The sequence below is a fragment of the Agelaius phoeniceus genome, chromosome 1 (assembly GCF_051311805.1).
Source record: "Agelaius phoeniceus isolate bAgePho1 chromosome 1, bAgePho1.hap1, whole genome shotgun sequence".
Taxonomy (NCBI): domain Eukaryota; kingdom Metazoa; phylum Chordata; class Aves; order Passeriformes; family Icteridae; genus Agelaius; species Agelaius phoeniceus.
This window is the reverse complement of record NC_135265.1, coordinates 48,034,592-48,278,435: the sequence shown is the minus strand read 5'-3', so window position 1 is coordinate 48,278,435 and position 243,844 is coordinate 48,034,592. Positions and strand designations below refer to the sequence as shown.

Here is a 243,844-nt window from a genome sequence, read left to right as displayed (position 1 = left end):
TTGGATCATTATCTGCTCCCTAGCTAGAGCACACTTTCAGTCTAGATTAATGGATCACCCTAGAAACCCTAATGTAACATTTTGAGAGGTGGGTAGATTTGCAAACCTCTTCAAAAAGCAGAGCAGTTTGTAAAGCTCTGTGTTCCACAATATCTACTTTTGGTACCAGAATTTTGGGAAACTGCAGCAAATGACACCAGGCTTTCACCATAGAAGACTCACTCCTTTTTTTCCTTTTATTAATGTTATTTTTGGAGTAGTTCTGAGACTATTGCTTATCAATATCTGCAGTCCTGGGCCAGCTTGCTCCCTCAAGGTGTGCTGACCCATGGCAGTGCTGCCTGCCTACCTGCTCTAAAGTCACATTTACTTTCTGGGCACTCCTTCACCCTGACAAGGGAATGCAAAACTCAGGCAGATAGGTTTTTCAGGTGAGTTGTGGGGAACTGAAACATCTTGCTTTAGGATATTCAGCTAGTCAGGGGCAGAAGTGGATGTCAAATCCCAGGCTTTTCAAGACCAGGTCAGTGTTTTCTGCTCCGAAATGGAACTTGCTTCAGGAGAGCCAGATGTACTCATTCCTCTGCTTGGGACCCTTCAGCAGCACAGCCCTTCCCATCTCACACCAATCCTGGGGCCACATAGCATGGAGAGGGACCTCAGACCTGCTTCTTTCTCCCAGTCTCTCCTCTGGTGAGTCCCTGGCCCAAAACCCTTCTCATCTACCAAAAAAAGAAAAATGCTATTTTATGTTCCTGGATAGCAGGAAATGAGCATGCTGCCAAAATCACTGGTATGGTACAGCACCATCCCAGGAGGCAGCCAGCTCCTGTCAGGGGAAGTGCTCTGCAGACACAGAGGGATGTGCTGCCCAGGATTGCATGGTGGCTTTTGGCAAGGCTGCCAATGATGGGCTTTCCAAAATGATTTCCCAAAACTCCTCCTCCGAGGAGTGAACTGAGAAATAAACTCTCATTCTGTTCAAAGACATCCATTAAATTCCCATTTAAAAATGTCTTTGGATGTAATTCAGCATTAACTGTAAACGTGGATTCTTGACTATGTGAATATTTTATTATTTCCATTAGTCATCTATATTTTTAGAAATAGAGGGCATAAAAGATTGAAGCAATTTTGCTTCAGTTCTTCCATGCCAGAGATATTTTTCTCCAAAATATATTTTGTTAGAGCCTTGTGTTTCTGATGAAAGAAATTGAAGTTAAAAGGGAGATCTGTGCTCTAACACCTGCCTGAAATATGGGCCTACCTGGGCAGATGGCAGTGTGTAAAGTTTCATTTAGGCAGGTAGGAAATTCTCCTCTCCAGGTCTCTTCCCAGCACTGACTGTTTTAAATTCCTCCCTTATCACACAGTCATATCCCTAGGGCTTACCCCTTCCTAGATAAAAGCATACCTTTTAATTTTAAGCCACACAACATTTGTGCTCCACTGTATTTAAAGACTTACAGTGGCTTTTCTAATGACCCATGGTGCTCTGATGGCTAAATCCTGCAGAAACCCATATCCTTATGTAGGCCCAAGGGCTCCTGATGCTGCTTTAGCCCCAAGGATCCTAGTCAAATACCATTTATCATGTTATAAAATATTCTAATTTACAGACAGTTATAAAATGTGGTGCCTTTTTGCCATCAGTGATCTGCTCAGTGGGATTTTTAAATGCCTTTACCCCCCCACCCCAGAGCTATTCCCCTGTAACTAGGGTTTGGTAATGTATGACCGTACATTTTCAGTACATCCTGCTAATTTCCAGCTGGTCCCTGGGTTATAGATGAAATTTTGGAGCTGCTGTAATTCATACCATAGCTGTTCAAAAGCATGGTACCACCACAGGCAGGCTGGAACCCATTAGGCCAGGAGGTTTTTTCCCATATAATATTATTTCTCACAGCTGCTGGGGGAGCACACGTATTCTGACTTCTAAATATAGAGAGCTGGGTATCTTCCACCTCACTCCCATTTTTCCACAGCTTGTTTTATATCTTCCAGACATGCATTCTTCTTTGAGCTTTACATGAGTTTCTGAACTCAACTGAAAGAGCCAGCAGGTCCTTGATGGAAAGTCACCACTTCTTAAGCTCAGCACGTGCAAGGTAAAGGAAGACTCAAACTATTGCCAGTTATTTCCCTGCAGTGCTCCTATTCTTTTTGTTTGCCACTGGTAGTCCAGTGAAAGTGGCTGAAAGGGAAAATGTTTAACATAGGGACAACAGGGAATGAAATCTTTGGAGGCAGATTCTCTCCTTTTTTAAAAACTCTTTACAGCTTACACTGTTTTAAAGAGAACCTGATCAACAAACTGTGGATTCACAGACCTTAACCTCAGGGTGCAGCATGAGGGGATGAAAGACAGCCCAGAGACATTGCATTGGTCGAGATTTCCAACCATGTATTTCTCCCTCCTGCAACTCCAAGAACCAGACTCAGAAATGTGCCAAAAGGTGGAAACCTCTACACTGCTCATGTCCTTACAGCCCTTGTTTCTATGAAGCCACATCAAGTGACCTCTCAAGGCAGATATTGGTCCCTTTGTACTACTAGGAGCCAGACAAGAAAGGGGAAAGTTATTTGGTCATTAATGTCAACACTGTGGAACAGATACCGTGGGACCAATCTCACAGCCCTGGGTGCCTATTTCAACTCTCTTCCTGCTCTCCCATGCACATTTTTGTAGTCACAAGGGATACAGGACATGAAAGCTACTCTAATTTTTTTAAAATTTTATTTTTAATGTCCTGAGTACTTCCCCATGTATCTGTGAACTAGATTTTAAAAATTCCCTTACATCTGACTGAAACTACACAAAAAATATTCCAGTGCTTAATGAGATGCCTGAATGCTGCCTTGACATCAGAACTGAAAAGTACCTGCTGGCTTTGCTGCACTGAAGTTTACTCCCCTAACTGGTGCACAAAGTCTACTTTCAAGCCATTTAGGTTAGCTGGTCAAAGTCACAGGGTCAGTTCTTACAGCCTTTGTCACTCCAAATCTCTGCCAAGAAAGGTCAGTTTGATAACAGGGTTTCTCCATGTTGTCCTTCTTTTCATCATTGTTTTGCTTTATCACGCTTCATGATGCTTGCATCATTTGTGACCCAAAACATGTCAGCTTTGAATTAAAAAGAAAACACCACCAAAAATATCACACACACCAAAACAAACAAAACTGAGGGGCAGCCTCAGGGAAGAATTACACTAAGGGCTCATCTGTCTGAGTAAGTTTTGGCACTTCTATTAAATATGCTTAAACTCAATGATAGACATTTTACTCCTATTCCCGTGAAAGAACACTTTATGTGTTTCAGAACAGCCCATTGTTTATGGGCTATCCCCTTTGGGCCAATGGAGTGATCCTTCTCCCCAGAAATTTTACTCCTTAAAACACTCTTCCTAAATTACTGGTGACCAAGTTAAAGGACCAAGCCTGTGACATGGCAAACTGCTGCTGTTGTGAGGCTGAAAACTCAAAGCTTTTTCCCTCCAAATCTGTTCATTGGAATATTTTTGTGTATGCTGGATGTGTCCCATGTCCAGAGCCCCCATGTACTGCATGGGATCCTGTGTCCTATCTGGCATGAGGCTCAGGAGGGAGCAGTAAGCTCTGCAACATTTGGCCCAGGGTTGTATTTTCCAGGAGGAAGAGGTCCTTTATGTGCCTGTGGGACTGTCCTTAATCTTACCCTTTCTTTCAACGTCTCAGAAAGCTGCACAATGGAAGCAAGAAGAACCCAACAGAGCTGTAGCTGCTTTGCTGGCCCCACTAAAATAATTCAGAGGATCCTGGTCAAAATTTATTGCCTTGTCCTGCTTAAAAGGAGAAAGTACCAGGGAAAACACCTGTTCCCAATTCCTACATCTGCTCCATGACCTTAGCAAAGGCATTTCAGCTTTTACTGCCTTTGTGTCCACATCTGTGAAGATAAATTGTGAAGAAACACATGGCATATGAGCAGGGAGAGCTGTAGGAAACTGAAATATCCCATATCCAAGCACTAGGGATATCAATCAGCAAATGAAGGCTGAACAAGAACTGACTGTCTCTGCAGACTGCTATATTTTGCAATCCTACTATGTTATTTTTCTTCTCTTTTCCCTGCATTTTCTCTCCCAGGCAGTTCCACTTCTACAAGGGAAGTTTCCAGCTCTCCCCTCTCCTCCCCTTCCCCAGAGAGAAATTACAGATCTCCTTCCCAGAGCTGCAATGGGCAGGATGCTCGTATTTCACTCTGTGCCTCTGTGACCTTTAAAAATATAACCTGCCAGTGATAAGAGAAAGGTAAAGCAGGAATGTGTCCAGCTTGAAGCACAGGTTTTCACAGCAGTACAGCCTTGTGGGGCACACCTGCATGGAGGGGCTACCAAGGCAAGTGATGAGAGCAGCTGTGCTGCGTGCCCAGAGCTGGAGAGACACCCTGGCACAGACTCTGCAGGTGCAGAGTGAAGAACCCTCACTGCATTCCCCACCCTGCAGCTCCCTGGCCACATCTGCTGTGACTGACACCCAGAACAAAAGAGGATCAGCAAAGGGTGGGGTGGCATTAGGCAGAAATTCCTGAGCGGGAACAGGGAACATTCAATCATGTACTGAAGTGGAGCCAGCCTGGGGACTGAGATTTACAGTTAATAACACCGTATACTATTAATCCCCCGGTTGCACGGGACAGAAATCCACCATGCTGCAGGATTTTCATCCAATGCCTTCTTCTCTGTTTTCAGCAGCAGAGGATAAAAATAGGAAGGAGGTGTAAGAGATAATTAACACTGTTAACTTCAGCTAAAATCAATTAGGATGAGCAACAACTGCTTTATTCACTTGAAACAGTTTTTAGGAAAAGAACTCAAAGTCTGCCCAAGAAGGGAAAACAGAAGGAAAAGCAGATCACAATGCTTCTGATGTCCTCCAAGCCACACTCAGGGAATTGGGATAAACAGCCATGTGGCCCAATGCACAATTCCAGTGGTATCATCTATTTCAGTAAAAGAAGTTGTAATACTTTTGAGAATCCCAGCAGCCACTGGGGTTTTTTGGTGATCCTCAAACCTCAGAGAAGTTGTCCTACAATCACAGGCTCCTGGTTTTCTATTGTCACCATTGGGTGCCATAGGAATTAATTTGGGGAAGTATGTGCCTGGACAATGCTCAAGCTGCAAAGAGCAAGGCAGCTGGATTGGCAATTTTATCCCAATGCATCACAGGAGAGGGATGTTAAAAAAAAATTAGTTCCATTTTGATCTGGCTCAGTATGTACCCATTTATACAGAAATGCTGGAGAAGTTTATTTCAAGAAGAGCAACGTTTTCCACATAACACAAAAATCCAATTTCACACTACAGGAAAAATTTTGGAAGAAAACTTAAAACAACTTGAGCATTTTCACAAATTATTTTGAGGGTTTTGATTTGAAAGGAGACATTTTTAAGAAGAAAGACATTGTGTGAAAAATTCAAATCGCCTGTAATTGAATCCAGCATGGACTGATATAAAACCCTGGAAAGAGCTTGCCAAATACATGTATCCCATTATTTCTTTACAGTTTATTGCTAGCACATTTAAGAAATGGAAAGCAAGCAATTACAATGGTTGTATTTGACAAACAACACTTGTAAAATGTAAATTAACAATGCCTGTTTCTGGGATTCTGCCTCCTTCTTATGCCATTTTATAATGGAGGGGAAGTGCTGCTTGTGCAGTGCTGGCAATAAAATATTAAGATGCACCCAGCAGATAATCGACTTGTTTCATCTTTCAGCTTTGGCTTAGACTCTACTAGGAGAAGCTAATTTTCCCATCAGGGCCAGCCTGGAGAGCAAAACTTGGTCACTGACAGCAGAAGAAAGCATTGCTTTGAAACCTGTTGAGCCACAGGACGCTTGCAGCCCCTTTGCTACCTTTTACTTTTTGGATATTAAGTGAAGGTGGCAGGTTTAAAATGAAGAAAAAGAAGCAACCCTTTATGCAAAGCCTCATCAAGCTGTGTCACCTCATGGTACCAACCCCATCAGTTCACAAGGACTGCAGGGATGGCAAGATAGCCTAGAAGACAGAGTACCTGAGGGCCAGGAAGTACCCAGAAAACACCAGTGAGTACCCCATCCTTATACCTGTTGGCAGGCACTCACATGAGGGTAGGGCGGCACAAAAATGGGGACCACGCTGGTAGCCAGCCACTGGTTTGGGCACAAGGAGAGCAAGGCCAGCCCATCCCCAAAATGAACACAGCAAGATGTAAAGAGTTAATCATATGCTGAAAACAATGTGCAGATCAGTTTTGAGCTTATCAGGGGACAAGGGCTGCCAGGCTGTTGTGGCTCCAGGGTCTGTCCGGGCCACAGTGACACTGGCCGAAAAAACACTTGATTGAATTTTGCCTTGCTGACCTGATTACCTGGCTGCAGCCCAGCTTTTGACATCAGTCTTTCAAGCCAGAAGGGAAATGCTGACCCATGGCCAAAAAAAAAACCAAAAAACAAACAGGGGGACAGATTGAGTTAGACAGGCATTAAAAACATTTTTTAGAAAATACATTAAAAGTCCTAAAGTACAGGATTAGAGAGACTAGGGTCTTTCATATTTATTTGAAACTCTTATATATTTTCTTGTGATAAACAGGCAGCTGCTGGGTCAGGAGTACCTTGTGATTTCCAGTCTAATTTCAATGTTTTACTGCTGCCTTCAGCTGGTAAAGAGATAAAGGCATCAGCCAACCACTGGGCTCCTTTTCTATAGAAGTGGGCATTGAATCAGAACTCAAGTTGGTAAGAAAACAGAACAAAATAAAAGGTCTTCAATCTGAGTGTTTCTTTGCAAAGAAAGAAAGCTGACAAAGCAAAAACAATGCATTTTTTGTGCAAACCCCACTGCAAATGATACCTCTGCCTCCATACTGATTTCCCTCTCTGTAGGGGATCTTGATGTGGGGCATGCCCTGAGCCCCAGTTCTTGCTTCAGGCACTGCTGTGAAACCATTTGTCCAGAACCAAGAATCCACCAAGTCTCCAAGACACATAATTTCTACTCTAGAAAGCAGTACTTGAAGAAAACTTCGGGAAAAATTTTCCATTTCCTGTAGCATTTACTCTGCACTCACTGGAATTAAACTTCTCAGGGCATTCATAGTTCTCTGCAGGTGACATTGCATATACCAATCAATTTTTATCCCCAGATAAGATCTTGATATAAGGTACAAGCCATCTTTCTTTTCTGCTTGCTGAGGGCCCTGGCACAGCTCCCACATCCTACTGTGACACATGCAATAAATAGTAAATCTTTGAATTTTTAAGGGGTAATTTAGTACTGGCTTGGGAGTTTCCTCAGATCCTATGAAAGGACTCAAATCCTACTGAATTGGCAGCTGTTTGATTATGAATGGATGTCAGCTGCAGTGTAGCATGCCCATCCCATGAGGGATGCCTTTGCCTCTACTGTAGGGCCCTCTGCAAAGTGTTGGGGTGTTGGGGCTCCTTGTTTCAACTTTTTCTAACATAACTCCTTGTCAGCAAACACCAGAGAATATCTGAAAAGTGTGTTCAGCCTGGCTAGCACTTCCTTTTTTGCTATTTACCCCTTGCCCAATTATTTTAATTTCTCTAGTTCAAGGGTACTAGGGATGCTCAGGTGAACAAGGTGTGCTGCCAGAGAACAGACTTCAGCAGGGAAGACTAAAATAATGCCCAGCTAATGTCCCAACAGGTCCTTTCCTCACAAAGTGGTCATTGCAATTAGAAACCTCATAATGTCCAGAGTTAAAAAGAGTTGCAAGTGCCAAGTTTCCTCCAGCACATGCCCTGGAGGACACCAACCTCTCTTTCTATACAATTCACTTCACTTAACATACATTACATTTTGCCTCCTGATTTTTGCAGACCTTAGGCAGACTCAAAATAAGAGTCTATTTAGAGAACAGTGGATCTGTTGTGCTGGGTTTATAGATCAGTACTGATATAAGCAGTGAAGAGTACCAAATTCAGAAGTCAATTGTTCTTAGATGATGCACACACACACAGAGCTATATTTTGCTCAAATAATTTATAAACTCCTAAGAGACATTTTTATCTGTGTGCATCTGCAGGTGTGTCTATATGTAGTTCTGTGCATATATTTGTATACTTGGCACCTCTATTAGCCTCACCTTAGAAGCATGGTATGCAGCTCCATCTTCCCCATTTATTTTCTTTGTTTATCCTCCTACTCACATCTCCTTCCCTTTTGCTTCACCTGCTTATCCTCATTCCCCAGTTTCTCTCATTCCTGTCCTCCCTGCCTAGACACCTCTGATACCCCTCTGAATACAACTCCCAGGGGTGCTGTGTGTCCCAAGGCAGCTCTCTACACCTGTGGCACAGGCAGCAGCCACAGAAGAAAGGGAAAATAAAGATTTATCCTCCTGCCAGCTCGCTGCAGCAGCTAACCCACTTCTCACTGCTAGGAGCAAAACACAGGCTCTTCCACCTGGTTCAGAACCCTTAGGGAAAACTACACTTTGTTATTATTTTTTCTCCCTATCTACAAAGCATGTATTCACAGGATGGCCAACAAAAGCAGACCAGGCAAGCAAGAAATTTCTAAGCCAAGCCAAAAATACGGTTGAGCCAAATAAACTCCCAAATATAACAACAACAACATAAGGAACAGTTTTTTTGATTTTGTTTTTCAATCATTATAAGTTCGAAGTGCCTTCCATAAAATTTTAATAAAAAACACAGATCAACCTGCGTGGGTGAAGTAAAGGGAAAGAACATGTCTATTATTGGCAGACAGTTTGACTTCAGCTATAGAAGAACTTGTATCTTTTAACATCTCCCAAAAAAGTCACTGAGAGTACAGAGAAGGGGGGAGGGCAGTGAAACAGCTCTGGATTAACTTCCTCATGACTCACTTGCCACTGAATTTCCCCCCTCCCTCTCCTGCACCAGTGCTGTGGGGATACACAGTCTCCCCTTCTGCCATGGGTTCCCTGTGATCCTCTTGAGACACTCAAAAAGCCACAAGCCAGGAAGAAGCAGGCTGTGTAGGAGGACACCACAGCTTCAGCCTTTGCTTCTAAAACTAAAACTTGGCAACTAAAACTTTAAATGTAACAGGCCCTTGCTGGCAGAGAGCAGCCAGAGCCAGCTGTGTGCTAGGATGAAGTCCTGGCACTTGATGGTAACAGATAGGGCTAAAACTTCCCAGCAGCTCGCTGGGAGGCCAGCATAGCTCAGCAGGCCAGGGGGAAAGGTCTGCCTCCTGGCTATAATTAGCAATCATTCAGCATGCTAGGAATGGATCAGTGGACCAAAGCAGCTGGCGCCCTTGCGCTATAAGCAGTTCAAAGGTTTTATTTCAGAGGAGGTCTGGTCCCCCCAACAGTGTCCCTGTCACAAGGACTTGGAATTGGTCTGGGCCACCCCAGATGGAGCCAGACCAGTTTTAATGTGCACATGAAGGCAGCTTCTGGTTTGGCTTCCTTCCCAGGCACCTGGGTCAAATAAGCCAAAGTACCCTGCAGGTGCATGCAGCCCTCACATCCCAGCACACAACTGTTCCAGGTGAGTGGGAGGCCAGCAGGCACAGACTCTCAGACTTGCATCTCTGTGCTGGAGGAAAAGGAGGGTTGAGTACAAAGACAGCCAGCCTGGCTCTGTACTGTTGCTAATATGCAGCCTGGGCAGATAATGGTTCCTGCAGACTTGGATCTGTCCTCTCCCAGGAGCTGGTCCCTCAGTCCCATAATCTCCCAGTTAGAGTAGGGCTTGTTGGGATGGTTCTGCAGCTCCTTGCATGCCTGAGACCAGCTGGTATCACTGGTACAGAGATGGGGGTTGCTACAGACCATCATGTCTTCAAACAGAAATGGGAGAAGGAAAAAGGAAAAGCAAGCAAATTTCACATTGTGCTACAAACTGAAGACTTGCTATTGACTTCTACCAGGGAAATGTCATAGCTTTGGATAGCCTCACACCCGAGGTGATAAATGGACACATTCATCACAGCTTGTGGCATTGCTTGACCTTTGGGGGAGGCTTCAAGGAATTTTCTTTCCTTTTTTTTTCCTTCTTGCTTGGGCAGCAAGCTATCTGCACAAGAGGGTTTTAATTAGCTCAAAAATGTCATTAAGAAATAAAGCAGGCCAAGTTTGTGAAGGGAGTAAGTCTCATGAAGTCAGCCATATTGTACTCTAGGGGGTCAATGTTCTTTCTGCATATTTTGTAACTGTGTTATGAAATATTCAAGGAAACAAATAGATCTTTTGACTGGAAATAGATTTCTCCAAAGAAGCATTTCCCCATTTTCACACGCCTTTCACCTAGGACTAAGCCAGCAGCAGTTGTGGCTCCTCATCAGCTGCAGAGCAAATTCTTGTAGCAGTTTGCATAGCTGAGGCCCCAGATGGCCACTGCCATCCGTGGGCTATTAATAAGGACTGTTTTGGAACAAATTATCATTTCACAAGCAACCAGTCTATTTATTAGCCTTATTATCATTACTGCCAGCTGCAAGGTGTTTCAACTCTGTCATGCATTGCAGATGTGGCCTGACCAAAAAGACACAATGGTGCCAGCACAGGTGACAAGCTGGCCTCTGTGTGCAGCTTTGGGACCTGTCTGCCTGCTTGGATCTTTACAGTAATGATGTGCAGCAGCCATTCCTTGTTGCTAGAAGCAAAAGAGATGGTGCTGTTCAAATTATCTGGGTTAGTCCCCTCAGGTATTGCTCCTTCCTGGCACACACTCTGCAAACAGAGCTTGATAACAGACTGGCAGAGCTGCTCCCAGCTGAGTCAAGGCTCCAACTTACTTGTTGCTTTTTATAGATTGAGCTCTCCAAAATAATGTATTCTGCATGTTGAAGAATAAAACCACATGAAGCTATTAAAAAAGAAGGGAAAGCAGGAATGTATGATGAAGCAGCATCAGCCCAACACAGTACCTCAAGGGGATCCCTGCTTGGAACCCATCTTGAAACTTTTATTCTTTCAAATTCCTATCACATGAAAAGGCAGCAATGGATTGGGTGGGGTTTTTTGCTATATGATTTTGGTTAAATGCTAATGCTGTTTTTAACTTTTATTCCCCATTAAGTGTCTTCTACAAAAGGCTCTTTTGTCCCACCTGCCTCTCAATCCTCTTCACCAGCATTAGGAGGACAAAGGTAGGACAAAAAGGTTTGCTAGGACAAAGCTCAGTTTTCAGACAAGTGTTCCTGCCATCATGGTTCTGCAGAGCGAGGGCTGTAATGTGGGACAGGTAAAGCCCACCCTTCATTGCAGTGACAATAAACCCTTTCCAAGCCAAGGGGGCCAACAGCAGCTGGCACAACAGCATCCCCATTCCAGGGGCCACCAGGAAAGCACACACCAGGGAGTGATGCTCCCAATACCTGGGCTGCTCCAGACACCCTACTTCAAAATTTTCTGGAGAAAGCAAAGCAACTCCCTTATATCTAGCCCTTCATCCTAAAGGCTTCCTACCTATGGATTTTGCCTCCTTATATGAAGCCTTTCATAGTCTGGGGGAGAAGCCAGAAAGCAGACCTATAATAGAAACTCAACCGCAGCCTTTGGCATAGTTTGGCAGCTCTAATCCTGTAATAAACTCAAAGCACACGTGAGCCTGAAAAACAGCGTGGTGAATTCTCTATTCCTGTCCTCAGTATTTTTAGCAACCAGGGTAATTTTTAGCCTGTGCTTTTCTGTTGGTTTTTTTCCCCCTCCCTTTTGGTGTAAAGATGTTGTCAAAATACAGGCATTGCTCGCAGTGCAAGCTGCAGTCAGTTGATTCAGACAGACACGCCTGACATTTCAAAACACAAAATGCTCAGCAACCAAATTCCTGGCATGCTATGAAATGCAAAAATGTGAAACTGTTACCTATGGCAAACATTTCTCCATTTAATGTATCACAGGACAGTGGTGAGGAAATCAATGGAAGAAAAGAGAAAAAGTCAGAGTTTATGTTTTGCAGATAGCTTAAGGGAAAGGAATCCTAAATCTTGAGCAAATGTTTGGTTTTGCACTGTGGCAAAAATGTTTGTTTCCTTAATGTGGGGTGAATACAATACAATCTGCATTTTTGTTTAAAAATACTTCTCCTGCTGTCTGGGCTGCAGTGTAAACAGGATGCACTGAAATGTCAGCCCATCTGTGGGCTTTGCTCTGGCAGACACACACAGAGATCCAGCACACTCTCACTCAAATCTGACCTGCTTCCCCAAAATAGATCTTCAACACCTTTACGGAGCCATCATTGTCTAATTACAGATCCCCAGGCATGGAAGAACATGGGGATGGGTAACTTGGTGGTTGTGGTTAGTGTGGCCTGAGGGAAAGGCTGAGGAACGAGGTAGGAGACACATCCATAGCCAAGCTGTGCAGGAGGGGCTCCTCAGCAAGGAGCCCAAACCTCACTGTCCATGCTACCTCCTCTCATCATGCCATTGGAATAAATCCATCCTGGCTGGCTACTAACAGTTGCCCACCCCTGCAGGGTTAGCTGATATGGGGCTGGATTTGCTCCTTGAACTCCCCACCACAAATGTCAGGAAGAGATCAAGATGTCTGACTGTTTTTCACATTGGTAGAAACTTAAGAAATATAAACTTGTTTGTAAATTTTTCTCCTAAAAAAAAAAAAAAAAAAAAAGTAAGACATGGATCCTGCAAACCCCTCACAGGTCATGTCTTTGCCAGCCTCTAGGCAAAGCCAAGTTAAAGCACTAATAATTTGCTAGAATCATGGACATTAAAATCTGTACAGAGAAATGCTGCTAATGCTGGTACCAGCCTTTCTATTCTGCTCTCTCCTCCACTGAAAGTTGCTCAAATCTAATCTTCTTTAAAAGACAGATATGTGAGATCAATAGGAAGCCTCAGCTAATAGACAAATCAATACTGAACAGACTGCCTGTGACAAGGTGGCACCAGTGCTTGGCCTGCAAGAAATAATTTGCCATAATCATGACTGTCATACAACACACATTTCTCAGTGAAAGCAGCTTCCCCACAACAGCTCCTGCAATGGTCTTCAGTAATAAAAATTTCCTTTGTGTTTTCCTGAGCCCTGATCCAAGACTACAGTTCAACACAAGGCTACCTTTAAGAATGCCTCTGATCGAGAGACTGTAACCAAGAGGACTGCAAGTGGCCTGCCTGTGAAAGGGACTCTGGGTTTCCAAAGCTCCATAATCTGGTTTCTTAGAAATAAATGTTTCTTGGAGCCTGGACTCTAAACACAACCTTACATATCTTGACTAATAAGACTTGGGTCTATGAGTATGCCCAAGTGCTTCAGTACTCCAAGACCTTATTCAGTGCAGGAATTACACTCAGGTTGAAAAACCTCAAATATTTTCCTACATCTCAAAGTTCTGACAAGAATAGCAGTAGGTAGTTCTGATGGGTGCAACCATGTTAAACTGACTCTATCCCACAAGCTCAAGTCTGCAGAGATTCTTAAAACCGCAATGACCAAACTTCTGGTCTCCAGCAGTGGTGTCCAACCAAACTAAAGCTGGAAAAAAGGATTTGGAAAAACCCATTTCACTCAACTGCCATTTCTTCCCGAAACAAAATTCCCAGAAGACCAGCTGAGTTTTTATGGAAAAGCCACTTGCAATTTCCTTGACTGTGGAAAAATATTTGTCAGCATATCACAACTACAAGGGGTAAGGATGAAACTAATTGCTTAGAAAATTACTTCACAAAATTAAATAAAGGCATTTGTTTCAACTCAGTGAGCACAAACTGCCTCTTGAATGAACCATCTTCTGTTTTCTTCTTTCTGGTTAATGACTGACCAAATTAGGCTTGTTTTTCAGTATGCAGTCAACAACTGTAATCATCATGGTCTCTTGAACCAAGTCTTTGCTCTCTGTATTTCAGCCCAGAAATCAATGACAAATGTAAGGCTATCACCTGATTTGCAGGTGGCTGCAAATCCTTTGACAAGAGATTTGTCACTGAGATATTCTTGGTCTCTCTCTAAAGCTGCCTTGGACTCTAATGGTACAAGGGTCTGCTCAACAGATTATTGTGTGCTGCTTGGTTCCATATGCAAAAGTGGTTTGTAACATGCAAATGCATCTGCTAAAATACAGCACACATTGAAGAAGGTGAAAAGATCCACACAGAAACAGTTATAACATCAAAAAAAGTTTTACAAGTGCAAGTGGGATACATTCCTTTTGGAAGCTGAGAGCCCTCCTGACTTGTCTTTGCTGGCAGGGAGTGGGAAGGGCTGATGACAGGCACTGTTAACAACCCTGTGCTGGGGTCACAAATTTGACCATCCACGTCTCTTCCAAATGGGGAGTGTTGCAATGCTAGACTGTTCCTGGAATTACCAAGAAACCCCTTTTCTCCCAGTGGCCAACATGGGTTTAGGGGTTTTTCCTAATAATTTTAAGGTGTGCACAGATGACCCATATAGACATAGACACCTTGTCATCAATAGAAAAAGACTTATCTGATCCAGTAAGCACTGTGTGAAGGTTGAGGAAAGCCAGCTGGGATGGCTAGGATGTTTTGGGTGGGCAGGCATGTCAGGAAGTGCACTTGGACCTCTGCTGACAGATTTTGGCTGAGCTGACAGGTGTTAGCAACATAAGATGAGGAGGTGGCAGCAGTCAGGAACAGTTGATCAAGCAGTGTTTACTGCTTAGAAACAAAACACAATAGGGTAGGGTAGGCCTAAACACTTGAAAACCCAATCCTCTTCTCTTTAACTTTTGTTGAGAACAAAGACAAATTTTAATGTAAAAACAAACCCACAACCCAGTCAGAACTTGTGTTGGTGTTACTAACACGGAAGTGAGGCCACATTTCTCCCTGTACTCAATCCCTGCTTGGAGTACATCTATATATGACAGGTGTTTTACCATGCCAGACTTTTGAGTTGGGGTCATCCAAACCCAAAACATCCACACAAAGTGTGAGGGATCTGGACACTGATGGAATACCTACTGCCTGAAATTTCTGCTGCCTCCACAGCTGACAGGCAGCATCCTAGCAGTGGCAGCTCAGTCCCCATGACCACTGTGGGAGGGCATCAGTTCTCACTCATCAGCCCTGCATTTCTGGCCCACCTGCTTGCAGAGCAGTTCTTGAAAACATGCTCTTACCCTCTCCCCAAAAAGAGCCAGGCCTTTAGTATCGCTTTCTTGCTGAGGAGGTGAGGATGTTTTTATGGAGTAACAACAACTCATAGTTTCAGGCAAAGGATGGGCTGCCTCACGACTTTGAACTCCGGGAGCTGGCAAGGTGGCGAGGGTGAGGAAGCTGGCAGCTAACTCTGAGAAATCAGGCTGCCTTTTTCCCTCCTCCCCTCCCACTCATTCCCTGCACCAGATGTCAACTGCTACATGCTGAAATGCTTGCCATCCTCCCAACTGCCTGCCTGCTGCCTTATGGCACAGCCTTCCCAGCTTCCCAGCACTACCTGCCAGCAGGTCTTCTCCAGAGACAGCACTCGGTGCATGCGGAAAAGGCATCTGTGCTCGTTCCTCTCCATCCTCCTCCTCCACCTGCCTGTTATATATTGCAGAGGTGACTTTCAGATGTGATAGCAGATATGCAAAGAGTGCATTAAAAACATGCTAAATGAAAATCCTGACAGGGAGGAAGAGCCCCAGAGGAACTATAGCAACAAGGGAATATTAATCATTTCCAATTAAATAAAGCCCAGTGAAAGCCTGCCTTCCTTGCAAAGCAGCAGGGCTTCCCCTTTTCTCCTTCCTGCTTTAAACATTGCACAGTTGGGTTGCTTCCCTACCAATTGAAGTGCCATGCTCAAGGACACCTTCAAATCATCCCCAGCCCACACGAAGATGGGCATGTTCAACAATTTTATAGAGCAACCCATGACAGCCTGATGTTAATTAAAAAGATTCCAGCCAAACAGCAAGTCTTCCATGCTCTTTTGGACAACAGAGAGCCTCAGCAGCAGTTTTGGGCTTTCAGAGCCCATTCAGCCCCACCAGCCTTGCAGCATCCCAGGCTGAGCTCATGCCATGCTTCATGGAGAGGAGCACATAACCCACCAGCCTCAAGCATTCCTGTACCATGGGGACCACAGGTTCCTCACTGCTCTTAGACTGGGAAGGCTTGAAGGATTTTCCATGATGAACAGAGATGCCCACAACTGAGACAGTTTTAAAGGAGTGGGATTTTTCCAAACTGCTGGGCACTGGCCTAGCACTGTCTCCGGAAATGTCGGCTGGAGTTAGACACCTGACTCTGGTGGAGCCTGCCGATGGTTTGTGCTTTCCAAACTCTTTCTCTGAGGTTAGAAACATGCTATCCTCCTGCCTTAACACTCCAAAAATGGGGAACTCTGCACAGCATGGCACTCAGAGGATGGGATTTATTCCCTCCCTCCAAGGCAGGGAGAAGTTTAACTGCTGAATTCCTCTGGGACCAAAGCCTAGATTGAAGCTTTGGCTTGTGAACCAGCCCAAATCCAGTACTAGAAATACCAGCAAGGGAAAAGCTGAGTTTGACAGACACTATCCATGGTCTGTGACTGAGGAACTTCAGTTCCTTTGTCCTTTTGTCTTAAGGGAACAAGCCAGACTTAGTGTACAGCTCTGAAGGGACAAGGGAAGAAAGGAACCTGACCATGCTTCATGGCAGTGTTCTTCACAGAGGGAGTGCAAAAAAAACCCCCAGCAAGCAGAGCAGGGAGAGAAAGTCCATCTCTGATCTTACCAGTGATGGGGGTTCTGCTAAGGCACTTCTCAGCATTTTGTCTAGGTTTCCTACTCACTCTGAATTAAGTTGGAAGTCCAAGCCTGGATAGCAACACAGAATGAAGAAATAGCTTCCCCACCAGATGTCAGAGGGTGACAGAATTGCAGAGAAAGTCCAGGACTTTCTCTCCAGCTGTCATTACTTAAAAACAAAACTTCCCTGCACTCTACAAACAGCTTTCAAAGCCATACTACTTTCTACATACTACATACTTTCAAACAGCCATACTACCTGTATCTCCACCTACAGCTTCTTCAGCCTTTCTTGCCAAGCAGTTTTATACCAAGGCAATGATTTAATCATTCTTGTTAGAGATTGGTTTTAATAATTATATTTATTAAAGATTATAATTTCTGAAGAGGAAATAGACCAGATTGTGATTTTGAGCAGGAATCATGTTCAGTTTGAACATTTCTCCATCAGCTACTGAAGTCACCTCAGTATACCCTGTACCTGAAGGCAACCTAAGACAAAAACATTTGTCTGGAAAATGCTTGCACAGAATGAGGAGCAGCTCAATTCACTCACACATCTAAGGGGTCAAGATCTGCCAGCCACAAAACACCACCACACAGAAAGAATATCATATGTACTGCTGGTTATCTAAATCCCTCACAAGGGGAAAATAACAGAGAGGGAGGGAGGGAGAAGGCCTCTCTGTGTTTTGCCATTCTGCCCAGAAAGAGGTAGCACAGCCTTGCTGGGGTTGCTTTTCCCCACAAACAGCAACCTAAGGGCTTTGCAGCACCTTGTGCCCAGCAAAAGCCCAGTTCTATCCATGCTGGGATATGGTGCAGGGGTGCGGGACAGGGACATGAAGCATGGACAGAGAGGCCTTGCATTGCACAGCTCTTCCTTTTGCCAGGAGCAAATTGTCACTTCAGAGAGTCACTCTGAGCAAGGACAAAATATGAAATGGATCCCACCCAATTCTGCCTGCCTCCAGCCCATCCTGCAGAAGCTGGTGGAGAAGAGCAAGGGGAAAGTGGGAGAAGTAGAGGGGCTCTGGAGGAAGGCTGGTACTGGTTACTGTGCCTGCTGTCTCTGCCAACCACCACAGATTGGCCTTCATCTTTCAAAGCTGTGATTTAAGATGATGCCATTTTGAGGGGTGCCCAGCATAAATACTGCAAAAAGATCAAAGTTTCAGGGGGTTCTTAATGTTTTGAGAAAGCCTCCAGATGGCTGCCCAAATGAGAAACTGCAGTGTTTTCTCTTTTCTTACTTCATCTTCACTCCTGGCTACCCAGAAGATCATGCAAGGAACAGATGCACAGAAAAATGAAAAACAGTTGGGAAAACACATATAAAAATAGCAGCAGTGTCCATTTTGCAATGCAGAGAGCACAGCTATGTGAGGAATACATTTTGATGCCAGCAAAGAAACTCAGACAATCCTCTTAATTAAGAAACATCAATACCCAACTCCACTCTCTTGCTCCCATGACAGGCAACAGCTGTTCTGGCTTTAGAGCAGCAGCCAGCAGAGGAGCCCACCCAGTGGAGCAGAGAGACACAGGAAAGATGAGTTTAGTGGCCCTTGAGCACCAGCACTGATGCCTGCTTCAGCTTTCCCACCTGTGAGATGCTCCTCTGTGCTGCAGCACCTCTGAGCTCAGCTGCTGCACAGCTACACACAGCTAGTAACTCTGGAGGATCACTGTAGTAGCAGCAGCAATACAGACAGGTCTGGTGAGTTCCTAGCTTATTTCTGGGACAGCATACATTTTTTGAAATAAGGACTCCTGAAACACAATCTTGTTAAACCTTGCCACAGGCACCTGTCTCCTCTCACAGCTTTAAGTCAGCTCAGAAGGGCCTTTGCTTCCCTGCATCATGTTTGTAAATCCAGTATCTCACTGCTTCTGATCCAGTCTGTTGGGAAGCACAAGCTGTCCCAGCTCTGCCAGCTGTGCTCAGAAAGAAACCTCCTACAGGAAAAGCCAGCAGCTCTGCCTTTTGGGTCTGGCTGTCTCTGCACTTTTGGTAATGCCAGTCATGCACCACCTTGTGCAGGGCTGAGCTTTCCCTGCATAAATGGTAAATAATGCTCTGGCCAGTCACCAAATGGCACATTTATCTCCCTAACAGCTCATTCATCAGCTGCAGCTGAACACTGGCAATGCTCCAGACCAAGGAAAACAACCTCCCTGCAAGAGGTACTGCAAGAGCACCAGTTCTCTGTAGGGTACCTCTCGTGTGGGTATGTAGGAGATGGGAAGCACATCCTTGGCAAGCCCTGGGATGCTCATGATGGCCTGAGCAACCATCTCCATGCTCCCTGCCTCAGCCATTGATGGGGAACAAGGCCCAACACCTGGAGAGAGGGGACAGCATAGGCTGGCTTTTGCTGCTGTCTCTGCAGGAGCCAGACCCCCCAGATGAATCATTGCACTTAACTTCTTTTATTACTCTCTTAAAATCATGCAAGTTTTTCCTCTCTGAAGCAGCACTTTGGGATGCTGTTCCCTTTCCTACTCTGCAGAAGTAGTAAACCACACCATGGTGCTGGCTGGACACAAGGAGCTCTGCTCATGAAGAGGGATTGGAATACTCCCTTGAGAAATGCCTCATTCCTCTTCCCAAATCACATCATAGCTTGGGTTTGCCATATCCTTACACACAGGAAAATGTGAAGGATGAAATAACAGTTCATTTCACCACCATAGCCAAGGAGGTGACAAGGGCAGCAGGTGGAAGCAGAAAAAGCAAGTTTTCCTCAGGACAGCAAGCCTGGTGATGGCTGCTACTAAACCCCACACAATCAAAGCAGCCTTGCTGACAGCCCTGCCAGTGCATTGCCCCACACTCCCTGCCAGGACTGCCTGGGGGGGTGTGCATGTCCCTGAGTGGGGCTGGAGGTAGACAGGTGCACTCCAGCTCCCTCTCTCCTTTCCTAGAAAGGATTTTAGAAGCCCTCAAATTCAGTTTTGTCTGGAATGATTGAGGGTATGATGTGAGTCAACGTGAGTGAAACAAGTAAATGAGACTTGTCAAGGAAAAGACAAGCTGGGACAACAGGAACAAAGGTCTTGGTGGGAATAAAGAGAAAGCCTCAGATCAAGCAATAAATTGGTAAATGAGGCACAAAGGACAAGGGAGAACAACAACTAGCCTATTGCTGCTAATCCAGCCATAGTTTTCAAAGCAGGATCATGAGTCACCAGCCCCATCTAGGCTGGAACAGAAACCCCAGCTTACCACATGCAAGAGCAGAACATCCTTTCTTTGGCAAAGCCAAGGGTACCTCAAGTGTGGTCCTGTTCTTGGCATGTGGGAGGCTGAAGGTCTGGAGTCAAGTGCTGCAGGTACATGCATATATGCTCTGGAGACAGCAGGAAGGCTGGCTGGACTAACTTGCATGGAGGGATGCTCTGGGGGATAGGGGCTTCCCTGCCAGTTCAGTGCTGGGCAATGTGCCAGGCTGGGGCTGTGCTATGCTTGTTAGGGTTTCAGTCTTACTGAAACCGGGGCTTTTTCTGGGGTTTCAATGAGGTGAGTGTTCACACCGCTTCCTTCTTGCCCCAGCAAGACCCAGCACAGCCTGAGCTCCCACCCAGCCAGTGGTTTGGACTCTTTCCACAGCCCCAAGTCATGCTGGAGGCTCCGATCCTGCCACCGGTGGCATGGGGAGATCTGTACCACCCCAGCTCTGTCAAGGCCAGCCCACAGGAGCCAGCAACACCTCCTAAATTCTTCTTTGCCCATCACAGGCATCTTACAGGCACTTCCAGGGACCAAAGGGAGTGCGGTTTCTACCCTGTTTTTACACATCCTTAAGGAAGTTTTGCCCCTGCTTTTGTGTTGCACCATGTGGAAAACCTAAAAACACATAGGCCATACCACTGCAGATGGTACAAAGAGGTGCCTGCAAAGATGTTGCCATTCCACTGCTTCATGAACCCAAAAGGAAGCTGTGAGCAGAGTGTTGGCCAGGCAGGAGGGCTGTACAGGCTTTGGGTTTGTTTCTCCCCTGCTGTGCACTGCACATTTTGGGTGGGAGCAGGACAGGGGAGCAGTGCTACCTGGCACAGTGCAAAGCAGAAATTCTGGCTTGCTCCAACAAAAGCCAGAGGTCTGGCTCCAGGCCTCAAGATCTCAGGCTGCTGGGGTGCTCGCTGTTGCAGCAGATGCGTTCATATGCATGTGGAAGTGTAGGCGTCTGAGAAAGCAGCCACCACAAGGAAATGAAACCTTAGAGATGCACTGAAGATAATTTTGGGAAGCCCAACATCCTCTTGTCACGCGAATCAGTTGGGCAGCCTGGCAGTGGTCAGGGCAGGCAGTCTCTCACTTTTCAGCCATGGAGCACAACTCCCAATTTGGGCTCTGCAGTGTGGCTGGAGTGCACAGGGGCTGCCAACCTGGCAAACACCTCTTGTCAGCTACAAGCTGTACTGCACCAGCAAAGCTGTGGGGATGGCTGCCCAGCAGAGCCTGCCAGTTTCAGGTGGATCCCTTTTATTTTAAGCCCAGAAGTCATCATCATCAAGGCTCTGCTGGTTAGAAACTGGAAGCAAAGAGAAGTCTTGACTATGTTCTCTGAGAGATGCCTTTGTGCTCTTTTTGGGGTGAAGCAGCAGGACACCTCACCAGTCCTAAAGCTGCCTGACCTCTAGGAAGTAGTAAGAGTTCTCAGCAACACTTTACATCTATAAAGAGTGAACACCCACGCGTTGGACATTTCCATTGCATGGATAAAGATGTTTCATTTGGTCTCTCACCCTGTGTCTCAGAAAAAGCCCTGACCTGAGTATCCCTACATACCTGGCAGACATTTTATTTCTGTCCTGGAAGATGGGATAAGAGATACTTCCTCCAGATTTTAAAGGCTGCTGAGTGAGACAAGGAGAGCCACAAGACCAAGAAGGAATCAGTCTCAGCTAGGGAACAAGGAGAGAGATCCTCCAGTCGTGGTTCTGGCACAAGCCTCTCCTGCCTGCAAGTTCCCAATGGTGCTGTTTGTCACAGCATCTCTAAAGCTTTATTTAGGATAAAAGCACCCAACTGTTACAGAGCCTCTGGAGACAGGGCACCAGCACAAAACCATGTCCTTCCCTGGCACCCCAGGGCCAAACTCTCTGCCCTATTGCAGCAGGGCGGGCATGGAGGCACAGCTCCTGATGCCTGGGGAATGGGCAGGACAGAGAGACCAGTTTTCTTTTTAGAAGTCACCCCGTATGTCAGGAGAGATACAGGGTTCATTGACTCATTAAACAGGGTGAAGCTAAGCCCATCTTGCATCACCCACAGCTGGCCAATACCCTGTGGAGGCAAGAGTGGGGAGACTGATGTTTATTCTCCAGCCCCGCAGCTATTCAGCTTGGAACAAATGACCCCTCTGAGCGACAAGGCAGTAAATTGCTTAAACAAATGCAAAGTTCAGATAGTTGCAAAGAACTCGTCCCAGTTGCCAAAAAAATTACAAAACACCAGTGTTTTCTGAAAAGCAAGGCTGTGCAGCTCGCTCGTGAGAGAGGCAACAAGATGCCAGGAGCCAGTGGGCAGGGCAGATGTGGAAGGACTCTGGTTCTTTCCCAGACAAGACCTTTTGGAGCGGGGGCTGATTTTGCTGTTATTGCTCCTAAGACCAGGTGCAAGGTCCCCTGGAGCTCTTCACGTGTTTGTAGGGAGCAGGGCAGCAGAAGTCCTGTGGGCACAGCAGGTGAGGCAATGTTTGATCAGAGTATTCCTGAGCAGATTTGAAGGCAGCTCATTTCATCACCCTCTCAAGTTAGGAAGTGACTCACCTCAGCACAGGGTCTTTCAAAGTCCCTTGTCCTCAAATCAGTAACAACTTTCCATACAGTGATCCCAAACCACTTGAAGGAAAGGGCCAGTAACCTGGCCAGCATCTCCAAACTATGAAACAACCTGTATGTGCCCTTGTTCCCCATGGGCAGGCACATGGGCATTGCCTACTGCAGCACCAAGCTTTGCCATGGCAATGTTTGAATAGAGAAACTGCTGCTCCCTTTTCTTTCCATGAAGTCTGGACTTTTTCCCCCCTCTGCACAACACCTCAAGCAGCTGGTAGCTGTTGGTGCTCCAAAAGCAGCTTAAAACCATCACCCCAAGCCAGAGTCTAGGAGCTGTGCTGTGCACAAGCCTAGTAAGCAAAAACTTCAGTAGTCAGAGAGTCACAGCCATCAACTTCAGCACAACTGCTTGTATTCAAAGGCTCAAACCAGTAAGAGATTTGCACCCCAAAATCTCACCCACCCTTCACCATTCAAACTGTTATGCTGGAAAGTGTTCTTTTGCTGGTTTAAAGTGAGGAAAGAAACAAAGAAGGGAATAAGTCTCCAGAGGCCAGAAGGCCACCAAGAGTTTGCACAGCTGCGAACTGAATCAGCTGGGCCAGATTCAGGTGAAGTGGTGGCTTCCTGATTTCAGGTGCACAGAATTAAGAATCCAGGTACACAGCTCTTACACACTCCTCACTCAGGGGTGCTGCACTCTTCAAGTGCTCCTCCTGTCAAACTGCATTCCTAGGGTTCCATAAGTCTCCCAAGGCTGTTTTCTGAAAAGTTATTTTCAGCCCTTTTGCATGCAGAAAATTGTCACCCTTTACATCTTTCTGAAATGGTTTCCAGGTGAGCCACAAAGCATCTCATCACACCATCCTGCACTCCCTCCCAGTATCTGCCCAGACAAACTGTTCTAAGCCATGTGCCAGCTAACCCACAGCAGAGGAGATTTAAAACCTTAACCCTCACTGCTTCATTTTTCCACCAGATTTCATAATCTTCTTCTTTTTGGGTTTCCACTGCAGCAATAACAACCCACAGGCATATTTAGAAGGTAAAGCATGCTGTGAGAGGAGTTCTAACACAACAGCTTACAGCCTAAATCTTTCACAAATAAGCACAAGAGCATAAGAGCATGAGCACCTAAAATTTTAGGGTTTAATCTATAGGAAATAAAAATGGGAAACAACATGCTTTGTTTAAAACCTTACTTTTCTTTCCTCTCTGGAGCCTGACTTACCTGCCATCCCTGCTCTCAGATGCTGAAATGGCTTCTGAGGTCCCTGGTACAACAGCACATGGAACAGACCAGAAACACATCCACAGCAACAAAAACAACCTCAAACTCCTTACCTGAGAAAGGGCCGTCAGGTCTCTATATAACTTGGCCCCATAACTGGCAGCTGAAGGAAATCAGCAGTAACTCACTATTACCACTCCAGGAAGGGGCTGGGATCTCTGTGCCAGGAGAGGATGGATGCACTGAGCCAGAAGGCAGCAGGAGAACACCCTGGTCCCACCAGGATGGAATAGGGCTGGGTCTCTCTGTGCCCTAAGTCTGTCTATTCCCTCTGTAGCCCCCAGAGCAAAGCCCACCAGGAGGCAAGGACAGCCTGTGTTACCTGATCAGTAAAACCAGGTAGATGGTAAAAGGGAAAATCATGACTGACATCATATTCTGGAAGATCTGTGGGCTAGGCTGGGAGCCTGGCTGCCCTACTGCTGCTCTCATGGGATGAGAAGGGATTTGAATGTCCTGTAGTGCCAGGGATGGGTGTGCTTGGGTTTTCTAAGCCCTGCCAGAAAGGGAGAGGGGACGCAGAAAGGGCTGGTAGGGGAGGAAGGCAAGGCTTGCTATTGCCTGGCAGTGTAGGGAAAGCAGGAACATCATCCTGCTGCCTGGTGTGCTCCCTGCCAGCTCTTGAGTGTAAAGGCTTTGTGGAGCCTAGAAAAGGTGATGTGCAAGGCTTGTGAATGCCATCCCTTTCCCACTGCTGAGCAGGTGGGCTAATTAAACAGGCTGTGCTGCTAAATGGTACTGAAGTTGCACAATCTGGATCAGCGTGACAGACACCCAGCAGGGCCCAACACATCATAAAATTGTGATTGCTTTTCCACTTCTGCCTGGAAACAGCATCTTCATGGAGCATCCCCTGCAGCCACCTGCCACCACTGACTGAGGGCCAGCGCATGAGCAGCTCCTGCCACCAGCACTGCTTTGACCCACTCCCTCTTACAGGCAGGTGGGGATGGAGATTTGGGAACATTTACAGTTCCAGAGGGATGATTTGAACTCTCAGCAACATCTGACTTGAGGAAAGCATCACCAAGGATTAAGCTATTCAGGCTAAGCATGGGCACATAAAAGATGGAAGCATCCCACACCAGTAACCATAGCAAACCCCCTCATCCCACACCTCCCCACGGCCAGGAAGGGCTTGTTGATTGCTTTGCATCTGTTGTAGGTCATGCTGACTGAAGCTGTAACACCACTGAGAAGGAAATCAACAGGAACACAGAGGATGAGGAGGAAATTCCCGTAAACACCACTGATACTGCTGCTAAAAATAGATGGGAAGGGTGCTGGTTCCTGATTTACTATTCCTTCCTGTGACTTCCCATCCACCAGGCTCATTCCTGCACTGTGAGAGCTGGGATGGACAACTTTCCATAGCAGCTGTTCCAGGCCAGCAGCCAGCTGACATTGCACAGCCTGTAGATGGATGTTTTGAAAGCCATTTGGCTTCCCCTGTACATGCATGCTAGTTAGGATAACCAGGGTGAGCACTGCTGAGAAACTTCATATCTAAGCACAGAGCAAGGCTGTGGTGCTCTCAGCCATGATGGTATCTCAGCTGTCTCCACTGGGCAAAGAGACCTTTTTCCCTGCATGAGGAGCAGGAAGCTGGGCTCCCAACAGGGTGATGGAGAGTAAAAGCAGCACTGCTGGGAGCTGGACACTCTGCAGCAGTGTCCCCAGCTCATTGGAAGGGGGGCTGTGCACCTGCTGGGTGAGGATGAGCAGTGGTGAGCAGTTCTGGTACTCAGCCCAAAGCTGCATCTTGCTTCTCCCGATGACTATCTAGCAACTGGTTTTCAAATACATTTTTCACAGGCTGTTTCCTCCCTGAGGTAGCAACTCAGCATTCAGAGTTGCCAAGAGAATGGCATTCACCACATTATTCCTTTGGCTGCAGCCCTGCTGGCTGGGGAGAGGGACACACTCCTCTTCCAGGAGTTGATGAGAAGCTGCCTACTAATAGCTCAACCTTCCAAGACTTCTCACTGCTCTGTGCTGCCTGTCAAGCCTGGGAAGTGACCACAGCAGGGCTTCAACAGCCATCACTGGTGTGGGGCAGCACTGTCAAGAGGCACCTCTTGCCCATGTCCCAGCCACTGGGGTCTCAGCACAACCCAGCTTCTTCAGGGCTTATTTGGCTGCACACCTACCAAATCTGCTTGCATTTATACTGTGGGGAAGCCCAGCTGCAGGGCTGTGAGCAGCCACAGGCAGGGTTTGCAGGGCTGTGGAGAAAAACCCCAGCTTTTCCCCCATTATGTTATGTCCTTGAGAATTCCCTTTGCTACATGCATGGGGCAAATCTGTTCAGCCCATGTTTAACCATTACAATGCCTTTTCTCCTATGATGTTCTAAACCAGTATGGGATGGTCCAGCCCTGCCTCTCTTCTGCTCCAGCTAGCCTTATGATTTCAGGGCATCAGTTTTTTGGCCATGGAAGTCTTCTGTCAGAGTGTATTAAGGCAAAAGAAAGTTGGGAAAAGGCTGCTCCACCCATGCATCCTCCAGCATGCAACCCCAGGGCAGCACTGCTTTCTCCAACCCTAATCCCCCACACCTCCATTTTGGTGCAAAGCCAGGAGGAAGACTAATTGCTGACTGCATTGCCAAGAAACCCAACATGTCCACAACCATTGTGCTGTTTTTAGCATCCTCCATCCAAGAATCTCGCAAGCGTGTGACTGAGGAGGTATTTTTACCTTCCTCCCTCAGCATTCCAGGCAGGACAGCTGGTCCCTCTGCAGTGTGAGCCAGTCACTGGTGGCTGCTGTGAGCCACGACCAGCAGCTGGGCCCACTGCCAGGATTGCCAGCTTCCAGCTCCCAGCAGCCTGGGACCCCACAGCTGAAACAACCACCCCATTTCCCCATGGGGTTTAGTCTTTGGGGTCAGAGGCATGGCAGAGTGCTTGAAATCCTCCCCCAGTGCTTCTGTAAGCAACACCAGAGAAGATTAGGAGGAATAGCAAATGTGAATTAAGGACAAAAACAGTGCAAAATCGTGTGGGGTTTTTTTTCAGATAAACAGCAGATGAAGGCTGGGCACAGCTCTCCTGATGTGCAGAGCCCTTTCCCATACATGCCTGAGCTCCTGTACCCAGAGCTGGGCTCTTATGGACCCCTCCAGATGCAGAGCTGGCCAATAAAACAGCAAATGAGAGGTAGGGGTCAGACCTCAACTGGCACTCAGCACCCCAAATCCTCCAAATCCAGCCTCCCTGTCCCCATGCTGCTGCTCTTGGTGTGACAGAGAAAGCCATGCATTACAAGGGTCCCTGCAAGGCTCATTCCTCACAGAAAAATAGAAATGGTAGGACCAGGGCAGTGACCACGGCCTGTACTCGGCACCAGTGAGGCCTCACCTTGAGCGCTGTGTCCATGTCTGGGCCTTGCACTTTACAAAGGACACTGAGGGGCTGGAGAGTGTCCAGTGAGGGCAACAAGGCTCTGAAAGGTTTAGAAAACATGTGAGAAATAGCTGAGCCAGCTGGGCTTCTTTAGTCTCAAGAGGAGGAGGCTCAGGGGGCTCCTCATTGCTCTCTACAAGCGCCTGAAAGGAGGCTGGGGCCAGGTGGGGGCCGGTCTCTTCTACCAGGCCTGCAGTGAGAGGGCGAGAGGAAAGGGGCTTAGGATGAGACAGTGGAGATTCAGATCAGAAAAAAAATATCACTGTTGGGGTGGTCAGGCTTTTAACTACACCACCTCCCCCTGCCCAGGAAGGTGGTGTAGTCACCATCCCTGGGGTGTTTACAGGGCACCTGGATATGGCTCTAGGTGATGTGGGTTAGGTGTTACAGTGGCAGTGCTGGGTGGACACCTGGACTGGATGATCTTAAAGGTCTCTTCCAACCTTGATGATGATTCTGTAATCATCATCATTCTGGGAGAATCTCTCTGCACACCTATTCCTTGGTAGGTACTGCCCAGCCCACGCTAGTTCATTCAGACTGATATGTGGGGAAAAAGAGGGGTGTAACTCATTGGCTTTCTTGAGAGTCATCAAAATAAAGCCAAGGTCTGTGAAAACCCCTGGGGTTTCAATCAGCCCAAACCCTTCTTTGACAAAGTGATGATCCAGAGGAAAAGGATGCAGTCTCCTGACTCTCATCTGGACAAAGCCAAAGGCCAGCAAGGAAGAATGGGCTTCTTTCTTTCCTTAAGGCAGGAAGGACAATGCTTGATGCAAGGGTGACTACATATTTTGCTGGAGAACAAGAACCTTTTCCCTCTTTGGGATATATTAATAAGGATATCTCTATTTTTAAGGCATCACCGAGAGCCACTTGAAGCACTCAGCTTGAAGCAGCAGGGAGTTAATATCCCTGACAGGAATCCCTCCTCTGGGAAATCAGCCTTCAATGAAAGCCCAGCACGCCATCCATCCTTTCACGGCGCGCAGCAAATCGGCTCAGGGCGCTGGAAACCACGGCGTGTGCCATCCTCCGGCGCTCCTCCGGGGCCGGGCACGGCTGCCCGCGCAGCCGGGATGCTGCCGGCGGCACATACCAGGGCTCAACATTCCGGTGCCCCGGGACAAAGTGCCCTGCAGGGACCTGAACCTGCGGTGATTGCTCCTGCTCTGGCAGCTGCTGCTCCGGGAAGCTGGGAGATGTGGCAGGAAGGGCAGGCGCCAGCGCCCAGATGCCGAATTAGGTCAATGGAGTTGAAACATCTGGCCCCGTAGCTGCCTCTCTGCGGGGATTAGGCACAGGCGCCACGCAGGCACTGCGACATAAATACCCCGAGATGTAGCCTGCGGGGGTCTGACATCTGTGCTCTCCCTGTGGCCGAGGGGCTCGGGGCTCCCTCCCAGCAGGGACACTGCGTTCCCCTGTCCCATGGTGCTGTCCCAGCCAGGCTGCTCGGAGGCACTGCCCTCCCCCGGGCCGGCAGCTGGGTCAGTCACCTGTGAGCCACTGCAGCACCATGGGAGGAGTCGCAAACGTGAGCAAACATTCCCGGGAAACCGGGGAGAAACGGCCAGAAAAGAGGCATTGTCCAAAAGAGCTCCCCAGGAATTCAGGAGACCCGGCTTAGTCATGGGACAAGGCCATGGGCAGGGGGGACACAGCTGCTGAGGGACATTCCCATTCACCATGCAAAACCAGGGCCAACTTTTTACATCCCGTATATAAACACAGTGTCTCTATATAAACTCACATAAATAAAGACATACAGGACATTGCCCTTGATTAGCATTTTAAGCAGCTCAAATTTCCTCCTTTCTCAGTCATGAGAAGGCAATTAGGTTTTCTGTGTGGTTTTGGGGTGGTTTTTTTTATTTTGTTTGTTTGCTTGTTTTTTGGTGGTTTTTTGTGGCTTTTTTTGTTTGTTTTTTTGGTTTTTTGGGGGGTTTTTTTGTTGTTTGGTTTTTTTGTTTGTTTGGTTTTTTTTTTTCTTGACTGCAGAGCAGCAGCAAGTAACACTGCCAGGTGGTCCCTTCTTGATATTCTGCAATGCTGTTGCCAGCTTGGGCTGCTCTGTGTGGCTGTGAATTTCAGGCCAGTTTGGTTCAGGCTTTTGCCTTTGCCACTTCCCTCAGAGCAACCTGAGGGACACAGAGTAAGACAGGCTGAAGGATCATGATTGTATTTCAACGCCCTGCTCAAAGCTCAGAGCAGGGTACTCGGGATGCTCTATCCAGCAGGGCTGTAAAACCTCCAGGGATGGAGCCCTCCCAGCCCTCCTAACCTCCTGGGCACCTGCACAGCCACCGTGGGGCCTCCCTGAACTCGCTGCAGTTCATTAACATCCATCAGGTATAGGTAGGAAGGTGAAATGTGAAATGTAGCATCCACATGTGGTCTAACAAAGGGCCAAGTGGAGGCAGAGAACACCTCCCCTCGACCTACGGCCGTGTTTCTGCCCCCAGGGGTGGGAGGTGCCGCTCTCCATCGCTGCCAGGGCACGCTGGGAGCTCACACTCAGCTCCTGTCCCACCCCCAGGACTTTCCACAGCGCTGCTCCCTGGCCAGTCCCGCCCCAGGTGTGCTCTCAGGAGCGAGTCCTTCCCCCTCGCTGCAAGTAGGAAAGGAGCAGGTTTAGCACTTGCTCCTGCCTTTTCTGAATGTGAAAATTAAATTTCTAAGTACACAAGACCACTTTTTTGGCATGCTTTCTCCATGCAACTGCATTTCTCTAGCTTCATGTGGCTAGGGATTGTCCCTGTAAATAGGACAGGAAGACATATAAACCTGGAATTTAGGAAGAACAATGGTTAAAGGAGGTTTCAAAAAGGAAAAGTTTAAGGCAATGGAAAAGAGCAGTATGAATCACACACCAGAAATACAACCACAACAAGAGCAGAAGGTGAAATAGAAAGTGGAAGCAGGTCTATTGCCAATGCCGATGGCAATCCTCACTGCTTACAGTCACTTTGAGACTTCATAAGCTGGCCTCCTCACCCAGATCAAATGAAATCCCCTGAGCTTCCAGGCATTTATTGTTGATCATCTGTCTTTACAGACAGAAATATTTTAGTATCTCTTAAATCAGTGTCATGTGTGTCTCTTCAGCAATTTCTAGGAATTTCTGGGCTGCCTTTACTGTCTACACAGTTACAGACATAATCTTTGTTGTACCACAATCTTCTGATCTGACATAATTTTCTGGCTGCTTCTTTTTCCATAATAGAGTCAATTTGTTAGCTCTTCTGTGTTTAAAACAATATATAACCTTACCTCTGGCCCTCAAGATTCTCGGTCAATAAGGAGAGTTTGAGAGCAGAGACCAAGTATGCTTCATAAGAACACAGCTGTAGGATGAAGACAGCACATAAAAGAAATTACTGAAGTTGTCTTTGATTCATTAGAAATCATACAATTAAATCGCTTGGTCTGGGCTCTGGGCCCTCCTATGCCAGGAATATAATAATTTTAGGCTTCTTCAAGCAGCTTTCATTTAAAAACTAGCCTTTTCCACTTAAAGATAAACCCCAAATGTCTTCCCCCATCCCACCAGACTGAGACTGAGCAAGGTGGTGGATAAAGCACACAGAAACAGTGAATTGGGTCAGTGGGTCTACAGCTTTTTTGAGAAGCTGAGGTTCAAAAATGCCTGAGTTAGGCTGTGGACTATTTATGAGTTGGTGGTTCCAAGGACTGCAATAAAGCCACCATATCTCAGGCCTAACCACTGTGATATCAGAGTGGTGCCAGGATATTTCAAGTTAAGGCTCGAATTCATATTTACAAGTGTTTTGTTTGTGGCCCACTATGGCCCACACAAGGCTTCAGGAGCATACTGAGATTTAGCAGCGGGAGCAGAAAGAATAGGAGCAGCAACACCCTTTAAACAAGAGACTTGATGCTTCATTAAAGGCAGTATGAACAAGGCACATGGAGTCATGCTTTAAAACATCATCCCGGATGGGTGCCCAGCTTGCAATCAGGTGCATCCCAAACACATGGGACTACAGCTCTGCTACCTCCCATCTCAGCTTCAGGACACTTCTCCCTACAGGCCAGAGCCAGCCTTGGGACAGCTGAGCAGTCCCTGTGCCCAACAGCGGGAAAAAGAAGGTGGAGAGCTGGAGTGCATGAGGAGCCATGAACAGGAGCACAGGAGGCCTGAGCGCTGCTTGCCCAGCACAGCAGTCCATTCCCAAGTGGCTTTCCCTCATTATCCCCTTGCTCACTGGAGCAACAAACCCCTCGCTACAAGGAGCTCTTGCAGGCACAGTGTGGAGAGGGAAGATGAGGTAATGGCAGGAGAGGGCAGTGGGGAAGGTGGAGGAGAGGAGCAGGATGTGTGGGGAGGAGGCAGCTCAGTGGGGTCTTTTTCCACAGACACATCAGTCACTGTAGGAGCAGCAGAAGAAGAGGCTGGGGCAGGAGAATCAGGGCATGACCACAGGGAAGGCAGCAGGAGGCTGGGGAAACAAGGGCAGAATGAGGAAAGTCCGGGGGCTCATAAAGCTGCTCTGCAGGGAAAGGCTGGGAAAAGGAAAACAGAGAAGTTTTTCTCAATTGCTGATTTGAGAAGCCGCTAAAACATACATCTGCTCACATCCTTGTATTTAGGGAAATATTTTTTTTTTTTTTTTTGCATCTTTCCCAAACCAACTAAAGCCAGCATGTAGGCAAAGCATTTGTCAGTACACATGGAGGCATTCCTCTGTGCTCTTGCACACATCACTGATTGACTGCAGGTTACGCTCAGTGAAGACCATTCAACCCACAGGGGAAGAAACATCCTCTCCAAACAGGAACTAGAGCACAAAAGTCAAGACACTTTCCTACTATGCTTCTGCAGACTTTTCTTTGGAGGTACTGGCAAGGTGCTCCCAAGAAAGGCAGAGGCTGCAAACAGCCTGAGGTTTCTCTTGTTCCAAAAGAAGGAAAAAGAAACCCTTCACAAAAACCTAAGATGAATTTCATCAGGCAGAGGATGTTGCCACCTGCTGCTTAAATAAGGACAGACTATTTAAGTTCCTTATGGTTTGGGTCATTCCTGGGATTTGAATTTTTGTGCAGGGACTAATGGGTTATTTCTTTTCTGCTCATAACACATGTGCTCACTGTACTGCTGGCAAACACAAGCAGATCACAAAACATACCTTTCTCTGCACTATTCACTGTAATCAGGTTTGCACATCAGGTGGGCTACCACAGCAAGCAAACATCACCTGAAAAGCCTTCAGATGAGCCCAGCTGTTTACTTAGCTGCCACTTTTTCCCTAGTGTCAACCTACGTGAGGTGCACACACCTTTGGAGAGAGCCAAATCTTGAGCACCCAAAAGCAAATTAAAGACAGAAGGGACTTTTAAAATTATTTTCAAAGAACTGTTAAAAAGTCTATGACCTACACACACTAGGAATAGGAGTGAAACCGCTGCTATTTGCAATTCAAAGAATTAGGTTGCAACGTTGAGAATTAGAGCATACATTCTTTGTGCAGGATTAAATAAAAATGCTGATGTTTCTGTGAGACAGTAGCTTGGCAGACAATGAGAATTGAAATAAAATGAGCCTGGGCTGCTCTGCAGTCAGAGCTGATGAAACAGCAGCACTGAATTTCTATTCCCCCGGGTAAAATGCCTCTGGGGAAAAATCTATTAATCACAACCATCTGGAAGGGAGCCTCAGCTGCAGATGCAGATGGAATACTGGGAACAGTGGCTTTGGCCAGGAAGGAACAGCAGGGACTATGCTACACCATCTGTGGGGACAGGGGAGAAACCCCACCAGGGTCCGGTGCATAGGAAAGGAAATGCAAAGCCTTGGGAATCCCACTGATTTAATCTGAATTTAATTTCTGTAAGGCTTCCAGGCATGATGAAATTACTCTGCAACTGGTTCATTTTCTGGGGGCTCAACCAGTTCCATGCAGGGTCTAAAATCACCAACACAGCAGCAGAAAGGGAAGGGAGCTCATGCCATGCCAGGTGGCAGGACACTCATTCACTGGAGCTAGCCAAATTAGCTTCATCTACTTTGCCAAGACCCACTGCCCTGCCTACATCTCCTGCAAGTAAAGAGAACTTTTCTTCTGCTGGGAGGCACAAATCTCTGTTTCCAGAGGGAAAACTGAGGAAAACAACAATTTTAAGTGACCTTCCAAAGTTCTCAGAGGCCATTACTAGTCACATGAAGGCCTGAATCCTGTCAACACAGTTCTCAGGCATGGCACATACAAAGCAAGCTTTCCTCTTCACCAGGAACCACAGAATGATTTGGATTGGAAGAAAATTTAAAGCCCATCTAGCTCCACTCCCCTTCCACAAGAAGGGCCACCTTCCACTAGGCCAGATTGCTCAGAGCCCCATCCAGCCTGGCCTTGAACACTTCCAGAGATGGAAGTAGAGATGGAGTACCAACTCAATTCTCTGAGCAACCTGTTCCAGAGCCTCACCACCCTCACAGCAAAGAATTTCTTCCTAAAACCTAATCTAAACTTACTCTCTTTCAGTTAAAAATCATTATTCTCCCTTCTCCTGTCACTCCATGCCCTTGTTAAAAGCCCCTCTCCATCTCTCTTGTAGGGCACATATGGGTGCTGGAAGGTGCTCTAAGATCTCCTTGGAACCTTCTCCAGGCTGAGCATCCCAAACTCCCTCAGCCTGTCTTGACAGGAGAGGTGCTCTATCTTTGTGGCATCCTCTAGACTTCCTCCAGCAGGTCCATTTCCTTCCTGTGCTGGCATCCCAGAGCTGGATGCAGCACTGCAGGTGGGATCTCACCAGAGCAAAGGGTCAGAATCCTCTCCCTGCTGGCCATGCTGCTTTGGATGCAGCCCAGGACACGTTTGTTTTCTGGGTTGCAAAGGCACATTGCTGGATCACACCCAGCTTCTCACCCATCAGCACCCCCAAATCCTTCTCCTTAGGGATGCTCCTCTGCCCAGCCCATATTTTGCTAGGGACTGCCACCACACATGCAGGACCTCAGATGAGTCAAGTCTGGGGAGAAGTAATTCAGCAGCTCCCCAAGGAAAGAAGGAAATTCTTAATGTTTCCAAATGAGAAAGTCTTGAGAGCAGAAAAAGGATTCCTCTTTGCCTCTCTGTAATCTTGCTACACTACAAAAATCTGGTCACTGTGACATGACTGCTTTTTCCATTTCCCTTCATTGTGAAAGGCACACTGGGGCAGGGGGTATCTGAGAAGCAGAGGAATTATATTCCTTTAGTAAAGCAAAAGCACAAGTTTTATCTCAACCTATGTGGTCGAGCTGTCCCAGGGCAAGCTGAAATATGATCGCCTTCATTAAAAAACTGCCCAGTCTGCACAAAGCAAACATCTTGGCTGCCTCATAAACCTCTCCAGATGACAGTGCAGAAGTGATATGTTACAGAACCAGAGCTGCTTTTTCAACCAGGAGGGGGAATGGATAAAAATTTTGACTCGCTTTCCTGTCAGTCAGCAGTTCCTTATGATACTGCTCAAAAATCTGTTCCACTGGTCATCCCCTTTTAATAGTGCAAGGGAAGAGAACAGGGTGCAGCATGCAGGAATTATTTGCAGCTGCAGCCACCACAGCAGCACTGCCAGGCACCCCAGGCCACTTGCAGGTCCCCACCTGTAGTTTCAGATGCCCTCCTGCATCCCCTCCTGCTCATGCAGAGACACCCCAGGCAGCTGTGGGTACCCAGTGAATGGGTCAAACTCTCCAGGCTCACAGCTATATATTCCTGGGACCTCCTGGGACCAAAGCAAGGGAAGGCCTTCTGTTCATTGGGCTTCCCCACTGCTGCCGAGAGCCAAAGACAGCCAATAACCTCCATCAAGCCAATAGGATGGGAACAGTGTTTTTTTCCAGCACCAGCAGGCATTTAGATCTGGGTGTGGGGGAGGAATCCCACTGGCACCCCGTGAAGGTGACCTGTGCCATTTTTACCAGGATGTAACACACACTTCTAAAGAAGGAACACTTGTGACTAGTTAGAACAAGGGAAGCTGCCAAGAGGAACAAGCTGAGTAGTTCCTGGGAGAAGTAACCATGTGGCAACAGGAAGGCAGACTGGGCAAACCCCCAGCATGGAGCAAAGCTCCAGAAGTGCTCCATTCCTGAAGGTGCTGGGAGGGCAGCCCATTTTCAGAAAGACTAGCACAGCAGAACCTGGTATGAAGAGCAGGCTATCCTGATGGCTGGCCACCAAATCCACCAGGCACCCAGCAGAACAGGATACTCACCAGAATGTGGGATGAGGCAGGTGTGGCTTGTGGGGAAGACAGCGACTGCCTTTGCTGAGCCTTGAACATCTTAACGTCAGGAAACAGAGATGTTGGCAGTGGAGAAACATCAACTGCATTGAGAGAGGCTTGGAAACCCAAGAACTGTGTGCAAAAACAACCTCATCAGGTAGTCTGCAGGGAAAAGTACATCCTTTCCTTGGGCACTAACACAGCCTGCCCTCACCACCCACAGACAAATCGGCCTGACAATGCTGCACAGACAGGAAAATGAACCCTCCATGTATTGGCTTGCTCCACAACTTCAGCTACACTTTCTGCTTATTGTCAAAGCATGAACCAGTGATCCAGCCCAACTCTTGACACCTATATTGATTTATCTGTATTGAAACCTTTGAAAGCATTATTTTAAGCCATTTATATTTAAATCACATTGAGGGGTTTCTTGAATTAATGAAGACAAAAGCAATCCTCTAACAATTAAGAATCTCTTATGCTTACTGTGGAAATTATGAAGGGGAAATGTAGATTTGCCTCATTCCCTGAGGTGCCCAATTGAGGAATGGTTTTGGCAGCCTGACCACAAGAGTACTCTGGTGTCACCTGAACCAAAGAGGTCCAATGTGGCCTTTCAAGGAGTCAGGGCATCAGCAGATCACTGCCTATCAAATGGGAAAACTGCAGTGAAAGCCAAAAGAACTACATCATTCCCTCAAAACTTTGTACTTCATGCTGGAAGCAGCAATTTCAGCATCATGAGTATCAGGATGCTGAACCTCCATTGCAGTCAACCAGATAAGGTACCCAATGTGGGAATGTATTTTATATCAGAAGAAAATCCCAAATTTGCAGTCTTTACTCCCTTCTTCATATATAAAAATATAAATGCATTTTCATACCTATATTTATCTAAAATGGAATATACCTACCCCCCATATTTAAGTGCAATTGCACATTCAATAGGGCTGTTTGCAGTGCCACATTTGGCAGGAGCAGGATTATTTTCTCTCCCTCACTACCTCTTTCACAGAACATACACTAAGCTGAAGGGAGATCTTCATTCTCACAAGAAAGCAGCAAAATTTCCAGCCCCACAACTACCTGGGACTGTGTTATTGGAGTAACTCCTGATACAGAAATGCCCAACAGATGCACAGAACTGCTCCTTAACAGCTCTTGTCCTGTGCCTCTGCAGAGCAGGGGGTGTTTCCTGCACACTTTAAAAGAAACAGGAGACAAGTCCAGTACTATCCAGTGGCACCTGGATACAACAGGTTTCTGGCTGATCCTCATACACACCACAAAACCTCTGCTGCATGTGCTCAGAGTTCTGACACTAATTCAGGGAAATTTTAGTACCCAAATATTAGCAAGTAAAATGAGTTTTGGCTTTGCAGAAATAACACATTTAAATTACATTTTATTCAGTGGAGGAAAAAAAACCCCACAAACCTGGGCTGTCTCATGGTGCTTCTTTAGCTTACAAATTTTGTACTGGCCACACAGCTACTGTATTGCAGAGGTTCAGACATCATTCTCAATTTTACTTTTTCAATACAAAAGCCCTAGTGCAGCCCAAACTCACCATGAAAAGCCAAAGCATTTAAAAAAAAAAAGCTGAGGTGACAGAAGTCTTCCCCAAAAGGGCAATAGTCTATTTCAGAAGAAAACTCCAAACACATGCTCTGCATTTCCATTCAAATACAAATGCCATGTAATAGATTACATTGCCTAGAGAAGCTCTGGATGCTCCATTCCCGGCAGTGTTCAAGGCTGGATGGGGCTTTGAGCAACATGGTATGGTGGAAAGTGTCCCTATCCATGATGTGGGAGCTGGAACTAAACTTACAGAACCTTTTGAACCCAAACCATTCCATGATTCTATGATTAATACAGAAGATCCAATGAGCTTATACAAGTTTCTGATCACCATGAGTGAGTGTGAGAGGCTAGAGTGTAACAGTGAGGAGAATGAAGACAAGCATAATGAAACCAAGTTTCCTGATTAAAGACATCTCTACTTCAGAGCAAATGGGGATGCTAAAGTTCCAGCATATACCCACACAGAGTGCATCCTCAGTTTTGGTGAGTCCAAAAAGCAGTTCAGAATTCTGTCCTAGATGGTAACTGTTGCCTGGTTATTAAATTATTCCATTTACTGAATTAAAATGAAACTTGAGGGGCAGATGCAGGCAGTGTACATCCTCTGAGACTCATCACAGACTAGATTTTGGAATTCTATTTACTTTCAAGGGAAAGAAATGTCCACTTACTGATACTCAGTTGTCTTCTCTGAAAGAGATAGGCGGAATATCTGAAATGAGTTACAAGGAGGCCTTTATGCAGGCTACTGAAAATGCAATTTCTTTGAGAAGCTAGCTGAATAAATCATATTCCTGTAATCATAATTCATGTAAAAGAAAAATGAGCAGAAACAGAGTGATAACAGAGATAATACAGGGAACATGTGTAAAAAAATGAGATATTCTTCATTATTCAAATAGACATAAGAAATCCCCATTGATTTTTAACAACTTACAAATGTGTTGTTCCCCACCCATCCACCAGATCCTCCTAAAAGCTTGCAGAAGGCAGTAAGAGCAGCAGGAAAAGCAGGACTGCCAGAAGGGGAGCTGGTGGGACACAACACAGGGTGTGCAGGCACTTGGTGCCCTCTCCTGGGCACGACAGAAAGAGTCTTGTTTAGCCAACAGAGCATGGCCATGGAAAACGGGGTCTTCTACATCCTAAACTGATTCCTCAGGTGAAATAAAAGGCACAGGTCAATCAGAGAGGAAGTTCACACATTTCCAGAGACGTACTCAGCTGTTCAACTCCATTACAATTCCTGACACAGCAACGTGTTACATCACAACATTGTTTATTATGTAACTTTTTACAATACAAACAAAAATACAGAAATGCAGTATATGAATACAGCTAAATGCAAAATGGTGATGTTTTTCTCGAGGCCATATTCCCATTTCTAGTAAAATAAAGAAAGACTGCACACAGGTAGAAACAGGTTGGTAGTTAACTCCACAATTTTGCCTAGAAATGACCTATAAATGCGTTTTCCTGCTACTTACCATAAAATGTAAAAAGGGAGTTAAAGGAAAGTTTTACTCACTGGTTCCTACCATATGAAAGAAGCTATATTCTATTTAGGAGGGACAATATATGGAAAAATATCTAAATTAAATGTTATTACAAAAAATGAAGCAGTAATGAGATCCTTCTGGCTAAAGAAGTTACTAAATGAGAATAGCATATATTTAAAGAATCCAAAACATAAAAGGGTTGTTATAAAAAGCTTAGGTGCACTGTAAGCTTACAACTTTTGTTTTTCCATGTGTCCTTTTAAACAATGGAAGTGTCAAAAATAGGGTCAACTGTGTTAGACTAAATTACATTATTGTATATGCTGCACTGAATGGATTTTTATTATAATAATAGAGAAGCATTGTTTGCATCATATTATGGCAATTTATCCTCACTAAAAACCGTCTAGAGTCCTGCATTTTTTGATATCCTGTAAACCGTTAAACCACCAGAACATGATTGTACAACAGTAAAATGTTTTCTTTTGCATTAAAATGACACCTGTTTTAAAAAAAGACTGAACAAAGGTACTTAGAGCTGTTATTTTTCCAAGTACACAACACCCTAGACAATTCAAGGCATCTCATTCTCCATCAAAATTAACAAAAATTTGTCATGCTGTTAAATCCATTACTATGGATACGACTGGTGCAAAATTGGTCAAACGGATCCAACAAACACTGATGTCCAGGCTGGCATATTGGCAACTAATACATAACTGGTGGTCAAAATGATGCATTTAAAATATCTTCCCTTTCTTCTTATTCTTTTCCAAGGTTCTAAAATGACATTAAAAAAAAAGGTTTGTTAAATAATGCATACATGTTCTGATTAAAAAAAAAGTATATACATCTTTTAAAACAGGCATTTTAATAAGGCTTTTACTGGTTACAACACAATGGATGAAACTGAGTACACAGTACGTGTACTGTGTGAATCAAGCAGTGCAATTATCACCAGATTTCTACTCCCAAGGACTGGGGGAATTAAACATTTTAATTCTCAGAACTTTATTTCTTCATCCCTCAGAAGTCTTGTTGCAATCTATCAATATAAACTTTTTTTTTTTTTTTTAACACAGATATATTTATGTGTAGGTACCAGGTTTTTGCAGGCTAAAACCTGCTTTAGAAGCTAATAATTTTCCCACTATTGCTGAAATATAGTCATTTATAACTAAAAGCAGTTCAAGATTTTTCTTGGCTTTTAAGTGACATCTCCATAGTGGTCAACAACCATGGATGGACCATTACTGTCTCAGAAAGCTACAGAAGTTTTACCACGAACTGCAGAACAAGACTCCAATTTACCTGGAAGAGTTCTGTTGTTCCAAAATACGTTGTTGAGCCTCCCAGTTCGCTTTCTCATCCTCAAACTGACGACGCTTTTCCTCCAATTCTTTGTGTTGTGCCTCCAAATTCTTTTTCATTTGCTCATGGCGTCGCTGCAGCTGTAGAAGATTATGAACAGAGTCAGTAGGTGCAGAAAACACAGCAACTTTTGGAACTGTACTAACAAACATCAGTAACTAAACTTACTAATGCAACAAAATTATGTGTTCTATTTTTCTTCAGAGAAAGTAGCTCAGACTAAAATCTCTAAGGTGATAAGTACTGCCAGTAACAGAAACCAAAAGGTTATTAATCCCACAGCTTCATTTTACAGTTAACAGAAAATGCCCCAAATGCTACCCAGTTTACAAACAGAATTTGTAAGCAGCTACGTTTGGCAAATAAAAGGAAATTAAAAAATACTTTGGTATTTGACGCAAACACTAAGCAGCAAATTGCAGAGCATTTGAGTATCACTAATGCATAAAAGAGCAACATCTTTGACTTTCTGTGGGGGGAAAAAGCCCCAAAATATTGATTTCATCCTATAGCACTATAGGATGAAACTATAGTGCACTATAGGATATAACTATATTGTGGATCTATTTGGAAAAAATATTAATTGGATTAATTTATTCACTAATTAAATGAATCAGTATTATTGAGAAAGTGAATTCTCTCCTGCAAGTTGATGGGACAGATTGATAATCAAATGTGTTGTATGTAAGGATGGAAATACTTGTCAGGAGACATGATTCCTTTCATGTGGTATAGTGCTTTTTTGAATTAAGTCATAGAATGGTTTGGGTTGGAAAGGACCTTAAAGATAATTTAATTCCATCCCTCCTGCCAAGGGGCAGGGACCTGGCTTGGTCCTATCCAGTCTGGCCTTGAACATGTCCAGGGTTGGGGTTCCCACAACTTCTCTGGACAACCTGTCCAGTACCTCATCACTCTTATAATAAAGAACTTTCTCCTAATATCTGATCTAAACCTACTTTCTTTCAATTTAGAGCCATTCCCCTTGTCCTGTGACTCCACACCCCTGCAAATAGTCCCTCTCCATCTTTCTTGTTGGGTCCCTTCAATACTGGAAGGCCACAATTAGGCCACCATGAAGCCTCCTCTTTTCCAGGCTGAACAATCCCAATTCTCTTGGCCTTCACTCATGCAAGAGCTGCCCCATCCCTCTAATTGTCTTGGTGGCCTCCTCTGCACTCACTTCAACAGTTCCATGTCCTTCCTGTGCTGGGACCCCAGAGCCGATGCAGCCCTGCAGGTGGGGTCTCCCCACAGCGAAGTAGAGTCCCCTCCCTCGACCTGATGTCCACACTTCAGAGAAAGTGATATAAAACTCGCTCTCTCCTTATTCTCTTGCATAACCCTGTTTTACACAGCTCTTGAAAATCTATTTCCTTTTACACATTTTTACACGGCACTGTCTGTTGCTTACTTTTCTACATTTACATAAATACAACAGAAGTTTACAAAGCCATGAATGGTGAAGAAAAAAGAAGAATGAATTGTAATGAACATAAAAAACTGGTATCACAGGATACACTCAGTCAAAAAGTCATGAGATAGTACATGAAAACCAGAAGTATTTCTGTATTTCACATAACAAGGAAAATGTGGACACCAGAAGTATTAAAGGGTTCAAAAAGATTCAAGACAGAAACTGAAAAAAGGATAAATCAAGTGGCTACAAAAACCATGATCCAGATAGAACATATAGCTTTAAAATCACCAAAATGCTGACTGGCATATCTTACTACTTACTATTCATATCCCTACCCAGTCAGTTCTCAAAAAAAAAAAAAAAAAAAATCTAGATTAATTTTTTTCCTTTGATCCAGTATGCCTTGGCACCTTACAGAGCCTAGGCTGCCCAGCATTTCAATTACCCTTCCAAGTTTCCTCATTTTTCCTCAAATTTGGAGACAAACTTTCTTAAGGAGCTTTGACAGTTCTGAATTTCTCTGTTAGGCTTCTTGTGAGAAACTGCTTTCCCAAAACTTAAAAAATTACTTAATTTTTTACTTTTACTTCAGAAGTTTTAAGTAAAACTTCTAGTTCTAACAGTCCCTTAAAAAGATCATTTTCAGAGCCCCTTGAAGCCTGTAAAAAACCGGTTTCACTGTGAGGACTTCACCTGGAGATGACAGAAATTAGAGTTAGGTATCCATAAAATTTGTTCAAATGGTACCAGAACACCGACGAAAACAAATCCCTGACTCTTCCTTAGCCTAGTAATTCTCATTTAGGTGAGATCCCTATAGGCATTGTCTCCAATTCCTGAAATGCTTTTTTAATAAACACATCAAATTATCATTATTGCATGAGCTTATGTAAGCCATAAAAGTCTCGAGAACTTTTTAAATCACATGGAAGAATAAGCACAAAATATTCCAAAGAAAAGGGAGAAGAAGAGGGTAAGGAAGTTAAGGAGTATTTTAACATGCTATGACTGAAAATAAAAATAGAACGCATGTGAACATTAAATTCCATTTTAAGTTTAGATTTATACCATTTCAGCAAAGGCAACAAGCTGAGGAAGAACAACGGTATTGTCTTTACACATATAAACCAACTATGGAATCAATTATGTTGCAAAATCTTGGCAAAAAGTCCCATCTCTACACTTGTTCAGCCTCAAGTTATATTGGTGTTTAAAACATTTTGGTTACCTCAGCTTCAGAGTCCTTCAGTTTCTGAACTTTTTCTTTGACTTTCATCTCAAACACCTGTTCCATTTCCATTTCCATTTTCTTCATTTTGGCTACATGCTCCCTCCTTTCCTCCTCCATCTGTGCCAACGGGCTCCTGCCATAAATCCAGAAGAAGCAGTTAGCTAGTAAGAACTTTTTCCCCTGTCTGTTACATTAGGACATCTGGAAAAAGCAAGATAAAAATGCTGAAGCAGTAACATAAACACACTGCTGTAGGCACTGCTAGCTTAAATTCAATTTACATCATTATATTAACTGTTTAGATAAGCTTTACTCAAAAAGATATTTCATACAATATCTTTTCCTCCTCCACAATTGATTTATACTACATTTAAGTTAACAGAAACTCTTGACTTTCTATATGTAGAACCACCTGGTCATGGGAAGAGAGGAAATGTTAAAACAAGAAAAAGAAAATTAGCATCTTCCAAGTGATCTTCAGCTATCTTTTTCTTCCCCATAATTCAAATATATAAAAAAATTAATGGACATAATAAGAAAATTAGGAGCACTACAGACTAAAGTTCTATTTTCTCTCTAAATCTTCATTGTCCCCAGGTGAGCCCAAGAGACACTTTACATTGCAACTGTGTTGAATGCTCTGGTCATAGTTTTAAACAGAGATCAGATTTGAAAAAAAGGTCTGGGCAACTGAACATCAATATTTCAAAGTGTTAGTTGGAAGGTTTTCCTTTAAAAAGCTATTAATAAACGTAAAGTACAAAATTAATGTACATTATTTTTATTTTTTCCATATACTTTATGGTATACTTTCCTGGATTGTTCTGAATTTTTAAAGCTGTATAAGCCTGCTATCCATGTTATGGTGATATGGGTTTTAAATAGTAAGTTTCACTGAAAACATATAATAAAACAGGATGATTGAGATCTAGTGATGATTGCTACAGAGTTTTGTTAAGACTGCTGTTCCACAAAGAGCAATCAAACCAAATCACTGGCCTCTTATTTCAGTTTTGAGTATCTATGGCTTAAAAGGCCAAAATTTAAACTATTGCATTGGAGAAAATGAACTGATTATATTTGGAATTGTTACAATCAGCAGATGACATCTAATCTATATATTAAACTGAATCTGAATTGATAGCTGCAATGCTTGGACTTGTGAGTAAAATACTGTATAATATGCAGAACTGAAATTGATCTTCAGTTTAATTTTTACTTTAGTCCTTCAAAAGGCCAACTGCTAGCAATCTTTTACAAGGAAAAAATTAATGGTTAAACACAGGTGAGGTAAAATAATGCAGAAAATACTAAAGAAATTAAAGAAAAGGTGAGTAGTAGTACTTGTGGAAGCTAAGCAGCTGTCAAAACTATACTATTTTCTTCTAGAGATGTAAAGTTCTCAAATGCATCTGCTCTTCAAAAGTTTATCTACAAAGTAGAATAAATACTGAGGAATCATTGCTTCAGTTTTAACTTGAAAGGGGTGCAGAACTGTTTTTTGATTGAAAACTTAGTAAATCCAATGGGGATGCCATGCAAGCTGTGTATTTGAGAAAGTGATAAAAATCAGTCTGCACAGAAAATTTGATTAACTGACAAATGAGCGTTTACAGCTGAGAGCTTTACAACATAGGTCACAACTGGTTTTATTAGGTCCTAAGCATGTGACATGGGTAAAAGCACATCACTCTGTATTTCAGGACAGAATGATACAAGGGATTTAAACAAAAACAAACAAACAAAAAATCAGACACAAACACACACACACAAAAAAAAAAAGAGCTGAAGGGAAAAAAACTCCACAAATCACTAAACAAAGATGTAAAACATTTAACTGATTTCAGAGGACATGTGGTCTAATAACAGTCCTCTAAGTTATTCTGCAAAAATTAAAAATTATTCTAGATATGTGCAAAGTAGAATCTCTGCAAGCAGGTAATGAGATAAAATCATGGTCAGAAATTATTAAAGTTACTAAATCCCCAATTCAATGAAGAATTGTAAATTTACAGGTAAGGATAAAAATTCGACTAATTCTGTATAAGCATCTATATAAAGATGATTCAGCCATGGATAGAAACTGGGGGAATTCCATAATTTTGCACTTCTACTAATTTTTGAAATTTGACCAAATTTGACTTGAATCTTAGCCAAAAGGTTTCTAAAGAGGATTGGTTTTTACAGTGGTATTTGTCACTGTAAGCATTTATAAATGCCTAAAATTTACAGTAGCACAGCTTTAGGAAAAAAAACCAAACAAACTGCTAGTGGAAAAAACAATGCCAAGAGCAGGATACCAGGAAACTGTTTTAAATTTGAAACATCAAACAGTGAAATCCTTTTTGTGTTTATAGAATTTTTGTCTTAAGTTTTTTGGAAAAATTTAAATCACCACTTACATGCCTTCAACTGTGTCAAATCTAAAAAACAAAAAATACAGAGGCTTAGCTTAGCATGCTTAAATAAAACCACAAAACCAAAAAGCAATAATTTAAAAAAGTAAATTCAATATTATTAGATTCCTAAAGCTAATTATGTGCTCCCCCAAAAGCAAATTTTTCATACTAAAAGGAAGAAATTGTTAGCTAAAGCTTGTTATATTTATTTCAAATTCAGTTAGTTGATCACTACATCATGTCAATATTAACGCAGGTTTGATGCGCAGATGCTTTCAGGAACAATTTTCCTACAACATCTATGCTTTTAAAAAGATTTAAAATATTTTAGTGACACCAACCACCACTTGCTCTATACAAGTTTTTGGAAACCAATGCCACCTGGAGGCTTATTCTCCTCGGTTAGAATTTGTCAGCTCGCAGAGAGCCGTGTATGGAACAGCCGGGAATGTTCTGACACTGCAGGAAGAGCACTTGGCTCCCATGGCCACCAGGGGTCTCAGCGGCTGCAGCGTCACCTCCCCCGGGAACCGGGATGCTGCAGCCAGCGCGCCCCGGCTCAGCGGAAAAGGGGCTGAAAACAGCTCTGATCTCACCATCCTCTCACATGGGATCCAGGGCACTGGGGCTGTTTCACAGAACCCGCCAAGAGTACAGGCAAGAGGAGCTGGAAGTGGCCAGGCTTAGCAGTCACAGGGACTCGAGCACTGTGCATTTTGTTACTCTGGATAAGACCCATCTTTACGACGTACAATATGACTTGCAATAAAAATAAGATTTTACTTTTAAATTCACTAAAGATAGCAGCTTCATACAGCAAACCAAAAAGATTTCCCTAATTACATCATCGCAATTTCAGAGCAAATTTTCTCACATGTCACATAGTACACATGTGAAACTACAATTACCACATGATTTAGAGACAAGTTATCTACATATGCGAAGACTACCTTGACATTTTTATTTTTTTAATGGTTAGGATGATATTGAAAATTTGACAAATCAGACTAAACCTAAAATACAAAAAACCCCCTCCATAACCATAGAAAATACATGCTTTGGATTGCTCCTAAGTTAACAGGTTACTTACAGAATAGGCAAGTTTCACCAAATCAGAGTTACGATTATTAACTGGACAGAAAAATGCTTCAATTAATCTGCACAGTATTATTAAAACTTGTAGCACATACTTCTATTTGTTTTCACATGAGCATTTTTGTCTAAAGAAATATGTCAACAGCTGCATGAAAAACTGAGATCTGCTAGGATCATAAAAATACAGCTGTTTTAAAGCTACAAAAGGTCAGTCCAACAGCTCCAACAGCTGCCAGCAGGAGATACTTTTGGAAAAGTACAAGCACCACTGCATGTCTCCTGGTATGTCTGCCCCCCCAGTCTCTCAAAAACCAGCAGCTTAGGAGTTTCCAGAACCAGGGGGTGTTTCTGTGTTTAACCATATGCTTTAATACCACCAGACAGCATCAGAGCACGTCTCCATTCTCACACAGATACAGGATCTGTCTCCCATGCAAGAATCAAAAGAGACACAGACACTTCTTTCAAAAGGCCAGCAGGCAAGCATAAAATTCCTAAGGGGAGGCACAGATAAACTGTTAATATCTGTTCCTCCCCCTCAGTTTCCAGGAGGCACATGGTTATTAGGAAGATTCCTTCTATGCTGCTTCAACTATACTAGATAAAAAAACCAAAAGCTACAAAAATACACTGAAGTCAAAAATGTATGTTAAAGCATAAAAAAACACCCAAAAAACTGCAACTCAACATATGGTTAAGGTAAAACCAGAAAAACAGCATCAGCTGCTTCATAACCAGCACAGGCATTCAAGAATTTCATGTATTTACTTATTACGTCACCCTGTGTTCTGGGGAACAAACTCTTACAAAATGTTCAAAATAGTCTTTATAAGTTTGCAATAGACTTTGCCATCTTTCAGATGGCTAAATCAAACTGCAATTATTTACTCATTCTCTTGAACAAAAAAAAACCTGATAGCAAAGAGCACCAATTGTATTTATTCATCTCTGAGCTGCAGTACTGCAGTGCTCCAAGCAACAGATTTCTAAAGGAGAAAATAGGCATTTTCACAGGCACATTCACCTGGAAATAGTCAGGTGGGACAGCACAGTGATGTGAAGTGACAGGAGAGGCAAAGTGAGCATTCTTCAGAAAGCAAAGTAACTCCAGACCCTGGTAGTGTATGTAGGTTCTGGCTCAAAAAGAAGTATCAGGAATGCTATCAGAAACTGAGTGGGGTGGAGGGGTGAATGAAGGACACAATGCGTTTTGAAACCTACTCATAGATGTATTTTTGTATAAAGTAACATCTTATTGTGTCTGCAATATGGGAGCAAAAAATAATTTTAAATAGTGACTCTGTTATTTTTAAGAATGCAGAATAACCAGTCTTCTTACATGGATGAGGTAACAGACTGAGTTTGTAGGTGGAGACTAACACAAATCTAAGCAGGCACAAAACAAAAATGGTGAAAGTATACTATCACTAAAGTTCAGATTTTCCAAAATTTAAGAAAAACATACTAAGATTTTGAAAGGTATATAAGAAACCCCAGTATTTACCAACACACCCAGGAAAATGTTAACAACTTCCTTTGATATCCCAAATAACAATGGGGGGGGAAAAAGTTTCACTTTTCAGTACAGTAATAGCAAATAATAATACAGTAAAAAGCACAGTAATAGCAAGTTAGAAGTCCTGGAGAAAATGCAGAATTTTCTCTTCTGCACTCCTATTACATGTTCATCTGACATACTTGCTATGTGCACTCAGAAGCCTTGAGCTACGAGTCGGGAATAACATGATGGCAGAAACATGACGGTGAGAAGAAACCACAGTGTGATGGACACATATAGTTGAAAACTAGTATTTTTAAGACTTGACCTCATTAGAAACACTACTTAAGTGCAAGTACACTTCTGAAGAGTTGCTATAACTGACATAAACTATTACATTTTTTGTCAGTGCCATGCAGGGAAGTCTCATGTAGACTCACACTAGATGAAACTAAATCATGTCCACTTAAATCATTCCCTCACAACTTTTAAAGCATTAAGAGAGTGTAGAATAAACATTTCTTTAGTGAAAAATGGCTTTGTAGCTGTCACATGGATGCAAATAGCAGGTATTTCCAACTATTTTCAAGGATCTTTTTCAGGAAGAACAGCTCTAACTTTGCATACCATTAGCTGAAAAGAACAGTACCCTATATTTTGATTGAGAAATATGTACTTAAATATAGTACAAAATAAGAGCAACATTCATTAATAATTATTTCATCACTAATTACTGTTGATGCAGTTACTACACGCAGAGCAGAATATTTGAGTGTAGTTATTCTCAAATAGCAATTCAGTATAGAGTAGAGCCTACTTTTAAATCTTTGACTAACTTCATCTGGTTGGCAAATAACTTCTTGTCAGAGGTAATAAAAATGAGTTTGAAAAAACAGCTACAAAAGCCCCCAAACACTGCATTGCAACTCCCTTCTCACAAAAGATAATGATGTTGCAATAATTCCCCTGCCATGAGGAGCATCCATATGAATTGTCAGAGCAGCATTTCAAAGATGACAGTAGCAGGTCTGCTTTTTCAGAGTTTCTAAATAAATATTAACCCATTCTTCTCAAAAACATCCCTGACACAATCGTATTGATCATTCACACAGAAGAACCAAAAATTCCACAAGTAACATATAAACCAAAATAGAAACTAATGCACAAGAACTTTGCAGTATCAGTGAAATAAAACTCTGAGTAAATGTAACAGTTCTCTTCAAAACTGAATCTACTATTTAGCATGTTCAGTGAAACTAGTGTCAATCTTAGTGAAAGAGGGGAAAAAAAACCCAAATTACAAGTAAACAAGAGGCTGTCTCTTTTCAGACACACTAAAGAGAACTGACTGAAGGCTATATATACATACAAACCCACCAGCAGCACCCCTCCCTAAGAAACCCAAAACACCACCACGCATTCACAAAATCAGCCAACCAAAAAAAAAGAAAGTAAAAAGATTAAAGTGCAATTCAGCCTTAACAGGAACTTACTTTGTTAGCTGCCCTTTATTTTTGTTGTTGTCAACACCGTTGTATGTAACAGCTGCCAGTTTTCTGCTTCTGTAGTTCTCATAGTGTACATTGTTAGTAACATCCTTCAGGTCCTGCATATGAGTTCTGTCAATAAGTGTAATTTATCAGCTTAGTGCACAAATACAAAATACTATCTGAAAAATCAGTCCCTGTTCATTTTGCAGATTGACTTGAATTAAATTATATCCCTCCATTAATGTCCCATTTCCCACAAAGGTTTTGCTCTACCATTTAAATTGAAGCTCTCAAGACAGCAGAGGCACAGAAATACCAGCTTATTTTGCACCAAACTATCTAAAGCTTGCAATATCCCAAACACTAACTTACAGGACCAGTCTCTGGAAAGTTTGAGTTCTGTGGATAAACTTGCAGGTATTTGATAGGCAGATAACAGAAGTGTATATTACTACTGCAGTAGGTGAGAAAAAGCATGTCAGGCAAGAAACAACAAGCCAAAACTTCCTAGTTTCTATCTTTTAATTCTACAAAAGCTAAATGTTAAGTTCAAGACTAAGCCGAAAGAATTCACTTCTTTTCATAATTTTCCATTGTCAGCCAGGAGAAAAGCAAAGCTTAGGAATCAGACTAACAGTTTTTACAGCAGATGTCACCTAGTGGACTGCTGGGAGCACAGGACTCAGCACCTAACCTAACAAAGCACAGGCAGTCTTGTTTTAGGTTTTCAGTGCTAAAGTTTTTAGAAAATGCCTACAACTACATACACATCAGCACTAAGAGAAGACTCAGGCTCCTCTGGACTAGTAACAAGTAACAGAAAAAGTAATCACAAAAAATTCACTACCAACACCACTGCTTGCTAAATATGTGATTAAACAAGTTATCCTAAAATGTAATGTAACTGTTTACAATTAAAAAAATATGAGAATTCATATGAACTCACAATCTCAAATTCCTTTTTCTCCAATATATGACTTTCCAATCTCTCAGATATACCAGAAAACTTAATGTTACCTATCAGTTACTCACCTTATCAACATGTTCCTCAGAATTGTGAAGTCACAGTGTTCACCATTTTCAACTGCAAGAAGAAGTAAGCTTTTGTTGAGATGTCAGCCAAAATCTGTGCTTTACACAGAGGTAAAATGTCACTTGTCTACGTTCATTCCAACAACAAATTACTCCCACAGCCTTTCCTTACTCAAACAACATGTGTGTTAGCAGAAGGAAAGCATTAACATAACTATAATAATGTGTCTTACTAGCAGAGTTCCTATGCTCCCCTAAGCCTTACTGGCAAACTGTTCTGAGTCAGTGCAGCAGAATAAGCTACCACAACAGAAGCACAGTTTTGCCAGTTTAACTGTTTCATCCTTTGGCTGCCTCACAGCACAGTTGTGTAAGGATCAGACACTAAGGGAAGACTTCAGTCTAGATCCAGCTATATCCAAAAACCTTTAAAAGACAGACTCAACCTGTTTGTCCCTGCCCAATAAGTTGCAGAAGTCTCCATTTTAATTTTAAGATGGATTTAGTTCTTCATTACTGAAGCAAAGGTTGTGTACTGAATTTGATGCACCAACCTACAGATCAAGAGTGAGCTGGCAGCTGTCATTATGATGTCATTACAGATGCCACTTATTCCACTGTGCCCATCACCCCAGTGAAGTACAAGAGGCTGGTGCTGTGAGTGGCATTTCCCTGAGAGATCATGAAATGACACTGGAGAAAAATGCACATTCCAGAACTCTCTGATGTGCAGACAGAGAAGGCAACAGACAAAGCTCTTAGCACACACAAAAGAAAGGCATAGGGCAGCTTCCAATGTGCCTCTGAAGTAAAGACAGACATTATCATGGCAAGGAGGGAAAAAACCAAGATGAAGGAATTAAAATAGCCCAAGTAAATTCAGTGAATCCTACAGAAAAATGCAGAACATTGCCACTTTGTGTGTTCATTCTTGTATCTGCACTCCTGCATTATTTTATTCCATGGTTTTACACAGACTGGTAAATTCCGCTCAGATGGTACATGAAGTCATACTCCCAAAAAAGCATCATCTCTGTCCTGACAGACTGAAAGCCACTCCAAGAGGCTCCTTTTAGTTAGGCTAGCTCTTCCTTTCCAAAAGTCATACCACTGCGAACATGAAACCTTTCAGAAATTAGTTTTAAAATAAAGAAAAGCAGCACAATTTTGCACATCTCCAAATGCCAACAGAAGAGCCTGAAATAAAGCTTGATCTTCTCTGATGCAGCTGGTTTTTACTTTCTGCCAAACCTCATTTCCTGCCAGACATGCACTTCAAAGTGCTGCAGCATTCCTTTTTAAATATTGGTCCATACACTGCTTGTTGGCTGGGGTTTTTTTGTCTGTTTTACACTGCATCCAATTTATAGTCCATTGCCCTTGGAAGGCAGAAATAGTGAGAGAAAAAAAAATTCTCTTTATTCAATACATGCACACCAAAGGAAAAAACTCAATGATCATGGAAAAACAGTCTAATAGTGATTGCTTTACTACAGAGTGTGGTGCAAGTCATGCCATGTGGCATTTGAAATATATGAACAGCATTAAAGCATAAGAAATGGCTGCCAGAAGAACATGCAATTATCTTCAAGTCTCTATAGCAGTAGAAAGTAAGTTTCAAACAAACTTTTAAAAAAATTACTCTATTCATTACCAGGTAACTTCCTGTTGCTACACCCCAGTACTTAAGACTCAGATGTTTTGGGAAAAATTTTATTTATAGCAATTGAACTGATCAAATTAATATTTATAATGTGAATGCTCTAGAAAGAAGAATTTAATACACAGGTTTTAGATGAAGATAATTAAGGTAAAAAAGCTAGAAAACAACCGTAATTTAAGTCATATCATCACCTGCAATAAATTACTACAGGTTTTACAATTTCTCACTAAGGCTTCAAAAGAAATCTGCTAGCAAAGTTACATGTTGTTGAAACCTTTACCATGTTCCAATATTGTCAAAATAACAAAATGGTATATTCAAAAGATCATTGAAATTAAGCATTTCAAACATTTCAAATACAGACTAATGTCTAGTAAGTTTTAAATGGATTAAAAAAATCACAAGAAAGCCTTACCTTCTGCAACACCCCATGGGTACTGCCTTCCTCTAACTCTCTTGCCATTGACTTCAATGATCGTATTACTACCTACCACAGCAAGAGGTAAACGGTCCTACAAGATAAAGTATGACTTTAAAAATCAAAATCTGCTGCCAGAAGATACTGAAAGCATGCCCATGTATCAACTTAACATAAGCTAGGTCAGTGCTGTAACACTGCAATGCAGCTAACCCAAAAGTGAGAGAATAGTGATGTTTATTGACCTCTGCCCAGTTTAATGACTTATATATACACACACTCCTTCTGAATTCCTTATGCTGCTGCATTCTGTAAATCTAGTTAAGGAACAGACACTACTGTTACTTAGTAAGCTATGCAAGAGGCAAACAATTTCCTATTTATTCAACTGCACAATTATTTACCAAGTCATATACCCACTGGCTACAAGGGCTGTTACTTTGACTGGATCTTGTACCCAGTTTTCAAAGGTTTGGCAAAGAACTACGTCAAGTTCTTGTTTTCAGCTGAACTGAGAATGCCTCCAGTGTAACAAGCAACAAAGGAGCCAAGAGCAGCTTCCAGGGGCAGAAAGGGACAGAGTACTAAGCTCAGTGTTTTGCACTTTTGTCTTTGCTTTTATTCTGCTCTTCTCTAGGCTTAGTCCCAGAATATCTTCCATTTTTTGTCCTGTTTGTGTTTATCTATCCTAGGAGATTTCTCCAGTAACAAAAAAATTTAAAAGCTCTTACAAGCTGTTATAGCTACTGAACAAACAGAAGCAAGGCTCAAGAAACATACACAAGATGGACTCCAACATGAAAGAACAAACTGAAAACATGAGTAAACTAAGAAAAGGCCTTTCAATAGCCTGACAGTCCTTTTGATTTCCTTTAGTCATTTATCTCCATTAAGGTCTCAGTGTATCAATCAGCCAGAGAGCTATTAGCTGTAATGCACACACTTTATGCCACTGCACACCTCTGTCTGAAAGAAAACTCATGCCTCCTTCAAAGCTCAGAACCAAAAAAAAAAAAGTGGAAAGCTGTGGAGGGTGGATAGAAGTCAAATAAGGATGAATTTTAAAAAGTGATCTTTAAGAGTTCATTATATCAATCACTATATCTATCTTTAAGAGTTCATTAATAAACATGTGATCTAGTGCTCTCATTCTGAATTTTAGCCATTGAAGGACTTAGATGACTTAATAATGTCATTCATTGCTTCTGATAAGGAACACTGACCCTTAGGACAGCTTTACATCTGATTTCTATATTCTAAACAACACTGGTGGGCTCTTCATTAATGACAGAAGGCTTTTCAAACTCAGCTCCCCCCTTGCCCCTCCATAAGCACTTTTTCAAAAGAAAATTAGTTTACCTTTATCTTTTTAACAATCTTATTTTCTTCTTCATCATCTGTTTCTGGAAATTCATATATTTTAATTTTGTGTTCTTGGATTTCTTTCATTATCTAGAAACAAAATTATTATATGTTTGAGGATTTCATGCTTTATAACAGCCTGATTCTCCTCCTTTTGTTAGATACATAAAATCCTTTAGATTACCCTGACTTAAATTACAACATAACTTGTACATTTAACACCCTCAGGTGACCTCAGGTTAATAGTGTGATCATCCCTCCTTAGCCAAGAGAAGACACAATCAGAGCTAGAGCTCCCAGCTACCAGAATATTATCCACCAATAAAAGACAGCAAAAATTAATACCAGTTTTCTATAACAGGACAAACAAGAGGTTTACTCTAAAGGAAATTCTACCTGCATAGAGTTAGGTGCAAAACCTAATACAACAAACTTTCAGACCAGTTTTGCAAATGGGTTCTTTAAAAACCAGATACTTGAATAGATAATTGCAGGCACACTTTATCCCTTTGAGTTCCCACAACAGCTACTGCTGTCACTCCTTTTCAGTTTTCATCATACCTGAGCAGCACTTGCTTGAAGCAGGATCACCTGCCTATTTTAATAGAGCTTGTGACTGATGGACTAACTCTAGCAGTTAGTACTGCTGAAAAACATTCACAAGCAATAATAAAGTGACTGTCCTGTTTTGATGCTATATTTGTCTGAAGGGTATTTTTAAAAGCAAGCTGATTAGTTTTGCAGAATTTTAGGATGGAAAAATATTAGACCATTTAGCCGACAGCTGCACTGCAGAGCCCTGGGGAATATTTCTAGCTCATGGGTTTGCAGCCTTAGGAGAAGTTAAGTTTCCAAATCATGCAAGGACTTATTTTCAAAGTTTGGTTTAGGAAAGTCCCCCCTGCTTAACACCCACTCATTCATAAAGCTACTTATATATTTAGAAATATTCTGTGCTCTACCTTTTTTTCCTTTCTGTCATCTAATTTTTAATCTTATCTATTTAAATCAAGAGTTTTACACACAACACCTCTTAATGCCACCTTCTTTTCAGAACTCTGTGTTCTTCTAAACTGGGACTGGACAGAGTTCAATAAAAAAAAAACTTTATGTCTTGTCTTGTTCTGGGTCCTCCTTGTCCTCTTCATACAATACTACAAAGCTTAACTGTTCTACTCTGATAATGTAGCTGAAAATAAAACATAAACCACTTGTAGACACTCACAGCAAATACATTCTACAAATACAAAGACATTGTATCAGTTGTATCAATGCTAGAATTATCTCACCATCTTTAAAGTGCATTACCACACCCAAGAGTAAACAAGTTTACTGATTCTTATATAATACCTGAGGTATCTTTAATAATTACAGTGCATCAACATAGAAGTGGATACCTCAATGCAATCAGTAAAAAATGATACTGTTGAATACCTTATTTTTTTGAACACACTTCTGTTAGGCACCTAAATCCTGAAAGCTTCTTTCCTCCCTTACTGATTTTTATCTCAGCAGTGAATTATTTTACTTGCCAAGAAACATACTAGACTTGAAACCTCTTCCCCTGAGGACAGAAACAAGATTATTTCACCAAGAATTATAATTAAATCTAGAGATATAAATTACTTAGCTTTGCTGTCTCAAGTTATTGCTTCAGGGTTTAAACTCTGCTTGTAAGTTAAATCTCACCATTTCCATAGGGACCAACTTACTAAATTATCCTGTGTTGTAAATATTAATTTTTCAACTCACCTGTTTTTTAAATTGTTGGCATTCCTCGGGTGTAAGTGTGTCTGCTTTGGCAATAAGTGGAATAATATTCACTTTTTCATGCAGGCGCTTCATAAACTCTATATCCAAAGGCTTAAGTCTGAAATAGAGCATTAGAGCTTTGCAATTTATATCAATTAAACAAGACTGTACAAATGATGAGATTTGTCCTGACAACTACTCTTAAGACACTGATTTATGAGTGACAGATGACTGAAAATGAAAAGGTTACCTGCAATTATTAGAGCAAATCCCCTAACTTGTATAATACAAGAGGAATAAGTGGTAAGTTAATATTACTAGCAGTCATGAGTCTTCTGCTAGCTGAAAGTACACTCATTTAAGCAAGATGTAAGAACTCTATGAAGGCAGTAAAGTTTGTGTTATTAGCTGGAAGATAATCCCACTTAAAGCCTGACTGATAAGAGCTCACAGTTGTGAATTATGCTCTGTTCACACATACAGTTGCAGGTTCTGAAAGTCTCAGTATGCTTCCTCTTGAGAGTGGGCTAGGAGACTTTTTATTTTAAGACCTTAAGATTGCTGAAGATGGTAACCCCTGTAGCCTATGTACAAATGAATTAGAAATATCTCACCTCTAAATTGGTATGTAAAACAAAAAGACATTTATGAAAGTGGATGACAGTGATAAAAACTAAACCATCATATGGGTATAGAGTGGCTGTGCGGTTGTATATTCACTGTCTATGTGGATCAAATTGGCCAGCATTTCCTGTTTCCTGAAGTAAAACTAGAGAGGTTTTGATGCATTAATGACAGCAAGTTTAGTCAGGCTTAAAGGATTCACTTAGAGGATTTAACAAGATTATTTTTCATCCTAAAAAAATTAGTATTAGGAACATTAAAACCAGATTAATTTGGTACTGAAATTTCTGAAAACCATACATAAAAGAATGAAGAAAATGTTCAAGAACTCATATTTAACTTCATTTTAACATTTTCTACCTGTCACTGATTTCACCAGTTCTCAACATGTGCCCATTAAATAGCTAATATTAAAGCACATCTACATTATAAGCACTCTTTTGGTTATCCATTCACCTTAATATGCTTTCCCTCTGCTTGCTTCAAAAAGCTACCTAGGACAGCAACACTGGGTTGAAGCACAGCTGCCAAAGCAGAGTTGTTCAAAAGGTCTGCTCAACTAAGACTTGAGTGTTTACAAAGGAGACTTAAGGAGGAAAGCTTTTATAGAAAGATTCCAAAGTTGCAGAAAGATTGCGAATTCCATCATCACCCCATTCACTTACCTGGAAAGCTCCTCCTGCCCCTCCACTCTCTCCCCCTGCTTCCACAGAAACCAATTCAATCATTTCAGGTGTTTATGGGAATACTAGCTAAAACCGGTGGGATGTATTAAATGGAAGGACTTTAACTGTTGCTTTTTTATAATATCTAAAGCAGGCTTTTACAGATGTATTAAAATGACAAGTAGAAGCAAGCTCACCCACAAATGCTTTAATTCAACGTAAATATAATCATGCATTAAGAGTAAAGAGGACACTACTTGGTGGGTTAGATGTGCTGCTGTCTGCAGAGGGAACAGGAGTAAAGACTGCATCACCACAAAAACCAGGTAGGAAGTGAGCTCTGTCCTTTCAGAGAGGGCAGCATCTTAAAAGAGGAAACGAATGCTAAAAGCAGCACCAATTTTCTTCATTAACTTCCTTACTGAGATGACAATTTTAAGCATTTATTCCAAGAATTGAAAAACAGTATGAAAACATAGCATAATTGTACACCTTTTTCTCCCCTAAAAGAAATATGAAATACCTGTACAAGGAATATACTTTTATGGCTTTTAGCCTCACAAATTTAGTGACCAAATTTTAATCCATTGGAAACATTACTTTTCTTTTTCCTTAAGAACAACTTGTACCTCCCACTGATTTAGGAAGTTCTAACAGACATGGGGGTGTGCAGGGAAGACATGCTTTTTGAAAATTAGCTCAGAAATAACTGACTAACACAAGGAATCATCTTCCCATTATTTAAATTACATTTTGGATTTTGCACACTAGTAAATCAGCATGTCAAGAATTCAAGTGTTTGCATTTAAAACTGACATGCATGTTGAGCAAAACTGGCATTACAAACATGCCTGTTGAACAACAACAAAATGCTTAATAAAGGCAAGTCTGCATAAAAAAACCTCCACCCTCTGGCATTTCTTTCCATATTTGGAAGTATCTGTACAGTTCAAAATTATTAGACCCATTCCAATGCTAGCTACAGAAGCTAAGTATAATAGCTGTCAGTTTTTACTGCCTGAGGAATACTCTTTAAATTCTTTCATCACTCCCTTCAACAAGTTTTACTACTTTTGACCGACACAATAGAATAGGCTTAAACTTATCTTTGTCTCCTTCTGGTTTTGGAGGTATAACTTAAGAGTCTGACAAATTCAATCATGATACCATGATAAAAAGATACACAACCAGTTTCAGATAGTTAATCTGTACCTAATACACCTTGGAAATGCAGTTCTCTCTGTCTACCACTAGATAGAAGTCTGATCTAGTAAAAACTATGCAGGGGTGGAAGATCACATAATAACTGAAAAATAATCTGCAATGCCTATGCTGGAATTGCCACTAGACAAAATACTACACACCAAGTGAATTATTGGTATGCTTACAAGGATGTATGAAACTTTCCATCTTCAATTTACACTAATGGGAGGGAGGAAGAATGGACAGGAAAAATCCTTTTGCTTTACATGAGAACCACTTTCTCCTAATGTGATCTAAGGACATACAGATCACAAACAGACCTGGCACCTGTGAACGTCTTTGTATTTTTCATTGCTAGGATTCTATCTCTCTTGTTATGCCATTAATATGCAATTGTATTTTCTGGTCTTTGGCTTGCTAATGTTTGACAAGCCAAAGTAAACTCATCTTTGAAATTAAGCATGATCTGCAGGCCATTGAGAAAATCCAATTTGGAACTCAGATTGACAAATTTGGATATTTATCTGAGATAAGAGAATGAAAACATAAAATACACTAATACAAACCCATGTCCTGAAGGAGCAATGAAGTATAAACAACACTGCACTCTATTATCTGGCATCTGGCGTCGGTTCACTCGAGATTCTGCATTCAGGTAGTCCTCAAATTTACTGTCAATGTAGTCAATAACTGGCTGCCAGCTGCAGAGATTACATGAATAAAAATCTGTAAGTTACATTATTTACATAAAGAAACCTCTTTTTGCTAAGAAATAGATGTTCACAATTTCCCCATAGCTTGGGATGGGTATTTTTGCTTTTCATTTGCTTTTTTTTTAATTAGGGTACTTCAACACTGCAACTGATCAACTCCTCAACCTAAAATTGAGTTACATAGTTCTGAAGATACAATGTGTGAGTCAGTGAAAAAAACCTTTCAAACACAATCACCTTCATTGTAGAAGCATTAAAGAGAATACTTAAGAACTGTTGCTAAAGTAATATGTTTCACTGATCGCATCTTGTGACAGCACAGAAGATAGTTCTGCACACTGCATGTGTGGATAAAGAGCCAAATGCATCATTCAGTTTAAGGGGAAAGGCTGACAGCACTTCAGTCAAGTTATAAAGGCACTTGGAGTTACAGTAGTTAGAAGTTTTCAGCTAAATGAAAAGTTTAGAAGTGTTAATATTTTAACTGAATATTGAAGCCTGCATTTTAAAATATGTCACAAGGTATTCTCACACACACACAAAACGCAATGCAGAATTATCATGGGAGAACTTACAAAGAATCTCTTACCAATTACTATTATCCACAGCATCTCCAAATCCTGGTGTGTCAACTATTGTAAGTAGTAACTGAACACCACCCTCTTTGATTAAAACTTTTGACTGCTCAACCTGTAAAATGAATACAGTAAGATTAAATTTTTAGCAGTTTAGTCAACTATCTTAAACATTGGGAAAAGCATTCAATGAATAAGAAGCCTGACAAAGAATTGCTAACTTTTCTGCTTCAGAGGTATGCTGTGTCTATGTTCTGCTTATAAAATCCCAATAATTTTACAATAATGATTTTTTTTAAAAGAAAAAGAACATTATTTAAATAAAGTCAGTGATAAAAGAACTCTCTAAGTATATGGGATATCTTAATATTAAAGTTCCTGATAAACGAGAAAAATCTTAACCAGGCATTAAACTTGATAAAACTTGCAAACTTGGTCACTTCAAGGAAAATGACACTTTTCAAAACTAATCCTCCCCACAAGCACCTTAGATACTCCTAGTCATGTTCATGTATTTTTAAGAATACATTTATTTTTCAGCTAGCATAATGGTTGGGAACCATCTCAAAGTGATGGTTTCTTATTACAAACAGAATTATACTGGAAAGTAATACAATCTGTCTGCAATCTGCTGAGCTAGACCTCATGCGACAAATGGATTGGGTTCCTATTAGCTCAAGTCACTGATGGAAACCCGCCTCAAAAGGCAACTGTATCAGCACAAGGAATGATGCAAGACTGGGGTGTGGGAGTTCATGCCTCCAGTTGTGACCACCCATCCACAGCACAGCTCAGGCAGCTTGCACTGAACACATCACCCAACAGATTAGGCATGTCATGACAGAGAAGAACTAGGCTAAGCAGCACATGGACTGCTACCCTCTTCTTCCTACTAATATTTCAGTAATCATTGATACTGCCAATGTCGGGCCCGTCTGCCTGAGAAAGTGCTGTACACCACTGTACTATCAGTGAGATGCACCACAGTATGAAATGACAAACCCATGCTGGCTTCTTTCCAATTGCTCAGACATTTAATCATCCTTTTTTTTCCCCCCAGTATTAAAACAATTCCTGTTAAATCACGAGTTACACCATTTTCTAGATATGGATTCAAGAAATCAGCCATGTAAGCCATTTATCCAGAAGCACATGAGAGCCAGAAGACTCAAGGTAATGCCATCTTGTTGCTCATTGCTTAACATTCCTTAAGCCTCACAAACCCTAACTGGGGAGAGAAAAGAAAGTTCTATTTATAATAAACCATATCTGGATGGTCTCTTGACCAGTTCACAAGTTGAGAAATATCATACTAATGCTTCTTAAGTGCTTGCACATCTCTGATTGTTATGCAAGCGAAGCAGACTCTCACAGCCACACCTGAACATTGTTGCAAATGCTCTGCAATCACTGCTTATGTGATGCAGTGTAAGCCCACAAGATAAACTAACACTGCAGGAAGTCGAACTAAATCCCTCTTGCACGAGCGTAACACTGATTCCAATTCAGAAGAGAATATCCAGAATCACAGAAAACTATAACTACCTACAAAGAAAGCTTCATATTTAAATCTCTGAGTATGCAGGATTTTACCTATTCATCAGTAGGGATCCTACCCAAGTTGGATCAGTCCCTTTCACTGCTAGTTCTCAGTTAATGGCTACCAGGATACTGGTTACAGAAGTATCCAGGTTGCGCTGGACTTCAAGACCACCCCATTCAAACTCCAACATGAACAGGCCTTACTATAAGGTTAGGAAGGCATAAAAAACAACAGGAATTAAAACCAACGAAACAAAACTGTACATGCACCAGCCTAAGCCACCACCAAGTTACTCTTTGACAAACTATACAGCTCTTGTCCTTCCAAAAGCATGTAGCTGAAAGCCATGAGAACCTAGGAATACATGAACTGCTTTAGAAACATACATTTTAATTATGGCGAGTCTATTTCCCCCATCCTCTAGAGTTCTATCAAGAAATTTTATTGTACACAATTGATACCAGAACTCAAGATAGTAATCCCCTGACACAGTCAACTCAGCCAAGAGTTTACTACTCACAAGCTTTAGCACACAAGAGATTATCTTCTGATTCCTTGCATTCTTTTGGCTATCTTACATATAGTAACCACACAGCCTTCCTATTACCAAGCTCTCTGCAAGTATACAAAACCCACAACACTTGCAAAATACTAGAGATGATAATGTTAAGAGATGTACTCTTGCCAAGAGCTACAAGGTATCAGCGTTATACTCCAGCACAAAAATTCCCAGCAAGAACCATTAAATTATTATGGGCTCACAGTGGAATGCCTTTACAAAGAAGCAATTAATAAAACATTATCTTGAACATATGTTTATAACAAAGGAAAAGAAAGGTCAGGAGATCTCAGAAATGTCACGCCAAGCATTTTCCCTGATTGTGCATGCTTGTAAAATCTAAGTGTGGCTGAATTTGTGGCTGAAGTCACCTTCTGACAAACAGTCTGCAGCAACTTAATCTCTGCAGACAGTGCTAATATATTACTGGGTTGTGAGGATTTAAATTTTTTTCTTACTTTTCATAAATTCATGTAGGTATCTTGCTATCAGAGCAGGATTTTCGTAAACCTACAGAACAAGAGATATTAGCTGATGAATTAAAAGTCCTATGCTTGTGCTATGGACAATCAGACCACATTTAGGATATATGGTAATCAGTGGATTCTACAGGTAGGAAACAGTAGACAAAGACCCTGCCACAAAGCCTCCACAAAGTTGTATTTTTCTAACCTAAATGGATGTCTCCATACATGGTCAAAGTCACAGAAAGTAGCAACATCTGGAAAAGATCCAGAAAATCACTGTAAACTAGTGTCATTCACAGTTAAGCATCCAACTGCATCCCATCATCTGATTTACAAGTATTCCCAAGGGATTCATGGAAAGCATTAGTTCAATTCTTGGAATTTAAGACTTTTTAAGAAAAGTCTCCTCCAAAGAGCCATTTTCCCATGCACTCCAGTCAGCTGGGTCACACGGGTCTCCTTGGCAGTAACTACACAGCGTTCATCACTTGGTGCTTGTTACAGCTTGACTGCTTTTTATTGGATGAAACATGCCTTTGCCATCCTGCATCTAAGGCAGTCAGATAATGATCAGAGAAAACACATTTAATACCCTCTCATTTCTCAGTGTGTTTCCTTTGAATTCATCTGACACCAAATCACTTACTCTTAAACGTTTTTCTGCATTTTCTATGAGATTAATGCCAAGGAGCTGCCAACAACTCCAAACTGCAATGGTTTTCAAGCCCAAACCACAGTTTGTGTTTATCTATGTGAGAGCCTCATACACAATTCCTGATCAGCAAGTTGTTCCCACCATATAAGAACAGGTGATTATTACAACCAAGATCTGAGGATACTCAAGTGAGGTGGTTTCTCTCTTCCCTACCCTGCAAAACCCTTTTATCAATCCTCAACTTACAAAGGTTTTCACTGGCAGAGTACAAATCCAGTGGATCCAAACAGCAACTCCCACTGCTTATTCTTTAATATTTGACAGGAAACACCTCCACATCATACACATTGCTACCACACACGATTTTCAAGCTTGTAGGGGGAAACAATTTTATCCTCACTTACACTGACAATGAAATAAGATAGTTTCAGTTTCTTTCTTATAATTCTACACTGACTTTTCATTCATCCCAAGAAACTGAAAGAAAAGCTGTATTGTAAGCATATAAAAAAAAAAGACTTTATCTAATAAAGTCAAAATTAGTTTCTGGAGGGGAAGACGGTCTTTACATCCATTTCATTCCCACCATATTATTTTCTAAGTCATGTCGGACTCCAATTCACTATTGAAAATAACTTGGGCAAGCTCTTGCCCTCAAGCTTTAGCCCACATAGTGGAAGTAAGAAGAAAATGCAATGACTTTTCAGCCTGAGCTCTGCTCAAACCCTTTTCTTCCCCTCTCCAGCTTTACATACATACAAAAAAAAATCATTAAGTTAGGCTTTATGGAAAGTATGTGTCTTTTACTTAAACCAGTAAATCAATACAAATCAAACCACCCTGATGGTCAGAATGAACAACAGATCACCTAATCTTGCCCCCTAACAGATGAAAGTACTTAACTCAAATTCCAGAAATTCCACACAGATTGTCATATTTTTTCTTACACTGATGCACATTTAACTAGGGGGGGAGTGAGTTCTCTGGAAGATGTCTTGGTTCCGGTTTTTTTGTTAGCTTAAGTACAAATTCTTCCAAAGATTTTTCCCAACTGAAAAAACCAAAAATCTTCCAATAACAGGGAACCCATCCCACAGTTACTGAAACTAAAATTCAATGAACATAACCTGAATTGGTTTAGCTTCTGCTAAACTAAGATGTAATCATCAATAATGAAATCATGCTACATCTCTCTTCCAATAAAAAAGTCATCCATCTATTTGGTTTTCCAACAGTCACTGATTGGCTCAGTAATAAGTATATTGTATAAGAGTTTAACACTCTGCACACCTCTGCCATCCCACTTAACATCTCTTTGAAACAAGTAAGCTGTTTCAAGACCTTATTCAAATAATGGTCTGATGCCCCTGATAACAAGCTTTCAAGTCCGTTTTGTCAGTCACTATGGTTTTACATTAAACTGATAAAGCAGCGTAACAGATATGAACAAATCTAAGAAACTAATATATTGGTAATCAAAATCTGGATGTTCAAAAGCTTTTCTCAAATAAGAAAAAAAATTATATTCTGCAATGAATTCATTTTGTAATAGTATTCAAGCTTTAATGTTGAGCTAACAGATAAGCAATGCAATTTAAACTTCTCGATATGGACATAATAACTAACTTTATCCTTCTACTGTGGTAATGATTCTGTGTTCTGATATTGATTAAAAAATGTCTTACCCAAAGGCCCAAACAAAAAAAACCCCGAGGTCCCACAAAGCAGTAAGGACAGTGGTTCATGACACTGGAGCCTAATTACTTGATTCCAATGAGTAAAAAAGCACTCTATTTTACAGCTTCTGTTTAGCACCTTGCATACCCTCCTAACACAACAAAGGGCTTAATCACTTTATGACAACTCTACAATTGCCCAGTCCCTTCAGCCACAGTTGAATTTTGCAGCTGGAGGAACTCTGTTGGACAACAGCAGCAATGGTGAGCATCCATGGTTCTCACCTGAAAAAAGTTAGATTATCACAAGCTATCTTTACCAAAGTCTTAAGCAAGTGCACATCAAGAGAGGTAAGCAGAGCTCATGCATCCTTATTCAGCTGCTCAGCTGTGGAGGCAGAAAGTACCTCACAAACACAATGATTCCTAAACTACCCATAGCATTATTATTTCTTAGCATTAGGTAACTGTTATTTTTAGTAATCTTTTTATAAGACAGAAAACATGCTCATTTTCTTAAGGGAAAGTAGCAAGTTATTACACAAAAAAAATGGGTCAGCTCCAGTTTTCCAGTCTTTGGCTTAATATTTTATGTCGATCATGCACTTGCAGCAACATCATCTTTGCCTAGGTCTAGTGCTTAAAGTCAGGCAGGTTCACCCTAGTCCCTGATGTTTTACTGTAACAACTTGTCACAGGTAAACAAACAAGGTACTACTAAATACCACTAAAGATAGAGTCTGCAGAAGACTCACAGATACTTTTATACCCAGGTCCCTGCCCTTCTGTCAAATAATTTACTATTTGGTCTCTAAAAGCCTGCCTTTAACAGACAAGTTTTACTGTTAATCTATGTATTTCTACAGATTTCCTCACTACTTTAATTGATAATAAAAAATATATTTTCAAAAAGTTCTGTACATACATGTGCTTTTTAATCTACAGGCAAAACACAAAACACTTCAGGGCTCCCACATTTCTACAGGCTACAGGTTTGAGAACCTGTTAAGTTTTGCTGTTCAGAGACACTGAAAGACACACTGAATATTTCTTAGTGGTTCATATCATGACTAAATGTATCTTGAAACTCAGGTGCTTGTGTGACAACTTACATCACCTTACATTACTAAATTGCAAGTTACAAAATTCAGGCTGTACCTTTTTTCCCCCAGACATACCTGTACGGTCTTTTTAATTCTGTGTGAAGGACCTGGATACTCTGGGGAATACAATTCTGTTAAGAATAATGAGTTGATTAATGTTGATTTTCCCAGTCCAGATTCACCTAGAAGAAAACAGAACAGTTTCAGTAAAACCAGGAGAATCATGTCAAATATAAACATTTAGATCCACATTTCAAACGCTCTTTAAACATAGTACCTGAAAACATGCACTGAACTCTAAGACTTTGAGAATCTATATTTTCCAATTTCAAGGAAAACCTTTCAAATCCAACTGCCACTGTTGGGCTCTACAGACATTAATTTTTCTGATCATATTAAGAATTGAGTGCGTTCAGCACTTTTGTCCATTTCTCCCATTACAAGACACGGAGATGATATTACATTGAATTTTATACCCAAGCTATCTTCCTGGTATAACTCATCATAATGCCAAAGCAGATTAAGTTGTCTCCTTTATTTCAAATATTATTTATTTGAGAGTCTTTATTATCAGGGTGAGGGTGGGAGTAGGGGTGGAGGGAGAAAGACTGAGATTAGCTGGCTATAACTATTAAAGCCACAAGAGATAAAATGAAGTTTTAAACTACATGGTTTGCCTGGGAATTTTGTTGTTGTTGGGGTACAGAAGGGGGCTGGATTTTATTAGGCTTTTTTTGATAATTTCTTCATGACCAACAGTAAATCAGCCTTGCTAAACAATGAACTGCCATGACAATCCAAGCAAATACAGCTAAAGACACCACAGCAAAGGTTATCCTCCATTTACAGCTCTACAGAGACAAGGGCAGGAATTTCAGATCAACTATTTATTATTCTAAAAGAAAAGTCTTTTGCTTAGGTTTTTTTTTTTTGTTAAGAAACTACTTCAACACAACAATTCACACTGACATTAGAGCTAAGGAGAAAGGTATAAAAAAATGGGTTTTTTCTGTTTAAATTTCATATGCAGTCTGTCAGTTCATTGACCTAAACAGAAACAGAGAAATTTGCTTTCAAGCTAACAAATTTGAGGGCAAACCATGTACTTTCACTACAGTAAAAGAGAGGGAGGAAAATTAGCTGACCTGGGCCCATAATTGAAAAGTAATACTTCACTAAAGCACTAATCACTCCAGCCCCAATAAACATTGTGTTGATTTAGAGCCTGAATTGAGAAAACTTCCAACCCTGTCTTGAGATAAATGTTCTGGGTTAATGCAAGAGAGTTATGTAACAGGAAGTAGTCAGGAGCCGTCTCCCCTGTAATAGGTATCAGGGTTTCCTACAGGAGCTGGCTCACACACAGCAGCCATCTCGATTACGGCGGGGTAGCACAGAGTGTCTGCAGCACCGAGCGGAGCAATCTCATTAGCTACACTGTAAACGGATTAGCAGCTGATGAAACACTGCAACCAGAGCTCCTGCCGGCTGTCTGTGCTCTCAGCAGCGCTTGCTCCTCAAACCCCACCCTCTTGGACAGATGAGCTAACCCGTGCTGCGAGCAGCAGCTGCCCACAGCCAGGCTGATGGAAAGGGAGATAGGTACTCAAGGTATGGGTGTCAAGAGAGCAATGAACACTAACCCCCCCCCCCACCAGGACAGGTTTAGGCAAGCCAGCAGGGATGTGCTTGCTGAGAAGATTTCATCACTGCCCTGCAGATTTTGCCTTTTTCCGTGGTCAGATGCATGAGACACCTACGAACTATGCCTCCGAGCCTGGTTTTGAAAAACACCGGTTTGCCACTCTGCATCTGCAAGACTTAAAGGGCAGGGACAGCTGCAGCCGAGGGGCCTCCCCACCAATTCTGAAACAGAAAGAAGCTTCTGAAATGCCCAACTTTCCATTGTCATAGACGCATCCTGATTAAAAAGCTTAACCTCCATCTCTCAACCCTGCTCAAGAGATAGATATCATTCCAGTTAAACTGAAGGTTTTTATCTACCCTACTGAAGCCCTCAAGAGGGTGGCTCTGGTTTTGAAATGTACAATTCATACCCTTTCAGTAACCTTTGCTTTTTAACTTGACAATAATCTTGTAAGAGGCATCCTACTATGGTATTGAAGAAAGATTTTAGCATCAGACTCTACTTGAGTATACAACAAGGGCTGCTCCTTCTTTCTCCCTTCTATTAGGGTTACTGCCAATCTTAATATGCTGAAGAATTTCAGGTGAAAAACACTGACAACTACCACTTCTCCTGAAAATGAGTGCCTGTCAAGTTGTCACTGAAATTCAACATATGGAAATAACATTTTCAGCTTCAAAAGAGTGTAATGGAAAAACCAGCAGCTTGCCCTAGATGGCTTGGGCAGCTGTGGCACTCCATACCAAGAAGTGTCTGAACTGCTGAAGCATTACACCCTGAGAGAGCTGAGGTTTGTTCCCCTCCTCCCCCTTCATTGCCCTCACAGCTGCAAGGATGTGAAGACAATTTTGAGCTGAAATTAGTGAAAAGAAAGTATGCTAAAGATATTTATGCTCAGTCTTGTTCCCAAAGGTGCCCAGCATCCTCGATATCCTTATCATCATGCTAACTTTAATCAACCAGTGCAGATTATAACAGTTTAAACTGCTTAACTGCTAGCAGTAATTGAGGTATCACATGTAAGAGTCTGCATCAATGCACCAATCCTGGATGCAGTTGTGCCTTAGACCACGCAAGGGTCAACATCTGCAATAGCAGTAAGAGGCTATAACATCAAATAAAACAATTGCACTGAAACTGTAGGTAAAAACTCTAACTGAAATATTTAATATTATAGTATAGGAAGTCATGCTGCTTCCACTGTAATAAAACTAGAGTTTCTCTGATGACTACAGTGAAAGCAGAATTAGAGAGATCATCTGTAAGTGAACATTCTATCAGCCTTTCTGGACACACTAAAATATTCTAATTTTCATGAGAAATACAGTAAGAAGTAAAAACAAAACAAACAAACAAAAACCCCACAAAAAACCAACCAAACAAAAAAAATCCAAAAAACCCCAAAAATTTCAAACCCCAATGAAAACAAACCCCCCGGATTCCCCAAACACACACACAAAACACCCCAGCCAAACAAAACCCTCTGTCCTTCCCAAAATTACCTAAAAGGATTGCTTACTGGAAAGGCTGAGAAATCAGCTTCCAGGGATGCAATAGGCTTTGAATACGACTAACAAAACCACAAGGGAGAAGGGAAAACAAGGAATTTAATCTGCCTTTACAGAAACAAAATGATACATCCCAAATAAAATGCATCTTCTCACTTTCAGTGGGCATGTCTGATGAGATTTTTCCCTTTGACCACTGCATGAACTGGCAAAATGATGCAATGTAATAGAAACTTTTCAACAGCAATAACTTCCAATCACTTAATGAATTATGATGTGGTTAGACCTAGGTGCCTAATTTAGAGTGAGCAATTTTTAGAAATTTGTTTTAAAAAGAAGCAAAAAAGGAAAACATTTATTTTGCAGGGTAATCCTGAATCCACAATGTTAATTATTTCTGGTATCCAGGTACTGCTTTAACCTTGCCCTCATTCTCCCACTAAATATTTCACATAAGAACAATATTCAGAAGAATTTGAAGCCTTTTCTTCATTATTTTGTGTCCCATATTTATGAACAGCTTAGTGTTTCCAAATGTTAACATTTTATCAAGCTGTTTTTATAGTCACATTCAAACACATGAAGCTGGCCACTCTTGTTGGCAGAAATAAGCACATACTTTTACTAACATACTTTTGTGAGGGAATACCTTTTGTGAGCCCTTACAGGACTAGCAGAAGTTCCAACTCTTCTCAAGTCCATGGATTTATAAATGGCTGTACAAATAGAGTGGAACTCTTCTTATACACTTGCGTTAACGATTACCTCTTGACCATTACCATATTTGTAAAGATGGCTCATAGCACATCACTTTAAACTAACCCTGGATAGCAAAATTTTTTCTTCTGTGAACAAAACACTGACCAAGTACCTTCCTTTTTCCTACACAGATAAGACTAGCTGTTAACATGAGAAAACAGACCAAGGAAAAAACCCAAAAACCAACACATTCAGTCTTCTCTTTTATATCTGAAGCATATAGATCTCAAACATACTGCTGGGGATCAGAGAAGACCACTAGGAAACCACTGGGATGGTTTGCAAACCATGTAAATAGTCTCCAGAATAGTACTAAAGCAAGTTAGCAAAGGAAATGAACAACTAAAATACTGGAACAATGGTGTAAAATCCATGTGAATAGAGGAAAGCATTGCTCAGGTAAAAAAATAAGTAACTAGCTCAACTGAACTACATCAATCTTTCACCTTCATTTCCAAATCCCTCCTCATAAATGAACCAGAAATCCTAATCTGTGACAATCAGCTAGAAAATCTACTCACAGCTAACTCGTTTCCATCAATTCTTGCTATGACTTCATTACTACAAAAAGCCTCAAATTGCCAGCACCTGGTCCCTGTGATAACAGAAGTGAATTGTTACGCTTAATGATGCTTTTTTCACTGTTCATTGCTGTGGCACATTGAGCAGGTAGCATATTTCCAACCTCCTCCAACTTTCTAGCCTGGGCCATTCACACTCAAATATCTATGAGAAAAATGGACAAGAAGTCCAACCTAGGTTTCTTTCTTCCAGCTTTATTTGTAACCTCTGGTGAAGACCAGTTTTCTCATTCATATATTGCCCCTCTCAATAATGCATCACACTACATCTTCTAGATACCACATCATTCTAAAAATCCAGGATCAGTTTTCTTCTATATTTTTAGGATCTTGTTTTCTAAAACTCAAACCCCAAAAATAGCACAACTTGCATTCTTAGATTTATGACCTCACACGAGAGCTCATTAAACATATCAAGTGATCAAGGTGAGTAGCCAATCTTGAACATTCTCAGCGTCCTCTCTGCATGACTTCCTACCTCTTCATTTTAAGTTACTCTTGCAGAAATAACCAGAAGTTTTCTACTCTTCACTAACAATTACTTGGCTATCTACCACTGAAACAGTATTTCAAGCTTATGACCTGTGACAGTCAACTGCACCACTGGGAACATGACCACAAGTGCTACGCGTATTTAGGAATTTCAAGTTGCTTTCCCAAGCTCCAGGTGGGACTACAAGACTGCCAAGGAACCACCCAGCAGCAAGAAAAATCTTTTGCAGCATTAGATGCTGAGAGTTCAGTTAAACTGCTCAAAGTGATTTGCTTCATATATCACCACCAAGAAGATGGCCCAGTCTCTCTGTCACTGTCTCTATTAACCAGACACAGCAAGAACTGCAAACCGAAAAGAAGCATTAACTGCTAGTTCTGATGGCTGAGAGAAGGTAACTCATCTCAGTGAGACTTGTAGCTCATTAGAGAAAAACTGCCAGTAAGTCCCATGGTAACCAGGTTTCTACAAATTGCACAGGGTTTTTGGAATCTTCCACGGCATTTTAAGTAGATATCTGTATTTCGAGTTCCTTGATACAGTCAAGCATAAGCTGCAGTTGCTTCACTGCTTTTTCAGAATGAAGATATCCAACAACACATTTCTTCTGTGATGAAGTGCATTTGATAGCACATTTGATAGCCACAAAGAGTTATCAAAAGGGGATCAAATTCAACAGAAAAATGCTGTACTTCTCCACAACCTACTTAAACAGAATGTTTACATCAAAACATATTTTAGTTTTAGCTAGTGAGCAAGTTTTTTCATGGAATTTTTCAATTTTATAAATTCTAATTATTGTGACGGGTTTTGCTAAAAATATAATCCCATTAGTTTGATGCTGGTGACTCAAAGAAGGGCAAAAAGCTTGTCAGAAGGCATAAAAAATAATGCATTTCATCTTCTTTCATCCTTGTACAATTCACAGTTTATGTGCACGACAGCACCTGCAGCTTTATGCAAATGTGCAATGGCTTTGATGGCACTGTAACATGCAGGCTTTTGCTTTCATACAGAAGGGAAGCTAAAGGAATAATCAGAGAGCCTGAACTACAGCAAGTGGTATGACAGAACTGTCCTCTTGCCAGGGGGAAATGATGCTCTGCCATGCCATTATAGACAACCACAAAAATGGAGACTACAAGATGCTTTTTATTTCAAATCTGATTTTAGAAGCTTTCGTAAAGGCTAGTTCCTGCCTTCAGTACAATACAAAATACAAACAACAGTCCAATAAACATGTAAGAAAATCCAAATGAAAATTGTCAGGAGGAGGATGGGAGCAAGACCATGCTGCTACCACATATCTGCTTTTCCATGTAGGATGGTGTCATGTGAAATCTTGCAAATTATCAACTCTGTCTTTTACAGACATTTATAAGGGGAAGAAAGTCAAAGCTCCATCATTTAACAACTTGAATGTGAAGCATAAATTATGGAAGCAACATATGTTAGAGCCACAAAGATGCTTCTAGCAAAACAGAAGAATAAGGAAGTCTAGCAGCAATAAATCCATTTCTGCCTGTCAGCAACTGCATCAACAGCAGCATAATTTCAGCATTTAGGATACAGCAAGACAATTTAATCAATTTTCTTAGAGCCAAATTTAAAGTGCAATAACTGAGGGCAGACTCTTAGTATATCATTCTTGTCAGAGATGACATTTAAATAACTCAGAAAAGCCATTAGTAGGGATGGGAAATACCTCAGAAGAATATTGCAACAGATCCTACACAGCATTTTCCAAGTACTATTGTTTCCTCTCAAAGCAGAAGCAGGTCTAGCATTCTACAACTGACAGACTAAAGCTGCCATGAAACAGTGGTTTAATTTCACAGGTGAAATTTTGGCTACTGCCAAGAAAAATGGTCCCCTACTCCCAGTCCAACTCTTGCACTAGAATTCACAATGGAGCATGGGAAGCAAAAAGCAATGCAGCAAACTAGGGCACACAGGGCTTCAGTATGGAAAAATGAAGGGGAGATGACACCAGCTAGATGAGCTAAGTCAAATACTCTCCTCTCTTTTTGGAAACAAGGATAAGTGTAAAAATCTGCATTTAAAACTAGACCTCTTCTCTGTCACAAAAGAATCATCAACAATTCACAAGTCAAAGAATTTGTGGCACTTCCTGAAGAAAGTCTTATTTCCTCTAATTGCATATACAGGCTTTGCTCCTGATAAACAGCGTGTCTGACAAGTAGCCATTTAAAATAGGACATGTTACCTAATTTAACATGAGGCATGGAAAGAAATCTTTCAGCATCTTGGACAAAAATTTGCAGCCCAGTAAAAACCAAGGAACCAAAACCACAAGTTTCTCTTCACTTCCAGTTCTTCAACATTACTGCAGATGACAAAAACACTGCATGGCATTGGTCCCCTCTTATCTAGTACCTAGAACAGCTGAAATTTAACAATCTGAGCTTCAGAGTTACAAGCCCACCATTAGCAGCTGCAGTCCAGGCTCGCCAAAGCTTACCTTTGTTTTCAGTTTTAGGTGAAATAAAACTCATATGTCTGATTAAGCTGTAGTCATACTGCAATGCAGCTTTAGAGACATTACAAGCAGCAAGAAGTTGTAAAAACTGACCTACATGGGCAATCTCAATGCACAAGCTCTCTGTGAAATAACTGGGTTAAAGAATTCAATTGGAAATGACAGAAGCTGAAGAGTTCCGGGGCAAATCTTCTGTGGTGAACAACAGACAGAACAAGAGGACACAGTCTCAAGCTGTGCCAAGGGAGATACAGGCTAGAATTAAGGAGGAAGTTTTTCACAGAAAGAGTAGTCAAATACTGGAATCATCTACCCAGGGAGGTGGTGGAGTCACCATCCCTTGATGTGTTTAAAAAAAGACTGGATGTGGCACTTGGTGCCATGATCTAGCTGAGGTGTTAGAACATGGGTTGGACTCGATGATCTTGAAGGTCTCTTCCAACCTAGAAATTCTGTGATTCTGTGAAATCTCACAACCAGGATATACCTTCAATTTTCACAGGCTTTGACAAAGCAAAAGTAAAGAGCCTTCACAAGAGAAGAAAAAAAACCTTATTGCTTCAAAAATCAAATCAAGAGGAACAGAAACTGTTGTGAAAAATGATAAAGCACGATGCTCTGTTTAAAGCAAGAGTGTAAATATCTGAGTGTAAATATCTGAGACCACCACTGCTGCAGAGCTGGACTTATTCTCTGGAGGCAAATGCAGGGATAAATAGAATTGAATTCCCTGATTATACAAATTATTAATAAAAAAAAAGAGAGGAAGATTATAGGAACATGAGATTTGTCATCTCCACATTACTGCTGACAACCAATTGTACAGCATTTCCAGCACATAACTGCTAACATTTGCTGACTAAGGAATAAAAAGTATATTAATGAACAGAGATTGCAGATTAGTCACATTAGGCTCTTTCTATACCTGGACAGAAACAAAACTGACATGGCCATCAAAATGCTAATGAAGAAATAAAAAAGACTGATGGGGTTTACTTAATCATTAAGATTAAAACACTTGGTACAGATACAGGGTCAACATCTGAATGTGACATGCATGCAGCTCAAGAACAAGACGCTCTAGACATCAACCTGAGCAAAAGGTGAAGCACTTTAGGCAGCATCTGTTGTGTTGTGTCTATAAGTTGGACTGTTCTGTTCCCCCCTATCCTGTAATGTTCTACTCTGGTTCTCCCTTCCCTCCCTTGTGCTGCCAGTTATCCCAACTCCTCCCCAGTTGCTTTGGAGATCAATGTACCCTTTCTCAAATCCCACCCCAGTGCCCTGTCCATCACTCGGTGCTCCCACCCTTCTCTCTAGAACCTTCCAGCTAGAGCGTCAAGTGATTGGCTCAGGGGCCAGGGCCCCACCCTCCAGTTATCCCCTTTGGGGTTTTCCCTAAGTCAATCTTTTGTATCCTACTCCCCTCTGAAACCCTATTCATCCAAGGACTGACTCCTCCCCTGTGTTCCTCCTTCGCTCTCTTTGGTTGTCAGTTTCCCCTGGGACCCAATAAACCTGGATTCACCACAGCTGCAGAGCGCTCTCTTATTTCTGCTGACTGTAGCCACAAGCCAAGCCACGTCCTACCACAAGGTCGTGCTGCTGTCATAGCACAGAGCATTTGCCTTAGGTGCTGTCCCGAACCACGGAGATTGGGATAGTGCCCCCGTACTGCTAGTGGTGCTGGATAGCTAGCTGGGATGTCTGAAAAGGACAATTTTTCTCCAGCTGAACTGCTTCAAGCATCCTCCTCAAAACACCATCAAACTGATACACCTAAGGCATAAGTATCACAGAAAATTTCAGAAGGACAAAAATCAAAATTCTTTTTACTTACATGGAACCTAATAAGTCTCTACAGAACAGGACAAAGAGCACTTATACTAACTTACTCAAATCTTCATCATAGCTTCCCTTGAAAATTTATAACAGAATAAAAGCTACTGGAAGTGTATTGAGTGCTCTCAAAATATCCCAGATGGGACACTCTGCTATTAAGCAAATGCACCAAACTTTGTCAGAGGACTTAGAATATTTCTTGTGGTAAGAACATTTTCTTTTCAATACCTTATACCCTCCCTCTTGCTGCCTTCTCTCTTTAATATCCTTGGAAGCACTTTTTATAACAGGAAACTATGTTATGACAAACCCCTTAACTGGCACAAGTGGCAAGAGGAAGATACAGACAGCTAGACAGAATTCTGAAAATACACCCCAGTGATATGATTCCTGTGGCAATAAGGAACAGGAAATTAGGGCAATGTTGCTTGCAAATTAGGATAATTCTGCTTCTTTGGTCTGGTGTTAGCCAACGAAGGAGCAAGAGGATCACAGAGATGTGCTCTACTGGACACACTGCTGCCACTTCTAAGCAACCTTGGAAAAACGTACTTTTGTTTCCCTAAGACAGCCTCTGCTGGAATTGTAAAAATGGGAATTTTAACTCTAAAAAAGGATGTGGAATAAGCTTGTGTTGTCAAGGCTATACCCTTTTTAATATGGTAACAACTGTTCTGCTTAAGTGCTAAGCCATTATTTCCAAACTGCTGCCACCACTGTTCAGTTTTCTAATAATGACTTAGAAGAAAACTGAGCTGCTTTTGTAGCCAACAGAAGCATCCACTTACAAAGTGCAAGGGAAAACAGACAGGTCTGAGGAGGTCATATCCTAAGACCTGTCTAGAACGCTTGCTATGTTTTGCAGTGGATAAGTCTGAAGGACAGACATGGGAGGTGGACCAGGAATCCTTCTGGAATTCCTGCCAGCTACAGAGGACACAGCCCAGAGCCAAGGACGCTGAATCTGCTAAGTGATAGGCTTGTCCTTTACAGAAGGTGAGAATGATACTCTCTTTTGAGTTTAGTCAAAAGAGATACAAATCATAATTCTTAAAATATTTTTCACATAAATTCTTTTATAAATCACATAAATTCTTAAATCATTCAGTCAAATAAAATGCCATAAAACCCCTAACATGTAAGTAAGTAAAAATCTGACATACTCTTTTCTGTCTCAATGTCTCAATGCCTGCTGAGTTGCAGCTATTGTTTTCTGCTCTGTCTGGCACTGATGTAGCAGAAAAATGGTGAACAAATACTTGTCAATAGCCATTTTCCTTTAAGTTAGCAACTTCATATATATTCCACATTTTTGCCAGCAGTGTATATCTCTAAGACTTCAAAAATAAAGAAATCTTGCAATTTCTTCTCCATGACAATGTAATGGTATCCCTCTAAATTAACCTTTTTAATACAAAACATCAGTTTCACCTCATCTTTTATTTCAATATTTATGCTACCCTAAGGCTGAGTTGGACTATGGATTTCCAAGTAATTTGCCTCTGTAGGGCCAGAAGGACATGAAACAGCCTCATAATTTCTATATTCCATAAATTAGAATACAGCAATACCACCTTTGCAGCACTATGTATTTTTGTTTTATCCAGACTTCAAAATCTGAATTGAAGAAGTCCAATGTTGCTCTCCCATAGCAAAAATTTTCCCATACCTCAGGTGTCATCCTTAAAAATTCACTTGCGCAATTATCATATTACTATTCAAGTTTGTTGTCCAGAATGATATATCAGATACACATTTCTCCTGAAATAGTCATTTTAGTGATAAGACTTTAAAAAATAAAGGAAATGAAACTAAACTTCAGTGAGGCATGGAAGTCCAAGTGAGATAGACCTGATTAACATGTAGTTACTTATTTATAGTTTATATGTGAAAGCTCCCCATTTGGGGAGCCATCTGAAAATGCGTATTACTAAGATTTCCATATTCCACAAATGTTTCATTTGGAAACAGACATCCTGATTTGGAAACATGCAACTAATTTAAAGCCAAGACTGCACTATGCTAAAGGATGTGTCATTTACAAACATTTAAGTTGTACTTTTAAAACCAAGAACAAATATTTGCCTTCATCCTACACCACACCGAGCAGCAGCTGCAACAACCAGTGCTTAAAGGAAGTGTGAACTCAAAAGGATGTTGCCAAAGTTATGTACATCCACTAATATCAGCTGATCTGATGTGTGATTTCAGCTGAACAGTGCTACAGTTTATGCTCTTCCCCTGAGCTCTCAAAAATTTCACGTGCATACAGAATTCAAAAAACACAGTTTCTAAACATTTATCTAGTAATATTTTCCAATTCCACCCTACAAGACTGACTTCTGCATAGCCTCATTTAGTACTTTTAATAGAAAGTTATCCATAGGATACAGTGCTCTTCCAATTAGAGAAGTCAAAAAAAACTGTTCAAGGAAAAAATCTCAGACATAAACACAGATCCTTCGTTACAACCACAACATTACATAATGCTCAAGATTTTTAGTCAAAACATTAGTTCAATGCAACCAAGGCTCAGTTTGACAACTTTCTGAAACAAATGCCTCAAATGACTGTCATATCAACCAGTACTGACGCTGAAAAAAAATTAAATCCCAGCCTCCAAGCCATTCCTCCTTTGTGCTGACACAAGATTTTCCTTTGCTGTGTTGTAAGCAGACTGAAGACTAACGTTCCTTGCAGCTCCCAGAAAACACTCCAGCTGGATTTGCACACTAATCCAATTCAGGCCAAGTGCTATTAGTTCTTTCAGCAGCAGCACAGACTTAGGCCAGGTTAAAATCTGAACCTCAGCCTAGAGGAACAGCTGCTATCGCTGGATCACAGCTTTTCTAATTAAACCAGGAGGACACTTTATAAATGCCACTGAGGATGTTATGATTTTTCCAGTACTTAAAAATTATGAAGAATCATTTCCATTCTCTTACTCATGCCACTGACACCCTCTACATCAACTAAATTTTCCCATCCAAGTATCTTTAAACACTTGTCCACTGCATTAATAAATAGCATAAAAAAATAATTCCAGCATCTGTAAAAAAAATCAGGGACTTGAAAAAAAAAAAAAAAAGCTCTACAGAAGAACTAGTCAAAAGGAGGCTGACCACATATGGAATGCATAGTATAATTTTTTCCCCCTTCACTTTGTTCTGTTTTTCATTAAACAAGCAAACCTTTTATGTTTTGGGGTCGTTTTATGTGGGTTTGTTTTTGTTTTGTGTGTTTGTATTTTTTTTTTGTCGTTTTGTTTTGGTTTTGTAGTTCTTTTGGCAAGGAAAGTACACAAGTCTCATTTTCCTCAAAGCCACCATAACGTGGTCTAGGAAAGCAGCTGACAAGCACACGATACTTAAATGAAAATATGCATCCAGGTTTTATAGTTTTTAAAGACGTGCAATTATTGAAAAGCTAGAAGAAAATGAGAAGAACACAGACCTTGAAATAAACAAGTCTAATAGTGAGCCCAGTGCCATAATCAAAAAGTAGTTTTCTGTCTTCACAGTGTTTTATCCATTAACATCTGTGATGCTCATCATCCTTGCCATGTTCTGATGGGAAACCTCTCAAAGGACCCAGCAGTCTTGAAGACAGCAGCTCTGGTTATTTTATTTTCCAGTGGTAACTTTATGCTGGTCACATTACAGATCTACCAACATTGAAGTGATTGAAGGAAGCCTAGAGAAAGACAGTTTGCCACCATCCCATTAGTTGGTGGAAAAAACAGCCATGTCAAAGAAATCCACAGGTACTGATACTAAAAAGAAAAAAGCAGCCAGATGGCACATAGAACTCCAAAACAGATTTGTACCTAAAGCACTGACTGACAAGGACTTTCTGCTGAATTTAAAACTTTTGAAAAGAAATATCCAGTTCTGGGGTTTTCCCAGCCATTTCTAAATGCTATCAACTAGTAGTATAACAGCCTTATAAAAAGAGTGGGGAATAGGGAGGCTTTTACAATTTCAGTAACATCAGCTATTGTTCAAATTTACTATGATGAAAAAAACAGCGTGGTTTTTTGTACTTGATTACCTATAGTGCTATTGGGAATTCCATTCTCCAAAGTACAGGCAAAACACCAGCCAAGTCAGCATCACAAAAATGAAAATGTAACTAAGCACTCTAAAGGATAGGGAATTAAAAAGATGAAGCCAGCAGATTCAGTCATTATGCTGCACTGTAAGGTGTCTCAAACATAAATACCCATCCAAAGGTAAACCAGCATGCAGGCAAATACCAGAATCAACAGAAAACCTGGGGCTGGAATGAGGAGAACAGTGAGAAGAGAATGTTGCTAAGTGTTCAAAAAGTACAAGACAGTTTGAATAAAACGGAAAAATAAACTGCTAACTATATCTGAAAACAGTAGTTACACATAGGCAGCCCAAATCTCTCTGCTACTGAACAAGACTTCTCAACAGTGAAGCATCTAAGTCATGCACAGTGGTCAGAGAAAAGACATGGACAGAGTCCCAAATCAAATATAATACTGGGAGATCAGCATCAGTCACCCCAGCATCCACTTATATGCTGCAGTGAGACAGTCCTGCAGAAAAATCAATTGGAAAGCTATGGAAAATGGTTTTAGGCGAGATTCAAACTTCAGCAAAAATATGTTGTGCTGAGCTGTGTACATCAGTGTGCATCAATAAGCCCTCTGCTCCCAATACCATTTTTTCCAAAAATAAACTCACCATAAACAACCTCAACAAACTTCCTCTTTCTATAATGTGTTTCAGGTTGACTACATTTTATAGTTTGAACGTAATTCTTCTAGTCTGTAAAATAAAGACCAAGGTTGGCACTGTCACCTCTGCAAAACATAATATTTTCTTCCAAATTTCCATTAAATGATTTTTTCCTCCCCACTCATCTGTAATAATGCTTCATTTGAATTATAGGCCTAAATTGCTCCAGAAGTAATTCAGGTACTGGAGTGACCGACAGAAGTTTCTTGTAATTGGACTCAACTTGCTACTTGTACACCAGAGTTACATTTCATAAAACGTTCTACCCCCTCAATTAGAGATGCAGGGCTGCAATCTCCATCAGGATGCTGCATTGTTTCTTTCAACCACACCAGTTAACTCAAAAAGACGTAAAAACTATCCTTCTTAGTTAGTTGACTGCCCAATTACTGGAAAAGGAGTATCCAGGGGGTCCCTAGCTCGCTACAAAAACAATATGAGATGTATATTCCTGTCCTCCCCATCATGACCACAAGCTGTGCCTTTGCTGCTTGAATCAATCCTGAAGGACTGGATGCAATGCTGGAATATTCCTGCATCAAAATTTTTCCTAAAACTTACCCAGCTCTGATTCTGAAAGGAGCCATTTAAAAGATAAACAATGAAGATTTTAACGGAAATGTTTCTTGAAAAATAAAGTACTTCAACTACCAATGCTGAAGTCCTTGTACCAAGTGTACTAAAGGTACTCCAACAAAATACATTTTCCCAGGTTGGGTATATTTTGGGTTTGTTTTTTCTTGGTGAGAGGGGCCCACTGTGTTTTTTAACTTGAAAAGCTTTATTTCAATGATTAAAAGAGATAATTACCATGACTGGGGGAAACCAGAAAGTGACCTTTCAGTCCCAAAGAATGTCTTTTTTAAACTTCTTATTTAAGTATAAATAGCCCACAATAAGCTACATTAAGATGTCTAATGTGATAAACAACAGTGATGTCTGCAGCACAGGAAGAAATGGAAAAGCCATTTTCTGCTATAGTGACTCTGATACAAGATACTCTTTTAGCATTAAATTTGTTATTTCAAATCAGATCAGATCTGCTCCAAGCTACATTCATTTCACAGCATCTGTACAGTAGCACAAAGTAAACTGGTCTTATTTTTAATACCAACTAGATTTTTAAGAGCTTTTTACTGGCTTTTTTTTCTGTCAGAATCAATTTCCTTATTTTAAAGATCATTATGACTATACAAATATTATTTAACAAATATTTGTAACCTCCTCAAGCCTACTACAGACACATCACACCTATGTTCTTGCATCCGTCTTCATGCTTATTCAACAGTCCTGAAACGTCACAAATGGGAACAACCTGGGATTGGGGCAATCATTAAAGACTGAGAGACTATCTGCTGATTTCCTCACTAGGAAAAGCAAATGCAGCAAACCCATAGCAAACGTTGAAGTGTTAACCTGTTTTATGCTAAGCACCTTGACATTTATTGAATTAAGATGAACAAGCTTGAAGCTTTTACCACTGAGAGGTTTGCAACACTTGACAAAGTAATCTATTAATAAAATGCAGTCAGAACTGCACTGGCTAATTCAATCTAACTTGAAATGTTCAAGTTATAGCTTACACCCTGCATGTTAAACATGTCACGTGCTTTTATGGTTTCTCAGAGTTTTTACACATAAAAATCCGCCATACTTCTAAAGCTTGTACTAGACATCTTATTTCCTTATATCCTTTCAAAGAAATCACCCTCACCTAACAGAAAATACAAACTACTTCCTACAAACAAGAAAAGCCAAACACTGCAAAATTTGCATAAAAAGTTGTATTACAGGAACTAAGACTTTACTACACCTAAGGCCACATTTACACTTTTACTGGAAACAGCTATGCCCAGAAAAATTGCCCTCATTTGTAAGCACTTATTATGGGCTTAACTGTAAATATAGACTTACAAAAAGGTTTATAAATTCTATTATTGCCGATGTTATTCCACAACTGACAAAACCAAGTTTGGTTTTCTAGACACCAGTGGCCATCCCTTCCTCCCAGGCAGTTAGCACAGGTTCCTCTTTTAGCCCTCTTGACTCTTTCTGGATGAAAGTCTCAAGGCAGATGGACTGAACTCTAATCAGCAAACTGACCCCATTGCCTGTAACCCTTGACAGGACCTTCTGATTTAATATTTTTTCTGAAAAGAAATTGAGTTCACATGCTGCCAGGCTTCCCCATGATATGAATGAAATCCCAGTAAATGGGAACAACTGGGAGAGTTACTTAAAAGATAAATTTACATCTTAGCTAAAAATTAATTGCATGCATTGCAACCAACTAGCACACAAGTGAGACTTGCTAGCCCATTACACTTGTGCTAATTGTCCAACTAACATCAAGTGTAGAATAGAAAAAGCTTATGTATATTCTCTCCCGGGAAGAGAAAGTCACACAATTCTACCAAAAAAATGTGCAGTAACAGCATCTATGTAATTATCTGACATTTCTAATCTTCAGCACCTTTTTAAATACTCTGAGAGTATTTAAATATTTTAAATATTTAAGTATTTCAAGTGTTTAAGTATTTTAAATACTCTGAGAGTCATCAAGAGGCAGTAGAATAGAAGGGATTTGAGAACAGACAGCTTGACCACTGTGACTTCCACCCACAAGGAATAAGGAGTAACATAATAATAACAAGTATTCTGGTACCAGACAAAAGGTACAGGGAGAAAACAGCTCCAATACTTCATACAAATATCTATAATCCTGAATTAGGTGATCAAAGCAGTAATTTTAAAACCTGAATGCAGAATGCTTTCCCAGTCTTAAGGAGCTGTTTTGCATGACCACTGTTGCTGGCTTTAGTTATCTCAAAGTTTTTTCACAGACAAAGTATCTAATTATAGGGGCATAATTTATATACAATCCAGAAAGGAAACAAACCTCCCTTCTCCCCTCTTCCTCGAAACTTTAGGGTCTGTCTTCCCACACCCAGAATTGGGAGTGAGGAAGTTAGCTTTATTCAACCAAACAGGAACACACCCAAAACAGTTTTTTCCTTATATTCTATTTCATATATATCTGTATTAATGCTTTTGACTCCAGCTTCCTTGCATGGAGCCTTGCTGTTGCTGTTTGCTTCTTTTCCCTACAAGTGCAGAAGCATTGTTTCATCTAAAGCAGAAGAGCACTTTTTAGTCCTCAACCCCTCAGACAGCCTAAAGCAGCCACCAGTGAGTCAAAAGATACTTTACTGACCCCATCAAAACCAGTGCTGGTTTGCCAACCAAAGCAGCAGCATTCCCACAAAATAGCAGAGATACTCTCCCTTCCAGAGCCAAAGCTGAGAACTCTTAATATTAGTGCCTTGGAATATAATTACTGGGAGCAACCCATTGACTCTGCAATTAGGGAGGGATGAGAAATTAGTTCTATTCCATTCTATTAATGAATCCCACTCAAGAAAATAAACCTGAAAGAGTCTAAGTAAAATTATGCAATTTTTGCAGCCACACTTCTACCCTCAGAGATTTCATAGCCCACTAAATACATTTTATTAACAATTCTAACATTGGTCCATTGACCCAGGCCGCAATATGCTGCAGAATATGGTTAGGCTATTTTCACTAGTATTTTGGCAAGTATACATGAATGTCTTAAAAGAAACTGAATTTAGTACCTCTGGATCTTAAAATTCTGAAAAAGAAGGGTAACAGAGTATATAGCAAACATACTCCTACATGAAATGCATCATTATATAACAGATCTCATGAAACTTCATAACAAACAACACGTTTGAGCACCCTTTTGCATACAAGTTTTATATAAAGTAAATATATCAGTACTACTGGAAAAATAAAAAAAATCCCACAACAGTGAAGCTTTTAAGTAATCTATCTTTTTCACTTGCTTCTTTCCATAATCACTGTTGGACTTAGAGCATAGGAGAAACACTGTTTTACAACTTCAGTGCATTTAACTGAGAAGGATCAACATTAAACAACTAATACATTTGGTATATCCTCAAACAAGAAGTGCCAAGAAAAACATGCCTGTAACAAGGCAGAAAGCTCTTTTACTTCATCCTGTTTAGAGCATACACAATAGTGCTTAGTTTAGATTTATGGTCAACACTGACTACTAATTAGCAGGATTAGAACAGAGATATTAAAAAGCCTGTTCTGAAAGGCAAACTAGAGTAGTTTCGACAAGCTTGAGTAGATAAATTATCAACATAGTACAAGTCATAGTCATTATGCATAATCTCAAATATGCCCAAGAGCAAATGGAGACATGCTGAAAAAAATCCTAAAAACCACCCAAAAACAGCATTACACAACAACTTATATAAGCAAGTAAAAAAGGAAAGATTTTGCTGCATTTTAGCAAAACTTTATTATATTAAAAAGGTTACCAACAAAGTATTTAAAATTTTCTTTGCTACTTTGTTACTCTTAAAAAACAGCCGAAACACAGAACCATAATTTCCATATCCAGGTTTTGTTTATTAAAAAAAATACAAAATCCAGATCCTGCTCTCAGAGACTTTATTTATAAATGAGATTGGGATTACACATGTCAAGAGAGCTAATGAGGGTAAAGAGCTTCAGAATAGCTTCTATACATTCTTTTGCATTCTTTTCAGCCATCTCTAGTTTTAGACAGACTTCAGATCCAGGCACCCTTTGAAAGCAGTAAACTGAACCAACTTCTGAGTGAGTTACAAGGCAAAAAGTGAGAAAACCCTTCAGAACAGCTGCAGCTAACACATCCATAGAATGGCCATGAGCGAATGGATCACTACATCTGTGCAAGAAACAATTCTGCACTTAACCTTTTACAGTGCCTGTCTTTGTGAGACGTGAATCCCATGAGTCAGATGAGGAGTTACCCTGAGGATTACTGACTGGATTTAGTGGTACTTGATGACAGAAAGGGCAGGACCAAAACTCATCTAAGGCTTCAACAGCAAATACCCACCAGCTCACATGTAACAAAAGCAGCAAAAAAAGCTTCTGATGAAAGGGGTAGAGAGAATTCATGCTTTCAAAAATTCCCCGTGATACAATATTCAGAGCACTTCCAAAAAGCTCATGTAGAATATAGGGAATTGCATTAATTCTGAACTGTGTCTATGCACAATGTCCCAGGCACACCTGACTGAAGACAGGTCACGAGCCTCCCCTTACAAATCTGCTTTGTAACAACCTGTTAAGTGGCAACTCATTTATCCTAATCTTTTAGGGAAACATGGAACATACCACCCTCTGTTTCACACAATTCTGTGATTCCAAAATCAAAGTTTGATGAAAAAATGCTGTGGTATTCAGCAGATTCAAGATAAGAGAAATCCTTGTGGGGCATGGGGTACCATCTGACAACCTCTTTTGGCAAATTGCCAGAGGCTGAACAGAAATTCCTGTTAGCAGGTTCAGCCAAGGAAGAAGGTTCTCCATGAGCCACAGCTCTCTGCTGCTCCTGCCCACCTTATCACCAGCCAGTCACATGGTTTCCAGTTCTTCAGCAGCACCCAGTGCTAAATTTGAATCACAGGATTCAAAACAAGAGAAGCAGCACACAGCAGGTATATCTGTCCCAGTCACATTTTTCTACCTTTTTATCCATGGAAATTCAATTACTAATTATTTTTGCAAATCAAAATTTACATCTCAAGAACAATACAAAAAGTTTCCTATGTCTCCTGTTTTCGCTTTCCTACCTTCACACCCAGCATATAACATCCTCACTTTCTCCAATAATAGCTCAAAGAACCACAGCTTTTGCTTGCTGCTAGAAGCAGACAGCTCTGAAGCTATACATGTGTTTTGACATATGCAGTCACTTTGTCAGAATATGTGGAAAAAGCTAAAAATGGTTTTTGAACAGTAAGTAATAAAAAGCCTTCTGGAAAAAGTTCAAAGTGCATCAACAAAAAAGCTGCAGCCAGAAACATCAGAAACAAGAGCACTACAATTTATTGGGCATGAAAAAATGCTAAATACACTCAACAGTACTGCTATGACACAGCAGCTTGAACTAAACAGGTAGAAAGGCATACAAGAGAAAGCCCTGATCTTCCATTCTCAGAAGCATAAACATATTAAAGATACAATTTAACCAAGCAGTCACATGTGAATATCTGAAAAAACAAAAACTGTCTCTATAGTTATCTTAGTCTTAGCTGAAAAATAAAAATTACTGCATTTTTTAGGTTTATTTTTAATAATTATTTCAATGACACTTCATTTAAAAGCTTCTCACTGGATCAAGAAAACCCATCTGAGTTTACATCTTTTTGCACCTCCACACAGCAGAATTTACCATAGAACTTAATCTAAAAGAGGCTTTATACAAAAGCCAAAAAAGGCCAATCAGCAAATTGAGGCTACAGATAATTACAAGCAAGAGAAACTGCACGTATATGCCTCTTCGTAATAAATAGGTAACATTAACTGAGATGTCCATGTCACTCAGATAATACTATTCATCTAGTAATGAATAGCATTATGACAGTAATATCTGACATGAAAAAAACCCAGGTGTTTTAACAGGATAGATACTTTATGGGGAAATATGCAGCAATTACTGCCAATCTAAATTGGGCATATACACCTACTTCTCTAAAAGACATCTCAATCTGCAGTAATTCTGTGTCAAAGTTTATCTTTTTTCTTTCAGTTGAGTTAAAAGTGCTGAGAGGCTCTCTCTTCTTACCCAAGAAGAGCCAGCCTCAAGCTTCATCTGAAGTGCATGGATAGTAGGTTTGTTAGAACAGTACATTTGGGCTTTTTCGCATGAACAAAACCAAGCAGCTTAAGATGTGAGTTCTCTAGGATGTGACTCTTCTACTTTACTTGCAGAGGTATAGTTCCCAGCAGCTGAAGAATTAGGAAGCCGTATCGAGCTCCATATTAAAAACCTACAAATAACATGAAAAAAGCAAAGAAAAAGAAGAACCCCATCACTTTATTAATGTTTGGATATGGGCACTTTCTCAAGAAGGAGCATAATCCATAAAAGTGTTCTGTAAGGCACAAATATGAAGAGCACATAGAAGTTAAGAAAAGTCTCCCCAAAACCACTGAATGCAGTAAGAAAATAATCATCTTTACTGAGGCTAGAGATTGAACCTGAGCGCTCATTTTTGCATTTGGCAAATTGAGGATATCCTGACCTAAATGTGATATATCTACATCAAACCACTAAGAAATATGCAAACAAGTAAAATCTTACTAGTAACAGGGAAGCCTTTGTCTCCCTGCTTTTCAGCAACACAAAACAGAAAAAAAATCCAAGAAAAGATGCAACAACATGTCAGTTTTAAGATGCTAGAAGAATAAGATAGTCAATTATGGATTTACTCACTAACTGCATTATCTTTTCTGTAGCAGTTTATTAAAAAGACAAACACCAAGAAAGATCTTCACAATCTGCATATTCAAATTAGTGTAATTAAAATAAGAATTGTCATTTTATACCATTTAATCAAATGCTAATTTCTATTAATTTTCATCTATTTTGAGGCAATTCAATTTCATCTTTGAGTTAAAAAAATCTACATTTGGGTAAAATATTTTCACTTTCTCATTAACCCGATACTTCGAGTGGCCTAACTTCACCTGATTAGCAACTGCAAAGCATGTCAGGACACAAATTTAACCACAGACCAATTCTAAAAGATATTAGATCCACAAAGTCTTCAGAGTCCTATCAACATCTTCCATCTTCCTGAGCTCTGCTTCCGTTTGAAATGGTACAAAAGCATTTTTGCAGTTCAGCCTTTTTTGAGCCAAAACAAACCACCTCAATGGTTAAATGACAAAGCTGAATGGCAAAGATACCTTTGCAGCATCTCATCCACATGATGAATTTCTACATGACAATGCTGTCTCTAGAAAGGCTTGGACTACTGAGTCCTTAAACTGATTTGACAGAAACATTTGTCAAGTAGTTTTAATAATCAGACTAGAGAGCCTACATTTCACCACAAGTTCAAGAAGACAACAGACACCAGACCACTATCATCAAGTGTGACTCCAAAATGGGACTGTGCTTATTTTATCCAATCCAGCATCCTCCTCCTGAGAAAGGACAAAAGCAGATGCTCAAGAGAAACCACATGAAAGTGCCTTGAACAGTGGTTAGACCAGATGACTTTTGAGAGACTCCATCCAAACAAATTATTCCATGATTCTGTAAAAAGGCATGCAAGCAAACAGTGGAGCTTCCTTGAAATATCTCTTACCTCCCAAAGTTTATGATGCTAGCTGACAGTAATCTTTATTTTGACCTCTTCACAACATGTGTTTTTGAGAAGTTATAAATAGTAAACAAGAAACTATCAACCAGGCCCACACACCATTAAACTCAAAATTTGTTTCTCAAAAACCAAAGGCACGGACTTCAGCAAGGCGCAAACTTCAAGCACAAAATGGCTGCTTACCATTTATTTGCAGGAGGGCTATTTTGAAACCTTTTAGAAGAGCTGTATAGATAAGAGTCAAGAAACTGCAGGAGGCATGAAACTGGAGACCTCTTCATCCATCTCTACAGAGAGCTGTTTTCTCCAAATTAGTACCATGACATGATTTCAGCTACTGTCATTATGATGATCCTCCTTCTGATTTCCTACTTATCCTGCTGTCTGACTCTTTGCCTGGTCTTAGTCAGCCACTCAACACCATTTAATAGGCACTAGAAATACAATTATAGCACTCTACACTGTGCCCTAAAAGCAAATTACTTCTTATAAATGAAATTTATTTATAGAAAAACGACCAAATAGAAAACTTCATATGAGTGCCAAAATAGGGAATAAGAATGAATACATATATATACACACACACAATGCCTAGAAGTTTGTCTGTTGATTACATAGCACAGCTGCTGCCTTGAATGGTAGATCTCAACTCCTTTCTAATTAGACAGGTATATAAAAATGTTATGCAACTAGCTGTAGAATAAATGCATTTACTGTTACTTAAAGCAGAAGCTGTTTTTGAGTGGAACCTCAAACCGTCCAAGTATCTGCAAAGCTCATAAAATACTTCCTCTGAGTCACTTTTATTTTATTCAGCTATCTGAATGCTTGCCATTTGACATAAATCAACCACAGCAGATAAATTCACAGTCAAAAATCTGGACACTGTCCTCAGCTCAAACCACAGCCAAACAGTATGTAAAAATCACATTCTTTTACTTACTGTAAACTGAAATAACTGTGATAATTCAAGCCAAACTTTTTCAATTTGACAAATATTAAAAGGTAAAATGTGACCCAACCATCCAAGTATTAACTAATTTCTCTGCATTCAGCCACTAAAAAGTATCTGATTATAGAATGACTTCACTATTAAACAACAGTAGCTAAAAGGATCAAATTGTACAGACCAAGAACAGTATTTCAGAAACACAGCATGTTTTTCTTCTTAAGAATGTGGATTCAGTTTTTTAACCACTAGACAGTGTTAGTCTATTAAGTGGATTAGTAAGCACCATGCATTATTGGATTAAGGTCTACCTGCATTGAAGCAGAAGTGGGTATTGCAAAATCATTGACAGAAGACATTGCCCTGCAATGGTAATTGGTTTAGTTTTTTAGTTTCAGTTACTCAGAAATAGGAGACAATATACATCCTTGAAATAATAATTCAAATAAAAATTTACTTACTTTAAGATAGTAATAGAATAAAAATTGAACAATTCCAGCACAACTTTACAAAATAAGCAAATGTAAAATGCTATTTTTATTGATACAGTAAACTACATATAGGAGCAGTTTTGACAGAGCAACTAAGATCATGCTCTTCAAGGTCTGACTTGGCTGGAGTTTCACTCAAGTTAACCAATGCATCACAAATGCTGCCATGGAACATAGGTGGGGTGTGGGACAAATGGCTTCTTTTGTCCTGTTCAAGCCGCCTCTGCACCAGTTCCCTCACAGGCTTCAGAGCACATGGAAACAAGGTGGCTATGATTTTGTTTAAAGCTAGTTTTTTCTGCACCGGAAGATTCATACTAACAAGGTTACCTCTGGCTTTTTCAGAGCTGGGAGTGTCATACACTGGATCTATATAAAGAGATTATATGATTTCTTTTCACAACTACCATTGCTGAGAGCAGTGAATAATGGTTAGTCATAAACCAGTGCAAACATCAAAAACGTTTTTACATTCCTCAGAGTTTTGGCCAGAAGTCTGGAGATACAAGGTTAGAATCTGGTGACCAAAATGTTCAGAAGGGACATCCCCTTAAAAAAAATTACAATAAACTTGAACACTACTTGATGTTGCTAACCTATCAAGCAAAGCACCATCACACTTCATCCAAGAGCCAAGAAAACTCATCTTCAGGTCCTTAAAAATCCCCTTGTGTTATTTTTGTTATTCAGTCCTACATGAAGAGAGGGTATTTTTACTGCAGGGTATTACATTAATTGCTCAAAGGCTTTTATGACAGACTGTGCTAACGTCATGTAAGGCATTTTCTTGGACGACAAAAAGAAAACAAACCAAATAATCTTCATCAATGTCAGATGAAAATAGCTAATAAGGAAAACAGCAGAGCAAAAAATAACCGGAAACTGACAATAAACTGTCTCCATCCATCAAACCAAGGAAGAACAGATGGTAAAAAGAGAATTGCTGACTTTTGAGACAAAGAAGTTGCCTCTCAGAAAACCTTCAGCTCCCTTTAAACTCTGCAGCGTGGGACAGAAACTTCAACAATATCTTGTCATCAGAAAAGTCATGTAGATGTGAAGGCAAATTAATGGATCACAGTTTAACACAGAGAGAAAGTAAATGTTTTACACATTTACATCACAGGGTCCAAGGAGATAGTTATAGATGAAATAACAACTGGCTCTTTACCAGATTATTACATCCCAGGTGAACCACTCATATCTTTCATGAGCCAAACTTGGAATATTCCTGAGATTCCTCCCTATCATACTTGTGGATACAACACATAATATTTCTATCTTGAAAGACAGACGACACAGGCAATGTGCATGAAGGCAAGAACAACCGATGGAAGTGTGCAGTGTTACTCCATGTCATTTGATCTGATTTGTTACTCCATGTCATTTGATCTGATCAAGCATCAGCAACTGCTTATCTGATAATTATATACTTCAGCAATGGTGTGCTTCACAGTTGTTCAGTTTAACACAATGCTCATGATCCTGTACTGAAAAGTGTTCCACAATCATCCAACAACTTCTTTCCACTTCAGACCACTGAATTACTAATTTTTCACTATCTGAGCAACAGAAAATGGACCCGTAATTCTGGATTTGCCCATAAATTCAAAATTCAACATATAATGACCTCAGACTGTTATTTTAAAAGGCACTGCTGCTTGCAGTTTGAGATGCCACCTGGGAATGCTCCAGATTCTTTTCAAAAACACAAGCTGTCACCTTATACAGAAAGCAACACCACTTCACAAATCCCAAGCAGTAAAACAGCGTAGCCAGATGCTGTTAGAACTGACACTTGATGTTTTCATCCAGCCCACATTTATCTCTGTCCTTCCATTGCATTGCTTCTCAGTCCACAGAAGGCTGAGTTCAATCCCCTCCAATCACAGACCAATTCTGCCCTTCTGAGGAAGCCTTTGCCCCATGAAACACATTTGTTTAGCCTTCAAAGGAGAAGCTTCATGAGAAGAACCAGAATTATGCACTTTGCATTAACTTTGACAGACACATGGATCCAGTCTGAAGATCAGCACAATTCTGGCTTAAGGTTCCATCTATGACCAAAACCAAACTTTCACTGATAAAAAGCTAGAAATAACTGAGAAATTAGGAAACCAAGACCCTCAGAAAAAACTTTCACTTCAAGTTTAACAGAGGGAAGGAACTATATCAAATGCCATTACAAACTTAACATAGCTTTTATCAACATGGACATAAAATTAGCACTATTCCAAGATAGAGTGTAAGAGTTCTCAAATTTGTGCTCTCGGTAAGCTACCTACAGAGAAAAATTAGGATGAAAGTAAAGGATGACAAGAACTCAAACAGAAAAAAGTAATTTGATTAAACAGTCAGCTTCAGCAGCCTTTCTCCCCTCCAGCCACTGATAAATCTAAACAGTCTGCTTAAAGTACTGCATTATGGTAAAAATTACTGGAAAATACCATCAGATACACCATAAGATGTGAGAAAAAATATTAGAAGATGCTCATTCTCTTTAATAAGAGAAATTCAAGACAAGAATATGGTATAAACTCTTAATTTATCAGTAAATGTGCTCAGAACTTCAACAGAAAAATATCCAAACCCCAAAATGAAACAGTTGCATATAACAGCCATACTACATAAAGAAAAAAACTGGAAAGGAAGAAAAACTAACTCTTTCAAATGGATTGACAAGGAAGATCTGAACTGACTGTTGCAAAATCAGCCAGAGGGAAAACAATCACACTGAATCACATTTAATGGGTCACATAGGCTTTACTAAAACTGGATATTTAGACCACAAATACTCCATCCAAGAATATCACTTTGGTTACAAAATGAACCTATTCCTTGAAAAAGTTGTCAGCATTTCCTGATACAGCAGGAAAGACTTACATTTTCAGCCAACAAGAAACAAGAATGAGAAGCAGTTTTAAATTCATACTGCATATTTATCTGTACGAAAAACTGGCTCCTACTTTGAATCTCACTCTGGGCTGGTAGCAATGATGGCATCAAAAACCAGTGCTGCAGTATAGTGTCACCTGATTATCCCAGGCTAAGGAACTGGAAACAGTATTAATGTGACTTCTAACAGGTCACTGCTTACAAGATGTGCAACATTTAGTTCACACCCTGCTCATGCATGTGACAGCTCAGGACAATCTGTTGAGTAGCATCAAAACAAGTGTTGGCCACCTGATAATCAGTTTAAGAAATAAAACATTCCATTTGTTTGGTACATTCTCTAAGATGTGTTCAAGTTCACACATTACTAATTATCCTTATTCTAATATCAAAATGCCAGACACATTCATTGCAGCTAAATTGTGATCTACAAACCTGTCACCAACAGCAACAAGGACCAGGTTCAAATGCTGATCTCACCAAAATGAACAAACTTACTACAAAAAACTAAATATCAACAGAGTAACTGTGGGTTTGTGCGCACACAGCTGGATGTGTAAAATCAGCAAGCACATTTTTATTTAGAAATAAAACAAAAAAGGTAATGTAGAAGAAGAAAAAAAAACTGAAAAAAATATTTATGCAGTGAGGAATACAGCAAAGATGGCCTGAAGACAGGTAGTACTGAGTACTGCGACAGGATTGATTATGAAGAGAACCACCAAAAAAATCCACAAAGCTTCAAAAGTGAAAATGACACCTACACAATGCAGAACATAATCTCTCATTAGATGTTTTCTGTGAAATTTCCTGAATTCATCTATTAGAGATCCAGTAAAATAATTCACAGCATTTGTTATGAGACTGACAGAAAAACAATTTATGGAATAGAAAAAAAATGGTTTGCAACAGAATCCTCACTTTTTTTTAAATAAAAGCCATTAAGATTACAGGCAGATTTTTGCCAAATTATGGGTTCACATCCACACACTTTGAAATACAGGTCTCTTCCAATAAAAAACTTTGCCAGTAAACAAAGCATTTTAATGGATAAATTAAGATTTGACCAAAATACTGCCACATGAGAATCTTACAATCACCAATGCTTTATAAACACATTTTCCTTGCTCTTCCAAGTAATGCTTTAATATACTAATACTTAAGGTACTTGGTACTTAAGGTTAGTTGTCAAAACTTGAGTCATGTAACAGCAAGCATCCAATAAAAAGTACCTTACTGTAGTTGGCTTTCATATAATCTACTCAAGAAGCTTTGCATCCAAACACTTAATAAGAAAACAAAAATCCAAAGGCTCTTTAGAAGTTATCCAGTAAGCACTACTATTCCAATTAATGTTGTAATTGCAAACAATTAAAAAATGAGAATTGAAGACCAATCCTATTAAATGCCAACTTTAGTTCTGTTCATTAGAACCTTTAAGCTACTGCACAGAGAGGAAAATGTTTAAAATGAGCTTAACAAAAATTAAGATTTTTTTTTCCTATTGAGCGATTAAAAGCCACTATGCTACAAGCAATCTGTGAAAGTATTTGAAGCTATTTGATAAGCTCAAATAGGTCAGTTGGCTGAATTTCCCTGGCAATAGGTTTCAACAACAACCCACTGTAAAAAGTTTGTCTTTTCCATCAGGTTATATACACTTTGTGCAGGTTTCTTTTCCCAGCCATAGAAAACAGAAACAGCAATACACCAAAAAATAGGCGAAAGCCATAAGTATGGTGCCAGCTGTAGTTCACAAAAGAAAGAGGAGGGGTAAAAAAAGAAAAAAAACATCCAAAAACCAACAAAAAAGTATGAGAGAAGATTTTCTAACTGAAGCTGAGTACTCACATGAATATGTACTTCAAGATCCCACCTGAAAGTAACTCACTGGAAAATCATGCAGGCCAGTAAACTCACTGTTAAGTTGCTGATCTTTCACATCCTGGAGAGACACTTATTTCTTCATTAAAGATTTTCAGAATTCATCTATTCTGCCCTCTCAAAAATATGTTTATCAACCTCTTTCCACAAAAAGGAGTAACAGGTGACTGATGAGGCATTATTCCAAAACAGCTATTACTCCAGAGGAGCATGTCATCTGTGGGCATACACTGGCTCCATTCTGAGTTCCACCAATTTCCTTGCGTTTTACCTCTGCCAATTCTCCTACATTCAACCTATTTTGCTTTGGCATCCCCATCAGGTACATGTTAACATATTCAGCCATCAACTTTTATACTTTGTAGGCATCATCAGTGGAATACAATAAATTACTTCTTTAAAGAATTCAGTAACCTTAAAAACAACCTTTTCTATATGAATACTTCAGGGAAACCTTATAATCCTGTGAATAGAATCCCTGCAACTTTATTTTATTTATTAGCTAGTTTTCTAAAGGATCTATTTCTGTTATAGCACAACACTCAAACCCAGCTTTCAACATCTCATTATAGAAAAAGTCCCCTGAGAACTGGAAGAGTGCTGTCTAACCCAGCCCTAGCCCACTGGCACAGCTGTACCATCCAGGCAGTTGCCATGCAAGGATGTCCAATGGCACACAGGGCAGTTTTCAGAGGATGAGAGAACTAGGAGAATTCAGGTATTCTGAAGAAAGGAACTTACAGGGGAATGGAGGATACCTGCAAGAAATCTTGCTAGTTCTTTTTCATCACATGCTTCTATTTTGTAAAAACAAGAGGAATCTACTCCAGTCCTGCACTCCCCTGGCCGTATGCACAAGGCACTGCACACTCAGCAATGGCAGTGCAGGATCCTCACCAGCCAGGTAATGAAGGTCACACCAAAGGCCAAACACCTACTCAGATACTGTGGTAGAGACACAACTGAAACCTTAACCAGGAGCATTTCAAATCACAGTAGATGAACAAGAACTGGCAACATCCCAAAACTCTTCCTACTTAGTTGTACTGCCCACACACAGGTTACTTTTCATTTAATTATTCTTCCTATCCTGTGATAAATGGTTTTTTTCTTGGCATTAAAATTGACAGCAAGTAAAGAATAAATATCTGTGAGTAGCTGAGTGTCTTAGTACTACTGGTTGGTTTGATAAATAAATTGCTTTAGAATTACCCCCTTCACTTGCTCCCTTTCTGATCAGAACATGATCCATCACCAGAAGATACAAGTATTAAATCCATCTAAGCTTTCTTCAGTGAACAATAAAAGCATTTGAAAATCAGGGTGTGCTGCTTCTTTAATGCAACTTCAAGTCTTGCAAAATACAGTCCTTTTCTTTGCATCCATGCCAAAAAACCATGTTTAAACCAAACCCCTTGAGTGTACATATAATTACAAATGAAGCACTCCAACAATATTGCATGGCATTTTCGTTCCAGCTGTAATCTACAGGTGATCTACAAGGCTAAAGGAACAATTTGGAAACAAAACAGGCAATTCACTATGGGAGAGGTTTCAAAACAGCTTTCAAAGTCACAGCTACCAAACAGTTGCTCAAGAACTAGGAACTGCGTAGAAAGGTCCTGTGAAAACCACTCAACTCTAAGTGTTCTGACTTCGGAAATCAGATGACTTTAAAAAAACCCCAAATTTGAAAGTTCAACTTCTAATGCAACTCATGAAGCCTGAACACTTTGAAATACACAGCTCTAGGAAAAGTCACCATAAATACATGTTCTTAAGTACATAAGGTCTATAGGAGAAATGAATTTTTAAGAATTATGACTTTTTATCTATTTGGGTGTTGGTTCAAATCCCATTTCCAGTGTCATTTCAATACAACAACAAAAGAGGGATTTCCTGACTCAGTGTTTAGAAGGAAGATACACTGAAAAATAACTATTTGTTCCACACCTCATATACACTAAAGCAAAAACACACACCCACTACTTAAGCAACTGTAATTATATTAACAAACAGACAGAACCACAATTCCACAATTAAGACTTTCTTTAATTGTGAGTTACTAACCACAGTGATATTACTTCTGGAAATTTTGTTTTCTTAAGCATCTGACTCAAACATGTACTTTCCTCCAAAAAACCCGTACAGCAGAGAAATACAGAGAATACTCTTTGGATTTCAGACAGACTAAATATTTATGTCAGGTTCTCAAGTGTTTCAACAAATGTCTTATACTTGAAGAGATTACACAAGATTATGAAGGAAGCAGGCTACCAAGGCAAACTTGACATTTTTTCCACTGCTGAGCTTTAGTGCTTCAGATGTAGAATCAGTTGCTTTAAACCACTACTTAAGTATCTTACTTTGAAAGCATCAAGAATGGAGCTCAGTTGAATGTATATTTCTGCTCACTCTATGTCATATCCTGAGAGGAGGCACTTGTGAGTTTTTATTCTGCAAAACCAACTTGTTCCAGAAGCAGCATGACAAAAACTACTGCTTAGCCTTTGAGAATATAACTAATATGAAATTGTCTCATGAAGATGACAGACAAATCAATGAAAACTGATTAATAAGGAAAACAAAGGGCTATCTCAGTCTTCAGTTTCTCAAGAAAAGTTTAAACACTAACAAAAGAATCAATACAACTTAGAGAAAAGAAACAGATATAGAAATGTCAAAATGTTTATAATGGCTAAATATTAAAGAGTAACACCAGTTTCTATTAAGGTTTACTTTTCAATAATTCCTAAAACATTTGATATAAAGAAGGTATTTTAACATCCTCTTTTTATACTTGTATGTGTGTAGTTCATAATCACTTCACCCATTAGTTATATTTAATGTAAACACCATAACACCTGGAAATCAGCAACTATGCTTTACAGAAGAAGAGCTCACTAACATTACAAGCCTCAGATAGATCAATCCTACCAAGTCATGATTAAAAGAGCAAGTTACAGACAGAAAACTGTCCACATGAGCCCAAAGTAATGCCACCAACCAACTTAGCTCAGGAGGAGAAAACTTGCTCCAGAAACCATTCTCTAGGCTTTTCAACAACTACTAGGCCTTATGCATGCCCACATTTAAAAGCCCACTGTCCAACTTCCCTGGCACAGAGACGAGCAGGAAGCCACCACACACTGCTATGGGCAGCTCCATCATTCCAGGGCAATGACAATAACTGGGGAAACATGCATTTTATGTACTCACATTCATGCTTTAGGCACAGGAAATGTTCTGCAAAATTAATCTACTTCCCTGCAAAAATTCTTACTGGAAACAACAGATCTGTTTGATGCTGTACTTACTACTTGCTCAGTCACAAAAATCTTACACTGTTAAACTGAAAACAGAATTGTTTCTACAGCAGTAGAAACACACACAATAGTACAACCGTACTGGCAAATTCCCCCCAAACACTGCTCTGGTCAATTTTCATACTACACATTCCAAAGACCAAAAAGTCAGATATAACACTATGCACACCTATTAATTTTAACTGATAATTCCAGACTAGATGTACAACAGGAAAACAGTTTCTATACAAATGCATTAGCTGCAATATCAAACCTCATGGACACCTGAAAATAGCTGGACACAGATCCCAGATCCCAAATATGATTTGTTTTCTCTGTTGTACCTGTTTACCAATGACAAGCATTGTTTTTCTCTTTTTGCCTCTCAGAACAAATGGGTAACACACTGACTACCTCCACATAGAGCAGAGCCAGCAGACCAGTAGCTGTGCAATCTGTAGAAAAAGGTAGCCACGCACACACAACTCTTAGTAGTAGAAAGACAAAGAGGAAATTTTAGATAATCTCCAAGAGGAAATACATCCAGTATTCTTATTTTCCCAGCACTGACCATACACAGATAAACACCTTTTAAACTTAATCAAGCAGATTATAGATAATTCCATTTGCTATTACAGATTTGTATCATTATGTCAGCTAAAGACTTCAAATTAAGAGTACACTACCTCACAGGATGAATACAGCAACAAATAATTACAATCCTAACAATCTACTTGCAGATTACATTACAGTGTTTACCAACGTAAGTGATCAGTAATACACAAACTAGTTCATCTTCATATTTAAAAACAAACATTTTTTCAGGGCATACTATTATCAGGCACTTAACTTTGAAACAAAATAATTTCCCTACCCCACCTCTCCCCAAATGTCCCCAGAGGACTAAAATATCAGCTACCATTTTGTTTAAACGTTCACTTTCAAGTATCTGATTTCTATACTTGGGGGTCAAAAGAAGAGAATTAGTGGCATTTTTAATTCAGGAAAATACTGCCACCTCTCCTAGTAAGCTTCCAGACAGTGGCACAAATCTCCATGCAAACAAATGAAGTCTTAGTAATAAGCACAATAATAGTAAAACTAGTCAACATCTCATTTTCAATCTAATTTTGGAACAATTTTTCTTCTTCCATCTTCTACAACTTTCCTAAATGTAATTGCTTTAAACTATACTACAGGGAAACAAGAGAACATTGAGGTAATTTTGCAGATTATCACAGGTGTATCATATCCCTACATCAACCACTTATGAGGACAGTTTCATCCCTTCCTGCTTTTTATTACCTGTAGACAGCAGAAAACCAAAATTTACTTTAGACTTAACAGTTTTATACTAAATAATTATGTACCTGGATGCTAGACTATGAAGGAACTCATCATTAAGTTCCAAAATAAAAAAGCAACCCTCAAATATTAAAATTCTAGCTCACATTTGTAATCAGAAGAAAAATATACATGACCTATACAATGAGTTTGCACCAATTTGCCCTCGATATCTAACTGTCAATAGCACTGTTATGTTACAGGCTACATGCACATAAAGCCTGCACAAGAAATCCATTGTGTTGATGACAAAACAAAGTGCTATCAAGCTAGCCAAATTACAAAAGATAAAACTAGATAACAAAGTGACAGATGGCTATTATAAAACACTTTCTAAACTATTATTATTATTTTGCTGATTAGCATGCCAAAACAAGGTCACATATCCAGTAGCATCAGTTACATGTGAATGTACCCAACTTTACTAAGTCTATTATCATAAAAGTACTCAAAAGAGCAAGAAAAGAGAAAGAAATGAGATTCCTTAGCAGGAAAGATGACAAATTTGGGTCATCACTGAAGCCTAAATGAACTGTTCTGAATGGCATTATTTCATTCAAACTAACAATAATTTCCCATTTACGGTAGTCCATAGGGAACAAACTGTTTACATTTGGTTTTCTTTGCAACCATACAAACTAGAAAGGTTTGTTTAAATTAAAGCTTTGATTTTGCAGCATAGTTTTGTGGCCACAGAAGTGCAGGATCCTACTGCCTGGTTATATACAAGGTTTGCCGTGTTGCACTCAACCATAAAAATTTCTTTTTTATTTAAATGACAATCAAGTTCAAATTACATCAGTCATACTTACAAGTAGCATTTTAAACCAGATCCACACTGAACTGTTTTCCTAACACAATGTGAATTACATAGTTCTTATCATTTATTTGTCTCCTCATTAACTTGTGGACCAGACATGTTCTTTTTAACCAACCTAAATTTATCAGTCCAGCAGGGAAAGATCCATGTTTTCTCCTGAGATCATACAAAACATACATCATCATCACAGATTTTAAGAACTATGTCAAAATACTTCTAACTATCAACACTCAAAACAAAGAAAGAAACTTACCTACTACCATGAGCGTGAACTCAAATCCTCTCTTCACAGACTTTCGGTAAACTTGATTTGGAAGATTTGCAAACCCCACATATCCTTCAAGGTTCTTCTGTTGCTAAAGCAAAAGATATTTAGGAAAAAAAAAGTTAAAAAGAAAGCAAGTAATTTCTTAATTGGCTAGTACTCTTAGTTATTGAAATGTTCACTTCATTTTCACATTTGTAGAAAAGTGATATCTACCCAACCTTTCAACAGCCCAAGCTGTCTACATTCAAGACAATATAATGAATTGCAGCAAAAAATACAAAAAAAAAATTTTTTGACTGGATGGTCAAAAAACTGGCACAGAAACTCAGGTATACTAGGAGTATTTTGGGAAAATGCAATTGCCATATTATGCCTGCACAGTGAGCATGTACAAACAAATTAAAACATAATCAACTTGGTACCAATGCCCATTTGACACACAGACCAGCAGTATGAATGCACCTTTCCTATACTTCCAAGTCATGGTGGTACTGCCTCAACATGATGGGAATCAACTTGACACCTCTGCTTTTGTGTCATTCAACTGGAGGCCTTCATGTTAAACCCAGACTTACACTAATGCAGCATGCCTTGCATAAACTCTCCATACAGGCAAAACTTCAGTTGCCTTGTACTCTGAAAAATTTACCCAAAATAGTGCCTACTGTGAAACAAGAGAAGAATTCTGGATGTTAGCCATTACTTCTTCTCACCACATTAATGAAAATGCTGGAGGTACTTAAAATGCCTCCTCCTCACTGTACTAGACCCAGCAGTCTTTCAAAGCTCAACTGTGCTACCTTTACACCATTCTTCCAGCACAATCCTACAACTGTTTGTTTATTAACACAGCAGCTCTGAGGATTATCTTATGAGACTGGGAAATTTAGATATTTTACAGAGATTCTGAAAACACTTTCTTGAGACAACTGTCTACTAAAAGCAACACAAGGCACTGCTTGTCATGGAGCAATGATTTCAGCCTTTAGGCGTTATGTCCATGCAAAGTTGAGAGGATGTCATGTGATGGTGGTACTGACTCAGTTTCAGAGTTTGAGAGCTGTACATACCCACACAGCTGAAGTCCTATCTACAAGTTCAAATTCCACTGCCTAAAATTATCTTTATGAGAACAGAGGAATTCTAAAAAATAATTTGTAAAAGAATTTTCTCCTGCAGGCATTCTTGGCTCAGAACTTCTCTGTATGGGATACAGTTTGGTTAATTCAAGTTTGGTATGTGGTTGAGTCATTTATTTTGAAATTCTTTCTTTCTAAAACTGACAGAATAAGTTCAATGCAGTAATAAACTCAGAATTTTTAAATTAAAAATATTTCTTTAATTAAATCGAGGATATAAAACCACTATCACCTTTAAAGTATTGAATTCAAGAACTAACCTCTTGGCAATCCAACAGCACTAGTCAATAAATGGACTCTGTGTTTTAAGTCACCTAACTGATTTCTCCATTTGGCAAATAAACTATTAATAATCTCAAACAAAACTACACCATTGCAAAGACTAAGTTAGAGGCTCCAGTTTAAATACTCACAATGCAACAAATGTTATTACTTCCCTAAATGTAGGAATCTTTGTGTTGTGTCATCAAGGAACTTCTTTAAAGAAGCTTTTTGTTTCAATATAGCCTTTGGTGCAACTGTAATCTCATCTGAAAGGTTTTAAAGTATTTTAAAAATCAGCCAGGAATTTAAAATCCAAATATTTGTTTTAATTGTCCAATCTATTACTGCATGTAAGGAATGGAATTTATCACAATCTGAAACCCTGAGCTGGAGCCAATGCTTTAGAGATATTACATGACATGCAGGTCAGTGCTGTTAAAGATATTAAAGGGTTCCTTAACAGTGCAGGTCCTTAATAACCATTAAGGATGTGGAACTCCTATTCATCCTACCAGATATGAAATATCTAATCACAGTCAGACACTCCTAATAGTTCTACTTGTCAGCCACCTGCATTTTTTAATATCTACATACCTTTTAATGTGTGTCATGTTTACCAGAAACAACTCACCCCCTCATTAGCTAATTCTTTTGCTTAAAAGAATGGGTTTCCATATAATTTTTGTTTTGAACTAATGCTTTTTCTCTTCCCCTTTATAAAGAGCTCCACATTTCAGATAGCTTTACCCCTATGAACTTCTAAATCACTAAGTATGAAATTCTAAAAAAGAATAGATGGCAAATTTTGGGTTGTTTGCTTTATTAAGTGGGTCTACATTAATTACACCCACAATTTTAGATAATGAAATAAAAATGGTAGTAACCAGAAAGATGACGATGTACGAAATGTTACACTGGGCATTAATGCTGTGTTTAATGTGAGCATTTGTCCTCAGTAGGAAAAAGCCTTTTAAAAAATTGCAGCTGGATGCCAGATTCAGATTTCTGGTACACCAATTAAAATTGAAGATTTCAACATACTGGTTTTTAAATGGTTGCCTTTGTTCATAATTTGCCACTTTTAAAGAGACCAAAACAAATTAGGAATTGAGTTTCTTTAATTCCTGCAATAGCTTTTAAAAGAACTTAGTACTTTTTTTGGTAAAAGAGTTGACTTCCATTGTCTTGAACATGGTGCCCAATAAGATCTCATGTTTCTAATACTTACAATACTTACCCTTAATACTTACTTACCCTTAATTTTTACCCCTTCCTGATTTTCAGCCAGCTGCTACCTAAGCTCAATTTTTGTTCATCTACTTAAAATCTAATGCTGCTTCTATTCCTACATTAGCTGTAAAACATCTGCATCAAGGTAATACTTACAGCTACTTTGTAAACAACACGTTTCCATCATTTTCATGATTGAAGATATCAAGAGAATGCATCCAGAAATAGTCCAGTAAAATGATGAATTTGAACCATTGCAGCAACAAGTCCATGCAGGTGTAGTCACAATCCAGAGAGAGTAACAGGGGCAGTGTGAGAAAGAAAAGAAAAGAAGAAAACGTTACTTACATTTGATCAAAGTAACTCCCATCATCCCACAACAGTATTTTCCATCTACTATGCTTAGCATGCAGCATTTTAAGCAGAATCACAGAATGGTTTGGGATGGAAGGGGTATGGAGGAACATCTACTTCTAAACCTCCTCTCATGGGCATGCACACCTTCCAGTAGGTCAGTCTGCTCTAATCCCCATCGAACCTGACCTTGAACACTTCCAGGGATAGGGCATCCACAACCTCTCTGGACAATTGGTTCCTCACCACCCTCACAATAAAGAATTTCTTCCTAATAGCTAATCTGAACATATCATCTGTCAGTTGAAGGCTATTTCCCCTTGTCCTCTCACTTCATACCCTTGTTAAAAATCCCTCTTCACCTTTCTTGCAGGCCGCCTTAATTGACTTTGTTAGTAACCTTAATTTAGTTTGGATTACACATAAAACAACCTAATTTCATGGTAATATTCTACCTGAACTCCAGCCCTTTAATGATCAATACAGGTAGCTATACAATAGCTCTTTTTACTTCAGTTATTCAACATGATTTTGTTTGCCATATGCTACCTGAACCTGTAATGGGTTCAGGGTGTTTCTTCTTCTGAGGTGTTCACTAGAATATGCAATCTCATTTCACCACACTACTGCATAGCAGTATTGTGGTGAAATGAGATCTTTCTTTTAGTGTGGAAAAGGTAGAAAGACCAAAGCCATCATCTCTGCAAATGTCTCCCAGGATTCTGTACTTCTAAGTACTTTACACATTCAGTGAACAGTGTCAATTCAGTTCATTTGCAACACTGAGCATTAGAGCACTGCTGCAACCTTGGGAACAAGTGTCATGGTTCAACAGCCAGAAAATAAAGAACAAAGCAGGGAACACAAGCTAAGTATCTGTTCAACAACATCTAACTCTGTGTGTGACAAGAGGTCTACAACAGTTCTCCAACACACCACTTACAATACCTTAACTAAAAGCTGTATCACGAAGATCCTGTTTGTCACTAAACATCTTCCCAGGCTTGAGTATTTCAATACATAGATACTAAAAAATTAAGTAAAAAAACCCATCTTAATAGCAAATTCTAGGCCAGCAGTTAAGATGTTTCTCCATCTTAATACCTAATTTTTAATCAATCCCAAAGTTCCAGAGTCTGAATTTATTTTTAGAAACTCTACACTGTGATGGAAACTGCACTTCAAAGTGGAACTGAAGTCTCCTTCTGCTTCTCTACCTAATGCAATATAAGCTTTCTGTTTCTACAGCCCCCCTTCATGGTGTATCAGCATCCAGAGCCATACCAGCTCAGCACATTGGGTACACTGCTGCTGTACTCTTCTGAAAGGACAAAAAAGCAAAGCACTGCTGATCAATGCCAGTCCTTCTCTGTGCCTCACAGAAAGGTGGCATAAGATGCTCTGGGAGGAAGCTCCCTCTGTTTTGGGAGGAAGACAGATGTATATGCAGCAGAACTGGAGCGAGTGGTACAGGCTGGAACATAACTAATACTGCAGATCCCACAGCAGTCCCAGTACTCCAAGATTTTAATATCAACCACCTTAAGTACTACATCACTATCAGGTATCATGTAGCACATCACTACTTTCAACTGTGAAAGAAGGTAACATCATCAAGCACTAGTTCACTGAGTGCACACAGGGGCCTCCTTCCCTGGACAAAAACAGTACTATTTGAAATCCTATCATCCAGCAAGAACAGCCAAATGGGTCACACCAAAGTTCCTGCCTTCACTAGTGGCCAAAAACATACATCTAAGGTAGCACACACAGCAGAATAAACAGAGCAGTGTTTCTCTTAATACCTCCACAGTCACCAAAGATCCACCTTGCAAGCATTTAGGATGGACTATTTCTTCACCTAAACAGCATTTGACCAATTTCTCTTCCATGCACACTCTTATCACAAAAACAGCATCCACCAAAGTCCCTGTAGCAAGAACTCCCTCTGTACATTGTTAAAAGGATGACTTTTATCATTTTAAAATTACCTCCTGCTAGCACAGTAGTATCTTCATTGGAAAACAGCCCTAATCATCTAACATACTGCACTCAAAAGAAGCCATTTCATATCTCTGATTGCTCCTGCTGCTCTTACATAACTCTACTCTAGCTCTGTACTCTTCTGAGGAAGCCAGGGCAAGAGCTACACAGAGTATCCAAGAGGCAAACACAGATCCAATGTCTGATCATGTGCTATCTCTTACTCTGTCAGCCTTTTATCAATTCCCAACATGTAACTTATTTGAATCCTTCCAAGCACTGAGCTGATGACACTGTGAACTGTACACAAGACCTCACTCCTGAGCTCTAAAAAATGTTCACAGCTTGTCACTGAGCATACAACACAGCAGAACGCGTGTATCACTTTACATTCATCCATGATGCATTCCAGCTAACATTGTATATCAAGTCTTCTAATATTTTAATCTTCTAGTAGTTGTCAGCTATCTCCAATCTAACTCAGCACAAATGAAGGCAAGCCATACAATTATAAACTTGGCCTTAGATGACTTTCAGTGCATTCACTCCATGTACTCAATGTTGCTTTAATGTACGTCTCCCTCAAGCAAAATGTCACAGCCCACATAAACCAGCTGCAAAGCTGGTGTTTTTGGATCCATCATCTGAATCAATGAATTAATAGCCAGTAGCAAACTGCTCTAACTATGCAAATGAGTGAAAAGAGAAACAAGGCATCAGTGGCTTACCAAGCAGTTCTAAAGAAGATCCCTGATATTAAAAAAAAAAGTAGTTTCTTTTAAATAAGTCTGTCATCTTCGTTATTGCCCAGACACTGTAATTTACCTTTCTCCTTTATTCTGGAATGACTGTATTCAGGAATGATAAATTTAAAGTCATTCTTCAGATATTACCATCTGGGCCAAAAGATGAGAGCCTCTGGCCTAAGGTCCAGTGCCTGACAAAAGAGCACACCTTATCTCTCCAACTAAAAGGAGACAGAAGTCCAAGGTGAGCTAAAGCCATTTTTTACCTCTATGATGTGCCACCTGAGAGTTCAGCTCACACTCAACACGGCTAAGTGCAGCTTCTGTGCACTGGTAGCAACCGACAGCCTGTAATATGATGTTATGAAAAATCTTTGAGGATTTATGACATAGCCAAACTAGCAGCAAATATTAATGAAGACAGCTGGAGAGAAAATAGAAGACCAAACAGAAAAGCAGTGTGACATCAGGGAGTCACTGTCCTTTCTAATCAAAGTTGGCTTTAAGTGCTTCTCAATCAAAATTAGTCTAAGAGAAAGAAATAGTTATTTTTCTTCTAGTCACCTCCTAGGAAATACTGCTTTTAAAAGTACCCAGGAATATCACAGAACAGCCAAAAATTGTTGGAATCTGACCATAACACAAAGCGATATTAGAAAGGGCAGATATGCTCTGCATTTGGCATATGATAGCAATGTTTGTTGTTATCAACAATGAAAAGAAAAGCTGATCATTCTTCATGTATTTCACACAGCTGGAACCAGGAGCATCCTCTGCTATTTATTCTTTTTATCTATTTTATCTTACATTACATTTGCTATGGTGTCTATTTTGGTAAGGTAACTAGATGTAGGGCAAGTTTTCTTTATATACCATTTACTTTACTCAGTGCTGCTAAAACACAGGAATTTGCACCTGCTCTAACAATGATTTGAAGAATTAAAATAGTATTTCTAGAACTTCTAGCTGAATTTCTGCAAATCCTTTAGCCACAGTATTTCTATGCAATATCCTACCACTGTGCTGTGAGTATGACCAGTTTGACAGTTTCTGGTTCTATGCATAACAACTGGTCTATAAGCATTGCTTACTTCTATTTCCTCCATTATCCCTGACATGGTAACTTTTTATTTTCTTCTTTCTAACGTTGCTAGTTATTTGAAGTCTCCACATCAATACAGAGAAGTCTCCAAAACTTGCAAGAAGGCCTTACCAACTTCTTCAAAACCCCTTTAAATTTTCTACAGTTTATCTAATGTTGCATTTTTTCAACTTGTCAATATAGAGGCAATACATAGAACAAGTAAGACATCTCCCCATCTTGTCCTCCCACATCTCAGAGACACAACTGCACATCTTGCAACTTAGAGTTTTTGTTACTGCATTTTTAAAATAGAGGCTTCAGGTAGCAGTATTTAGTGTAATAATGCTTCTATAATCCATGAGCACTTGTTAAGATAATATGTAGTACCTCAGCATTGACTTTTTTCTCTGCAAAAACCTTTAAGATAAACACAACCCATATTAAAAAAAAACAACTAACAGAAAAAAATCCAAAAAACAAAGTATGGAAATAACAATATAAAAGGGAAACTTATCAGATCTATTTGCAAAGTTAAACTTAAGCTGAGCATCTATGAACATGTTTGTCCTTTCACTATTCTAAGTAAAGTAAAAATATTTGCTGGATCAGTAACATCTGCTGTAATCTGCATGGCAGAAGTCTAGCACTGATGGAAAGGAAATAAGCACTTCTATTCCCTCAAACAGACATCAGCTGCAGCTTTTCTTTGCAAGACAACAACTTGATTTCCAAGTGTGAACTGAGGGTATGGCCTACATTAGATAAAACAAAAAATATTTCCATAAAGGATTGAAAAATAGAAAATCCTTTCAATGCATAACCACAATTAAGAAATGAGGATGTTTTTTGGTCTCTAGTAGCAAGCTGAAGAAGTCAATAAATACTAATTTCAAGCACTAATCCACTGAATGCACTAATTCAACTGTTCCTCAAAATCACACTGGGCATAGTGAGTGAGCAGGTGAAGAATGAGCTTTAGGCTTCTCTCTTTTTCCCATACCAGACACCATCATCTGGCTAATTAAAAATAGTGCTGAAATACATGTGATGTCTACAAGCAAAAGGACTCTGCACTAGAAAGAGCAGACAGCATAATCTGTCTGCTGAGCTACAGGCAGCATGTCCAGGAGGAAAGCAGAAAACTCTAAAGAAAAACAAACAGGATGTTGTAGGCACACTACTGAAGCTTAAGTTCTCTAGTAAAAAGAAATATGAGAGACTTCAGAGCCAGTGTGCAATAAATATGCACAGCAGCTATAGCCAACACAGCCAGTGCTGCACTTATTTGAGCAGCCAAAGTGCAAGAAAGCTGACAACTACAGGAGAATGAAGCCAGTCAAGCAGTAACTAATCATAGTTATAGAAAGGGCAGAGAGGGAGGAAAGTTGTCAAACTATAAAAGCAGGCCTGTATAACTAAAACATACAATATTAAAAAGTTCTACTCGTGATGACTCTACAGAGTAATTCAGGCCAGCCACACACGTTGACAATTTTTTGTAGTAGTTCAACCTCCACTACAACTAGCTAGGCAACTAATTCCTTGAAAATAAAGAAAACCTTTTTTGCATTTTAGATGAAATTTTAAAGTACAAAAATACTATTTTAAAGCTGCTTGAGTGTGCATTTTCCCTTTTATTCTGGCTTTAAAAAACTCCTTAGTCTGCCTGCAGAGAGGAGCACACAAACCACTATCACACTTGCATCCAACTGAAATGACTGACTAGAAATCACATTTGACAGTGAAGTGACCAATTATCTTCCACTCTATAAAGTCAGGGTCGAAATGAAATGGCAGCTGGGGACCTCATGTCAGGAACAGCATCAAGCACACATCACTTGGTGCATCAATCACCACCATTAACCTCCCTAACTCTTCTTCCTCAGTTTTGCTGCCCTTGAATGTTTATTGCAATACAAACACTGAACCAAGGGCTGAAGATGAAAGATACAAAAGAAAAAAAAATATTAAAAAAAAACCACCAAAAAAACCCAACCCAAGTATGGAAGATCCCTGGATACAAAGCCTCCAAGGGAAAAAAACCACTGAACACAAACAAACAACTCCAACAGAAATGAAAACAAACTATCTGCTATTCAACTTCATATTTAACATGTCTCATGTCTACTTAGCTTGTGGATATTTCCCAAAAGACATGTAAATAAAAGATTTTAAAATAATTTTAAAGCCTCCCAAAAAACCCTACCAACCAATACCAAAATGGCGGCATCTTTCAGACAGTTTTATCTCGCACTACTTTCATCTCCTATGACATCAACTAAACTATGGCTTTGAAAAGAGCCATTTTTAAGGAAAAGGATCTTCTCCCCCAAGTAGGTCAGTGCCTCTACATGGAGTCCATTTCGAGAGTCTCACTTAGCACTGAAAACACAGAAGGAAAAAAGCACAGTAAGTATTGAGAAACAAACTAACAGGTCTTGCCACAATGTATCATTTAGTTCCTTTGTCATATCCTTTTTCAGTTCCTTCATGTTCACCCTAACATTGCATTTTCCTTCAAAATTTGCATACAGATGGATCAGTTAACTGAAAGATTCAGCAGGGGATGATAAAAAAAATCCCCAAAATTAAAAAAAAAAAACAAGAACCCCAAAAAAACCCCAAGAACAAACCCAAACCAACTGATTCCCACGCCAAATCTCTGGGTGAAACAGCAGCAACAGCACAGGTCTCTCATATAAGCCCAAGCACAGAAGTCAGCTTCTCAGGAAACATAGATTGCTGCAACCCAGCTGGCAGTATTTCAACCAAGGGACTCTGAAAAAGGCATTTGCAGGTGTACACTGTGCACTTCCTTCTGTTCCATGCCTGGAATCCCCACAGAAGTGAACTCCTCAGCAGCACATCCCATCCTGCCTCCTCATGAAGCAGCTGCAAGGATGGCAGGACAAGAAATAGCATTATTACAGTTCTAGCCCAAAGGGTTACTATCAGATCTAGTAAAATTTCTTGAACATGTAGGTGCAGAAATGCTAATGAGAGGTGAATCATTCATGCAAAAATACTCAAGCACATTCAATATAGTCTAAATGAAGTGTGTTCCCCTTAAAGAGAGAAATTACACTATTTCATCCCAATTCTTCTGTTAACATGCACAATTCTCCTTTGAGAAGTAACAAGGGTGAAGGGCTTTTATCATACATTTCTGTACAGTGGATGCAAATCATTCCAATATGGAAGTCATCTGGTTTTCTGGATATTCATATTTTCCTACAGTAGTTTCTATACTGAACTCCTTATCCTCTGCCATAGAGAAGCTTTCAAAAATCCTGCTGGTTTCACCATGGCAGATATTTTGAGCTAAAATTCTAAGGCAGATGTCCCTGTTCCCCCTATAACAGCGTATTTTAATGATACCAAAACACAGATTTTCGGCTTTTTAATTACAATTTTCATGATATGCTGAAATCATATTTTTTTTCAATTCTTCTACTACAAGGTTCATCAAACCTTGAGAGGAGTCCATAGGGATATTATTACATTACTAATACTTGGAGAATTTTACCTTTTAACTATTTCCACACTGAGTTCTCTATTTAGAATATAAAGAATTCTAATGAGACCAAAATGATTTTAAAAAGACCCAGGTGTTATTTCAAAGGATTATGCCAAGTCAAGTATTAAAAACCACTTCATGTGTTAAATTTAGACGTTATGAAACACAGCTGGCTGGATGCATTGTTTTTAATTATCTTTATTTTTAAGCTAGAGAGATACCACAGAAAGATAGCTCCCATTATAATTACTGTGTAAGGAAGATAGTAAGTTAAGATTGTTTCCCTGTGAGTTGCAATGGCAACTGATACAAAGAATGGTCCATATCTACAGTAAAATTTACCACCCACATTTAATAAGACTATTACAATATATAGTTGATAAAACTACCGTTCATCTGTAAAATAGTTTGGCATTTTGAAATCCTAAAGATTTATTTCATTTATTCTACATCAAAGATTTAATTTTTAACTTGGTGTTTACTGCACATGTTTTTCAAAGAGGAAGGCAACACATCTGAGAGCAACCAAATCACCAGTAGTCAAACTGCTTTGGACAACAAAACTAAAGAGGAGTAAGGAGTGAAGCCGCAGCTGGATTGTAAACCATCCCAGTGATTAACAGCACCAAAGCTGTTGGTTTCTCAACTTCCCAAATCCTTTTGTTTTTGGCTTTAGGGAGGAAGCTGGCTGTGAAGACATGGTCCAACATGTACACCAGCTGAGCAGCTATCCTACATGATTAGCCCTGCCAAATTTTCAAGTGGGAGTTAAATCCTCTCCACACCTTGCTGCCACACCAGAGTACTCAGCAGGCAAGATGCACAGCCAGAAACACAACTCAAAGCAGAGGAAACCCAGGATCTTTCCTGATGCCCACAGCCACAAAGAACTGAACATACAGAAAAACAGTCACATTTACCTAGGGGGACACTGGATGCCTGGCAGGCAGATCACAAAGCCAGGGCAAGTGAAAATCATTCAGCAACCAGGTTAGAGGCCATCCATTAATACTCTTTTGCAGAAGCTGTGTCTTAATCACTATCAAAGTCTTCTTCAAATTAACTCTTGCATGTGTTTGGACAAACAACACATCAGTGACCCTTCATTACTAAGGTATATCGTATATAACAGTGTATATTACATTTGACTGTCAGTATATTACTAATATAATGACATTCAAATAACTTAACTTGGTCTGCACAAAATACTGAGCATTAATATGATTTTGACTTCCCCTGCTGAAAATTTCAACTGTTCAAGAATTCTGAACAGAATAAACCTCAAAACACCTTTTATAGAATCCCTCTTATTAAAGACATGAAAAGGAACACCACCACCCAGCTCAAAAATTAACTTGCTAATTTTGAAACTGCTGGTAAGGAATTGCTGAAATTCCCAGCTTTCCTTGCCAAATTTTTATGGGGGGGGGGAGCTCATTACCCCTACCTTCTCCTCTCTTCATGCATCTAGTCTTCAGCATTGTTTTGAACTTGCAACATTTAGCCATTTTTTCTTTAACTGACTGAAAAGGAGATTTTTTTTTAAATTCACAATCCTCAACTGTACAACAACCACATATTATGGTTTTTGCCCCAGTCTCTTTAAGGTCTTGTTCCTCATTGTTTCACTCTCTCAGATAGAAACTGCAGGTTCTTTCCACTGCTCTGAGAACTTACTGGTTTGCAGAGGCCCACAGAATTGCAAATAAGAGCACTGAAGGTCAATATTTGGCACAGCTGAACAGTAGGAGGTGACTGCAAACTTCAGTACCATCCTGCAGCAGTTTGCAGTCTATTCTCCTCTAAGTTCTCCCTCAACTTAGGGCTACAAAAATAAAGAACACAGAAGGCAATAGGATGGCTTCCTTCCCTTTACCCATCATCAAGGGATTACTCAGACCTTGATTTCACACCATCTGGCAAAGCCTCCCAAGAAGAAACTAAGATAATCTTGAATCTCTTGGTTTGTTAATACACCTTTACTAACTACAATAAGGACATGTTTGCTCCCAGAAGCAAGGGATGGGGAGAAACAAGAGGATGAGTTTCTTGGCATAAGTCTACTTTGGAAATTTTCACTGTCCCAAATGTGAAAGCATTAAATTACATTTAATCCAGCATCTGGAATTTTACTACAGTGCATATTGGTAAGATCACACATTCAGAAAAGCCTCTGCTGTCAAAAAGCTTACAGAGAATTACATTTCTCCAGCAACAGCTTTTAATGCCTCAAAACTGGTGGTTTTTTTTCCTTTTCTTTTTTTTTTTCTCCTTTTATAACAGGAAGTCAGCTAAAACTCTGATACCACCACAATCAGGATCTGGTCATGACTACAAGACCCTCTGCACTGTGAGATTTCTGCAGCCATCACTAATGAGGGCCTTAGTTTTGCAAATCACTCTAGAAAAGTCCTAATGCTAATATAATATTACCATAAATGTCATAGGCAATGATTCAACAGCCTGTAATAAAAAGCCTCACCTCACCCATTCAGTGATCAAGGACTGAGCGACAGGAGCTGAAACCAAAGCCATTAAACTTTGCCCACTTGCGTTTATCCTTGGGTAAGTCACCAGCTCTCACCAAGGGGAGAGTACTACATTCTCAACCACTTGCACTAATTCCTCCAACAGGATACAGTCTTCCTCCTTCCCTATCTCAACCACTGGCAGAGTGGAAATAAACAAGTTGTACAACAAGATCAACTACCACATATCTCTGCTGCGTTGGGCAGAGCAACACAGCAACTGCCGGCCTACGTTAGGATTCCGTGTTTGGGTGGGAACAGCAAATGAAGCTCTCTTCTCTTTGCAGCAGTGCCGTGTCACACCAGCCTAAAGCACACACTAACCAAGGCTGCACACAGCTCTCTACTGCCCAAGTGGTCAGCTCAAGTTCCAGCTCTTGCCTCAACCCCACTTGCATTTCTTTTTCCATGCCAACACTTCTGTGATCACATAGTATAAAAAGTTCAAGGAGCTCAACTAATAGAAAGAAAAATCATTTTGAGGAAGAAAAACAGGCAGACCTTGTGAGCTGAGCTCCATGAACTCACTCCACTGACTCACTATTGGGCTGAAGAGGCAGCAGGGTGGGCCGACCAGCAGAACCGCCTCCTTTCAAGCAGCTGGCCTAGATTCACCCAGGAACTGCTCCACCAGGGTGAGCTCAGGCTGCCCTCCTATCAGTTCTGATAAGTGCACATCCAACAAGTGAGATTAGCTCACACACCCAGCTGAAAACTACTCTACTGTAAGGTTAACTTTCCATTACATCAGCAAGCTCATCTAATCACACCACCATATGAACACACACGTTTTCATACACTGTGCATAGAAAACACATACAATCAAGACAGGGTTTTTCAACTGCAGTGCAGTTACATATCAGTCTAAGCTATAAAATCATATGGTAAGGCTCTTACAAAAGAACAAAAAAGAAAGCAGAGGACACTGCTGGGCACACTAGAATTTCCTGCACACTGTAACAGAATTACACATAAATGAAATTCAAACACTGCAACTGGCCAACACTGGAAAGGGTTTGATTTAAGCTTTATGTTAATGTTAACTTAAGTATTCTTGGCAATTTGAACACCTCACTAGGTCAAGTTTCATTTTATTTAAAGTTCAGTATGAATTATTACATGAATAGTCTTTTAAATGTACAAGATATAAAGCCAGGCAATATTTAATGCATTATTCTTCTAAGAATCTACCTGCCCATAATTCAGTGACAATCACTGGTAGCAGTACCAACCTTCATGCCATCTTACATTTTTCTCAGCATCAACTCCAATGACCTACAAGGCTTTCTCAGACAAATGTCACTCCAGAAATTCTGCCATCAAGTACTTCAATTGCCTTTCTGAAAGGTTTATTTGTAATAACATCACTGTATGATAGGCTGATTTCTGCATTTATTGAGACTGCTTTGATTAGAATTTGATAAAATACTACTTTGTAGTTCAACATTCACCAACAATGCTGAAGAGCACACCTCATATACCTAGTTTGCATTTCTATTTTTCTGGTCATTCTCCTGTCATGCTTTACCTCACGGCATAAAAAAAGCCTCATAAGGGGTATTTTCTACTTTAAGAGCACACTTCTACAGACCACTCTCATCCTCTGATCTTTTTCATCACACAAAAGAGCAGTTTAAGTAATTTTTCTTTTCTTCAGGTCTCACATCTTTTGTGAGTATGATGCAATCTTCCCATTTAAAAAGCTGTTCTAAAAGTGTCAGACCAAAACTTTGTGCTGTATCTTAATATTGATCTTCCTTGAGCTACAATGGGTCACGGGAGGAAGCAACTACCTAACGCTTTAATCAATCCTCCCCCGGTTGTAAGTCAATATCTTAAGTATTCAGATTAAAAAATAAGAAGCACACAACTATTAATAGTTTTATGTAATAAGAGCAGTAATAGTAATAAGCAAAAAAAAAAAAAAATAAAGGCAATTAAGAAAAGCTGTATCTGGAGATGCTATTTTCAATGTTGACCAAAAAAATTTCTTAATCTTCTGCGCCACTAAGAAATAATTCAGTTCTATTTTAGTTTAAGTGCTTCTGAATGTAACACCCAGAGTGATATTGTTCAGCAATACTGCTTCCAAAATTATTTTTAAATGCATACTGAGCTATCACTGCGTTAAATGACAGAAATGTGGCGTGAAAACAGCCACACAAAGAGCCATTTGAAAATAAGATACAGAAGTATTCTGTTCCCCATGAGTGGCTTTAAGAAGGGCTGCTGGGCAGTGACTGTGAGCAGCAGCCCTGCCAGCCTCTAAGACCAGCAGGCTCCGGTAAGGCACATCTGAAGCATGGAATTGCACTGATGCACAAAAAGCAGAAGATTAAGTGGCTTTTGGGGGAAGGAAGTCCAGGACATACATCAGAGCAAGGTTTAGTCAGGCGTGTGTTTTACATTGCTCTAACTCAAACTCTGTCAAAAGGGAAGTGGATACATATTGGCTTCTGAAGTGCTTGTGAACCTACTGGCTACTTTTTGATTTTTAATGTAAAGTAAGGAGGCCATGGCTTACAGGAGTTTCACAGCCACATCCACACAATGAAGCCACTACCTGGTTTCACAGGGCTGCTGCATTAAACTAAAGTTTTGAAAGTAAATACTGACCTGATTGTTTCCTATTTAAAACCCCCACATAATAGAAAGGAGCCACTTTTACTGATAACATTACAGAGTTATCAGTATGCAGCCACTAAACCAGGGCTGAAAAAAAAAATTGACTCATCCCTAACATACAGGAAACTCACTCTGGCAAGGTGAACAGGAAATCACTGGTTTCTGTGAACTGAGTTCCTGGCCCCTGCAGTTGAGAAATGACTTCACCTCCTTGTGCCACCATCCCCACCTCTGCAAGACATCTACTCCACAAACATCAGCTCAAGACGTTCAAACCCTCCCAGGGAATAGTTTGTGACTGCCTACAGTTTAACACTACCCCAAATTTGAATTACTAATTTAAACGAGGCTTAACTAAACTACTTAAATGGTGCCTAAATGCCATTCTAATTACAGAGCACACATTTGCAATTAACTAGCTCATTTCAAGAGCTGGAGCACCAACTTAGAGAAAACAGAACGTCACTCATACATACATACACATCTCTGGTCTAGACAGGTTAAGTGAACAGTCTGGCAGTAAACTGAAGCTAAAAATGTGTGTCATACTACAGTCCTCTCTCCTACACCTTCTCAGAAGCAAATTTCCCTTCACTGACTTTATGCTTAAAATGAGGTTTCGAAACTGCAGCCATTGTATTTGTAAATCTTTGTTGTCTTAATGGGTATTTTAAGGTAGTAATAAAAAAACCCACCACAGCAGCACTGAGTTACTAGAACCGAAGAAAATAAAGCACACGAAGTACGAGCCTGCCCCATGAAAGAGACCAAATACCACTAAGCTGACAGCCAGTTAAAGAAAAAAAATTCTGCTGCGCACGTTTACACATTTCTATGCAAGAAAAAGCAAAACCTCTTGTATTTTAGCTTACAAAGCAGACAAAACTGATCTATTATTTCTGCACAAGATAAACAATCAAGTTTTTATCCATACACACAGAAACACACATGCACTGAGTACCTATATGAAGCACTGTTTCAACTAAGACCAGTTACTTGTCCTTATGGGTAAGCAGAAGGAAATGCTGTGAGTTATTATCAGTGCATGGATGAGATGCACAGTTCTTGTTACAATTGCTTCATTTTCAAAATGACTTAAGTAACAACCCTTTCTTCCATAGTAGCAAACGCAGAACAGGTGACGTTCCTGGATTCCAATTCAGGTTTCAACAGACAAGGTAGTAATTAACTTTAAAGCAATGGCTTCTTGAAACCCACTCTCCTAAGATAAAAAATTTCTATTTATTGATTTTTGTTATTCTCGAGTCAGCTTAAAAAAAATGCAGCCATCCAAAGTCAGACTGAATTACTGCTCTTATGATCACAAATCAACAGCTAAAAATGCTAGTAATCTCACAAACTAAGCAGGTATCAACTGAAAGATGCTAAACACTACACAAAAATAGATCTTCCCTTATTTCCTACCACTTCAGCAGGTAAAAACTTTATTGTACGTATAGAATAATAAAGAAGAAATAATACTAGTTTGATACCTCAGTGAAAGTTTTAGACATAAATTAAATTATCATTTAGCACTGAGCAGCTATTACTACAAAAAAAATCTCACTTCCATAAGAAGGTATGGTCTACCTTTTAGCCCAGATACACAGCAGTGACCCATCTAACTTTCATGGGAACTAAACCTACATATTTTACATAAACTGACATTTTTTCGGTCAAGATATTAATACACACCATAGGTATTTCTGCATATAAAAGCATTTCTTTCACTGAGCCCAACCTGAAGCCACTGTCAGTCAGAGGGAGATTACAATGGCCAGGAAAAAACATTCAGTGAATGGTTAGTTCTGACAGTCTTCTGTTCAGCGGTATTTCATCTGCAGGAGGCGGCACACAAACTGCACGCAGAAGATTCCTGAACGCTGTCTTTTCTTGGAATTACATTTGCACATAACTGGTTCAGCGTGAAGCCAACAACTTCACGCTAAAATAAGTTTAGCTGCTTTTCCTTAAGTCGCCCATTAAAACAATCTTCGTGCATAATCGCCCCTCTTCCCAGCAACCTTCCTGAAACACTAAGCACCCCTCCAATTTATTCTGCAAGACTGGTTCGCTAAGCGAGCGGATCAAACAGAAACTGCTCAAAAAGGCGTTTCATACAGACTCCCGGGGCAGCTGCTCGAAAATTGCAATTTCTACTTTCGCCTTTTTACGAACGACCGGCCGAGGAACCCTCCGGCTGCAGGGGCACGGGCTGGGCCGGCGGGGCAGCGCGGGCGGGCGCCAATAAAAGCCAGACCCAAGGGAGATACACCCCTCAAAAAACGCTCTAGAGAAGAAGAAAAAAAAAAAAGAAGGGAAAAAAAAAAAGGGAGAAAAAAAAAAAGGGCAGGAGAAGGCAGCAAGCAGGCGGGCAGGCGGCTGGCGGGCTCCCGCTGCCACACACGCTCCCACCCGCGCACGGGCGCCCCCTTCCTTCCTTCCCCCTCCTCCCGCGATTCCAGTCCCACCCGCTCCTCTCCCGCATATTTGAAAGGCTGCTTTAATTCCTGCAGCAGCAAATTCCTCCCTCCCAAATTTGGGCGCAAAAGGAAAAAAAGGGGAGGAGGGACCGGGATGGAGGGGGAAGGGGAGAAAAGCTAGGGAGAAGAAATATCTCCGGCATTCTCGCCGCCCGGCTCCCCAAGCCCCGCGCAGGCATTATACAATTTCGGCGAGGCAGGAAGTGACTGGGGGGGTAGGGGGGAGAGGCGGCGGCGAGGGGGGCCGGAGCCGCATCTGAGGAGGAGGACGAGGAAGGTGGGGGGCGGCCAAAGGGACGGGAGGCCCCGCGGCGGGGCCGCCGGGATGCGAGCCTCGGCCGTGCCCGCTGTATCCCCCCCTCCCCGCGGCGCCTCTCAGCCCACCCATCGCGGAGACCCCGCGGCCGCAGGCTCGCACTGTCACGGCCCCACCGCCACGCCTCGGCCCCGGGCTGGAAACTCACCCATGGCGCTGGCCGGCGGCGGTGCGGCTGCCGCTGCTGACGCTGGGCTCCGGCTGGCTGCTCGTCCTCCCGCCCTGCCTCCCTCAGCCGCGGCGGCACCGAGCGGGCCGCCCCCTCCTCCCCGAGCGCCTCCCGCCAGCCAACCCGGCGGCGATTCTCCAACGCCCCCTACGCCGATTCCGCCGAGGGGCCGCGGCCCTTCCGCACACGGCGCCTACGCGCTCCGGCGGCCGGACGGACTTAGCGGCTCCGCTCCCGCCGCCGCCTCTGCCCTGCTCCTCCTCCTTCTCCCCCGCCGCCTCCGCCCAGCTCCTCACACGCTCCCCGCCCGCCTCTCCGAGCACACAGCAGCTTCCGGCTCAGCCCCTCCGCCCGGCGCTATCCCCACGTCTCTCCCCTGCCCCTCCCAGCCCGGGGTCGGTCACGCTGTTATTTCCTCCCGCGCCGCGCCGGAGAACAGAGGGAGCGCTCGGAGGCCATTTTGGAACCGGGCTCACGCTGCGGGAGCGCGCAGGCCGCACGGCGGGCTCTGCCCGGACCAAAGATGTCCGCCGGGCTTGACGCGCGGGGCGAGGCGGTCGCGCCGCCCCCGCCTTGCGCCGGGGCCATGCTCGGAGCGGCGCCGCTCCGTGCGCGCCTGGCGGGGCCCGGCGGGGCCCAGGCCGGGGTCCCTGCGCCGCCCGCGGCCGCCCACACAGGCGGCGTAGGGAAAGGCCGGCGGGAGAGTGGCACCGGGATGGGCAGAGCGAGCGAGGCCCTCAGCCGCGCTTAGCCCCAGGGAGCTTCGGGCTGCGGCACTGCGGCGATCGACTCGCTGCTCCCCCCACATAGTCACGATTGGGTGCCCAAGTCCCCCGTAATGAATGAGGACACAGTGAGAAAACACCAACCAAAACACAAGCAAACCATTTGAATGCAGCTGTTGGCAGGCGCTAGGTTACATTTTTCTGGGGGGCCGAAGAGATGCTTGGGTGCCCTGGGAATCCCAGTGCCAAGCCCTGCGCCTGGGCTGGGCTGTCCCGTACGTCCCTGAGAGCCTGCATTGGCTCCTCGGAAATGCTGCTGCCAGCCGAGAGAAACGTCCACTGCAGTACAGAAGTGAAAACATGGATTCCAAGAATCCAGAAACATGTCTTTTGCCTTTCCTATTCCAATAGACCTCTCAACGTTGTATTTCTATTTTATGTTTTGGACAGGTATCTATCCAAAGGCTCCAAGAGCCTTTTAAAATCTGGGATATTTTATGCCCAAACTGGAATACTGGAGAGCTGTATTTATGATGTGCGATTTGAAAGTTAGCATACTTTCTTTTGTGTCAGGGATTTTCGAGTATGGTTCGTTCCTGGCCTTTTCTTTCACATGAGGCACGGTGCACTTCTCTAATCAGGAAAGGTGGTTAGCAGAAAGGTAAAAATACATTAATTTACTGCTTATTATATAATTTGTGGCTGCCGTTATTAAAAGTACATCTTAACATCATGCCCTGGTACTGGGAAGATGAAAATAGCAATTTTCATTTCAGCAGCAAAAGGAAATTTTTCAATAATGCAATATTTCTGTATGCACTCATAGCCAGGCAGGCAGGAGCAACAATGAAGACACAAAGTTTGCCTTTGTTTCTCACAGAGTTCCATCCAATTCTTTCCTGTCTAGTGTATTTTATTTTATTTTTTTGTGCATTTGATAAACAAATACTTTTTATGACAACAAGGAAAATGCATAGTCTTTTCAAAAAGGTATGCAGCCCTTCACAATGTGGTTCAGCACTCTTTAAGAACTGGAAATGTTAAAATATGCTGTGGTTCTTGGGTGCCCAAGGGAAAGAGATTTTTATTATCGTTGGTCACAGGACTGCCAAATGTTATCTCGTAAATCCATGTCTTTCACAATGGATGAGGTAAGAAATAACCTTTTTTTCATTCTGGTTGGTTTAGGTGGTAATGTCCATGGGAATGAGATAGAGCTACATTGCTTTTGTGGTTATTCGAATACCAAAGAGGGACATTTTACACCACAGAAGTTGTTCACTGAATGCAAAATATGGTCCCCACAGCTCTCCCATAAAAATACATTGTGGGAAAACAAACAGTACGAATAAGATTTGTTTTCTCTCTTGTAGTAAGGGCTTCACATTCCTTAAAAATATTTATCTTGGTTTTCAGATGTGTAATGTTGAGAAAATAGCATGTAAGTGATGGGGATATCTTCAAGTAGGAAATAATGATTTTGGGGAATTCCCTTTTAAGTAAAACATTACTTTGTGTATTGATTGCTGGAAAAACAAAAGTGAGCTTGCACCTTTGAAACCTTCTGCAAAACTGGCACAGGGTTAATGAGGAAGCAAGATGCAAGCCAGTGGGTTTTATGTGAGGTTAATGTCCCATTTTTCTGGGTTGTGAATAGCAGTGAGGGGGGTGTCTCTTTTCATACAGCAATTCACAGGCTTTGGGAGATTCTGCAAAATTGTGTTCATTTTAAGAAATAAAGCAAATGCAAATGGGTCCCTGAGGTTTGAAAAATATTGTGTTCTGTGTACAATATAATAAAGCCAAACTTTTTCCATTCCTGTGGTGATCTGCTGCTCCTCTTCAAAAGCAAAGGCTTCATTAAATATGTCATTGAACTATAAAAAACTGATCTCTGCAAGTAAATTTCAGGATTCTGTAGATTGTATTTATTTGATTCAAATATGGAAGGTACAATTTTGTGACTGCCTTTTGTGAAATTAATAAAAAGGCTTTGCTAAATTAAATGCAGGACACTACCTGCCATAACTCAACCCCCATCTCTGTCCCTCTTGTCCTCAGATACAGAAACAAAAACCACTCACCTTATTTAGAAAATCTACTAACTAGGGTTGCCTCCAGGTTGGTTCCCAACCAGCCTAGCCAGTTTCAGTCTCTCCTTGCCAGTGAGACATAGGAAGACTATTTTGTTTTTGTATTTCTTTTAATGCGAGCAGACGTGACTCACTAGGTGAATTTGCACACAGCATTAGCTCCAGCATGAGATGTGGTGGAATAACTGCACTTGTAGTTGGCTGACTTGCTCCTGCATGGCAACTCCAGTCCCTCCTGGGTTTGTAGGGCACATGGTGCATCTCCAGACTGAATCATGTTGCTCAGTCAGTCCAAAGTATGCAGCATCCTTTGGAGCTGCTGTGCAAGTGTGACAGATCTTTGTGTACCAAGCAATGTCTTGCCTAAACAACAGTTTTTTTACAGCAACAGGGTGAAGTCCCAAATTCCTGCTCCTGTCTACAGTCCAACTCTTGCAAGGTAGGAGGCGGAGGATACTCAGTGGGGATTAATAAGCACAGCATCCTCTTTCAAACCCATCCTTAAATTTCAGATTTGGAATAATGCCTACCAGCATCTTGACCACTCTTTGACCCCTGCTTGTCATGTTGACCAGAAGTGTCTCTTGTCCTTGTACTGTGTTGCCTCTTGGACACCTGTTGCCCCTTACATTGGATGATCTCTTTGTAAATGCTGCCATTTTGCTTTGTTCTCTAACACAAGAAACAGCAGTAATACAAATGCTAACAGTAATGTGAGGCATCAGTTGTCACATCTGTCTTGTCCCTCGACCCTGTCTTTTGGTGACATACCAAGTCAGTATGGTCATTTGTCTGAATAAATGTTTCCAGAGTCAGTCCTGTATTTATGGCACTTTTCTGTTCTCAGAGGAGGAGGGCTGTCATGAAACAACCCTTGCAAACTCACAAGCAGCACAGTAACCAGCTAGAGGGATGGAGCACCTCTCCTGCAAGGAAAGGCAGAGAGAACTGAGTTTTTCAGCCTAGAGAAGAGAAGGCTTCAGGGTGACCTGATTGTAGCCTTCTGTACCTGAAAGGAGCCTACAAGGAAGAAGATGCACTTTTCACTGGAGCATGGGGGAATGGCTTCAAACTGAAACTAGGTTTAGATTAGATATATGGAAAAAATTATTTTCTGTGAGAGTGGTGAGGTACTGGAACAGGCTGCCCAGGGGAATTGTGGCCGCCCCATCCCTGGAAGTGTTCAAAGCCAGATCGGATGGGGTTCTGAGCAACCCAGGCTAGTGGAAGATGTCCCTGCTCATGGCAGGCAGTTTAGAACTAGATGATCTTTAAAAGACTCTTCTAACCCAGGCCATTCTATTATTCTATCCTATCATTACTGCTGCATCATGACTGGCATCTTTGGCTGCCACCTACAAGATTATTCTGCAGATACGCAAATAAAGCAAGATAAAATGTTCACCTCTTGCCCCCCTTTTAAGTTTTCCCATTTGCTTTTTTTAAAAAGTGCTCTGCAGCAATAGGAAAGAGCCACATTCACCAGCAAGTGAATGCTGTAAAAGTTATGAACACAGGCTTCTATTGAACAATTGCTACAGGAAAAATACAGCATCTCTTGTTTTGTAGTGTGTTTACTGTATCGTCCTGGTATACATCCATTACTTCAATTATCTAAAGAAAGAGGCTTTGATAGATTACGACCCAATGATGTGATCCTTGTGAGAGGCACACACATGCACTTATTGTTTAAGGTAGAAAATGGTTGCTTTGTGCAGTTCTAGTGTGTAGCAGGGAATATAGCTCAGTAGAAGCAGGAAGGCAGCCTAACCCTTAGCCCCACACTCACACTAACAACTATTACTTCCTTAAGTGAGGTGAGATACAGCCTTCACGGCAGTTTCCTTCATCCATGCGAAAGACTCCTGTCTTGGGAGACATAGGAGGTTTCCAGTAGTGTTAAGCTATTTGAAAAATGCACCATCTAATGCATTGTTTGTACGAGAGTCACAGATGCAAGCTGGTGAGCTGACAGATTGAAAAATACATTTCCTACTCCAGGGAATCAGAGCCTTGAGCAAAGGCCCCTCTCGCCCTTCCACCCCTCCGCTTGCAGGCAGCAGCAGCTGCTGCTGGTATGACCAACAGCAAGGCAATGGTGTGCGCCACGTGGCCTGTAATTCCTCTTCTCCCTTTGATTACTTGTTAATAAGTAAACCCCACTGGGGCTGGGCAGGTCTGGATAGATCCTTGTGAGGCTTTCCCTGTAGCCAGCTGTGTAATTGTTCATGAGCAGTGCTGCAGCTGAGCAGGCTGAGGGGCCGCTGTGTCTGAGCAGGGCACTGAGGAGGGGCTGCTCAGGCTGCCACTGCTGCGAGAGCCAGGCCTTCGGGCAGCTGGGCTCGCTGCCTCTTTACATTAGCAAGTGCTTCCTAGCCTGGAATAAGGTACTGCTGTCACACTTTGCATATTAGATTAGGGGGAAAAAATACTTAGACATGCATGCAATGTGACATTTTATTGCCTTTTTTTTTAATTTCAGGAAAGGAGTTATGCTTTCCCAAAGAAAAGTGTTTTTTCTTAAAATGAATTAATGAGCTAAAAATTAATTTCCTGCATAAACACTAGAGGGTGGTTTTTTTTCAAATTACAGAAGAAAAATATTAGATAATAAATCAAATATTACAGAATTAAAACATCAATTCTGTATGTACAGTAGTCAGCTATTTATTCTCTTTACTCATATCAGGACATTGTTTCTATAAAAAGTAAAGTGAATGACAGGTTCTGATGGGAAGGAAGTACTGTGTTCCCTGTGCCACTGTGGCCCCAGCAGTCTGGCTTTGTGTTTTGCAGTTGTCACCTTTTGATTACATCTATATCAGCATAGGAGCATTGAATCAGGCTTTATCTTTGCATATACTAAAGCAGCAGTACATCTAGTACTTGACACTAGACTTGAGGTAGCAGTATGCACATCAAGGCCTTGGGTAGAAATGCTGGACAGCTGAAACCAAATGTTGCAGATTGTGCCACTTACTGGCATTTTAATCACTTTGTCATTTCATTCTGTTTCCTTTACCTGTAAAAATGTGAATGTAGATTCTGTTATAGTTACTGGCATGCCTGCAAACTGGAATCCTCTCCAAGTTCATTCTGAAGTGACGAGTCTCTCCCTTTGTGCCTCAAGCTGGACCAGCCTGGACTCTGCTCCCTCTGGGTAGGCAGGTCCTGAGTCCACCAGTGCACTTACCCTTGTGCCACTGTGCTTACTTAGCACGTGATCTGGCTCCCAGATCTGGCCTTGGAGGCTGCACCTGGCACTTAAATGAACTGATTAAACAAAATTAATTGCTTGGCACGACTTTTAGGAGCAAAGGATTTCACACAGAGTAGGACTTGTACCACCACTCCTGTCTAATCTACCACACAAACATGTGTAATTTATCCAAGGTAGTCAGACCATCCTTCCTGGGTTTTCTGAGTAGCTGCTGTGTATGAAAAAATTTATTGGTGTCTCGGCACCAGAGCATCAACCCTACAAAACCTCCTGAAAGTCACTTTTCAGATACTCAGTTGCAAATTTCAGGTACTCCTTATGCATGTGATCTCTAGGTTCCAGCCTAAACCTAGCTGTTGAACCCCTGGGCTAGAATCAATGAACAGAAGCTTTTATAGTTCACTGCTTGGTTTTGTCTCCTGCTTTTGTCAGAGGATGACTTATTTGTACCTGTCTTTTGGGCTTTGCTGATAGTTTATTTAGTGACAGTCATTGAGCTGAACACACCTATGCATATAGCTCCAGTTAATCCAGTAGAGCTAGTCACTTGTCTTTTGCAACAAAAGGTGGCATGAAATACTTAGCAGTAAGTAAAAAGCGAACTCTTTGTTATTTTTTACTTAAAACATGTGTGACAGTTGGCATCTGATTACACGTAGGTCTGACTGAATGCTACTGCCATTAGTGATAGTAGGAATTTTGCAATTTAAGGGTTATTCAATCTTGAACAGTCAAAGCTCACGATTAACAGAAAAAAATCTCAAAACTATATTTTGTAAGAAAACCACAAACTGATAAAATATGAATATAACATTATAGAAATACTCAAAATACATTATGGTTCAATCCACTTAGTTAAATTATTGGTGCATAATGTGGAAAAAAACAGAAAACAAGGAAACATAGAACAAGGAAAACGCTGCAACTTAATTCAGATTACTTCTTTGTGTTTATATTCTGAATTGCAACATTCTCAACTTCTGTTTTACATAAGGAGAAAAATAGTTAGTGATTTTTCTATGATGACTGAGCAATACTAGAAGTAGAGCACAGTTCTGAAAGAATCAGTTACATAGACATTTGGGATTCATAATGGGAGATAATGGTCTTTTTGATGATGAATACACTATATAAGCCAAGAATATTTCAAGAGCTTGTTTCAAAGTAGATCCATTAGCATAACCCAAAACTTGTCCTTATTCTTCCAGATAAGGAAAGTTCTTGTGTTGTTGCAATAACAGAAAGTTAGTGTGTTAGAGAGTTTTTGAAGAAATTATGTGCTTGTTACAGAGCCAGACTTCAGACATACTCCTTACAGTGTGTAAATTTTAATGCAAAACACATAATCTGCATGGAAGTGTGGAAAAATAAGAGTTGGGGTTATTTACATAATATTATAAATATATATTTTTGAAACAACTTCTGGGTCATGCGCTCATTAAGTGTCTTTCTTGGACAAACTGGCAGCATGGACTCTTCCTACACAGGATGTTTCTAAAATCCTTGCCAACACTTTTTTTTTTTTTCTTTCCCATTAACAGCCGAATGTAATGCCCAAAGTTCTGTAAAAACTATGGTAAAAAAACTGGTGAAATATATGGGAAGCATATACTGTTTGGTTTTAAATTGATAGCACTTTTTGGTAGTTAATCTTGTGCTCCTGGAGTGCATGGGAATGCCTCTGTTATATAATATACTAAATGAAAGATAGATAGATGGATAGATAGATAGACCAGAAATGCTTAGATGTATGACTTCATGTTTTATTGATTTAGTAGTATTTATAATGGCCATGCCTGTCTTCAGATATTACTCACTTTGACCAAAGATACTGTGATAGAAATAGTCTATTGGACTGACACTTACATGCCAGCTCCTGTGTGTTCTTTATGTCCTTAAAATACCTAACTGGAAAATTGAATGTTATTGAAAGAGGGTTCAGTTGTGTAGGAAGCAGATACTTGTCCACATTACCTTTCTTTAAAAAGTGTTTTGCCTGCTTTATTGCAGAAAGAATGCATTATTGTTCTACCTGTAGTGTATTATTGAGCAACTTGTGCAGTTACTGTTGAGATGGCTAGCTGGTTCAAAAATGTAGTGTATTTCATTCCAGTTTGTGAGCCAGTGATCTCCTATTTTATATCGATTTATTTCTTGGTGGTTTTTCTAGTTTATTGTACTTATCTCAAGTATTTAAAATGTCTGCAAATGTCCCCATGGTAATGGAATTCACTTGGCAGCATTATATAGTTATATGAATCATTACAAGACAGTAAATAAATTATTTAAGGCATAACTAAATACCAAATGGAAGTCGATAGGTTTGGAAACAGCAGAAAGAGTTCATTGTGAAGATACTTCAACACCATTAATATTTTTTTCCTGAAAACCCCTACTTCTTGAAAGAGTTGGTTTGGACAGACTTGAATGTTTGATCCTGATGTTTTGGGGGATGTCCCCCAAAAGAAAAGCTTTCCCTGCAGATGGGTAGATTACCCCATAACTCTGTTGTGCCTGAGACCAGACAGCACAGCTGGCTGTTGGAACCTGTATGAAAGAATGTGGATCACTTAATTTTGGTGTCATGCATCTATTAGTGCTATAGTCTGTCCATCATGGAAAATGGAGAAGTAATCCTTCAGAAAGGTTCTCAGCTTGAGCCTGTGCCTCTGATAGAAAGCAGGCTAAAGCAGTGTTTATGGACTGTCAAAAGATGTAGTGTATGTGCATGAACTTCCAATGAGTAAACAAATCGCTATTTTTTTGTAATGGCATGTAATGGAATAAGATGGCTGCATTTTATGCAAGAGCATTTTTTGCAAGAGAACAGTATTCAATTTTCTCGGGCTATAACTGGCAAAGCAGCTTTTTTCAGAGTATTCATGATTACCACAGCTATGAAAAAATTGTCCCTTCAACTCAATGTCTTAGATGGACCCATTAGCTACTGTTGTCTTCTTGCATAAATGCAGTTGCAAAAGTGACAGGGTTTTAATGTAGGATGTCTTAATCCATTGTGATAGCTACATGGCTTCTTCTTTGAATATAAAGGAAGACCATGCAGTCAAGTGTATTTTAATTCCATGTCTAAAGTTCAGCAAATGGAAGAGAGAACATTGAAAGCCTTAAATAAACCACAATGTGATAAATCATAACAAAGTATAAAATGAAAACATTCAGTTTATTTAGAGAATGTTCTCAAAGAATGGAATACATGGTCTTGAACCAAAGCATACATTTATGTAGTCCGTTGTTATTTCACAGTTTATTTATAAGATGATTCCATTTTTGATAACATCTGTATATGGCAAGGTGCCTAACTTCTGGGGCACAATGGAGAGAAGTTATAAAGTTAGCATCCTCTTTCCTCTTGATGTACAAGCAGAGAAGCTGGAAGGAATCACAGTCTTACTCTGCTGAGTGAACTCAGGCAGCAGCATCTGCTGGATCTTACTGACTTCCACTCATTGGAGAAAAGACAGAACTGCTCTAAAATGGAGGCAACAGGAAATCTTGGTAGGAGGCTCTCAGAACAGCCAGCCAAGGCAAGGTAGATCCAAGGCTGTAGATCTGTTGTGGTACAGAGTCAACACTGACTTCAGTCATGGTGCAAACTAGACAAAATCACACAAAGTGACAAAAATAAATTTGAAATTACCTATCTCCAGCTGTTTACACAAAGCACAAAACTCCTGGCATTTATAATTCTGCTTTTCTCTCTGGTTACTTGACTGAGAAGCTACTAAAACATAATTTCTATTTGAGCAAATTTTTGAAAGAGCAGTGAGTACTTTTGAATAATGCACCTATTAGGCAACGTACTGATCTGGATGGAAACAAAGCTCCTAAAACACATCTTTGTGTACAGAAATTCCATTTGCTGTACATCAATGAAAAATTAAGTATAGCAGAAAAAATAAATATGATTTGCCATAAAAATGTTTCTTTCTGTAATAGTTGTGACCTAAAATGTATTTTTAATGTTGGAAAAAATAACATCTTGTTCATTTTGTCTGATGAATTTTACCACTTCCTGCCTGATTATTGAGGAATTCAGAATGTTTTGGCCAACAAGAAGTGTGTCCACACTAGGGAATTTCTTGCTCTCATTTCAGGAAACACAGCTACATTACTGCTATTAATGCAGGCTTTCTCACCACCATTTATCTCATGCTGTCTGGCCTCTGTCATTTTTCTAGATCCCTCTTATCTGTTCTGCCATGGGCCTCTATCCTGCCATTAATTCCACGTGGTGCAGAGGCTGGCAGTGCACTCCCAGCCATTACAAATACCTGTGGTAAACACAGAGGAGATTGCAGTACCTGTGCTGGCAGATACCAAGGCAGCAACTTTCTCACGTGTCTGGAGATCAGAGTGAGCTCCTTCAGACACAGTTACACAAAGTGACCATTCACCTCTAAGCTTGTCAGCCTTTGGAGCAGGCACCAAACCCTTCCAGGCCAACAGGGACCCTGTCCTTGGTAGGGCAAGTAATTAGAAACAAGAAGATGAGACCTGGCTGGCCTGCTTTCCATTGCCTGCTCCCATCTTCTCTCAGCTTGAGCTCTCCACCCTCACTTGCTTGTTTCTTTTTTTTTTTAATGATGCTTAAATATTCTAAAACAAACAAAACAATCTATTTAATAAGAAAAATACATTAGCAAATGGAAGGGTGTTTTAAAGACTTTTCTCCTCAGCAAACTGGCTTTCACTGAGCATTGAGATTTCATGTATCTCTGGTAAATAAATTAGAAGATAAATAGCATTAAACTCTTAAAACAATTGCTGTATTTTGCTGATGGTTGGCATCTCTGCAGTACAGCTGCTTCTCCCAGCCTCCTGGGAGTAGAAAAAGGGACAATAGTGAGCTATGCAGTGTGACTGACATCTCTTCCAATCTAAAGGCACACACACACATATTTACCAATACTATTTACCAATACTCACCATCAAATCAGAGTAATTTCTATAGGTTTGGTAGCATCTTGAAAGGCTTTCTGTCACCCAACCAGGAGCCAGCAGCTGGTCAATGCAGGAGGTCACACAGGATGGTCTTAACAAACTCTTTTGCCCACACAATCTGTCACGGGTCAGACAATGCCTTTGTATCTCTCAGAACACATCTCTTTTCTTAGCATCTATTCTAGCAGGTGCAGCTCTGCGTGTCAGCCACCCCAAACAGCCAGCTGTGCTTGCAGTGAAACATTACAGTCTGCAGCCATCAGAGGAGAGGATCGTCACCAAAGGTTGTAAATAAAAGGGGAAGAACGTAGTGGCTTTGGGACTTCTGCCCAAGCAGATAAACTTTGACTGCTGTTGTGCCTTTGCTTTCTTAACAAGCCCCAAGTGCTATTTCTGATCAGAGAAGAAAGAAATCTGCTGCCATGACCCTCATCAGGATCAGCTGTTCCAAGCTGGAGTCCACACTCCAGCATTGCCAGGACTGTGTTGCTCAACTCCAAGTGCAATCCCCCATGCTGTATTCCACATGGGTCCCCTGTTTCCTCTTGTGGGTCCTATATGCTTCCACATCCTCTGCTGATTTATAAAAGTTTTTCATTAGTTCCCTGTTCCCCAGTGCCTGTGTCCAATGAGGAGTCCTCTACATTAAAGTAGGTGTTGAAAACACAGGAAGGGACAGGAGGGTTATAAGTAACTGGGTAATGGGTAATTCAGTTAGTCTTCCAGAGGCTAAGAGACAAGAAGACTTACTCTAAGGAGAAGTCACTCCTCAGGAAATCCTTATGGATCATTGTTCCTATGGAGCAGGAAAACAAGCCTCTCACAATAGAAAATATCTTCCCATCAGCAGCATTAGAAAATGATAGAGCAACCAAGCTCTGGTAGAGTGAGTCATCACTCAGCAATTTTTCTTCAGTGCTTTCCCACTGATTGCTAGCAAAGGTCATGGCTTGCTAAGCCGGAGTCTGGAGGCTGTGAGATGGGAAGGGCTATCAGGAAGCCCTGATGCTGACAAAGATATTTAGCTCTCAATTTCAGTCAAGCTCAGAATTAGAGTATCGGGGGAAGATCCATCTTCTTTCATCTAAATTCAAGATTTGCATTTTAGCAAATCTGAGGGAAGTGTTGTGGTTGCTATGGATAAGATATATGCAGGGTTCAAAACTCAGATTTCATTCTTTTAGTAGACAGAGAGCAAAGAAGACAGGAGAAGTTAAAAGGGTGCAGTGCTGTCACATCCCCTGCTGAGACATCCAGTTCAGGGTTAGCTCCAGATTATGACACAGAAAGTAGCTTTGACTGCAGTGTTCCCCTGCCTTTTGTGATAGAAGTCACTTGCCTCTGAAAGGTTTTCAATCCATCATTCAGCTCCTTCTCTGTTCCTTATTTGTACTGCCCAAGTAATTAATTTACCACCTGTAAATCTGTGATAGGAGGAGGAATTGTGTTCGAAAAAGGAAAATCATAGCTTTCTGCTTCATTTATCTTAAAACTAAATCTGTAACGAGGTGTCACATTCCCTTCCTTCCTGCACATGTAGGCTTGTCTAAAATAGCCACCCTCCCCTAACATTCAGTTATCTCTGGTGTAGCACCATTGCCTGTAGCAACGCTGAGAATAGTTAAGATAAGACATCAATGTTTTATCAGTGTTTGGTCTAACCTTACTTAATGCAAGTCTGGATGATGGAATAATAATAAAAATACCAACACCTTAAAGGATCTCTCCTGCCCTAAAGCTATTATTTCTATCAACAATGCAGCCACAGGAGAAATCCCAACAATGAAAGATGTGGAGGAAGGACCCAAGTTTTAGGGTTACATTGGGGCAGCAGGTATAAGGAGAGGTAAAAAACTGGAGCCAGGTTTTCATGTCCATTGTATTCTCATATTTCTGCAATATCTCTGTGAAAAATTAGAGAAAAGTGGTTCAGTAGTGTTAATTAACTATTAGTGACCTCCCAAGCTCTACAAAATTTATGGCCTTCGTGGAGGTCTCTGGCTCTTTTTTTCAAGATTGCAGGGAGACTGTTTAATTTTTGCATTTCATGGTGGTTTAGTTCCCTGTGATTTCCCCCTGCAAGGGTAAAGTGACAGGCTGTGCTTGGGTAGAGCTTCTATCCTGAGAATGTCCAGATGTGCCCCATTCCCCTAATGAGATTATTTTTACTCTGTCTTAATGGTATTTTAGGTCTTCACAGAAATTAAGTTTTAGCTGCATACCTTACAGGCATACATATATAAAGACTGGTGTTGGTTGTATACTGTACTGCTCAAAGTATGTCAGAAATATGTAATGTATGATAAACAGAAAGATGGGCTTGGGGTTTCAATCATCTTTCTTCTAAGTGAGGTATTTCAGGACTTCAGCGAAATGCACATGTCTTACATTAGAGAAGCTTAGCAGGCTCAGAGTATGTATATCCCCATTTCCCTTCAGCCTGTGAAGCTGCCTTACTACCAAAGCTGAGTAAAGTATCTTTATTGAGTTAGTGTAAACAGCTCCTATTCAGCTCTCAGCCCTGCAATCACATACTGGCTGATTTTTTATTTTTTTTCCTCCCCTGCCACATTTTTCTTTTTCGGAAATAAGAACTTTCTCATGCCTGTTGATTTCATCGTACAGGAATTTAATTCAGCAGTCACCTTAAAAGGCCATTCATTTAGATTTAGGGAGGAGCACATTTGCTTCCTTTGCAACATGTGATGTCAATGCTTGTATTTTTCCCCCTCAATTCATCTTTGAATAGGAAATGCAGAAAGAGGAGGGTCCACAGTAGAGCACAGCACACATTTATATGGTCATCTAAATGAACAGAGCTGAAAGACTCATAAGCAATCCCTCTTTCACTGAATGTAAGTACACTGGTTGTTCTTTCTGAGGGTCACAGGTATGGAAAAAAGACACAACCTATTTTGGCAGGGTGCTGATTCAAGCTTCTTAATTAGCCAGCTAAGAGATCAAAGAGCAGAAAGAAGTCAGATGAAAGCTAGGTGCTGGTGTGGCTGCAATTCCTTTCCTAACTATCTCTTTCCCAGATTACAATGATGTCAGGCTGTATCTGTCACAATTAACATGGGGAGGAGGAAGATAAAACAAAAGCTTGTTTACTGTAGGCTGTACCAAAACAGTTTTTGTATAGATTTCTTCAAATGAAATCAGTTATTGTAGGTGAGTCTGGTGGCTCCAGGTATTATTAAAATTGTCTGCACACCTCACAAAGCCCTGTTTGCAGCCAGTTATAATTCCTTCAGAAATCAGCTCCTAGAATTGAGCTGTTCAGAGCTGTCTGGCTCTATGGGATACACCTACGTACGCGTGGCTGTAATTTTCAGATCCAGTCTGAAAGGCTTGGTCAGGTCAAAGGTGTTTGGAGTGGAGATTTGGCCTTTGCCATCAGGAGGGCTGGGGGGAGGAGGGAGAAGTGGTCAGAAGTGGTCTTGCTGAAAGAGCTCTCTCTTTTACACTCCTTCAGCAAACGCAGGTACAGTTCGTTCAGTCAGAGGGAGGCCCTTGAAGGTTTGTCACTCACAAATATTCAACAGAAACAGTTTTAGCAGCTAACCTCCCTGATGGCTTGCCTTCCCTGAGCACATTCCAATCCAAATTTAAGATAACTTTTCCCCCAGTATGGTCATTACAAGGCTGGCTCTGTGTCAGGTCATACATACTGGTGAGATCTGAACTGAGAGAGGGGCACTGCCTGGTTTTCAGCCAGCTTCCCCTGGCTAGCACTATGGAGGAAAGGGGAAGCTGCTGCACAGCAGAAGCCTCAGAATAGTGGAAATTGATCCTGGAGGTGGCAGGAGGAAGGATGAAAGTTTTAGACCAGAATCAGAGATGGGGGAGAACACTGGTGATGAAGTAAAGTGCAGGGCAGAAGCTGGAAGGGACCATCAGAGCTTGGGAATACCCACAAAGAGAAACTGTGGTTGAACCTGGCTGGGTTGACACAGGAGGAAGGGAGAAAGGCAGTGGGAACACTGATGCTGAGACAAGGAGAGGGGAAACAGTGCTGGTCCAAGAAACAAGCTGTACATAGGGCTGATGTCTGTAGTCCATAAATCTTGGATTTTCTAAGGCCTAGGTTTTGCTGCACAAGAAGATAAGGACTGGGTGGGAAGTTTACAGAGTGGAGGTAAGGACTGGATCGGTCAGAAGTACAGGACTCAAAGCTGAGGACAAAGAGAAGATATGGTATGGATAAATGGCCCCTGGGGTTTAAATGCTGCCTTGGACTCTGTCCCACTGCTCCAGAACTCCTTGCATTCCAGGCAAACTTTGTATATGTTTACCCGGAAGCTCCTAATTTCCCTGGTGGTCTGTGTGAGTCCTGATGTGAGAAAGTGCTGTGTTCAGAGCTGTAACCAAAGTCAATGGGGGCTATGTTTTTTGTATATGAAAAAAAAAATCCCAAACATTAGGTGCTTAAAAGGATCAGGTTTTAATATCTCACATTGGTTACCAAGATTATTTTACTTTCCCCCCCATTTTTTTATCCACTTATAGGTTTTCTTAAAAAAAATATTTGTGAAATACTCAGATTTTATACTGTTAAATGCCAATAAACAAGCATCTTGGGAAACAAAAAATCCTTCCTTCATTACAAAAGAATACAGCAAAGTAAAGTCTGAAGCCCCATTAAACAATCATCAGAACACAAATCATTGAACAGCTGCTAATTACATAATCAGGTCTTATTCTGTGTACTGGCTGAAGCAAAGATACTCTGAAAATATAGTTGTGTATCATGCTAGTAGGAGCTGAGTCATCCATGGAAGTACTAATTGGAAAAATATCATCCGTTTCTTCTGATGTAATAGTAATAGTGTAAATGCAAAGATTTTAAGCTTTCTTCACCTGTAGACCCCTGTAAACCTTACTGGAGACATGCAGATCCTTGAACAGTGGCTAGACAACAGCTTGTTCTTCAGTTATTTCTGCTGCAGCCCTTGGAAGTCATCTGTGGAACCCTGGGAGTCTGCAGACCACATGTTTTAGACTTCTGTCTATGACTGTATAGCTCACAAAGGCAAAAAAAAATTGTTAAACCAAGAGTCGTTTTTTCAGTCTGTCCAGTAACGTGCTCTGTGGCATAAGAAAGCGTGTGAAATATTCAACACCCTTGCTGCTAGCAGTCATCTTGAAAGAAGGGAACAAGTTTGTTCTGATTATGCCATATCAGATGTTCTGCCTAAGACTTGTCTGCTGGCTTTCTTTTTTTTCTCCCTCTCCAGTGCCACTGACAAATCTTGCATTTCTCTAGTTGACCATTGTTATCATACCCAAGCCCAAGTTAAGATCCCAGCACACTAACTCACCCCTGCCAAAACAGACCAGCTCCTAACATGCACCATGTAGGGCTGAAATCCAGTCTAAAGGTTCCCTTACTTGAATGTTTCCATCCCACTGCAAACTTGGAATGATATTTGATTCTGTAAAAACAAACATCATTAAGGTGTTTCCCCTTGGAGTTTGGGAACTTCTGTCACTGATGTGCAAGGATCTATAATTACAGCAGTGTTCCCTTCCATCCACCACAGCTGTCTCCAGCAGTGTTCCCCCTCATTAGGAAACTATCCTATAATTTAAGATTAGACCTTGAGCATAAGGCAGTAATTGCCTCTTTCTGTTTGAGTCCTTACAGAATTTACATTGTCAAGCTAAAGCATCTGTTGTGCCTAGACCTTTCCACCTTTCAGAGACAGGTCTTTACTTGAACTTCATTTTGCTTTGCCTGCTTTGCACCAGCAGTTCCCCCAGTGCAAATGCTGTGAGAGCTGGTTGCAGATAGCCCTGGCTTCAGGGAAGCCAGGCCTCTGATACTCTTGATACTGTTAAAAACACTGAGGATTTTTTCTCACCATCTGACGTTCAGCTTTTTATTACATCGGTGACCTGTGTCACTTTCCCATTAAGTTATTCTGGCTGTGAAAATTATGGTAGAAGAATTGAAAGTGATGTGAAACGATAGGTTTATTCAGTTCCCCATTCTGAATAGCTGCTCATTTCTGGAGTATGGAACAAGACACATTTATCTTTACTCATTACCCTTTAAAATGACACATATTTTAAAATTTTGTTAGTTCCATCAATGTGATATATGAGATCTTCCTGAGCTCATAATTTTTCACTGCTGCCTTTGTATAACTTAATAATAAAAATCTTAGTAATGGATGCTGGGCTAGTAGCAAGGGATGTAGCTCCTTGCTCCCTTTTTTCTGCTTTTCGATCTTTTAAGCCATGAGCCCTGGATGTTTTCCTCTGAAGAACTTGGTGTTTGCTGGCTGAATTATAACAACACAGACATAAAATAAATTTGCCAGAAAGGTCCTTTTAGCTATTTATTTATTTTTAATTCAATTTGCAAAACATAAAAAAGGATGAATTCTGAGCTGCAATCACATTTAACAAAGGATTAAAAAAGCAGACAAACCCATAAGAGCTTTAGCAAACCACTGGCTTTTTCCCACATGCCAGGGTTCTTCATCATATTTTTCAAGACTAGCAGAGTGAACAAAAAGGGCTCAGTGTGGGTGGGCTTGGGACAGAGGTCTAACACGTGTGGACATGGGCTCAGAGTGCTTAAGCTGTTTTCTGCTTCAGTCTTTCTGTCTCTTGCCTCAGTGTCTGCATGGCAAAGGTGTACATGTGCACATCTTGCCCCAGGTATGTGTGTAACATCCACATATTGTAAATTATGCTTTGGGTAGCTACTCACTGCCTTCACTTTTCCTGATATTTCCTGTTCCAGCTTTTTTCCTGAACCACCAGCATTGACTTACTTTCGCTTTACTGCCAGAACATGACACAATGCAAGAGATAAATTTCAAAGTTCCACTGATAATTTATAATGATTCCTTTCCAATTACCCCCACTTAGTGAGGATAAACATTTCCCCAGAAGACAAAACCTTAAACCACATTCTGGTATTCACATTGACTTTTTGGAGGGATTGACTTTGTAAAAGCGATATGCTGCTTCATGGGAAGAAGAAAATTCCATTTCTGAAAATCAAGCCTTTGTTTTCAGAGAAACCCATACAGCTTGCATTTGCTGACTCTCTTCATGTGTTGCCAGTGAGTGGGGATGGCCTGAGCCTGACTTTTCCTTCCTCATTATATGTGGTGCATGTTTGCTTCTTTCGTGGGCTGTGTTTTCAGTGTTTGCTTAGTTTTTCACTGTCTACCACACAGACTTCTTTATTCTTTCACTTCTGAATCTGCTGCATATTTTATTTCTGTCTTGCATCTGCACTCTGCTTGCTTTGCTCAGCTGGATTTAGCATCCTGATTTTATAAGGACGTGCCTTTTTTTGTCATTTTAACCTCTTCTGCCTTAATGCTCTGTTGGAGAGAATGTAGAGGGCAAGTAAAAATAATTAAAACCCTAAATAAAGTCCTACTAACAGCAAGAAGAAAATTTAAAAGCCAAAAACCAGTCTTTGCAAGGTTAAAATTATCAGAATAGACTCAGAGTTTTAAAAGATGCATAAATTCTTCCCTCATACATCATCCAGATATTACTCAATGAAAGAATCACATTTAAATATAAAGGAATCTATTTATTTTGTTGCATAATCACTGTATTTTTTAAGTTCAAGAAAAATATTAAAAAACAGGTTCAGTAATTCACAGCTTTCACAGGAATGCAAACCTTCCTTAGCATGGTTTATGACCATTGCAGAATATGTTCCTCTTATCTCTGGTGAAAGTCTGCAAGGTTTATCATCATCTCCCAACACAAATGAACTTCAGATCTGGCTGCTTTTCTACAGAAGCTATCTGGGATCAATGGGGTCATGCTATATCTGCACTCCCTGCAGAAATATCTGAAAGAATCATGTTGGTTATCTTCTTGCTTCACATCCCCTCGTGGAAAACTGGTTGTCAACATTTGTGTCAATGAGATGTCACTTGATGAGATACCTCAGATTTCTCAAGTGAACAGTTGTATGTACCTCATAATCTGTAACTGAACATAACAATCATCCAGCTATAGCCAAGCCTGGGAATAGAGAATGTCAGAAGGAGAAAAGAAGCTATCTCAAAATAAGTTTGAAGAAAAGATGAGTAGAGCTGACAGATGGTACAGCACTTCAAGGAAATCACGACTTTCCCCTTCTTCCATCAGTTGCTAAGGAGAGATTATATATAAGAGAGTATCAAGAATACCAGCACCCAGGTAATACTTAGTTCTGATAAGGATTTGAACACCCATGAAGCCATTTTACACATCTTCCATCTTAATCCAACCTGCTTCTTGGGGCTGGGGCATTTATCCCTGTATCTATTTCTAAAATGGAAGATGGGAATGTTCTGTCTTTTGAAATGTCCAGAAAGCTGTTCAGAAGCATTAACCAGTCCACTGTACAGTTATGCATCTCTTGAGCTGCAAAGGCAAATACATACAGCTCAGAACATATCTCCCTGCAGCTTAGTGATTCCCCATTCAACTGCTTTAAGCCAGAACAATGATCTTTTTCTTTTTGGCTTTCTGCAGGATAGGGTTTAACACCATTAATGACTGTATTTCCCTCCTTACCACTCCAGGGATACTTGGCTCAAAGGGGATGATGTAATTGTCTTGAAAATTGAAATGAAGCTCAGATCAGTTGAGGGGACAGAGTGTGAAGAACACACATTTACTGCAGAAATTCATCTGGCAAAGAAAAAAAATTGCAGATCATTGCTTGCTTTTTTTAAAGGTGATATTTTTTATTCAAAATGCAGATCATTGCTTGCTTTTTTCAAAAAGATGGCAAGGTGCATATTTTTTACTCAAGCTTTAACTGACTGGAGGGTAGAAATGAGAGTGTTGTAGGGAATGAGGCTATATCTGGATAGACATCAGTCACTAGCAGTGCTCCTCAGGGCTTAATCCTGGGAACAGTTCTGTTCAATATATTTATCAATGATTTGGGTGCAGGAGTTGAATGCACCATTAGTAAGTTTGCTGATGATTCTGAACTGGGAAGTATTGTTGATTGTTTTGTAAGGATAAGAGGCCTTGAAGAGAAATATGAATAGACAGGAACATTGGGTTATGATTAATGGGATAAAATTTAGCCACCTGAAATACCAGATTCTGCACCTGGGAGAGAATACTGCTGGGTACAAGTATAAACTAGGAGAGGAGTGGCTGGAGAGCAGCCCCACAGAAAGGGGCCTGGGGGTGCCAATTGACTGGAGGCTCAAAAGGAGCCAGCAGTGTGTTCCCTGGCATCCAGGAGGGCAGACCTCATCCTGGAGTGCCTCAAACACAGCACAACTGACCAGCCAAGAGGAATCATTATCCCACTGTATTGAGCTGCTGCAACCTGATTTTGAGTATATTGTGTAGTTCTGGCCCCAAAACTTAAAAAGGATATGAAGATCCTTGAATGTGTCCAGAGTACATGAAAGATGGTGAGAGGACAGGAAGGCATATCCATGGAGTTGCTTATCTCTTCTCCTTGGGATCCAGTGATAGGACACATAGGAATGGTTCAAAGTTGCACCAGGTTTAGTTTGGACATTGGGAAACATCTCTTTACCAAGAAAGTGGTCAAACACTGAAATGGGCTTTCTAGAGAGAAGGTTGATGCAGCACAGTTGTCAGTGTTCAAGAGGCATTTATTTGGACTAAGCCCTTAATACCACACTTCAATTTGGTCAGCCCTGAAGTGGTCAGGCAGTTGGACAAGATGATCATTTTAGCTCTCATCCAGCTGAACTATTCTATTCTATCTTCTGTATATTCTAAATTCTATGTCCAATATTCTATATTCTATTCTAAACCTTCCTTCAACAGAAGCAGGGATATATTTCCTGCTAAATTATCTCCCTTGTCTCTTCTTTTGACTACCTTATATCTACTCATTTCTCAAAACACAAAAGGTATTGGAGAGACGTTCCAGCTGAGGATGAACAAATATAATTCTTGGATGTAAGAGAAGCCATGTCTACAACATCTTCCTCTTAAACAACATGCAGAACCCTAAAAAATGGCCCACTTCTTTTAGTAAAGCAGACTATATTATGTGGTGGCCATCCACAATCATGACAATTATGAGGGAATTCATACGAGTTAACACTCTTGAGAACTGAGACCCACTAATGGAACAGGATCTGCAGGTGTACAGGATGGAGTCACTCACTATCTCAGAGAAGGAAACTTGGATTTCACGAAGGGCCTTCAGGGAAAGGAAAAGAACCAGGCTTCTACTTTTTTGAAATGAAAAGCACCAAAGAGTGCCCAAAGCTTAAGTAACGCTTAAGTGTTAGTGGGAGAATCCCTTGGGCTGTAGCATGGGTCAGATTTGAGTGACTGGCAGCAAAATGAGCTACAGATTAAGTGCACATGATGGTGATATTCAGAATGGGAGGCACAGAAAAAACAAGGGACTGGTAAAGCTAGTAAGGGGACAGAGTCAGTGGTGGTATCTGGGGGATATTCATAAATTTTATGGCTGGAAAGGAAGATGATGAGAAGCAAGGCTGTAAAAGTGACTAGTATGACTTAAGGCCAGTAGGAGAGAGACGAAACAGACACTGGAGGCAAGTTGTTTTGGTCAGAGCACAGCATTGGGGGTGAGGACAGATAAATATCACTCAGGCTCGTTTCCCAGACCTTCCTCAGCTGCATCTCTCATTCCCACATAACAAAGACTTAAGAACCTCCTTAAGACCCCTCTTTTTCAGCTTCACTTTGCCTTGACTTTAATGAACTAGCTTCCATACTGGTGCTGTTCAGCACTGGTCTTTCCCTTCCTGTGTGGTCTGTAAGTATCTCAGTCGGACTGCAGGCTCCATAGTAAATCATTTTAGTGCTAAAGTATAAATCACAGAGAAATACAGCACCTGTACAGTGGCTAAATTATACCCATGGTGCTCTATAAATACTAAACCACTCAGGAGTAAAAATCACAAAAGGGTAAGGTGCAGAACTTGAACCAGTTGTGTTGTAGCTCTGGTCAAATTAAGATGTGGTCAAGAATTTTAAACATTTCACTACATATTTTATCCAAAGCATTTGGTAGCACACAGAAAACCTCTTCAGTTGGGGAGAAGCTGTGATGTATTTCTAACCCAAGAAATATCACAGACAGAATGGTCACCAGTGAAAATCCATTTGAACTCAAGTGAAAGAAAGGGTAAAAAAATGACAATAGGAAGCCATTATAGGACACTGGGGGAGGATGAGAAAGCAGAACAGGAAATGTTTATGTAGATAAAGGAAGCCTGCAAAATAGCTACAACAGGAATCATAGGAATTTCAATCGTCCTGTCACTGAGTGGAATTGTAATTAGGAAATATCAAATAAGTGGGAAAAGCTGAAGACTAACATAGCTCTGAATTGTCTTTAGAAAGATTGTGAACACACTCTACATATAGAAGCAACAGACTCAGAAAGCTCACATCCTGGCTTTTATCTCCAAATCCAAAATAGTGCAGATCTGAAAGAATCAGTTTATTGACCTACTGGGTTATACTACTAGCTCTATTTTCTCAGGCCTTCTGCAGATGGTTGGGGGCTGGTATTCACAGAGGATGTGGTTCATTTAACTTCTGGGGACTGACTCTTGTCATGTTTGTGGAGAGCGTGAGCTATAAATTGTTAATAAGGCAACTCTGGAAGCTATGGTAAAATGGCTATAGGTTTTTACTACTTGAGTTATTCTAAATTAAAGTTGGTATAAAAGATAGGCCATTTCTGTAAATCACAGTATACACTAAAAAAAGTTTAGTTCCATTTATATTTTTTAAAAAATCATGTGCAAAATCCATTCTTCTGCCAGCAGTACCATATTGACTTCTGTGAGGTTTAAATTCTCTGCTGCAAAAGTGCAGTTAAGAATGGGAGGCATTGGCAAAGCTTCTTTGTGTTGCAGTTGTAAGAAAGAGCAGTTAAGTGAAAATTACTTGCTATTACTCAGCTGATGTTAAAGCATCTGGTAGCATTTGTCTTCTGTCCATCCCAAGCTTTTTTGCTTGCCTTCTACTTAGGTTCTCTGTGTCTGCTGCACCACAGCAAGCTTCCCTTTGCCCAGGGTTTCCACCTGATACTTCCAAGAACATTCAAATGCCCTTGATGCTCGCCTCATCCAAAACCAGTTTGTTCTGTCACTGGGCCAGCATAAAACAGGTGGCAGTCCCCTCTGAGACTGAGCTTCAAGAGACTCGAGGAACATTGTCCCATACTAACGGGACTGCACTCAGGAAATAAGAGGAGTTGCAAGAGTAACCACCAAATATTTATGACAAGTAATTCAAAGTGTGTTCTTCTGAGAAGCTGAAGCTCTGAAATTTATTTCACTAGACTCAATTTTTGCAAAAATTCATCTGAACAAGCATCTGCTATGTTCCAATTCATAGCACATGTGTCTGCCATTGTATCATTCTGCACAGCAATAATCACTTTAGTATTTAGCTCTGACTTAATTCAGTATTGCTACTATAACACAGAATTTTCCTTGACATCTGCAAAAAAGGACAACATAATTTCACAGTATTTTATCTTTTCTGGCCTTTATTTGCTTTCGTGAAAGATGATCTAGCCTGATATTTCTCAAGACATAACTGTTGTGTCTGGAGTCAACTTTGTTTGTGTAACAGGGATAGCACTTGTGAGACTTCCAAGGCATTAAAATGAGCATTTATTTTATAATGTGATTATAATGTAATTCACTAAGGTTTTGATGAAACTGTGGGAGAAAGTGCATAGTTAATTCTACTTTTCTCTGGCTCCATGTGCATTCTGGCCTCCAAAAGTTGTGCAGAGACTTTCTGAAGAGGAAACTCTAATCAAACCTTTTCATAGGAATTTTTTGTTTGCAGTCTGCAGAAATGCCTGCTTTATTTTAATTAGCACTTTCAGTAGTATCACACAACTGTTTTCATAATCTCAAAATTCTTATTTAAAGAGCTGTGACAATCAAGCCAATTATGCTCCCATGGACCAATTTTTAGTTATCTTTGGTCAGCTTCCACTAAAAACATATTTGTGTCCCCTTGCTGTCAGATGAAATATTTTTCTGGAAATCAGTATTATTTATCTCACTAATTACCCTTTAACTTGCTTTTGATTATTTTTACAAATTTTCTTTTTTTTTCCCTCTACTAGATTATTTGTTTTTCTAAGGCATACTACTTATTGTTTCTCCTGACCTTTGGATCTCTGAACCTATGAGGCTCTGGGATATTTTTTCCTATTTAAAATACGAAAAGGGACATTTTAGTTTCCTTTTCTTTTTTTTTTTTTCCCCTCCAAATATTTTCTGCCAGAAATTCCCTTTCATATGACTGCTTGATTTAGTTTTCCCAACTCACAGAAATTCACGTTAAAATAGGAGAAGAAGAGATTCTTTTGGCAGCCTGCCTGCTGAACTCTAGAAATGCCACTTCACATAGTCCATGCTATGGATGGTTGAGTGAGCTCCAGAGAATATAGCAGGGAAGAAAAACCTGTGGACTGAAGCCTGTTAATCTGAGGAGAGGGGAAGGTATTCTTTAAAGTGCTTCATCTCGACCATCACGTCTGTTTTATTCTGAGCGCTTCACGTTGGCAAAGCAACTCATTCTCTTCACTGCTCCATTAGTCGGTCACTGTGAGAACTCAGCCAGCAGGCACTAATGGTGCCTGGGAATTTTGTGCCACTGACACCCATTTATTAATAAACCATTAAGATATGGCACACAGAAAACCATACAGTTATTAGATAGCTTTAGACCTGTGCTTACCTGAGTATCCTTTAGGACAGGAACCTGGCAGGGAAAGGATGGCTCTCTTGTCACTTCACAGTCATCTTCCAAACATGACATTCCTAATTATATAACTGGGAAGCCCTAAAAGCATTTTGGTCCTTCATAAATGAAATGAAACTGCCAGTTTACACTCCATCTTTGCATGGAAAACGTTAAAATTCACAGCAGATTTCCAGACGTCTGCTTCCCAACTGTTTTTAAAATCTAGGTCATTATATATAGGTGGCATCAGATATGTCTCCATGGAAGTCTCAGAATATTTTAAACAGCAAAATGGGTCAGCCTTCTTTCAAGCTTGTAACCATCTAACTCAAGTTTTCGTATGTGTACAGTCCAAGAAAGGTTAAATATCTCCCTTGACCCCCTCACTGAATATGGATTTTTAACGTTCCATATTCTCACAGCTCTGTGAGAAAGCATTTTCTAGATAAATTCCTCTGCTATTTCAATCTGTGTGATGTTTTTTGCCATCCAGTATGAAATCTATGGCAATATAAATCCTATTTTGTTCCAGACCCTGGGTATTCATTTCCACATGCTGGGCAGTCATTCATTGACTGCAGGCATTTTCCACAAGTTGAAAACTTGTTTCTTTGATTTTGTGATTATTATTGTCCTCACTATGTTGCCCCAGACTGGGACTGAAACAGTGATTCCAAAAGGTGCCATGCTCCCTGTGTGCAATTTTACACATGCTTGCAAACAATTTTCAGACTAGCAGGCAATACATGTTACTTTAAGCAGTATAGAGCAGAGGTGTGGGGTAGTGCAGTGCTGGAGAGGGCTACTAGATGGATGCTGCTGGGAAGTGGAAAGGGGATTAATGGGAAGAGATGGTCACCAAGCAGGAGGGAAGCACAGAGAACATCAGCCCCATGTGGTTCCAGTGCAGAAGGATAATGAACAAGTCAGACATTGCTGGGTGAGAAAAGGAGTTGATGCTCTGATTTGGGCTTTCCAGAGGTAGAAGCTACTTTACCTGTGGAGCAAAATGTTGGGGATCCTGCCATCACTGACAATAGCTTGGGAACCTTTATCCTGGCTCCCCTTGTCCTGGATCAGGTCCACTGCTTAGGGCCATACTCCGGTTACAGACAGGTCATGATTACGCAGGAGTAGAGCCATGGGGGCCCCTAACAGTCCAAAGACAGAACTACAAGCCAAAAGCCTGACACATTTTCCCACTGCCAGCTTGAGTGCCTGAGAAACCAGCTGAAAGCCAGGCCAGCGTGAGAAGGTCCTCACTGGCCTGAGTGAAATGCACAACATTTGGCAGCTCTACAGGCTATTGAAACCCATAAAAACATTCCCAGTGCTTCCAGAGGACTGCAGATCCTGCCTACAGGACCTGTTTTCCTTGCTACAGGAGCTCAGATAATATTACCACCTTCTGAACATGAATCCACTTGCATCTGAAATTGTTTACTATTTTTTCCTGAACTTTTTACCTCTGCGATTAGTTTTGCTGTGTCTTCCCACAACTGCCAAAGAATAAACTTGTCTCTTTTTTCATTTCTTTCCATTGCAGCCAATATAATCTCCTTGTGCCCATTGCAAATTCTGCCACCACTGAGTTCTTCTGGCATCATGCTGGCTTGTGTTTTTAGGACAGAGGGAAAGAGGGTTTTGTGTGGTCATTTAATGCATGAGAAAACTCATTAATAGATTTTCTGGGTAACTGAAATGTTGTTTTTATCTGCAGAATAGAAGGAGCCTAACACTCCAAGCTTCTTCCTGATGCCCTGGCAGTCTCCTCCAATTCCAATTTGGTGTGACTGTTTCTTTGGAAGGGAAGAGTAGCTTGAACTCTGTATTTATTCATTCTCTCTGCTGGAGCTAATCAATGAAGCAATTGTAATTTTTTGGTGATGTGAGTGTTGCCATGTTTTAAGCTGACAGGAAGCCCATCACTTGCACAATTGCTAGGCCACAAGGTGAGAATGAGAAGGAGCCAGGACGGTGATTATGAATACACAACTGAACAAACTCTCAGTCCACTTCTAAACAGTTGAAATAACCCATTCCTTCCCAGTGGGGCCTTTGTAACTGGTTGCTGTGAAATTATGGTGATGTCAAGAGCAGATAATTACTAAAGCTAAGCTGTATGAAACAGCAATGCATGATGGCTCAACCAGAGAGTTAACAAAGATTTCGTGCAACTACCAAACACCTTAAAAAAAAAAAAAATAGATGAACAATACTGTGTGCAAACGGAACCATCTGGAAACAACGAAGTGGAAAGGTCTGTGAGCACTGTCAGTGGCTCCTTGTATCCCTGGGGAAGAGCACTCTCCTTGGCCATGGCAATGCAGTGTTGTTCCCTGAAGGTGGCTAGAAGCAACAGAGCCATCTACTGACTGACAAGGTTAACCACAGCATCTCTGTGCGCTGCTCATTTAACTTGCCATTTCCATCGTAAAATTGTGGCCTGTGGAGAACTGGTTTTCAGCAGAAGCCAATTACTGAAGCACACAGTTAATAGCTGATTAGCAACTTGCTGAGTCTCCCTATTACTCACCACTTTGACATCTGGTTAGGTACCTGTGTGAATAAGCACTCCTAGGCATGTGCCATTTATTTTCCCAAGCATGAGATGACAACACATCTCGTGGTTGAAAAGCAAGCTTGGTGTTTGCCGAACACTGATTACTCTGTAAAAGGCAGAAAAACACTCTGGACATCAACACAATGTTATTGGAGCAACCTGGCAAAATAAGGGGATGGGAATGTTTGACATGGGAATCTTTGACTTGGGAATTATTGAGGATCTTTAATTGTGTTTAGGAGCTGTTTGTAGGGAGGTGTTTGAAAAGGGAGCCTGACATGCAACACCCTGTGTGCTACGTGACCTGAGGGCTCGCATGTCCTAGGACCACGGAGTCTTGCAGGAAATCCATGTCTTGCCAAAGACTCTCATTAAAGCAAACAAGCAAAGAACCTTTCAAGTTCATTCAACTTAAAATGACAGATGTGAAAATGGAGTGAAAGTGCATGAAATACTGATTTTAAGGACCATTTTTATTTTGGTAACATCTACATCCTGGATAGATATCAAGAAGCTCACTCTTACCAACCTTCTGTTGGTTAATAATCATATAAGGTTCAGTGGGAGCAATGTCTGCGCCAGCAAACTGAGAAAATACCTGGCATACTTGCTGTACTGCTGAACAGTCCAAAAGGCACTCAGGCAAATGCAGTCAAACAGCAGACTGTCAATATAAGAAGTCTGGCATTGTTATGAAATGACTGTAGGGATCAAGAGTGGCCAGAGCAACTGCCTCTGCCCAAGAACCCTCATGACAGCTTGTAGAACCTGGTCTTCACAAATGGTTTGTGAAGTCCCACGATTCCCCTTGGGTTTAGGAGGAGCCCTGTGACCTGCAGTGCTCCTGAGGAAGCTCTAAGTGCTCTGCTAGGAAGAAGGCTGATTACATACACACATAGGATTCCTTGCTAGAACTGGAGCATCCAGATTTACACGGCTGAGACTTCTCTTTGAAGTGTCACTATGAGGAAATTGTGCCTTTCTTCCTCTTGCAACCACTTCAGCATGGCATGAATTAAATTGTAACTAGGTTTAACCCCTATTGCTTACACAACCTATAGGCTGAATTCAGCCTTTGCAATTTTTAGATAAAACAAAAGCCAAAGCATCAAAAACTGCAGGCAAAATACCTCCCCCTCCAGTTATTTCATTGCATCTTGCTCTTGTAAATGAGACGTGACTACAGATTCTCAGAACACAGTGTTAAGCTCCACATTTATGAACAAGGGCTTTTGAAACTTTAAACTGAGACTCAAGACTCTTCTTATGATATTCAAAAACTTGTAAAATCTTTCTTTAAATAAGAGTGTGATGTTTAGTGGACAGAGATAAATGTTATTATAAAACCTTCTAGCTGCAAGAACAGCATTTCAGACTGAGAAGGTTATATTTTTCAGAGTACAGATGTCAGGATGACCCCTAAAAAGACAAACAATAATAGAAAAGCATTTGGAAACAAAATATTTGGAAGCAGAATCTAAACCAGCTTGTTTCCACTCAAAAATATATGAGTGTCATCACAACAGACATGAGACAATGGCTCAGACATAACAAAATATAAATATACAAAATATATGGATTTCCAGGACAACTGGATCTTGTTTCTGTAAATACCTATGCACTGAAATGGATGCATGAAGTTTTCTGGGACTGCTCATGAATAAAGATATTAGTTAGAGTCTGTAAGTCTCCAGTCATGTGCTGTGACATCTGCAAACCTGTAAGACTGGAATTTCAAAAAAGATAATTGATAAATCATTCTGAAGAACAATGGTTTCTTTTCTACAGGCTGGATAAAACTTAGCAAGCATTTGATAATTTATGTTAGAAATAATAATAAGGCATATAAAGACAAGAATGAGGGAAGATAGATATTTGATAATCATTAGACTGGCAGTTTTTAAAGGTTTTCCTCTACCCCTTCACAAAGACACATTGTCAGCATTTCACATTCTTCTGCCAATTAATGAATTACTTGTGTGGTTATTTTCACCTGTGTAGCACTGATACACAGAGTGTATGGGACAGGGGGAGAGAGAGAAATCCCCAGGGCCTGCTGCAAGGGATACTGCCAGGAGGTAATGGCTACACCAGAGTTGCAAGCAGGGAGGAGCTGCCTCACTAATTCCAAGCATTTTCATCACTGAGCCTGCCACACCTTGTTCTCATCCAGACAATTCTGCCATAACCACACTCCTAATTCTATTCCTTGTCCCACAGGTGCCACTGGAAGAAGATGCTGGGCCATGCCATGCAGGGAGCATGGTGAGGAAGGCTTGGAACTGGCAGTGCTGCACTGCTCTGCCCTTGTAATGCCCTTGTGCCATGTCCTGGGAGCTGGGGAGGCGCTCAGTGACAAACACCACTGTAGTGGTTGCTGGAAGAGCAATCCCTTCTTTCATGAAAAGCTGGGTATTCACCTACATATCCTCATTCTTTCCATGCATGTCCTTTCTTCCCCTCACCCCCGAAATTTTGTTGAGACAGAAAACCAGGAATTTGGTCTTATGTCTGGGATTTCTGGATAGCTAGCAGCCTGAGTGGATGTGCAGTACTGCAGACCAAGTGATGTCTGTCCTGATAACTGGCCAGCACACATACAAAGATCAACTGTATAAAAATTCAAGATATCTGGAGCATGTCACACTTATTGTGCAGGTGCCAGTTATCTGAGCACATGCCAGGAGATGCCCCCATCCCTTTTTCTGCATGTGTAGTCTTGAGCTGAAATTAAAGATGCTGACATAAACTTTACACAAGAAAAGGTAAAAAAAATTTTAAATATCTGACAGAGCCCCTGTAATGTAAATCAGGAACCTATCAGGTTTCAGAGGAACTTCTCCTTTAAGCATGAAAAATTCTGGCTACCATCAAGTCTCTTTGTTTTTTTCCTTATGTTTTTAGCCCTAAACACACTCAAAGGAAAAATAAGACTATAGGAAGGAGTGATCTTCAGTGACAGTAAATTTTACATTGCTGTTGATTCAGATGAGTCCATTACTGCTTCCTGGAGGTGCAAGGGATGATACTCTAATTGGTAATGCTTCAACAATGCTTGTATGCTATGGAGAATGAAACAGGCACCTTTTCAGTCTGCACTTGCTCTGTTCTTAGCTGGGGGAGAAGTTACTCCTTTCCTACCATGAACCATGCCCTTCCCTAATCAAATGCTTCCTGACAACTGCCCTCAAAACTGGGGTTATCTTTAGATAGCAAGTTCCACAGACTAATTATACTATATATGTTGTAAAAAGAAACATGAAAAGAAGGGTCACAATTTGTTTCTTCTTATTTTAATTAAGTATCACTTTGTTCTCAAATTATGAGAGATCCTTTTGGTTTTGTTGCTTCTATGGTTATGGACCCAGAATTGTGGGGCTGCCTGGGCTGTGCCATGATGCACAAAGAAGCCCCAGTTCCTGCAGACATTTATGCACCTCCCACATTTCATACATGTCCCTAAAACACAGCCAGCTCATTGCTTGGTCTACAGCCAGGCACTGTGGAGAATAATCTCTGCTCCAAAGGGCTTATAAACCTCAAAAGGTAGTCGAGCAAGTAGCAGAAAACAAGGAAACATTTAGAGTGAGAAACACTTTTTCAGCTCTCACTGTCATTTTATCATATACTACGCTATCAGTGTCTTTGTGGGAGCTGACTGCAGTTTCTTTCATGTGGGCAGACTGACAGGTCTCTTAATGTTAATGGAGCGTCACATGAGGAAAGAATGCTACTGATGGAAGCAGAAGCTGGATCACAGCACTCATCAGTAGCCTCTTGTGGGCAGTAAGGTCAGAGGCTTTTTCAAAGTTAAAAATCAATTGTATCAGTAGACTTTCCTGTATTTACTGCTTTGCAAGAGATCATTCTTCATAGAAATGCTGATTTGTCTCAAATTTTTCTTCATAGTGTCTTAGAATTATTTGAAATTTAAAAAGACAAGGAATTTGCTAAATGGAAATAGTATTTTTTACAAAAACAAATGCTCTTCTTAAAAAAACCCATTATAATAGCCAGTTTTGATAGATTTCCAATGGCCAATTTAGCAATGTTTTAAATTGAGTATTTGAAATAATTTTTCTTTTTCTTTCAGAAGCCCATTTCCATGTTGCCAAATGTTCGACTGCCACCCCTTGCAGACTTGTAGGGCCTTAAACTGTCTTGTTCTTTACATGATTTGCAAGTGAAAACAAGTATTTCTGTATTTCCTTCTTAGTCTGCTCCATTTGAATTCTCTAAAGGAGAGAGATTATTAGCTTTCTTATCAGTGAATACATTTCTAAAGTTTCTCTCTCTCTCTCTTAATAGCCCCATAGTTCTTGCAGCCTTTAAATAATATCTGACTGCTACCCCTTGTGATGTTTGATGGAAATTGGCCACTGAGTTAAAAGTTTAGAGGAAGGATCAACTGGTACATATAGAAAACGTAAGTGCATAAGTCCTGACAAAAAAAAAACAAACAAACAACCGAGAAGCCCATTATTATATTTAAACACATCTGCATTTCAGCTTGCTTGCTTACAGAAATATCAGAAATATTACTGACAAATTGCATACTTCTTGTCAAAAGACATGTAGTCAAACCTGTTTGTCAGTGCTGTTAATATGGCAACAAAAAGGCTTACAGAGACATTTTTCCTGACGGAAATCCATTATGGAAATTCCTATAGTACTGTTGGGAATTGTAATATTTCTAGTACTGAGGAGATGATACACACTTCCAGAGTGAGAAAACCCATGTGAACATGACCTTTCCCTTAGTTTTCTCAAGGAATAAACCACTCTGGCTGCATGTATACAACTGAACAGAGCAAAAACAGCACAAACCCACTCTTTCTTCCCCGTCAATCAAGTTTTCCAAATCATTAACTGAAATGTAAATTCTGTGGTTTATAAGAAAAAAATCTTGGCAAGGACTGAAATACTGATTTTCTCAAACTCATTTGTTCTGGAGAAGGAATGTGGGAATCCTTGCGATTGTTCCATGGTAAGGCAGAGTTTTTAAAAAGTCTTGGAGAAAACTGATGTGTCTGAGCATAGAGATTCTCAAGTTCTTTCTGGTTGTCATCCCACATACAGGTCAGACATTTCACATGACCCCTACTATTAGTATAAATAACAGAAGAGGCTGAATTTGTTAGTTGCAACTCAGCTTGTAACTCAGCTTGCAACTGCTGTGATTTTACTTCATGTTACAGTGCCTAAGCTGTGCCCTGCTGGCTTCTGCAGAGGAATGAAAGAAAGAAAGGATCCAAGTTTTTGGACTGCATACTACCTTATCAGGAGATAAATAAATTAATAAAAATAATGTAGAAACAGAGATGGTATTTTACTGCCAATAACTTGAGATTTTTGAGCTATTCCAGCATGATAAATGGATATTAGCATGGACTAGAATCATAGAATATCCTGAATTGGAAGGGACCCATTGGAAGGATCATTGAGTCCAACTCCTGCCCCTGCACAGGACACCCCAAGAGTCACACTATGTGCCCGAGAGCATTGTCCAAACATTTCTTGAACTCTGTCAGGGTGGTGCTGTGACCACTTCCCTGGGCAGCCTGTTCCAGCACACAACCACCCTCTGGTGGCTGCCCAACCTAAACCTCCCCTGGCACAGCTTCCTGCTGTTCCTTCAGGCCCTACCATTGGTCACCACAGAGAAGAGATCAGTGCCTGCCCCACTGCTTCCCCTTGTGAGGAAGTTGCAATCAGGGCTCCCCTCAGTCTCCTTCAGGCTGAACAAGTCAAGTGACCTCAGCCACCCTCTGTATGAGTTCCCCCTCTAGGCCACCATCTTCATTCCCCCTCGGTCACCATCTTCATGGCCCCTTTTGGATGTTCTCTAATAATTTAATTCTACATGTATCTTCTGTGCCTTAGTTAAGAGCCTGGAGATGCAGGATCTCATAGACTATGAATTTCCTTGTGGATAGGCTAGTGGCTGTATAAGAAGGCCCAACTCTCAAATTAAGTACCTGCTTTAGACATTTCAAGAGTCAGAAGATGATCTCCTCAGTCTTTTATAACATTTTATTGCATGAATTCCTTTACAAAAAAGAATAGTTTTGGCATTCTTTAAGATGTGCCGTAATTTTTCCTCTGGACTACAGAGATGTCACAGATGATAGAAATATGCAAATTATTACTGTGGATGTGTCAAGGTATGTCAAGCCAGAGAAGTATTAAGAATAATGACATAATTTATTGCATGTTAAAATATCAAATGGACTCTTGGTGTGATATGATACCTCACAATCTATATTCAAAGACATTTATGCCCCCATGGCAGGGGTTTGGAATGATCTTTAAGGTTCCTTCCAACACAAATCATTCTATAATTCTATGAGTCTGATTTTCTGGAGCATAAATAAATGCTGAGCCATTTTTACAAGGTTTTAAGTTTTAATCCTAAAATGAGATTGTTGCAAGTGTCATGCTGCCCTCCATGGCCCTGTGCACAGTACAAGGATCTGCTCACAGAGCTGGCACACCATGCAGCTTCTAAAATGCCACCACCAAAGGGATCTTACTGTTCTCAGGTTCTAACTCAGGAGATTTCTCAGTCATCCCAAGTCTGAAATTTTGTATAGTAGTTAAAATGTGCACTGTAGAAATACTGTGTGTATTTACAGATCATCAAATTGTCAAGCAATAAAATTTCAACCACTCTGAATGAAAAATTCTATGGAATTGCCTTGATTTTTGCATATCAATTCTTCCAAGTGCCCATGATCAGCTAGCTGATCCATTGCCTTATGTACAAATATCTGCCAGGTGTTTGGAAATTCTAGTTTATTCTTGGAAATTCCAGTTTATTCTTGGAAATTCCAGTTTATTCTTGGAAATTCCCAGGAATTCCAAGTACATACTCTGGTAGTGACAGCATGATCAGAATTTCAAGAGCAAACAATTGCTCTTATAGAACAAGGCAGGGAAATGGGAAGCTGGTATGAGCATGACAAGTGTTGTAGCTGAAGGTGCTGTCAAATACCAGTTGTCCACATTTACAATTTGATAAGCCATCTCAAAGACAACAGGTGCTGTAGGAACATGCTTGAGGTCTCATGCCCCGTCTCAAACATGAGGTTTGCAAAGGTGTGGTTGTACAGAAAGGTAATTAAAAGTCAATAAACATAAAAATAAGGACTGTTTCCTCTTCTTTTGCAAATTCTAACATTAGTTGTCTGCATCCGTGTTTTATTTAAACAGGAGAATTGGGTCCTGGGGGCTAATGATATTCCTTCAGGCTTTTCTTTTTATCTTTCCCTTCAGAAGCTGGAGTTCCTTATGGTCCTCTCTTCATTAGCAAACTTCTTCCTGCCTCTCTCCAGCTTAATTAAAGGTCTGATTCTTTGGCATTAAAGGGACATTATCTACTGGAAAAATCAAACCTGAAACTCTTGAGCCATCTGTAGCTACATTCAGTGTTTGATGACAGAAGGGAATAGAAGGAAATATTGTTTATTTGTTCAAGAGACAATTTGGGTTTTTATAACCTTTTAAAAATTTTTGTCAAGTTAATGAGGCCAACTTTTACTGTAAAAATTCAGTAGAAGTATAATGAACTGAACTTTTCCCTTATTCATTGTAATTTATCCATCCACCTTGATGGTTATCCTTTGAAGTATTTTCTTCCCAGCAACTGAAAAATCACATTGATGATTAAAAGTTTGCAGTGTTAACCTGGAAATTTAGAAGCTTATTTTATGGTTTTGGACAGAATTCTTGAGCAACATAAGGGGTCCATATTGAGACAAGTGTTATTTAATAACTCCATTAATGATATAAACAAAGGGACTGAGTGCACTCTCAGCAAATGTGCCAATGACACCAGGCTGAGTGATGCCGCGATGCCATCCAGAGGGAGCTGGACAAGCTCGAGAAGTGGGCCCATAGGAATCTAGTGAGATTTAAGAAGACCAAGTGCAAGGTGCTGCACCTGGGTTAGGGCAACCCCTGGTATCAGCACAGGCTGGGGGATGAACTGATGGAGAACAGCCCTGGGGAGGAGGATCTGGGGGAGCTCATGGATGAAGAGGCTGGACACGACCCAGCAATGTGCATCTGCAGCCCAGAAAGCCAAACGTGTCCTGAGCTGCATCCAGAGCAGCGTGGCCAGCAGGGCAAGGGAAGGGATTCTGTCCCTCTGCTCTGCTCTGCTGAGACCCCACCTGCAGGGCTGCATTGGCTCTGGGGTCCCAGCACAGGAAGGACACGGACCTGTTGGAGTGAGTCCAGGGCAGGCAACCAAGACAATTAGAGGGATGGAGCAGCTCTCCTAGAAAAAATGGCTGATAGTGGGGTTGGTTCAGCATGAAGAAGAGAAAACTTGATCTAGGGTCACCTAATTGCAGCATTCCAGTAACTGAAGGGAACCTGCAAGAAAGCAGGAGAGGGACTATTTACAAGGGCATGTAGTGACAGGACAAGGAGGAATGGATTCAAATAAAAAGAGGGTAGGTTTAGATTAAATACACAAGGAGGAAAATTTTTACTGTGAAGGTGATGAGGCACTGGCACAAGTTGCCCAGGAAAGTTGTGGATGCCACATCCTGGGTACTGCTCAAGGCCGGGCTGGATGGGGCTCCGAGCAACCTGGGCCTACAGCAAGATGTCCCTGCCCTTGGCAAGGGGCTTGGAACCAGATGATCTTTAAGATCCCTTCCAACCCAAACTATTCTGTGATTTGGTGATTCTTTGCGATTCAGTGGCCTCCAGTCTGGTTATAAAACAGCATTTCCTGACGTCACAAGGGCATTTGGGCTAACTACACTGCGGCATTCCCACGCAACGGTGACGGATGCAAGACACACAAGCAGCAAAGCTTTAATTCCCATGCTCAGAAGCATTTAAGCCTTCTAGTCGCTGAGACCTTCTTGTGAATGAGCCCAGCGACCCGAGCAGCCGGCGAACGCCCACACCCCGCACGGCGGCCCACGGCCTCGGCCCCCGCCCGCCATTGCGGCCCGCGGGCGCCCCCGGGTGCCGCTGGGCGGGAGCGGCGGGGGGCGGGGGCAGCGGCGCCGCCGCTTCCGGCCTCCATTTTACGCGGCGGCAGCGGCCGGAGGCCGAGGTGGTGTTGCGGGTGGAGGGTTCGGCCTGTACGGGTGCGTTCCGGGTGCCGTGTTGCTTCTTCTTCCTTGGGCGTGGTGGACGAGGTTGTGATATCCTGTGGCTGCGGTCGGAGTGCCAGCGCGGGGATGGGCTCCCCCAGCTCTCCCGAGAAGTTCGGCTCCGGCCACTGAACCCGCCCGGAGCCCCCCGAAAGGTTCGCGGGTCGTGTCCCCGGGGAGGAGGAGGAGGAGAGCGGGGCAGGGCCGGCCGGCCCCGCGGGCAGCATGGACCAGAGCGTGGTGGAGCACCCGGTGACCCTCATCATCAAGGCCCCCAACCAGAAATACACCGACCAGACCATCAGCTGCTTTCTGGAGTGGACTGTGGGCAAGCTGAAGTCCCACCTCTCCAAGGTGTACCCCAGTAAGCCGGTAAGTTGTTGGCCAGCCCTTTTCCCTCGCCTTGTCGGTAAGGCTGGCACTGCGGCGACTTGGGGACAGGCGGTCAAGACTTCCCTTTTAAGCCTTGTTAAATAAACAAACAAGAGCCCTGCTGCCGAAGAGTGAGCTGCGTGAAGGCGATGGCCGGCCCTCTGCTTTCAGGGAAGTTGGCAGTGTAATAAATACGAAGCTGCTCTTTTACATCGTGTGACAAGATCGCAGTGTAGCATCCTGAAAGGCGATATCGCTAAAGATGCTTACTAATGCTTCACTTATCTTTTATTTGGGAACTGAGATTTAGGTATCTCAGTTAACTGAATTTGAGACTGATTTTTGTAAATCTAAGAGCACTGGCTAAGAGTTCTGTCTGTTCTCAAGTACAAGTGATATACTTAGGGTTAACAGGATCTAGGGAATTCATTGAGGTGTGGAGCAGATAGATGTTTATTCATAAAATCATTTGAAATTATGTAGCTGAACAACCTCCAAAATTATTTCCTCTTTGAAAAGCCATTTTTCTTGAGATTGTGCTGAAAATTCTGCTATCAGGTCTTATACGAACTTGTGTGACAGCTGTGACTGTATTTTGAAACAATACCTATAGCTTTTTTTGTTTCTGAGGGGAATACGGTTTGTTTCTGAATTCCTCCTAAATTGTAAATGTGGCAGTTAAAAGGGGCTATGAAAAAAGCATAGGCAATAGATAATAATACTGTATATGTGTAGAATGGCAGTCGTGCAGATCTGTATATTTAAAAATTTGTTCCAGAGAAGTGTATGAGAACTGCAGCAGCATGCGGGGCCTACAACCAGGCTTTAGAAAACACCAGAAGAAGGTGGCATTTATATTTTAAATTATTTTTCACCTAGTTCAGTAGAAGAATTACTGTCATTGTTGATTTTTTTGACATGGAAAAGTAAAATGGTTGCTTTGTCTCAAAAAGGGTTTCTGCCTTTTGGGGAAAGAAGAAGAAAAGCAGCCAACAACTTGGTCTGTGTCACTGGTACATTGACATCTGTTAAACAGTTGTGAGAGTTTGTGAATATAGTTATTGCTGTGGGTAATTCGCTGCTGAAAGAGCCGATCTGCTGTGGAAAACAAAAATACCACTCAGCTGATTGCTACTTTGTCCTCCTCACTAGAATTTCCTCCAGTGACGTGTTTGTGAAACACTAGTTTTCTTACTCATCCTATGAATGATCTTGCTAAATTCAGCTCCTGAAAGGGAAGAACCATAATGAACAAGAGCTCTGCATGTTGCACTGTCGGCTTTAAACAGCAGTATAGTGTTAAATTTCAGTTTCCTGAAACATCTTTCTTCTGTTGAAAATAGATTCCTCAACATGCCTCTCAGTATTACATGAGTAGTTCAGCACACCCAAGTTTGTTCTGGGTTAAAGAATGGGGAGTTTCTTTAATGAGAACTGTCTCAGTAATTCCAATTTTATTTGCATTTACTGCACTTGCAGTTAAACTAATAACTGAACACAGTATTTTTATTTCATAGGACCTTTCAAATTAAAGTAATAACATGGGAGAGGAGAAAGGTGTTTAATAGCATAGCTCCTATGTATAGTGAAATCAAAAAGTATATTTTTGGCTCAATATATTTTGAGTGCTACTGCTTTTTTCAAATGTAAGTCCTTTTGCTTTTAGGAGCTCCCCTCCCCCTCCCCTTGTTTTTTTTGGTTTTTTTTTTCCTTTTAAATCAGATCAGTGTTAAAAGCTTGATTTCTCTGTTCCCTCACTATGATAGGTCCTGGAAGTAATTTCTATTAGAATGCTATTTTAAGGTGGTGGGAGTACACCAGAACACAGAGACTCTGCAGGCCTTGGAGTGTTCTTGAAAGGTGTAAAATAGAAGTCAGTTGCTGTCACTGCTGTACATAGTATTTCAAGTTTTCTGTGTGAATTGAACCTCATTCTTGTTTGTGCATCTGTAAATTATTCAGTAAATTATGATAACTGTAAGTGTCCTAATTAAATTTACAATTTATTCAGAGTATTTAGAAAGTGAGGTGATTAGAATAGGCAAATGAGAAGTTAGGTCTTGAGGCAGTATTTTCCAGATTAATTTGTGTAAATTACTTGCCTAAATACATACAAATTTCAAATACAGGCAGATTTAGATCGGTTTAGTTGTTATTAAAGTTGATACACTTCACGAAGTAAGTACTTGCATAAGCTAAATAGGTTCAGAAGGGTGTTAAATTATGTTTGTAAGCCTTAACCAAGATTCACATTTTTCAGTACTTTTGCTCCCTGTCTGGACCAGTTTTCGCAGCTAGAGTACTGCAGTTACGATGTCCCTAAATGAAATACTTATGTAGAATAACACAAGGCTCTTGTAAAATCAGCCTGGGTGTCTCAGTCTGGCAGATCCTACCTTCAGTGCATTAAGTGCTGCATTGATTACACCATAAACAGTAATTGAAAACTGCTATTTCTCATTTCCCACAGTACCTGTCATTAGCATTTGCCTACAGTTCTCACCAGATGTGGTTGTCTGGATTTTTATTAGCTATGGAAGAATGGGAGAGAGGCTTAGTGAACTAAAATAATACCTGTCTGGTAGCTGCAACTGTATAGCTCAGAGATCACCTGTGTTCCTACAGAACATTGCTACACTGTCTTAGGTTTGGTGTTTGGTAATCTGCTGGACATAGCTAGTTTGGACTAAGCATTGCAAAAGAAGTCTTGCATGAAAAATGGAGGAAAAAATTCCAAACCAGTAGCTCTGGAGTTCTTAGTTTTGAATACATACATTTCGGATTTTGATCTGCAAACTGTCTCCCATCTCACTCTAGGTTCTAGAATAATTTTTTCTCATGTCATGTGCTTTCTTCTGAAAATGGGGCTACTCTAATTATGTGGTTTGAGGTGTTTTTCCATCACAGTTCAGTGTTTCAGCTAGCAGTGAGCGTCCTGTTCTTGAAGCAGGAGGTGTGGTACTGACATTTCCTCTGGCAGAGGATGAGTTGAATGCCTTTTCCATTTACTTTGGCATATATGTGAACTACTGTGTTTTCACATTTATTACCTCTTCTTCCATCTGTATTAAAAAAAAAGTCCATTTCAGAATTACAGGCTTTCAACCTGAGAATTGCAAGTGATAATCCTTTAGTTCTCAGGCAGTTGTTTAATTTATGAAGGGAGGAGCATGGGGTTTAAGGCCTCATCTTCCCCATTAAAGTACTGAACATATGCTTAACCTTTTCTTTTGTGGTCTTACCGTAGGGAGTTAAAATGCATTACTGAAGGCTGTGTAGTCAGCTTTGAGGGGCTGTTTTAATCTTGCCAGTTTCACCTCTGTAAAATACTCATATTTAAAAGTGACTTGTATCTTGTTTGAGAAAATACTTTAATGAGAGGGGGTGGAAGAGGGGCTAGTTCATGAGGTACTAAAGAGAACAATTGAAAGTGACCATGTAGAAAGCCCCATTAGAGTGAGATAGGCAAAACAACACTCTAGTGCTATGCTGGATGGTGATTTAAAGATTTGGAGTTTGAAGAGTTTTTGCTGTTGGGCTTTCCTTGTTTTAAATGCTTATCTGTTCTTACTAATCTCCAGATAATCTGTCTCAGGACCCAGAAACAAGGATTCTTAAAATTTTTCTTCTGATTGCACTGGTCAGTCTAAAGCAACAAGTCTCCAATTTACAGGAAATTAAAGTTTTCTTTAATCTTGATGCTTAAATTCTGATTTTTCAGTCCTTTCCCAAACACAGAATGCAAGCTTGCATTCTGCTGGTAGCCTGTTCGTGATTGAAGGGCGCAACAAAATGGTATACCTCAAAAGAAGTTACTGATATGAGTCAGGCTTTTTTTTTTGTTTTAAATGTAAATAGAAACAGTACATCATTGTTGTTGAATGTATTGCAGTATTTTATCAATTTGAGCTGCAAATAACTAGTTCCCCATGTTGGGAGACATAAAAATACTGTCCAAGGCCACTAATTAAAAATACAGAAAAATGCAGAACAGTAGAGAAAATGAGTCTTAAATAGAAGTGATAAACAGTTCTGCACAGTATGTGGCAGGTTATTTAAAAAAAAAAAAAAAAAACCAACATGTATTTAATCATGAATGGCTAGTTTGGCTTTGGGAAAAAAGTTAAAGCTTCAGATTTACTGAGTACTTATTACCCTTATTTGCTTTGAATATCTGTTTTGTTCTTATGATATGACCTTTTTTTTCCCAGGTAGAAAAAACCCAAACAGTTTTGTAACATTTCTGTATTCTGCTGAATTATTTTGGATCTGTAGAAGCCTATTGCAAGAAGAAAAAAGTCAAAACTTATGTGAAAGCTTTTCCTAATCAGAGAGATCTGGGGCTCAGCTATTTGTCGTAGTATTAGCATGAACAAGACTGCAGGGCTGGGATAGGAAGGAGAGGTGTAAGGCTTGGTGTTTGCATGATGGGGAAATTCTTCAAATAGTTCATGCTGATAATGCATGTTTGTTCCAATGGTGTTAGGCTAGATTTGTTTGTTTAGCATTTGTGTTTCTGTGTTTTGTTGGACGAAGTAAGCTCCTTGTTTTAGCATACTGGACATCTTACTGTAGTTAGGCACCTAAAATAGTTTCCCTTAAAATAATTCTGTTGTTATTTCTATCGTGTGGATTAGTCCAAAGTTATTAAAATATGAACAGTATATAATTTGTTAAAAAAAATAAAATCTTTGTTTACAATACTAGATTGTTTTAAACTGTGAAACTGTAAGAATAGGAAAAAAAGCTTACCCAGGTTGGAAGGCTACCTTACAAAAAAAAACTTCTGCTGATTCTTGCTTTTGAATGCTTTCCTTCTTGTTTTTTTTTAATGATGTTATTTTTGGTTTTGTGTCTTTTTGATTTTTTTTTTTCCTGCAGGGGGTTTGAGGGTGGGGGCAAGGACTAATAACAGAAAGTCCTTGTTGAAAAAGACTGAAATGTGTGCTCTTCTCTGTATTTTAATTGGCATTCCATTGTTCTGCTAACTTTCTTTGCTCCAGCCACTTCTCCATCTTTATTTTCAGAAGGTGACTGGGACCAGGAGCAGGGTAAAGAACAAATGACTAAAAGACAGGAATTTTTGAATGTACTTGAAAGTTTTCTTGACAAGCATTTACCCTTAAGTGTTGTTAATTGTTATGGCACTCTTGCTGAGTGCTTAATAGCATAATTCTTTTTCAGAAGTAATTTGTGAGTTGGACTTGTGAAGCCTCTGAAATGTTTTTAAGTCTCTCTGTTGGTGATTGGACTTAACATTTGCAGATGAGAAAATTCCTTTTATCTCCAGCTATATACCTGTGCAGCAGGAAAAAAAAGCTAAATTCCTTTCTTTGTCCCCATCTCCTAGTCTACAAAGGATCAGAGACTGGTGTATTCTGGCAGACTGCTTCCTGATCATCTGCAGCTGAAAGATGTTCTCAGAAAAGTAAGCTCTATATCAACACCATACAATATTTGATCAAACCCTGTCTTTGGGAAATAGGAATTTAGATTTGTGTTATTTAAGTTAAAATTATCATTGTTGTATTGAGAGATGTAACTATATAATGTTGCTATGTTCTGGAAAATGTATTTTCAGGCGTGCCTTGTGTGTAGGATTATGATATTGTGGATTGAGGAGGTGTTTCCAATTGGTGGGAGAGCAAGTAGGCTATGCTAAGTCCCAAGCAAGTGATATGTTGTGTCATGGAATGATTTGTGTTGGAGGGGACCTTATAGATGTTGTAATTACAGCTCTCCTGCTTTGGGCAGGGCCACCTTCCACTAGACCACGTTGCTTAGAGCTCTAACCTGGCCTTGACTTTTTTGGACAGTTACCACTGTCACATAAATGGAATTATACAGCATATTTGTGTTGATTTGGGACATCATTTAAATTCTCAAAGAGGTTTAAATCCAGAAGTTATGTCAAAAATGGCATTTGTATAAACAGATAAAGAGTAATATATTAATTATGGAGAAGCAAGAATTCTCAATTCTTGAGTAATTTCCCGGGAAGGGAAAACTTTCTTGGTTTTGATTTGGCAGCTGTTAACCATTCCTGATGATGTTTCAAACTTTGTTGGTTCTTGGCTCTTTTCATTTCATACTTTAAAAAAAATTCTCTTGGTTCCTATTGGAACAAATAATTCTATTAGTCTAATTTTGGATTCTTCAGTCAACATTTAGATCCCAGTTCTGAATATGTGTGACATCTCAGGCACACATGCACTTGGTTTTTCAAACTGACTCAAATAGCTTGGATTGATGATACCAGGTAATCAAACTTCATTAATTCAGGAATGTTCTTAAAAATGCATAGAACAAGATATTTAGAGTAGATTATAAAGAACTTTTCTTTCAATTTTGATGGTGACCGGAAACATGATGCATTATGTTGAGTTGTCTAAATTCTTTGTAAACAGCTCAGGATGAATCAATAGCTGTTATTGGGGAAATGCCTTAGGTCCTTGTACAGTTTTTAATCCTATGAAATAGATGAACTCCATAATATAGTACCTGGCTGTGGGTAAGGATGGTTTTCTGTCATGTGTTGGGGTAAAAATTAATCTACGGGCCGTAAGAGTGTGTTGGTCACATTGTAAAACTTCCTGTGCAGGAAAGTCTCCAAACATGGATGGTGCTTTAGTAAAAGTGGGCACTTGAACTTCAGTATTAAGATGGAGAAACAGATGCAGAGGCATCTTGAGTATTGCTTCAGCAGACTAACACTTTATAATCTTTATTCTGAAATAGATTTTATTTAATGGAATTAAACTTCTTACCAAAGAAGGTGTTTGCAGTTTACTATGTATAGGTTTACTAGAAAACTGAAGCTGGACTGTTGCAAACCAGTGTATGCCCTGTGCCACTTAAATGTTCAAGGAAATGGTTACAAAACTTATCTCAAAGCTTAGTTTTGCTTGCTAAGTACAAAATGAAATCCAAATTCCTTAAATTCACTTGGCCTGCTTGCCATGCACTTGCTTTAGAAAATAAGATTTCAAACTTTATGTGCTAGAGGAGAAACTTTGTAATTAATGTCTTCCTTCACCATACAGGGGCTGTGCTTGACTTCAGAGTATTGGCATAGTGCTTTAATGGCATAATGGCAGTTATAGGCCTTTGGTGTAGTTAAAGAAATTCAGTGGATTTGAAAGCACACCAGCACAAAGTTAGAAATTTGTGTTGGAAGAAGAGGAGTTTTTGCGCTAAAGCTTTTGAGAGCTTTTGGAAAAATATGATTAAACTTAAATTCAGTCTCATTCTCTGCCAAAATCTTCCTACTGGATTATCTATAAATTCCTAATATTATCTGAGGACTTACTAAATCACTGAGTTTAGCTTTGTGATACTTGCTCCTTGGTACTAACCAGTGTCATTTCACCCATACAAAATACATAAAAGCTGGATGAAAGTTGTGACACTCTTCTAGCACAGTGGTGTCCAACACATTACATATGAATAGAAGTATGTTACAATAAACTGCTGCATTTGATAAAGCTGTATCCTGCAGGCTAACCAGTGGTATGTCTAGCTTTCTTTGCCTTTCCCAGGGGCATAAATTCTTATCTAGGAAGGTGATTAGTTAGGTTCGTGGCCAAAGTGCTGATCACCTGTGTTCAGGGCTTTCTGATCCTTGCTCTCACTGACTGGTAAGAAGTTACACTTATTGTAGCAGTGAGGCTGTGCTTGGGGTTAGGGGCCAGTTCATGGGAAGGCGTTTAAAGGACTGAGTGTGCATTGGCTATGCTAGCAGTAATGCACAGTGGTATGTAAAAGGATTTATCTAGTTTTCTCTATTCCTAAAGATTAAAACCATAAAAATGGGTAAATGGCTGTTACAGCACATTTATATGTAGTTTAAAAAAAACACCTCCAAATGCAGATTTTCTGAATGTCATCTCATTAAAAATGGCAGCTTGCCTGCACCATGCTGATTTCAGAAGACGATAGAGGGATGTTTTTGTTGCTCCTCTTGCTAAAAATTTAGTTACTGAGGAAGCTGCAATGTGCAATTTAAATATGAAGCCATAGCTGTTGTGTTGCTATGGCCGTGTAAGGGAGTGTTTTAATTTGGTACAGCGAAATAGCTTCAGATTGAAGTTATGGCCTTCAGATTTGGGGTGAGCATGTTCTGGTGGAATTGGCATGGCCTTGCTACAGGGCTTCAAGTTGTGGCATGCATTTGCTTCCTCATTTTCGAATATTTGGGAATACTCAAGCCCCACCTAGCACTTTGAATAGCATTCCACGAGCATGGAATATCTGCAGGGGCCTTTAGTTGCATGCAATGGCTGGCACATTGTTCCTATCTTGGTCTGCTTGTGGAATTCCAGTGCCTTCATTTTTCATGTACCCTGATGTCTCTATTCAATAACATTCTTCATAGATTTCAGTGCAACTGTAAGCATTCCTAATATTAGGTAAACTTAGCCCTGTTAAAGGTGTGAGATTTTTCCAAAATAAAAGTTTAAGCTTGTGATACACTTCCTCATGCTTTTCCTGGGTTTCTTCCATTAGTTCTGCTATACTACAGTTTTAGGGAAAACTGGGATAAAGTCAATGTTCCATATTTTATTGTGGACAGCTTCTAAGAATACATTTGCTGTGAGACAGTAAGACTCTTGTGCTGGACTCAAGTGTTGCTCTATGGTCTCTTTTGTATAAGGTTTCTTTAGTGCTTACAACTTTGAATTTTTAAAGACTTTTTTATACTTGTAAGTTTCTCCAATATTGTTGCTTTAGCTCTTTGATTTCTTTAATTTTTAGCAAGATGAATATCATATGGTTCACCTGGTATGTGCATCTCGGACACCCCCAAGTTCTCCAAAACCCAGCACCAGTAGAGAAGGTCACGGAGCATCAACCTCCAGCAGTAGCTCAGTGAGTTTTTTCATACACAGGACATGAATTCCTTCTACACTAAGGAAACTTGCCATTAATTTCTCTTTTAACTTTTCATATTTCTCTGTAAAATGGTATGTTGAAAGTAGAGCATGCTATATGAATTTGTACGATTAGACTTGATTATTTAAGGATGTAATTTTATTTAAACAAAGATGACCTTTTTTCATATTGTAATAGTTATGTTTATTAGATGATAAAGCACTATTTTTCTAAGCTACTCTTTCTTTTTAACACTGTATTGAAAAGTACACTTTCCTTTCTCTCTATATCTCTGTATCTTTGGCAGAAATTGCAGAGTGTATTCAGAATTTTAGAAAATCTAAGTTGAGACTTGTTTTGTGAAAATTTAAGAGAGACCAGTCAAAATATTGCTGTTGTCGTAAGATACAGGTGGAACTTGGCCAGGTTTTTTTGTTTGACAGGAATTGGCCAGTGTTTATGTATGAACTTGGAGCTAGTCATAGCATCTGTAAGGCAGTCAAAAGTAGCAAGTGTTCTTAACACTTTTATTAGTTAAATTGTTTACAGAACATGTTTGTTTATGGTGTTTTGAGCCTTCCTCTCCTCACACCCTCCGAAAATGATGGTGGTCTTTGTTGTATTGTATTTTAAAAGCAGTTATGGTTTCTGTTGAGAACTTGGTAGTTCTTTTTTTTCCAGAATTGGCAGTATCACTAAGCAACCCTTGAAGGTTAGTCAGAAAGGGATATGTACAATACCAGCGTAGGTACATTTCATCTGAGATGTGTGGATTGTCAGCATATGGGAAATGCCCTTTGAAGCTGTCTGCCTTCATTCTCCTGTTGACAGGGCCTGTGTCAGGCTCCTACGTGGTTGTCAGAAACATAAGCAGTTTAAGCAATAGTAGAGAGGGGACTGTGGCTGCAACATCTTTTCAAAGGTTTTATTTATATTTCTGTATACAGGCAGGACACAGGCGGCCTGCTTGGCAGGTGTTTATTGCTGTGTACATCAGTTGTCAGTGTTGTATTTGAATGACTGTATTAATGACTGCTTAAAGCAGGCAGTTTGCAAAGTGCTGAGTTCATAACACTTTGGAGGAAACAGCCTAAACCCAAAGCTTGAATGGCCTTTGTCCTTCTAGTTGTTTTTTATTTCTATTCCTCCCCACCCCCACTGGTCTAGCGGTAAATTTTTCTTGTGTTTTTTGTGGCATAGATGTCTTAAGTAATTGCACCTCCTCACTTTCTGAGTTGTCAAAGTTAAAGAGGATTTTTTTACTAAGTAACTACTACAGTAATTCTTAGCAACAGGATTTGGGGATTTATTACAACTAAACAATGCATCTCAATGGCCCCATTCTAATCTTGTTATGGTGACAGTTTAGAAGCCGGGTACCAGAGGTCTGACACTAGTTTAGATGTGTTCCTTGGAGCCTGAGTAGTTCCTAGCTGTTTCCCTATTTTCATTCATAGCCCCCTTCTAGTGATGAGTGCAGCAATTTGGATTGGGCAGCTGGCACAGGGAAGAGGGAGAAGAGTAGAAGGGGTAACTAAAGATAAGGATAGGGGAATGGTGTTTTAAGCCACTGTCTCTGAAGACAGTCATATCCTGAAGTTGCATTTATTTCTGTTAACAATAGCCCCTAGAATTTTTGTTCCTGCTAAATATTCTTTCAATTAAGTTTTAGTTTGCTTCGGCTTTTTGAAACTATGATTCCCAGTGACTTGTGGTTTTCTCTGGAAGCCATCAAGTGTTGAGTCTTTCTGAATAATTCTCTTTTTTTTTCCCCCCTCTTGCACCTGAGTACAATTTTGAATTTCTGTTTTTACTAAGGCTTGCCAGAACCAGTAAAACCACAGAAGACTTTTACCCAGTGTTTACACTCCTATTAAAACTTGTGACAAAACATTAAAGCAAGTAGTTTTTTTAAGACACTCTGGTAAATCTTATAACTGTGCCAAAGATCCACAACCTTGATTTTATTTATTTTTAAGAATTTAGACCGTTCTGGATCAACTGCTGCCTCACCCACAAACCAAGAAGCTGCTTCTACGTCTTTGAACACTAGTGCAGATGGAGTGAGGCATCGTAATCTTCCACAAGCACACAGCAATCCCATGCCAAGCCACCAGTTCCCTTATTTAATGCAAGGGTAAGTGAGACTGAAGCAATCCTCACTCTTTGATACTCTGTGCAGTGCTTTAAATGTTCAGTTGCAATTAAGTTTCTTTCAGAGTCTGGAAAACCATTTGGCTAGTTCACCTTGAAGCATAAGTTGCATTAGAAAAGTTGAAAATTAGTGGTTTTAGCCAGGAGTCAGTCAAAGAGGAAGTGCTCTTGGTGCTCCCCTTCAGACTGATTTTTGATATTATTCTTTATGCTTCCTGCCCTCAATTTTCTTGGAGTAGTGCAGCTTTAATATGTGTTGTGGATGTAGTTAGTAATGTAACTGATAGAATTATTACTTCCGGTTGTCTTTTCTGTCCTTTATTTTAGCAATCAGCACTAAATTCTTAGTGGAATCTGATGGTTTCTAGTTTTTTACACAAAAGAGATGTAATTCTTCATTTTTCCATATTTAAACTGTAGAAATAGAAATGCTAGAAATGATATGCAGGTGTTTTGAGTATGTGTAGTAAATGATATGCAGGTGTTTTGAGTATGTGTAGTGCTTGTGTATCTACAACAGAATGTTTAAGGATTTTCATACATACCAGTGAAATGTAACCAAATCTATATCAGGTCTGTTACTGCATAACTACTCAAATTCTGTTCTTTTTTTTTTTTTGTGTGTGTGCTTAAAAAGCAGCTTTAGGAATTTTAAGCCATGTGACCTTAGCAGCTGCTTAAACATGTTTTTGTTGTTAGTAGCAGTAGTAGTAGCTTCTTCCAAGGGGAAAACAGGAACATTTCTGAGTGTGTGTTCTGAGATGATAGCTGTCAGTTCTTCAGGGAGCACTTTCAAATTTCCTTTCTGACAAGGTGTTTTTCCAGTACTGTATAGATTCTAGAAACCTGCTTTGGAGAATGTTGAAACAAAAGCCCCTAAAATATGAATGTGCTAACAATAACATTGCTTCTGTTGCTGGAAAGAAAACAGATGCCAAGAGATGTTATAACTTACTAAAGCTTCAGTTTAATTCACATGCTCTCATTACAGTTAACTTAGACTTTACTCTTCTTGCTAGTTTTCATCTTGAATTTGTTAATTTTTTTTTTGTTATTATCTGAAATGTACTATCTGCTGGCAAGAATGGGTGGAGACTTGTGTTATTATGACCAAATGCATCTTCACAGACGTGGTCATACTTGCCCTTCTGACAAAGCTAGGTGACACCAGGTTGACTGTCAAGACTGCTGTTGGTGTAATGTAAATTAATTCCAGAAGCAATTTATGATGTGTTGTATGAATGACTAATCTGTAAGAAGTTTAAATATTTTTCCAGTTAGCTTTTCACATAGACATATTCTGAGTGAGTTTTTTTCAAGGGTGGTGAACTGAATAGGCTATGGACTCCAAAAGGCAGCAGAAGCATTATTTAGTCTTTGGGCTGAATTAATTTGTGTCAGTTTGGGAGACTTTGCTGTCTTGGAAAGAAGGAATAACTTGCATTAAAAATACTAAGTCTGTGACTTGCTATGTCTAGCAGGTAATGTGGATTTGTGGACCGAATGAAGTGCTGAGAACCTGACATGACTGTACATATTTTAGGGGTTTCAGTCCTACTTGGACTATTTCTAGCTTGGCTACCTGGAACAGGGTCCTGCTTGTGTTTCTGGTGCATTGGCAGTGCACCCAAACCACGTATTTCAATTTTGTGTAATCCAGAAGGAATCCAGATGGTGTTCCAAGAGCATTCTGTGGTGCAAACAGAACTGTAGTAAGAGCAAGTGACTGGAGGTTTCCAGGCGTGCATTCCTAATCTGAACAGAAATGCCAAAATAAATGAACTCTAAATAATCCTAGGCCTTTTTTTTTTGGAAAGTATTTTAATGGAATGCTGTCAGAACTTGAAGTAGATCTTTGTGGACTGTTGGATATTGGCTCTGCTCAACTTGAAATAATCTGTGCCCAGTGCCTGCTAGAGTCTGCTTGCTTCTTTAAGAGTGCTTTTTAATGCTTCAGTAGTCTTTTCAGATGCATCTGCTTTTGCTTTTAGGCACTGCTGCTTGTATTCCAGCAGTAAAAAATGCCCTCTGTTTTTTTAGCTGTCACTTAAACATCATTTGGGGCAGTGGGATCTGGCTTTAATGTAATTTATGTGCAGATCAAGACTTACTAGGAAAATGAAGATTCATAGCTGAAACTGGTGTTACTCTGTTGATTTTTCTTTTATTTTCATGACCAAGTAATTTTTATTCTTGCTATTCTTGCATGATGAAATATAGGCACTGCTGATAGGGAAAGATCACCAGGTGTTTGAAAATTTATGTAAGAGTCAGTTTCTTTGGGTGTTTTGCAATACTTGACTGACTTGTATAAATAAGTAGTGTGGATGTTAGATGATTAAATTACAGTTTTGATTTTTTTTTCAGCTCCTGGCTTAATGCTGCAGTGTGAGAGTTGAACATACTTTGGGAAAATAGCATTTAGTTCAGATTGTTGAAGTATTACAGGGAAAAAAAATTAAAACCTTCTGTTGCTTTTAAGCTTTTGCAAATGCTGTTTTTAAGAACTCCAAACTTGAGTGGAACTGGGGAAGTAGTTTATGTATGTACCAAGTGATTCTTTAGCTGTGGGGAGCCAGCACAGCGTTGCCTGCTCCAGTGGACTTTGTTGGGGATCAGGGTCTGTGCTGCAGAGGTACAAACAGAACACACGGGCTCAGCCCTGACAGGGCTCACATTTCAGACTGGAGAGCACTTGGAAGCAGTAAACAGACAAGAGACATCAAGGCAGTGGAATTATTTGTCAAGTGTGGGTGGCTCATCTAGTGAAATGCTTTTGTGTTGTGCACACAGTAATGTTTGAAAGCAAAATGACATACTGACAGCATGCAGTATATCCTAGCACATAAATACATTGCTGCATCAGTCACCTTTGCTCTGTATTTTCTTCTAAGTAGCAGGTATCATAGCGGAGGATATTGAAATGCTGCCTGAAGTTGATATTCCAGGCTTTTAAGTCTGAATAAAAATTCTTGTTTTTTCACTCGTGGTGAGCAGTATCTTTGTGATAACCTTACCTTCAAATTCAGTGCTGGTTAATTTATTTGGGTATCTTCCATAGACCAAAAGAAGTAGTTTTGTGCTTTTCAGCCATCCTGAGGAGCACTGTGTCTCTTTTCAGAATATTCTGAAGCTACCTCTACCATTTGAACTGTTTTCTGGCTTATGCAACTGTTCTTCTGTTGTCTGCTCTGCTTTGTTCTCCAGTCTTAGAATGCCTTTACAAATCCTGTTTGCTTCTTTGTTCTTACACTGTTGCTGCCATTCTTTTGATATACTCTGCTTCCTACCTCTTTCTCCTCCTTTTGGAAAAAGATGAGGAGAAAGTATTGTGCTACTTTCCTTTTTCCTTGAACAGCAAGCTGCCTTGCTTAGCTGAGAAGATCCTCTTTGTGGAGGTTCTTCTCACTGAAATACATTGTTACAGTGTAAAGAGTTGCTTCTGAATTTCATAAGCTGTCTTAATATCATGGCAGCTGTAATAGCTGTATAATTGACAACATCTGCCTCCATTTGATTTTTGATGAGCAAAGAAAATACTGCTGTACTAGCTTGCATTCTAAGTCAGAAGCCAGTTGTAAGCCAGTCTACTTTTGCTCAATTAATGGAGCCAAGTCTTGAAAAATTAAGTCTTTCTTCTCAAGAAGTCATGTCTTCTAGAAAAGCTATTGGGGAAAATAAAATTAGAAACCACCACAATATTTGAATGGGAAAGAAATCATGTGAAAGAAAAGAGCATGACAACTGAACTTCTGTGGTTTGTCTTGTTTGACTGGCTACTTAATCTACCATTAAGCTTTAAGACATCAAGAAAGCAGCTTTCAAAAGAGTTTGAAAGAAAGGCGAGGCTCAAATCCGGTGATATTTCTAAAAGATGTGTCTGTGAGAGCAAGCTTAGCCTAAGCCCTCTCAACTTTTTTTGAGGTCAACATAGCAGTTACAAGGAAGAATCCTAAAATCTGTATGTGAGAAAAGGAAGTGGCAAATTTCTTCAGAACTCACCCAGGCAAGTTGAGTAGTACTGGTTTTTGCTGACTGAGGTGGAAGTGAGTGATCCTGCCTGTTCAAAACCCCATCTGATACTCTAACTGCTTGAAATTGAGACACTGCTCAGTGATTTGTCTCAGCACAGTACTTAATGACACTCATGTCTTTAAATCATCTTTACATTTTGAGTTCAAATGTTTTGTGAATTTTGGAGGAGTCTTATCTCTCCAAGTGTATGCCAGTTCCAGGGATAGACAAACACATTCTTATAGCTTGCAATCGTAAATCATGATTAATGTTTTTCAACAGTAGCTCCATGGCATTGCTGTTTCAACACATTATTTATGCATAAATAAACAGCATCAGCAGGGCTCCTAGTTAACCCTTTCAATATTTGAAATAAACCTTGAATAATGCCTGTGACTGTTTCAGTTTGTGTTTGGTATCAGGAAAGTACTTTTGGTTATTTTTGTTTGTTTTGACAACAGTTTAGAGAAAAAAAAAGGTTATAGCTAAATGCAAACACAACAGTTTTAGCAGAGGTCATGGAGTTGCATGGCAGGTTCTTGTCCAGAATTACAGTGCAATACTTATTCATGTGTAACATGGAAAAAAGATTTTAATGTCTTCCTCCCATCTTTCTTTCTGGGCATGTCGTGTATATCTGAATGCCTGGTAGACTAATGAAATCTCTTGGTGATATCTTTGCAGGGAGTGCCTTACTTAGGGAACAGGTGTAGTCTGCAGTACAATTACAGCAGTCTCAGCTTTTGCTACCTGCAGTCTGAATAAACTTTTCTTCATGCTTTATACTCTCATGCTGTCCTGAAAGATGTCCTGGTTTACTACAGTTCACTACATCAAAATCTTTTGGGAAAGAGTTGGAAATCTTGCCAAAACATGCTATATGCTCTAGGAGGTAAGAGAGGATAAGAAGTCTAATAGCAGACAAAACCAAACAAAACTTATGTACAGGAGTTTTATCTCTCTTGCATGTGAATCAGAATCACATATGCTCAAAATATTGAAGGGGGGGAAGTAAATAAATTCTTAGTTGCAATCTTCAGAAGCTGTATCTGAAAGATTAGTTTGTTGTCTTTGCTTATGTTATTTCTTCAGGTCTCTGATCACAGTGATATTTCAGATATTGCTTCTAAAAGAAAGCTGTAGAAGATAGTGAATTTTCCCTTTAGACCTCTTGTAGACCTTTAAGGATGACCTCTGAACTTGAAAAGAATTGTATGAAAGAATTTCTGCAGTTAGCACAGTCTTGAAAAATTTCCAGCATTGTTTTGTCCCAGAGACGTAGCTAGTGCACATACTAAGTACAAAACAAAATATTCTTTCTATGGAAATAACTTTGCTTATTCATTCCTTTTATGAAAATGTGCTTTTTTGGAATGGGTTGGATGATCTCACTATATGTTATTTCAGTGTGTTATTTTAGGGGAACAAATGAGAGGAGAAATGCTACTTTAATTGTTTTTTAATACTAGCACGCTTTTTAAATATCACAATTCAGAGCTGAATATTTTTCTTTAAATCGTTTTCTAGCAACATAGGCAACCAGTTTCCAGGCCAAGGTGCTCCTGCTGGATTTTCCATGTATCCTGCATTCAGTCCCTTACAGATGATATGGTGGCAACAGATGTATGTACGTCAGTACTACATGCAATAGTAAGTCTGCATTATCTTAGTACTGAGCTACACTAGTGAAAAGAATATATTAAATGTTTTTTTCAGGATCAAAATGGCAGTGTTTATTTTGTCTAGCTCTGTTTTATACTCTGTTTTGTCCAGCAACTTATGAAATCTAGTCTTGGATTATAATTAAATTAATGTCTTAGTAAATAAAACTCTAAGGGAGAATGCAGTTTGTTCTGACATGTATTACATCTGGAACTATAGCAAAGAAGACAGGCTTAGTAATTATGGTGCATGTTTTTTGACAAACCAGGTTTATGTTTAAATTTTTAGCCAAGCTGCTGTTTCAGCCCAAGTGACTTCCAGCGCCGAGCCAGCAAGATCTGGAGTTGCCCAGGCTGTAAATTCAGAACACGCTCCTGCAAATGAGCCTGCAGCAGTGCCAAATGTAGCTGTCCAGGACAACAGGCCTGTAAACCAAAATGTTCAAATGAATGCACAGGGTGGCCCAGTAGTGAATGAAGAGGACTTCAACCGGGACTGGCTGGACTGGATGTACACATTCTCTAGAGCAGCAATTCTTCTGAGCATTGTATACTTCTATTCTTCTTTCAGTCGGTTTGTCATGGTAATGGGAGCCATGCTGCTGGTTTATTTGTGAGTACAACAGTTGAGTATAGCTGCAGATCTGAGATGTGGAGTATGGTGCTAATGTTTATTCCACTTAGAAAAAAAAATCATCCACGTGCAAAAATTTACACACTGCTCCTTTACAATAGAATGTGTCTGTTAAAAAAACAAATTTAAACAAGTAGAGAGACTGATGTGAAGAAAAGCAATTCTCAAAATGTTTTTATACTGAGCTGGATACCTCTTATACCTGAAACACAATGTTCTTACGTATTGGTGATAATAATTGATCAGTATTGTTGAAATGTAGCATTTTGGAATGAAAATTGAGAAAGCAGGGTTGTGAGGGGAAGGAAGCTCATATAAGTCAAGCATATACTTGCATAAACTTAAACTTACTGCTTGGATATGAAATTGCAGAGCAAAGCTCAAATATCTTTCCAAAATAATATATAGGGGTGTGTGCAGTAAGTTTTCTTAGGTAATGGTACTGTAATAGTGAGGTACTAGATCTGGTAGAATACGGAGACGTACAATTTTTTTAACTACATGTCATAAAGACATAAGCACATTCTGTGCTTAGTTGAGAAATACCAGTACTCTTGTCATCACTTCCTTTTGCATATGAAGATACTTTAATGATGTAAATAGAAGTGAAAAACAGAAGTAATGCTTGGTATTTTGGACTGATGTTATTCACTGAGAGTTTCCTTACACTGTAGTCTCAGTCCTAACTAGGACTGTTCTTTCATACAGGTAAGGTAATTGAAATCAGAATATAGATGCTTGGAAACGTAGGAGAGGCTTATTTTATTTACAGTGGTGATGTGGTTCAAGCATTAGATGGAATTTAAATTGCTTTTTTCCACAGCAAATTAAATTTAAACTAAGAAAATTAAGACTGGCTTTGAAAACTTTTATAACTTCAGTGCTTAAAAATGGGGAGGAAACCCATATTCTACATATTTAATCACCTAATTGTGGTACATTATTTGTCTGCTGGAACTGAGTGCTGTGAACAGCAAGACCTTAATGCCTACATTGAAGAATAGCCATTCAATTTAGTAGGATGAATTACAGAAAAATAGATGTAACCTCATTCATTTGAAAATACTTACAGAATTTGCTGCAGTAGTTAGCTGTAGAAGAAAAATCTTTTTGTTCCTTTCAAAAGAGAGGTTTTCAACTGTTCCGCTTTCTTACATAGACACCAAGCTGGATGGTTTCCCTTTAGGCAAGAGGGAGGCCAACAACAGGCAGCCAATAATGCAGAAGTGAACCGTGATGGGCAACATGCAAATAATCCTGATCTTGAAGAGATGGTGAGTAAGGGCAGATATGTCTTTTGAGACTCCTTTGTATTATATTGTGAAGTATGTTGTAGTGCCTGGACAGAAAGCCAGCTTTTGTGGAATGGAGTTGGTTTAACCAGAAGGCTTTCAGCATTGTCCTCAGGTTGTGCCTGCTGCTTAAATTCTGTATTTCTCGTCTGACAATTACTGATTGTCTCTACTTCAGTCACAGACTTTCTTCATGCTAGTTACTTCAGGAGGTTATTCTGAGAGAAGTCACTTAATGTAGGAAGATACTGCTGGTTACCTTATGTCAGAATTCTGAAAAGAAGCAGTTGAATTGCTTCAATTTCTGTTTTTAAAGGAGCGACTTATGGATGATGGGATTGATGAAGACAACGGAGAAGATGCAGGTGAAGATGGCAATACAGAGCAGCAGCCTGGATTCATGGCTTCTGCTTGGTCCTTTATCACAACCTTCTTCACATCACTGATCCCTGAAGGGCCTCCACAGGTTGGCAATTAAAGTGGAAAAAGAACTGTCAGGCAGCCTCACTAGCCATATGTAGAAGTGGAGCAGATGCTAGAGAGTGTTCTAAATACAGTGCAATTTCTGAAAATTTATAATGTTATCTTTTTGATCATGGTGTACAAAAATGTGTATTTTTTTCTTTTGGCTTTCTCATGCATTGAATATTTTAAGCACAAGTGGACTACTAAATGCTTTCTTTAAGATTCTTCTTTTTCTGAAGAATAAAATGTAAAGATATTGGTCTTCCATGTTTTGTTTTAATTTCAAATGTGTGTTACTCTGAGGCAAAGAGCTTGTATGTAATCTGCACCATTACCTCTTTAAAGAGCTGTTAAAAGTATGAACGTTGACAGACCTTTCCAAATGCTCTCTATTTACCTGAATAATGAATCTTGTGTTTGATGCAGGGTATGAATTCTCACATGGGATTTGGAACTTATATAATTCCTGAGAGAATGAAGTTAACACAAGGGTTACTTGTTAATGGCATGTTGTCTTCATGTCAGAACGTAGTAAGCTTCTTCATTTAAAAAGCTGAGAGCTTTTTCTTGAGACTGTACTGACATTCATTAAAGTTGGAGGTATTTGACAGCTCTTCAAAGACAATTGGCAGTCATGGGATAAACTTTAAATGTTTGATACATACAGTACTTTTTAAGGAGAATATAGCTGTGCTGGGGCAAAACATGTACATTAGGTTTTTTAATAAAAACTGTTATGGTAACTCTTTTGGATGTTTATATGCATATTTGAATGCAAATGGCTAAATTGTGCCTCCTTAAGGATGAGGATATGATTAATTTCAGAGTGTAATAAAGTTATCATGGTGGCATTACTGACATTGACCAAAGTGATGTGTTTGTAGCAGCGTCTATACAGTTACAAGTATGCTCTCAAGAGCAGACTATCTGTATTCTTTAACTTCATTAACCTTATTAAAACTGAGAAAAAGAAAATGGTACATGAGAGAGTAGCAGAGTGCCATGTCAGGTTTTAGGTTGCTTTCCTTAATCGTAGTCAAGAAGGTACATTTGGTTTTGTTCTTAATTCTGAAGTTATGGCATGCTCTCTAACTTAAGAATGTCTGCAAAGATTCTGTTACACTACCACCAAAGTAAAGCATGTTTGACCTCAAGTATGGGGCAAAGTTCTTGAATATTCTGAATGAGTGATAAATAGGGATTTATTTTTTGCTTGTTTTTGTTAAACTGCTATGCAGCAAAGTTTTAAACCCAAAGAAAACCTTTTAATTTTCACAAGTTTGTCAGAGGAGAAATACAGATGTAAGTCTTAAAAGCATCAGTTATGTTATTTGCTGTATAGGTAGCAATGATGAATAAGTCATTTTTAATTATGATATTTTCTTCCCATTTTTACTACAGAAAGCTGATCTTAGTTTAGGTTCTTTACTAGATATACATAAAATGGATAGACCTTGTCCATGAAAAGTTACCTTTTTTAGTTTGGCAGATGGATCTAACTTGACTAATATTTAAGGCATGGTACAAAAACGTATGTTTTTAAAGGAGTGTCACAAGTGCCTTGTATGTAATAGGCCTTACTTCTGGAATACGCTGAAGAAGTTTCATCTGTTTGACACGTGTATTCTCCTTCTCACTTTTACCAAAGTTTTTCTTTTACTATTTTTCTTTTTGTCCTTGTGTTGGCATACCTGTTAGCTGTGCAGTTATGACTGACAGTATCCAGCTATCAGAAGCCATTTGTTGCTTCTTACTGATGTTATTCAGGTTGGTTTGTTTTCCATGCTGTAGGAAGTTGATGGCAGCTCTCTGCTATTATCAGACTGGATTAAAACAGCTCATATGCTGTTACCCATGCTGTTTGGTTAAAAGCTGTAGAATTGCCACTGCTCATTTGTATTTAGACAAGGATAAATTTGGCAGGTTTCACAAGGTTGAAATAGTGAAATGAGAGATTCTGGTAGTTGGTTGGATGTTGAGGGAGATGTTCTGTGAGCTTTAACCAGAACACAGAGCTGAACTGATTCATCACAGAGGCCACACTTCCATGAGATCATTAAATCTCCTAGCCTCCACAACTTACCAAGATACAAGCAAGGAAAAGCAAAAATATGGTTACTGAGGAAAGTGAGTGAGAAATAACAATGAGGAGCATTACCAAAGAGTTGGACACAGAGGAAAGCTAGTGGCAGAAGCAAAAATAGGATAAGGTAGTGATCATGAGTAAATACAAAGCAAGCATTGAAAAGCAGATTGAGGTAAGAAGTGTACAGTTTTTAGAAAAGGAAAGAACGTGGTGGAAATTAGACAAGGTTGTTGTTGTGTGTTTTTCTGAGCAATTTGCATATATAATTGAGCATATGAAGTATAACAGTTGATGATGGGAGAGAAATTAGAACCCTAGGAAAATGGTTGGTTTTTCTTAGTATATCCTTGTAGAAACTGTTCAATAGCATAAACCAAGCCAAAACACAGTTATGTAGTACATGGTTCTAGGCAAAGCTAGATGCAGAACTCTATTAAATCTGTGGCACAAAATGTATCAGAAGGTGTGAGGATTAAAGCACCATAGGATGTGCCCCAATTGACCTGTAAATCACACACTTTTTACAACTTTGCATATAGAAAAAGTGATTAAAATTGATTATTTCCTTTGCCTTGCAGGAAGACCTGAAATGACAGATGCATTTAGATTCCTCTAAATGTAGATTAACAACAAATCTGTGGCATTATGGTGCAATACCTTCATGGTGCGTTAATGTAAGAGACTCCTATCAGAAACAGACACAAGTGAAGCACATTCCCTCCATAACACTTCTGCTGTGAAGACACAGATCAGATCAGCAGTAGTGATGGGGCAACACACAGCTACTCCTTAGCATGATTTCTTAATACTATACTTTGAAAAATACTTTGCAACTCCTGTTTATCCATACATACATGTGCATTGACTTCTAAAGCCCAGCTTACATTGAGTTTAGCAGTGCCACTGTTAGCTTAACAAGTTGTCATGGTTTAACCCCAGTGGGCAACTGTACTATGCAGCTGCTTGTTTTCTTCCCCCTTTCTTCCCTCCCTCAGGGAATGGGGAGGAGAATCAGGAAAAAAAGTAAAACTCATGGGGTGAGATAAGAGCAGTCTAATAATTGAGATAAATTGAAATATAATGGTAATACTAATAATTGTAGTAAAAAGGGTGCAAAGAAAACCCAAGAAAAATGAGGCACAATACAGTTGCTCACCACCTGCTGACAAATGCGCAGCCTCTCCCTGAGCTCCACATGGCACCATTTAGGAAGGCTTCCCCCTGTTTATATCCTGGGGATGATGTTCTATGCTTGAAATACTCATTTGACCAGTTCAGGTCAGCTGTCTTGGCCATGTTTCCTTACAGACTCTTTTGTGTCTGCTCCTGGCAGAGCATGGGAAACCGAGGAGACCTTGATTTAGAGTAAGCACTGCTTGGCAACAAGAGAAAAATCAGTGTGTTATCAGCATTGTTCACACACTCAATCCAAAACACAGCACTTCTTAGTACTGGCTACTAAAAAGGGAAATGAATTCCATCCCAGCTGAAACTGGGACACAAGTGTAACATAAAGTCAAACTGGAGAATTCTTGGATACAAAATAGTGGACAAAAGGATTTTTTTTCTTCTATTGTAAGCTTGCCATCTCTTGCTACTGCTTGGTTGGGAGACCCTGAGAGGCAGAATTGGCTTTCCAGGTCACTCATAGAGAAGTCACCACCTGATATTCCAGGAAAAGTTTGCTCAGTCTAAGACACTACCTTGTTACTTGATGCAAAATGAAGCTGACACTTCCATCAGATGGTATGATTAGTCAGGTTTCTGCTGCTTGTTTCCTGTACATACTGAACATTTTTAGTGTAATTCATATTTAGCAGTCTTTGCTGTTGACAGGAAGCAGTTCAGAATTTATCCCAGTGAGTGTGAACTCTGACCTATTTTTGGTTATATTGGGGTGGGCAGTTGTGGACCCAACTGCAGCCCAGCTGGTGCACCTTTGTTAGTAAGGTTGGGGCCTGCCTTTACTCTGGTGCCAGCCAGATGCCAAAGCCTCCAGGGTGCCATGGGGAAGCTTTAATACTGCTGGCATTCAAGTTAAGGGGGTTAATGCCAGTGTGGCTGTTCCTGTGAGTGAGGTACTCTTCTTTCAGATTCCAGTGTTAGTATAGGTGGGATGATGCAAACTGGGAATGAGTTACTTCATCACTCACAGCCTTTGTTTGTTTCAAATCTGCTGCTTGTCCAACTAACAAGGTACTACAAGGTTTCATCGTAATTCCCACCCTCCAAAAAAAAAAGTATTTGGCCATTCTGTGTGGTGGTGGCTCTGCAAGAATGCTGGATCTGGAGTACCTGTTCAGCTGCAGCTTCTTGGCTGGATTTACTCACTTGCAGCTGTCTGTGCAAGCTCTTGCTTTTGAAGGAAGCTGGATGACTAATGTGAATGCTTGTCAGTTTAGACTTATTTAAAGGATAATCAACCCAATAGCAGTGATTGGACAGGAGGGAAGCACATACTGCACCTGAAGTAGCTGTCCATAAAGAGGCTAGGGCTGCATAACTTCTTTTGCCTTTGCAAAGGCAAGCACAGTGTCCAGTGGGAGAATTCCCATGAAGCAGCATTTCCACTTTTTTACCAAGACAGTTTTTCTCTTCTTTATTAGGATTAGTTTGTGCTTGTTTTAGACTTTGTTTAAACAACATGAGGAAATGTTGCTATATAACAATAATTTTTTTTTCCTTTAATGCATGCCAGTGATATTGGTGGATGATTCTTGCGTAGTTTTTGCCGTCCTAGAAATAAACTGCAAAATTACTGGTAATTTTTGGAGTATGGCGCTTATACCACGGCATACTGGAGTTTGCTCACACAGTGGTGCGTGTGTTTAAAGCAGGGGAAAATTTACAGAAAGACTGTTGACATTTTTTTCCCTAGCTTTGCAGAAATCTAGAGGGAGAAGCTTGGTGTGAGGTGCTCATGAGACAAGTGTAAATTGGATTGTGGATACATTTGGTTTTAAAAGATGAGGGGCTTTTTTGTGCATGTGCAGATATATTTTCTTTATGGCTTTAGGAAGTCTGCTGACCTTAACTGCTGCTTGAAAAGGAAAGCCAAAACCTGGTCTTTGTGTCAAAGTTATCATATTTGGGTGGCTTTCTTGGACTGTTTTGCTTAGTAACTTGGTGCAAGGTCAAACCGTAGCCATGAAATAACCGCAGCAATGTGAAAATACGCTGCTGTAAAAATAAATGAGCCGCTTGTCTGGCCGATGAGCCACTTGACGCTCTAATTTGTCAGCCAGAGATAATTAAGGAAATGAGTATTCGACAAAACAAGAGCACGTCATTGGTGACGGGGTAACCGGGGGTGCTGAGGGCAGGGCCGGAGCCCGCGCGGAGCGGCGGCGGCGCTGCTGCAACAAGCCGCTAGATGGCGCCGCCGCCCGGCCTGAGGGGGCTCGGGGGCAGCGGGGCCCGGGCTACCGCAGCTCGGGTTACCGCGGCCCGGGCTATCGCGGCTGGGTTACCGCAGCTCGGCCTATCGCAGCTCGGGCTATCGCGGCTCGGGCTGTCGCGGCTCGGCTGCGGGCCAGCCGTTCGCTGCGCTGCTGCAGACGGAGACACGGGGCTGCCAGTGCCGCTTGGGCCGCCGACGGCGCTCCTGGATTCGCTTCGCGTGAAGGGAAAGCTCCTTGTGTGGCTGGCCCCGCGGCAGCAGGTCACTGTGGTTACTGAACGTGCAGAGCAGAGGTTCTGTGTTTATAAAGGTGTTTCTTTTACCAAGACTCCTTGCTAGCAGGAGTGTAGCATTCACCTTCAGGAGATAGCTGATGCTACCAGGGAAAGTTCGGTGGCTTTCCCTTCAAAAAATGTGAATCCGCAGGCGCAAACCCTCCTGCGGGGCCCTCAGCAGAGGTGAGTTCCTGCAGCTGGCATGAGGGCTCGCTCACTCCACGACTCCTGCTTGAGATAAGTGGATGAAATATTGCGAGGGAGCTGCCAAATTGCTCCCATTGTTGTAGCTTTTCTCTGGCTCGAGGGCTTCGTATTCCAAACATGCCTCCAAACAGCCGTGTCGGTAGCTTGCCTGTTCCAGAGCCACCAGATTCTCCCATTCGGGTGCTTGTGGTAATGCTGCTGCGTGGTGAAGCAGTGCTGTAACACTAGGCACCCCGCTGTCTTCATCTGCTTGAAAATACCCAGCCTCCAGATTATGTAACACAGAATAGGCTCTGGGAAATGTGGAATCATCAGTTTATTGAGTTGTAGGCTAGTTTTCCAATGCTGATGATTTAAAAGAATTTTTTTGCCCTGTGGCCAGAAGGATGCAGTGCAATACATAAGTTACAGCATGAATACTGTTAATTGAAATGATTATACATGACTTGGCTTTGATATGTCTTGAATTATTTTCCTACCAGTTAGATGTAATGCAAAAGACATTGTGGGTCTTCCTAGCAAATAAGCTATGATGTATGGATCCATTTCCACTTAAGAACAAGTATTTTTTTTTAATTGCTCAAGCAAACATTTGTCTTAACTCATCTGAATCATTCCCAGGCGCTGCTGTAGAGGACAACTGATACCTTCCTACTTCTGCTTTGCCAATTGCATTTCTCTAGTGAGGGCTGGAATTTCTATGGCCTCAGCCCAAGGGCTTTTGAGGCCCTTTACTAAGCCAGATGACAGGATCTGCAGAGATCCAGTACTGTAAAACCAGTGACATTACCCAGTGTCACAGCACAGTACTAGGCAGGGGCTGGAGCTTTGTAGAGGTAGTCAGCTGATAAGGGGATTCAGAGTCTGGATCAGCTCTCTGGTCTCATTCCCAACATAGGCACCTGCTGCAATGGAGGGGGCAGCATGATGTGTCATGAGAACACTACTCAGCAGCAATATCTTAAGGGGATGTTGCTGTCAAAGATCCTGTCTCATGGGACTACAGTTAGTGTTCCAAAGTCCTGTTCAGGAACTGGGAATGCACATTTTTAACGCACTTAACTGGCCTGGACAGCATGTTGGGTTCAAATTTCTAGGGAAACATATAAGAGTAAAATGTAGGCAGAACCCTAAAACAGTTGTCCCTCTTCTTCATCTGGTGTTTGCACAGCATATGAAGCCAGTTAATAAATGGCTTCATGGGTCTAATGGGTAGATTTGGACCTGTTTGCACTGTGCAAAGATCTGGCCCTAAAGTTATCTGAGCTATTACAGACAGGCATAACTTTACTTGTATATGAAATATATCACATCATATATCCTTCAGTTTCTCTCTTCCTTGGCTTATTTGTGTGTATACGGTGATCCCAATTTGCTTTCATTTTTCTCTGTACTGACTTCATTCCCCTTTTTGTGAAAGCACTTTAAGGAACATCCATGTGTAAAATGTGAGGCAAAGATTAATGTGATAACCATACAGTTAAAGTTTGCTTTTCTTGTTTTGGCATTTCATTGCTTCTGGGAAACTGGTGTAGCATGAAGATGGGCAGAGGCAAAAAATAGATGGTGAAGCTCAGGGAATACATTGTGAGGAAAAACTGTTTGGAAGGTCTCGTCCTCTTTTCTGTGTGTTTGTAAACTTTCTGAAATGCCTTATGTTTGTTAAAGAAGGAGGTAGAATTTTAATATTTATTGAAGAGAAATAATATCATCTTTTTTTGCTAGCCAAGCTAAGTTTCACTTCAAGTGGTATAATTGTCCATCACTGAGGTTCTGCAGTGTTCCAACAGTACAAACAATAGTAAGATCACAAAGACAAGTGAGTTTTCAGATCAGATGCTTGAGAGCACAATTAGCATCAGGGAAACGTTTCAGAGAGCTTTGTTGATTGCCATGAGATTTTACTTTGTCCTTAAGCTGAGAGAGAGCCTGTTGCCTTGGTATCCACAATGCAGATGATACTTCATATTCTCTAGCCCTTGTGATGCTGGAAGATAAATTAGGTCAAAGAACACCAAGGGTGAGTTATCCTGATTTTAAGTTTTCTATAGAGTTTATTGCACTGCTCTTCTGACTGTATAGAATTTTCCATTTTTAAGACAAAAAATTGGAATTGCATACATGGATAATGGTCATCTCAAAAATCAATTTGATTTTGATTTTAATGGCTACACTAATGTTTTTGCCCATTGTAATTTAATAGCCATAGTGATCTTCCTTGTAGGGATAACAGACTGACTCACTCTGTATATTCACACAGACATGCAAGCACTCAGCTTCAGTCACATGTATAACCAAGGAGCTACTGCTCAGTTTGGTACAGCCTGTTCACATACAGAATCTGCTACAAGATGGTTTTTGTGTAGAAGAGGAATTATGGGTCTTAGACTGTCAGATTTTCCACCAGGGCATATGTATATGCAGTATAATGTAGAAATATACAAACCTTTCAGTGTTTTTAAAAAGACAACTGTCATGTCAAGGACAGCAGGGTAATAACAGAAATGTGTAATTAACACAATAAAGTCATATGAACTACTGGTGAGGACCTCAGTGGGATTGCAAGGAAGCCAGGTTGACACTTTGAGAACAGAGATCATGAAAGAAAATCAGGTGTTCAAAGAGGTGCACTATTCAGGACAGATTAATAAAGCTAAAGGGGATGATAATTCTCTTTTCCCAGTATGACAAAGAAGGAAAAAGGCATAACACTAGTCAAAAGAACACACTTTGGATTAAAAATTTATGAGAAGAATGGTGAAAGAAAAAATCTGCTGGTATAATGCTTTGAGTCCTGCTTGCAGATACTCAGCCTTAGATTTACAAACGAGTGGGTTTCTATCATTAAATTTCATCTGTAAAATCGAGGTGGGATAGTCTTGTACCCAGTAATTTACAGATTTCTTCACTAGTCGTAGTGGGAATCTGATATCAGTACTACAGATTCCAGCAGCAAAGAAGTGATGGTCAGAATCAAACCAAACTGCTTGGATTGACTGAATGCCCATGGAGTTCTTTTAAATCAAAAGGTTGCTAAATAACACTAAGGTGCTTTATTTCAGGAGAGCAAACTTTGTGAGTGGGAATGAACAGATCAAGGGGAACTAATGAGCTCAAGGATTTGTTGTTAGAGGTGTCTCAGAGCTGCTGACATCAGAAGTACAGAACTTGCCTTGACTTTGAATAGACAAAATCTTTGTAAGAAGTGCTAGAGAGACAATTGAAACATGAAATGTGTCTGGCAGACCAGATGTTATGGTCCTTTGAGACAATTTATTAGTTTAGATGGTTAAGATAGGGATGAATACAAAAGCTAGATAAAGAAGAGATAATGGGGAGCTTTGCTGACAGGGGGATTGCAGGGCTGGAGACATGTTTTAAACATAGCCCTGAGGAGAAGAATTCATACTGAATAGTTCAGTTAATGATCTTGCATAAAAACTAGCAGTGTTTCTAAGGACAGATTACCCTGGGCAGTGAGATGGTAATCGGGTAGCATCCCTTCCCTGTGGGCTTTTCCAGTGGTAGATTATGTGTCCTGGTCACAGTCCTCCTAGCCAGGGCACATCTGTGGTCTGTGACCAGGCTCAGGAGTGCCAGTGAAACTTGGTACTGACATGAAGTTATGAGGCACCAGCAGTATGAAGATAATGGTGATAACAAGAACTAGTCTTACAAACCAAAAGCATAGCACTTGGAAATGGCAAAGGAAGAGTATGTAAGACATGGTGCATGATCAGATGTTTACAGGGAGTTATAGATACAAAGTAACCAGGAAAAAATATCTACAATCCTGATGTCTTAAGGTACCTCAAATGAGGAATTGGTAGAAGGGTAGGAATTACTAACTCCACTGTTCAAGGGGTTAATGTACACTGCGTAGTTCCACTCTCTCATTTTCACCACAGATAATCTCCACAGTGGAGTGGTGTGGAGGAAAGAGACACCTGGATGACCAGGAGAATTTAAATCATCTAAGAAGGTGAAAACTGAGAAATTATGAATGTTGCCTATGAACACATCAAAGAGATAAACTCTGTCAGGAAGAGCAGCTCTTTGGTGTGAAGGACAAAACTGGCCTAAAGAGAAATGGTTGAAATTTCCAAGAGTAAATTTGGGCCAGGATAAAATTACCAACCATGGAAGTGGTATCTTCCCAAGAAGAGTGATGGGGCAAAGACCACTGGTAGGTGTAAGGTGGTGCTCAAGGAATCCTGCTACAGGGGAGCTCCCTTTCAGTTCCCTGATCCAGCACCCTGTTACCTGCATGTTCTTTCAGGGTTTGCATTTTGTGAGGAAGCATCCAAAGTAGCAGGACAATAAGGTATTGATGCAGCAATACCATACCAGCAGGCCCAGAGATGTGATACTTCTTCTCTACTCTGCTCTTGTGAGAGCCCACCAGAGTACAGACTCTGGCTCTGGGGTACTCAGCACAGGAATGTCATGGATCTTTTGGAACAGGTCCAGAGGAAGGCTACAGAGATGACTGGAAGGCTGGAGCACCTCTCCTATGATGACAGGCACAGAGAGCTGTGGTTGCTCAGCCTGGAGAAGAGAAGGATCTGGGGAGCCTTGGAGCAGCTTTCCAGTACCTAAAAGGGACCAGACCAACAAGAGAGCTGGAAAGGGACTTTTTACAGAGACAGGTAGCAATGGGACAAGGGGGAACGGCTTTAATCTGAGAATGGTTTTGCTTAGATATGAGAAGGAAATTCTTTGCTGTGTCTGGAGAAGTGGTAGATGGATGCCCCATCCCTGGCTGTGTTCAAAGTCAGGTTGGATGGGGCTTTGAGCAACATGGTCTAGTGGAAAGTGTCCCTGCCAATGGCAGGGGGCTGGAACTAGATCATCTTTGAAGTCTCTTCAAACCCAAACCATTTTATGATTCAAATCCCACTGAACTCTCAGGGCACATCTAGGAGATAAAGTGTAGTTATCAGACTTGGAATCTGTCCTCAGCACTGAAAATAATGCTTGCCTCTGTGAAAAATAAAATCAGATTCCTGAAGACTCTTGGTAAGCTGGACTTTATTTGTATGCCTCTTCCAAAAAATTAGTAATAGTTGCTTTGAAGACTTCAGGGAGCTCTCATTCCTTATACTATTGTCACTTTCAAAAGAAGAAAATTCCACTGGACTTTCAGAGGCTTAAGAAAAAAACATATTGGATGCCAGCAGTTTAAATTGGGTGATGTCTGATCAGAAGATTTATTCCTTGTGGCAAAGGCTATTACTAAGGATACTGTGAATGACTCCTATTATACTTTAAAATAGTTTCCTTGGTCTTTGAATAAATGCAGCTCTCAGTGTCTTGGAAGTTTTTGCCTACCAAAATGTTCATAGACAAATCACTTCTTACGTGCAATGCTTGTGATCCTCTATCCTTAATTCACCTGTTAGCCTTAATAATCTAAATAGAAAGCTGGGTAGAAAAAGGTGGATGACTGGTTATTTATATCAGAATCATAATGCTCTTTAATGTCCTCTATCTTAAAAACACTGAGAATAGCTTTAACAAAGATTTCACACTAAACTTGAACCATACTGTTTAAATTGTTCAAGTTTAGAGCCTTTAGCAGAGAGGGGTAAACCTTTCAAATAGTCTTTGGATTCTGGAAACAGGAGTGTCCCCACCCCACTGGGCTGCACCTAAGTTGCAGACAGGGCTCTCAAACTCCTGCCACCATGTGCCTGGTATTGGAATGCTGCTTTGGAGGCTACTGAGGTGATGGAGTCCTGTGTCTCAGACACAAATAAGAAAAGACACAGATAAGGAAAGCCAAAGAAACGTAAGAGACAAGAAGGATGTAAAAATGCCATAATGAACTCGTGTGTCTTGAGAAAACCTCTAATCTAATGAGAATGGATTTTGTTTGAGAGATTGTACTGGTACAATTAATTATTCATGGCAGCGACATCGTTAGGATTTCATTCTATTTAAAGACCTCTAAGTGACTTGGAAAATTGGGTTAAGCTGAAAAGGAGTTTGAGGAGAGAGACAGGGGAAAGCTTTTCCTTTTATTGTCTTTGTCTAATATTTTTTACATAGCTATTAGAAGTACAAACACAAATTACACTCAATCTCTAACATTCCTGCATTAAACGTGGGCATAAATTTGAACCACATAAATACAATATCTGGGCCAAATGGGAACCTAGATGGCTTTTTGTGAGACAAGTTAGATACCATTAAAGTGACCTACTGTCACTTGTTGGGGACTTGCTATGTTTCAGCACTGTACATTAACACCAGCCTGTGATTGGTGGCTGCAGACTTGAGCTCCTGGTGCAGAGAGGGTCTACATGGACTTTCTGTTTGTCCTGAAGCATCATAAGTGTGGACACAAACAGAGGTTCATGGGGCCATTGTCCTAAAACTGGAATGGCTTTAACTGAGGTACATACATACAAAAGACACAAGTCTTTCCCTTGGCTGCAGCAGAAAGCAAAGGCAGAAATGGTCCTAAAAACCAGTAACAGCCAGACCTCTCCTTCATATACAGTATCTAAAGCTCTTCACAACTGACCACACCACCGGTGTATTGCCCCTGCTGACAGACAAAAGCACTTTGCAGGGTGGTTTCTCACCTCTCTGGAGAAGACAACCTGCAGGCCAGCCCACATGTGGTGTGTGGTGTGCCTACGACAGCCCTGTTTTATGGCCTGAGACCACGTGCCCTGCAAGGCACAGGTCACAGGAACAAGTCAGGGTTCTCCTCTCTCCCCTCACCCCTGTAAATCCATACCTGATTCCCAGATAGGCTACACAGCCTCAGAGCTGCTAGATCTTGTGCACTGTTGAGGAGATTGGGGATTTTTCTTAACACATGAATTATACACATTCCCTGCTTAGCCTGGGAACTATGCAGGCGCCTGAGTGTTTAAAAAGTCTGGTTTTCTTTTTCTTTTAGTAATGTTTATTTGTTCCTTCCCTTGTAATTCTCCCTGTTAACTCATGGACATCATTCAGGGACAGATTTAAATCGAAGCAGACAGACTCCAGTTCTGCTCTGTCCCTGAAACAATGGAGATTTGTTTAAAAGTGCTATCAGGAGCGCACTTGGTATGACTGGAATGCTCAGGGCTTTATTTTTCATTTCACATCATGTGCAAAGTAATACAGCTATAGCTTGAGATGTTCATGTGGTCCTGGTGGTACCATCTCAGCCTTGGTTTGCTGAGGGTTGTGTAAATTATTTACAGCAGCTTTACTGTGGATGCTCAGAAACAATGGACTGGCCACTGGGAGGAATGTGAGAGCCATTGGGCAATCGGTCTTAAAAATTAAAAAGTATGTCTGCAAGTACTGGTCTGGATCCAGTTTCAGGCTTGCTCTGGAGCCCAGAAGCAATCACTCTTGCTTAGATGTCTGGAAGGGTTTGTTTCACAACATTTATATCTAGCTGACACTAGAAGGGAAAACTCCTTTTGAAATTTTTTAATTAAGAAGGAATTTCAATAAGAAAAATGCCATTTGTTCTACAATCCCCAAGTGTCATCTTACACAAAAATCCACAACAGCTCTTAGCTCCCAAGCTCTCATTCACCTGAAACCTAAGCTAGGTCGCAGCAAGGTTTTGGCTGGCATGAGTGGTACCAGCTGGGTCAGTCTTGAATCACAAGAAAATGTGGCAGTTGTGGTTGTTTTGCCAAAGATGTGGCTTGCCAGCAGCATCTCCCAGGTGATGTCCTGGGCACCTCGGGGCTGCAGCCCAGCCAGGCTGGGCAGTAACAGCCCTGCAGTCCTCCCTGTTCTCCTGTACTTCTCTGTTGGTGCTCGCTGCTCCTCTGAAGCTGGGTGCGCAAACACTTCCCAGAAGCGTTGAAGGCCAATCCTTCTTTAATTTTGGAGTGCCTCTATAATTGTTGCTGCAATGGAAAGAGATGGAGAGTGAGATCTACATCTTACAGATGGAGACTTCAGAACCAGGTGGCTGCCTAAAGCATGTGTAGGCAAACATTTTGTACTGGTGGTTAATTGATTTCCAGTGAAGAGCTTGAGATGCCTCAGCTAAAGGAATTTCAGGTGGTGTTCCCTTGGACACTGTTATCTTGAGTTCTGTGGTGTATATCATGCAAGGGTGGAGGTCTCTGCTCCTTTGGGCAGTGTACTTACCACTACTTGCTTTGCTATTGCTCTGGCTGCATCTGGAGAGCCTTGGAAACGGCCTTCCCCAGTGTCTCATCTTAATCAGTCTGAATGGGTGATTATGTTGGGCTGTGAAGCCTCTCCCTCAATTCCTTAGGGCCCTACTCTTGCTGCTTACCAAGAGAAAAACTTAGTTTCTCTTTTAACACAGGGGCCTGCCACCTCCCCAAACTTCCAACAGATGAAATATGGTTGCAGCCCAAGTGTTTATTTAGACTGAAAGAAGAAAGAACCACAGAAGGAAAAAATCTATTCAAATAATAAGACCTTTTCTCCTGATGGCTTTTTGATGACATTATTTTGGTGGCTAGACACTTGACTTTACAATATATAAATATTCATTTGCCTTCCCATATGAGATGAAAATTCAAGTCAAATAAATTCAAGTCAAATTGGTACTCTCATTTCTCTCCTTTTAAAAAGTTCTTTATTATTTTTGCAACTAAGTAATATGTATTTGACTACCAATTAATTTTTCCCACAAGTAACCTTGGATAAATAAAATAATTGTTAAAACAGAAGTGAAAAGTAACTTCTCAGTACTCAGAGAATTTCTTCTCTCAGTCATTATCCACCATGGCAAATGTAAATCTTCATACTGTATATGAAAGCTGACTGGTCAATCCTCAGCTCATGAAAATAGTTTTCCTTTGATACTGGTTCACATAAACTTGAATTGCTCTCCCTGGGACTTTAGTGGCACTATTCAAACTGTTGAAATGCAGCAATGCTTTTCTAATCATCCATTATTAAATCCCAGTCATCCAGATCCTTGCTAAGCAAAACTTCTGATGATGTCCTTTAGCTGTGGCTCAATTTTTATCTAAGCAAATTTCAAAACTCCTCTTCAGTTTATTAGAGCACTGTGTTAGCAGCTGCATAACAGCCTTGTGGCTGGGCAGTGCTCAGGGCAGTGCAAGTATGTGCTGCTTTACAAAGACAGATCCAAGCTCTACCACCAGGCTTTAAAGAGTTTGTGTTTCTGGGCTCAGTCATCCTGTTAGTCAACTTCAGAGAAACTTGCACACTTAGATCATGCCAACTTCAGTGAGAAACAAATACCTGCCTTGGTGTAGATTTAACTTTTTTCTTCATTTGGAATGGATTTTGGATATCCTTACCTCTGAGTGGTTGTTTAACAAGACAATCATTTCTTTGGGGAAAAAGAGAGGCTTTGGGATCTTTTGTCTTAGTACTTTGTAAGGAAAGGCAGTAGTTCCTTCTACATGGTGCCCCCATTAAAGGGGAACACCAAGTTGTCCTAGGGCAGGAACTGGTGCTTGCTTTGGCTCCTTTCAAGGGTCCTGATACTGCAGGATTTGTAGTCTTTTTTTCCCTAGCAAATCAGGGAAAAACCCTTTTAAGGTTGACACCATGTGTTTTTCCTCAGAAGAAGGAACACACTGATCAGAAAAACTAATGCCATCTACTAAGCTCTGTTGTCTCAGTACAAGCTGACTTGAAGCAGCATCAGCTGGGAGAGAGGTGGTTCCAAGTTACAGCTGCTGTGAATTAGCACAGGCCCAGCAGGTGCTCAAGGAAGGGCTGTGAGTGTTGGGGGGCTGGTGGGAGAGGGTTTAGTGTTCTTCAGTTTGCAGCGGGCTGTTGGGTTAGTTTGGTCTGAGTTAGCGTAAGTATGAACAGTGAGCAACTAGGAAGATCCTTGTCCATAAGGACTGTGTTGGTAAATACAAATTTTGAGCTTGTTGAAGCTCCCTGAGCCAGCAGTAAAATACAGGTGTGCTGTGTAAGAAAGGATAGATGGAAATAGCTAGATGCATCTTGTAACGGATGCCGTTCCTGTGTTTTGGGTGGACTGGTATGACTACAAGGCAAGTGATCTGTGGCTGAAAGGTAAGTGAAAAACTGATTTGCCTTCATGGATGCTGATAGGAGAGAGGGGAGTGAAAGTTTCAGTGAAGAGAAGGAGGGAAAGGTTGTGTGCAGCAAAACATCTTTGAAGCTGAGAAAGGAGAAAAGAGATGCCAGCATCCCTAAGCCAGAATCACTTACTGAGACCTCTTGAAGGCATCTGCATATCTACCTCTCATCCCATCTTGATGCCTTGAGTAGCTAATGAAAACTGCATACTTGGGAAAGAACAGCTTACAAAGCTGTGCTGGGGACCATTCACTTTGGTTCAGTAGTGCTAGCTGCTAAAATATGTCTTTAGTGAGCTCTCTTTGGGCTGCCTCCTCTCCTGGGAGTTGTGTTGCCTATGTTGCACTGGTTGAGTGGTTCCCTCCTTTCTTTCCATTGACTTTTGCTGGCTGGTGTTTGTTTGACATCACATCCCTGCCACTGATAAGCATGTATCTGGTTATTTTGTTTTGTTTTGTTTTTTAACTGGAGGTTGTTTAAATACATCAATGAAACACTCTGTACTGTGGAACAGGAATAATAAACTTCTGAAAGCTCCAGGCTCCTGCCTGGTGCCAGGAGAATGAGCGATGAAGATTTCTGCCTGCAAATCACAGCACTAACAGGGCCTCTTGATTTGGTCCAGTGAGTCTCTGTATGTGGGTGTTGGGTACAGTAGCATAATTTTAGAGGTGTGAATTGATTTGTCCCATTTTTCCCACCACATGTCCCAGGACACCGGGAGAGGAAATCTTAGCTATTTGAAGGAGAGTGGAAAGAAAAAAATTAAGTGGCTAGATTTAATGAAAGCACAAGGCCCATTACTTTTTCTCCATGCTTAATTATTTTTTCTGCTTCTTTGACTCAATTAACAGATAGGAAGGGCTATGCAATTTGATGCCTGACCCTCAAAAAGTTTGAATGTAGGCTTGCTCAGTAGATGTTCTAAAGCTTTACTGTACAGATGGGTAGCCTGTGTTGCTTCCTGATGTTGGATGTTATTCTCCTAGTTCAGCACATAGATCTGTGTAGATTGCTGCACATTTTGTAGTCTTAGCAGCTAAAAGTTCTGTACTCAGAAATAATCCTTCTTCTCAGAGCCAATTCTTTTCCCAGTTGGATCTCAAAGCTGGACTTCAAAGCTTCATAGAAATTGGGTTGAGACCCATCTAAGTTATTCTTAGATTGTAACAGCTGCTGTGTTTGAAGTAGATGGCAGCTGTTCTTGAACTGAAAGCTGCCTATCCAGGAACCAGCAGAGTTTAGGTCAGAGCTCAGCAAAGTCCAAATGCTGAAATTCTGTAACTCAGCTGAATTTTATGTTGAAGTACACCTGCACCAAGCTGTGGTTACAGTGGTGACTGTAGTGTAGGAGTAACACAGTCAGACATTCTTGAGTATCCTATTAGGCATTTAATACCATCCAAATTTTAGGTTTATATCATCTGGGCACTTTTTGTGTCAGAACCATGGTGCTTTGAAGTTCCCAGAAAGCCTCACAAGGTTAATGTAAATCTTCAAACTCATTGTATGTTTTGCTTCTAAAGTGAAAAGGCTGGGGAAAGAGGAGTTGGATGTTTTGGCATGGGTTTTCTTTATTGTTTTTTTTTTCTCCTCAGTAACAGGGTCATATGCAAGAATTGATGCTCTAGCTTTGTGTGAGGGAGAGGATCTGGCTGTCTATAGCTGTGAACAGCTGATCCCTAAGGATCAGTGTACCTTTGCATAGCAATGCTGCGGAAGTACCACATGCTCTTTTTAGGTGATCTTATCTGGATATGAAGAATGGGGTCCTTTCTTTGGTTTTGAAGCAATAGCATTAAATTGGATCTCTTTGAATATAGCTCATATCTGGCCAAAATTTGGTGACTATTTCATAAAATTAGTGTGAATCTGTGTGTGTGTGCACCACAGTTTGTTGTTTCAGAGCAGAACCGCTGCCCAGATGGATTTGAGCTATGTACCAAGACAAAGGTAAATAAATGCATATACACTTCATCAGATATGAATTACTCTGTTAAAATATGAGCTGCCTCTTTTTAGAATACCACCAGATTGCTTCTCCTCTTCTTACTTACTTAAGAAAACCATTATATTATACAGAGAGAAATTGTGTGTTATTCCCCTAGTTGACTTCTGGCTAAACTCCTTGGCTTGGTTTGTACCCAAACAGCTAAATGCTTAGTCCTTAAAAATAATCCTCCCTCTTGGAGGCAAATGCTTTCCTTTCAACACTGTTTCCTTCTTAGCAGGGCAAGGGTGGGATTCTCAGCCTCAGGCTGATCTGTAGCTCTAGACTGAAACTAAATACAATGCCCTGGGACCAAGTCCCATCATCTGCAGAAGCTGGGCAAGAGGAAATGTTTCTTGTGTTAGCTCAGCTTGTGGCCACACTGGGAGAATTTGTTTTCACACCAAACAGTTGGCTGACTTTTCTGTTGGGGGGAAAGGAGAATCAAGGACTGATCTCTGAGAAAAAAGGTTTTGCCATAGCACGAGTCCTTTCCAGAGGCATGCTGTTATTTTTCAGTTGGTGTGCATATACAGGACTTGCCTCCCTGAAACACAAGCGTAAATGTTTTGCTGGTGCTGTACTTCTGTGTGCAACATCAGGGTTCAGGAGAGCTGCTTGAATGTGCTGCTTGTTGTCTTTAAATCTTTGCTGCTTGTTGTCTTTAAATCATTGCACAAGTAGAGCGGTGCTTGCCTAGCTCTTATTCCCAGAACATCAAATTTGATGGCCCTGGTGACAGGGTTTGAGTAACTTATGAATCCCAGCCTGTTTGCAGAGTGTCGCTCAGCATGTACTTTTGTTTCAGGTTGACTTCCAGGTTCAAAGAACAACATTTAAAATGCTGGTTTGAAATCACCATACACCCACTTGATGATTATTCTTTATAACCTATTTCCCCTGTGTAGTTCAGTGCTTTCTTGCCAGGAACAGCCACTATTTCGTTCAGGTTTCGACCTCCCATTGTGCAGGGAGCTGAAAGTCCTCTTGGAGTCTTGGAGCTCAGCCTGGTACAAGCCTAAACACAGAGCCTTTCTCTACATGGGATAACGAGACCATCACTCTAGGCTTGTAAATCACCATCCATCAGGAGCAGAAGGTGAATGTTCTTCTTGTTGTTGTGGCAAATATTTTGAGTGAAGTTTTCACATGTCCCTCTTGAGTGATGAGAGAGGACATGAGAGATGCTTGGTTGAATTCTGTGAGCATGGGAATTTTGGATGCCTGCTGGTTTGCTCTGGTTCTTTAGCCTTTATTTTTTAAATGATGTTGCATCTATGCCAGATAGAAAGTACTAATTTGGACATCATCATTTGGAGTACCAACTATTCCTGGTTATTTGTGTTACGGACAAGGCCTTTGGGGATGGATAAGTATCTTCTTCAGATGAACAAGATGCTTTGTAATAACTGGCTTCCTATGAAAAAAAGCAATAGGATGACTGGAAATTTTGACAAAATATTTTCATTACAATGCTGAAACTCCAGCACTGGTTTGCACTGGTTTTGTTAAAAACATTGCTGTTACATCTTATCCATTGGGTTAGAAAACAAAACTGTGTAGTCCGTAGAGATTTTTAATTTTTCAGACTATATCAGAATTATTGCTGTCTTGTTAGAATGTAGATCACTGAGGATTTGCTGGGTCTAATGATGGCAAATAATTTCCAGTAGCTACTTTCTACTTTTTGATAACAATTTTAGACTATCTTGCGTACCAACAGACAGCATAGCCATTTCCTAACTCTAGATGGTACCCTTAAGGAAGAGAATAATCTTGCACAGCCTTGTAAAAGTGACTCTATTTTGGATGTGGTTCTTGAGGTCTGGAATACTGAGCCACAGCTCAATGTCAAAATCCTGGCATTTGACATGACTTACAAGAAAAAGGTACTTAGTTAAGAGTAAACAGGAGACACATATGGAAGCTGGCAAATGTCTACTGCCATTCTACTCCTTGCTGGCAGTGAGTGAAAGTGCCTGTGAATGGTAAAGCGTTGAATATAGGTTCTGCAGTCACAGCCAGTTTCTGGTTTTTTACGCTTTTTTTTTTTGCTAGTTGGTATGTATTCAATTTCTTCTATTTCTCTTCTAAAGTCTGCTCAATAAGACCACAAACTACTGCTGAAAGAAAAGGAAGACTGAGTCAGTTGTTAATGTTAATTGTCTGTTGTTTGATATCCCTAAGCTTATTGCCTAATGGCATGTATGTGGGTTTTAGAGGACAAGAGGGATTGTGAGGGGAATAAAATAGAAACCTCTATGGAAATAAGATTTAACTTTAGCATTCTGGCTGAGGAGAGAAGTGATCATATTAAAACTTTTGCTCTTTAATCTCTGTCTTGATCTATCATATCCACCACTTACTTTCTTTGCAATGATACCACCTGAAACAAGTATTTTCTGAGTAAATCCATTTAATGTCAGTGGTAGGATAGAGCAGAGCCCAGAGTGATGCTGGTTCTTTGGCCACACCACCTGTCGGTTGTCTGTCCTCCACTGAGTTCAGTGGTCAGGACTGTGAGGTGTTCCCTATCAGCACCTGCAGGTTTGGCCTCATTAGGGCTTCTAGAAAGTTTGTCAGTCTAACCATATAGCTCGTTTAGGATTTTGGAGAACTTGACCCTTCTTGAGGCCAATCCTTCTGGGGTGACAAGATACACAAGCACAGCTACAATCAAGACATCTGTAACAGAAACAGCACTCCCTTGCAAATTTATTTGGGAAAAGCACTGAAGTAAAAAGCAAAGTATCACTTTAGTAAATCTCTGCCAGGTGATTTCACTAGGCTTTTACTAACAGTGGATTTTGTTAGGGCTTTCCTGTAGCAAGTAATAGTGCTCTCAGCAAAACAAATTAGGTAACCATTAAAAGTATGCAGGCATGTTTACTGCCTCCTCTGGGGAGTAACTTCTGATTGTCTTGGGGCAGGTAAATGTGTTGATTGCCCCAGGCAGTGAGTATTTGCAGAGCAGTTATCAGCCCCCTGCAGTTAAAGCAGAACAGGTTGCTGAGATGCTTGAGTATTGTTACATGATCTGTACCACCTACACCTGGTGCTTTGAGATGGGAAGTGTGGTCCTGCAGAACAGCATAAGAATAGTCTAATTCTGGCATGAGCTTTGTCCTTTACCTTCTTCTGTATAAGAGAAAGTGAGATTTGGAAGAATTAGAGCAGAATCTTCCTCCCCAGTACATTCTGCCAGGCTCATGCAGGCATGATAACTTGTGGTTTGGCTTTCCTGGGAGCTGGGCTGAAGGCAGATACCATGGTAGATCATAAGTTGTCTTAGGCAGAGACTGGCTGATGCCCTTTCTCATGATTTGGGCACAGACTTGCCAAGATGGACCTCCTGCCGTATGCAGAAGTAGCTGTGTATTTAATCCGTGGGGAAATAAGTTGTTAGCTCCTCTTTTGCTTTGAGGTTCAAGCCATAACCAATCCATAAGTCAGGGAAGGAATAAGCTTTGAAGAACCTCGAGTGAATGCAATGCTCAAAAGCACATATAGTTGAAGAAACTCACACTTTATCCAAGCCTTCCTTCTGAATATAAGAATTTAGGAGGTGCAGATGGTTCTGATATGCAATTATAAATGAATAGGCAGACACATGTTTGAAAATGACATTTGGATTAATCTGGAGTTAAGCTATTATAGAGATATGGAGTCACATTTTACATCTTGCTTTGGTTTCTACAAATGTGTTGAATATTTAGTGCAGCCAAGTAGCAGAAGCACCAGCCATTAAATATAACTCCTTCTAACTTGTAGTTAATTTAGTTAAGCACAAGTCTTCCCATCACTTTCCTTTTTGTTTTGCTGCAGGGAAAGCTGTACTAGTAGTTAGTAGTGAAATGAGTCGCATGTGCTGGCCATTAAATAGTTTAGTGTCCAGGATCAGAAGTATTAGAAACCTAGACTTGGGCTGTCTGATGAATTTTGTGAAGCTCTTCTACAGGAGTTAGTGCACTCTCCTGCCAAGTGTAGTGTGGGCACGTTTTAGGCTTGAAACTTGGAAGAGCGCACCCCAGCAGTTCTCTGAGAGCTCCTGCTTTTGTGAAAACACAGCAGTCCTTTAGGGAGGTGTAGGAAGAGTCTATGTTTAAGCTAGCACTTAACACTGGAGTAGCCTTGCTTTGGGTTTTCAGTGTGTTTAGGGATCTACTGTTCCTGCAGGCTCAATAGCTTTGAAACCTAGTCTAGAGTGTCTTGAACTCTGCCTAGGTAGGAAAGCCAAAGGTGGCAGTGAAATGTTCATTTTTCTGTATATTTCTAAACTTAACAGAATAAACTTCAACCTAGATAGATCATTGGTTCTGTGGCTTGCAGCAAAATGTAATAAAATTAATAATCATAGGCTTTAACATCATCTCACACAATTGTATTACTGCCCAATTACTTTTTTGACCTCTTTCGAAACCTCTTCTTCTTAAAACACATTCAGTCTGCAGTTCTCACTGTCCTCTCTGTGTCTTTTGTGTCAAGCAAATTGATAACTCAGTATTACATCATGCTCTGGCGCCAGTTTGTAGGAGCACAGCAAAGTGAAAGGTGTTGTGTGTCTTGAACAAAGAATTTGTCTGCTCAGTGGCTGCTTGCTCAGTTTCTCAGACTTGAGAGGGGCTCAAGACAGCTATTTATTTTTCTGAAATTATTAATCAAATATGACAATTCTCTTCTGTCAGTAGCTGAGATTTTGAAGTCAATAGATTGTTCTTGTAATAAATTAAACCTTCTGAGCTAATTCTGCCACCTCCTTCAATAAGTAGCCTATCAGTCAATAGTGCTAACAGATAGCCTTCCTTGACTTTAAACAAGTATGATGAGATAACTCCCTGGCTCTGATTTAGAAGTAATTCCATCATCTTCCCGGTTGTTTTCAGTCATGAAAATATTTTGCATAAACTGAACTTGGCAAAGAAAGATGTTGACACAGCAACTGCTTCTGGATAGTCTAGGAAGAGCACCAGAGAGGGTTGGTTTTTTCTACAGTTGTTTTGAAATGTGTTGTAGGATTTTTGTTAGTCCACAGTGAGTGCAGGACTGTTTATCTTGTCCTTGTGTGATAGTGGACAAAATATAGACCCATATTTTGTGTGGCTGCACAAGGGGCCATAAAGAAGAATTGCAGGTTATTTATATGGACTAAATAATCCTGGACATCTTCTTTTATCATCCCAGGGTTAAAGGCTCAAACAAGATCTTAAAGGTCTGCAGGATCAGATTTAATGCTGAACACCCACAAATCATGCTAGGTTTATTGTACAATGGAAGCAGAAGGGAAAAGTACAGCTTGGCACTCACTTGATCAGACCTGGCAAAACCCAACCCATAACTCTATCAAGGAGTAGAAGCTACATACTGAAGTCTTGAAAAGGGAGATTTGCCATTCAGTCTGAGAACAGCTGTATCTCACAGGTGGTGTTTCAAATGAAAACTCCTTTCCAAATGCCAAGTCCCATAACATTCTAGGCATTTCTAAATATAATGAAGGGAGAGCTCTATTAAGAAAGAAGTATTTATTTTGTGCAAGACATCAATGGAATATATAATGCATTTTATGGTATGTGTAATATTCCTTTTCAACTTTTAGTAGAGAGCTTGAGTGCTATGACACCCTCCATTAAGTCTCATTACTGTCTCTGAAGCTGTCCAGCTAAGAACCAGTCACCATAACCAGAAAGTCTTTTCCATGTTGATAGGCAGAGATGCCCGTGCTGATGCAAAATGTACTACTGGACATCCAAACTCTCTGGAGATTTCAGGTTCACAGTTTTATGCATGTCTCAATCCAGTCCAGTCTTCTGTGTTATTTCAAAATGCGTTCCTGTCAGACACCTCCTAATGAAAAGAGCCCAGCCTGGAGGTGGCAAGATCACTGGTAATGAATGTCTGCCTCTGCACAGTACAGATAAAGAATGTAGGCTTAATAGTGAGCACTGGTGTCCTACTAGACAAGTACTTTCTAGCTCATTTAGCTGATTAAATAAAAAGTTTCAGGACCATCTGGTTAATAGAGATACTAGAGATACTATACCTTTGCAGTTAGTCTTCTCCTTTTTTATAAATAATCTTTCATTTACAGATAGAATGGGCAAATTGGAATGCCAACATTCGGTGGGTTTTTTCCCCTATATATGAAAGGAGAGGGTAGACAGGGTGAAGTAGTGATGGACATGGACTTCTAGATTAATGTTGTTTGTAACTGAGATTTTGAGGGTAGCTATAAGGCATTGAGGACTGGGAATATCTTTTCCAGCTTTAGGTCTTTTGCCTCAATGAATAATAGAAAGGGCAAGATTTGGTGTGTGTAGGTCTCTTAAGACAGCATGTCTCAAAACTTGCTCGTTCTTTCCCAGATGTGAGAGTTGATCTCTTACATTACAGTGAAGAAAGAAAAAAAAAAGATTTAAAAAGAAAGCAGCAGGGATGATTGCAGTAAAAGAGAAATATTAAATGTAGTTTAGAGCTGGGGGCAACCTTTGTTTTGCAGATTGTTTTCTGGCGTTCAGCCTGATCCAGGAAACCACTTCTATCAAGAGAATGAAAGATTAAAGTCTGAAATTTAATTGCTTAAGAAAAAAGATTTACTACCCATGAGGTTCATTGGCATCCAAAATAAGGCCTGTTCTGTAGTGTACACTACATCTCAACCACACAGAAAGCTATCAGAGAAATAGAAATCCTTGCAGCTCCAAGAACAGGCTTCTAGTTCCACCACAAGAAAGTGATTTCTCAATACCACTGGAATGTGGTTTGTAGTACAAAATTTCTGCTTACAATATTCTTCTGTCATCTGGTGAATTTAAAGAATCAAATTATAAAGGAGGAAATATTTTGTTATTATAGATCAAATAAATTAAGGCCCAGTTAGATGAATAGCTTGTTGAGTTATCCGTAAGACACTTTATTTTTCTTCATGTCTCATTCATATAAAGTAGTATAAATGTTGCTCTTCTGGCTATTAGCTTGTGATGCAACACATACTATGTCTTTGTGCTGTCTAGGCCAATGCCAAGAAGATAGCTCTTCTAGTGCAAAATGGAGCAGCCAAGAGGTTTTAGAAATGCCAATTCAGTATTTTCTGAGCTGTGCTCTTATTACAGTGATTATTATGAGAAAGAAAAAGAATAATGTGGTTTTAGCCTTTCCAAAAATAAAAGCCCCCCAAAAATCCAGCAAAAAATCCCCACCACCCAAACCCCCCAAACTCATGCTAACTACATGTGTTGTTAGCAGTTTGTATTCCTAGTTACCTTGCTGTGGATTACCTGCCTAGTGGGAAAAGGGCTTTCCTTCCTCAAAGGACAGTAAGGGAGGTAATAGAAAAAAAATCCTGAAACTTTTCTGTGTTTTATTCTTTCCTCTTGTTGTAGTTGGTATTTGGTTTGATCTCTTTTTAAAATTTTTTAAGCTTTTTTTTTTTGTTTGTTTGTTCTTTGTTTTGTTTTTTTTTGCATTACCAGAGCACATAGAGCCTCTAGCAGGAACCATGATCCTTCAAGGAGTAGAGAGCTCAGATAAAAGGAGGGAAGGAAAACTATGGGATAGGGCAGTAATTTGAGTATCTTGAGTGTTCAGTAGCTATAAGATCAATTTAACACTGAAAAGGGAGGTTCTGGATTCCCAGTCTGAAAACACACACACTCAGCCACTCAGTGTCTGTCTGTCTCCCTCCATGCCCTGAGAGGGAAGGCAGGGGCTGGACTCTGGAGGAGAGCTGCCTCCAGCATGCTTCCATCAGGAGGGATTGTACTGGAGTGGAGCCTCTTGAAAGATGAAAGAAGAGGGGGAAACTGTGCTCAGCTTCTGTACCCATGGTGCAATCGTGACAGAAATGGATCCAAAGCAGCACTGAGGTGAACCTACAGCTTCAGTCAGTGGAGAACGTTGTCCTAAGGAGGTTTCTGTATTTTGGAGTGTATTCCACTTCTGTTGTGCTTGTCACAGTAAGATCACCAACACCCTTTTGCTAACAACCTTTACTAGAAATGGGCAACTTGGAGAAAAACCTGAACCTGGGGCCAAGCCAAAGCATCTGGTTTACTTCCACATGTCCAAACACCAGTAATACCTCTAAAGCTATCTGCAGGCATGTGCCATACAAAAATGTGCCAAATTATATACATTGGGAAGTGGTTGCCAAGAAATAATGACAGTAATTATTTTCACTGGCTCTTTATTTTTTTTGGCTTGTCTACATCTGTGAGCCCGGAAATAAGTCAAACCCGGGCAATGTGTTGGAATATGAATTTCAGATTAACCATGTTCTCAGCATCCCTCTGGCAACATGTTTGCCTCAATGGCTGATAGACACTGTGGTCCTCTGTGGACCACACCAGCTGGGAACTGCAGCAGAACTTAACTTACCAGAATTAACTTGGGGACAGGATCGTCCCTGGATGGGAAGATGGAGGACTGCAATCCAATTTAGAAGTCAAGCACAGAAGGAAAAAATATTGTCAAGTGCTTCTACGTTCTGAATTTTCTGTCAGTATTCTTTAGCATGAGTGGTTGCTCCCCACTTTTCCCAGCGCAGCCAGACAAGCCTATGTGCTTTGTAATTAACAGGCTGGTGTCTGGTGTCTGAAAAACTCTACCCATCTCACTGATTTAATGTTTCAGAAAGGCTTAAATTTGAAAAAAGCATAAACATCTGGGTTGCATTCCTTAAGTATCCTTGCATATCCGGAGTTGAGAAGAGCAGAATGGTATGTTGGATAAGCTGGCGTCTGAAGGTTTAAAGACTTCTGGTTAGCACTTTGTAAGATATAACTTGGCATTTTGTGGTACTTCTCACTTCTGGACTGTATTTTCCTTACTCCCTTTGAAGCTTGTTTTCAGGTTTTTGGTGTTACTGTGATTTTACTAGAAAACTGGTCTTCTTTTTGAATGTACTAACTTCTTTGGTTTTACACCTACAGGTAGGTACCAGGCATATAAGTTAAAAGATCAAGAATTACTGAGGAGATGTTTTCCTGCAGCCTGTTAGCTCATTCATCAAGAATTCAGTGGTATCTGAAGCAACTTTTTTCTTTCTAAAGCCTGAATAAAGACCAGTACATTTGCAAGTCTTTATCCCCCGTGCCTTGTAACTAGCTTTGCTTTTTACATGGCAGAGTTGTAGCAGGGGTCCCTTGCTCTGTATGGCACATGTGTGAAGATGCTGATTCCAACAGGAATCACAGTAAAATGTCAAGAGCTTGTGAGGCTCATGTGATACTGTAAACAACAGAAAGAAGTGTGTTAAAATGCCTCTACATTCAAGGCACATATAAAACTCTCAGGAATGTGAAAAGGGTGATTTTAGCATAGTACAAGAGTTAGAGTCTGGTCTCCTAGTTGGACCACATCAATACTTGCTGCTTTGCAGTCTGCCTGTACTGGGATACATGACTTGGTGGCATGTGCAAGAATAGTGTTTTCCCAATCCCTCCTCCTTGTCCCAAACCATTTGTTCCCCAGCACTTAGGTAAGCATAACCTTGGTCCCCACTGTTTGAAGCAAAATTTTTCCTGTGTGAGTTCTTGGCTCTTGAAAGCAGCTGGTGTCCTCCAGAAATGCCTCACTGGATTTGTAGACAGTGTGAAGTTAGTACTCTGAGCATGGAATAATGGACCTGTCCTGGCACAGAGAATGAGATAATTGAATTAGCAGGAACATAGAGCAGGTCGAGGGGCAGGATGAAGGTTGAGCCAAGTCTGTGGGTGTTTACTCCTGTAATGTGAACGCTGTGACTGATGACAGAGGTGCAAGGATAGACAGCTGAGATCAATGACAGGCCAAAGATGAAGCTCCTCTGTTGTATGGTGCTCTGCCATAGGGTTCTTTTAAATTGCCTATCTCTGTCAAACAAAAGATGAGATATACATGTAGAGCTTGCTCTGGAAAGACTTCCTTTATGTTTCCAGTACTTGCTCAGCATATTTTTATTGCAATGAAAAAATACTTTCGAGTTAGTCAGCTAAAAGATCTTTATTTGTTTATTGCATTTAACTGAACCATGGAGGTCCAGGGGGAAAGTTCAGTGCTATGTTTAGGAGACAGTATGTATGGTCCTTGATTCTGCTAACAGGAGACTGGTACTTGATCTATCTGTCCTGCCACTAGTGTCAAAAATAAGATTTAAATTGACCACAAAATGTATGAGGTGGCCTGCTGAAAAAAAAATCTCATAATTTCTTAAGAATTAGAATAGTATGTGGCTGATAGCTTCAATTCAGCTCTCATGCACTGAGCCAGTTTGACATTGGCTGAATTCCCCCTGCCCTAACATATTTTTAACAGTCATCATCCAATCTGCTACTGAAAAGAAAGTTACTATCTCCTTGGTAGCACCAGTGGGATGCAAAGCCAGACACAAAATCCCCCTGAGAGGTGGTAGCTCTGCTGCAGGTGCAGCCCCGTGGAACAAATTCCAGTTGCTGTTGAGGCACAAGGGGAGGAATACAGGGACACCTTTTGTGTCCTTTCATACATCCAAGAGGACTGAAACAACAATGTAGCCTGTGTGCCTGTAGTGTCTCCCAAAGAAGAAAGTTTGTTCTCTCAGACAAGCAGTTTGGAAATCCTATTTTCTGTTACTATAGGAAGTTATGAGTCCTTGGGTATTGTTTCTGTGTGGGGTGAAGCAGAGATAACCCATGGCAGCCCTTGTCTTCTGTGGCCCTGAACCAGCAGGATATGAACACCTCTCTGCTGTGCTCTTGAAACCCCTCTGGAATGTCGTAAAGCCACAGGACTCCCTATCCTTTGGGCTGGACTATTTGCTCTATGGAAACGCCTATGGATTATTCTTTAGACTGGAGAAACTGCTTAAGGCCTCTATTCAGAGAAGGGATGGGGTGGCATGCTTGTGGGGTACCTGCTTTGGGGCAGGAACTGCTATGAATCCCCTCTGACTTTGAGGGGTTGCATGGGAGCAGCTCTGGGGTATTGCAGGATTTCCTGAGGTGTTTGGGAACTCCAGGAGTCATGGTAGGATTCTGCATTATGGGGAAATAAAATTAAAATGTTTCTCACATGAAAAACAAGCAGTGTCTTCCTTTGGCATAGTATATCAAAGTAATTAGTTTTCACCCTAGAGGAAGGAACCACCCTCAGAATGTCAGTGTATGCAAGGAACAGAAATGTTGAGTGATCTGTGGTGTCTCTCATTTTAGGGCAATGATGCCACAAAGGCATCAGCCAGCTATGTGCTTGCACTTTCCTTTGGAAACAATATTGCCTTCTTAAGCTTTCTCAGACTAAAGCTTTCAAGGCTTTCTCAGGGACTGCAGACCTCCCTGTAGTTGGGCTCTTACCAAAGAGGTTCCTTGAGGCTGAAGGATACAAAGAGGCCCATAATATTTCTTTGTCATCTTGAAAAGGACTTGCAGCCTCATCAACAATCCCCTCTGAAAAAGTTTGGAATAGTGATGACAGATGTTGTGAAATATGCCTGTGGTGGCTGTCCAGCTGTTGTTAGCACCTGCAAGGTTCATGAGTAGGAGATAATAGGGGAAGGGTATGAAGAATTTGAGGCATGAAGAAAAGATATCCTAACAGCAGATAGAATTGAGGGGCTTCACTTCAGAGACTCCTATGTTTTCATTTATACCTATGTGCTGTGCCTGTGTAAAATATGTAAAAATTTCTTTGTAAAGATTGAATTGGTTAAGCAATGTTCAAGTCAAGAAGGAAACAGGCTTGGTACATGAACTAGAGCAATGTAAAGGACACTGATTTTAGGTCCATTTTTTATGATATCTAGCCACAGCATCATGAGGTTGAATATAATGGGTTCCTTCTTCACAAGCAGTTCTCATCTGGTACCTGTGATGCTGCTTCTGGCTTGAGTGTAACCCATTGGGTGCATTTATTGGCCACTTATGGTTCTTTTAGTGAGAGTCAAGGGTCAGATGATAGAAAAAACAAGTATTCTTCCCATTCTTTAAGTATGTGTTGCCTGGTGTTCAATGACAACCCCAAAATAGATGTTGCTTCCAGCACTGATGTTGGGCAGCAGAGAAGTTCTCACAAATCTGAATGCAACAGTGGAAACTGGAGGAACCTCTGCTATGCAGAGAAGCATTTTTTGTTCACAAAAATCACTGCTGGCTCAGAGTGAATTAGAAAAAGCTGTCCTCTGGACTGTGATGTGTTAAACACTTGCAGTCCAAGGCTCTCTGGTATTCTCCAGCTGATGTTACCCACAAAGGCCCCATTGAGTTGCAGGACAGCACCCAAGAGACAGATGGATCATGAGGGGTCTTTCCTGTGCAAACCTCTGGATGTCAATGCTTTGCAGATGCTATGTAAGAACAAAGCATGGGGCTGTAAATAGAAAAGCAAGAAGATCATGATATAAATATTGCTGGAGTGGAAAGCCTTATCTATAAAGAAATAAAAAATGTTCAGTCAGCTTTGCACTAGACAGCTCTTGCAGCACAGGAGAGCTGTGAAATGAACACCTGGCTGGAAGAAAACTTCTTGGATATGATGGCCATTGGCCGAGGTCCAAGGTTGGAATGAAGACTGTAAATCAGAAAACTTTCTCACTGGTGTTGGTGGCTGTGCAGGGTCTCAGAAGCTGCGTCACCCTGTTTGTGCAGGCATTGCTGATTACAGTGTAGGTGGTCTGAGGTTCTCAGTATTCCTCTAATTTCAGTTGCCTTTCTCCTGACAAGCAAGTTTGGGATTTATGTTGGGTGAACAGTCCAAGAAATGCTGCTAAACCAGCATGGGAAGCTTTCCTCAAGGCATGATCTTCAGAACAGCACAACAGAGACTGGGTGGTGATAAGACCTTGCTGCAGCTTAGCAAGCAGCTGTCCCCTTTTGTCAGCACATGTTGGGTCCCTGCTCATCCTGTCTCATCTTTGTGGCAATGTGTTACAGACCTGATCCCTTATGGAATAGCATTTAAAAAGAAATATTTTTACCTATGCTGATTGCAGAATAGGTTTGTACCAGGTTGACAATGCTTTCATTTTGGACAATCAGTGTGGGTTTTTCATTATGAAGTAAATAATTGCCAACTCCAATACAGCAGCAGTGTTTTGTGCTTCAGGGATGGAACCTGAAATAAAGGAGAAACAAAGTGCAAACCATCAGCTCTAATCCACTGAACAAAGACAATCAAATTTATAGAGGGGAACAGATAAGAGAATTCTTCCATTCCTCCTGAATCTTATGGAAATTTTACTGGATTCAGTTAGACCAGGTCAATTTTTTTTTATAGTGAACATTTCTACCTGTAGTGTGTAATTTGAACTTTGTCTAAATGGTCAGCATACCACTTTCACTTCTTGTTTTCAAAGAACTATTTTGAAATCTAGAAATAGCCTTTCTGCGACTTACTGTCTGTCTATAAGTTATGTTGTGCAATTGATAACTTCATTTTTCATTGTCACCTTGACTATTAAAATGTAGTTGAAATGGTGGCATTGAAGTACTAACTTTTCAAGTATACCAAAGGCCAGGTGAGGATTTGTTCTTCTTTGTGCCAAAAGTTGAGTATAAAAGTTATATAGGTAACTTCAGTTCTGGGAAAATTATTGGCATAATTTTCTTTACCAGCAGAGTTCCCAACCATTTCATAGGGAAATAAAAAAAAAGAAAAAAGAAACCTTGGTGACTAATTCACAAACAGGATAACAGTAATCTGCATTGTTTCCATGCATTAGTCAGCTAGAATACTCCTGGCAAATCCTATCCCTTTATCACCCTAATCCTCCAAGTCTGGAAGGAAAATGCAAAAGCATGTTTCAAATGGGAAAGCACCCTCAACCTCTCTCCCCGTTAACAACTTGCTTTTCAACCTCACGCCATCTTGGGGCATTATTTGACTTAACACTGAGTTCCCATTAGTATATGCAGAACAGAAAATTCAATTTACCATCTCTAGGTTCTCTGCTGACAACTATTCCCCTGACACAAAAAAAAATGCTTTGGCTTTGTGTATGTGAGCAAGATGCTTCCTACCACTGCACTTTCTCTCAGAGAATTGCTCCCTTGATCTTTGTTTTGGAAATACAGACTTTTAAATGTGGGAAATCAAACCACCAAGGCAACACATTGTCTCAGAGAAGTCATGGGCTGTGCATCTGAAACACAGCGCTCTTCTGCTAGAGCTGTTGGCAGTGTAAATTGTATTATTGATTGCTTTATTAGTTGTGTGTAGTCACTGTTCTTGCTAAAAAAAAGGCACAAGATTCAAAATCATGGATATTTTTTGCCTGCAAAAAACATTTTGATGGTTTTGCCTTAGGACACAGAACTCTTCCATGTCTTCACCTGGCAAAATCCAGCACTCCAGCCCAGTGCTTTGTGCACCATTGAGCCCTATCTCTGTTGTACCGGAGTGGGGAAGCAGCTGAGAGGAGCAAGTGCCAGAATAGAGGCACCTTCAAGCAAAACTTCAGCCTGGGATCTCTGAGGAGCATATGCAAAGAAAAGCAAGACCTGGTGCACTGGAGGGGGGCTTGCAGAGAGTTATCAGTCAACAGCTGTAAGCCCAGACTCCTTGCTGCTGATAACAGATCTGCTCATTCAGCCTGGCCACTCATGCATGGAAAATCAAAGAAGACTGAAATCTGTTCAGGGCAGGGGGAGGGGAATCACCCAGCCTTCAGTAAATGCCAGACTACCACAACACTGTTGTCAAGACACCATGTGCAGTAGGGAAAGATTCACTTAGCACTACTGCTTCAAAAGATGCCTCTGCTGGTTATTGATCTATGGCATAGGCAGTCCACTCACCTCTTGTAGCAGGAAATTAGGAATATCTGTATTTGGGGTTTGTGGTTTGAATTCTTGGTCAGTAGCAGTTGATTGAAATATTGACATTTCTCAAACTATAGTTATTTACAAGCCCATGTTCCCTCAAGAAAACTAGGGATGAATGAAATTCCAACCTACTATTAACTGGCTGACAATCCTTCCAGTTTTTTTACTCTGCCAGACACTAAAGGGCTCTCCTGTCTATAAGGCTGCATGTAGCAATACAACTGAACACAGAATAGTGCTTATAGTATTTTTAAAAACCCAAATTTACATATTTTTTATAATTTATTTTAAATTTTTAAATTTATTAAATTTGTTATAAAACATATACTTCTCTCTTGCAGCCTTTAGGCTATATGCTTCTGTGCTTGGAGGTACATAGGGCTGCAACCACTTGTGTAGAGCAAGAATCCCCTCTTCTCCCCATTTTTTTAATAGGAAGGAAACCTAAGCACATCCCAGAAGCCAGAGCTGCAGAGAAAAATATTGTGTAGATTTTTTCTAAAAAGTTCTTGCTGTTGAATGATGGAGGGGACCAGGAGCCTGAAGAAATAGTGGTGCATCCCAGTGAGAGTGCAGCCATTGAGCCTATGATTGCCCCGGAGCAGGGGCATAGTGGAGAGATCTCTGTGGTACCTCCCATGAATGTGTAGGTGGGAACAGTGTGCAAGAACCAGCTCCTGAGTGAAAAAATACCTCTTTTCACCCAGGATGGGCCAAAGAGGCAGTAACAAAACTGTACATTCAGGACAACGACTAGAACCTGGAAAATGGGCCTGTTTATGATGAGGGTGCTTCACAGGAGTCCAGAGGAATTGGGCTTTTGGGAGGAAGATTTGCTGCTGTGTCTGAAAGACAAATCTTACCCAATTAACTCAGCAGAGAGGTCTCAAAATCTGCTGGAGCTCATCATCCTTCTGCAACAGCTTGGCACCTCCAGGGCTTGCAGTTTATAAAGTCCAGAGAGCACTGTCTGGCTGAAAGGCACTAACTATGCAAATGCAATGGGAGTTATTATCGTTATGGTGCTTTCATGTTCTTACTCAAATCACTGATGCACCTTCTGTGTCCAGCTGACCAAGCAGTATTTCTTGCATTATAGGATTCTGATTCCACTTCCATTGTTAATGTTCATTACTTTCTTAGAGAGCTACAATTTCATTATTAATACATCAGTGTAACAGAGCACAGATTACATAAATGCATTTCTGAGCATTAGCTAAATATTAGTTTTAAGAACAAAATACTCTTCCTATGCCAACAATATGTTCTTTCTAATACAAATACTTTATGGCTACAATTGCAAAAGTACTTGAAAAGGCTTTTATTGTCTTAAAAGGATATATATATATGTATATATATACACCTTTACTTATCCTCTTCTTCCAAGGAAAAATCAAGATTTTGAGTTTGAAAGGTGGTTACCATGAATGTTTCAATCTGCTCAATGATAGTATCAGTAAATTTTAAACCTCTTATCTCTATGAGAATCAGAGGGTGAGTTGCCCGTGTCTGATCTGTTTCAGTGGTACAAATGTCAGCTGTGGTGTGGTTGTCTCTAACTTTGGTGGTTTCCCTAGTCCTGGCTAGAGAGCTGATGTTGTTTGAGCTGAGGAGAGTCCCACAGTTGAGCAATAGGAGGAGAGCAAGGTGATGACCATACTCTACTGTCACCACTTCTGGAGCTGAAGCTGGTTGAAAAGCTGATTTAGCTGCAAACAGGTATTTGGAGCATGGATGTGATGTATCCAAAGTATTTCTTTGCTGTGGTCAAACTTGGGCTGTAGCTGTCTGTGGGACTAGGGAGACTCAGAGCTAGGTTTGGTTGATCCTATTACAATAGCAGTGGAGTTCTTGGAGTGTCTCTGTGAGTTGACCCTCTTGGGAGAGCTGAGGCTAAGCTGTAACACCCACCTCCTGCTCCTGGGCAGCAGCAGGTGCCTCATCCCATGCTGGGGGGGATGTCTCCCTCCTGCTAGCCTTGCACAGGCAGACATTGTGGCCACAGCTCATTCACCAGGGATCTTCTGTCCTCCATGGATTCCTGGTATTATTTTGGTCCATTATTATGAGATAATCTCCACTTCAGGTCTCATTTTTTGAAATATAGCAAAAGGGGCTGCTTTATAAGAAAGTTCCTGTGTTTTAATATTTCCCTCTCACCCTCTGCTTTCGTGTTTTAGCCTTAAAATTAAACTTGGGAATTATTTGGAGATTGTCTGAGCAGGACTCTTCTCATTCTGTTCAGGGAAGCCTCAATGCTTACACTGCTGAACGCATCAGTTTTAGCACATCATTTTGGAACCTCTTTAAAATGCAAGCTAGTTGTGTTATCTCCTCCAGAGATATTCACAGGACTGATACTCTGGTGGATTAAGTTATTTTATGCATTGTAAACAATAGGCTGATGGAGCTGAAGTGCTGAGGTCCTTTTTTAATCAGAGGCACCAGATTAACTTGCTTTTAGTCTTTCAGAAACTCACTTACTCTTAATGAGTTTACCATGATATAGGTCCACAAATTTCCTGTCTGGCTTCTTTTGGCACTCTTAGATAAAAATGCCATCTGGAAAGGAGATTTATTGGTTTTGAGACAATGTCCCTTCCTTATCACCTTGTTTTGCTGGCCCTGAGCTCATCCAAGATAGCAGTACTTACCTAGACAGCATCAGTTTGTCAGACACAAATTGTGGAAAAATTAATTTAAAATACCTTGACCTTTCTACCCCACTAAGATAGGATTTCTTTTTTTCTATAGTAAAACCTCAGTAAAACCTCTTGTAATGTAAACTGCATATATATATATATGTATATGAATTCATGTATGTATGCATACAAATAAATAAAAGCTTTAGCCCTTTTCTAGTATTCTGCTCTGCTTCCACTGTAAACGCTGTCTTAGTTTTGTCATGGAAGCATTTCTGTTTTGCATTTGTATTTATTTTTGCATATTTGTATTTATTGAGAGCTTGGAGCTTCAAATGACATGTCTTGTTGTGTGCTAAGATGCCAATGCCAGCCAGGGGGAGTTCTATGGCACAGTTCTACTTAGAGACCCTTCAGCTCAACACAATTTTCCCTATTTAATTCTGTGTACAGCTGCCCTAGACAGAGGGATGAGTGCAGCCACTGGGTGAAATTTGACTGAAGCACCACAGATGCTTTCCACAATATCCAGGTGATAAGGACTTCCCCACTCTCCATTTCTGGGGCCTCAGAAAACTATAAAACATCATTTAATCAAGATGGCACCAGAAAAATGCGCACAAATACTCACTGCTGCAAATGTCCAGAGCTCTTCCTCACAGCCAAAAACCCAGCAAAAAGAAAAACTTTGAAAAAATTGTAACTGACTATAGAAGTTGCCAGGATATGTGATGTGTGCATGCTCATGTGTTATGGTAAGGTAATGTGAAGGACAAAGCTGCTGTTAACTCTTTGCACTTGAGCTCTAGCAATAGCACTTAAAATCTGTTCAGGACATTTAAAACAAAACAATCCTGTGTCTTCTTGTAAACTTTCTACAGAAAATGCCTTATCCAGAAATTACATAGGAAACAGGAAATAGAAGTGTTTCTAGTTCTGTGTGTTCCTTTATACTCAACCCCATTGTTGAAGGATGAGTGTATCCCTTTTTTAATCTGCCTGAATTGCATTTCTGGGCAGATCCTGGCTGTCACTACTGAGGTGCTGCTTCTTCAGTGATTAAAGAAGCATTGTAAAAATATTAGTTTGTGTTTTCAGAAATATGTGGGAAAAGACTTATGCATGAATTGGAGATGGGCATAGAAAATTGCAGTGATGGTCATAGCAACATTTATTAATTACAATAATAACAAATTATGATAAGTTCTCTATAGTTTAGATAACTTTGCTCCATTGCTCATGGATGATTAACCTTGAAGGGACTCCTGGGCATAGAAAACAAGCTCTGCTGGAATTATTTAAATTAACCTAAGCATTTAAAAGGCTGTGCACTTTTAACTGGTGAAATTTATCTTGTGACAATGCAGCTGTCTGCTACATGGGAACAGAGGGCTGCCTCAAGAAATGTATGTGCTGTGCAAGGAGGGGATGTTTCAATTGTGTTTCAAAAGCATTGCTTTCTTTTCCTTGAACTTGTGCTTTATTCCCATATATTTGTTTTGCTCCAGGTTCCTAACAGCAAAATGTTCCTCTGATGTATGAGACTGACAGTTAATTAGTTTCAAGAGATGACTTTACAATGATTTTTCATTCCTGTGACTCTTTATAGCTAGAGAGAAGGAAGCTGACACATAAACAAAATTAATTTTTGTTTCTACCTCTCTGTAAAATTTGTGCTTAATGATCTTGCCTCTTCCTCAGTGCTGTGTTTTTTACTGCAGTGTCCTAATCCAAGCTCTGATCTCACTTTCACTTAGCATCTGAGCTCTGATGAGCTGTCAGCACTTGATGCTGTCCCTTTCACTCTTTAGTCTCTCATTTAAGAGTGGAGTATTTGACTCTCTCAGTGGCTCTAGACATCAGCTAAATTTTTCCAGGACTCTCTTAAATGAATATTTTGTATTTGTTGCCCTGCTAATGGAAGATGTGACAGCCACATTTGCCCTATCCCAGCATGCACAAGGGAAATTATCATCATGTCAAATTACAGCTGCTGACTCCTGCCAGACAATCCCCTGCCTTATCTTATCTATCTACATTTTTTAATGCCATGCTCATCATCATGGCATCTAAGTGCCTTAAAAGTTTTCCATTGCTTCAGAGGAAAGATGCATTTATGGGTGTTTTAGTGGAAAACTTTCCCTGGTTCTGGCTATTTGGTTGACCTGTGTGTGAACAGGGGGGATAAAGGTTAAAGTGAATTAATACTGAAAAAGTGACCAACCAGTGCAGCAACCTTGACTTGACAAACCTGATCCTTGTTGATATTTTTTCTAAAATACATTGTGTGGCTTTTACTTCTGGTTATGTTTGGGGATTAGCTGGATTCTGCAGTGCTTCTGGCACTGGTAGTGGAGTGAGGGATCAAGCACTGACACAAGCTCTTGCTCTGTTTTCATGCTCTCACACTGATCTTGGGTCTGGTTTGAAGTATTTGAGCCTTTTTTGGTTCCCAAGTAGGTGGCACATTCGTTGGAAATAAACCAGCTTGACTTCTGCATTTGAGTTTTATTTTGTACTTCACATTGTAAGGAAGCCTGGTGCAAAGGCTGTCGGATGTTACATAAAACAATTTAAACTAGAAACTGCTGATATGGGAAGAAGCCCACAAGGTATTTCTTCCTTATTAATCACATTTCTGAGCAAAGCCATCATTTTATGTCTCATAAATGTTCTGGGTACCTGTTGTATAGAGCTGCTGTTTATTTTTCAACCTGTACCAAAGAGTATAAGAATTTAATATAAGGGTTGAAACCTAAGTGTGTATATAAGCATGTGCTTCTGCATGTTGAGTGCTGCTGGCACCCTTCACAGGGCAGATTTGTATCTCTAGCTCTTTTACTGTCCTCCACTGACTCCAGTTCTGCAGTCTCCAGGGGTCTGGTCTGAAGGCATCCACCTGACTGATGCTAGAGACCAAAGTGTCACTTGCAAAGTACTGCCTTTGTCCCTGAGACATGCCACAGCCTTCAGGATCCTTGTATGGCTCCCGGGATATCAGATTTTGCCTGTGCATGGACTGTGGTTGCTACTGTGCCTTTCCCAGAGGTTTGTGTTGTTGCTGTCTGCTGTGCACTGCTGCTGCCCAGCTCAGTGCTAGGCAGCAGGCTGGGAGCTCTTTGATCCTCTCCTCAAGTCACAGCTGATCCACGGAGATCCCTGTCTGATCTGACAGCTCTCTGTTTTCACCTCTTGACCTAGAGCAGTGTTGGAAAAATTAGTAGGCTAAAAGCAAGCTCACATTATTTTATTATTTGCAGTAATCTACAGTAGATGATGACTGTGATGTTATTTCCAGGGTTTCTCTATCAGTTGGGGGGGGATGATGCTTTTACTCTTTGGTGATAATTTGGATTGGGGAAGCAGGCGAAGGGTTGATATATTTCAGAATTTTTTTACTATTCTTTCCTACTGATGTAGAGATTTCAAGGCAAACAACAGTAGTAAATGCAGATTCTCAAGTCAAAAGGAGTAGCTGTCTGCAGTTAGTTCTTCCATCTTGCTAAATCATGTGGAAGAGGAACACAGAGGTGTGTCTTGGTGCCAATGAAAACATTTTAACTTGCTTAACATCTCCCTTAGCTGTACTGCAGGTTGTTATTTTTTTTTTCTGTATTTTAGCATAACAGCAGCTTGAAAACAATGCCAGAGTTTTGTCTACATGTCTCTGCACTGTCAGAGATCAACTTGTTCAGCTGGCATGCTAAAAAAGAAAAAAAATCACAAAGTAACACAAGAAGTAGAGAGCTTAATTTGGCCTGCAGACTGTACTTCAGCCCACTCAAACCGGGTCAGTGTAAAGCAAATAAACTGCAGCCATGTGGGTTCTACTGTGGGAGCTGTTGTGCTGCCTTTGATCTTGGAGAAAGTATGAAACTCCTGGATCTGACTCATCAACATTCTCCTTCATGCATCTAATAAAAAGCATACAAGCCGTCCTGTTGAAGTCGGTAGGATGATCCACCCATATGCCTAAATTTGAGACCACACCCCAATGTAGGGATATTTACATCTCTCTTGGACAATGTTGCTTGGACTTCCACTGAGCTGTTCTACAAGAAGAGCAGAAGCTGAGAAGATGCAGAGGGGAAGGGAAAGATTTGATCCAGGTCCTCCTTCAACTGACTTTTTTTGCTACTTCAGGTACAGTTGCTAAAGTGTCTGTGATTGGCTTTGCTGTGTGCTGAAAGATTGCTTCCTCCAAGCTTGTGCTCTAATTTCCTGCCTTGTAATTAGCTCTTCCACATGGTTACCCCAATGTGCACAGCATGCAGTCATATGATGAACTTATGGCACTGGACATCCTCAGCAGGCTGAATCACAAGGCAGTGCATTAAATCCTGCCCACCAGACCTGCTAGATGGTAACACAGGCTGATAGGCAGAGGGTAAGGCTGTGGAGAAGCAGCCCCTGAGGGCAGGGACTTGCCTGCATTTGGGCAGTGAGGGATTACCCAGTGTTTTGAGAAGCACAGTGCCTCGTCTGTGCCGGGAGGGTCACAGCAGATGCACCAGCCTGCTGTGCAGCTCCCTCTTGGAGATGCCTGCTGTTGTCTCGGGGCCTCTCGCTGGTCAGAGTGACCCCGAGAAATGTTAGAAAGTCTCTTTTCCCAGCCTGGTGCTTGAAGAAGGAGTCAGAGCTCTTCAATTCTCAGTCTCAAGGTTGTTTATTGTTCCTTATCTATAAAATATTTTCTCCTGTCCAGCTGAGGTCCACTCAGCATGGCAGTCCAGGCACTCTGCCTGCTCCTAGGGCGGTGTTATGTCTTTATACTAAAAGCTACGTATACAATGTTTACAATTAGTTCCCAATACCTATCACCTATGTTAGACAGTGAGCTTCTAATCTAAACCAATCTGTAAGTGCCAACATCACAGCAGAAGATGGAGGCCAAGAGGAAGGAGAGAGGCTGGACAAGCCCAGATCCCTCCATCTTGCCCCCTGAACCCCCATTCTAAAAACCCCCAAAATCTACCTTTTCACCCCGTGATAAATTCACCATCATTCTGCTTAACTGTCGCAGCTTGCAGGTCTTCATCTAAGGTTTGTAACGTGCTCCACAGGTCATAATCGAAACCGTAGGCATCTTGGGCTCTGTGCCAGGGTCTCTGAACCCCCTGGCAGGGGTCTTGGCTGCTCAGGATAGCCAGAGGGATGTCCTGGCTTCCAACATGCTGTCCTGGCACTTGTAGCATGGAGGCTTCTGTAGCAGGCTGGGCTGAGATGTCTTTTCCCTCTAATCTCAAGGCAGAACAAAAAGGAAAGAGAGGGATACAGTGCTCAGGAACAATACTGAGCACCTTACACCAGGAAATTGGATTTAGCCATGATGGTTTGTTCTCTGAAGAAGCACAGAAAAGTTGCTCCATCTTTACAGGCAGCTCCAGCCTTGGGCAGACACCACCATCACCAGGCATCCCCCTGGCTGCTCACCGCTCCTTCTCCCTGATGGTGTGGCTGACCCTGGGGTTTGGGGACACTGCAATTCCCTTCCCACTCATGAAAGTCACTGGGCAGCACTCACCTTTGTTTTCCACTCCATTATGCCTCAAAGGCCAAGCTTTCATCTGGAGCAAATTTGCACCTCTCTGCTGACTGCAGTGAAAGGCTGTTGAGAAGCCTGTGAGAAAAAATGGGGGTATATGCTGGGATTTTGTCAAATCTGGCTTGGGCTGATTTACACTGCTTTCTCTGCACAGAGCAAAACAGACAGTTTGACTTCAGGTTTCGCAATAAAGATTTACCCTTTCTTTGAGTACCTGCAGCTCTCAATTAAAATCTTAACTTGAAGAGATAGATGTGATTTCATTGGATCTGACTCTTCAAATCCTTTTGTGCAATTTTTTTGTTTATAAGGTTTTATTTTAAAGCCCCCGTTTTCTAAAGTGGTGCTTAGTGTCTTGTTGCTTTCATGTCAAAACGACTGGGAGCAAGGTGACCTGAGCTCCTTCCTAGAGCCATGGCAACAGAGGAGCTCATAAACACAAACAAGGTCAATCCCAAACTTTTGAATTATGTCAGATAAGCCTCTTGATGAGAAGAATGAAGAAGAGAGAAGAATCTACTTGAAAATGCCAAAATAGATGTAGTAAGTACCTCATAGCGTTATTTTAATGTATTTCAAATGTTTCCAATATATTTTACAAAAGATTGCTTGAGGGTTAGGTACTTGTGGAAGGATGAATAAGGGTTTTTCAGTGGCAAGAGATTTGTACCACAACAGGCAGCTCTTATGGCCATTCAAAGGAACCCAAGGTCTGTCTAAGTCATGATTAATCAAGAGGCATCCATGATCAAATCTAATGCATCCTATCAATACCTTATTTTAACCCTGTTGATTGTTGAGGGACTGAGCCATGAGTTGTGTCCATCTGCCTCATGCTGTGTGTTGCAGTGCCACCAGGAGCTGCTCAAGGCTGTCCTGAGTACCAGCGGTGAACTCCCAGCTCCTGGAAACACCACACAATGCTGCAAGCCCTGGTGGAGTCAGGATGTCTGTCAGGGCTGGGGCTCGCAGCTCCCCTGGCTGGGAATGGCTTTGTGAGCCTCATGGCTGCTGGGGCCAGGGACTTGAATGGGCATCCCTTGGGGGTTTTGGTGGGTGACTCAGTGGAGCTCAGGCCAAGTAATTTCTTTGTCTTGTGAATATGGTGATCCTTGTTTTTTCCTCAGCATGCCATGTGCCCTTGGGTATCTAACAGGTCATTTTAAGTCCCAGGCAATGGGTTTTAGAGCCACATTATAATACAGAATAATTGTGACTCCTTGCAGTAAACACCAACAATCTTCCTCTTGCCTTGCTCCAGTCACAGAAGCTACAACCAGAGTGTGAGGATAACTTCCCTGCCTATGTTTCCAGCCCTGGTTGCCTTGTTCTGTGCAAGAACAATCTCACCTGTTCAAGTATGACACATCTCTGACAAAAACCCCCATGGAGGAAACAGTCCCCCCACCCTTCGCTGTCCTTTTTGTGTTGCCTGCTCTGGATATTTGTTTGCAGAGAGCTTAAATCAACTCTCCTTACTGCCTTAGACTAAGCAGACTAATAGACTCTTTCAACACCTCCGTAGCGCTGCCCGCTGTCGTAATCATTCAGCGGTCACGGCTCTCTGCAAACAGCAGCCCTGAACTCGCTGTTCAATTACCAGTTTATTATTCTAAGACGTCTGGGGAGTGGAGTGGTGAGAGCCATATGCCAATACGGCTGTGGGCTGCTTGTGAAGTTCCTCATGGGACGTGGAGAGCCAAGCCAGGGGTCTGAGCAGTTCTCGTAGGCTGGTGACTGACAGCATCTGACATAGGCTTAAAATAACCCACCCCAGAAAAGAAAACATGTCCGTCTCCAAATGAATTTCTAGTATGTGAAAGCAGCTCAGAGGTGGGTGCTTGTGTTTGGGAGTCAAGGCTATGTTGACTTGCCTTGCTGACCTACTGTTTCAAGGTGTGCTGACCTGCCAGGACTCCCTGTCTTTAGCAGTGCTGGTTCAGCAAACTTGCAGGCAAGTCCTTCCAGTACTGAAGAGCTTGGTTGCTTTGGGATTTGGTGAAGCCACCATGGAATAACCCATTTTTTGCTGAAATTCACAAATGAAGCGGGAACTGATCCTCACTTTGGGCTGGTGAAAACCAAGTCTTTCCTGGTGCTGACACAATGGCCTCTGGCTAGAGAGGGTCTCACGCTGTAACACTTGTTCTGGGCTGGTTCCCGCAGTGATCCTTGGAGGAAAGCTGGGGCACATCGACTGAAATAACAAGAACCAATCATCATGAAAACACATCTGCTGGGTTCAGTGTGTATGCTTTGTAAAGTGTGGCTGCTATTGGACAGCTCAAACTCTTCTGTGGCAGAAGAAAACTGAGTTTCCTTGAAATATTCAGTTATGCCAAGAAAAAAAAAACATAGTGGATTTCTCTGTGGTCCCAGAAATCTGAGGAAGCCTCCCAAAACTTAATATCCACTCATGAAGCATCCATATAAAATAATTTATCTTCTTATGACTGGCTTGTCAAACAAGAATTGCTTCCAAAATTCTTCCATTCACTAACTTCCTCAACTATGTTTTATTTTTTTTCCTCTTGTCTCCACTCTCTAATCTCCCTCTGAAATTCAGTATATTCTAAATGCATGCTGAGGGTGTCCATGCCAGCTTAGCAAGAGGAAAGTTTTATTGGAAGTTGTCTTCTGAGCTGCTGGAATCCAAAGCAAAACTAGAAATTGCCATTTCTATTTGCCAAGATGCAGACTCATTCCTCCTCTTAGCAGGAAGGCATCCAAGAGATAAGGAAGTTAAATCAGATGAGCGTGTATATTTTAACATGTCTAAAATCCTGCTTATGCTATTATGCCTCATTCCTTGCTATTGTTGACTTGTGAAAAAGATAAATCTACCAACAGTAAAATCCTTCTGGTAGCTTGCGTATTCCAAATTTCTCTCTTGTGCTGCAGCTTAAGCATTAGACACAATTTTCTCATGAGACAGCTTACTTTGTGTGATGGCGGTTGCTGCTGGTCCCTGTGGGCAACAAGCTGGTTGGTAAAGTATCCATGTTTTATTTGTCAACAACCAGAGTGCTAGTGGAAAACAAAGACAAGTAGGCATTTCAGAATCTGACTAGGGAAATTCCCCTTCATCCCTTCATATTCCAAAAGGATCTAATGCCAATATTTTGGTTTGGGAGCAGGGTTGACTCTAGCAGCGCAGTGCTACAGATCCACCCAAGAGGGTAGAGGTGGAAGAATGAGTTTTGGCAGGAGGAGAGAACTGTTGAGGAATGACTGCTCTGATGGGAGATTAAGGATAATGCAGGTTCTGTTGATTGCAGGAGTCCAGTTATTTAGGGACTTCATCAAGAAGATGAAGGAAAGAAGGTAAAAGAAAAACCTATGGAGAGATTTAGTTAATGTTGTCTAATTAAAAAAAAAAACACATGAAAACACAGAGCCAAAATAGATAAAGATGCAGATGATTAGGAAAAAATACCTATATATACACCTATATACTTCCATGGTATGCAGAGTCCAAATTTCTTTGGTGCTTTCTGACCCTGGTTCTTTCCCAAGCATCTTGGAAGATACTGAGGATTCAGCTGGAGTTGTCACAGCTCTGTTGCCCGCTGGTGGATAGGGGAGGATACCATCTTGCAGAGAGTGGGGGGCCAGTAGGTTTATCTGACATGATTTTTGGTCATGAGTGTCTAGGTATAAACCAAGCAACATGATAGCAATTTACGGATTTCCTACCTAAACTAAAGCATTGCTGCATTTGGACTTTTAGTAGCCTGGCTCTGTAAGAATACAGATCTGTACCAGATCTGCACACAAATTTTAGAAGTTTTAAGAGGTAAAAAACCCTAAGGATACTTGGGAAATCTAAAACCCCCAAGCTTTGATTCAGAGCTATGTAAAAAAGAGCTACTGAAAACTATGATGTTGTTAACCATCCTGTTCTCATAAAGCTTCAGTGGAACCTTGCTTTCTGAGTAGGTTTGGAGATGTCAGGTAGATGAAGTGAGAAAGTAGCATTTTCTACCTCAAAAAGTGGAATAAATGTAAGTAGAATGAATGTTGGCAATTATTGAAAAGTCTTCCTTGATATGCAATGAGGCTGTATTAATGGTTGTGCAAACATACAGTAGTATTTTCATTAAATGTATGATATGCACCTGTATCTGTTTATGTGCCCTAATGTAAACAAGAGGACACACAAAACCATAAGCACTGTGTAATGTTAATGGACAAAAATACTTCTAGAGACCTCAGCAAGAGGAACTGCAGTGCTAATCCTACTTTTTACTGCCTGAGCAGAGATGTTAACTGGAAAGAGCTTGCCTGGCATGGCTTTGCAGAGCCTGGATGCAACTTGCTCTTCTGAACTGTGAATGTCAGCAAAGTGCAGGGGCTGCATTTATTCAGCAGTACCATTTAATAGCACAGTGTGCTTTAAGGAATGTGTCTTCCCTTCAAGGCTCTGGTAGGGAATCAGTACTTTGTGCACTGCACATCTGACTCTTGATGTTATTATTTTACATGGAAACAGGGCTGGAGTCCCAGGTTACTCATAGCATGGCAATGAAGCCGAGCACTTGCACAAAGGCAGAGGTTTGGGTCATATTCAGAAGGTGCAGGATGCAAGATATGACATTATCCCCTTCATTTGTAATTCACTGTGGTGTGGATGACGGAAAGCAACAAGTTTCCTTCACATATTACAGAGGTACCTCTGGCTTAGTTGCAGAATAATTTAATTGCTTTTTCACTTTGCATCATTTGAGGAAGCTGCAGATTGCATCCTTGAAACCAGGAGTGAGCATCCAACCTCCATGCATTTGCTTCTTCTCGTTTAGCCATTCCTGTTTAAAAGGAAGTAGCCAGCAAAGTGCATCTGTGTGTGCAGATCCCTCTTCTTTGGAGGAATTACATTGGGGATGAATTTTTCTCGTTGTGATTGCTTGGAAGGACTCAAAGGGTGGCTCCTATCACATCTCGTGGCTACCACCTTTGGCCAATATTAATCATGATTCCTGTACAGTCAGCAAATTCTTTGGGAGGAAAGAATCTGCCCTTAGTTCCCATGCATATTACAAAGGGTGTTTTCGGCAGCGTGCAACTGTAATCAGTGGAGCTCAGCTTGGCAATTTTAATCCCCTGCTGTCTAGTTTGGGGCTGCTTGTTATGCAGCCAGCATTCACTCAACATAATGGTTGCTACCTGCCAATGTGCTTTGAGGGATATTGTTAGCATTAAATTTGCCATTTACATTTTCATGTTTGACATAATTGAGGAATGAATGCTCTTATGAAAATTAAACTTGTGGTCCTCCTGGACTACTGTAACCCTGTTAAAATGTAATGCGATTCTTGATGCGTCTTCTTTAGGTTTTTATTAAATAGAATATCCGTATGACTAATTCCCCTGGCCTAAATGTAGGCTGGGAAGGAACATTATTGATAGGGCTGAGCACAAATGGCCCTCTATACTCAGCCTCTAATGGCCTAATAATGCATTATACTTGAATCACAAATACTTTGAGTTGTAGTGCTTATTGCCATTATTGAAAACACCTGGATGCTCCATTCATCAAGGTTACATCAAAATGGGCCCATTTGTTTATTAGTCTGTCAGTAAACATCTTTATTTAGTTTCATGTTCCTCTCCTCTCAGTAACATCAGAGAGGACAAGACCATGTAGTGCATCTTTCTGTGGTTTGCCATTATTAGTTTTCCCTGAAAAAGAAAGATAATTAAAAGTTTGGATGGCTTCATGAAATAAACATTTTTCTTGGAAATTGTTCTTTTTTTCCTTTCCCTTTTAGAAAAGAAGGTTAAAGAAAAGCTATTGGATATGTAGTCAGGATGACCAAATTGCAAAACAGGCAGATTTGCCAGACTAAGATTTTAATGCATGTTTTATGGCAGGCAGCCTCTGGAATATTTTTGTTCCACTGCTACAGCTCTGCTCTGCCTGGAGGAGTTTTCTGTGCTGGGAGGATGCTAAGGGACAGACAGGTGCAGCTGCTGGGTATCGCTGGTGTTCACAGCCAGGCATCTTGCATGGAGAAACCTATGCCCAGGCAGGCATTTTGGGTTTGGAGCTACCATGTATCTCTGTCTATCAGCAGACACCCTAGTTCATTGCAGGCATGTCCCTTTAGAGCTTTTGCCCCTCTTCTTTCCCCCTCTAGCAAAAGGATGAATTAATTTAGGTTTGCCAAGTGCTTTTATGCTGGCTAGGGCTGAGGAAGGAGGCCCCATTTTCCATCCAAAGAGGAAAGGGTGTTGAAATATTTTGGCCCTGTAAAACCCCATCTCTTTCAGGCTAGCTGAAATATTTTTTCTTTGTCAGAAAATGTTAGCTTTGACTATTTATACAGGTTTTCTTCTGAAAGGAGAAACTTTAAATATGACATTTTTTACTTCCATTTCAAAACAGAGAAAAGATCAACACTTGAAAGTTAAAAGTTTCTTCCTTTTTTGTTTTTTTAAACAATGTTTTGCTTTGACATTTCCCAATCAAAATTCTCCAGATTCTTCAATTCTGAAGAGATAGTAGCTGGAGATCTGATGCAGAGCAGACAGCTCCAACACCACTTTGGATGTGAACCAAGCTTCAATTGAACCAGAGGTTTCCTTAGTTAAAGCTGGAGGAAAGATATTATTCTGGAGGGTACTGAATTATCCAGTGTTTGATGCCATACATGAAGCATTTGTACCTTGGCTGTAAAGATAGGCATTCTCGTCAGTGTGTTTGGCATTTATATTTATGAATTTAATTATACCTCCTCAGTCCTGCTCCTTGTTGCTTAAGTAATCTCTCTTTTATGCTCTGTCCCATGAAACCTAGTCTGCTCCCAGATCTGTGGTTGTGCTGTGGCTTCTGCTGCCCTGCTGCAGTGCTGGTGATCAGACCCACAAGGCAAAACTTCTGGGGAAGGGGGGCATGGAAAGGCTACACTGTGTGTGTCAGTCAGTGGATTATGTGAAACATTAGAAGACAGAGCTCCTGCCAGCTTATCTGGTCCATTTTCCAAGCAATCTGAAGAATATGACTGACCCAAATGGGGGTCACAGTATGGACTGGATAGAAAACAACTCAGTTTTAACTTCTGAATTTTTTGTCCTTGCCATCCTAGACAGGCAGCAAGGAAGAGTTAATATTTCTGTGGTCTGCTTGCAGAGGGGTGGTTGCTATTATAGCTCAGTGTGTGATTGCACTGATTTCAGATCGTGTTCCTGCTGCTGGTAGTAATGAATTGCTATAGTTGGTGTTTGAGGTGTTCCAAAATACCAGGGCAGGTCAATGGCTGCTTTTGATGTTTAAAAAGCCATCACTTTTGTGCTATCAAGGACAATTTTACTGTCCTTTTCACCTGTGGACTCTTCAGACACAGACAAGAAGCAGCACTAAACCTGAATCTCAGCTTCAGATTGTTGCTTGTGGTGCATTCCCCAGTGCATCACTCTCCAGTGAGAGAACATGAATCAGAATTGCAGGGGCATGATAGCTGCAGTTTAAAGGGATTGGCACAGAAATGTCCAATGTTGTGGTCTGCTGATGGCTTGGATCATGGCTGGAATGGGATACTGTCAGTTAGCAAAACTATTTGGCAATTTTGGCAATATCTCCTTGAATTTACTCCCTTCCTGGATTCAAAAGAAAACAAAGAAAGGAGTAATAGCCTTTTCCTCCCTCATCAGGGAAATACCAATGTGTTCATGACAGCAAATAAAGGGAATTCTGAGCAGGGAAAGGCCGATGTTCAGTTTCATGTGGGGTTTGGAATTGCATGTGAGCCAAGGCACTGGTCCACAGTTCAGGTCAAGAAAGAAACATGGGGTTAGCATATGGTCTGGAGCCATGGAATACAGATTATGCCATATATGGATACAGGGTGATTTCAATCTGACAGAAGTGGGACAACCTGAAAGGTGTTAGCTGATGATACCAAAATTATTAGTTCCTCCCTCTTACACCCTCTTGATCTTGCTACACAGTGCTTCTGGAGGATTGTTGCAGACCTAATTTCTCTCTTCAGACTCATGCTTCATGTCCATCCAACTTGAATCCTGGCAAGATACATTTCCTGGATGATCTTACTCTTTTGTTGCTGTATGCTTTATTTTTCCCTGAGTATAGGAGGATACAGCACAGAGCAGGCAGAGCAGCCAGACAGCTTATACAGTGTGGAATAATGCTGACAATCTACAACAGACCTGAGTACATTTGGGCTATTATCTTATTTTTGCAAAATGTGTAATTTTGTTCAGAGCATGGGAAGAGAATTAGAAATTGAAACGCTAAAATCCTTAAAATTTATTGAAATAAAAACCTTGCTCTGAACCCAAGTAAGAAAAAATTATATTAGTATTGGCTTCCTCAATGCTCACGTCTATTGAGTTTCTTTGATTATTAAGAGAAGTGATGAATACTTGCAAACTAATCCATCTCTAAATCAATCTTCTTGTACAGTCATTCAGGATCAGGGAGCATAAGTTCATGATGTTGGAAGAGACAATGATATGGCAAGATATGAGGCAAGTGGTGCCACAGAGCAGTAAACACATCTGAAACACCTGCTATCAATTACTGCTATTTTTGCAGTGATCAGTTTCACAGGAAGGATTTGGAGACAGGAGCAAGGGAGATTAGAGGTCTTCAACCATAAGTGGGAGAAGAGTAAATTAGTATTTGTATTTAAAGAGAGACAGGCTGGATATGAACACAAAAGTGGCACACAGATCTTAGATTTAGAGCCAGCCTTGCAAAAATTGTGTGAGCACTTGAGTCAGAATTCTCATGCCCTAGTGTAGGTTTGATTTTTACAACGTGGCTCTGCTTAATCACTGAGGCTAGAAAAAGGTGTTGAATCTCTCCATATGCAGAAGCTCGCCATCTTTTCCTCTAATTTAAAGGTATTGGAAATCTTTAAGAGCCTCAGATTTTAACCCAGAAGTTCACAGATACATAGAAATTGTTTCTGGGTAGGTGGAAACACCCATCAGTCTGAGAGGCAAACAACCTAAACCTGGACAGATCATGTAAGTTATTTTACCGTCATATGTGCACATAAACTGGGCAGGGTGCTGATGGCTAACTGTTCTTTCAAGATGTAAACACCAGAGAGTCTGGTCTCTTTCTTGTTTGTATTCAAGCTGATAGTAAAAGTATTCACCCAGAAAATAGGAGGTCAGAGGTTCCTGGCCCAGGGTTGCAGGGAGGTCTGCTTTCCAGCTGGATTCTCAGCCTGGTGCTGCCTCCTCTGAGTCAGTACCTGTGAGTTGGGTGTGGTGCTTTCCTCCAGCCTTGCTGGATGCTCTGGCTGGTGATGAAGTTCCAGCCTACTGGAGTGCCTCCCGAGCAGCAGGGCCCTGAGCCTCACTCACCTTCCCTGCCCAATTCACATCCACGTGTCAGGAGAGGGCCAGAACATGCAGCTTACAAGGTTTCTAGGGGCAGTCATCCTCTGCTTTTGGTTTGCTTTTGAGCACAGTGCACCCACTGATCTGGAGGTAAAACAGGACCATGACCTGGTGCTCAGAGACTTAATCTTGGCTTGTGCTGACTATGAAGCTCCTTAGGTTAAAAAAGCCCTGAAAGAAAATCAGGCACTGTGCTACCACCTCCCTGCTGGTTGCATCCTTCAAGAAAGCAGTGAACTGGGCTGTTTCTGCCCAAAGCATCATCTGGGACACCTGAGCTAGGGAAAACGTGCAAGGCATCCTTGTGTTTTGTTCTGGCTGAGGATGGGGAACCAAATCCCCGGGTTTTGGGCACATGAGAGTTACTGTATGTCCTGATGCTCTAAGTCCAAGAGGAATGTGAGGCAAGCATTCTGCCTTCAGTCTTGACCATGGAGGCTAAAGCTGATGGCTGTTTTACCTGTTGTTTGTGACGGGCTCTGACGCCACCTTTGAGCGATGACCTCGAGCAGGCAGCGTAAGATGATGACAAAAGACTCTCCAGGGAGGCACAGGTGCGGCTCGGATGTGCCCATGTTGGTGGTACGCAGGTTCTGCAGAGCCCTAGGGACTCAGCTGATGCCAGGAGATTCCCGAGGAACGGGGCGGCAGTTCCCGCCGTCAGCGCTAGGTGGCGATAACCCCCCGGCGGAGGCTGATCCTCGAGCACTGAAGCCAGCGGGGATGCGGGACGCGGGATGCAGGATGCTCCCTCCGCCAGGCCGGGGGGATGCGGCGGGCGGGGCAGCCCGCATCTCCTGGGAGGAAAAAAAACCCCAAAACCAAACAAGCCAACTGACTGCGTCACTACTACTCGATCAGATCAAACTTCAGTAAGTGAGGGGTTTAAAAATTGCTTTTCCTTCAGTTACCTCGGGCTAGAAGGCATCTGGTTTGGCACAGGCGACTGTAGCGAATAAAATTAAAATTGATTGAGTGCAAATGTTTTAATTGTATGATGTTTTCTCATTGATAATCTCAATAAGCTAATTTAATTAAGGATAATGGGAACATGTTTGGGGACATTTAGGACCCATTCAGACATAATGGGTTCAAAATGTCTCAGCAGAACCAAATCACAGGGGTTCACTGACAATGCTTCCCCTGTGTCCAGGGTGACCATAAGCCATACTGTGCTTACTGCTGGGTTCATGCCACAGGAAAGTGGCTCCCCAATTTGTCTGACAATAACTGTGTGTGGGGATACCCACATGTGTCTGTATTTCCAGGGCAGTAGCCTCTCTTCCAGTTCCCTCAAAACTTCATTGAGGTTCAGCTGTGTTCCTCCCCTTACTATTTCATTTTACAGCCTCGCATCATTGTTGGCCCCACCAAGTCCTGAGACTTTCTGCTCACGCTGCTCCTGCCCAGGCTCCCACAGCACAGGGGAAGAGCCAGGTGAGGGCTGTTCTGGCAACCATGGGACTAATTTCTATCCCCTTATCTGAATATGATCTTAGTATGAAAAAATTGACACTTCCTTTACACAGTCTCTCAGCTTTTATTTTCAGCTCACATTTTTCAGGGAAGTTTGTTGTTTTGGTTTGATTTTGGTTTGCTTTTCTTAACTTTTAAATTGGCTGATGTATCTGTGTGTTTAATAATCTTCAATGGACCTTTTTTTCCCCAGTACACACAAGGATGAAATCATTATACCTCAATAATTTTCAGACAAGGATTTCCATAGTTCAATGTGAGAAATCTGTGATGGATTCAACCCTCTTCAAGACCGACTGAAGGTGGCCAAAGAAAAGGAAGGCATTACAATACTGAGTCCCCTCTCTAAGGATTTTGTATGATCTTACTGAAAATATTATTCTGGATCCTGGTAGCAAAGTTTTGCATAATGTTTTTCTCATGCAGCAGTTCATTTTGCAGCCCTCAGTTTCTTTGGAAAGCCCCTTTCCAGCCCCACACTGGCTGTAGTCCTAGACTTTCTGTTAGCCCAAACCCAAATCCTAGGCTATTTCATGAGCCAGGACACTAACTCACTAAAAACAAATGAGAGTGCCAGTATGAGCTCTTAATTATCTTTTGGGATACTTTTGCAGGCACTTCAGCACTGTTTCTGGTAGTTTATTCACTAGGAACCCTAATCCTTAACTTCAGCTGTCTGTAGGCCAGTTTGCTCCACTTCATCCCCTTCATCCCCTTCATCCCAAACTCTCCCTATATCTCAGATGAAGTTCCTAACCTCAGCTCTTCCTTTCTTTTGTGCGTCTCTTACATTCCATCCCTTCCCAGGCTCAGCTGCAGGTTTTACCATTCTAACATTAACCCATTCCTATTTCCTACTTTGAAATATTCAATGAAAATCTCTTCAAATATACGGGGACCTTTTTGTCCTAGGAAACAGTAATGAAAGTTCAATGACTATTCAGTTTGGAGACATCTTGCTAAGCCATGCCTTGCTAAGTAATATTTTGGTGAAGGCCCTGCCTTTTCTCAACAGATCATTTGTTCAGATGCAGTATATTTTATGTAACAGTTAGGTTAAAATTTCATTCGAGTGGGGAGGAAGTGAATTAGCCTGCTAGTAAATATGGGAAGAATAATCCAAGCTTTCCCACACAAGGAGCAAAATATCCAGTGGGGCCTTTGGTGTGGCCTGGAGTGTTCAGGGAGAAGTGTGTGACCCAATGTCGGTCAGCAGCAGGTGGCCTCTGGCAGTGGCGATTCAGCAGTCTGGTTTCATCTCCTTTGGGTCAGCCATAAATCTCGGTGACCTGTGAGGAGAAAACTAGATAGAAGTGCACCACATTAGCAGCTGAGGACAGAAAATCAATAGAAAGTCCTAGTATACTGGCAAACGAGTAACTGTCTAGAAATACAGTATTTTTTTCCTTGGTGCTCTCAGGAAATGTTGATATTTCAATAAACTCTGAGAACAAACTACGAAAAAAATGGGGGAGAGAAGTCTGGCCTGGAGTCTCAACAGACAAAAGTGGTGCTGTGATTTGAATGTATCAACTGTGATTTGAATTCATCTCATTATGTATTCTGATCTAAATATGATTTATGTATCTGATCAACAACTAGCATGACTTTCTGTATACATTAAGATTATACTAACTGGAAGAGAGCACATAAAGCCTGAATTGCCTTCAGGGAGCTCCTCAAACTTGTATGTTTTCCTTAGAGAACAATATGACTAATTGAATGAGATCTAGTGTTTAAGAATTACATTGTCCATAGACCGTCAAAGTCCATGATTTGCACAGGAATTTTTTTTCTTTTTCCCTTGTAGCCTGAGCAGGAATCTCTAAGTATTGGAACAAAAAAAAAAGTGACTTTTTGATAGGCTTATACTAAAGTATATTAGGACAAAGGGTTGATCTCTACTCATGACACCAAAAAAAAATTTCAGGAAATTTCTTTGATCAGGAAGACAGACCAGTCAAAACAGATCAAGAATTGTTGCTTGCATACACAGGCACTGGTGTTATTTAATTTTACTCTTAGGAATTGCTGTAACTTAGTCACAGAAGTGGCATTTAGGTGTCCCATGCAGACCCATTTGACACCAATAGGTGTCTAATTCTCCCATTTTGCCTGAAGTGAGTTTTGGTTCAAGGCACCAGGGAAACACAAAACCCTAAAGGAAATGTTGTGCCATAAACCTGCTGTCAAAGTCATATGGAACAAAGCTTAAACTAAATGTGAAGTTCCCATCCTGGCTAGCAGGCTCTACTTGAGTGTGAAATAAGTCCTGGATTGCTCTGCTCACCCAGCTGTTCAGTGGGACAAGGTAGTAGAGAAGTGCATCTCCCCATCCTAAAGTCTGCCTGAGCTGTAGCACTAAAATTATAAAGTGCTGCATCCACACAGACTCGCATACTTTGGGAAAGGTGTACTCATTCATCCCAGCTGAGTTTCAGTCCTTTTAAGTATGCTTAGCAATCAGCATTTGTCCCTATGGACTTGGCTTTGTGGATTTCCACTGAGCACAGTGACTGGTGTGGCAAGGAAAGTGCCTGGTAGGCAAATGTTGTATGTCTAGATCCTTACTGTGCCACTTTGTGTTAACATACTCAGAAGAGGGGAATCCTGGAGGAGAATCCTGTTGAGAGAACTCTTGGAGAACCTCCCCTCATGCCTTTATGACTTCTCTTTCTCTCTTTGCCCCTCAAGGAGAGGGCCAATGAGGATCTGGCAGTCCTGCCGAGCTCACAACAAATTTGGTGTATGGAGCCAGACGTGAGATCTGGCTGCAACATAGAGGGGTCTCCTCAGGGCTGTGCAGTGGAATTGCCAGCAATGAAAGTTAGACTTATATGTCAGACCAAAGAGCTCACTGGGCATTTTGAAAAACCTGAGACTCTGAGCCAGAGAGAGCCATTATGTGGGCCAGTCATGGAGAAGCAGAAAATATTGTCTCTCAATTTCTTCCCCCAGCACTGACAACCTTCCCTGTGGGTAAGGCTGTGAGTAAATTTCCCCTTCTGCTTTTACACAAAGCATGAATTTGGAGAGCATGACTTGGGCTTGCAGAGCTCAGGGTAGAGGGAAGAATTTAAGTTTAAGGTGGAAGATGGGAAACCCTGCAGATCTCTCCCCCACAGATTCCTTCATTTATTTCTACTCTTACTAGAAGAGCCTGAGAGAAAATTTTATATGAGGTAAACACACATTTTTGCCCTATCTGTGGGCTCCACTATGTTTTCTTGGAGATGAGCTGTTAATAGGCATGGGAGTTTATCCAAGAGCTTTTATCTGGTGCAGATAATCCCTTAGATTACTTCTTTCCTCTCCTTCTCTTACAAGAAAGTATCCTTGAGACAAGTCTCTTTCCTGCACTTATCCCAAGTGTACACTTATGCTCTTATGAAGACAATGTGCCTTGTAATTTACTTCAATTTTTATGTTTCTTCCTTTTTATTTTCTAATTTAGCTGATTAACCACATACTTGTTTTATCTTCCCATTACCTAAAGGAGTTACGTATTCTTCTCGTAGAAATTCAGAGTCAAGTATCAAGCCTGTCTGCTGTGAGTTTCTCCCAGCATAAACATTTTACAATCAGCTGAAAATGTCACAGCATCCTATAAAAAATGAGAAATTTAAATTAGGTTTCTATTTATCCCTTTAGGAAAAAAGTAACAGTCAAGGGAAGTTGGATGCCTTAACCAAGTTTAGGATACTGAGTGAAACAACTGTTGGTATTTAATATTGCTTTATTGACTTCTTTCACTCATTTGTGCCTTTGAAGCCCACTGACCTTTTCTCCAGTGGAGATTTCTGGCCATGAAATAATATTGTGGTGACTAAAATAGCTGCTGCTCACTTTTATCAGAGAACAGGAACAAAAAGGACTTAAATGCCAGTGTAAAGAGCTCAGTGATTAACTTATTTGCCAAACCTTACACAAGTGCACTTCTTTCAGCCATGGCTCTTTACAAGATCAGATTTTGCACCATATTTCCACAAAATATCTTCTTCTTTTCCAGGTACCATTCCTCTTTTAGAGATCCTTGCTTGTCTTCTAACATCTGAATCTTCCTTGCTTGCAGTATTCTTCCTCCACAACTCACTCCCCTTTTTGTTAATCCCAGAGGCTCTCTTCCCACTTCCCTCTTTCCCCTCTTCCCTCTTTAGGAGAACCGATTTTAACCAAGAGGGGTAATAGCAGGAATGCTGGAGTGCCATCCTGACAGGGGAGAATCCTCTGCCTTCTGCCCACTGAGACTGAGTGACTGGGGCTGAGTGGGTGGCAAAGCAAAGAGATGGGGTTAAAACTGTACTTTTACTTGTATGAGGAAAGGAATAAATGTGAGTTGAAGCAAAACTTTTCTGTAGTCCTAAAGGATGTGTCATCAAAGGTAGATGGGGTGGATTGCTTAGCAAGGACTCTCTGCAAAGAGCTCAGCAGATGCCTGGGCAAATGCTTTAGAGTATACACAGCTCCTAGATAGTTAAAATTAACAGAAACATATCTCACTCTGTATGTATACACAAAAAGAACAGCCCTTGTCTGGGAGAGCTTACAGTCCCTGCCTAATTGATTGCCATGTGTTTTTCATTTAAACTCATTGTTAAAACAGCAGAAAGAGCAATGAAATCTTTTCAAAAATGTTTCAAAATATCTTGCATTAGTTTTGTCTTTAGATACAATTGGCCAGGGAGAGTGGTAGGCCCAAGTTGTCCTGTGCTAGCAGGGCTCCAGACAACTCATATGCATGATACTCCTTTCTTACCCTGCCACACCATCCAGCTGCCACTGGGGTCAACAGCCACCAAATGAAGGGTCATTGCTTGGTATCTCCTCTGTGTGTGATATCTGAACCAGATGGAAGCTGTAAAGTACAAGGCACAACCATTGTTCTTTTTGACACAGAAATGAGACTATCTAGGCCAAAGGAAATCTTTTCTACCCACAAAAGTCCTAGTTTCCTATATTATGACCTAAATCAACAATATTAAAACTCAAAGCTATACTGTTACACTGATGACTTTGTTCCATTGACTGTACAGTTCAGTCAGTACCTATAAAATTGCAGAATGCATTTAAAGTAATTCAATTAGATTTAATTGAATTAAAACTATTATTAAATTCCGCCAAAGGTAAGTCTGTATAATTTTTTTCTAATAACTCAAAAAGCTCAAGTCTGGATGAGTTTAAAATAATAATCCTACAAGAGAATGATTGAATAAGTAAGAACATACAAACATTTAGAAGTCCAACTAGATATGAAACTGGACTTTATATATCGCATAAATCAGTCATTACAGAAATGGAAATCAATTAGGGTGGGTTTGCTCAACCTAATTTTTGCTCTGCTTTTAAGTATTTAAAGAAAGATTGATTTCATGCCATTTAATTGGCTTAATCCAGCTAAGTGTGGAGGTTCCTGTGTTAACATTAAAAACCCCATTTTTTATCATCTGGCCATGGGGAAAGTCTTAGAGCTCTTTCCCAAAGCTGTAGCAATCCCTGACAATGAAGACCTTGCATTTACTATTGTAGCATTTTAAGCTACAGTTTTTTAAGTCTTCCAGATACCCCGAGCCAATCCTGCACTGTTTTCAGCCAAGTCTTCTTTTCCTTCCTTTCTGTCTCTCCAGTTGCAGACATGTAGTGGCCCAGTCAAACAATAGGAAAATCAATTAAGAAGATTTCAGCCCCAAGATCTTTTTCCATGGAGGCAAAAAGGCAATAAGGAGCCATTCCCTGTGGTGTTGGTGAGACTTCAAACTTGCAGCTACTGGTTGCTTTTGTTACAAGCAGAGGACTGTACACACACCATTAATACCAAAAAAAAATGCCAGTCATTTCTGTTTTCCCTTGTACAGCAGGAAGGATAAGTTGTTTTACACCTTCTGTAGCTGGCTATGTTAGGTACAGCTTGGATGTCTCTGATATAGCTAGGGCATGTTCAGGTAACTGAGGGGCAGAGTGCTGATAGAAAGGAGCTGGGAATCCTTGGTGTGGGACTGCAGCCTCAGATGTTGCACTAGTTTTGTCTAGTAGCCTGTTTTGTCTTGTAGCCTGTCTCCTGGATAGGTGTGCAAGGTGCATACCAGTAAAAGGCTCTTCCAGCCATTATTAGTAACTGGAATGTGAGGAGGTAGTCACTGGGACACTAAGTTAGTTGTATCTTTGCTTGGATGCTCATGGAGATGATTTGTTAGAAACTATGAAAGAGAGCCTGAGAGACCTGATTCAAAAAACTTCTATTATACAGAATATATTTCTGTACTCTTCCTCACTCTGCTGGCAACAGAGGGTTTGTCTGGTTCCACCTTTGTGTTGGCTGCAAAGGGTTATATGTGGCTTCAGATCAGATCTCTTTCCTTGCCAAACAAGAACAGTTTCCCCTGTAGATGGCTCTGTTTTCCTACACAATTTCGTGAGTGCTCTCACTTTAGAAACACCATGCAAGTGAGATTGAGCTATATCTTTATTTCCCTGTTCCAGTGGGTTTTGTGTTCAGAAAGCAGTCATTGAGATCAGATGCTATTTAACATGCCAAGTTTAAAGATAGCTGGATTGTGAATAGCCAGTCACCTCCCACAAAATATATTTTTTGGTCCTAAACCAAGCTTGATGTAGGACTTATATTTAAGAGCAAAGGCTCAATGTGAGTGCCTAATAAATGCCGCTTGAGCTGCCTTGGGCTGCAGCAGCTGGTGTCAAGGTGCTGTTCAGAAGGATGAGGGTCTGTCATAGTTTCTGTTACATCTCCCAAACTGCCATGTCTTTTGCCACTACCTGTATGGCATCTCCAGTGATTTTAGGGTGCCTGGCATTAGGCAATGGAAGTAAAACCAGAGCTTTCAGCTTTTTTTGTGTGTGGAAAAAGCATGTCTTTCTGTTTAAGGAAAAAGAGAGGGAAAGTTTTCACTAATTTTCTTTCTAACACCTGCAGAGCAGAAGCTTTTGGTGTGGGATGAACAGGCATTGTGACTGCTCACCATTAGCAAAGCTTAAATATTTAGTGCAATGATGGAGTTCCTCCCTCTGGGCCCAGCAGCTTGGGTGCTCTGGTTTGGCACAACTATTAGGCCCTGAGAAGGCACAGGAGGTGTAAAGAAGATTAAAGGGAATTGCCTTTATGAGTCAAATGGACAGAAGGATTGTAATGTTTAAATCTTGGTGCTCAAGAATAAACCAAATGTAATGATAGCAGTGAGACCTTTCTGGGGTGCAGAATGGATGCTGTCTTAATGCAGACAAGGGATTATAATACCTGATGTTAATTCCTCCTAATGCCACTGTTGAACTACATCAGAGAACACCTTTGTTTTGTTCTGCTGTGTGCTGGTGGTATAAATTATTCTGCAGTGGAGCTAGCAACTCACCTAGTCTATCTGCCTGCTAAAAATGATACTGTGAACCAAAAAATATTTGAAAGAGATGAGAAAGCTCTGACAACTCTCAAGCTCCTGAACTGCACGTGGCATTTTGTCACTGATGATATACCAAGACATCCATTCAATGCTTGCACAAATTTCTATCTGTTTAACAAATTGATTGCTCAGAGATATTGAAACAGGAGATTATCTCTTCTAGTTTCAATCAACAGCAGGAGCCTGAGCTGGGAGTGCAGGATCAGTTGTTTGTGCTGAGTGCTGGGACTTCCCATTGCAAGCTGCTGGATGGGGCTCACCTCCATGAAGAGGAAATGAAATCACCAGCCTGCACTCACTGAGAAGAAATTTGGCAGAAGGTGGAATGTGAAGGTCTACTGAGGTCACCTGAAGCACACTCTGGGCATCAGCGTTGCAGAGGTGCATGTGGGATGGATTTGACTACACTCTCAAATTAATTGTGAATGTAAAACCAGACCTGAGCTGGGCTATGCCCCAAAGTGTTGCCCCAAATACATAAACAATTTGAGGCTGAGCTTAGTCTCTCATGTTTGCAAATATTGCTGCCCACAAAGACCATTCCTAGAGGCATTGTTTTCCTGATAAATCTGCACTAGTGTAGAAAGGATAGATCATAGAAGGAACCTAGTTGTGTAAACTAGGTTCCTTCCTGGTCAGTGTAAGACTTTCTAAATATTAAATTATTGTAAACTATATGTTACTTTTAAATTATTACCTTGAGAGATCTGAATATCCAAGAACTTTTCAGAAAGGGCAAAGCAAATGATTACAGGTTGGAAAGTATCATTTAATAGGAGAGATTAAAAAGATTCCAGCTATTTAGTTTAGTAAAGAGACTAACAAGAAGTGACATGACAAAGGTATATAAAATAACGTATGGCATAAAGAAGGTCAGCAGGTGCTTCTATTTATCCTGTCTTATGAAAGAGACACAGGAGGATATCTAATTAAATTAAAAGGCAATAAATTTAAAAATGGTAGAGAAAATGCCCTTTTATGTCATATATAGTTAATCTGTGGAACTCACTGCCACAATAAGTAAAGACTTTTAGTTGAATTAAAAAATCTTTTAAGTAGCTAAAAGAAGACAGAATTGTCAAAAACATTCAAGTTCTGTTTTCAGGAGTAATTTGGGATCATATGTACAAAGAAATGTAAGCACCATGCTGGATTGCTTGCTGGATAATACACAGAACATCCTTATTGCAGGGGCCAAGTTTTGGTCTTGCAGTTTTCAATTGAAGAATTAGGATTTTTTATTAAACTGAACATCTGGAGAAAGGAAATGTCCCCTTTTGGGATATCTGGGAAGCTCTGGGATGAGGTATGCTGTGGTGGGGCACAAATATTGCCTCAGTCAGAGGAAAGATTTGAGTTTAGGTCTGTAATATTTATACTGTGTCTTTGGATTACTATCCTGATTATTGTAACCCCTAGGTTATCATGGAAATTGTTTATTTATTGGACAGCCTTATATTGCTGGTGTATATATAGGTGTGGTCTGGGCATCTCAGTCCTCCCCACCTCAAGGAGAGGGTCAAATACTTAAATTTTGAAGCCCAGATGAGCATAGGGATGTGACAGACATCAAGCCAATATTGTGATCCTCCAGGTTTTATACATGAAACTAAGAAACCTGAAAATCAACTACAGGTGCCCAGGAAAGGCAGGTAGGGACTGAACAGGTGGAGCAGTGTTTGGTTCTGAGTTTTTATTGCATTTTTATTTTTATATTATATTTATGTTATGAATAATGTTTTCAGTATCTTCACTGGATCAAGTCATATATGCCTTACTTCTCAAAATAATGTTTGAGCACTTACATAGGCTTTTTAGAAAATGCTGTCCTAAATGGTGCTTTCATTATAGTAGCTATTTTATTCTAATGGAATAATGAGACAACTGAGGAATAACAGGAAAAATGGGGAATACAGGAGACAACTTCCTCAGGACTGTACTTGTTTTCTATGTCTGCTTTATGCAATGGAGATTGACTACCTTGGAGCCAAGTGGTTTCAGATCTAAATGGAAAATGTGTTTCCTGATTCAGTCTCCTCTGACTCACTCAGCAGTGGATGCACTACACAGGGAAGAAGATGTTCACACAAATTAGGCTTTGCAGGGAGGATTGGGAGTGTTGAGATCAGTTTCTGGCTTTTGCAACTCTGCAGAATTTCAAATATCTCATTTCTTCTAATTTCTGAGTGTTTAAAACATAGGTAGTGCTTTTTTTTGTCTGACTTTCTGTCATGCTCATTCAGTGTACAAATGCCAGGAAACTAGAACTTTCTATGTGAATGTAGTTCTGTAGCCAATACTGGAAATAGAAATAAGTATAATTAAAAAGCATCTTGAGACTTCTATAGGGGCTGAAGGAATTTAGCTATTCATCTTATTCTTGCTTTTCAAAATTCTACCTAAAATGCTATTGGCATGTGAGTGATTAGCTAGAGATTTTCAGTGACTTTATCATATATTATATTATATTTAGTAATTCTGGACTTGGGATAGGGAAGGTCCTCACAGATAATGAGATCCAGACTCCTGATATTTCAGGCAGTCACATCAGATATTCCTCTTCATTTTTCAGGCTGAGTTTTAAAACTAGTTAGGATTTTTGCTTCCCACCCCATTGTAGGGGTTGAGTCTGTTCCAGAATTTGGCTTTGCTGGTACCTAAAAACTCTATTGGAACATGATGCTGAGGACAAATAATAGTGACAATTAATGACAGAGAGGATTACTTATGAATACTCATGTGGTAGTCTGTGAAAACAGAAAATACAGGGAAATACATCTTAGGATCACATCAGGTGATCCGTTTCCAGCAGAAGAGGTAAAAGCAATATCCTGGGCAAAGCATCAGTGCAACTTCATAGGAAATATTGCACATGGCCCTAGACACCCATGAGCACAGGAGGACAGGGCAGATAGTGTGCCCAGACTAATAAAAACCTTTGGAGAGAGAACTGTGCGAACAGCATTTGCAGGGTCTTGTAAAAAGTCATCTGTGAAGAGGCTGGAATTACTGTCTGCTTACATGAGAGGAACAAAGAGCAATGAGGAAAAATTGTTGTTTAGCCTAAAATAAAATTGAGAACAGCTGACCATAAAAGAGTTTGGCTATTGGCTATTGGATATTGAAAGTAGGGGTGTTCTGGCATGGCTTTCCAATGGCAGCAGGAACAGCAGCAAACCTACCTGCTCTCTAGATTGCCCTTGGTCAAGTCTCTGAAAGACCAAATTTGCAACATTCAACTATGACGGCATCAGTGATCCAGAAACTCTCTACTGACATAATTGCTAAAGTAAATGTATGTAAATCTCATTGCAACTTTACAAAGCTGGATTTTATATACCAACCCAACAGATATACCTCAGCTTCCTCTCTTCTAGCTTATACTGTTCTGCTGTCATTACAGAGAGTTATCTCCCCTCTTAGTCTTCATCCTGCCAACCTAAAATGTAAGAAGTACTATTTATAAGACAGGTTCACTCAATCTAAAACATCTGATGATGTGATGTGAACATGGCTTGTTTGAACAGATATTTCTTGAGAATATGAATAGCCAGAACAATTTTTTCCCTGTCTTTAGAGCTACTTTTTTTCTAGTTTTGTTTGTATCCACCATCGTTTCAACTCTGTTCATTTGAGTATGTTGAGATCAAATTCAGTTAAGAAAATAATTATTGTACATGAGTTGATACATTCTGTGCTAGAACTGGCTTCAATACAAAGGACATAACAGCCTAATTATAGTTTATTTTCAGTACTCTGGTTTGTAATGGAAATGACTGACATCTGTCAGTGCTGATGAGTACTATAACAGTATATATTTCACCAATTATCTCTTTAAGATAAGAAACTTTCTTATTGAGAACCTTCTTGTGTTATATGGAGAATTGCCCTTTAATCCAAGATACCTCTGTTTTTTTGCAGGCAAAGAAATGTATATAGGATTTGAATGCAGCCAATAGGAAAAAAACCCCAAATCTGCTTTGGTAAAGTTCAGTTCCTCTCATAGACTGGTGGTTTCTGTGATCCACAACATGCAGAGGATATGACCCACAATGGTACAGTGAGTCAACTTAGGGAGAGGAGTGGAAAGACTGCCAAGAACATTTCCACACCTCAGTGGGGCACAATGCTGAGTTTTGGGCCCTCATCACCAAAGTTTGGAAAGCATGCATGAAAAAGGACAACAAATCTGAGGGACCTAAGTCCTGACACAGGTCCATATTCCTGAGATGAAAGAGGTAAAATTTTTAACTTTTCCTTCACACAGACTTGAGTTCTGAAAGGACATGTAATAGAACAGGTGTTTTCCTGTCCCAAAGGAGGAAAAGAACTATTAAAGTGCAAGGGGAAAATAGAGTAAAGAGCAGAAAACAATCCAGAGCTTCATTCCAAGTAGACCTCACCATAGCAGGTTGGTCTCTACATCTCTGTGGAGCTCATCCAGACGGAACAATCCCCTTTTTTTTTTTCCCTTCTGACATCACCACAATGAAATAAATGTATATGGTATAAATGCCCTTTTTTACATAGTCTGAATGTACGCACCAATTTTAGCAACAATGTACAAAATTAGAATAATATTACTCCTTACTCTTTCAGTACTCAAAATGCTAAATCCTAAAGGGAAAGGAGATTTACCAGGATTTTAAATAAGACCTGAGAATCTTCTCACAAAGTGAGGTAAGCAAATGGGATGAAGGGCTTTGGGCTCTTCAGGAGGGATAGACAGGGCACATGAGGTGTAGGAATTGCAATGTCTGTAAGGGAGAAGTTTGACTGCAGAGCCCTTAATGTTAGGGATGATGTGATTGAGAGCCTCTAGGTGAGGATCAAAGGTAAAGCAGGCATCATGGTGCCTATTATCTATTGCTCAGCCAAGATTCTTGTTGAAGATGAGCACCTGACTAATGGGCATAAAGAAAAAGCAAAGACAATCAACGCTTTCAATTGTTTCATTCTCTAATAATACTGGTAGACCTGAGCCAGAGGACCATGAGTATGGAAGCAGTGACTTTCCTTCCACAGATAATGAACTTGTAAGAGAGCAGCAGTATCAGCTGAATGTTTACAAGTCCATGGAGTTTTGATGGGTTTCATTCCAGAGTAATGGAGTTTGTGGATCTCTCAGTCATCTCTCTCTCAATCATCCACCAAATGTCTTGGGAGTCTGGGAAGATTCCTGCTGGCAGGAATCTAGCCAGTGTTACTACAGCCTAGAAAAAGGGCATGAGGGAAGACCCAGGAAACTGTTGACTGTTAGTCTAACCTCAGTACCTGGAAAAATTATGGAGACTTTCATAAGGGGTGCTGCTGGAAGACATTTAAAGAAAAAATGCAATCATTAGACAGAGCCAACATTGGTTCACAAGGGGAAGGTCTTGTTTAATTCATTTAATGTCGTTCTGGGATTAGGTCACCTGCCTAGTAGATGAAGGGACAGCAGTGGGTGTAGCGTTTCTGGATTTTAAGTAACTCTTTACACTGTCCATCACAGCATCGCTCTGGACAACTTGTCCAGATGTTGTGCAAGATGAACAGGGGAACATTACACTGGGTAACTGACTGAAGGCCAGAGCTATCAAAGGGCTGAAATGACTGGGGCTATAAATGTCTGGCAGGAAGTCACCAGAGTGTTGATTCTCTTGAGGGACAAGAGCCCTTGCAGAGGGATCTGGATGGATTGGAGGTTTAACCCTTTAGCTGAAATGCATTTTGTATCCCATATAAACACAACAAAGTGGTGTGTTTAACAGAAGGTCTATGCAGCTTGGTTTCAGTGGGGAAAGGGAGTATGACAGTGATAGCAGAAGTGGGCTATTCTTTGCCATTTGGATGATTTGTTGCTTGCCTGGCTCTGCTTTGGGCACACATCTTAATTTTCTAGATCTGAGAATGACCAACCTTTCCACCCTACCAGTGTAACCTCCACTTTTTAAAGCTTGTATTTCCATGGTAGTCCTTTGGCACCGGCCAGCCCAGCTCATGGCTCTGATTACTCTTTGGCTTTTATCCAGGCTGTGGCTGCAGAAACCACCCCTTGTATCCCCCCAAAACTGAGTTTGTATCCCCAGCCGTCACTGCATGGCCTCATGGAAATTTTCCCTGGTCTGCAGAGAGGGAACAGCTAATAGGGGTGGTCTCTGGGTGGCAGGGTTGGTTTCTGCTGTGGCCTAAGTAGAGAGCAGTACCATGAGGTTAGTCCCTGGGACCTGAATGGAAGAAGAGGCATGAGGTATGCCAGCAGCTGTAACTAGTGCATCAGTGTGTCTGCCTTGATGTGCATTTCTAGGAAAAGGAGGAGATACTAGGAAGAATAGCATAGAATAGAATAGTATAGTCCAGCCGTAAGGGACCCATAATGACCATCTAGTCCAACTGCTTGACAGCTTCAGGGCTGACCAGAAGTTAAAGTATCGTTTTCAGTGCATTGTCCTAAAACCTCCTAAATTCTGCCAGGACTGGGGCATTCCTTGTGTAGCTTTTATGGAAAATGTATAACTGTTCTGGGTAGGATTTTGTCTGCCAAGGTCTGTTGCTATTCAGTGGGTGGCAAGTGTTGGTGTAGTTTGGTGACTGCCATCAACATTGCTCAAATGAGACACATGATGGATGGTTGATGGATGAGGGTTGGAAATGGATCATTTTGCACAGGGCAGTTGTGGGCCTTCTGATCATATACTTTGGTTTTCAGGTCTACAGCTTAGGCAAAAAGACAGAGAAGAAGGCAAGGAAAAGTAAAAAAAAAAGAGTTTTGGATCTCATATTTCTCATGCATGCAGGAGAGGATGGCTGTTTCTGCATTGTGATAGGATTCCTCCAAAACTGAGTACAAGGTAATAACTGCACCCTCATGGAAATCCATTCCCAAATCACCCTCTGTGTTTGTATGCCTGGTAGAAATTTCATGCAAACCTCTTAGATTGTATGGTGTCACCTTAAGGGCATTTTTAGTACCATCAGAATTTCTCATAGTGTGTCTAGTCTGATGAAGATGTAGGTATGAAAAAGTCATGTAAAGCAAGAAATGGACACACTTAAAATGCCTAATATTTTGGAGTGGGGATAAAATGCTGTTCTCCCTTATAGAGTTTTCCCAGAGCCCATTTTCAGAGAAGAAAGGGTGGCTCAAGAGGATGAGAGAGGAAAGAGTTCAGTCCTTCAGCTTGGGAAGGAGCAGATTGTCAAGAATTATATGTTAACCCATGTTTTCTGATAGGAGTGAGAACTATAGATCTACAGATTTTCAGGAAAAAAGTTGGAATTTACCATCCCTGGAAGTGTTCCAAAATGAGTATGAGTGTTGTTTTGTGATATGGTTTAGTGGGTACAGTGATATTCAAATGTTGGACTGGATATTGCAGGTCTTTTCCAAACCTAATGGTTCTAATTCTCCTCCGTTGAAAGTCTCTATAGAAAAACCTGCTTGAAAGAAATCCGACTGTATTAATTTGCTTAGTTGTGCCTTTGATGCACAGAGGTTTGGAGTTTGTTTTTATATACTTAGCAGAGATGCAAAATGTCTCCTTCACCATATGCCTTCTCAAGAATAAGGTGAAGGGAGTGATGGAGCTGAGGATACTGGGAACCCACTGGCACAGGAGAAATGTGTCCGGGTGATAGGACTCCCATGAAGGCACAGCAGACTTACAGCTGCCCACAAGGGAAAATGTTCAGGCCTGCTTCCCTGACAGTGATTAGAGAAATCTTCCCTAATTTTCAGCCCACATAGAGGTTTTCAGCCCACAAGTGTTCCCACCGACAGCCCTAAAGGCACTACAGACCGACAGAGAGAAATTACAGTTCTGTAGTCTTTTGCCTTGTGAATACTCTTTCCATTTTCTTGCTGACTTGCTCTGACTGGGAAGATTTTTTCCCCATAGTTTTGAAAGGTGATATTTCTTCTTAAAGGATCATGAGAGCACAGGGTCAAATCCTTGACTTGTTTTTGTTTTCTCCTTTGTATGTTGGATGCATTCACTGGCTCGTGTTCCAGAGTTGTGATTGGCATCAAAGCTGGCAGTGACAATTGTCTCTACTGATCTCTGGACTTCATTAAATTAGATAGTTAACATTCAGAAAAAGGCTTTGCCAGTTTCTGCCAAAGTGAATTTCCTTGATTTCCTCTCCAGGCTTTTTCCTCCCCTGCCTGGCCCTGTTGCGGTTTTCTGAGCTGACACAACACAGTAATGGCTTTTTTTGAGTTTCCTGCAGGTCACCTTCCAGCTCAGAGCTAGGGCAGAAGATTGAGGTAGGCAGGACTTGGGAGCATGCCCCAGCCCTGGAGAGCTCCAGAGCCAGCTGAGGTAGCCCCTCCTCTTGCAAAGGGGTCAGGGCATACTATGAGCCCTTGTTTTCAGTTTGACTCCTGCACCTGGAGAAAGAGCTGTTGTTTGTATCCTACACTCCCTGGGAATCCTGCAGGTAACCACATAGCAGGTAATGTATCTACTATTAGTAGGGAAGGGAGAGAGAGACAAGGATCTTTTTCTCTGTGCAGACGGGAATCTACTGCTTTTGTGATAAACTGACTTACCACGACGGTAATTTTTCTTTAGCATTCCAGAAAGTTTTCTCTGGTTTTAAGAAAGTCATAATGCAGCACTGAGGTCCTGGTAGGCAGTGGGTTTCCTTTCATGCAGGGATGTGATCTATTAATTCTGCTAGCTCTCTAGAGCTGGTGATGATGTGGAGGCTTTCACTCTTGTCACCCCAAAGCAAATTCATGCAGCTGACCCACAGGAAAATTGTTTTAGCACTTTATAAATGTGTATGTCTGAGAAATCGCAGAGAAGTAAGCACACAACTTCATTATGAAAGCAAGGAGTTGCACTACTCCTACTGAAGCATGTGGAAAGTCCACCAAAAGAAAACTGACATTCAAAATTCCTCCAGAAGAAAAGTGGCATGCACAGAATAGAGGCTAGGTTGGGTCTCAGCCTAGTGCGCATCAGAAGAACAAGTGCTAAAAACATTTCTTGAAATACATGCAAGGTTCACGACATGGAATACCCTAACTAAAATATCAGGGTTTTCTGATATGCTCTCTTAGATATTGATAATAAGTGATGGAAGTGCTTGCAGGGTAACAGCAGATATGGCTCTTCCAGTCAGAAAATCTTCGCGTCTACCAAGACCTACTTCAGTTTGCAAAGCTGTAATTGTTCATGCTTATAATGGGGAAGTTTTAAAGATTATTGATCATGTTTGATGTTAATTAGCATTTCTAAAATGGTGTTTTTTTACTTACTACCTATCTTTTCTTGAACAGATCCCACTCAGTAAGGTAAGCATTGAGACAGCATCCTTCATCCCCATTAAGAACACTGCATGAACTCTGCCATCCTGACCATTGTTTTTTGCAGGCTTTTGTGGTTTTTTTTTCCTCTGCTCACATGCTCTAAGTGCACAGCGGAGGCATATGCACATATTAACTGTGTAATGTAAGAATGGCCCCCAAATTATAGGTGCTCTGTCTGGGTTTCCAAAATGTGGGTTGGTCTTTATATGCAGTTGGGCACCTTGGATACAGTTGTGGTTTTTCAGGAGTCATGCTAGTAGCCTGTAATATGTTAGACAAAGAATACCTTTAGTGCAGTTGTGCTGGAGGGTTAAAATGTGTGTGAAACAGGAACTGAGAAACTGAATTAAGCTTTATGATTATTTTAGTCTAATTTCATATGGAAATAAGGTTGAAGACGTCCCACTTATTAGGGTGTATGTACATGTGTGTCTTCCTGCTCCTTTGGGTGCTTTCTTAATCACAGGTCTGATGGTGAAGACGGATTATCTCCTGGTTAATTAATGAATGTTATTAATGGACATGGTGGGAAAGAAAGGAGGAGAAGGATATTGGTGCCTTCTCTTAGAAGAGAGACTTTAAAGTGAATGCAGTTCTTGTTAGAGTTGGGATAAGCCACCCTGGAGCATGGTGCCTTGGGAACACCCATCTGAGCTCCTGCTGCTCACTCTCCTGTGCCCATCCTCACATTCAGTGGCCATGAACACCCATAGTAGTGGCTGGAGATAGGTTCTCACGTAGATTAGTATTTCTTATTATTGTAGATCTATTGCCGCAGGTTTCACGGTTGCATCTTCAATACTACTGCACATACACAGCCAGGACAGTGTGATTTACTAAGTGTTTTGAGATCTATGTGTTTAATGATTTTATTCCAGGACAGGAAAAAAGCACACTGAGACCAATTTGATTTCAAAGGCAGGTGGTCTGGGTGATGTTGGTATTGAATTTGGTGACAGCAAGACTGTGGTAAACATATTGCTTCAAAAATATCAAACTCTATGCTCAGGCTGGAAAGTAATGATGAGTGATGCTGCAGCAACATAATTAATAATATTCAACATAATTAATATATTAATTATAACTGCTGAATTGTCAGTGCTGCGTTACTCAAGGCAAGGTGCAGTTTCTAATGATAAACACTTATTCTGGTGGCTTTGGACTGTATTTGTTGAATGTGAAATATTTGTGATATTTTTCTCTCTGTCAAAGAAATTGAAGGCATTTCTTTACCTAAAAAGAAAAAAAAATGTCCCCAAGAGAGTATCAGAGAATCAATTTTTCAGCATGGGATTATACAGTTTGGCTGTATAGGCTTAAGGCTTTTAATTTGCTTACACATAGATAGACTTACTTGAGCTCTATACATCACCAGATCAATGCAAACCTATTTAATAGAAACTTGGGTCAATATTAAAAGAATTCCATTAACCAGCAATAAGGACCCTGGAATAATATGATTACTATAGGCTTCCAAGCACACATAAAGAATCAAGGATTTTCTTCATACTAAGCTGAAACAATACCATTGTGGAAATCCCTCTTCTGATCCCTGTCTCCTGAAAAGTAAGAATGAAAAAGGATAGAAGAGGCTGTACAGGGTTTTTTATGTCATGAATATTGTCTCTTTAGGTTAGCACCTCTGAGACACGCTAATAGTGAATGTTTCTTCAGCTTGTGGCAGAGAAAGTGTAGATGGGCAGAAAAGGTCTGGGCAATTACTCCAGGG

At 40.7% G+C, this 243,844-nt stretch overlaps 2 protein-coding genes and 1 long non-coding RNA gene across 8 annotated transcripts; 2 read left to right on the top strand and 1 right to left on the bottom strand.

The window, feature by feature from the left end:
- Positions 1 to 38,287: 38,287 nt before the first annotated feature.
- Positions 38,288 to 220,609, bottom strand: SEPTIN7 (septin 7). Of its 3 annotated transcripts, XM_077178408.1 has the most exons (14): positions 220,606 to 220,609; positions 99,293 to 99,395; positions 65,114 to 65,220; positions 59,050 to 59,150; positions 58,314 to 58,448; positions 55,256 to 55,373; positions 53,501 to 53,593; positions 52,139 to 52,235; positions 50,061 to 50,112; positions 49,032 to 49,157; positions 44,949 to 44,969; positions 42,544 to 42,679; positions 39,836 to 39,975; positions 38,288 to 39,304 (listed from the first exon to the last, which is right to left on the bottom strand). In XM_077178408.1, exons 2-14 carry the CDS (start codon positions 99,300 to 99,302, stop codon positions 39,265 to 39,267), a joined length of 1,176 nt encoding a protein of 391 aa, XP_077034523.1. In that variant the 5' UTR covers positions 99,303 to 99,395; positions 220,606 to 220,609; the 3' UTR covers positions 38,288 to 39,264. The 3 variants fall into 3 exon arrangements, with proteins under 3 accessions (XP_077034523.1, XP_077034534.1, XP_054489641.1); XM_077178419.1 differs by lacking the exon at positions 44,949 to 44,969; XM_054633666.2 differs by lacking the exon at positions 220,606 to 220,609.
- HERPUD2 (HERPUD family member 2) lies at positions 153,824 to 174,473 on the top strand. 4 transcript variants are annotated; one of them, XM_077178385.1, is made up of 9 exons: positions 153,824 to 154,524; positions 159,875 to 159,952; positions 163,279 to 163,392; positions 165,375 to 165,532; positions 170,369 to 170,455; positions 171,091 to 171,213; positions 171,514 to 171,837; positions 173,045 to 173,132; positions 173,467 to 174,473. In XM_077178385.1, the coding sequence occupies exons 1-9, from the start codon at positions 154,378 to 154,380 to the stop codon at positions 173,626 to 173,628; spliced, it is 1,281 nt and encodes a 426-aa protein (XP_077034500.1). In that variant the 5' UTR covers positions 153,824 to 154,377; the 3' UTR covers positions 173,629 to 174,473. The 4 variants fall into 4 exon arrangements, with proteins under 4 accessions (XP_077034500.1, XP_077034505.1, XP_077034491.1 ...); XM_077178376.1 differs by having other exon boundaries at positions 153,826 to 154,524; positions 173,018 to 173,132; XM_077178390.1 differs by lacking the exon at positions 159,875 to 159,952 and having other exon boundaries at positions 173,018 to 173,132.
- On the top strand, positions 165,539 to 168,532 carry LOC143694100 (uncharacterized). The gene is made up of 2 exons (XR_013182309.1): positions 165,539 to 165,997; positions 166,031 to 168,532. It is a non-coding gene; the product is annotated as an uncharacterized LOC143694100 (long non-coding RNA).
- Positions 220,610 to 243,844: the final 23,235 nt, after the last annotated feature.

Coding starts and splice junctions, on each gene's coding strand:
- SEPTIN7 (XM_077178408.1), bottom strand. Junction 59,151..65,113: donor GAATTAAAAAGACCGTACAG/GTATGTCTGGGG, acceptor TTCATTTTACAG/GTTGAGCAGTCAAAAGTTTT. Junction 50,113..52,138: donor CCCATGGGGTGTTGCAGAAG/GTAAGGCTTTCT, acceptor TTCTTCTTGCAG/TTGAAAATGGTGAACACTGT.
- HERPUD2 (XM_077178376.1), top strand. CDS start 154,378: ATGGACCAGAGCGTGGTGGAGCACCCGGTGACCCTCATCATCAAGGCC. Junction 165,533..170,368: donor TTCCCTTATTTAATGCAAGG/GTAAGTGAGACT, acceptor CTGTCCTGAAAG/ATGTCCTGGTTTACTACAGT. Junction 171,838..173,017: donor GCCATGCTGCTGGTTTATTT/GTGAGTACAACA, acceptor TTTCTTACATAG/ACACCAAGCTGGATGGTTTC.